The 258,043-nt window shown below is 40.5% G+C and overlaps 11 protein-coding genes and 2 long non-coding RNA genes across 16 annotated transcripts; 9 read left to right on the forward strand and 4 right to left on the reverse strand.

Annotated features, from left to right (window-relative positions):
* Positions 1 to 459: 459 nt before the first annotated feature.
* LOC134866814 (uncharacterized) lies at positions 460 to 4,717 on the reverse strand. Its single transcript, XR_010166074.1, has 3 exons — positions 4,384 to 4,717; positions 1,046 to 2,750; positions 460 to 784 (listed from the first exon to the last, which is right to left on the reverse strand). It is a non-coding gene; the product is annotated as an uncharacterized LOC134866814 (long non-coding RNA).
* A 10,359-nt stretch (positions 4,718 to 15,076) lies between these two features.
* Positions 15,077 to 18,605, reverse strand: LOC134866958 (E3 SUMO-protein ligase ZBED1-like). 2 transcript variants are annotated; one of them, XM_063887196.1, is made up of 4 exons: positions 18,082 to 18,605; positions 16,659 to 17,344; positions 16,397 to 16,513; positions 15,981 to 16,154 (listed from the first exon to the last, which is right to left on the reverse strand). In XM_063887196.1, the coding sequence occupies exons 1-4, from the start codon at positions 18,247 to 18,249 to the stop codon at positions 16,145 to 16,147; spliced, it is 981 nt and encodes a 326-aa protein (XP_063743266.1). In that variant the 5' UTR covers positions 18,250 to 18,605; the 3' UTR covers positions 15,981 to 16,144. The 2 variants fall into 2 exon arrangements, with proteins under 2 accessions (XP_063743265.1, XP_063743266.1); XM_063887195.1 differs by having other exon boundaries at positions 15,077 to 16,513.
* A 1,189-nt stretch (positions 18,606 to 19,794) lies between these two features.
* On the reverse strand, positions 19,795 to 21,840 carry LOC134867452 (E3 SUMO-protein ligase ZBED1-like). Its single transcript, XM_063888015.1, has 6 exons — positions 21,307 to 21,840; positions 21,029 to 21,173; positions 20,683 to 20,914; positions 20,452 to 20,589; positions 20,244 to 20,333; positions 19,795 to 20,160 (listed from the first exon to the last, which is right to left on the reverse strand). Exons 1-6 carry the CDS (start codon positions 21,497 to 21,499, stop codon positions 19,795 to 19,797), a joined length of 1,164 nt encoding a protein of 387 aa, XP_063744085.1. The 5' UTR covers positions 21,500 to 21,840.
* A 3,851-nt stretch (positions 21,841 to 25,691) lies between these two features.
* On the reverse strand, positions 25,692 to 26,092 carry LOC134867813 (uncharacterized). The gene is made up of 2 exons (XR_010166184.1): positions 25,912 to 26,092; positions 25,692 to 25,798 (listed from the first exon to the last, which is right to left on the reverse strand). It is a non-coding gene; the product is annotated as an uncharacterized LOC134867813 (long non-coding RNA).
* A 54-nt stretch (positions 26,093 to 26,146) lies between these two features.
* Positions 26,147 to 27,079, forward strand: LOC134867656 (olfactory receptor 4B13-like). Its single transcript, XM_063888380.1, has one exon. It carries the CDS (start codon positions 26,147 to 26,149, stop codon positions 27,077 to 27,079), a length of 933 nt encoding a protein of 310 aa, XP_063744450.1.
* A 42,400-nt stretch (positions 27,080 to 69,479) lies between these two features.
* LOC134867453 (olfactory receptor 7C1-like) lies at positions 69,480 to 70,451 on the forward strand. The gene has a single exon (XM_063888016.1). It carries the CDS (start codon positions 69,480 to 69,482, stop codon positions 70,449 to 70,451), a length of 972 nt encoding a protein of 323 aa, XP_063744086.1.
* Positions 70,452 to 79,981: 9,530 nt separating this feature from the next.
* Positions 79,982 to 80,914, forward strand: LOC134867543 (olfactory receptor 11H6-like). The gene has a single exon (XM_063888200.1). The coding sequence runs from the start codon at positions 79,982 to 79,984 to the stop codon at positions 80,912 to 80,914; it is 933 nt and encodes a 310-aa protein (XP_063744270.1).
* Positions 80,915 to 83,376: 2,462 nt separating this feature from the next.
* On the forward strand, positions 83,377 to 84,323 carry LOC134867454 (olfactory receptor 11H6-like). Its single transcript, XM_063888017.1, is given in 2 exon segments — positions 83,377 to 83,530; positions 83,533 to 84,323. Coding segments are annotated over 2 exon segments (945 nt in total).
* A 2,633-nt stretch (positions 84,324 to 86,956) lies between these two features.
* Positions 86,957 to 87,892, forward strand: LOC134867572 (olfactory receptor 11H6-like). The gene has a single exon (XM_063888258.1). It carries the CDS (start codon positions 86,957 to 86,959, stop codon positions 87,890 to 87,892), a length of 936 nt encoding a protein of 311 aa, XP_063744328.1.
* A 779-nt stretch (positions 87,893 to 88,671) lies between these two features.
* Positions 88,672 to 89,619, forward strand: LOC134867593 (olfactory receptor 11H6-like). The gene has a single exon (XM_063888294.1). It carries the CDS (start codon positions 88,672 to 88,674, stop codon positions 89,617 to 89,619), a length of 948 nt encoding a protein of 315 aa, XP_063744364.1.
* A 2,630-nt stretch (positions 89,620 to 92,249) lies between these two features.
* On the forward strand, positions 92,250 to 93,197 carry LOC134867595 (olfactory receptor 11H6-like). Its single transcript, XM_063888296.1, has one exon. It carries the CDS (start codon positions 92,250 to 92,252, stop codon positions 93,195 to 93,197), a length of 948 nt encoding a protein of 315 aa, XP_063744366.1.
* A 7,103-nt stretch (positions 93,198 to 100,300) lies between these two features.
* On the forward strand, positions 100,301 to 101,233 carry LOC134867602 (olfactory receptor 11H6-like). The gene has a single exon (XM_063888304.1). It carries the CDS (start codon positions 100,301 to 100,303, stop codon positions 101,231 to 101,233), a length of 933 nt encoding a protein of 310 aa, XP_063744374.1.
* Positions 101,234 to 106,958: 5,725 nt separating this feature from the next.
* adarb1b (adenosine deaminase RNA specific B1b) lies at positions 106,959 to 232,482 on the forward strand. 3 transcript variants are annotated; one of them, XM_063888199.1, is made up of 12 exons: positions 106,959 to 107,164; positions 152,755 to 152,830; positions 185,642 to 185,682; positions 211,762 to 211,836; positions 214,508 to 216,307; positions 218,873 to 218,987; positions 219,806 to 219,974; positions 220,075 to 220,220; positions 221,419 to 221,587; positions 227,470 to 227,651; positions 230,877 to 231,076; positions 231,680 to 232,482. In XM_063888199.1, the coding sequence occupies exons 5-12, from the start codon at positions 215,444 to 215,446 to the stop codon at positions 231,854 to 231,856; spliced, it is 2,022 nt and encodes a 673-aa protein (XP_063744269.1). In that variant the 5' UTR covers positions 106,959 to 107,164; positions 152,755 to 152,830; positions 185,642 to 185,682; positions 211,762 to 211,836; positions 214,508 to 215,443; the 3' UTR covers positions 231,857 to 232,482. The 3 variants fall into 3 exon arrangements, with proteins under 3 accessions (XP_063744269.1, XP_063744266.1, XP_063744267.1); XM_063888196.1 differs by having other exon boundaries at positions 215,382 to 216,307; XM_063888197.1 differs by having other exon boundaries at positions 215,382 to 216,307; positions 230,877 to 231,055.
* Positions 232,483 to 258,043: the final 25,561 nt, after the last annotated feature.

A 258,043-nucleotide genomic window follows, 5' to 3' on the forward strand; every position in this document is an offset into this window, starting at 1 on the left:
GCTGCCATCTGACCCCGGTGGGCGGGTCCGCGAGTCAGATTTTTAAATTTAAATTTTTTTTAAATAAAAATGATATATATTATCAACATGAATTTACAATGTTAGTAATCCATTAGTAGGTAAAATAATGTATTTATGTGTTCAAATTTCCAAATTTTTTTTGGGGGGGATTATTTTTTTTTTATTATGTCAGAATACGTAATTTTTTTGGCGGCACCCCTGACACAGTCAGGGGCAGAGCTGGGCACAAATACATCATAAAGTATTTTGATACAAAATACAAATACTTGATCAAAAAATGTATCAAAATAAAATACAAAAATACTGGTCTGGAAAATGTATTTAAATACAATACAAGTATTTTGTATTTTGAAAATACAAAAATACACGCGAGATAATGCCTGTATTGAATACTGTCTGTAAACTGAGGAATGTACAATAAATAAAAAAGGAGACAGCTAACGCTACATTCAAATCCATTTTATTTTATCCATATTAAACAGAAAAACAGATCAGTTGTTCTTCAGGACAACCAACTTCTCCAGCATATCTGGTGTTAATGACCTTCTGTGAGGCCGGTTCACTAAGCCAGCAAAAGAAAACAGGCGCTCAACCGGGGCTGAGGATGGTAGGGTTGTGTTAAATCTCACAAAAAGCTGTTTCATCAAAGGGTATGCATTTAGTGAAGCCAGGTCTTTTCTGGGATCCTCCAAAAAATGAAGGGTCTCCAGTTCCGCCTTGCTGTGGCTGGGCAAGGCCTCGGCCTCCAGCTGGTTGACTGTTCCTGTAGAGATTGAAGACAACAGAAAAAAAACAAGAGCAATCAGAGATGGCAAGCTGGCCTCTGCCAGACACTATGCATGGACAAACAGACAGATAGACAACAATCAGACAGGGTCATAGCAATACCTAGCACAAACTCCCCCCCGAGGACCAAATAATGCATTCTTCAAAGTATAAATACTGAAATTGTCACCAAAAGGTAAAACATGCTATTGTTAATTACATAATTAAGTATTTTAAAGTGTAAAGAAATTCTTCTCACCTTGATCAGTGAACACAAAGAATTCGTCATTCTCCTCTGTGCTCGGTGTGGTCCCGTCACTCTCTGAGAGAAGTCCGAGTTCGTCTGCTGAGTGCAGCATCAGTTGCTGTATTCGCCTCTTCTCAGAAGCCAACCTCTGGGGTAACCACCTCATCTTAAAGTATGGGTGTGTTGTGGTTGCCAGGATGGCCTCATTCACGTCATGCTCCAGCATCAGAAAATTGTGGAAGCGTTTTTTGAACCCTGCTATGGTTGCTTGAAGAACGTGTGAGCAGTACCTCAAGTTTGATGCTTGCAGATCCTCCAGCTTGGCTTGAATGGTGAAAAGTGTTGGCAACAGCTCACCATAATAGCATGCAGATTGCCCTTGAAGCCGATCTATTGAGATGGCAATCGGTCGTAACACTCTGCAAAATTCCTCAATGTAGTCCAGTTCGACTTCCCTGAATGGTGGAAGTTGCAGGGCAGTCATGGCATCAGGGAGCTTGTCACGCAAGAATGACAACTGACTCAAGGAGTCATGCAGAGAATTCCACCTTGTAATGCAGGGTGTCTTGAGTTGCTGCTCGATTACTTTGCCTAGCGTTTCAGCACTCTTTGGTCTGCCAGATGCTGTCCATAATGCTGAGCACTTCGCCATCGTTGAATGATTCAGCCTGCTGAGAGTTGCATTGCTAGTGATCGATTTCTTGACATCAGTAGTTGAGATTAAACTCAGAGTATGTGTCGCACACCGGAGGTGTGGTGGTAAAATGATGGAACACTCAGATGCTTCTTCTCTCTCAGGATCTATGACCAGGAAGGACAGCTCATCGTCCAGCTCTTCAACTTCATCTGGGTCATTTGTTTTTCCAGTGACACTGAACTCTTTAAAGGCCTTTGCAAAGTTGGATGCATTATCAGTAACTGTAGACACAATGGTGTCTGAAGACAGCCCATATTCTGTGTGAATCTCATCCAACAGTTCTGCTATTCGGTTATAAGTATGGGGGCTGGGAAAATGCCTAACGGCAAGAGCGGCTGACTGCCTTTCCAGCGTGTCTCCATTGATCCAATGTACTGTTGCTCCCAAATAACTGGTTTTCTTTGTTGACCAAATATCCACTGTTGTACAAACACGGCGAACATTTTTAAGCGTCTCTTTTAGGAATGCTTTTTTTGTTGCAAATTCTTCATCAATCCGTCGTCCGAGTGTCCGTCTGGACATTACATTGGCACCTGGGTGAAGTCCCTGCACAAGCTCGATGAATTCTGTTTGTTCAACGGTGGCTAATGAGTGCATTCCTTTGACAACAAAGGATTTCACAAGGGAGTCGACTTTACTTTGTGATATTGTTGGGCTAGCATGGTCAAACAAACGAGTCTGCCTTAATGATGTTTTGGCTTTCTTCTGCTGGCCACTTGCACTTTCCTTTTTGTAATTTTCAAATTCCTGTAGATTCTCTGGGTGTTTTCTTTTCAAATGTGTCTTGAAATTTGTTGTTGCTTGATAAGAGCCACAAATAATGGCTTTCTTGGTTGTGCACAGCTGACACTCAGCTTCTATCTTTCCACTTGGATTTTGAGATACTACTTTGAAGAATTTCCCATCCAATATGGCACACCTAGGCCCAGTGGTACCTTCTGAAGATGTGGTGGCTTGAGGCTCACCTGACGCCTCTTCATCATCATGATTGTCACTCATCTCAGTTCAGTGGGACATCCTCTATTTCAAACGAAATTGTCAAAAAAAAAGTTGTTAGTCAGTTACTCTTCAACAGACACACACTTAAATCACATCATAAAAAAAGGAAAAACAATTAAATCCGAAACTGACTACTATATGCACTTGCATGAAAGGGCTCTTCTAACCTGCCAAGTGAAATATTACCTAGGATACTAATGATAAAGCGTTTGGAAGTGGAAAAACTAAAAGCCAGAGGTGTCAAAAGTAAAAGTAAAAGTACATTTTCTGGTGTAAGTACAACACTAGCACGTGGTAGCCTATTACATAGCTGTTAGACCATTTACTCCATTGTACCTAATGGGATAGATAGACTGCGTTGTTACTGAAAAACACTTCTAACAATCTAACAAGGACCCACCACAAACTTGATCCAACCAGTGTAGTCAGCTGATCGTAAGACAAGTACACAGGTCTACTGGTTACTCAGATAAGTTACCTGTGTTGGAAGGAAACTGTGTTTCTTTTCTTTCTTTTTTTTTTAACTTTTACTTTTGACATCTCTGCTAACAGCTGAGCTAAGCTCCATGCACAAAACTAACTACTATGCGCCATAACAGGCAGTGACTCCAAATCTAGTGATCTACAGATACTGAATTAGTTTTCAATAAATACAAATATAAAATAAATAATATGCCCTAGAAATGCTTAATACAGCCTACTGTATTGGTGTCTAATGGACTATTAAAAAAAAAAAAAGCCAAGTGTGAATATGATTTTAGAAGCTAAATGTGTAGTTTAAGATTATATAAAAGTGGGTTTTCAAGGATCCTCCCTAGCTTTGGTTGGAGCTCTAACAGGAACTGAATCTCCATATAATTAGTTAGTATGAATCAACATAGAAGACTTAATATTATTCAGAAATGCTTAGACCTAGCCTACTGCTCTATGATGGACATTTGTCAAGTGGCCCAAGCCCCTAAACAACACAATTTTCTCACGTTTTTTCACAATAAATAAATAAGTACTTTATTGACAGGTTATAGTTATGGATCGTTCTGGGCTCAAAACATTGTTATGAGCCCAGTTTAGCCTATCTCATTCTTTCGTTTGGTAATAGAATTTGGTACCGAGTGGAAAAGGAATTCGCCAGCTCGAGGTCTTGCCGTGGGAGGGAACATGCCTGCGAGGGCTCCTACAACATCACTAGGCCGATACAGGGGCTATTACGGGTTTAAACACAAAACTGGCGTTATTTGTTTTATTGGGGGTCATAGAAACGGGTCCTTTCTCGTTTAACATCAAATAATATGGCCGTGTTCCTCTACCGTTTCATCCAATTTAAAATTGGATCTCCTAACTGTCCTCAGTGAGAGTGACTAATTTAATCACCATATCTTACGTTTAGTACTAGTTTACCTTTTGCGAGTCAAGCATTCATGTTTGACCTCTCTGGTCTATATTTGATAAGCTACCTAGGCTACACTCTAAGAAACTTGCTCAATTTCGCTGACCTAAGCAATTTGACTGACCGTCATTTATCAACCCCTGCCTATCAAACACTCATCATTCAAGAGAAAGCTAACACTCGAAAATAGTCTAGTGCTTATGGTGTAATTCTGTTGACAATGTGTGTGGGAAGACTGTAGCATTTTTTTTATACAAAACATTTCACCTTAGTGTTGTTTCATGCCTCGAAAAGCCAGCAACAGAGCCGTGTAGGTGCAGGTCCTCTTCACTGCTGTAGTAGTGATGACTGCTGACGTCGCGGAGAAAAAATGGTCGCATTCAAGTCTCGATTGGGCGTGTCACGTGATTTACGTCTTGACCCAAAGATCTCTGGTGATTCGCTTAGTTTTACTGATTTAAAAAAAAGGTTTTTTGCAAAGTATTTTTGTATTTAAAATACCCAAATACAGCACCTCAAAGTATTTAAATACAAACTACATTTCATTTTTTCCAATCTTGTAAAAATACAAAATGCAAAATACTGAAAAGTATTTTAAATACGTATTTCAAATACATGTAGTTAAAATACTGCCCAGCTCTGGTCAGGGGGCACCCCAGTGTGCCGCGGCACCCACTTTGAGAAAGGCTGATCTAGACTGATGTGCATACAAGTGGCTTCGGTGACACTGGATGTTGTTACTGGCCCTTACAAAGCCCATCCGAAGCTGTTTTCTACAGCTACCAGCAATTCTGTTATCCTCTGGACCTTGCCTGTCACTACTCGCCAGTAATAGTCTGCTCCTATTAACACTGACAGTTGTGGATCATCAGCGCCCTCCAGTGGAAAATCAGCAAGCTGCAGAACCTTTCTCTTTAATTTGTTTTGGATCAGTTCACCAGACACCTTTATCACAGCACTGCACACTTGAGGGGTTTCCACTGCTTCGATCTCTATTCTTTGCTGTGAATTCCACACATGTTCCAGTGACACTTTCACAATGTTGTGCTGTGCTGTTACTGGAGAGGTGGCTTCAAAGGTATGGAGATGCAGCGTCTCCTGCCTTAACACTGGTAGTCTAAGTGCTTTAAATACACTGTCATGAACAAAGCATCTCTGGCGGCCTCCGTCCAACAGGAAGCGTATGATTTTTCTCCTGCCGGGCCCTCTGTCCACGCCTTAACTGTCTGTAGCAGGACTGTGTTCTGGGCATTAGCTTCTGGTTTAACTGCACTTGACACAGCGGATACCAGAGCATCTGTACTTCCACTGTCAGCATCTGGTTTAGCTTCTCTTTGATCACATACTGACAGGTGATGTCTGTGACCACACAAGGCACATGAAACACCCTTGACTGCAGAATTTTGCAATGTGTTTTGGGCCAAAGCACACATAGCATCTTCCCAGTTTCTGCCTTTTCTCTTTGTGAGCAGCCACAGAATTGTCTGGACAATGTTCCGGTTTATGGTTAGCACTGGCACAATATACACATGTCTGGTAGACATTACTTGCTGTGTGCGATGCAGTTGCTGAGGGCACATTCCATTTTTTAGGGTTGTTTTCATAAAGGGGGTGTGGCTCATCAGCTGCTCTGTTATTTGGCAGAATGTCCTTTTGAGTGTTAGCTGGTCTGGTTAGCTCTCTTTCTCTGCTCTGGACTGCATTCTGAAGGAACCGGATGAGTTCAGGTACATTCCATTCGCCACTGGAGCCTGAAATGCGTGTGTAGCTTAATGCTATGTCTTCTGGTATGAGCTGTAGTAGAAGTGGGCATAGCAGGCAGCCATATGTATCACTGTATACCCCTAAGGATTCTAGATTCCGGATTTGTATTTCACATTTATCATACAGGTGTGTGAGAGCTGCAACATCTGATGATTTTTTTCACACGAGTCAAGCTTAGTTGTTTGGACATGTGTACACTTACTACAATATCTTTTCTTCCAAAGCGGCTCTGAAGCATATCTACTGCGGCATCATAATTATCATCACTCATGGCTAGTCCCGCCACAGCTCTTGCTGCTGCTCCAGTCAGATAGGATCAATGGTAAGGGAATTTCTCCCTCTTACACAGTGCATCGTTGTCGTGGATAGCTGTTTCATATTGAGACCAGAATTCTTGCCTCTGGCTTATTTCTCCGCCGTACTTTTCTATTACTAACTTTGTAAATGTAAATGTAAATGTAAATGTACTTTATTTATACAGCCCTTTACAACAATCCTTTCAGAGTACCAAAGTGCTTTACATAGTGTAACAATAAAAAGACAGAAATAAAAACAATTTAAAAACAATAAAAACAGTGAGAGCAATAAAATACAGCAAAGTCAAATAAAATAAAACAAGATAAAAGCGCCATCGTTCTACTGGGTATTAAAAGCCATCCTAAATAAGTAGGTTTTTAGCCTGGATTTAAAAAGGCCCTGGACCGAGATGAGACGCATCTCGGTGGGGAGCTTGTTCCAGAGCCTGGGAGCAGCGACGGAAAAGGCTCGGTCACCCCAGTGTTTATATTTTGATCTGGGCGCTTCCAGTACAAGTTGATTTGTCGACCTCAACGCTCTACCTGGATCTCGGATGGTTAAAAGTTCGGATAAATATAATGGGGCAAGGCCATGAAGAGCTTTAAAAACAAACATTATAAGTTTAAAATCAATTCTAAAAAGGACAGGAAGCCAATGAAGGGAGTTAAGAACAGGGGTAATGTGCACACGTCTGTGAGTGTTGGTTAAAAGACGTGCCGCGGCATTTTGCACGAGTTGGAGGCGACTGAGGGAGGACTGAGAGAGGCCAACATAAAGTGCGTTACAATAATCTAGCCGTGAACTAATTAAAGCATGAATGGCTTTCTCGAGGTCGTGGCGGCTTAAAAACATTTTAACTTTAGCTAAAAGACGCAGCTGGAAAAAACTGGTCCTGACAACATTACTGATTTGTTTGTCGAACTTGAGATGACTGTCAAAAGTTACACCAAGATTTCTGACAGTTGAACTGAGCTTTGGAGACAGGGTGCCAAAGTCGGCTGACGCAGTATCTCCAAACACAATACATTCAGTTTTTTCATCATTTAAGTTAAGAAAATGTTGAGCCAACCACTGCTTAATATCAGCAATACAATCAAATAAAGAACAATGTGCACTGTTACTGTTTGGCTTCACTGGCAGATAGATTTGCAGGTCGTCTGCATAACAGTGAAAGGAAAGGTTGTGCCTGGCTATAATTGACCCCAGTGGTAACATAATAATAATAATAATAATAATAATAATAATAATAATAATAATACATTTTATTTGTAAGCGCTTTTCAATCCCTCAAAGACACTTTACAGATGAAAAATAAGTAATTAAAATACATTTAAAAACACAGAAACACAAGAAAACGCAGAAAAGTAGATACATTGTAAATAGAACAGCACAATACAACAGTCAGACAGAACAAAAACAGAATTAGGAAAAGTGGTGGTTAAGAATTATAGGCAGAGTGGAACAGGTGTGTTTTGAGTAGTGATTTGAAAAGTGTGAGGTCATTGCAGTCACGGATGTGGTTGGGGAGGGAATTCCAGAGGGTAGGGGCAGCAACGGAGAAGGCTCTGTCTCCCCAGGTTCTGTGCTTGGTTTTAGGGACAGTGAGGAGGTTGGCATCAGAGGAGCGGAGGTGACGGGGAGGGGTGTAGTGGTGAAGCAGGTCAGTGAGGTAGGAGGGGGCCTGGTTGTGGAGGGCTTTGTGGGTGAGAAGGAGGAGTTTGAATTGAATACGCTGAGGGACGGGGAGCCAGTGGAGGTTCTGGAGGACAGGGGTGATATGATCGCGTGAACGGGTGTGAGTGAGAAGACGGGCGGCGGAGTTTTGAATGTATTGGAGTTTATGGAGGAGTTTGGAGGTTGTACCATAGAAAATGCTGTTGCAGTAGTCGAGGCGGGATGTAATGAAGGCGTGGATCAGGGTTTCGGCGGCAGTGAAAGATAGTGACGGGCGGAGGCGGGAGATGTTTTTGAGGTGAAAGAAGGCTGTTTTGGTGACTTGTTTGATGTGATGGTTGAAGCTGAGGTTATTGTCGAAGATGATACCAAGGTTGCGGCAGAGGGGGGAGGGGGACAGTGTGGAGTTGTTGACAGTGAGGTGGAAATCTTGAGCTGTTTGGGTGAGGGAATTTGGACCAATGAGGATCATATCAGATTTGTCGTAGTTTAGTTGTAAAAAGTTTTCTTGCATCCAGGTTTTAATTTCCGAAAGGCAGTTTGACAGGATGGAGTGGGTTACAGGGGTGATGGATTTTGTTGAAATGTATAGTTGGATGTCGTCAGCGTAGCAGTGGAAATGGATACCAGGGCGACGGATGATTTGGCCAAGGGGAAGGAGGTAGACGATGAAGAGGAGAGGACCAAGCACAGAACCCTGGGGGACGCCTTGGGACAGGGGAGCAGTTGTGGAGGAGCAGTTGTTGACATAGATGAACTGTTTTCTGTCAGTGAGGTAGGAGTGTAACCAGGTGAGGGCAGTGTCGGTGATGTTGAGAAGGGATTTCAGGCGGGAGAGTAGGATAGAATGGTTGATGGTGTCGAAGGCGGCGGAGAGATCAAGGAGGATGAGAATGGAGAGTAGGCCGGAGTCGGAGGAGAGAAGGAGGTCATTTGTGATTTTGAGGAGGGCGGTTTCGGTGCTGTGTTGGGTGCGGAATCCAGATTGAAATTGTTCAAAGAGGTCATTATTGTTGAGGTGGGATTTGATTTGAGAGGCAACGACGCGTTCCAGTATTTTTGACAGAAATGGGAGGTTGGAAATGGGCCGGAAATTGTTCATGATGTCAGGGTTTAGACCGGGTTTTTTGATGATGGGGGTGACAGCAGCTAGTTTGAGTGAAGGGGGAACGGAGGGAAAGCTGAGGGAGGAGTTGATGATTTTGCAAATAAGTGGGGCGATGGTGGGGAAACAGTACTTAACAAGAGAGGATGGGATGGGATCTAATGTGCAGGTAGAAGTTTTCATGGTTGAGATGATTCTGGATAGGTCGGCCGGGGAGGTAAGTGTGAATTTGGAAAGGGGTATGGAGGTAAGAGGGGTGGATGGGAGTGCGGAGGGTAGAGGGGTGGGGGAGGCGGTTAGTGAACTGTAGATCATATCAATTTTGGTTTGGAAGAATGAGAGGAAAGAATTGCATTTATCTACGGTAAAGGAGTTCGAGATGTTGTCGATGGGGTTTAGAAGTTTGTTAACAGTGGAAAAGAGAGCCTTGTGGTTGTTTGAGCCGGTGTGAATGAGGTTTGAGTAGTATGCGGAGCGGGCAGTGTTGAGGGCGGCTTTGTACTGTAGAAGGTGATCTGTGTAGGCTTGGAGATGGACTGTTAAACCGGTTTTTTTATGGAGACGTTCGAGTTGGCGCTTGCGGGTTTTCATGTGGCGGAGATCAGGGCTGTACCAGGGGGCAGAGTGTGTGAATGTGACAGATTTGGATTTGATGGGAGCCAGTTGATCAAGACAGGAGGAGAGAGATTTGTTGTAGTAGTTAACGAGGTCAACGGGGTCAGTGGACAGCGGGGGAGGGTAGGTGGACAGAATGGTGGAAAGAGAGGCTGAGAAGTCTTGGGGGGAGATGGATTTGAGGTTTCTGAAGGATATTGTGCGTTTGATCTTGGGGAGGGGGGTGGGGAGATGGATGTCCATGGTGATAGCCAGGTGATCGGAGATGTGGAGGTTGATGCTGGAGAGTTGTTGAAATGTGAGCCCGGTAGAGCAAACCAAGTCCAGGGTGTGGCCATGATTGTGTGTGGGGAAGTTGACATGTTGAGTGAAATTGAGGCAGTCCAGTAGTTCCAGAAATTCAGAGGCATGTTTGCAGTTTTTATTGTCAATATGGAAGTTGAAGTCTCCGAGGAGAAGAACTGAGGGTGAGGTGGATGTGAGCTGTGTGACAAGGTCAGAGAAGTCAGAGAGAAAGGATGGGTTGTGCTTGGGGGGGCGATAAATGACTGCAATGACCAGGGGGGCGGGACCAGAGAGTTTGAAAGCAATATTTTCGCAAGATAGAACGGGAGGGGTGGGTATGGTGGTGATTTTGTATGTGTTTTTATGGATTGAGGCTACACCACCACCTCTTCCGGTGTGACGGGGGAGATCAATGTATGTGTATCCAGAGGGGGTGGCTTGATTGAGTGTGAAATAGTCCAGATGTTTGTGCCATGTTTCGGTAATGCAGAGAAAGTCCAGGTTATTATCGGTGATGAATTCGTTTAAAATGAGTGCCTTGTTGTTGAGTGAACGGATGTTTAGTAGAGCCAGTTTAAGGGAATGCTGCTGTGAGATTGGATGTGAGGAGTGGGGGAGTGGGCGGAGGTTGGATTTGGACCGTTTTGAATGTTTTGATGGGGGTTTATTCTTGTTGACAGAGGTGACCCAGTTGGGGCAGAGGGGTCTGACTGAGATGATGGGTTGAATTGGGAAAGCAGCAGCAGAAGGGGACAGTGACGGCTGGGGCCTGTAGGGGGAGCTACTGCGTATGTAGGAGATATTAGAGTGAGAGGACACGGGGGAAGAGGAAGCAGTATGCAGTGTGGGAGGTGGCCTGTTGGGGGCAGTATTGGGGGTAATATGATCCCCTTGCAGAGAGGTCACCTGTAGTGGTGTAGAGGGCTGAGGTGAACACGGGTCGAGGGGATCTAGTCAGGCGTGTGCGGAAGAATCACCAGCTCGCTGTGGTGTACCCAGGGCCGCAAGTTTTACGGCGGACTTAATGTTCTCGGCGAGTTTGAACGTGCCTACACTGCTGGGGTGGATTCCATCATGATGGTAAAAAGACGGACGCTCCCAGAAGAGGTCAAAATTATCGATAAACTCTACACCATGGGCCCTACATGTAGATCGTAGCCAAGTACACAGCCCAAAGACACGGCTGAACCTCATGTCGCCACGACGGAAAGGGGGAGTTGGTCCGGAGATAAACACGGACCTGCCGCAACGCTTTAAAAAGTTAATAAGTTCGGTGAAAAGGGCTTTGACTTGCTCTGAAAGCAATTGAGCTATGTCGTTGGTACCCACGTGGACAATGATTCTGTTTATAGATATCGGAAGGGAGGGGAGAATGTTCAGCAGCTTTTTTATAATAACAGTGATAGTAGCCCCAGGGAGAGAGTGTGTGATTGCGTTAAAGTAGCGCACTTTCTTGATTATTGAGTCGCCGATGATCAGTGTAGATGGGGGGAAAAGCGGAGGAGGAGGAGAGCTGTTTGCCGGAGGATGAACCGACCCAGAGCCCCTGGACTGAGGCCCCCTATGAGGACATGGTTCTGATCTGGATAAGGGGTCCTCTTCAGCAGACAATGGGCCAGGGTGGACTCCCGACCTCCCGATGACTGCCTCCTTCAGAAGCCGCCGGCGAGCGGAAGATGCTCCCTGCCGTCTACACTCCGCAGCAGCTCCAGACGAGCCTCCGCCGACGCTGGCAGAAGACGAGCTCACATCTCCAGCTGCAGGCTGCCTGTATGCCCGGGTGGTGAGGGACAGAGGCATTGGTTGCACTGCACTGGGGGGAGCTGAGGGCAGGTGGTCACCTGCCGCCAGCCCATCCGCCCGACTGGAGGCTGGAGCTGGAGGCTGGAGTTGAGCCAGAGCCTGGGGTGGAGTCGGAGCCGGAGCCTGGAGTGGAGTCGGAGCCGGCGCCCGGAATGGAGCCGGGGCCGAAGCCTGGAGTGGAGCATGGAGTGGAGGGGCCGGGGATGGGGCGACAGCCAGGCGGCGAGACGGGGCCGGTGGAGGGCCCGAGGCCCGCGGATCAGCGTTCGTCCCCGGCCGATGGATGGCCTGGTCGGGGAAGTCGACGTCCCTTGAGCTAGTAACCGGGGCCGGGGGATCCTCTTTATCCAGTGGAGTAAAGCGGTTGAAGAGGTCCAGGATGGGTGATTTACGCATCTCAACTGTTTGCGTTGGCTGCCCACGGATCTGTACTACGGACCATGATGACTGTGGTGTGGAGCACTTGGACGGATCCCAGGCGACCGTGTCCTGGAGGGAGGATGTGAAGGCAGCCAGCCTCTTGGATTGCCCGGCAGCAACGTTTATGAAGCCGGACAGGAGGGATTCTTTGGTTCGCAGCTTATCGGTAAGTTTTTGAATTTCCTTTTTTAGGTCGGTGATTTGCTTAGTGGCTTGGCTAAGAAGTGTAGAGTCCTCGGGTGTTGTCATGCTGAGTATTTATCTTGAGTTCATGTACAAAGAAAAAAGGATAGGGCCAAGAATAGATCCTTGTGGGACTCCACAAGAGAGAGGAGCACTGGAAGAGGACAGGTCACCAACCATAACAGAGAAAGTCCTACTGGACAAATAAGATGTAAACCACTTCAACCCGGTGCCGTGGATGCCAACATAATTTTTTAGACGTGACAGGAGGACTGCATGGTCCACCGTGTCGAAGGCTGCTGTCAAATCAAGCAGCACTAAGATAACGGGGCACTTGGCATCCACAGACAGAGCAATATCGTTGTGCACCTTTAACAGTGCAGACTCAGTACTGTGGCGAGACCTAAACCCAGATTGGAACTTCTCGAGTACGGAGTTGTCATCCAAAAAGGACTGTAATTGTATAAAAACAGTTTTTTCTAAAACCTTAGAAAGAAAGGGCAGATTGGAGACAGGTCTAAAATTTGATAACACAGAGGGGTCAAGATTAGGCTTTTTAAGAAGGGGCCTGACCACAGCATGTTTAAAAGCATCTGGAACAGTTCCTAATCTAAGGCAGGAGTTGATAAAAACCAGGAGACTAGGCCCCACAGTATTAAAAACCATTTTCAGCACTTTGACAGGGACAGTATCCAATGGGCAATTTGTAGATTTCATGGATTTCATTATGTCACCAAGAGAAAAAAGGGAAACCAACTCAAACTGTTCAAACACAGCAGAATGAGCTGGGGCAACGAGCAGATCATTGTTAGTATTCATGGTGACACTCTTACTGATATATTTTCTGACAGAATCCACTTTGTCAACAAAATGATGAAGAAAATTCTCACAAGTGGCTATTGAAACATCAGTCACTGCAGAAGTGCATGGATTAACAACAGCATTAATTGTATCAAATAACACCTTGGGACAGTGACTGCTGGAAGAAATAATATTAGAGAGGTACTGAGATTTTGCTTCACGCACAACTCTCTGATAATCAGCGAGACAGTCCCTTAATATTTGCAGAGACACATGCAGTTTGTCCCCCTTCCATCTGCGTTCCGCCTGCCTACAACGTTGCCTAGTGGCACGGGTGGTGTCGTTCAACCAGGGATCCGTTCTTGGTTTAGAAGATTTTCGCCTAAAAGGGGCAATAGTGTCCAGAATCCCAGCACAGGTGGAATGGAAGGAGGAGAGAAAAAGGTCAGGACAGAGAGGGGAAGCCAATCCGTTCATGGCAAAGAACTGAGGACCTTGAAGGCAGCAGAAAATTCATCGGCCGTGGAGGGAGTGATGATCCGCCGCTGACGGGATGGATCAAGAGGTTTGCTGACTGGTTGGGGCGCCATCAGTTCAAAAACAACAGGGAGGTGATCTGAGATTGCAGTCTCAGAAATCTCTTTGAGGGAAACTGAGAGCCCAAATGAAATAACAAGATCCAATGTGTGCCCAAGATGGTGCGTTGGTTTATCCACGGATTGAATTAAATTAAAAGTTGCCAATAGGGTTTTAAAGTCAGTGGCAAATTTGTCAGATGGGCAACAGACGTGAACATTAAAATCCCCACAGATCAGGAGCTTGTCATATTTTGGGAGAGTATCAGCCAGAAACTCAGAGAACTCTTGAATAAAGCCCTTATTATATTTCGGAGGGCGATAGACAACTGCACACAACACAGGACTTGCAAACTCCACTACAAACAATTGCAGTTCAAACGAGGAGTATGGACCTGTGGGAAGAAGCCGACATTTAAAACTGTCATTGAACACAGCAGCAAGCCCCCCCCCTCGCCCCACACTCGCGGGGAGCTGAAGAAAGAACAGCTGGGTGGGAGGAGCTCAGAAAATGCGCTGTTTTCACCTGGTTTCAGCCTTTGGCAGTTTAACGTCAGTGTTAATTTTGACAGTAAATTCTGATTTAGTCTTAGTCTTAGTCTTTTGAATAACAGACCGTTTAGTTTTAGTCATATTTTAGTCATCTGAAATCTTTTAGTCTTAGTCTAGTTTTAGTCGACTAAATATCATCAGTTTTAGTCTTAGTCTAGTCTTAAGTCTTTTAGTCTTAGTCTAGTTTTAGCAGACCACCTAATAGCAGATAAGTCGACTAAATCTACCGTGGACTTCGTTGAATAAATGTTTCACCAGAATTGGAATGGTATTAAGGTTTGAATATGCAATACAGACAGAGATTTAACAGAACAAAACATGTATTTTATTTTACTTTTAATGTCAAAAACACTGACCATGGCTTTTTCACAAAAGATAATCTCAAATAAAGTTAGCATAAGGCCTGCTCTCCCTGAAAAATATACATGCTCCCTGAAAAAGATATGCATTCTCCTTGAATGATATGTATTGCATATGACATCTATTTCAATAATATTGTCTTTCATCTTGAAAGAATAAATCACCTAACTCAAAAAAAATAAACAAATAAATAAAGTGCAATTCTCAAAAATAATAATACAACTATTGGTTGTAATGCCATTGCACAAGGTAGATACAGAAAATGCACTACTGATAACGTTCACGTACTGTACCTCAAGATAACTTAAATTACTGTTAGGCTACAATGCCTTACAAAATCAACAAGAATTCTCAAAAGTAGAATAAAAGATGTATTGGCTGTAATACTCCTTAATGTTCAAGTAAATGGAAAAAAAAAAACACCCTGCTGTGCTGTCTCAGCATTTAAAATACAGGTAAATATCACATTAAACTAAAAAGCACACAACTCTGTAACTAAGCATCATCTTCTTAGTCATTACTCTGTGCATTGTGAGCAAAATCACTTAGATTTGAAAAGGAAAAACAAAACATATGTAGCCTAAAAGAAAATATGCATTGGTTGAAATGTCATTGCACACAAAACAAAATATTCTTCTGTTAATAATTCGAAGTAGTATCAATGAGCTAGTATCAAGGAGCTCAACTCAAGACAAGTGAATTACATGCTCAGCTGTAATGCCATTATTGCATGGAACAAGAAAAATCTCTCTGCTCTCATATTAAACAAAAAACAAAACAAATACCAGACCGGAAACTCTAAGTTGTGCATATACTGCTACAGCTGTAATGCTGTAAATAGCAGTGAATACAACAGTTCTATTTGTTTCTGTTCATTTTAAGGAAAGCACTTCGCTCCAAGCTGACCCTTCCTCTGTTGCGCCGTCCTCTTGTGAGGTCACCTGTGATGCTGAATACTCTCTCTGCAAAAGCTTGAGAAGCTGGCATAGCCAACAAGTCCAAAGCAAAAGGTTTTAAACTGTGATAAAAACTGTCACTCTTTTCCAGCCAGAAGTCTGTTCCTGTGTCCTCAGTGATGGGATGTGAAAGTTCTTCCTTGTACTTAATGATCTGCTGCCTGACGCTGGTTGTGGAGGTTTTCTGTTTAGGTCTTGTGGTGCGGCATTTTGAGAGGAACCTAAACACCGGCTGCTTTGAAGATGGCGCTGGTTCTGGTTCCTCAATGACTTCTTCTGCATCATCGTCAGACTGGTGGTCCTCCTGTCTTGTGTGTGGGAGGAAAGTGCATTTGACCACATAGTCTTCTGCCTGTTTCAGCAGTTCCTGGATATTTCCATCAGCTACATCAACATTAACAAGGATTTCACAGACAGTTGGGTTGACAAAGCAGGCAGCTGCTGCAAGTGGTGAGAACTTTTCATCGGTTGGATCCAAGAGGCAAGCAAAACGCAGGTTCAGATTTGATCTCATTTTCTCTGCAAGAGTGGCGAGGTCTCTGTACCGGCTGTTCTCTGCAAAGTCAGCTAGGTGGCTCAGCAGATCAAAGAGGGCAGGAACCACTAGGGACATAGATGTGGTGTCACTCTGGAGGGTTTTAGTGTGTTCTGCAAAAGGAAGCAGTAGGTCACGCAATGATGAAAGCTTTTGCCACTCACTAGTAAGCAAACTGTCCCATCCCATGTCATTTGTGATTTGACAGACAGTATCTTTGACTGTGAGGAGTCGTGTGACCATGTTGAATGTGCTTGACCAGCGTGTGGGGCAGTCATTTACAACAATGACACCACACTGGTCTAGTAGCCTCTGTGTTGCAACTGAGGACTTGCGAAAGAGCTTCACCACAGACCTTGCTTTATCGAGGACTCTTTTGACAGTTGTTTCTTTCTGCAACATGTGGACCACAAGTTGTATGGTATGCACCACGCACGGCGTCCGGGCCATTTCCATGTCGACATGATGGTACCTAATAACAAGAAAAGACAACCAAATAAGTCTAAACCTAATAAAGTGTCTGGTGTGGGTCTGTATATACGTAGTGTGTGGCAGGGGGGACATCATTCATGTGATAATTGACTATAATGTAAAATAATAAACTAAACATGGCTCACCGCTGGTCATCAATTTCAGAGTCACTTTCCATCGCGGTTTCGGACCCAGGGGAGTCAGCCTCAGAGCTGGTTTCTTCTGCTGTGGTGTTTTTAAAGGCTGCCACCATGTTACTTCCATTGTCCGTTATTACCGTCAGGATCTTCTCCTTCGGTATGGCCCACTCTTGTATACATTCGTCCACACATGCCTTAATAGACAGTGCAGTGTGTGGGTGAGCTACTTGTTCAAGGGCCAACAATATGTGTGCAGGTTTGATTTGTTCAACACAAAAGTAGCATGCGCTAATAGCAAGGAATGAGGCGGTCAGTCCTTTTTTTGTCCACAAGTCAAGGCCAATGGATACTCTCCGGGCAGCAGCCAGTCTCTGTTTGAATTTTTGTCTTTCATGTTCATATTGTGTTTCAATCAAATTGCTAATTTTAGTTTTCTTTGGAATTGCTAGTCTCCTATCTACTATCTCCATCATTTGCACAAAGTCCTCGTCTTCAATTGTTGTGAGTGGTAAACCTGTGCGTCCAATCCATCTGGCTATGGCCTGCTCCTTGGTCTGTTGCTCCTTTGATTCCATTTTGTACTTTGAAGAACTTTGGAAAGCTGTAGAGATAGTCTGCTGCTGGGTTGAACTTGCACTAGCAGCACTAGCTTTATTTCCCCTTGGCCCATGGTCATCAGACGTCTTCTGTATCTGTGAGGGAGAATAAAGGGAGAATCAAGTTGTGAATCAAGTAATCAAGTCTAGTTTCCACGGAGATTGTGTTAAACTAGCGGGCTCGTAAACGATGCCGTTAGTAACCAACATCCCACTGAACAGTAACGCTTAATGACCTTATAGTTCACCTTTTACCTTAATAATATTCGCTGAAATTATCCAGGTAGCAATTAAAGCATGTTATAGACTTGAAATGAACAATATTAGCTGGCTAGTTAGAGATAATCCTGACTGTCATCAGTGCCTCAAAACGAACCTTTTATGTTAACGTTTTGCCTAGCGAACGGAAGGAACCGAAGCATATTAGCTTCTAGGCTCACAAGACATCCACATGAATTCTGTTTTTCCCCCCCCTCTATTTTATTCCATCACAGTAAAGGTTAATGATCTTATCGTTCATCTTACCTTAAAAACATTCACTGAAATTATCCAAGTAGCAATTAAAGCATGTTATAGACATGGACTGAACAATACTATCTTATAGCTGGCTAGTTAGAGATAATCCTGACTGCCATCAGTGCCCCAAAACAAACTTTTTATGTTTTGCCTAGCGAACCGAAGCTCATGATAGCTTCTAGGCTAACAACCATAGACTGTAAAAAATAGCTAACAACACATCCACGTGAATTCTGGTGGTTTAATTTAGCTTCTATTTTATTCCAAGTTTAGCGCAAACACAGTGGTTTATGTGATAAAATAACGTGTATGCTTACCTTCGCATGTATCTCTGGATGCACCGACTGCAAATGTCGTTTCAAATTTGTCGTGTTTTTTCCAGTTATTTTGGCTCCACACGGCTGGCAGGTGGTCTTGTTTTCATTAGTATGATAAGTAAAGTGTGACCAGATATCAATTCTTCTTTTTCTTCCCAGTTCTGACATTTCTTTAGGCTAATTCTTTAAGTCATTTGCCGCCCTTTGAAATGACTGCTGCAAAAAGGCTGCTTCTACGAGACTCGCTCTGATTGGACTTTTTCTTCTTCTTCTTTATGGCGGTTGGCAACTAACTTTTGATTGGATTTCTTCCCAACTTGTCACACAAAAAAAGTAATTCTGATGGGATCTCTTCTCCATTCGTCCCTCCCTAATATGTTCGTCTTATTTTTATTCGTTGACTAACGTGTCCGTTATATTAGTCACAGTCTTCGTCATCATATCTGACTTTTTATTTAGTTTTTATTTAGTTTCCGTCCGTGAAAAAGGTTCGTTGACGAATATTTTTCGTCATAGTCTTCGTCAACGAAATTAACACTGTTTAACGTTCTGTTTATTCAGTGGTCTGACTGAAGCTGTGCTCACATCGCTCACCCGCACAGTCACTGAGTCCCGCGCTTTCTGAATGAGTCTGGTGGCGCGGGATTTCCACGTGAGAATGCGGTACTGATAATCCTGAGTGTGAGCAATCTCTGCCTCCAGTTCGTCCGTGGGCATTTCATCCTCAATGCCTTTGTCTAAGTCCATTAAACTTTCTTCCTTGTTCAACAGTATAGCCAGCATTTCACGGAGTCTTTCCAAATCTGGTTCATCTTTGCTCACCTCCTCATCTATTCGAGTTATCAGCTTCATTGTCGAGGCTTGTATTGATCCCCGCTTCTGCGCTCAGTCATTTCAGCAGTTAGCATTAGCTACTTAGCTTTTAACTATGACACAGTTCAAAGTCTTGTATTTCCGGGTTTCGGCACACAAATGTTGTGTAGTGGAATAATGACCAAAGCGGGTCTAGTTCAAACTGAACATTTGCTCTGTAACACAACAGTTTACAAAGGTAATGGTGATAAAAGTTGAACATGCACTCAACATCTCGTATTCTAATTGTTTCCCTAACCAGAAACACAGCGACTAGCAGTTAAAAATAAAAGCATTTCTTGTCAAGGATTACAAAATTAAATCAGTTATTAAGTTACAACACAAGGTGAAAGCTCCCCTTGATGCAGTATGCCTTGCAACTCAGCTGCAGATCTGTTAATAATGCCTAACAGAGACAGGGCCTTTTGCTTAACCCATTCATGGCCAGAGGATTTCTGCAGATTGTATTTTAGGAGCTGCCTATATTATGTAATATTGAGTTATATTTTGTAACAGCGGAAAACACATGGATTTTAGTCACCACACTTCTACAGGTGCACTAATACCTATTTGTAGGGATGGGAATTGATAAGATTTTTACGATTCCGATTCCCTTATCGATTCTGTGAAACGATTCAATTCCTTATCGATTCTCTTATCGATTCCAATTTGGGGGAAAAAGGAGAATAAACAGTTTGATGTAACATTTATCTTTGTTTTAATGAAAAATATTCTATTGTGACAGTTACTTATTAATCTCTAATAACAAGTGTGTGTGTGTGTGTGTGTGTGTGTGTGTGTGTGTGTGTGTGTGTGTGTGTGTGTGTGTGTGTGTGTGCACTCAAGTAGTAGTAGGGAAAATTAACAGTTCTTTTGCAGAAATATGAGCATATCTGCTTTTTCTGGAAGGATACGGGATCTTTCGGGGCTTATGGTGTCTCCAGCCGTGGAGAACACCCTCTCAGATGGGGTGGAGGAAGCCTGCACACAGAGGTAGTTTTCAGCCAGTCCAGATAGCAAGGGCAGCGTATCCTGCTTGTTCCACCACCACAGTGCGGCGCTATCCCTGCAGGGGATGGAGGGCAGGCTTTTGTAGAACTGGATTTCCTGATCCACCTTCTGAGCCAGGGAAAGACGGGGCTGTGATTCACGGATTGACTGCAGCTCGTTGTCCTCCTCCTCGAATAGTTCTTCCAAGGCTGTCTTTTTTGATGGTGGTGGCAGTGCCTGAAATTAAATGAACATGAAGTAAAAAAAAAAAACATATATAAGTCAATAATCATGACAAAACAGCATCCAAAGGTCATTACAAATGAATGAGTTAACTTACATAGTGTTCCTCTCTCTTCCTCCTCCCCATCTTCGCAGCCTTCCCTCTGTGTCTCTCCTTCCCCTGGGAGCTTGAGAAGTGATGTAAACACATTAATAACTTTTAACACAGAGCCGTAGAAGGTCTCACTCACAATGGAATCAAATGCAATGATAAGACAAACAGAATTTAAACAGAAATTAAAATACCTCATCTCTTGCTGCCACTGTATTTGCTGTTATTGCAGCTTCCCTGATCCTGTCCCAGACTGCATCACTTTTCACTTTGTATTTAAATCTGGGGTCCAAGATGGTGGCTTCCTCCAGGAATCTCTGAATGTCAGTTCCCTTCAATTTCAAAAAGGAGGATAGGATGACATTAGACTAGTGGTACAAATTGGCCTAAAGCATCAAGGTAAGATTAAATGTAGTTGTGCTTACCTGGTAGCGTTTGGAGAGATCCTTCCAAATGTTCTCCTTGATGCTCCTTGTGAACGCAGAGTCACCTTCCTGCACAGTGTACTGTTGCTCCAGCTTCTGCAAGATGGGCAAAATCTCACCGCAGGTTGCACTTTTGTCGCTGGAGACGGCCAGTGTGGAGGTGTAATGCTTCCGCATGAGATGCACAAACTCCTCTGCTTTCCTTAAGTCCTCGTTGCCTATTCTGTCCAACCTACAATGTAAATAAAAACAGAAAAAGATGTATGTAGCACAAATAAACAAAAACAAAACCAGTCAAAGTTTAAAAAAAAGTTTAAGTCATATTATCATTTAAAATATATATCACCTTTCCTTCTCCATGGGCCTTCTTATGCGTGGATCTATGGCTGCAGCCTGGATAGTAGGGAACTGCTCGGTGAATCTCTCCATCATCAAATAGAGGGAATTCCATCTGGTCCTTACATCCAGGAGGAGCATGTGCTTGGGCAGCTCTGAGGGTTCACATATACACAACACAATGTAAATATTTATTATCTAATAATTTACATACACATACCTATACATGTATATTTTCATGTACATATAGTATAATGCTTGCAATGTACTGTAAGGAGAGTATCTTACTGAGCAAGTCTTGTTTCTCTTTAAGAACAACTTTTGCCATGTGGGACCTCTTCATCCAGACAACAACTGCTCGAACTCGTGCTGCCCAATTGGATATGGCAGTGCAGTTGTACAGCTTTTGCGCTCCCAGGTTCAGCGTATGAGCGAAGCATGGAAATTTGACAATTTGCAGCTGTTTGATGGCTACATCCATGTTCGCTGCATTGTCTACAGTTGCTGCCACAACCTTTTCCCGTACACCATATTCTTCTAAAATGTAATCAATCTCCTCTGCTACAGCTGAGCCTGTCTGAGATTGGTACACGGCTTTGGTTTTTAGGACCTTTTCCTTTACCTGGCCATTGCTCACGTAGTGCAGAGTAACCGTGAGATAATGATCCTGACAAAAGCTTGTCCACCCATCAGCCGTGATAGCTGCCTTTGACACTGTTTTCAGTTCAGAGATCACATTTCCCTTTTCCACACCATACCAAGCAGGGATTAAGTGGTTGGTTAAGCTTTCCCTGCTGGGGGCTTTGTATTTTGGATTGAGAACCTTTGTCCTCTCCCTAGAAAACATATGAAAATGAATGAGTGTAAACATCTGTTTAATGAGGAGGAAAATATTCTATTCTATTCTATTCTAATCTGACATTTGATAATCTGACAACAACCTCACATTCACCTACCGAAATTCAGGGGCGTCTACTGTAGAAAATGGGTGCAAACCCTTAACAACAAATTTGGTAACTGCCCGGTGACATTCTTCTACCTTTGCCTGGGACATTTTATTTCTGCCTGCCTCGACGAAAATAGAAGCCAGAGGTAAACGGGAGCAAGTGCTGCTAGCCTCTGAGTCAGCCAGACTACCCGTCTCGTCCCGGTCATCATCTTGTTCTAAATCTAACGAAGAAGGCATTCGTTTGATGAAAAAGCAATACTGTACAATTTCGGGAAATAAACTAATTTCCCACCTCCCTTTGACTTAAATAAATGAGCGTCACCTTTCTCTGGCTCCCTGAATCGGCGGCGCAACTTACTAGCATGTTTCATTAGCTACATAGCAACAGCTAGAATTCTTCCCTAGAACTACGGATGCCTTGCCATCAAGTAAGCTAATTAAACATGCTAGCAAGGAACGGCTTGATTAACCAGAAACATAAACTCCCTTAATTACCCCAAGGAGAGGTAGGAAATGGGTTTATTTCCAGAAATGGCGTGGTACATAATTTACTAGGAATCACATTAAGGATTAGTCAGTGGGATAGCTACTTACCACCAGAGTTGCCTTCGGTGTTAGCCCCCAAGGTCACGGTGGTCGTAGAAGCTTGGCTGCTGTCACTCCGAAGGGCATCAAAAACGCGACACTCGTTAAAGTTTATCCCGTGTTGTGTGCGCAGATGTTTATGCATATTTGAAGTATTCCCTCCCGCCGATGTTATCAACAATTTGCAGTGGTTGCAAAACGCCCTGTTGCCATCCTTATGTAATGTGAAATGAAGCCACACTTTGGACCGTTTTAACCTTAGGGGTGCCATTTCAGACTTGTAAAAAGTATCACGAGCGTCACCTCCGTAACCAAGCAACTACGCCACGTCAAGCCGGGCTTACTGAATCATTCGTTTGTACCTTGCTGCGTAAATAACGTTACATAAACCGTGCGGTCTGGAATCTATAAGAGAATCGTTTAACGAGCTGCCAAACGGTTCCATGGAATTGAAACACAAGGAACCGGTTCTCAACAGGAACCGGTTCTCGATTCCCATCCCTACCTATTTGTCATTGTTTTTGCAAATGACAATGTCTGTTATAAAAAAATGTTTACTCTTACATGACTCTTCTGTCTTTCAGGGCTGATCACCAGCTACAAGCATAAAGTCCCACATTGCATAAACAACCTAAGCCTGTTGAACGAGCTGAAAGACAATGGGACATTTTTAGTTCTCTATAAAATACATTTTGCTGCTGTTTCCCTCAACAGCAGTTCATTGCTTTTTCCCAAAACAGGGAAGATCCTCTTGATTTCTTTTCAGAACTTCATTTAGCCTAAAATATCTTAAAGTTAACCTTGCACTTCCAGCCTGTAAATGGTGCAATGTTTAACCAGGTTTAAAATCTTTGATATCACAGTAGCACAAGTCAAGTGACCAGCAGTGTCTTGAAATCACATCGCTTTTGGTGCAATTGAATAAAATAATAGCATAACAGTCTCTATAAACACATGAAAGGTCAGTATGTCAGCCATCACTGTTTTTCCAAACGAAAGTTTGTCAGTACGTCAAAGTGTGTTTTTCCTTCCCTTTATTTTTGATCATTTGCTAAACTGAAAAACATCTTTGTTTGGGTCTGGTTACCCAGGACTGCCCTCCAGGGTAGCAAAGCGGGTTTAATTGCTCCCAAGTGGTAATGGCCTGTTGACCATTTCCAACTTTGTTATTCTACCTTAATAACCTTTGAAAAAGTGTCCAATCCCATGGGCTCTCATTAGTGTTGACATCGACATCGGCAATGTCATTTCACATTTTCTTGTATTAAAATGCAACTCAGACCAGTACACAGTCACACTATTCCCCAAGCTCTGTGTTTCAACAACTGGTGAAGATACACTAGGGATTTCAGGGTAGTGGTGGTCATTAAGGGGGGCTGAGGGACTTCTCAAAGTCATTACAGTAAGTTTGCATCACTCATGACCTAAAGTGCATTGTGGTCTTAAAGATAAGCAAAACATTACATCATGTTTTTCATAATAGTTTGTTTTTCTCTGCGTAACTCAGATTAGTATAGGGTGGACAGAAGTTATTGTTGAATACTAATAATAATCAATATTTTCTGGGGAAGGATAGGTCTTAATCTCCATTAGCCTGGTGTATGATTATTATTAGTTCAGAATATTTCTATGAGTCTGATACTGTGTATTTATTTTGTCATAAATCGTAGTGCTCTATGGTAGATATCATCCAGCATGTGTTACTATTGCACAGATGAATGTTTGTAGCATGAAGCATACATAGGCCAAGCCCCAGCAAAACCAGCTACCACCCGAAGTGCCAGCAGCACGGGTACCATGCTACGTTTCATTTACATTGGAAGTCGGAGGTCGGAACTGGGAATGAAGTCACATCAGAGTTGACTGGGTTACAGTAGCAAAAGATGGATGCCTTGTTTACAGCTTTAGCAGTCACCTCGGGTTAGCCATTGTTAGCAATAACAGTTGAGTATCCACAGATGGAAGTTGAGCAGTACCGTACAGTTGATTTAATGCGAGGCAAATAATACAGAAGAGCTAAAAAATGTTTATTAACAAAGTGTCCTCGTAATGTTCATATTAAGGGACTCCATTATGAATGATGATGGGTATGGCAGTCCGAGATTTCCCACTGGGAACTCGGATACTCCCATTTCCCTGTTAAATTAAAACATAAAAAAAAGTTTTATGCAGGTTATTTTTTTACAAAAAGCATCCAGAGTTTCCTCAGGTCATTTGAAGATAAAGGCCTGTATAGCTGGAAACCAGATACCTTTGGTATGATAAATGTTTAGAAGACAAACACTAGGTTCCTTTTTAATGAATGTTCATCCTTTTTTTGAGCAACATCTTTACTTCTGCCATGCTGTGTGCCATGTTCTGTTTTTGCTACATACCATGTAGGCTACCTGTGCTCTTGATCATTATTACAAAAAAATGTGTAAAAAGAATATACTCAATATTTATAAACTGTCAGCAAGTAGTAGTTGAAAATCCAATATAAATGTCAGTTCTAATACTGCTGGTGCTTAACATCCTAGAGAAATTGCTTTATTCCAGTATAGGGCTATAAAGAAGGTTTGGTTTGTCATATGTTTTTGAGAAAACGTAACGATTGTAGGCCCAGTTGAGGCTATTGACACAGAATCATTCAAGTGTTGACCTGCACAATTGAGGCCAACATTCTCTGATTGGATTGTCAGAGCTAGTATAGTGTACAGGCTGTGGCTAGTGCGTTGATCTTCAGATCAGGGGAGCGCTGGTGCAATTCCCACTGCATTCAGCATGTCGTTGTGTCATTGGGCAAGTATGCATTAGTGATAAGTTATCATATAAGAAAATTATCTTAACCCTAAACTGCCGCTGAGGCACCAGATAGCGAATCTTACCCAGGGAAAAATTATTTAAGTCCAGACAAGTCCCCGTTTGGGCGTTTATTTGTATTATCACTGATAATTAAAAAAAAGCATGTTTCTTAATTACTCCTGATCCTTCTGCATTGTTATCACTGTTTTCTCATCTGTGCTGTCCAAATACATTCATTGCATCAGTTACTCAACAGGGAACAAGGACAGCAGCGACACTATAACTGTTGCTTGGATCCTGCTGTAGAATTTGTTGTGATAACGATTCTGAACCCAAGAGCAGACAAGAGACGGTGTTGAATTGATGCAAGAGGGTTTATTGAATGAGGTGGAGGAGCAGGTAGAGGACGCGGAAGCCGGGGGGAGGGTGAGGCAGGCGAGCTGGATTGCGTGATCCGGATAACTGCAGGCAGAGGGAAACAGAGTTAGGTTGTGGTCAAAGGCAACAAGAGACGAGAGTTCGGTAGCGAGGTAACAAGGTAACAAGGTAAACTGGAGCCAGGCACGTATCATTACCACTGTAGAGCGAAGTACGATCTGGCACCGACAGCAGGGAATCCAAGGGTTTATGAAGGGGAGTTGATTGGAGATGACGACCAGGTGAGCATGATTGCAGATGACGGCCAGGTGTGAAGTGAGACAGACAGGGGGAGTGGCAAACCCAGGAGGAGGAAAAACACAGCAGACTGCTGTGACCACAACAGAATTGTCTTTATTCATCAAACAATCTCTTTTAATGTTTTCAGGGTACATGGAAAACAGTACTTATCCCCCCTATTTTAACCTCACCATGTTTGTTAACATAGGCATCTACCGGTACCCAACATTTGTCTTGTGTCTCCTGTTGTATGCTGTCATTATCTCTGCTAATCTTGTCATTCTTGTGGTAATATCACGAGAAAAAGTCTTACATGAACCCATGTATATTTTTATTATGTGTCTTTCTATTAACTCGCTGTACGGTTCTGCTGGTTTCTTTTTCAGATTTTTAAGAGACCTTCTGTCTGATACTCATTTGATCCCACGATCAGCTTGTTTAATTCAGATCTATGTCATTTACACCTATGCATCCTATGAGCTAACCCTTTTAGCAGTCATGGCTTATGACCGGTATGTTGCTGTGTGTCAACCTTTACACTATCACAGCAAAATGACCTCAAAGATGATCTCTAAGTTGATTGCGTTTGCATTCATTTATCCAGTCTTTTCTATTGCAGCTTGTGTATATTTGGCCGCAAGACTTCCATTGTGTGGCAATAAGATACCTAAGGTATTCTGTGCCAATTGGCCTGTTGTAAAATTGTCTTGTGTGAGTACTTTGTTTAACAATCTTGTTGGCATGTTTGTGTCCACCAGCACTGTGTTTCTGCCCCTGGCTTTTGTGCTGTACACGTACGCACGCATTTTTCTCACTTGTAGGAAACGCTCTACAGAGTTCAAGAGCAAAGTCATACAAAGCTGTCTGCCACACATTGTTACATTTGTGAATTATTCCATTACTGTGTTTTGTGATGTTGCTCTCAGCAGGACTAATCTGGATGAAGTGAATCCATTTTTAGTAGTACTTTTATCACTTGAGTTTGTTGTGATTCCTCCCATTTTGAATCCTCTTGTATATGGACTAAAGTTACCAGAAATAAGAAAATGTTTGTCACAGATGTTTTCATGCTCTAAACCTGCCTAACATATCACAGAAATAAGACACGTTTCTGCTAAAAGTAAAAGGTATGATACTGGCTGCAACAAGGAGGTGGGTCATAGTAAAGGGGCAGCAATCCTTTGCAAAAAATGACATTGTTTTGATCTGTAAATTAAATCAAATTGTAGAAATGTATTTGTGATATTGAAGTTGTCTTCAAACAATTCCATTGTACTTGCTGTTGTTAAGAAACCAAAGGTGGTTAATAATCTATGTGGGTGAAGTAGGTTGAAAGGCATTCAATTGCTTTCAGAAAATATCATAAATCAAAATGTATGATTTATTATATGAGTAGTGCATTGCAAAAATATAAATAAATACAAATATTTATTTTAATTTGTATGATTGAATTTAAATTAAATTCATCTTGATATTCTCTGCATTATTTTTCATTCACAAGTTAGTTGTAAGTGCTGCAATTTCAGAATTGTTATCCCCAGCCTCCTCTACTATAGCTGTTACACTGCAACCTGTCTGTGCAACACACCGTGTCCAACCATGAACTGAAAAGACTGAAATTTTGAGTTTAATTACATGTATTATGTCAACAGATTCCACATAACTGTATTAGGTTAGTTTAAATCAATACAATTAAGTTGAACTTATTGAAAAGTAATATTATTGCTTTCAACTGACCTAATGCAGTTGTGTGAAATATATCAATGTTTATGTGTATGCACATTGATTTCATTAAAGATTAGTGCATTTATATTGTTTAGTTTTTCAGGGTGTATACAGTGTGTTGTGCAGTTAATATATGCCGGCTACCCAATTGCTGTTCGCAAAAGGAAATAAATACTTAAATGATTTCATTATAGAAATAACTTTCTAGACCCTGCTTTATAAACAACTTACCAGTGGTGTAAACTAACAAAATAAACTACTTAAGCACAATTCTGAGATAGTAGTACTTTACTTAAAGGTCTCCTATTATGCTGTTTTATGGCATATATTATACAATAGAATAGAATTACTTTATTGATCCCAATTTGGGGCATTTTTATAAAATAGGTCTCACATATATAAAAAAAAACATGTCTCTGACGTGTTTTGCTCAAAATACCAAACAGATCAAGCATTTTAGCATGTCTGCTATCCCTCTTTTTCAGCCGAGTTTTCGAAAGGGCTGATTCTGTGACTTTCCCTTTCATTCAAATGAGCTGAAGCTGGCCACGCCCCTTTGGAGTGCATGCAGCTCTGTCTCAAGCAGTGTTTCTCAAACTTTTTCTGTCAATCCCCACCTCAGAAGAAGGGAATTTTCCGTGCCCCACTTGTCCCATATTGCACCAACAAAATGGTAAAAAAAAATACACTTGCAAGTTTACAATTTTCTAATTTATTGAAGTAACAGTCACACAGCAAAAACGACAGTGTATATTGTACTCTAAATGAGTACATTTAACACCAATTTCGGTGTATATATAGGTCCAAGTGTTAGGTGTTCTCGGAACACTGTCAAAAGATTAATATATATACTCCAAATTAAGAGTTACATTTGAACACTTTGGTAGTCAAAATACACTCTCCAACGGGTACTTTTTGACACTGTTTGAGTGCTTTACAACAAATGCAGTGTAAATCTAGAACCCTCAAGAGAGTTAAAAATGTACCCTTAGACAGTGTTTTACTATCACTTAGCAGAGCTGATTTTTCAACACTTTGAGAGAGAAAAGCTACTCCATGGTCATTTCTAACACTGTTTAGCTGGTGTAAACCAAACAAACTATTTTGGGGTGAATCATTAACACTTCAGGAATTAAAATGACACATTAGATTCTTGAAAATATGCGTTTATTTTCAAAAATATGTTTTGCTACTGATCTAATCAGTATCAAACCTCAACCAACCCACAAAATACATTGGTCATAGGTGAGCATTGAAAATTTGCTCATTGGGCTTCATTTGCCTGGAGAAACAATTTAGAGGTCACCATTCCAAAAATATTGTTACAACAAATGGACAATAACATGGATTACCATTCAATAGTGCTAACGTGCAAAGTAATGATTGACAAGTTTCTCATACAAACGCATGAACAGGAACCACATACTTGTCATCTCTGTCAGAACCATAAGTTGCCTGCAGATCAAATGGCTTAAAGAAGCGCAACTTCTCAACCTTCAGCATGGAAACATTTGCATCATTTCCCAGAATAACATGAAAAGAATGGAAATGCTCTGCAAAACCAAGTGTCTCAAGGTCCTCTGTCAAAAGAAAAAACACTCTATTAAATGCAGCAATGTCTTTTATCTGACTAAATAATGGCAAATCCTTGTCAATGTTTGAGCAAACCAGAAGGCCTGGACGATACTCTGTCCCAAAATGAGTTAACCAAGATGTTACATCAACTTCACAGTCCAAGTCAACCTGCAGTTCTTCCGCAATCATCTCACCATGTGGCAAGTCATTGAGGTGGACAGTTTTTACTGGCCCGCAGTCAAAACTTTTAAATGGTATTGATTCCCAGTGGTATGCGATTACCATCTGATGTTTTTGGGCTAACGACTTTGTTATGTTTTTGAAATTTTTGATTGTGTTCTTGAAAAACCTATGTTTGGCCTCAAATCTCATTGTCCAAACATGGAGAATTGGACCTATTTTTCGGATGGATCTGGGATAATGAGTCATGAAGTGATGTTTAGGGATCATTTCGCGTTGTGGGTAAAGCTCTTTGAAAAGTTTATGATGTTCAACAATAAGATGTTTCAGACACACTGTCATTCCATCAGTAATGACTGGAGAAAATATGATGTTTATAATTTGCAACAGAAGCAGCAAGAGTCTCCAGTGTTCATTTCCTTCTTGTACAACATCTCCAAATATCAAGGGGACATTACGGATTAAGCAAAATGTCTGAATGGCATTGAGACCAATTTTGTTTCCAATCTGCTCCAAGTTGATTATGGTTGCTCGATTTTTTTCGCTCAACAAAGCCATAATTGTATGCCTATATTCGGTTACAAACATCCATCTTGGATATGATGTTGTTGTCTGAGAGGTAACCAAAAAGCAACTTCAGCTCAAATTGCCCCACTCCTTCCAATAAGTCGTGCATAATGTCCACAGCATAATTGTCAGAAACATGAAAGTACTGCAGATCATTAAGTAAACATGTTCGCTTAACTCCAAATGTTGATGGCAGTGTAGGATCTGCCATGAGGTCATTGCAGTGCTGATCATGCAGTGCTCTATTGCGCAATGTTATTCTTGGATCACAAATTGTCCCCAGTTACTTGTGCAATTGTTCCATGAACTGGTTCATCAGAGAAAGGGATATGGGCTGAAATATGTGCCACCAGAAACTGAATTTGAATCATTCATATTTGAATTTGAATTGCTAAACTTGAATAATTGCATTGAAAAACTGAATTTGAATCACATCATTTGAAATTGTATTGTTTAATTTGCATCATTGCATTGGAAAACTGAATCTGAATTGTATCATTTGAAATTGAATTTATTAGTTTGGAACTGAAGTCCAATAAAATTGGATCCTCAATGAAAATTCAACTCTCTATACATATTCACATTCAGTTCTCACAATTCAAATTCAGTTCTCAAAATTCAATTTCAAGTTACTGTGACAGACATCCGGGTAGTTGAAGGATGCAGAATGAGCAATCGAGCGCAGACACACAGGACTCCTCTTCGGCCAATCAGCACCTATGTTTTTTAAGCACAGTAACCGCCATAAAAACGGAGGAGAACTCGCCTTGCCTTGATTGGAGTAAAACGTTGTCTTTTAGAGATATCTAGTAGCAAGCTTAAAAGTGTGCGGTAGTCGTTTCTGTGTTTTACAGAGTAAAGCTATTTGTAATATAACGTGATCTCCCAACATTATCCATACAATGGGTCTGTACATACCTCCTGTGGAGAAGTATCTGAAATCTTGCATGTTTCAACATGCAGCGGTAGGATCTGTAATGGATAGCTGGTGTGACAGGAGTGGCACATTGCCTTTGGCATACTGGAAAAGGACGTGGAGTCAGGAGGCAGTGGTTGAGTGTTTAGTTCCTCCTGTATTGGAGCAATATATAGGACACCCTTTCCGCCTACACTTGCCGTCTTCAGCATTAGCCCAGTATATCCACTGTCCTCAGGAGACACCATGTATAGTTTTCTAGCACCCCAACCTCCTAACAAGAAAAGGTATTTAATAGTTGAATTCTATTGAAATGTGACAGTGCTCATCACTCATAATATTGTTCCAAATGATTTTATAACAACATTAGATTAGACATTGGTTCTATGTACCTGCTCCTTTGTAAATCAGCCAGCCCCCAGACACACTTTCCAGTTTTGGATATAGATCTTTGAGGGTTGAACATACCTTCAAGAGTAATATAAATTATACCATCATATTGATAAAAGAACATTGGTTTTGATGGTGGACTATATTAAAATATTATATGACAAAAAAAAAAAGATTGTCAATCTTGCCTCACCTCATCATGGGTGTAGTTTTCTGGTATCAGCGTGGACCTGCGTCCCAAACCAGCTTGCAGATGAAAAACTTCTTCATTGCCTTTCGGAGTACGCTCAGAAAGCTTGGGTAAGAGATAAAATGTAATTTGTGTCTCTTTGACTGGCGTGAAGTGGTTGGAAGGCCCTCGAACGCACCGGCGCTTTCCCTTTGCTCCAAAAAGGGCAGGAAAAGACCTGTGATGATGAGAATGTTTTAACTTTACAGTACAAAATACAAGTAAACATCTCACTAGCTATAGTTTGAGAATTTAAATTGAATGTAAGGGACAAGTCAGTCTGACAAAGTAACCAAATACAGTGAAGGACCTTGTCATTTCTGTGTGGACACTGGGTCGGCAATCTCTCCCTCTTTCCTGACTCCTTCCCTGTCTGCTAGAATGACACCAAGATCTTTCAGAAGATGCATCACATTATTTTATGCGGAATAGTCAACATTTAAATGAACAGGGTACAATGTCTCAGAGGTCAAATGATTGAATTGTTATACATGTTAATCTGGGTGTGTGTTATTTGTTGTGAAACTAGACACATCACCTTGGAGTCTCTGGGGCAGTTTGCTGTTGGGCACTGGACCCAACAGGAGTGGCTCTGTGTTGGGCACTGGGCCTAACAGGACCAGGGGAAGGTGTTGCATTTGTGAGCAAATTTAGGAGGTGTTTTGCTGAATTGACTACTTCTGAGATGTCTCCCTGTCAAAAGTATAAAAATGGAGCAGTAGGTTGGAAGAGCTATACAATACATCAACTTAAATAACCCATACAACAATATAAATAACAAATATTACCAAATAAAAAATTACAAAGTGGGATGTTTTCCATATTCCAAAGAAAATATATTGCACAAAGTTATTAAGTTAAGATGACTGGGGAGTTGGACAGGCAAGTCACAGGTGGGACTGGCAAGATAGCTAGCATGATGCCTTCTATTTCTAGATCTTCTGACTAAGTTTACCGGTACTTATCTGAGCCAACGACATGATCACTGTCACTAGATATAAAGAAAAGGTTGACTTTCACTCGGTGCTATTCACTGACAGTAAAAAAACGAATATGTGTCGTTATTGTATGCACTGCTGTTTGTAGACTAGGTCCAGCGCTCGTTGCAGCGTTGCTAAAATGATAATGTTAGCTGAAACAATGCTAACGTGCTAGTTGTCTAATGTAATTGTAAACATGATTTGTTTATGCTCGCTGACGAAACGAAATGTTTCTACAAAATAGCTACAACATTAACAACAGTTAAACAAAAGATCGTTAAAATATATGTTAAATTGTCATTACCGTATTTGTCCCAGCCGAATCCATTCTCACTCCAGTCAAGGCAAGGCGAGTTCTCCTCCGTTTTTATGGCGGGTAGAAAGCATACTGTGTTTAAAAAACATAGGTGCTGATTGGCCGAAGAGGAGTCCTGTGTGTCTGCGCTCGATTGCTCATTCTGCATCCTTCAACTACCCGGATGTCTGTCACAGTAACTTGAAATTGAATTTTGAGAACTGAATTTGAATTGTGAGAACTGAATGTGAATATGTATAGAGAGTTGAATTTTCATTGAGGATCCAATTTTATTGGACTTCAGTTCCAAACTAATAAATTCAATTTCAAATGATACAATTCAGATTCAGTTTTCCAATGCAATGATGCAAATTAAACAATACAAATTCAAATATGAACGATTCAAATTCAGTTTCTGGTGGCACATATTTCAGCCCATAGGGAGCGCCCACTGGTGGACGTTCGTAGAACCTAGGGGTACGCTGGGAACGAACGCGGGGCGTCACAACTTCGCATGTGTAGTGGTCATTATTTTTATTTAATTTTAAACTTTCATGGTTTTCAAATATTTTCGGTGCAAAATAGGTTAACTTAAATAAAGCGAACTGACTTTGGTAAGATGGCCGCCATGTGCGAACGTTCGACTCCGTTGTCCAGCAAAGCAGACAAGACATCTAGCCTTTATATCATTGGTTAAATGTATTATTTCAGGCGGGAGCTTCGAAATTATTCAATCTACATGAGAAACGTGATTCTTTTTCTTTTTTTTTACCATGACGAGATTAATGTCGAATAAAGTTGAAAATTCATGTCGGCCTTATTCTCAAATGCAGTGCGCGGTCGGTAGGTAGGCTAATGGTCACTATATACCTTACATTGAGAGAGTATGCTTAGGCCTACCTCAAAATCGGTTAAAATGCAGCACACACTCACTCCAAGGATCCAGTTATCTGGCTGTTCCTGTGTCAGCTAGTAGCCTCTCAAACTAGTTCTAAATCGCGAGAATAAAGACGCCGTGTCGACATTAAACTCAACGTTTCGAGAATAAAGTCGACGTAAATGTTCAAATTTATTCTCAAAATGTCAAGTTTAATGTCGACACGGCGACTTTATTCTCGCGATTTAGAAGCTCGACATGATATTTCATGGTATTGCAGCTTTATTCTTGAAATGTCGAGGTTTATCTCAATTTCTCGACATTATTTAATAGTTAAAAATAAAATAAAATCATGCGTGTCCCTAATACTCCGTTGTAGCATGCAGACTAAAGTTGCCACAAGGCCGCTGTGTTTTTTCTCAGCACTGAATAACGTTTATTTGATACGGCTAAAGTTACCACTGCAATAACAGTTTTAACGTTACAAGATACAAACATCTACAATAACGTTTCCATTAATATAGCTAGCTAGATGAACTTAATGTTAGCCCGATGTCACACATCTTCTACCTGCTCGCGTTAGCATTTTTAGTTTGGTTACAAAAATTAACACACAAGACAAATACGAATATTCAGAGTTATTACCTGCATGGTGTTTACTTACCTAACGTTACTGTCCTGCGTATAAATGCGATGTCTTCTTCAATCTGCGAACGTCACGGTCGCGCTTTTCCAAGACAATCTTTCAAAATGACGAGGGTCACGAGGCCGCATTAAACCAATGAGAAGGCGCAGTTTATCTGATGACGAATCAAAACTTAAAATCAGATGCGGACCGGACAGACTCAATCAAAAGATAGATTCTCAAGGAGTCCATCATCCCAGAATAAACACCACAACTCAACACCAACGCCGCCCCAAGAAACAACACTGAAAAGAAATTCTACTGCACTCGGAGATGTGTACTTTTTGTCCATTCAACTCCAAAGTGTCAAATATTCTACTCTGGTCATCAGTACTCTGAGATTTGAACACTTTGGCATTTGCTGTGCAGTAGCAGCTTAACACTACAACACCAGAAAAACATTAACATCAGTGTTCAAAATAAAAAAGAAATATACAGAAAATTAAATTGTGCTTCAGTTCAGTTCAGTGCAAAAAAACATGAGCAGAGGCAGGTGAACAAATGACTGCCTTATCACAGCATCAGTGACTGCAATGGGCCTGTTTTGTGATACACATCTTTTCAAAACGGGGTTGAATGCTTGATACAGCCACTCTCAAGTCATGCTCAACGTCAAGATGAGATCTGTACTTTGTTTTCAGTGAAGCAACCGCTGAAAAGCCGATCTCACAGAGATAGGATGTGGCAAAGGGAAGAAGAATGCCCACAGCTCTCTGCCCAATGAGTGGATACTGCCTTTCCACTTCAAGCCAAAATTGACTGAGTGTCTCAGATGTAAATCTTAACCTCAGCGTGGAGTCAGAGGTAATTTCAATCAGTTGTTCCTCTTCAGCAGAGCTAAAATCAGCTGGTGCTACAGAAAGAAATGAAATACTTTATTTGTCATGACATGTTAAACACAAATGTGTTTGATAGATAAATAGATACACTGAAAAAATTATAACCTTGCTAAAATTTTTAAAAAATGATGTCCAGATATCACATCTAAAATATTTGACTTCACAGAATCTAAATTGAGTGACTTGTTATGACCTGATTATTTTATGTTGATGTAAACAATAATACTGCACTTGACCCAACCTTATATCTTTGCCTTGATCCAAATGATTTTCTGAACATTTCAGTTGTTGAACCAAACTAATATATTGAAATTGAACCAACCTAATGTATTTACTTTTAACTAAATTAACATGAATGCATTGACACCAGTTAATTCATTTACATATAACCAAACTATAATTTTCACATTTCATTTGACTTTACTTCAAAAATAATTTGCATTTCCCATCTTATAAACTCTATAAAAAAAGACACTTGGCCAACAGATTACCTTAAATCTATTTAGTAATCTTTAACATATGAACCATATGTTACATTAAAACAAATGAAGGCCAGTCTTGGCTCCACATCTTTAAGAAAGTCAGGTAAAAAATAGATTGCCTACCAAGCAAATTAACCAGGACAAACACACACATGGTAGTAGGCCTATACACAGGCTCTATCAAATCTGAACTGTAATTAAATAAAATTAAATATTGCTTTCTGGAAGCAGTGTTGACCCTCAAATGACAAAATTCAAAACACTCATTCAAAGCCCAACAATATAACATAGCCTTAAATGGCCACAGCACCGTTGGCTAAGTACAACTAAGTGCCGCTGAGGTTCTCCCCCTCGTAAAGTGCTGGCTGGCAGCTTGTGGTTACTACCTTAATACACATACACACAAGCACAGGTGCACATACTGTGCATGCCGCAAACATACACAAGCATGTGTATGCATGCCACACATACTACTGTGCAGTGTGGAGTTCACCATTCAGTTTGCGAATATTGGAGCTCATCTTGTTGGAACCAAGCTCCATCAGGATCTTCTGAAGAGCCTCAAAGGTGAACTTGAACCCCTGGGGATATTCCATATCAAGAGCATAACAGAGTCCAAAGAGCATTACCACTCCAGCTGCCACGGAAGGCAACTCAATGAGGATTTCCACACCATCAATGATGATCCCGATCTCTTTGGGCTGTTGAAGAAGGCTCGAGTTTTCTCTGAAGACGAAGACCGCCATGGTGGTACTCTCCAGCTCTTGCTTGGCTTGATCTTTCTGGGACATCTGAGGTAAAATATAGGACAACATACGAACAACTGCAGTCAGGCACACCTGATTAATCACCACATCCAATGGCTGTCAAGCTTCCCCCAGGATTAGTAAAGTTACATCTCATCATGGAGAGACAGAACAGATCTGGACATACCGCGTTTTCTTTTATCAGGTCCTCAACACATTCTCCCAGGTAGATGATGAGGGATTTGAGGACACACTCCCTTCTGACATCAGCATCAGCATCCTGCAGAGACAGTGAAAAAGAGTTACTATGCAATGTGGAGGATAGGCAAGTTTTTGAATTCCCAGTTCTACCACAAACAGTCGGTGTTTGTATGATTGGATCCATAGCACAATTAATTCAAAGCAGAGCCATACAAGATCTATATCAGAGACCACTGGCAGTCTCTCTTAGAAGAGGGAAGACTAGATGGCTCTTTACCTGGTCAGGCCAATCCTTCCTTTTACAGCCCTCTCTCAAGACCTGACAGTGGCCATTGACGTGTTCCCATCCATGAATGTGGATTTGAGCTGGAATCAAGGTATTGTTCCCCCAAATCCCCCAAATTGCAACTGTGTGTGCACCAGAAGAAGGGCACCTGCTGCTAGTGTGTAAAGTACATTTGCAAAGCCCACACATCCTTCTGCTCGACATACACACACACTTCCTACCAACAATTTAAAAGGACACGGCATTTGCCAAATTATGACAACACCTGGAAAATCATTTCCCGACGGCTTTGTGGTACCAACAACTGGGTATTGATCTCTCTTGTCTGTGTGTCACAGCTCACACGATACAGCCTGTCCCTAATAACAACAAAGTGTGGGTGTGTGAGTGCTGTGTTTGGGTGTAGCTAGGAGCCCTCAATACTCACCACCTGATCGAAAGCGTGCTGAAGGGTCCCGTCCCTAGACTGTTCGAGGGGGAAATCCTCAACCGGGAACACTGGCGGGGCAGAGGGACCTCTCCGGCCCCCTCCGTGTCTGTTCCCCCTTCGTCGCCGTCAGCCGCTTCCGATTCGTCACTAAACACAGCACACAACCCACATTTCCCTGAACGCACCCCCATAGCCCCCGCTAGCTTAGCAAACCCCGGACAATTTGTTCCCAAGATCAGAGGGTGCGTGAGGCGAGTACTAACTCCAGCCCTGACTCTATGCTTTTTACCCCTAAAAGATATTTCCAGAGTCACCTCCGGGTACTGGTGAATATCCCCATGCACACACCTCACCTTCACCCACGATGCTTCAACCAATGCCCCCGGCCGAACCAAGCGCTGATGGATCATCGTCTGATTACAGCCCGTGTCCATCAGAGCCTGGTGGGTACCCCCCTGTATACATACCGGTATATGGTACGTCCCTTCTAAACCGGGGGAGGCAACTGGCGGTCCCGCAACCCGGACCAACTGTCCGACCTCCATCATGGGACACTCCCGCCGGAAGTGGCCGGGCTGCCCGCACCGCCAGCACTCCTGCCCTGGCGCCTGAGGAGCCCCCCGTGGTGCCGGACGACCAGAGGCGGAGGCTGGATCCTGGGGAGAGAGAGAGAGAGAGAGATGAGGTAGGGCTTGGGTGGGAAGGGGCCGGGTCGTAGGTTGAGGGGAAGGCGGTGCAGCGGCTGCTGTCGGGAACCTCCTCCTCGGGGCTGGAACGTGTCGGCCCGCGGGGACGACAGGTTGTCGGGGCTCCTCCTTCATGCTCCGCCGGGGAAGCGAAAGGTGGTCCTCCGCGAGGACGACGGCTGCCTCCAGGCTGGCAGGGCGGTGACACTGGTCCCAATTTGCCGTTGACGATGGCAGCCCGGCGACAAACTGCTCCAGTGCCACCTGCTCCATGACGTCCTCGGCGGAGCGCATCCCCGGCTGAAGCCAGCGCCTTGCCGCATCGAGGAGCTGCTTCGCGTAGGAGAAGAGGCGGCCAGCGTCCTCGAAGGGAAGGGCCCTGAACCGGCGGCGGTGTCCCTCTGGCGTGCTGCCGAGCCGGTCCAGGATGGCCCTCCGCAGCTGCTTGTACTCATGTCGATCGGACGCTGGCAGGCTGTGGGCGGCTAGCTGCGCTCCCCCGGCCAGCAGGGGAAGAAGCCGCACAGCCCACTCCTCCTCCGGCCACCCGCACGCCGCCGCAGTGCCCTCAAATATGTCCAGATATGCGTCTGGGTCGTCGTCGGCTGACATCTTCTGGAGGGCAATCTGCGGCGGCCGGGCGGGGTTGGTCACCGGCTCGGCCTCCCGGGCGGCCGGACGCTGCAGCAGCTCCCGCAGGAGAGCACGGTCCTCCCGCTGGCTGGAGGCGATTCCGAGGAGAGCCTCGCTCTGCTGACGTTGCAGGGCAGTGGTGCTCTCCTGCATGAGGGCGAGACGCTGGAGGGCCTGGCCCAGCGGGCTTTCTCCGTCCGTCATCTGACGGGTTCAGGTCCCTGTTCAGGCGCCACTGTGAGCAGGATCGCTCAGGTTGAAGGCAAGAGACGGAAGGGTTCGGGGTTGGGCAAAAATAATACCGTTTATTTCTTAAGAATTGTGCACACAAAAGACAGCTCCCTGGCACTTCCAGGACGGCAAGGCCAGGACGGGGTGTGTCGGCTTCCCAGGACCCAGCCTACTGCAAGACAGACCAGAACCAGGTTACCAACATGCTTTATCTTAACTGACTGATTACCTGATTCCAATCAGCTGTCTGGTCTCCGGCCGAGCCACTCCCCTCACCCCAGCAGCCGGCGCTCTAACCACACCCGGCTGCCACACACTTATCTTACCTTTCCTATGATTATGAACATTTTCTTAATCTTCACATGATAAATCCGCGGGTCGTGTACCCATCCTGATCGAAAATAAAGGTACGCCTCAGTGCTTTTGAACACCTTCAGAGACTCCCTGCTGTAAGGCGACGGGTTGTGTACCAGGTAAATGAAAATGTCGCGGAAACAAACGTTTGGCAAATATTCAGCGGTTAGTATGCCATTTGGCAGAACATATGGATCCAATCCTAAAATACTTGTTTTTGTCATGTAACGCTGCTTCTCCTCCGCGGAGAGATGAGTTTGGCTAGCCATTTCCCACTCGAACCATTAGAAGGCGCTTAGCACTCGATGCTCTGCACGGTCCTAAAGATGGCGGCAGGACAACAAAAGTCACGTGACTGAAACCCATGAATAGTTGAATCCATCGTGAGTGACATTTTTTGCCAGACACACATTGTCCACAGTTGGGTGTCTCAGCCGTATAGCTTGTGTGATCTCCTCTTTCAACACATCAACAGAAAGAGTTGAAACATTTGACACTTCCAAAAGAGGTTTTTGAGGGTACATAAATACCTGCTGTGCCATGTGAAATTGGTGTCGCTCTGCCAAAGACAACAACACATTCTTGAAAGATCTTATATATCGAACAACTCTTTTAAAAAAACTGTGCTTTGCTTCAAATCTCAAAGTCCAAAGACAAACTAATGGTCCAAATTGACGAATGAGTTGAGGATAATGTTCCAAATAATGATGCTTAGGCAGCAGGTTGTAGTCTGGGAAAACCTCTTGAAGTCGTACTCTGTGCTCTGAGATCTTGAAATTCAAATATGCAATCGATTCCTCTGTATGAACAGGTGAGACAATAAGGTCCACAATATCCTTTAGATCAGTCAGTATTTTCCATGCAGGTTCTTCAACAGGCACCTTCTGGCCAACAAGGAAGGGGAAAAATCTTAACAAACACCAGTTCTCGTGGGAATTGCCACCTATCGTCTTTCGAGATGCAAAGTTCAATGGCACTGGATGGGGACAATTAACTTTGTCAGTCCACTTAAAGGGGAAATGTAGTATAGACTCGTTTAAATATGCTAGTGTAAAGTATTTCTTAGATGTGAAGATGGACACACATAAAGCTATCTCTGCAGGAACAATCCCTTCAAATAAATCATGGACCAGATCTGGAGGGAAACAGGTAGTAACTTTGAAATGACTGAGTTTCTCAGAGAGGACACATCTCCTCTTGACACCACAGAAATTTTTCAGGGATTGTTCCTCAATGGTTTTTAGATGGTCTGAGTGGAGGTCTTCTGTTCTTGATGTAAAAGCTCCACTGTCTACTTGCTTAGTTTGAATTTCTGATTTGGAAGCTGTACTAAATCGGCATACATGACCACTTGAAAAACTCAAGAAATCCAGCGATGCTGTGGGCTCCAAGATTGTCGGCTATAACACACTGTACTGTTCCCTTAACACATTTCCCTAACTTTGGCAAAAACACACTGTGTTGTTCCAAGGAAATTAAATCAGAAATGAGAGGCTCGAGTACTGCTTCATAGCCATACACCTTCAAATCATTACTTCTGACTAGAAGAGCCAAGTGTATCGATGACAGTGAAGATTGACAACCGGGGGACAGATTACCTAAAGTCCAATAGATGGCACAGATTTTATGTTTTCGTCGTGATGTCCCAATGGGATTACATATTTCGAAATCATCAATATAAAGGTTAAGTGAAATTGCACAGTCTTTAGACAAAAGTGTGTTGTTTCTGAAAAATTCACCATCAAAGGGACAACTGTAAACTGCTTTATCACTCTCGGGTGACTGATATTTCCCTTTCAAATTGACAGTCTTTATCAAGATAGAATCTGAATTTAGAATTTGCTGCAATATTTTCAGCACAGATACATACTGTAATGACTTTTTTTTCCTTTTATCAAGAATATATTCCACTGGTGACACTACACCAAATTCTCTTCTATAATACGATTTGCGCTTCCAAGAAGAAGACAATGGGCCTTGTTTCACTATTGCTTTTTGAATTGGATGTGAAAAACAAAGAACAGTGGCTAGCTCTTCAACAACAGATGCTTCCACATGACAATCGTTATCTCCCAAAACCTGATTAATTGTTTTTAGACTAAGTGGCACAGACACAGTTCCAATAAGATGTTGTAGTTCCTCAAGCAATTCGTTGACAGCTGAACTGGAGACTAAGTATGTATGTTCCAATTTAAGTAAAAGTGACGCTAATTTCAGTTCAAATTCCTTTTCAAAATCTCTAGAGCAGTGGTACTCAACCTTGTCCTAATCAGGAGCCACATTGACGAAAAAATATTTTTGAAAGAGCCACAATCCAAAAACGCTCCTTTCCTCCCTGAAACCATTATGCATTTGAGAATATGGATAATAGTAATATGTTACTAAGGAATGAAAAGCATAATGTACAGTGCAATAACTGTGATTTATTATTTTCAATGCAACCACAAAACACACATTGCTGATCATCACTGCCCATAACAACAGATAACAGACAGCATGTTTACTGATCATCACAGTCCATATAACAGCAGATTATAGACAGCAGGGGTTGTCAGAAGAGTAATGTTGTACTTACTTCACACTCAATGTGATTTCTGACACACTGACACTGTTTCGGTTGCGACATTTTATTTTTGAGAGCGCAGAGAATGCTGCTTCACACCGGTATGTGGACGGAAACATTGAGATGATGCGTCTTGCCAGTCTGGAGATATTTGGTAGTGTCATTGATATCCAAGCTTTCGTCCATTGCAAGGCTGACAAACTCAGTGGATGACAGTTTGTCCTTAAGAGTATGTGCAATGTTCTCTGAAATGTATGATGCCCTCCTAGCTACAGTAGAATCCGACAGTTGAATTTTTTTTGCCTCTCGTTCCAGGTCTTTTTTCTCAGGAAACAACGTTGAACAAGCCAGCAGTATGCAATCCTTCACCATTTCTCCATCAGTATATGGCTTCATCTTTTTCATCAGTTCATGTGTGATTTTGTAGGATGCCTCTGTCGCTCTTTCACTCGTATTAATGTGGAATACGTTTTTTTGAGCAGTTCGGTTCTGTTTGAATCTCGCCAGCTTTTCCGCCCTCAGCTCTCCACCTTTCGGAAAGTCGGTGCTGAACTTCGGGTGTTTTGTGTCGTGATGGCGCTGCAAATTGGACCTTTTAAATTGTGAAATGACGTTGTCACAAAGCAGGCAGATGCATTTTCCCGAACCGGTGGAGACGAAGAAAAACTTGAGTTCCCAGTCCTCTTTAAATGTTCGATATTCCTCTTCATATTTTATTTTCCTATATTCCTTTGCCATTTTTGCGTAGTGCTGTAAACTAGTCTTAAAGGAGTCGCATGCGGCTCGCGAGCCGCGGGTTGAGTATCGCTGCTCTAGAGCCTTCAGTGGTTGGCTCATCCAGCTGTACTTCTTCATTCAGGTCAGAGTTCAGTGAGTCGGAAGGATTGGAGCAGAGTGATGATGTGACAATTATTCCACTTTTAAAGTCATTAATGGTGCATGACTGATGTTTCTCCATTTATGAGTCCGGAAACTGCTGTATATGTTTGTTTTGTATGAACAACCATCAAACATACAAGAGACTTGTTCATTTTTTTTCAAATGTTAAGGCCTGATCGAGAGTGATTAGTGATTGAGTCAGTAAACGTAATCTTTGCGACAGAATTACGTTGAGAGTTGTGACGACATTCTAATAGTCTCTGATTAGCGTGTTGCCTTATTGAACAATTATAGTTGATAAATAGTGTTAATATTAAAAGGAAGACCACTCGGCCAAAAGTGGCGTGGTACTTGAGGTGAAAGGCCTCATAACCACTGTCTGTTGAAGGGAGGTGATCAGTGAGAGTGCCCGGGTTAGAGGCCCGTCTTCTACACTGACTCTGGAACTTAACAGAGCATAGTCCATAGATTTAGACAAGATTGGATAAAGTTCGATTAGAGGTCGATTTTGTCAAAGTCAACGGGAAGTAAGGAGGTTAGAGGCCACTCTTCCGCGTTGTTTTGACAGATACTTAAATTGTTGGGGCATGGAGAATTTTGAATATCTAAATTGTTAGTGTAGGGATAAGTGTTATGTGTAATCGTAGGCAAGGAGATTTTAAAAACGAGCAGTAGGGTGGCCACCCTAGTGGGCAGACGTCCGGCTTTAGGCTGGACAGTCCGGCTTTTCAATGCCCTGTCCGTATTTGTCAAGAAGGAGGACAAATACGAGTCCGGCTTGATGCTACGCCGGACAGGGCATTGAAAAGCCGGACTGTCCGGCCTAAAGCCGGACGTCTGGCCACCCTAACGAGCAGTGTTGGGCTTTTTTGAACTGTGCTGTTCTGCTTGAATCGATCTGAAAACGTGGTGTGTATTTTCCTCCCCCAAAGTCCTTTGTCTTTAAATCTTACACGAGGGGTTCTAGACAATAGGCTAATCCAGTTAGCATGGCATGTTAGCATCAGCCATTAACAGAAAGACTTCAGAGGAAGTAATGGTCAGAGAGGCTAAACCAGTCAGGAAGTAGCCAATAAAGACGGGGCAGAGATAAAAACAGCGCCCCTACTGGATGAATTAATATATGTCTCCAGTATTATTTCAGGAACGAAATAGCACCCTCTGTTGGAGGTATTGAATAACATACATTGAATATCTCAGGAACGAGATAGCACACTCTAGTGGACATATAGTATATTGTTAAACTAAAATACACATAAGTCTTATTAGTATTATCACTAACTACATTAGTGGTTGATGATAGGTATTGCATTTGACACATACTAGGAAGTTTAAATGTATTATAATTAGATAGTAAACATTAAATACATTACACATATCAATTTTCACAAACGTATCATAAATAATATTACGTTCTATTTTAATATTTTATTTTATATTGAAAAATTTAAGGTGCGTTTTATTTTTTATCGAACAACTTTAGAACATTTTTAGTAGCTTGAATTTTTTTTTTGTAGAACTTCTGAAAAATCTTCTAAATTTTTGTTCTTTATTAGAGGGTTTTGATGATACCGTAAACAAGGAATAAATAAATAGTAATAGTTGAAATAAAGTTATTTCAAACAAGGGTAGTATTTTATAGAAATACTGGTTAGGAAATTATTAATTAGTTATAGAGAATAATAATAATAATATGACAAATTATAACACAATGACAAACCCAGAGCTAACCTCAATGGTAGAGGTAAGAGACAGGATAAATAGAAGATCGGATGCTATAACAGAGCCGAAAGAAGAAATAAGGAACCAAATGGAGAGCTTGATGGATCTGTGGCAAGCAAGAGGACTGATACCAGCAAACGATCAACCAGGACCAACAAAAGTCCACAGAAGAGCCATAATGGACTATGAAGATGGAGAATATGTACAACAGCAAGCGGCGTGGAAGAAAGCTGGAAGCCCCACATGGTACTCACCTTCTAAAAAGGCAATGGACAAAGCTGAGAAAAGAAAAGCAAGAGCAACGAGCCTCCTACTCCATCTGAAATATGTCTGTGTAGGACTAACAAGCAGTATGTATGTGGTACAATCACCAGAAACACCAGAAAAGGAAGGAATGGTGGTAGGAAAGCCACACGACGTTCCAATTACCCAAACTCTGAAGCTATATCCGAATCTGGCTGAGTTCCCTATGGCTCCCCCTCCTTATCTATCAGAGAGCAACATCCCGCCCCAAGTTCGAATTCAAGCTCCAACCTTTGATGTCCAAGGAGGGACGTTGCATATGGAACCACGCCCCCTAACCGGGCAATTGGAAGAAGGAGACACGCTTAATCCCGACTCTTTGTCTCAAGGGAGTCGACACCATGAAGGATAAGACTTGGGATCACCATCTGGAAATCTTAGGATACCCACACCAAAATCAGGCGAAGAAGCTCTTCAGCCATATGACCTGGAACAGGACATATCTACCCCAATGAATCGAACCGAAAGAGAGTTGCAAGAGAGGGTAAGGGCATTTCAACGAGAAAGACGAGAAAATCGGCCAAGATTAAGAGAGGAACGATTTATCAGAAGAGGCCGAACGGGATATGATGAAGAAGATGAGATAAGGGAAGCCTCAGAAGAGACTACACAGAGACGACAAAGAAGGGACAGCAGTAGATGGCAGCAGGGGAGAGCTAGTGACACAGAAGGTGATATGGCAGATACCAAGGAAATAATCATAGTGAAGGGGAACTTAACCGTAAGAAGCGAAGTTCTAGGATCCCCAGCAGAGGATGCGAACACAATGTTACCATTGATGACAGTGGGACCTGGAAAGGCAGGAGTGATATCAACTTTGGACCCACAGAGACATGGAATCTTTGGTCTCAAAATTACCCCCGCTCTCAAAGGGAGGCCAGAAGTGGATCACTGAATTGGAGAAGTTCACTGCCCAAGATCACCTTTGCTTAGGAGATATGAGGGCTCTCATTGGAAGAATAGAAGGAAGACTGGAAATGAGAAATGTGGATCACCAGGCCCAATGTGAGAACTACCCCGATGAAACTACACTTAACCAGATTAGAGCCAGATACTGGGCTGCCATCACTCATGTCTACCCAACTAAACGCAGCTTGGTACCCCTAACTAGCCTAAGAAAGAAACAGAAGAGGAAATGCATGCTTTTCTGAAAAGATGTGAAAACGTATGGATGGAGAGCACGGGAGAACGCCACGATGCTTCTCCAGCGGTCATAATGCTGTGGAGAAATGCAGTAATCAAAGCCCTCCCAACAAGCGTACAGAAAGGTCTGGAAGAAATCGTGGGATTAGACACCAAGCCCACTGAAGAATGGAGAAAATATCTAATTCACTATGACCATAAATACAAGAACACTACAAGGGAAAGTGAAGAAGAAATGAAAACATTATTTAAAAGACTCCTGAAGATGCAACTGGCAGAAAAAGACATAGAAAATGTAAAAAACAAGAAGACAGCAAAGCAAATGGGACAGATGTCAGATATAGCCATACTAGCAGGAGGGGCTGGATGGACACCCCCACCTTACATGATGCAGAGATCAGCAGGATACCAAAATCCACAAAGAGGAAGAGGGAACAACAGGTCAAGAGGACAGGGAAATAGGAATAATGGCTGTTACAAATGTGGTCAGCTCACACACTGGATTAGAGAGTGTCCACAAGCGCAGCAACAATATACACAAGAGTACCATCCCGCTCAAAATCAGCAGACATATCACCCTGAAAACAATACTCCACAATATCAGCAACAACCACCAATGTACGCTCCCACACAGTATCAACCAAGAGGAGGATACAACGGAAATGGCAGAGGCAGAGGAAATCAGGGGAACACAAGAGGAGGTGTCCCCAACATGAACCAGATGCCCATGTCAGCCTGGGAGAACTCGGAACAATGAGGATGCCCAGAGGATCCAACAACAGGTGAAGCAATTCCAGCCCAAAATGAAACAATGGTCACCTGTGAGATTGAGGGAGAAAAAGTGGAGATGATGGCGGACACTGGGGCTACAGCCTCCTGTTTGACTTCTTTACGAGTAAAAAAACCTCCACTCTCTAACAACACCCTCAAAACAGTTGGATACTCTGGAAGAGCTGAAGTACAAAGATATACAATGCCATTAGTCACAAGGATTGGAAAGCAACTCCTGCAACACTCATTCCTCTACGCCCCTAAATGTCCCATAAATTTACTAGGAAGAGATCTTCTTGTGAAGTCAGGAGCAAGAATTCTATGCACCCCAGATGGACTGATCATCCAGTTTCCAGGACAAATACCATTATATCAAACCTATAATGGCCAACAAAGAATCCTGTTCATGGCGACCCAATCAGAAGACGACGAAGAAAGTAACACTACATCTGTGTTCTGGAGCCGCCTCATTACCACTGAGGTTGATACCCCACATGTTCAAAGAACCTATATGGAATGGAAGCCATGGATAAACACCTTGGGGCCGTACGGGCCTCCAAAAGATCCCTCACATTGCACATACAATTATATACGACGTCCAGATGAAGAATATCAGGAAGCCTGGATGGAAGATAAAGAAGGGATGACAGAAGAATTGACATTGGCAGACATATATGTGGGACCACAAGGGGTAGCAGCAGCTGTAAAACTCACACAGGAACAACAACAATGGTACGTTCTATCTAAAGAATCTGTTCCTCATGTCACCTTGGCTGTAGCCATAGGCACTGAAGCTAGATCATTGGGACCAATGGTGAAGACAGGCCTGAACACAGAATGGCTACCTACACATTCACCCTCCTGTGGAAATCAAAAGACCAAACAATGTGGAGAATAGGAAATAACAGTGTGGAGAAAGGCCAGTTGGAAAGACAGGAACTGGATAGGGATCATGGAAGAGAACACACAAACCATCCGGACACAGAAGACATGCTGTTGCAAATTCCAACACATCTATGGACCACAGGAGATTATGATGTTGGGTTGGTTGATCATGAAGTTACAGTGGAATTAAAAGACCAACAAAACCCCCGTTGGCGCCCTCAATAGAAATTGAAGCAAGAACAGATGGATGGAATTGGGAAAACCATTGAGGGGTTATTACAAGCAGGAGTAATTAGACCTACCTCCTCAAATTGGAACACCCCCATCTTGCCAGTACCAAAGGCTGGAAACAAAGGATGGAGAATGGTCCATGATTTGAGGGAAGTGAATAATGCGACTAAGACTGCTAACATCCCTGTTCCGGATCCTTATGTAGCGTTGCAGAACCTAAATCCAAACCATAAGTATTTTACAGTCATATATCTAGCCAATGCATTCTTTTGTTTGCCATTAGATCCAAAAGTGCAAAATATGTTTGCTTTTACATATAAAGGACAGAGATACACTTATAATCGCATGCCACAGGGATTTAAAGACAGTCCAGGGTTATTCAATCAAGCCTTGAAGAAAGATTTGAGTGCTTTGCATTTACCAGAGGGAGTAACTCTGATACAATATGTAGATGACCTTCTTCTGGCTGCACCAGATGCTGTGACATGTCTGTCTGCAACAAAACAACTGCTACTCCTATTAGCCAAAGTAGGATATAAAGTAAAACAAGAGAAAATACAAATTGCGAGGAGAACAGTCACCTTCTTGGGGAGAATGATTTCTGCAAACAGCCTCACCCTGACACAGTCACAAAGATCTTCCATTCTCTCTCAACCAAAACCGAAAACAGTTCAACAAATGCTCGCATTCTTGGGATTGACGGGATACAGTAGGACTCACATACCGGACTATGTGAACCTGACACAACCATTGAGAAACATCGTTGTAGATGCTGGAAACCGCAATCTCACAGCCATCCTGGAATGGACAACATCGGCTGAAGAAGCCTTCATTCAAACTAAACAAGCTCTAGGTCAAGCAGCACATCTCTCAACCCCAGACTACTCCAAAGAATTTTTCCTTGATGTTTCTGAATCAGGAGGGATAGTAAACGGAGTCCTGTTTCAGAAAAAGGGGGAGTGAGACAGGTACTGATGTATCACAGCTCAAAGTTAGATACTATAGAACTAGGGCAGACAGGATGTGCAAGACATCTGGCTGCACTAGCGAAGGCCATTGAGAAAACTGCGCATGTAGTAATGTGCCACCCACTGAAAGTAAACACTGAACATGGAGTTGTGGCATTTCTAAATTCACAAGCGTTTACATTTTCTCCAATCAGAAAAATCAAGATCCAAAGTATCCTCTTAAAACCACACATAACCTATGAAGTAGGCCTATCAAATATGGCCAAAGGATTGGTGTTGGATGATCACACACCCCATGACTGTGAGTTTGTGTCTCAAAAGGATCTGAAGATAAGAGCGGATCTAGAAACGGACCCTCTGGCTGAACCGGACATCAATTTTGTTTAGTGATGGCTGCTGCTATAAGGGGGATGATGGAAATGTGGCCTCCTACGCAGTTGTACAGCAGGAGGGAGAACATACCAAACTCATTAAAGCAGAGATCCTCACTCAACCTGCTTGAGCTCAACTAGCTGAAGTAGTAGCACTCACCAGAGCTTTGGAGCATTCAGAAGGAAAAGCAGTCAACATCTATACAGATTCAGCATATGCCTACGAGCAGTGCATGTAGATGGACCCCGGTGGATAAGAAAATGGTTTCTGACGTCAGCTAAAATACCAGTGAAACATGCTGAGGCGTTAAAAGCCCTTCTGAAAGCTGTACTCCTGCCGACAAAAGTTGCAGTTATCAAATGTAAAGGACATCAGGCATTGGATAACGCAATATCAAAGGGAAATGACGCAGCGGATAAAGCAGCAAAAAAGGCAGGAGGATACAATAAACAAATGATATGTATAAACAGTGACACGCAAGGAGAGCTAACCTCTGAACATATTAAAGAGATGCAGAAAAGTGCGGGACCATATGAGCAAAATCAATGGATTCTCAAAGGTGCAACAGAAGTAGATGGCCTGTGGCGAGCACATGATGGCCGCTTAGTAGCACCTGCAAAATTATGCCACTTGCTAATACAACAGTCACATGGCCCCACCCATGTAAATATATCAAGAACCACAAGAAACATTGAGCAACAGTGGTGGCATCCTTACATGAAAGAGATGGTTGAAAACTTTGTGACTGATTGTGACACCTGTGGTGCATTTAATGTCAAAAAGGCATATAGGTGCCCAATGGGAAGATTTCCAGTCCCAGATGCTCCATTCAAAGAAATTTGTATTGATTATACAGATATGGGAGCGGACCAAGTAGTCAGAGGCTTTAGATACATGCTGGTGATGGTCGATCGTTTTACCAGGTGGATTGAAGCCATCCCCTGCAGGAGAGAAGATGCAAAAACAGTCATTAAGTGGCTCCAAACAGAACTCATACCAAGATATGGGGTTCCACGAGTAATCAGATCAGACAATGGTACACACTTTACGAGTAAACAATTAGGAGAAGTGGAATCATATTTTGGTATAGTTCATAAGTTTGGTGCAGTTTATCACCCAGCATCTCAAGGCATAGTTGAGAGAGCCAATCGAACTCTAAAAGGGAAAATTGCTAAAGTAACTTATGGTACTAAAGTAAACTGGGTTGACGCTCTGCCTTTGGCACTCATGTCAATGCGAACCACTCAGAGTGCTAAAACACATTTGTCGCCCCATGAGATGTTAACCGGCCGACCAATGCCGGGACCCCTAAGGGAGGGGGGATATGGTCCAGTTTTGGACCTTAGACAGATTGAGGTGGATGATTATGTCAGAGCTCTGAGTAATATGATTTCAGTTTTGTCTACACAGGTTCGAAAATCTGAGGAGAGACCGTGTGAGACACCAGAAGAGGCTCCTGTCCGACCAGGTGATTGGGTGAGGGTCAAGGTCCACAAACGAAAGTGGGCAGATCCTAGGTGGTCGGAACCATGCGAAGTTGTTGAACGAACTTCTCACGTGCTCCGGGTTAAAGGTAAAACAGGAGCTAATTGGTACCACCTTACACATTGTGCTCCCACAACACCCCCTTCCAGAACACTTTCGGAAGTTAGGAGTGATTTGGCAGAGTTAAGGCAAGAATCATAAACGTCAACAGTAGGAAACAGTTGAAAAAGCAAATTCCCTTTGGAGTTCAGAGGTTACCATAAAAGTGGGAGCCACTATTTTTATTTTTTATTTGTATTTTTATTATTTACATTATTTTTGATATTTTATTTTTATTATTTTTATACGTTGTTCTGTATCTCATTGTCTGAAATCCTGTTATTATCATGAATGTGTGTAAAAGGGTTTTACAACCAGCAATAAAGCCAAAACAAAAATGGGGTCCTCTAGGGTCTAAAGCTAAACCAATACAGTTAATTATGCTCATGGGGTTCTTTTTGATTTGGTGGGGAGTACAGCAGTATGGAGATTTGTCTGGAAAAGGCAAACGAATTAATGACTCTCAAGCTCTATTACAGGAACCTCCCCTTCTCCTCAGGCCTCAAAGATCAGCAGACCAAGGGGATGGGAGGTTAGTAATCTTGGTTCCACGAGGGGAAGCTGTAACTGTCAGTCTTGATTTGTGTGACGTGGTGAATTGTGGAAAAGGTCCACTAGACTGGAGAGGACATGATGTATACGGTTGTATTTTCCCCTGGGGAACACCAGATGATAACACCTGGTGCCCCCAATGGGACATAGTGTACTGGAATTCTAGGCCTGAGGGGGACACCACTTCCCCACCTACAGGGAACCAGGGGACTTTTCAGACTCAGATATCCTTAGCTAAGGGGCACTATTATGGGGACAACAACCAACAGAATCCCATAATAATCTCATTTAAAGACACACTCACTCATCTATTCAAAGCCAGGGAAGAAACAACTGCATTTCATCTAATATTGGGAGTTGAAGTTCCTGGAAAAGATCCTATGGGCTCGGTCTTGGTGGAGGTAACCGAACCCCAGGAGGAGGTAGTCCTTCATCTTACCCCCGAAGAACCGGCAGATTCGAATTCTTCCCTGATGACAGTCCATAATATAGGGACAGCTCAGGCTTACTCGCAGGAGAATAACAGACTGGTGACATATTTGAGTACATCGACTGTGCAGAAGGTAATAGCAGTGGAAACCGGGTATGAAGACACTAACGCTTGGTTAGATTGGGTTGTGTATTCAGTAGAACAGAGCAAGATGTCAGACTGTATGGCATGTGCTGCTGCAAGGCCCAATCTCGGCACTGTGCCTTTCCCTCTAAATGCCTATAACGACCCAAGAGGACAATCCTGCATGTATAAACTCTATGAACAAAGATCCCCAGCAGGCTGCACTGATATTGCATTAATATACCCCATCATAAAAGTAAATGACATTCCACCAGTTTTTACTCCCTATGAGGGACATTATGATTGTATTGTGAAGAACCACACGAGAGGCACCTATATGGGAACATTACGATGGTGCAATTCCACAATAGAAGTAACCAGCCAGGGCCTTCATGCAGGAGTTGTCGTGGCTAACATGCAATACCCCAGGGCAGATGTTTGGTGGTACTGTGGTACTAAAACATTATATCCAGTCCTTCCCCATGACTGGACTGGAACATCTGCACTGGTGCAATTGGTGATGCCCTTCTATGCAGTACCCATGACCGCCAGACAGCAAACAAAGCTTGCACTTCACCCCAAGACCAGTAGAATGAAGAGGTCAGTCCCAGGAGGGAGTTTTAGTTCCTCTGTTTACCTTGACTATATCGGGGTACCCAGGGGAGTTCCAGACGAGTTTAAAGCAAGAAATCAGATAACCGCAGGATTCGCATCAATATTTCTTTGGCCTACGGTCAACAAGAATGTAGATTGGATTAACTATATTTACTACAACCAGCAGAGATTCATAAACTACACCCGAGACGCAGTAAAGGGGCTGCACGAGCAGTTGGACAAAACCAGTCTAATGGCTTGGCAAAACAGGATGGCCTTAGATATGCTTTTGGCTGAAAAAGGGGGTGTATGTAAACTATTTGGAACTCTGTGCTGTACTTTCATCCCAAATAACACCTCTCCAGATGGATCCGTAACCAGAGCATTAAAGGGGCTTACTACCTTGAGCATTGAACTGGCAGACAATAGTGGAGTGGAGGACCCCTTTGTAGGAGTGTTCGAACGAATGTTCGGTAAATATAGGACTCTGATCATGAGTGCAATGTTATCCATTGTGGGAATGGCTACAATGTTGATATTATGTGGATGTTGTTGTATACCATGTAATCGCACTTTGGCTAACCGATTAATCACTACGGCCCTCTCAAGAGAACAAAATCAAGGTCAATTTCTGTTAAGAGAACAGTTACATTTGTTGATCGAAGAGCAGGATGATCCACCTGCATATACAGACAATGAAGATGTGAATGTGGTTTAAGTGGAGAACTACTTGTTATGTGACAGAAAGATAAGGTAATTTTGATCGGGGCTATTTTCATATAGTTCAAATTCGTAATCCTGCTAATCTCAGGTGGTGAGGTTTTATGATAATATTGTTGAAAGCAGGTTATTTTTATGTTTCAGTATTCTAATATAGTGTGCATTTTTAAGGGATAACAGAGCCCATTACTTTTTATTATGAATGATCAATTTGATGTTTAAATAGACAGATACATGTATTCTCAGGACTATGTTATTATGGTGTATCACTGTGTACAAGTAAGAATCAATTAAGTGCCTTCTACCTCAATGAAAGATTACAAATTGTATTATACTGTGCCGAAATGTGACTTAAAAACCAGACAATCTATATTAAGCTAATGGCTGCTATATTCTATGAAGATGTTCAAAAGGAGGGTATAGGAAGTTCATACACTGAAGGATTCGTTCTGTGACACACAGATTGTGAAATATTTTTGTATTTTCTGAATTGTCCGTCGTTGATGTGATTTCTGTGATGTGTAATGTTCGGATGAAGAACATATTGATAATTATTAATAAGTACACACCTTAAAAGGTGTGTAAGGAGGGAATTGTAAGAAATAATAATCAATATTCCGAGTAACCACAACACTGTCTTATTTTGAAACACAATCTTATTTTGAAATGGTCAATTTGTAACCGGATGTATACAACATTAATGACGCTTGATGCCGGACGGAAAAAAACCGCGGGTTTGAGCGTTGGTTTCCTTAGCGGAAAGAATCTAAATAAAGAGTGAATAGGGGAATTACTTGTGGAGTTATACATAAAACACACTATGATTAATTCTCCTTATTGACGCTGTAATACCCTAAGGAGGGAGAGGACCCTATGCCACGTATACACTAAACTGACCCGAAGAACTGATACGACTTGAAGCGACCAATAGGAAGAGGCGACCACTGGACAAAGAGCAATGCAACAAAGGAATCGATCTGTTTTTGCTCGGACAGTGAACACCTTGTGAATTCTATTCATGTTTTGGGCCTGTTCAAGTGTGTATTGAGCTACAGGGCCACAGCTGTGAAACCTTTGTAAAACCTACTACTGCATCCATTATTAAACACTCCTTTTATAACTTTTAAGGGAGGTTTGCTTTCTTTCTTTTAAATCGACTCCTGGGCTTCGAATAAACGAACAATTCCTACACTATGTTTGATGTTCCACCGCTGCACTGAATGGTGGAATTACAGAGGTTGAACCTTGCGTTCTGGCCCCCTGAAAGCTTTGTTACGTGATCCCAGACCTTACTGGTCTTCCCACGTGGCATGACAAACAAATTCACTCCAGCCCTTTAACTTATGCGGCAAAATTGCACAAAGCAACAAAAGCCGCTAATGCCAGGGGGAGGACACTGTCATCGAACCAGCTGTCCGACCTCCATGAGTGGGCACTCGCGTCGGAAGTGGCCAGGCTGCCCGCACCGCCAGCAATCCTGCCCTGGCGTCTGAAGAGCCCCCTGCGGTACCGGTTGAGCAGACTGGACTCGAGGAGAAATGGGAAGAGGGGAGGGGTTAATCCGCGTCTGTTGCTGTGGTATAGGGGTGACAGAGGGGATCGCGGCGGGGAAAATTCCTCCTCGTGGCCGGAGTGGGTCGGCCCGCTGGGACGGTCGGGGATCGGGGCTCCTCCTTCAGGCTTCGTCGGGGAAGCGATGATCCTCCGCCAGGACCACGGCTGCTTCCAGGGCGGTGGCACTGGACCCAGTTCGCGGTAGAGTATGGCCGGCCGGCGACAAAATTGCTCCAGCGCCACCTGCCACAAGACCTCCTCCGCGGAATGTTTTTCCGGTCAGAGCCATCGCCTCGCCGCATCAAGTAGCTGCTGTGGGGCGACCGGCGTCCTCGAAAGTAAGGGCTCGGAACCGGCAGCGATGCCCTTCTGGCGTACTGCCCATCCGGCGTACTGCCCATCCGGTCCATGATGGCCCTCCTTAGCTGGCCATAGTCGTAGAGAGAGGGAGCCGGCAGGCTGTGCGCAGCTAACTGTGCCCCCCCGGAGAGCATGGGGAGCAGCCGCACGGCCTCCTCGGGCCACCCACACGCCGCGGCGGTGCCCTCAAAGATACCAAGGTAAGCCTCCGGGTCGTCGTCTGCCGTCATCTTTTGGAGGCCAATCGCCGGCGGCTGGGTGGGGTTGGTCCCGGAGTCGACCTCCTGGGTGGACGGACGCTGCAGCAGCTCCCGCAGGAGAGCACGATCCTCCCGCTGGGTCGCCGCTCCAGGAGAGCCTCGCTCTGCTGCCGCTGGAGATGGCTGGTGCTCCTGCAGTACCGCGAGGCTCTGGAGGTCCAAAACTTCACATGTTGGATAATGATGCAGACCTCAACACATCCAAGCCTATTATGGGGTGTCATCATATGCCGTTGCCATGGCGACAAATCACTCGTCATCAAACGCAATTTTTATGTTACTGCTGTAACTGGCATGTACTTTGTCCGATATGCCTGAATCTTCCCACATTTGCTGGCGGCCGAGTCCTCGAGACATCTGCATGACGTCGACGTGCAAACAACAGGGAACCTGCGTGGATTATCGAAGACCCGCTCATTGCTGCCCGCAGCTTTAATTCTAAATACTTCTCCCACCTCTGGTTATACTTAACCAACCTGTCTCCTAATCCATGCAATCCATTCAACGTCTGTTTCCTAAGCAGATAGGCCATGGCCTGAAACTCTATAGTGACCAGTGGCGGCTGGTGAAAAAAAATCTTGGTGGGGCTAGTGTGCCAACACATTTCCCTGCCTAATCTAGCATAAGCATTCAAATGAACAGTCGGAAAATGACTACAGTTCCACAATAATAATTTAATTTCACAGTTTCCAGCTTCACAGAAAAAGTTACAATTTACAGCTATATTAGACTTTATGCTATCAAATACTATACAATACAATCAAGGGATAAATTAACAACAAGGGTATGATTTCAGCTGAATCTATACAAATCAACAGTGAGTGAGTGAATGAGTGAGTGTGGGTTGAGAAGAGAGAATGAAACAGAACTTTCCTATTAAAATGTAACATATACAAAGAATTTAGAACCAAGTTATTTTCAAAAAAAATTACATAAACAGATTATTTTAATACCCTCCCTCAAGGAAAAATGCATTTACTTGGAGAAAACAGCATCAGTGCCATACAGTTGTCATTGCATGTCACAGCCTGAGAGAAACAACAAAGCGTCGTCGCGCGTATTTTTTCCCCACGTAGCGTAGGACAGAGTCTGGGAGTCGCACTACGAAAAAAAACTATCGCTGGCTCCTTATGTAGCTACAGCAATCCTAAACCTTCACGCATTTTACGTAGCAGTTGGGGCTAAATTTCCAGCGCCCCGCCGCCGTTAAATTTGGCGACGTTGATAGGCCAATTATTCATAATTTCCCCCTAGCAACCATAACCGGATTGGCTGTTTAGCTGTCGGTCAGGGGCACTTTGCCGATCGCCCCATGAGAGAATGATACACTGTCTGTCAGTGGAAATTCACTGTTTAATGAGTGTTAGTTGGTGGAAATGTTGTTTAAATGATTTAAATTGCATGTAGGCACACACACTATTAAGTAAAACTGACATTGATTTAAAAAAAAAAAATTTTCCCCTCAACAGCTGGTGGGGCAGAGCCCCAGCGCCCCCTATGGGCCAGCCGCCTCTGATAGTGACACATTCAATATCACTTAAGTGTCAATATTTTTGCAACTTGCCAGATGCGTTTCTAACGGAATAAGCTCATTATGTTAATAGATTTGAAGGAAAACATCTTTTTAAGGAAACTAACTGATTAACTTTTAGTCCAGGTAACCTGTAGTTTGTGTGAAGGATCGAATATCTAAGTAATCTTCTATTTTAGTTGTAGCTCTCTCCACGATGACACAGACACAGGTCGGTTCTTTTGAAACGGGCGTTTATTGTTTATTGAGATTTCTTGGGAAGAATTGCAGGATGTTTTACGTCATGGTGTAAGGCTGATCGGGATAGCCGTCCTCCCACCCTGAGGACATTATCCTTGTCAAGGAATGCATTTAATTTGTGCAAATTGTTGTGCTTGTGCAGGGTGTTTTCTTTCTGAAGCTTCTGGATGTCTTCAGCGAAGGCTTCGCATTGCACCTGCTTGATAATGAAGATTTCTGCTTCTCTCCTTTCTTCAAGGCTAGTTGCTTTGTTCATTCTTGGCTGAAGTGACTTAAATTCTCTGACAAATCTCTTGAGCCTGGCAACAGCTCTCACTGCTCTGGACCAATCAGAAAACTTAGTGAAACGGTTCATCACTGAATTCAGTTCTTTTGTCTTAACTGTGTGAACATGGGCTTTGCGAAGCTCAGGATCAAAGGTCACTACTTCTCCCACCATTTCCTCTTTATGTGGAAGATTTGGCTGCCAGAGAAAGTCTGGTCCTTTTAACCAGTTAGACTCTCTCAGTTGAACTGCAGTCAACCCTCTTGAGGCGTAGTCCGCTGGGTTATCTTCGGACCTCACATGCTGCCATTGTTCAGGGTTTGTGCTAGATTTTATGCGTTGGATCCTGTTGGCTACAAACGTGTGAAACCTCTTAGCATCGTTGTTCACATAGCCAAGGACCACCTTCGAGTCAGTCCAGTAGTACTCTTGCAGGTTATCAATCTCGAGCTCCCTCTTGAGGATGTCACCGTTACGGACTGAAGTCACAGCCGAGGACAATTCAAGTCTTGGGATAGTAGTTAGTTTGGTAGGAGCTACTCTTGCCTTCCCCATTACAAGTGAGCAACTGATCTGTCCTGTTTCACTTACTGCTCGGAGGTATGAACATGCACCATATCCATTGAAACTTGCATCTGAAAAGTTGTGAAGCTCATATTGCATGACCTCGCTGAAGCTTGATGGAAGGTAGGTTCTTGGAATCTTCAGGGCAGCTAAACGAGGCAAATCTTTAAGCCATGACTCCCACCGTGGCAGGATGTGCTCTGGAAGGTTTTCATCCCAGCTTACTTTGTCTCTGCATAGCACCTGAAGGATCTGTTTACCAACTAGTATGAAGGGAGCCACAAATCCTAGCGGGTCATAGACTGAGGCGACTGTCGAAAGAACCCCTCGCCTTGTCAGTGGATTCTTCTTAACTGTAACCCTGAATTGGAATTCATCTGCTTCAACACACCACTGAACTCCAAGTGCTCGCTCAATATGAAGTTCTCCTAAGGCCATGTCTGGATCCTTGGTTTGGGCACGTTCTTCAGGTGGTATTGCGGCAATCACTTCTTTGAAGTTCGACACAAACTTATGCAGCCGAAGGTTTCCTGTTCTGCACAAGGCTCTTGACTCTTCTACGAGATGTATTGCTTCAGCGGCTGACTTAGCGCTTGTTAAGCCATCGTCGACGTAAAAGCTTCTCTGGATGAACTTGATGGACTCTTGGCTGAATCTACCATGACCCTGCGATGCAAGATGTTTGAGTCCAAAGTTGGAGCAGCCAGGAGATGAAGCTGCCCCAAACAAGTGCACCTTCATTCTGTAGACCAAGGGTTTGGAGTCCAGATCACCTTTATCCCACCGGAGAAACCTTAGGTAGTCTTGGTGTTCCCTTGCCACGTGAAACTGATGGAACATCTTTTCAACGTCGCACATTATGGCTACTGGACCTTTTCTAAATCTACAAAGCACTCCAACTAATGTGTTAGTCAGGTCTGGCCCGGTCAAGAAATGGTCGTTGAGAGACGTTTCATGGTAGCGTGCTGAACAGTCGAAAACCACTCGGATCTTCCCGGGTTTATGGGGGTGGTAGACTCCATGGTGCGGAATATACCATGCTAGTTGGTTATCGAGTTCAGGCTGTGGAACCATCTCAGCGTCTCCTCTGATTATTATGTCGTTCATGAAATTGACATAATCCTCATAATACTGCTTGTTTCTCCTCAGTCGTCGCTCTAATGAGGTTAGCCTATGAACTGCACATTGTTTATTGTCTGTGAGATTAGGTTTATCCGTCTTGAAAGGAAGCGGGAGTTCATAGTGGCCATCTTCCTTCTGCCTTATACCTTCTTTCGCTTTGGACAAGAAGAGAAGGTCTTCCTGAGAAACTGGGTTGTCATCTGCAGTGTGATCAGTGAAATCAGATTCGAAAGCTTTGATTATGTCTGTTGGATTGATCTCTTAGACTTGACTTCTGCACACGAAGTGTACCTCCCTCTTAAGCTTAACAGATGGCTGCAAAGCAGGTGACACTTGTCGCACTATGATTCTGTGACTGGTTCCTATTGCATCACCATAGTCAGTTTCTGGATTCGAGGAGCCGACAATACTCCAGCCGAGATCCGTTCGCTGTGCATATGGACGATTTTCTTCACCCAACAGAATCTCTCTTGGAAGGAGGGCTTGTTGACAGTTATAGCCAATGAGAAGGCCCACTTCACAATCCAATGGTGGTGGAATCTTGTCTGCCAATTGTTCCAGATGAGGCCATTTCAAAGCAGTTTCAGAAGTTGGAATGTGCGACCTGTCTGCCGGAATGAACTCTCGTGTGAAAAGTGATGGCAATGGAATCCTTTTCTCCAAGTTGTATCCTCTCACTTGTAGATTTGACAGTTTCTGACAGGGTATTACTGTTGACTTTGTAGACATTGTGGACAGCTGTAAACTGACACTCTCTTTGTTTGTGTTGAGGTCCTGAGCTACTTCATCTAGGATGAAGGTTGTATCGCTCTGCGTGTCTAAGAGTGCGTAGACCAGAACTTCTTGATCTGGCTGTCTTGTGGATGAGACCCAGACTGGTACAACTGATGATGTTAATGTGCTTAGGCCTTCTTGAATGACTCTGTTAGTAGTTGCGGTTGCAACTATTTCTTTGGTGTCTACTTTGTCCATTAGGTTGTCGTATCTCTGTGGAGATGTCGACCTCTGATATTCCTTGAACTTGTCATCATGCAAACATGTCGGGTGTCTCTTCTGACACTTTTCACATGTGCTCTTGTTACCACAACTTCTTGAGTGATGGCCAGTCTTCAAACACCCAAAGCAAAGCTTCTCTGCTTGCACAAACTTTACACGATCTTGAACTGGCTTTTCAACGAAACTTCTGCACTTGGCAAGGACGTGCCCTGTTCTTTTGCAGAAGATGCATGATGAGTTGTGTGTTGTGTTTGTGGACAGTGTCTTTGCTTGAATGGTTTGGCTTCTTGGATGCTTTGGTTTCTCGCTTTCCACACTCCTAAGCGCCTGTACTGAGGTTATAGGATCGCAAGCAAGATCTGCTTCCTTTGATATGAAGGCTACAAGCTGTTTGAATGGTGGGTACCCGGCGTTTGCTTGTCTGACTTCCATCGCTTTGCGGTTCCAACTGGATACCAACCAATCTGGCAATTTTAGAAGGATTTTTTGACTCTCATTGCAGTCATTGAGAACTTCTAATGTCTTGATGTGGGGCATTGCAGCCTCGCAACTCTTGAGAAAGTCTGCAAATTCTCTTAGTTCGCAGCCATCTCTAGAGCTTATCTTTGGCCATCCGTGCAGTTTGTCTCTGAAAGACTTCCCGATTATGAATGGGTCTCCAAAGCGTTTATCCAAAAGCTGCCAGGCTGAGTCATATGCTTCTTCAGTGCCCAGTAGGAAGAGTCCTTCAACAGCTTTCTTTGCAGCGCCACCTAGGTACTTTCTTAGGTAATACAGTTTTTCATTCTTTGGAATGTTTTTCCTTTCTATTAACGTTGCGAAAGATAGACGCCAGTCTTTGTACTTCAAAGGTTCTCCAGTGAATAATGTAGGCTCTGGTGTTGGAAGGCGATTGGCGCTTATAGCTTCTGCTAGCATGTTGACTAGATCAGGGCAATTCTGCGCTTGCGGAATTGGTGGAGTTTGAAGCGCCAATTGCAGACTTTGGGGACAGGGAGCTAGACTTGCAACTGGTGGGGCTTGAGGGACAAATGGAGGACTTGAGACATGGAGGGTTTGACTTGTGACTGGCATCGCTTGAGCAATGAATGGGGAACTAGATGCACGGAGATTAAGAACGTGAGGTTCTCCTGTCGATTCAACATCATGCAGCGAGTCAACTGTTTCAAAGTTTCCTTCAGCTTGGGCGTAGACTTTTACTCGGGCCCTTGCAGCGTTCAACTTCTTCAACTCCTCTAGGCGATCGAGTTTTCTGCGCTTGTCTTGTATTGCCTGTAAAAATGTTCCGCCTCTAGCCTTTGAAGTTCTACTACTTCTCTTTCTTGCTCATCCAACACTGCCAAAACTTCTTGAGATGCAGCAGCCTCAGCCGCAGCCTCACTTCTTTTGACTGGGTGGATGCTTGAGATCGAAGAACCACATTTTGATTGACGAGACGGTCTTGATAGAGAACCTGTTGAGTCTAAGATTGATCCAACATCAGGCCACGGTTCCTTTTCTTCATCTGCTGTATGCCCTTTAAGCTGCCCTTTTGCCTTTCGAATGATGAATCCTGAAAGCGATATGCATGTGTCAACTCTGCGCCTCAGGTCTGGTTCAGGAGCTTGCATTTGACGCAACTCTTCATAAATTACTTTAATATCAGAACAGGATATTTCCACATTCTCAATCAGCTCATCCAATTCATCCTTAGAGGCCTCATCGGTCAATATTTCCTTAGCTAGTCTTGCATGATATCTCCACTTCTGGTAGATGATTCTGTAGCGACGTTTTACACTCTTCAGCCTTTCATCTTGAAGTTCCTTTCCCTTCTCTGTTAAGATTCGGGTTCTTTCACCTCTGCGAAGCTGTTCCACTTCTTCTGCAACTTTGGTGTCTGTAGTTTCGAGTGTAGTGTCTGTAGCTTCAAGTGTAGTGTCTGTAGTTTCGAGTGTAGTGTCTGTAGCTTCAAGTGTAGTGTCTGTAGCTTCGAGTGTAGTGGGTGATTTGGCATTTTTACGGTAGGTCTCTGTGCTTGAGATAGACATTTTGAGATAATTTCAAAGGCTATGTGTGAATGTAAGATTCAGTAAACTTGAATGTGAATAACCAGGAATGTTGTTAACCTTATAAATTAAACAAACTGTGCGAAAACTATGTGGGAAGCCTAAATTCTGAATATAGACTTCAGTAGTGCACCAAAACACTGTAGTAGCCCTTAAAGTTATCTAGACTTCGAGTTCACAAAATAAAACATCTGAAATAATTTTGGCACAAATATGAAACAATAATTTTGCTTAGAAATGCATTAAATCACTTATTCTTCACATATACGAAGTTTTCAAATAAGTGAGGTTACCATTTAAACGTCACTTAACGTCCTTTAAGCTTGGTTACCTTTCATAAAACACACAATTCGAACAAATCTTAATGTCTACTTATAGTGTGCTTTAAAATTTACAAAACAAAACTTTAATTTTCTTATGGGATTAAACTTCCCTTTAAACCCTTCTTAATGAGTGGAGTACCCCTTTAAACCTTTTAGCATGTAACAACAACGAACACCAGCATATTAGATTGATTCCCAAAAATGTAGGCTTAACACAATATGCAAGGTTAATAGGCCTGAGTCCTTATTTGCAATTTCCAAGTTTAACCACTCCTCATACCACTTTAACTTGAAGGTAGAGCACTTCTTGGCTTTGGCTTGAAAAGTCGCACATTCAACACAGTCTAGTCACCGTTGCTAGCGGTCCGTAGCCTACCACGGCTTATGGGCTTTCTCTCCCGTTATGCTGGATCTCCGCTGCGCCGTTACCAGTGTGCGAACTATACCACGGTGTCCGGGGGAGCCGGATTTTTTTTTTTTTTTTTTTTGAGGGGGTGGGGGGGATTCTGATCTGTGACATAGGCCTATTAAATAGAAAATCCGTTGCACACGGGGTGCCAAAGGTCTACATTTACATGAAACAGAAACAGATTTACCGAGCATGTATGGGCTACGCAAACTTCAATCAACTTGATAATAAATAATCCACGGACCACCAATGTAACGTTTGACTGTTTAATTAGCCTAAGTCAATTTAAAATAACTAAAAATACATAGGCTACATTTCACATGTCATGGGCTTTAGCCTATAGCCGAACACACGCGATAGGTGTGGCAGCGCAGCACCAACCATGAACATACAGTGGGGCAAAAAAGTATTTAGTCAGCCACCAATTGTGCAAGTTCTCCCATTTAAAAAGATGAGAGAGGCCTGTAATTTTTATCATAGGTATACCTCAACTATGAGAGACAGAATGAGAAAACAAAATCCAGAAAATCACATTGTAGGATTTTTAAAGAATTAATTTTCAAATTATTGTGGAAAATAAGTATTTGGTCAATAACAAAAGTTCATCTCAATACTTTGTTATATACCCTTTGTTGGCAATGACAGAGGTCAAACGTTTTCTGTAAGTCTTCACAAGGTTTTCACACTGTTGCTGGTATTTTGGCCCATTCCTCCATGCAGATCTCCTCTAAAGCAGTGATGTTATGGGGCTGTCGCTGGGCAACACGGACTTTCAACTCCCTCCAAAGATTTTCTATGGGGTTGAGATCTGGAGACTGGCTAGGCCACTCCAGGACCTTGAAATGCTTCTTACGAAGCCACTCCTTCGTTGCCCTGGCGGTGTGTTTGGGATCATTGTCATGCTGAAAGACCCAGCCACGCTTCATCTTCAGTGCCCTTGCTGATGGAAGGAGGTTTTCACTCAAAATCTCATGATACATGGCCCCATTCATTCTTTCCTTTACACGGATCAGTCGTCCTGGTCCCTTTGCAGAAAAACAGCCCCAAACCATGATGTTTCCACCCCCATGCTTCACAGTAGGTATGGTGTTCTTTGGATGCAACTCTGCATTCTTTCTCCTCCAAACACGACAAGTTGAGTTTTTACCAAAAAGTTCTATTTTGGTTTCATCTGACCATATGACATTCTCCCAATCCTCTTCTGGATCATCCAAATGCCCTCTAGCAAACTTCAGACGGGCCTGGACATGTACTGGCTTAAGCAGGGGGACACGTGTGGAACTGTAGGATTTAAGTCCCTGGCGGCGTAGTGTGTTACTGATGGTAGCCTCTGTTACTTTGGTCCCAGCTCTCTGCAGGTCATTCACTAGGTCCCCCCGTGTGGTTCTGGGATTTTTGCTCACCGTTCTTGTGATCATTTTGACCCCACGGGGTGAGATCTTGCATGGAGCCCCAGATTGAGGGAGATTAGCAGTGGTCTTGTATGTCTTCCATTTTCTAATAATTGCTCCCACAGTTGATTTCTTCACACCAAGCTGCTTACCTATTGCAGATTCAGTTTTCCCAGCCTGGTGCAGGTCTACAATTTTGTCTCTGGTCTCCTTTGACAGCTCTTTGGTCTTGGCCATAGTGGAGTTTGGAGTATGACTGTTTGAGGTTGTGGACAGGTGTCTTTTATACTGATAACGAGTTCAAAAAGGTGCCATTAATACAGGTAACGGGTGGAGGACAGAGGAGCCTCTTAAAGAAGAAGTTACAGGTCTGTGAGAGCCAGAAATCTTGCTTGTTTGTAGGTGACCAAATACTTATTTTACCGAAGAATTTATCAATTAATTCATTAAAAATCCTACAATGTGATTTCCTGGATTTTTTTTTCTCATTCTGTCTCTCATAGTTGAAGTGTACCTATGATAAAAATTACAGGCCTCTCTCATCTTTTTAAATGGGAGAACTTGCACAATTGGTGGCTGACTAAATACTTTTTTGCCCCACTGTATATTAATATTAACAATACAACAATACGCAACGATGCACATAGAGGGAGAGAGCAGACAGATGACAAGACGCTGCATGGTGGAAGAGATGCTGATGGTCCATGGAGCCACTTGCGGGAGAGAGAGAGAGAGAGAGAGAGAGAGATATTAGACGCTGCATGGTATTTTTGGCATTTTTTTCAACAAAGCAAAATTCAGTTAAGCGGGTCTTACCTAACACAAAAGCGACCACAGCGGTCTGGGCTCAGTTGCTTTTGCTCTAGGTCCACTAGCCCATGATGTGGACAGACGATGACCCGACTTCAGCCAAGATGTGATGAAGGGCGTTGGATCGAATCTCTCCAGTGGAGGTCCATTAAGGTCCACGAAAAGTAGTGAGGAGGTGCTGGCTTCACGCAGTCTATTGCGAGTCTTACTGTCCGTGTCATTCATAGCTGAAAAGCCCCTCTCGCACTCCGATGAAGTGGGCAGGTAAGTTCTGCTTGCAATGGACAGTTTCTCCAGCGTTTTGCCTGGTGCAGGTGCAGCATCTTGTAACTTCTAGTCGCGAAGCTCCTGTACTGCTTCACTAGCAGATTCACCGAGTTCTTTCGCAAGGGCCCGTATTTCTTTTTCCCCATACATTATAAGTGCGTTGCGGTCCTGTGGCCAAAAGCGCTTGTTGAGGGGTTTGAGCATATTGACAAGATCTGACTCTGGCATTCGCTTCTTAAGATTGTCGATCACAGACTGATAGAACTGACCCCTTTTAATTTTGCCGCTGCACTCCACTAGCTCCACACCTTTGAACAGTCTTTGTGTTATGCGGTCCTCGGCCTTCTGTGCTGATTTACCTCCACACTCTTTCAAAGCAGAAAGTACATCGATGCACTGCTGAATCTGACAATTCGCGCTCACTATGTCGATGTCTCTTTGCTGCAACCTTAGTGACAGGGCCTGAAGCTCACGAAGCATGTCTTTCATGCAAGCCAGATCGGCTACAAATCCAGCGTTTGAGAGTTGTTTATGGAGCCCTAGGAATTTCTTCCTTTCCGTGTCATTACGAGATGGATCCTCACTTGCGATTTTGAAGTGTCTTGCTAAAGCAGGGTAGTTGTTCCAGACGGCCTTAACAGTTCTAAAACTGCTTGACACCCACCTGATGGTAAAAATCTGCCCGATTTTTAAAAGCTGCATATTCAACTCCGCTGCTGCCTCCTCCAGGAGTCTCGCATTCTTTGCGGACTGATTGTACAAACTGTACAACTTTGAAACAAAAATTTCGAAGTGGTTACATCCAGCAACAAGTTTAAGAGAGTCATGGACTGCCAATTCTAGCCGGTGACAAAGACAATGTATAGACTGGATTTTGGGGAAGTCCTGTTTTAGGCGAGCAATGACCCCACTGTTTTTGCCAGTGAGGACAGACGCGCCGTTAGTGGCTATGCTGATGAGATTGTTAGACAAAAACTCGTCATCAAAACCTGCAACACGTAGAGCCTCTCTCAGGCTGTTGTAGATGGACTCGGCGTCTGTGCCCTCGACTAACTCTTTGAGGCCTAAAAACACATTATCCACATCTCCCTTTCCTGTCACGTCACATCTCACATATACAATCATATATGCACGTCCGTGCACAGTGCTCTCATCAATAGCGATGCTTATTTTTGACTGGGCCTTTTTAACATTACATACAAACTTTTTCTGCATTTCGAGTGCAATGTGGCCAATAATCTCAGCACAGGATTTGTCGGATCTGTGTACAGCGCCTACCTTTGCCCCATTGATCTCTTGAAGCTGCATGACAGGTGGGAGTTTTTTAAATGCCATCCTTTCCTTTGCTATCATATACGCAGATCGGAAAGCATTGGACGTTTCCTCCAGCAACTTTCCGTTGATTGCGAGAATCTGGTTCAGCAGTATTGCTTGTTTTCTTGTTTCTGCCAGTTCAACTGCCCTGTTGTGCGCCACACTATCCCGATGCTTGTAGATTTTCTTACGCAAGTTGTTCTTAGTTTTACTGGATACGTCCCCGTTCATCCATTCTTCTGATAAGTGCACTCCACCTTTATCAGTACTGAGGAGAAGGCTTTTAGCATCCCTGCAGAGAGTACAGCCTATGGATCCATCCTTGGAGAATAGCCATGGGAGGCGTGTGATCCACTCACTCCACTGTTGGCTGGTCCAGCCATCCGGCAGCCGCCGGACCACCGCAGCAACTTCACCCCCCCGATCTCGAGCAGCAGGCAGGGAGGAAGAGGAAGCACAAGTGGGGTGGTCATCAGCAACATCATCATCTTCTTCCATATCTCCTTCGACCTCTACTATGGTAATTGTAGTCATCACGTTAGAAGCCTCTTCTCTTGGCTCATCTTCTTGTGTCTCTTCAGCACACAAGTTATCTTTAACTGTCAAGTTAGCACTAGCAGCACTGACATTAGCTCCCTCCTCTCTCGGTACTGTTGTAACAGCAGTCACAAAGGATGTGCTTCCACCAGCTACATTCGTTTGGTCTTCTTTATCAAGTTGTTTGGCAGTCTTTTTAAAGAAATTGCCCAGTGTAAGTTGTTGTTTTTTTCTTTTCAACATACTGTCAGCAGCAGCAACAATACCTTGTAAACATGTAGTGCTACAGTAAATAAACGATCACGTGAGTGAATTGGTAGTGGGCGGAGCTGCAAACAGCGGCAAGCAGGCGACACTTTTTTCATGAATCATAAACTCTAAATTGATAGTTTTCACGTGACGTCAGAATGCACGTTGGAGTGCAAGAAAAGCTTTCCACAGCTGTCAGCCACTGGAATTAACGAACCGATTACCTTTCATTCAAAATCACTTAATATCTCTTTGCTTAACATTGTCTGAATAAGGTAGTACAATGCAAGACAGTTGTTGCTCGGTTGATTGTTCAAATCGGCTAAGAGACAAGTCCGGACGATGTTTTTATCGCATAGGCTACCAGCAGATAAAGAAAACTCAGACGATGCTCCTACCCCAGAAAAGCTTCCAAAGTCAAAACAACCCTCAAAGTATGTGTCTTTGCAGTGATCGTTTTATCAAATGGTAAGTTCACCTTATGTAATTAAAATACTTAAACCACCGTCACCGTGTTATGAATCGTGTAGTTTCATAGACTGGCTGAATATCGCAAATTGCGGGTGAGAGTTATCTAGCTCAGAGGATGCTATGCTTTCCCAGGATAACAGTAGGCTAACCTAGTTCAGCCTACACTTTACCAGTTAGCTGCTGAAGCTTGTTTTGAGACAGAGGGCTGATTTGTAAGAAAATAATTATTTGCAAATTCAACTATTCACGTGTATACTTTGAGGGCTGCCAAACTTTGATGGCATCTCCGAAGGCAGGGGTCACGTCTTATTGACTGTAACCACAACCTGGTTTTTTTTCTGCTGCTGATATGCCTAGTCCTGGCTTGTCTCCTCGCCGATTTGAACAACCAACCGAACAACAACTGTCTTGCATTGTATTACTCAGTCAGAACACATTAAGGTAGAGATATTCATTGATTTTGAATGAAAGGTAATCGGTGATCCTAGGTAAATTCCGGTGGTAGAACTAGACAGCTATCGAATGCCTTTCTTGCCCGCCAACTGGGCATTTTGACGTCATACAGCCTGACAACTATGAATAGAATTTTATTTCACTTATTTTACACCTTTGAAAAAAACATTACCCAAAATGGCATTTATTTGGTCATCATATCAATATTTTAGAGAGCTCCCCTAAAATTTCGCAAACCATGTTCCCAGGGGAGCTCATGTCACCACTAGGGGAGCTATAGCTCCCCCTGCTCCCCTCCAGTTCGCACCCTGGCCGTTACCGCTGCCGTGATGTCTTCTCTCCTACCCGTGATGAGCAGTCGAGTTCTCACTGTAGCTCTCTCCACGACGACACAGACACAGGTCGGTTCTTTTGAAACGGGCGTTTAATGTTGTTGCTTCCACCTTTGGTCCCGCCACTCATGCCTTGTTAACGCCGTGAGAACTATACAGTACATAAAACAAATAAAAACCAGACAATGTACAATTACGCTGTGGCGCGAAATGAAACAAATGACATTTTACAGATAACTTAAACAAAATACCTCGTTGGCCGCTTGTCGTGAAAAGAGGTTCTTTTGTCAATAATTGATACATTAAATAGCGGAGATCTGTGAGCACCTGCCGCTCGACTCATTGAGCTATGAACTGTACCGTCCCTCAACTAAAAATGCAGCGGTAAACACACAAAACATTAGTTCCGGGCAATATCAAAATGCAAACAATTAAATAATGCACTATTGGCTGCAGCTCTTTTAGCATGTTATACATTGATTTACAGAACAAATGTTTGAGATATGAAATACATTTTAACTTTCAAATAAATAAATATTTATTTATTAATAACACAACATCTACTAATGAAGCATGAACATATTTATTCAACAGCACTTACATTAGTTATTAGTTTACTTTGGTCGCCTCAAAAGTCCAGGGATTGGCCTGTTGCAATCTCAAGGCTGTTGTTTGTTTTTTTAAAAGGATCACGTGTATGGTGATGCTACAGTTGGGAGCTGTCATTTCATTTGGCCACAGCCCAGGATACTCAGCTCTCTGCAAACTACCGGTAACTGGTTTCGTTTTTATTTCATTTGAAATGTATGAGGTGAAATGTGTTTGAGAAATTAAGACAAATTGAAGATGTTTGAAAATGTTTCTTCTGCCACAGTGTTTACTCTTTCAGGTTTCAATTTTACATTTGAAGAAAGAATAACGCTCTTCTTGCTGACGTTGCTGTGGTACCTTATGATCGGTTTTGGAAATGTTGCTCTTATTGTTGCTATTATTATGGATCAAAACCTCCATGAGCCTATGTATATCTTTTTGTGTAATCTATGCATTAGTTCTCTGTATGGAACTCTTGGTTTTTACCCAAAATTTCTTCTGGATCTTCTGTCATCTAATGTCATTACCTATGCTGGGTGCATGCTTCAAGGTTATGTAATTCACTCCTCATCTTGCTGTGACTTTTCCATCTTAGCTCTGATGGCTTATGACAGATATGTGGCAATATGTCAACCGCTGGTTTACCATTCAGTTATGACCAAACAGAGAGTCTCACTCTTTGTGGTTTTATCTTGGTTTTTGCCTCTTTTCTGTATGTTTATGAACTCAGCATCTTTATTAGGAATACGTTTATGTGGATCACACATAAAAAGGATCTATTGTGTCAATATGATGATAGTTAATCTTGCTTGCTCGCCTCCTAAAGCGAATACTGCAATTGCATATTTTAACATTGTATTCTATTTTGCACATTTCATGTTTATCGTTTGGTCTTACATGTATCTGATAAGAACATGCAAATCCTCAAAAAAATGGGGGAAGTTTATGCAGACATGCTTGCCACATTTAATCTGTCTAATCGTTTTTGCCGCAGCTATGCTTTTAGACTTAATGTACATGAGATTTGGGAAAGCTGAGTTCTCTCAAAACTTCTCTAATTTCACAGCAATACAATTTCTGCTTATTCCTCCATTTGTGAATCCATTCATATATGGTTTCAAACTGACCAAGGTCCGCAACAAAATCTTTAACGTAATTTGTTTTAAAAAAAGAGATGCAAAGTGTCATGACATGACTTTTCATATCAGAAGTGAGCCCTCAAACTGAGATATAACAAGTTGAAAAGAAATGAATGCATTGTTTTGATTTAAAACTTGAAATATGAGTCTACATACAAGGTTAGTTGACAAGATAGATTATTGTAAATGTAGTATAACAGGACTGCTACTGCAATTGACACCTAAATTACTTTATATTCCTCTCACATGATTTTTGTAACCCCTTTAATTGTGTGTTTATAACAAATTCTTAATATAAATCTTGTTCTGGATGCCATGATGACTAGATGCTTCATGTTATATTTTATTTGTAAAGGTTTCAAACAGATCTGATGTTAGGGAAAACATTTAACTGTTAAATGATTATTCATTTTTACTGTAATGTGCATGAGCCTTTCCTTCTATAAAATCTCAAGATATCCAATAAACTACATGAAACAACACTAAAAATGATCTGCAATTGTTTTGTTTGCAATGTCAATCATATAAGCTGGCTATTACTTCATCTTAGTGAGCATGCTTTTCAAATTAAAAAGTATCTCTATAAAGATCAAAGAGCAGGAGATATACTAAAACATTCATGTAAAATTGAGTTACTTGCATATTAATGTTTTTCATTTCACCTTATATTTTCTATGCGTCAGTGTTCTTAACATTTCAATAATTTGATTTTAACAATCATTTAAAAATCCTCGTGCTTACAAACGACAAAACTATTTAATTTCAAATATACAGTTCATACCTTAATATAATCCTAGTAAAACTTGTGTTTTAGCACAGTAATACCGATTACCCAAATATCACCAGGCATTACTATCAGGAGACAATAATTGAAATTAGATTTGAAAGATACATCTTTTTTCTGGTTTATGCAGGCAACAAAGCGGTGTTACAGAAGGGAGGTTTAAGGGGGCTGAATATACAACATGTGTTAACCGGGATCTCTGTTTCAGTTTTTTACCTGTTGGCAAGATAGGCGTTTTCCTTTAAATCAGGAGAGATTTGTGTTGATGTAACACATATAAATGTATCGCCAAGAATACACGTAATGGGGTTTTAGCGATAAGGCCCCGTTGTGCGGGTTTATCATTCGGGAGGGGGAAACTGAGCCGATAACCCCCCCGGGGTCTAGATACTGGTGGTGGTGGAGGCATGAAGAGATGGATGGGGTCCGGTCTGAAAAGGAATGGTTTGAGCTTCACGTGAACCCTTGTTTCAGAGGAATCGGAGGTGGAAGGGGTGGAGGAGCTGCGTCATATAATATGGCAGATACACAGGGCATAGTTAGGCACAGTAGGCCTAGTCATCAGTGTCATTAGTCACGCAAACTACTGTAGAGGTCAGTAACAAAGAAATTAATTAAACATTTGTAAAAGGCGAGCTTCTTGAGATCCCAAATGTTTTTTTGAAGTCCATTGGTCCATTAGTTGTTTAAAATATACACAATCAGACTCAGAAATCCTTTATTAGTCCCACAGCGGGGACATTTACATTGTTACAGCAAAAGTGGCATGGATGCAAAAGTGGCATAGCAGGTCAAAAAAAGGCATGCAATAACACAGGATGAGCTAACATATTAATATAGAGAATGAAAGCGCACATTAGTTATAGTCGAATAGAAATAAAGACAAATAAGTAGGTGAGTACAAATCCACAAAAATTATGAGCAGCAACTTCAGGACTTAGTGACATATGTAATGTAAGGTGTTGAGACATTATAAAAATGATGATTGATGATGGTGATTATCGTACAGTATTTAAACAAAAGTGTGTATGTGTGCATTTTATTGCAGAAAATGCACAGTTTGTATAGTGTGGGGGTCTACCAGGGGACTTAGTGGTTGTACAGTCTCACCGCTGCAGGAAGGAAGGCCCTGCGGGACATCTCCGTGAGACACCGAGGGTGAAGTAGCCTCTGACTGAAGGAGCTGCACAGTGCAGACAGGGTGTCCTGGAGGGGATGGGACACATTGTCCAGTAGGGACAGGTTGTTATTAACATACAGTTTATGGTTAGCAACTGTGTAAGACTGGAGGCGTAGGGACAGCGTGTGTCAATGTTGCAAACTGACGGGAACGAGAAAAAAAGCCCATAAAATGTATTTTTTACTAAAATCATCAACTTCTCCTTCATATTTACCAAAGACAATCAAGAAGATTGAGGGATGACAGCAGGATCTAGGACACAGGTTTCAAACTCAAGGCCAGTGTCATCTCATTTGATGTGGCCTCCGAGAGCTTGCAAAGAATAACATTTTCATTATCATAAATTATTTTTGTATTTTAGAAAAAGTACGGTGTCCAAAAGTACATGTCCCACAATGCAAGCGTTCACTAACAGAAATATATGGATTGTGGGTTAAATAAATATAATGGTATTGTTGTAGGCATAAAAATAACATTAAGTAACGGCACTCACACTTTTGTTGTCTTTCTGCCGCTATGCCTTTCAAATGTGCCGGTTGGCTGGAGGCAGGGCTTTTTAACTGAGCGAAATCACATAATTCATGTCTCAGCTGTGACTAAATGGAAATGACAATAAAAAAATAAAAAATAAAAAAAACATGCTGACATACATTAAATCCATCTCTTTTAAATGTATTGTTGATAATAAAAATGAATTGGAGATAATGATCAAATATTTCCTATAAATGAATAAAACGATATTTGTCCACTTTGTTGTTCATATATATCACATATTTTTAACTAGATGTTACATTCATAAATAAACAAACTGTACAGAGTCCCTTGAGCTTTAATCTGTTATTTTCACTCCGCTCTTAAACGCTGCATCATCCAATCAGTGAGCGATACCCATTAAGGGGTCGGGGCACGTGGCTGAGGATTTCACCGAAGGATTGTCTGGTGGTTCCTCGGTTATCGCTCCTAGGCCTTCATTGATGTCCTACACAGCCCTACCCAAATTATTCTACCTCTTAATACCATGATTATGACGCCATGGCTCTAGAAACTATACATTTAGACAGAAACGCAGTATAACTGGGCATTGAATCACCTTAACATAGTCAAGTACAACAGATTTATATTAATATATCCGAAGCATTTATCATCAATAAATCCGCATTTACAATTAAGAGTGTTAAACTACCAGCTTTAAAATCGCTTGGATACTGTGAAAACCTAAAAATAAAAGGCACTTTTAAGGGATAAGTCTACAAAGTTTTATTAAGTCCACTAAAAGTATGTGAGCTTTAACAAGTTTGTTCACTAAACAGCGCATTGTCGCACCCAGGTTCATTTAAGAAACGTGACGATAAACACACAAACTATTCACTGAATATAAAAGAAAATAAACAAATAACTTGCATTTGTGTGCCACACTCATCTCTACATCTCTTGCAGAAGCATCAAACATTTCTTTTTTATATATTTGTCATTTTAATTACATATTAATTTGTTAATATTAATTTAATATTAACGACATAAAATGACAAAAATATCCATCCATCTTCTCCCGCTTATCCTTCAGGGTCGCGGCGGTAACAGCTACAGCAGAGAGCCCCAAACTTCTCTTTCCCTGGCCACATCAACCAGCTCTGACTGGGGGATTCCAAGGTGCTCCCAGGCCAGCGAAGATATATAATCCCTCTACCTGGTCCTAGGTCTACCCCTCGGTCTCTTCCCAGCTGGTGGCATCCTCTCTAGGTGCCCGAACCACCTCAACTGGCTCCTTTCAACGCGAAGGAGCAGCGGTTCTACTCCGAGTCCCTCCCGGATGACTGAACTTCTGACCTTATCCCTAAGGGAGATGCCAGCCACCCTGCGGAGAAATCCCATTTCGGCCGCTTGTATCCGCGATCTCGTTCTTTCGGTCATGACCCATCCTTCATGACCATAAGTGAGGGTAGGAACGAAGATGGCCCGGTAGACAGAGAGCTTTGCCTTCTGGCTCAGCTCCCTTTTCGTCACAACGGTGCGGTAAAGCGACTGCAGTACCGCTCCCGCTGCTCCGATTCTCCGGCCCATGTCACGCTCCATTGTTCCCTCACTCGAGAACAAGACCCCGAGATACTTGAACTCCTTCACTTGGGGTAAGGCTTCATTCCCTACCTGGAGTGGACAGTCCATCGGTTTCCTGCTGAGAACCATGGCCTCAGATTTGCAGGTGCTGATCCTCATTCCAGCCGCTTCACACTCGGCCACGAACCGATCCAGTGAGTGCTGAAGGTCACAGACCGATGAAGCCATTAGGACCACATCATTTGCAAAAAGCAGTGGTGCAATCCTTAACCCACTGCAGACCCCCTCCCCCATGACTATGCTTCGAAATCCTGTCCATGAATATCACAAACAGGTTTGGTGACAAAGCGCAGCCCTGGCAGAGGCCAACCCTCACCAGAAATCGGTCCGACGTGCTACCGAGGACCCGGACACAGCTCTCGCTTTAGGAGTACAGAGATTGGATGGCCCCGAATAGAGACCCCCTCACCCCATACTCCCGCAGCACCTCCCACAGTATCTCCCTGGGAACCCGGTCATACGCCTTCTCCAAATCCACAAAGCACATGTAGACCGGATGAGCGTACTCCCAGGCCCCCTCCAGGATCCTTGCAACCGCGTCAGGAGTACCCAAGGATAACATATCCCGAAAGGCCTCCTTCTTCAGTCGCTTCCCTGACCACCGGTGTCCACCAGGAGGTTCGAGGGTTACTGCCCCTTGAGGCACCTAAGACCTTGAGACCGCAGCTCCCTGCCGCAGCTTCAGCAATAGAAGCTTTGAACACCGCCCACTCAGGTTCAATGTACCCAGCCTCCACAGGGATGCCTGAAAAGCTCCGCCGGAGGTGTGAGTTGAAGGCCTCCTGGACTTGGGATTCCTCCAGACGTTCCCAGTTCACCCGCACTACACGTTTGGGCTTACCAGGTCTGTCCATAGGCTTCCCCCTGCCACTCGACCCAACTCACCACCAGATGGTGATCAGTTGACAACTCCGCTCCTCTCTTCACCCGAGTGTCCAAAACATGCGGCCTCAGGTCGGTGATACGATAACAAAATCGATCATGGACCTCTGCCTAGGGTGCTCTGGTACCACGTACACTTATGAGCATCCTTACGTTCGAACATGGTGTTTGTTATGGCCAATCTATGACTAGCACAGAAGTCCAGTAGCAAACCACCACTCCGGTTCAGATCAGGGGGGCTGTTCCTCCCAATCTCGCCCCTCCAAGTGTCTCCATCATTGCCAACGTGTGCGTTGAAGTCTCCCAGCACGACTAAGGAATCCCCTTCGGGAGCCCCATACAGGACTCTTTTCAGGGTCTCCAAGAAGGCTGAATACTCTGAACTGCTGTTTGGTGCATAAGCACACACAACAGTCAGAGTTTTCCCCCCCATAACCCGCAGGCATAGGGAGGCGACCCTCTCGTCCACTGGGGTAAACTCCAACAAAGCAGCACTCAACCGGGGGCTTGTGAGTATCCCCACACCCGCTCGGCGCCTCACACCTTGGGCAACTCCGGGGAAGAATAGAGTCCAACCCCTATCAAGAAGTAAGGTTCCAGAGCCGACACTGTGCATAGAGGTGAGCCCCAACAGATCCACCTGGTAATGCTCCCCACCCGCACAAGCTCCGGGTCCTTCCCCCCCAGAGGTGACATTCCACGTCCCCAAAGCCAGCTACTGCCACCCTTCTGGCAGCGCACCCGATCCCATCGCTGTTTCCCGTAGGTGGTGGGCCCGCGGGACGGGGAAGCTGAGGTGATGCCCACATTGCTTATCAAGGCTAATGCTGAAAGCCGAGTCTGTCCAGTAGAATTTCTGGCATAAGTTTTTATTCGTTTTAAGGCCGAGAATGACCGCTCGACAGAAGCAGTGGCCACAGGGATCGTCACTGCCGCACATGCCAATGTGTAAAGCTGCCCCATGCTCTCACTCAGATTTTTCCGCTTAAGGAAATCAAGGAGATCTGTGGGACTTTTCCCTTCAAATTCAGTCATGGCATACATTACAGTCAGTTCTGTTTTTAGCTGGGACAGATCGAACAGTGTTCCGTGACTCTGTGTTAAGTTGGAGAAGGCTGATTGCTGGAATTTGTTCCGGTAGGTCTGAAAGTGCTGGGAGTCGAGGAGGGAGAGAAACATTAATTTCTCGTGGTCTTGAAACCTATTCCGTATCTGGCAAAGAATCTTGTCCAGAATATTGCTGTGGAGTTGTTGGTAGTGTGCGCTCGGGCCACTTGAGATGCGCGCTGTGTCCTCGTAGAACTGACTAAACTGGCACCTCTCTCGCTCAATTGTGTCACAAAACTCGTTCACCCTTGTCAGACAGAATTGTACATCCAATGTTTGTTTCTGTAGTATTCCAAAGAGCACATCTGAATGCTTAAAAATCCCATTGAATGTTTCAAGCAAAAAACAAAACTCAAAATCATCCAGACGTGCATTAAATCCATCAGCGCTAAGCATAGTATCCCCATCACACTCCTCATGATGTTCCAGTATGTGGTCAAACACTTCCTTAAGGGCAACTCTCTTCTCAAAGACGTGCGTTGACCAATCTCGATGTATATTGCCACCGCGTTGGTGCAACATTAGGACATTCGGGCGGACGACCCGGGGGCAAGGCAGAGGCCGTGAGGCCCCAGAAACAGGGGCGTAGGTCACGGCGAGGGAACACTGGGGGCCGGAGACAGGGGAGAAAGCCGAGGCTAGGGAACTCTGGGGGGCAGAGACAGGGCCGGCGACGAAGATGGGACCAAAGACGGGGCCGGCGGCCGCGACGGGGACACATTGGGCGCTGGGCGGGAGGGCGATGAGATGCCTCTGGAGGATGGCGAGACGCCTTGGGAGGACAGGCAGGAGGGCGACGATACGCCTCTGGAGGAAGGGCTGGAGGACGGGCTGGAAGCCGGCGAGATGCCTCTGGAGGACGGGTTGGAACGCGGTGAGACGCCTCCGGAGGACGGGCTGGAAGACGGCGAGACGCCTCTGGAGGACGGGCTGGAAGACGGTGAGATGCCTCTGGAGGACGGCGTAGGCATTGGTGGGACCCCTCTGGAGGGCTGCGGGACCGCTCCGGAAGACCTGGAGCAGGAACAGGTGTTGGCGGGACCCTAATCGGAAGAGGTGACGGCAGGTCCCCCAACGAAACAGGATTAGGTGTTGGCGGGACCCCCATTGGAACAGGTGACGGCAGGGCCCCCAACGGAGCAGGTGCAGGTGTTGGCGGAACCCCCATCAGAACAGGTGAAGGCGGGGCCCCCAACGGAGCAGGAACAGGCGAGACTGAAGGCGACTGGACAGGCGAGACCCGAGGCAAGGCTGGAGTGGACTGGACAGGCGAGACTGGAGTCAGCAGGACAGACAAGGCTGGAGTCGACAGGACAGGCCAGGCCAGAGTCGACAGGACAGGCCAGACCGGAGTCGGCCGGGCCGCCGACAGGAAAGGCAAGGCTGGAGTGGGCCGGACTGCAGCTGGAAACATGGCAGCCAGGGCCGAAACTTGAGCCGGAAGCATGACACAAGGTTTCAGAATAGGGTGCAGGCTTTCTGGGGAAGTGACAAATGTCCTTAAATACTCCGGCAGTGAGCTCACGAACCATGGCTTCTCTGCCACTTTCCAGCATGCACGAAGGAAAGCTGCATCTTGAGCCTCTTTAGAAACTGCTTTCCTCCATTCTCCCAAACTACTCAAAATTTGGTACGAAAACTCCACCAGAGCATCATCCAAACATGTTGCTGGGTCCATCTTGGGTTCGGTCATTCTGTCAGGGTTGTAGTAAAGGACCCAAATGCAGCGAAACAGGGGAATCAGGTATTGGGGTTTAACAAAAGGCAAGCTTTATTTCACAAAAGCTGTAACAACAAAACTCAAAAACAGTGCAAGTAGTCACGATCATCAAAAGTAAAAGTAGCAAACAAAAACTCAATCAAACCAGAAAGATAGGAGGACAGCCGAGAGGAATCCAGACAGGCAGACAGGACTGGGAAACAAACAAACCTGGACCACGACACCCCGGGACAAACATGGGAATGACGACGACTGAACAAGAGACAAAAGGGGAACCAACACTAAATACACAAGGCTAATCACCAAACAACACACAGCTGGAGAGGGGAGGAGAAACACAGGGGCAACAGGTCAACACAATGACACAATCAGGGAAAGGAGGGGAACTAAAGACAGGAAGTGAACCTTAACAACACACAAGAGGGGAACACATTTCAAAATAAAACACAACACCAAGACATGACAGACACGAAAACAGGATCATGACACATTCACCCCCACAGAGAAATGTTTGAGGATGAGTTCACAGCCCTATCGGCTGCTTGAACGCAAAAGGAACATTGTTCAGGCGGCGCTTCAGGCCATGTTAGTTGCCCCGTCGCCATCTCCACCTGTCCCCTGCCCAAGTTGAAAAAAGAGGTCAAGAAGTTCATGGGGTCTGCCACTAAGCTTGTTCTTTTCGGCCAGCATTTTATTTTGAACAATAACGTTTTTAAACATGCAAAAACCCTCATGTTCGTACTAGTGGTTTTTAAATGTATTGACATGTGATGTAGCAGGGGGTACTTTTCTTTATTTTATTTGTATAGTGTCTGTGATGTTTTAGAATGTGTGTCATAATTGATCCCTTGTCTTTTATCTGCAAACCAAATCTAGCTCAGGGTGCAAATAAATAACCTCAACCTGAAATATATCCCCTGTCCCCAGGTAAGATCAGGTCTCAAATTCTAAAGGCTCAAGTTCATGTCTGAAAAACCAGATTACGGGCAAAGCTTCTGGTTTTCAGGCTTTTTAAAGGCTATATTTAGTTTCAATTGGTTTTAAAGTTTTTTAAGTTTTGCGTCAGCTTTATCCAATTTATTGTTGCCTGCATTGTTTAGTCCTTTGTGTCATTTGGTAATTTGGTGGCTTTTTCTTTTCTTTGGCACAGATTGGCAGCCCTATGGTACTCACAGATTTTTTCTTTCTTTCTTTGTTTATTTATTTATTCCACACATGGAAGTTATTTTTAAAACAAAACATGTACACTTTACAAAACGAAACATGTACACTTAACACAAATGTTATAGCACATGGTGGAAAAGAGCAGGGAGAAGAACATATAATTTTACCCGCCCCTTTTTTTTCGCAAAAAAGTAACACAACTAATGATTGTTGCTGCCACATGGTGCTAATGTTTTCTGCCTCTTCTTAAGAAACACATTAGATTGAATAAATATGCTGCTTTTCATGTGTGGTTAACTTGCCATTACTTTAATACATTTGTATCTTTGGTAAACATGTTTTTTTTTCCTTCTATTTTTTTGCATTGCTCATACAGCAAGCAGAAAGAAACAGGAAAGCTCTTTCAGATCGTTGATTGGCTGGTTTGAATTCCCAGCTCATGTGAAGTTGTAGTCAGAAAAACTACAAATAACTGTGAGATGAAGGAACAGACACTTTGTTACTAATGGAGGTACACTGAGCAGGGGAAAAACAATTTTGAATTTTCTATAATAACCATGTTCATCTTTACAGGTTTAAATGACACAAAGTGCCATTAGATTGCTCTTTTTTTTTCTGTCTAAGGATAGGGATGGACAACACAGGAAGAAACAACATTTTCCAACCATGACTGAAAATGTCTCTGTCATAACATTGTTTGTTCTTTCAGGTTTTAATGAAACAAAAAACTACCAAGCTTATATCTTTGCTCTCACTTTACTGTGTTACTGTTTCATTTTGCTGGTTAATGTTGCCGTTATATTGACTGTCATCTTGGACCGAAACCTGCATGAACCAATGTATATTCTGCTGTGCACATTTTGCATGAATGGACTTTATGGGACAACAGGTTTCTATCCCAAGTTTCTCTGGGATCTGCTTTCTCCTGTTCATGTTATCTCTTATTCTGGATGCCTCATTCAGGCGCTGGTGATGTACTCATTTGCCTGCAGTGATCTTTCCATTCTTGCAGTCATGGCATACGACAGATATGTGGCTATATGTCGACCCCTGCAGTACAACTCTATAATGTCAAAGCAAAGAGTCATACTCTTAGTCTGCTTCTCCTGGTTAACACCTTTCTGCATTATCGGCACAAATATTGTTCTAACGTCTAGATTAAAGTTATGCAGTCCATATATTGAGGGAATCTTTTGTGTGAATTGGATTATTGTTAAACTTGCGTGTTTCCCAGCTGACACTTTGATTAACAACATAGTTGCATACATTACGATACTCATTTATGTTTTTCATGGTTTATTTATTGCCTGGTCTTACATGTATCTCATCAAAACCTGTGTGCATTCTAAAGAAAACAGAGCAAAGTTCATGCAGACATGTGTGCCACATTTAATCTCCTTAATGACCTTTCTTGGTACTATCCTTTTTGACATTATGAATATACGATATGGTTCCAAGGATTTACCTCGAACCTTTCAAAACTTCATTGCATTAGAATTTCTTTTCATACCTCCAATCGTAAATCCTCTCATTTACGGTTTTAAATTGACTAAAATTAGGAAAAGAGTTCATGGTTTTATTACTTTTAAAGTTAAATGACATTGCTGTTGCAAGGGAGGGAAATTGCCTAGGACTATAATAATGTACCACATATATTTTTGTGTAGATAACATGGATCGTTGGTTTTGTATGCAACATATCTTTTGCGAATGTAGATGATCTGCTTTTACCTTAGCTGTCTAGTAAATGTACTATTTATTGTATTTGTATGTAAATCTTAAATATTCTAGACCAAACAGTTTGCTTCACATATATTTACACTTTGCATTGAATGAATTGTCCATGCTTTCTTGTCTGTTAGCCTCATTGCAGTTAGGAATAAAATAAATGTATATATTAAATTATAATCGTCTCTTTTTTCCCCCCCCAAAATTTGCAGTAACTTGATTTGAGACGATACATGCACGGATGAATTGATTCCAAACAGAGTTCTGGTTGTATTATCTTTCAAATGTAAATGATTTGTGTCTCTAGTGATGAATACAGGTTGTAGCAATGCACAATTGCTTCGTATGAAGTCTTTGATTTTAAATATAAACTTTGCACAGGGTTTGTTTTTAGTTTTAGCCGTTGGTTTCACTATTTCACTAAATATATTTGCACTTTTCATCTATATAAAGTACAATGTGTGACACATTTAACATTCATACACTTTTCTTAAGTCAGTAGTTGTTGAAGTATTTGGTTCAAAAAGTTGCCTCAAACCTTTCACAGTGTTTCATTTGAACACTTTATTCTCTTAATGTTTTCTAACCTTGAATCTCTCTTTAATTACTGCAGTTTGACCAATCCGGAACATAAATCTGGCTTGACCAGCTTTTGGCTGTAATTTACTGGATGTTCTGCACACACAAATCCACATTTCGCTGAGATAAATAAATATGTTTTATTGTTACATGTCAACTCGTCTTGTCTCAATCTTGTCAGCTGTTAAGCCAGGCTGTGACCTCAGGGGGCTTGTTCGGGATCAGCTCCGGCTCATCCAACACATTTAAATCAACAAAGCTTGCTGAACTAAAACATGTAAACAAAAATTCAAACCACGTCAAATAAATCCCGGACGAGCCCCCACATGTTACAGCCTGGTGCAATGGCTGCAGCAAAGATGGGAGAATAGACAAGTTTACATGTAAGAAGAACATATTTATTTACAATATAACAATAAGTAACAATTGAAAGTGAACGTCAGTAATCAGTTATATCCTCATGTAAGGGTGTGAAAATGTGCATCAAACAAAATAACAGCTGTGTCCAAAAAAAGAGTGAGTTCCAGTGTGGGATGGTTCAGGGCTTTTTATCCAAGCTGCTCAGCTGTGGCTCATCAGACTGACCACCTGGATGAATTGGAGGTTGCATAAATAGCCAAAAAGCAGAAAACTGAAAGAGACACATAGTGGCACCGAGTGTCTTCACAAAGTGAGCTAGTATATGCAAGGGCCAATTAGGGAATGATTTGCCGGTGAGGAGATCGGTAAGGGGAAACTAGGTGAGGGAAATGGGTTCATTGTAAGGGCTGAGAAGGAGGCCGGTTCTGACACAAATTGAGAGCAAATGAATTATTCCCAAAACCAGATAAAAAAACTAAAACTGGGTGGTATTCTCAAGAGGCAATCCCCCTCTCTTGCTGTGCCACCGTTCCAGCTATGATGAGCCTGGTGAAAGTCAGACAGGAGACTTGGGTCCAGGAACTTACCATTGCTCACATACTCCATACAGTAACTCCTCCTAACCAGGATTTGATAACTGACCGACTTTGGTTTTGAACTGTCGACCCTTCAGTTCTTCAGCCAAATCCCTACAGGCTGAGCTACTGCCGTCCCAGAAGAAGATAGAAAGAAGAAGATAGCAGTGTCAATATCCATAAAACCATTCATTGGTTGGCATCAATCTCATTTGCTGGAGAAGAAATTCTGATTCCATTTGTGTGCCTTTTTTGGAAACAGGTTGCAATCCAACAACCTATAATTGCTACCAGGTGCCAGTTCACCTCCAGGACACTTCCAAGGTTCTGTTGAGAAAGGCACCGAACTCCCAAACTGCTCCATGGTGCCACAAGAAACCTGGTACCTCTCTATAAGAATGCATGTGTTTGTGCATATCTTTATTCCTATGAATGTGTGTATTTGTACTGTGTCCTGCACTCTGAGCATTTGTTTTTATTTATGTGTTATATTTCATGTCCTCTTAAAAAGGGGGGTTTCACAGTGAATGGGGAAACCTTAAGATCTTATACGTGTCAGCCTTTCTTCATATACAGTAAGCGTTAATAACTGTCAACATTTAAACAACAACGTTTTTTTCTATCACTAATTCCCTTAGGTTTTATATGTTTTATGCATCATCATGCTCTTGCGATGGAAGCTCTTTCAGATCATCGATTGGCTTGTTGGAATTCCCATGTTGAAGTCGTGCAACTTGTTAATAACTGTGTGACGAAGGAACAGACAGTCTGTGTTAAGGATGGAGGAAGACAACACAGGAAGAAACAACATTTTCTAACCATGACTGAAAATGTCTCTGTCATAACATTGTTTGTTCTTTCAGGTTTTAATGAAACAAAAAACTACCAAGCTTATATCTTTGCTCTCACTTTACTGTGTTACTGTTTCATTTTGCTGGTTAATGTTGCCGTTATAGTGACTGTCATCTTGGACCGAAACTGCATGAACCAATGTATATTCTACTGTGCACATTTTGCATGAATGGACTTTATGGGACAACAGGTTTCTATCCCAAGTTTCTCTGGGATCTGCTTTCTCCTGTTCATGTTATCTCTTATTCTGGATGCCTCATTCAGGCGCTGGTGATGTACTCATTTGCCTGCAGTGATCTTTCCATTCTTGCAGTCATGGCATACGACAGATATGTGGCTATATGTCGACCCCTGCAGTACAACTCTATAATGTCAAAGCAAAGAGTCATACTCTTAGTCTGCTTCTCCTGGTTAACACCTTTCTGCATAATGGCTGTAAATATTTTTTTAACATCTAGATTAAAGTTATGCAGTCCATATATTGCCAGACTTTTCTGTGTGAATTGGATTATTGTTAAACTTGCGTGTTTCCCAGCTGACACTTTGGTTAACAACATTGTTGCATACATTACGATACTCATTTATTTTTTTCATGGTTTATTTATTGTCTGGTCTTACATGTATCTCATCAAAACCTGTGTGCATTCTAAAGAAAACAGAGCAAAGTTCATGCAGACATGTGTGCCACATTTAATCTCCTTAATCACTTTTCTTGTGGCTATCCTTTTTGATGTTTTGAATATGCGAATCCAAGATTCAAAAGGTTTGCCTCAAATGCTTCAAAACTTTATTGCAATAGAATTTCTCATCATACCTCCTATGATGAACCCTCTCATTTATGGTTTTAAATTGACCAAAATACGTAACAGAATTCTGGGTTTTATGACTTTTAAAATGAAATCAACTTTGTCTTAGATAATACGCATAGGCATATAATATGCAGACATCCAGTTTTCTTGTAAATATGTTTGTGAAGTATACACTTTGTATGTGACATACTGTTGCCTAAATGCAAGATCTGCTCTTAGCTAATGGTAAATGTTTTTTTGTGCACATTTCAGATTATCCTTATTAAAACAATATGTTTGCACTTCATACTGTATATTTATCACTATTTACACTGTGAATGTAAAGAATTAAACTTGCATTGCCATATTTATAACTTTCATGAGTTTGCATGTGAGACTTTACATAAACAAAGGACATACTTTACTGTATAGTTGCCATAAAAAATGAGTACATTTAATATATTCATCAATTATGCCATAATTGTATCCTTTCATAATGAAATGCATGGGCTTTTTACCTTTACTCTTTTACAAAAATAAGAGCAAGGATGGACACAGTTTTGGATTCCGTTGGCTGAAACACTTACTTTGTGTCCTTTATCCATCAGCTGTTATATTCAATAACATTTTTTTTAATCACTGGAACGGATCTATACATGCACGGATGAATTGATTCCAAACAGAGTTCTGGTTGTATTATCTTTCAAATGTAAATGATTTGTGTCTCTAGTGATGAATACAGGTTTGTAGCAATGCACAATTGTTTCATATGAAGTCTTTGATTTTAAATATAAACTTTGCACAGGGTTTGTTTTTAGTTTTAGCCGTTGGTTTCACTATTTCACTAAATATATTTGCACTTTTCATCTATATAAAGTACAATGTGTGACACATTTAACATTCATACACTTTTCTTAAGTCAGTAGTTGTTGAAGTATTTGGTTCAAAAAAGTTGCCTCAAACCTTTCACAGTGTTTCATTTGAACACTTTATTCTCTTAATGTTTTCTAACCTTGAATCTCTCTTTAATTACTGCAGTTTGACCAATCCGGAACATAAATCTGGCTTGACCAGCTTTTGGCTGTAATTTACTGGATGTTCTGCACACACAAATCCACATTTCGCTGAGATAAATAAATATGTTTTATTGTTACATGTCAACTCGTCTTGTCTCAATCTTGTCAGCTGTTAAGCCAGGCTGTGACCTCAGGGGGCTTGTTCGGGATCAGCTCCGGCTCATCCAACACATTTAAATCAACAAAGCTTGCTGAACTAAAACATGTAAACAAAAATTCAAACTACGTCAAATAAATCCCGGACGAGCCCCCACATGTTACAGCCTGGTGCAATGGCTGCAGCAAAGATGGGAGAATAGACAAGTTTACATGTAAGAAGAACATATTTATTTACAATATAACAATAAGTAACAATTGAACGTGAACGTCAGTAATCAGTTATATCCTCATGTAAGGGTGTGAAAATGTGCATCAAACAAAATAACAGCTGTGTCCAAAAAAAGAGTGAGTTCCAGTGTGGGATGGTTCAGGCTTTTTATCCAAGCTGCTCAGCTGTGGCTCATCAGACTGACCACCTGGATGAATTGGAGGTTGCATAAAGAGCCAAAAAGCAGAAAACTGAAAGAGACACATAGTGGCACCGAGTGTCTTCACAAAGTGAGCTAGTATATGCAAGGGCCAATTAGGGAATGATTTGCCGGTGAGGAGATCGGTAAGGGGAAACTAGGTGAGGGAAATGGGTTCATTGTAAGGGCTGAGAAGGAGGCCGGTTCTGACACAAATTGAGAGCAAATGAATTATTCCCAAAACCAGATAAAAAAACTAAAACTGGGTGGTATTCTCGAGAGGCAATCCCCCTCCCTTGCTGTGCCACCGTTCCAGCTATGATGAGCCTGGTGAAAGTCAGACAGGAGACTTGGGTCCAGGAACTTACCATTGCTCACATACTCCATACAGTAACTCCTCCTAACCAGGATTTGATAACTGACCGACTTTAGTTTTGAACTGTCGACCCTTCAGTTCTTCAGCCAAATCCCTACAGGCTGAGCTACTGCCGTCCCAGAAGAAGATAGAAAGAAGAAGATAGCAGTGTCAATATCCATAAAACCATTCATTGGTTGGCATCAATCTCATTTGCTGGAGAAGAAATTCTGATTCCATTTGTGTGCCTTTTTTGGAAACAGGTTGCAATCCAACAACCTATAATTGCTACCAGGTGCCATCTCACCTCCAGGACACTTCCAAGGGTTCTGTTGAGAAAGGCACCGAACTCCCAAACTGCTCCATGGTGCCACAAGAAACCTGGTACCTCTCTATAAGAATGCATGTGTTTGTGCATATCTTTATTCCTATGAATGTGTGTATTTGTACTGTGTCCTGCACTCTGAGCATTTGTTTTTATTTATGTGTTATATTCATGACCTCCTCTTAAAAAGGGGGGTTTCACAGTGAATGGGGAAACCTTAAGATCTTATACGTGTCAGCATTTCTTCATATACAGTAAGCGTTAATAACTGTCAACATTTAAACAACAACGTTTTTTTCTATCACTAATTCCCTTAGGTTTTATATGTTTTATGCATCATCATGCTCTTGCGATGGAAGCTCTTTCAGATCATCGATTGGCTTGTTGGAATTCCATGTTGAAGTCGTGCAACTTGTTAATAACTGTGTGACGAAGGAACAGACAGTCTGTGTTAAGGATGGAGGAAGACAACACAGGAAGAAACAACATTTTCTAACCATGACTGAAAATGTCTCTGTCATAACATTGTTTGTTCTTTCAGGTTTTAATGAAACAAAAAACTACCAAGCTTATATCTTTGCTCTCACTTTACTGTGTTACTGTTTCATTTTGCTGGTTAATGTTGCCGTTATAGTGACTGTCATCTTGGACCGAAACTTGCATGAACCAATGTATATTCTACTGTGCACATTTTGCATGAATGGACTTTATGGGACAACAGGTTTCTATCCCAAGTTTCTCTGGGATCTGCTTTCTCCTGTTCATGTTATCTCTTATTCTGGATGCCTCATTCAAGCGCTGGTGATGTACTCATTTGCCTGCAGTGATCTTTCCATTCTTGCAATCATGGCATACGACAGATATGTGGCTATATGTCGACCCCTGCAGTACAACTCTATAATGTCAAAGCAAAGAGTCATACTCTTAGTCTGCTTCTCCTGGTTAACACCTTTCTGCATAATGGCTATAAGTGTTGTTCTAACTTCTAGATTAAAGTTATGCAGTCCATATATTGCCAGGCTTTTCTGTGTGAATTGGATTATTGTTAAACTTGCGTGTTTCCCAGCTGACACTTTGGTTAACAACATTGTTGCATACATTACGATACTCATTTATGTTTTTCATGGTTTATTTATTGTCTGGTCTTACATGTATCTCATCAAAACCTGTGTGCATTCTAAAGAAAACAGAGCAAAGTTCATGCAGACATGTGTGCCACATTTAATCTCCTTAATCACTTTTCTTGTGGCTATCCTTTTTGATGTTTTGAATAATCGAATCCAAGATTCAAAAGGTTTGCCTCAAATGCTTCAAAACTTTATTGCAATAGAATTTCTCATCATACCTCCTATGATGAACCCTCTCATTTATGGTTTTAAATTGTCCAAAATTAGGAACAAAATAATCGCTAATGTATCTTTTAAAATTAAATGACTTTTGTCTTTTAATGGAAGGTCTGAAATACAAAATAATGTGTATTTGTTAAATGCTATTTTAGATGCATTTGGCATATGTTTAGCATATTAACATAATTTGTCTTCATCTATTGATCTCATAAATGTATCGTTTGCTATTATTTGTATTGTTACATGATCGTTGTAAACTGAATATATTGCATACTTACAGTTGCATTGAATGAATTTCAAAATCGACATCGGTTTTATCATTTTCATTTTGTATATAATATTTCTACTTGACATGTAATTTTTTTGTGCAATGCGTTATCAAAAGTAGGTTTACATATAGGAGGTATTTGCTTTGGTATATGATGTGAATTCAAATACAAAGATGTTGGAGGTTCACTTGCTTGTTTGCCTCATTGTAGTACAGAATAAAATTAATGCAATTGTAAAACCTAAATTTACTCACATTGTTTTTTATCACAATTATCAGTGATTCAGATTTTTGAGACCTTTTTTCGACTTCTCTTTGCAAGATAACCTCTTATAGTGAATAGGGATGAATATGAACCATGTTAATAATGCACATCTTTGCATTTATTTTTTACCATATTTAACTAGTTCCTATAGTTTTCATAAATTCAATGCAACCGCTTTTTCCATAGGCACTGTTTCAGATCGTTGATTGGCTGGTTTAAAGTCCAAGCTCATGTGTCGGTGTTGTCATACAGCTTACTTATAGCTGTGAGATTAGGGAATAGACACTGTGTTGTTGATGGAGGTAACATAGAGGGAAAACAACATTTTCCAACCATGACTGAAAATGTCTCTGTCATAACATTGATTGTTCTTTCAGGTTTTAATGAAACAAAAAACTACCAAGCTTATATCTTTGCTCTCACTTTACTGTGTTACTGTTTCATTTTGCTGGTTAATGTTGCCGTTATATTGACTGTCATCTTGGACCGAAACCTGCATGAACCAATGTATATTCTACTGTGCACATTTTGCATGAATGGACTTTATGGGACAACAGGTTTCTATCCCAAGTTTCTCTGGGATCTGCTTTCTCCTGTTCATGTTATCTCTTATTCTGGTTGCCTCATTCAGGCGCTGGTGATGTACTCATTTGCCTGCAGTGATCTTTCCATTCTTGCAGTCATGGCATACGACAGATATGTGGCTATATGTCGACCCCTGCAGTACAACTCTATAATGTCAAAGCAAAGAGTCATACTATTAGTCTGCTTCTCCTGGTTAACACCGTTTTGCGTTATAGGCACGAATATAATTTTAACGTCTAGATTAAAGTTATGCAGTCCATATATTGCCAGACTTTTCTGTGTGAATTGGATTATTGTTAAACTTGCGTGTTTCCCAGCTGACACTTTGGTTAACAACATTGTTGCATACATTACGATACTCATTTATGTTTTTCATGGTTTATTTATTGTCTGGTCTTACATGTATCTCATCAAAACCTGTGTGCATTCTAAAGAAAACAGAGCAAAGTTCATGCAGACATGTGTGCCACATTTAATCTCCTTAATCACTTTTCTTGTGGCTATCCTTTTTGATGTTTTGAATATGCGAATCCAAGATTCAAAAGGTTTGCCTCAAATGCTTCAAAACTTTATTGCAATAGAATTTCTCATCATACCTCCTATGATGAACCCTCTCATTTATGGTTTTAAATTGACCAAAATACGTAACAGAATTCTGGGTTTTATGACTTTTAAAATGAAATCAACTTTGTCTTAGATAATACGCATAGGCATATAATATGCAGACATACAGTTTTCTTGTAAATATGTTTGTGAAGTATACACTTTGTATGTGACATACTGTTGCCTAAATGCAAGATCTGCTCTTAGCTAATGGTAAATGTTTTTTTGTGCACATTTCAGATTATCCTTATTAAAACAATATGTTTGCACTTCATACTGTATATTTATCACTATTTACACTGTGAATGTAAAGAATTAAACTTGCATTGCCATATTTATAACTTTCATGAGTTTGCATGTGAGACTTTACATAAACAAAGGACATATTTTACTGTATAGTTGCCATAAAAAATGAGTACATTTAATATATTCATCAATTATGCCATAATTGTATCCTTTCATAATGAAATGCATGGGCTTTTTACCTTTACTCTTTTACAAAAATAAGAGCAAGGATGGACACAGTTTTGGATTCCGTTGGCTGAAACACTAACTTTGTGTCCTTTATCCATCAGCTGTTATATTCAATAACATTTTTTTTAATCACTGGAACGGATCTATATATGCACGGATGAATTGATTCCAAACAGAGTTCTGGTTGTATTATCTTTCAAATGTAAATGATTTGTGTCTCTAGTGATGAATACAGGTTTGTAGCAATGCACAATTGCTTTGTATGAAGTCTTTGATTTTAAATATAAACTTTGCACAGGGTTTGTTTTTAGTTTTAGCCGTTGGTTTCACTATTTCACTAAATATATTTGCACTTTTCATCTATATAAAGTACAATGTGTGACACATTTAACATTCATACACTTTTCTTAAGTCAGTAGTTGTTGAAGTATTTGGTTCAAAGAAGTTGCCTCAAACCTTTCACAGTGTTTCATTTGAACACTTTATTCTCTTAATGTTTTCTAACCTTGAATCTCTCTGTAATTACTGCAGTTTGACCAATCCAGAACATAAATCTGGCTTGACCAGCTTTTGGCTGTAATTTACTGGATGTTCTGCACACACAAATCCACATTTCGCTGAGATAAATAAATATGTTTTATTGTTACATGTCAACTCGTCTTGTCTCAATCTTGTCAGCTGTTAAGCCAGGCTGTGACCTCAGGGGGCTTGTTCGGGATCAGCTCCGGCTCATCCAACACATTTAAATCAACAAAGCTTGCTGAACTAAAACATGTAAACAAAAATTCAAACCACGTCAAATAAATCCCGGACGAGCCCCCACATGTTACAGCCTGGTGCAATGGCTGCAGCAAAGATGGGAGAATAGACAAGTTTACATGTAAGAAGAACATATTTATTTACAATATAACAATAAGTAACAATTGAACGTGAACGTCAGTAATCAGTTATATCCTCATGTAAGGGTGTGAAAATGTGCATCAAACAAAATAACAGCTGTGTCCAAACAAAGAGTGAGTTCCAGTGTGGGATGGTTCGGGCTTTTTATCCAAGCTGCTCAGCTGTGGCTCATCAGACTGACCACCTGGATGAATTGGAGGTTGCATAAAGAGCCAAAAAGCAGAAAACTGAAAGAGACACATAGTGGCACCGAGTGTCTTCACAAAGTGAGCTAGTATATGCAAGGGCCAATTAGGGAATGATTTGCCGGTGAGGAGATCGGTAAGGGGAAACTAGGTGAGGGAAATGGGTTCTTTATAAGGGCTGAGAAGGAGGCCGGTTCTGACACAAATTGAGAGCAAATGAATTATTCCCAAAACCAGATAAAAAAACTAAAACTGGGTGGTATTCTCAAGAGGCAATCCCCCTCCCTTGCTGTGCCACCGTTCCAGCTATGATGAGCCTGGTGAAAGTCAGACAGGAGACTTGGGTCCAGGAACTTACCATTGCTCACATACTCCATACAGTAACTCCTCCTAACCAGGATTTGATAACTGACCGACTTTGGTTTTGAACTGTCGACCCTTCAGTTCTTCAGCCAAATCCCTACAGGCTGAGCTACTGCCGTCCCAGAAGAAGATAGAAAGAAGAAGATAGCAGTGTCAATATCCATAAAACCATTCATTGGTTGGCATCAATCTCATTTGCTGGAGAAGAAATTCTGATTCCATTTGTGTGCCTTTTTTGGAAACAGGTTGCAATCCAACAACCTATAATTGCTACCAGGTGCCAGTTCACCTCCAGGACACTTCCAAGGTTCTGTTGAGAAAGGCACCGAACTCCCAAACTGCTCCATGGTGCCACAAGAAACCTGGTACCTCTCTATAAGAATGCATGTGTTTGTGCATATCTTTATTCCTATGAATGTGTGTATTTGTACTGTGTCCTGCACTCTGAGCATTTGTTTTTATGTATGTGTTATATTCAATTCCTCTTAAAAAGGGGGGTTTCACAGTGAATGGGGAAACCTTAAGATCTTATACGTGTCAGCCTTTCTTCATATACAGTAAGCGTTAATAACTGTCAACATTTAAACAACAACGTTTTTTTCTATCACTAATTCCCTTAGGTTTTATATGTTTTATGCATCATCATGCTCTTGCGATGGAAGCTCTTTCAGATCATCGATTGGCTTGTTGGAATTCCCATGTTGAAGTCGTGCAACTTGTTAATAACTGTGTGACGAAGGAACAGACAGTCTGTGTTAAGGATGGAGGAAGACAACACAGGAAGAAACAACATTTTCTAACCATGACTGAAAATGTCTCTGTCATAACATTGTTTGTTCTTTCAGGTTTTAATGAAACAAAAAACTACCAAGCTTATATCTTTGCTCTCACTTTACTGTGTTACTGTTTCATTTTGCTGGTTAATGTTGCCGTTATAGTGACTATCATCTTGGACCGAAACCTGCATGAACCAATGTATATTCTGCTGTGCACATTTTGCATGAATGGACTTTATGGGACAACAGGTTTCTATCCCAAGTTTCTCTGGGATCTGCTTTCTCCTGTTCATGTTATCTCTTATTCTGGATGCCTCATTCAGGCGCTGGTGATGTACTCATTTGCCTGCAGTGATATTTCCATTCTTGCAATCATGGCATACGACAGATATGTGGCTATATGTCGACCCCTGCAGTACAACTCTATAATGTCAAAGCAAAGAGTCATACTCTTAGTCTTCTTCTCCTGGTTAACACCTTTCTGCATAATGGCTATAAATATTTTTTTAACTTCTAGATTAAAGTTATGCAGTCCATATATTGCCAGGCTTTTCTGTGTGAATTGGATTATTGTTAAACTTGCGTGTTTCCCAGCTGACACTTTGGTTAACAACATTGTTGCATACATTACGATACTCATTTATTTTTTCCATGGTTTATTTATTGTCTGGTCTTACATGTATCTCATCAAAACCTGTGTGCATTCTAAAGAAAACAGAGCAAAGTTCATGCAGACATGTGTGCCACATTTAATCTCCTTAATCACTTTTATTGTGGCTATCCTTTTTGATGTTTTGAATATGCGAATCCAAGATTCAAAAGGTTTGCCTCAAATGCTTCAAAACTTTATTGCAATAGAATTTCTCATCATACCTCCTATTATGAACCCTCTCATTTATGGTTTCAAATTGACCAAAATACGTAACAGAATTCTGGGTTTTATGACTTTTAAAATGAAATCAACTTTGTCTTAGATAATACGCATAGGCATATAATATGCAGACATACAGTTTTCTTGTAAATATGTTTGTGAAGTATACACTTTGTATGTGACATACTGTTGCCTAAATGCAAGATCTGCTCTTAGCTAATGGTAAATGTTTTTTTGTGCACATTTCAGATTATCCTTATTAAAACAATATGTTTGCACTTCATACTGTATATTTATCACTATTTACACTGTGAATGTAAAGAATTAAACTTGCATTGCCATATTTATAACTTTCATGAGTTTGCATGTGAGACTTTACATAAACAAAGGACATACTTTACTGTATAGTTGCCATAAAAAATGAGTACATTTAATATATTCATCAATTATGCCATAATTGTATCCTTTCATAATGAAATGCATGGGCTTTTTACCTTTACTCTTTTACAAAATTAAGAGCAAGGATGGACACAGTTTTGGATTCCGTTGGCTGAAACACTAACTTTGTGTCCTTTATCCATCAGCTGTTATATTCAATAACATTTTTTTTAATCACTGGAACGGATCTATACATGCACGGATGAATTGATTCCAAACAGAGTTCTGGTTGTATTATCTTTCAAATGTAAATGATTTGTGTCTCTAGTGATGAATACAGGTTTGTAGCAATGCACAATTGCTTTGTATGAAGTCTTTGATTTTAAATATAAATTTTGCACAGGGTTTGTTTTTAGTTTTAGCCGTTGGTTTCACTATTTCACTAAATATATTTGCACTTTTCATCTATATAAAGTACATTGTGTGACACATTTAACATTCATACACTTTCTTAAGTCAGTAGTTGTTGAAGTATTTGGTTCAAAAAAGTTGCCTCAAACCTTTCACAGTGTTTCATTTGAACACTTTATTCTCTTAATGTTTTCTAACCTTGAATCTCTCTTTAATTACTGCAGTTTGACCAATCCGGAACATAAATCTGGCTTGACCAGCTTTTGGCTGTAATTTACTGGATGTTCTGCACACACAAATCCACATTTCGCTGAGATAAATAAATATGTTTTATTGTTACATGTCAACTCGTCTTGTCTCAATCTTGTCAGCTGTTAAGCCAGGCTGTGACCTCAGGGGGCTTGTTCGGGATCAGCTCCGGCTCATCCAACACATTTAAATCAACAAAGCTTGCTGAACTAAAACATGTAAACAAAAATTCAAACTACGTCAAATAAATCCCAGATGAGCCCCCACATGTTACAGCCTGGTGCAATGGCTGCAGCAAAGATGGGAGAATAGACAAGATAACATGTAAGAAGAACATATTTATTTACAATATAACAATAAGTAACAATTGAACGTGAACGTCAGTAATCAGTTATATCTACATGTAAGGGTGTGAAAATGTGCATCAAACAAAATAACAGCTGTGTCCAAAAAAAGAGTGAGTTCCAGTGTGGGATGGTTCGGGCTTTTTATCCAAGCTGCTCAGCTGTGGCTCATCAGACTGACCACCTGGATGAATTGGAGGTTGCACAAAGAGCCAAAAAGCAGAAAACTGAAAGAGACACATAGTGGCACCGAGTGTCTTCACAAAGTGAGCTAGTATATGCAAGGGCCAATTAGGGAATGATTTGCCGGTGAGGAGATCGGTAAGGTTTCAAGGTTTCAAGGTTTCAAGGTTTTATTTGTCATATGCACAGCAGATACAACGTATATGTTGGCAATAAAAATCTTATGTCCCATGCTCCTCCAACAACTCCACATACATGGTGCAAATAAGAAAGAAGAATATTTACAATAACAACAATAAAGATTTGAGGATGTGAAATATATACATATTTGGAATACATTGAAAGGGGAAACTAGGTGAGGGAAATGGGTTCATTGTAAGGGCTGAGAAGGAGGCCGGTTCTGACACAAATTGAGAGCAAATGAATTATTCCCAAAACCAGATAAAAAAACTAAAACTGGGTGGTATTCTCAAGAGGCAATCCCCCTCCCTTGCTGTCCCACCGTTCCAGCTATGATGAGCCTGGTGAAAGGCAGACAGGAGACTTGGGTCCAGGAACTTACCATTGCTCACATACTCCATACAGTAACTCCTGTTGTAACTTAACAGCTTACAGTTATAAGATTAATGATTTAATCTGTTTATTGATTTAATGCATAGAAAGCTGCTAAAGGTTGTATTACTATTTACAGTTAAAAGGAGAGTTAGAAATAATTATATTTTTTTGTATTCTATCTGATTGATATTGATTTGAGGTATGTTTTCTGTTCTATTGCCTAACAAAGGGTTAAGAAACTGAACTACCAGAATGCTTAGCGGCTAAAACTAAACAAGAGTTACGCGCGTTTTCCTTAGGATGATAAGTATTGCCGCGTATACGAAAAATGACTAGTAAATACATGGAGCTTTGTTGGTATTTGCTGAACGTGTAATGGTCGCTACTGATTTCTCTACATAAAGAAGCCTTTGTTTTCATATCCGACGTCCTGCTGTTTATTTTGGAGGTAGTTAATCTACAACTCCTCCTAACCAGGATTTGATAACTGACCGACTTTGGTTTTGAACTGTCGACCCTTCAGTTCTTCAGCCAAATCCCTACAGGCTGAGCTACTGCCGTCCCAGAAGAAGATAGAAAGAAGAAGATAGCAGTGTCAATATCCATAAAACCATTCATTGGTTGGCATCAATCTCATTTGCTGGAGAAGAAATTCTGATTCCATTTGTGTGCCTTTTTTGGAAACAGGTTGCAATCCAACAACCTATAATTCCTACCAGGTGCCAGTTCACCTCCAGGACACTTCCAAGGGTTCTGCTGAGAAAGGCACCGAACTCCCAAACTGCTCCATGGTGCCACAAGAAACCTGGTACCTCTCTATAAGAATGCATGTGTTTGTGCATATCTTTATTCCTATGAATGTGTGTATTTGTACTGTGTCCTGCACTCTGAGCATTTGTTTTTATTTATGTGTTATATTTCATGACCTCCTCTTAAAAAGGGGGGTTTCACAGTGAATGGGGAAACCTTAAGATCTTATACGTGTCAGCCTTTCTTCATATTCACCCTATTCTCCATGGTTACAAGGGCGGAGCCATCTTGTTTATTTTGTGCTAGTACTTCCGGTGGAACAGCTGAGGCGTTCGCTAACATTAAAAGCAAGGGCAAAAAGAAGTCAGGTAAAATGACGAGTATAATTTGTGCAGTCCGTGGTTGCCATAACAATTGGAGAAAAAGAAGATTGTCTCTTCAGCAAGAGTGTTTTACTCACGGGAAGAAGCGAATTGAATGCTGTGGGCCATCGTTTCATCTATATCCGCCTCCTAGCGTTGAGGAAGACCGGCGTCTTTGGCTGAGGGCACTTCACTTAAAAAAAACTCCAAAAAGACCCTATGTCTGTTCGTTTCATTTTGTGGATGGTAGACCTACTACCCAACACCCGTATCCCGAGAAATGGCTTGGGTATGAAGATCCGGTGCGACGTCCGCGACGACAGCTTGTTAGGCAATCAGGTAAGTTCTCAGAACATACTTTGCCATAACGTGAGTTAGTAGCTGTGGTAACATTCTGTTATCGACTGCTTGTCAACACAGTTTTAAACGATTGTAGTTTAGGAGTAAATGTTTTCAAAATAGTGTTAACCTTAGTTAAGCCATGACAACACGGATACATCTTAGTTTTAACTGAGTCATTATTTTCATAGAGGCATCAACCAGCAATGCTGCTGAGGCTGAGCCTGAGCTCGAGCCGGAGGGTGATGGACATCGCGACATCGGAACGCAGTGGGAGGATCAATGCATGACCGATCTAACTATGCTGCAAGACCTTTACTTCACCAACCTCTGCTGTGTGACCAGGCAACCCAGTGCTCAGCGAGCACTGCAAAATATCAAGAGCTTGTGCGAAATGACAACCTGAGCCTACTTTACACTGGGTTGCATCTGGATGCTTTCACCTCTTTGGCTGATGACCTAACCCGTGATTTCTCTAACAGCTCTCATATTCATCCGTGGGATCAGGTCTTAATGACTCTCATGAAGCTTCGTCTGAACCTACTTCAACAAGACATCGCAGAGAGGTTTCAGGTGTCACAGCCCTTTGTCAGCAAGGTAATACAGGAGCATCCTGTTGTCTCCACAACTCCCTCCGTTGTTACCAAAACCCAAGCGTTGTGACCTAGAGCAGAGGTCTTCAACAGGGGGGTCGCGACCCCCAGGGGGTCCGCGGAGGTACTGCAGGGGGGTCGCGAAATCTTTGGTTGATTAGACAATTTTTTATATATATATATATTTTTTACAAACCGTTTTTTCCCACAAATTGCAATGTCTTTAAATGCACAACACAAATCCAAAATATTATAGCGAACGGAAAAATGGAGGCAGATGTGCCAATCACGAGGCCGTGTGACACACGCTGGCTCATAGACATAATATTATGTCTATGCGCTGGCTGTGTCAGGTTCCCCGTGATTGGACGAGAGCCTATTCAGGCCCCAGTTTACTGAAGACCCAGACACAGGGATGCACGCAGCGACATTATTGAGAAGACCATACATATAAAATGGATCGTTTTGTAACTCGAGCGAAAAAATCAACAAGCACAAGCGAGATACCATCCACCAGTGAACATGCAAGTGACGAGGCAGAACCTGCTGCGCCTGCAGATATTGCAGCTAATAAGGGTAAGTGCAAAAGGGAGAAGACACGAAAATATTCAGATCATTATCTGAAGTTCGGGTTTACCTTTAAGGAGACAGATGGCATTGAGTTTCTAATGTGTGTCATTTGCTCTACTGTTCTTTCAAATGAATCTATGAAGCCATCAAAGCTGCAGCGTCACTTGGAGACAACACACAGCCACTTTCAACGCACAACTAGTTCTGAAATCTTCAAAGTGATCGATGTTTTTTTCAGAGAGAATGACATTCCGTGGACAAAATGTATTGCGCTGTGCACTGACGGTGCAAGAGCCATGGCTGGTTTAAAAAGTGGACTAATCGCGCTTGTAAGGGATGTGTCTCCGCAAGTGATTTGGACGCACTGCATGCTACACAGGGAGTCACTTGTTGCCAAAGATATGAGCGCTGAATTGGCAGATGTCATGGACTCGGTAGTGAAAGTAGTCAACCTAGTCAAGAAGAGCGCATTGCAAACACGTCTCTTCTCGAATCTCTGTGCTGCTGAGGGAGAAGAACACACTGCGCTACTCTACCATTCCGAGGTTCGGTGGCTTTCACGTGGAACAGTGTTGTCACGTGTGCTGGAATTGCGCAAGTCTATTCGGGAGTTTTTACTTCTCCAAAAGCGCAGCTGGCTGCACTTTTCAGTGACAATGTTTGGGTCACCAAACTTGCCTATCTTGCTGATGTTTTCGCTGAGCTGAACAAACTGAACAGTTCAATGCAAGGCCGCAATACCCATGCCATTCAACTGTATGACAAAATGGAAGGCTTTCTAAAAAAAATCAAAAGGTGGAGGGAGCGCATCGGGGAGGAAATATTTTCCATGTTTCCATCAGTGGATGAGCTGGGAGATTCTGCTGTGCTCTCGCCCCCCATTACACGCGCAATTCTTGCGCATTTGGAGGCGCTCGAGGGACAATTTGGGCACTACTTTTCTGAGGCTGACTCCTGGCGCAGGGACAAGACATGGATACTGTTTCCATTCACAGACAACGCAGCAGACGGCACACACCTGACAGTGACGGAGGAGGATCAGCTAATCGAACTATCCACTGACAGTACGTTCAGACACATATATGACACAAAACCACTCACCCAGTTCTGGATCTCTTGCCAGAAAGACTTTCCGCAATTGGCAGGAAAAGCCATGATGAGCCTTTTGCCCTTTGCCACAACCTATCTTTGCGAAAGTGGATTTTCCTCACTGACTTACTTGAAAAACAAATACAGGTCAAGGCTGCAGCCTGAGGCTGATATGACCCTCTGCCTGACAACCTCCATCCGTCCAAGGCTGGATCAGCTGTGTGCTGCTCATCAGGGTCAGACATCTCACTGATGTGAGAGTACGTGTGCCATCCACAGATGGTTTGAGGATTCATTGTCCCATCTACATGCATGTTTAGTGTTAAAATCTCATAGCTCAGTGTTTGTTTATAAATGACAGTGGCACAGCCACTCTGCACCTTGCACTTGTTTAAAGTTCAAACTTTTATTGTGATTTATTTTAATAGCCCTGTGTTGTGTGCAAGATATATGTTCATAAATGGCAGTGGTACGGCCACACTGTACCTTGCACTTGTTTAAAATAAAAACATGAATATATTAACCTGTGTATTATTTGAATAGCTTAGTATTGAATGTACAATAACAGTATCTATGTTTACACACTGCACTAGGCCCCGTTTAATATAAAACACAATTGTATGCCATATTAATAGTAGGGGGTCCCTGCTCCAACTCTCCATCAGTTTGGGGGTCCCTGGCCTGAAAAACGTTGAAGACCCCTGACCTAGAGAGCTGGCCTGGCTTGGGCTTACGTTGGCTTTTAAAAATAACTTTGTATCATCGAGTTTATGAAGCAGGACGCGACCGACCTTTCCGCTGTGCAGGTACTGGTATGCTTCGGTGCTTTTAAAGTTTTTCATCGAAGCACCGTCTACGCCTACAGATAAAACCATATGATTGAAAATATCGCCGTACATCACAGGGGGCCATCTCCTCATGTCGTCCATCCACTCTTTTATTTGACTAGGGTGTTGTAAAATTTCACCTCCACTACTACGAACAGCATCGCTTGTCTCTGCCCAGGTAACATCCATCTTAAAGGTCACACTAAAGGTTAGGTTACACTAGCTAACCGGAACTAGCTGACCGGAAGATCATACACAAAGCGGAAGAAAAAAGCCGTTAAAAATGGGCGGGGCGTAATAGGGTGAATACAGTAAGCGTTAATAACTGTCAACATTTAAACAACAACGTTTTTTTCTATCACTAATTCCCTTAGGTTTTATATGTTTTATGCATCATCATGCTCTTGCGATGGAAGCTCTTTCAGATCATCGATTGGCTTGTTGGAATTCCCATGTTGAAGTCGTGCAACTTGTTAATAACTGTGTGACGAAGGAACAGACAGTCTGTGTTAAGGATGGAGGAAGACAACACAGGAAGAAACAACATTTTCTAACCATGACTGAAAATGTCTCTGTCATAACATTGTTTGTTCTTTCAGGTTTTAATGAAACAAAAAACTACCAAGCTTATATCTTTGCTCTCACTTTACTGTGTTACTGTTTCATTTTGCTGGTTAATGTTGCCGTTATAGTGACTGTCATCTTGGACCGAAACTTGCATGAACCAATGTATATTCTACTGTGCACATTTTGCATGAATGGACTTTATGGGACAACAGGTTTCTATCCCAAGTTTCTCTGGGATCTGCTTTCTCCTGTTCATGTTATCTCTTATTCTGGATGCCTCATTCAGGCGCTGGTGATGTACTTATTTGCCTGCAGTGATCTTTCCATTCTTGCAATCATGGCATACGACAGATATGTGGCTATATGTCGACCCCTGCAGTACAACTCTATAATGTCAAAGCAAAGAGTCATACTCTTAGTCTGCTTCTCCTGGTTAACACCTTTCTGCATAATGGCTGTAAATATTTTTTTAACTTCTAGATTAAAGTTATGCAGTCCATATATTGCCAGACTTTTCTGTGTGAATTGGATTATTGTTAAACTTGCGTGTTTCCCAGCTGACACTTTGGTTAACAACATTGTTGCATACATTACGATACTCATTTATTTTTTTCATGGTTTATTTATTGCCTGGTCTTACATGTATCTCATCAAAACCTGTGTGCATTCTAAAGAAAACAGAGCAAAGTTCATGCAGACATGTGTGCCACATTTAATCTCCTTAATCACTTTTATTGTTACTATGCTTGTTGATATTATGCATATACGATATGGTTCAAAAGATTTACCCCAAACTTTTCAGAACTTTATTGCAATAGAATTTCTTCTAATATCTCCTATAATGAATCCAGTCATATATGGTTTTAAATTGAGCAAAATTAGGAACAGGATTCTCAGTGTTATTACTGTCCATATTAAATGACTTTTCAGTTGTGCTTTTGTACATTTGTTGTGCACACTGTACTTACTTGTTACTGTTATTTTTCAGGTAAACGTTTGTGTTATTTTTAGCATCACCTACATGAAACCATGTATATATTGCATTATATTAATTACACAGGTTTCTCAGGGATCTGCTCTCTACTCTTCATGTTATCTCTTGTTCTGGATACCTTGTTTAGACCCTGGTTAAAATATATATTTACATAATCAGCTTACAGTCTACTAAATAACATTTTATTTCATTTGTATACAAATCTCACAAAGTCCTCGTAAATCAAATAGTTTGTTTGTCATTTACACTTTGCATTGAATACCTGAGGCATGTCTATTTGCCTCGTTGCAATTAGGAATACAAATAAAATCAATGTATATTTGAAAGAAGATTTTTAATAACTTCGATATTCGACAGCACTCCCACAAAGGAAAAGATAATTCTGACCAGAATTCTGATTGTTAATAATTTTTAATCAAAAGACTTTGGCTCAAATGATGAGTACAATCCAAGGTTTCAGAAAATGCACTGATATATTGTTTTGTAAATTACTTATTTTGCTTTGAAATATGAACTTTTGCATTTTTTTGGTTATAGCTTTTGTTCAATTTGCAGTTTTCTACGTGTGTGAATATTTTAGATGATCCAAATTGTTTTCCCTAAATACATTTGCACTCTTCACCTGTTTAAAACAAAGGGGTGTTATAAAAACACGGTGCCACATTTAACCTTCTTACACTTTTCATAAGACAATAGTTCTTACTCTCATGTGGTTTGAAAATGTTTTTGAATTACCATGTTTTCTCATACTTAATAACCCTCACCCTAATCTAACCCTCTCTTCTACGGTTGCAATCTGGCCCATTATGATTCTGGATGTTACTTTAAAAAGAAGCAAATATCACAACCCATAGAATGAAATAATATATGCATTGCCTGACCAGCTTTTGACTGTTCTTGCTGGATGTTTTTGCAAACTTCCAAACTCCATTTATTCACATTTTGCCAGGTCTAGTCAGTTGTACACTTATTTATATTGTCAAGCATGTTTGTGCACACCAAATATCTGATCAAAGATAATCTTTTGCTCTTTTAATTCAAATAATCCTCTTTGCGGCCACTTGACTGTTTGTGTTCTTGCATTTTGGTTAAATAAAAACTGAATAAAATACAAATTGTAAGTTTAAAATCCAGAGAAATATGATTTTTTTACAGCAAGTACCAGTACATTACCCTTTAGAAGCACAGTAACCTGTTAAACTGACAAAGGAAACGATTGCCAAGATGGGAATAATTCTGCCTCGGGCTGCCGTGATCTACAGTATGTTTGATGGTTTTGTCTGTTGAAAGCAGATCCCACAGAAGACAGGGAAACTAGTTGAGGGGAATCAGTTTATGCAAGGGCCAAGAAGGAGGCAGGTTTGGAAACAGCATGAGAGTAAATGACCAATTGGCATAACCAGAAGAAAGAAACTCGGGAGTGGATGGAATTTGCAATCTGAAATCCTTTCCTTTTAGGCTTATTGTGGCAGACTGTAAAACTTGGAACAAAAGTCAGAGGTGAATTGTGGCCCACGTCAGATCACGAACTTGGAAGCCCATGCTGCCTAAACACGTGTTGCAAACATTAGTTTATTATATTTCATGACCTCCTCTTAAAAAGGGGGGTTTCACAGTGAATGGGGAAACCTTAAGATCTTATTCGTGTCAGCCTTTCTTCATATACAGTAAGCGTTAATAACTGTCAACATTTAAACAACAACGTTTTTTCTATAGTGACTGTCATCTTGGACCGAAACCTGCATGAACCAATGTATATTCTACTGTGCACATTTTGCATGAATGGACTTTATGGGACAACAGGTTTCTATCCCAAGTGGGATCTGCTTTCTCCGGTTCATGTTATCTCTTATTCTGGATGCTCTTATTCAGATTACACAGTATCAGCCCAGTAATAGCCTGGCTCTACAGAACCAGGGTGTCTGTAAGTATAACTGAGTCTGGTGCAATAACTGCTGCTATGCTGTCAAGTGCTATTATGAAATATATTCCTGGCACAGCCTCAACAGTCCCCTCTACTTCAGGCAAGTTTTTAGATCGCTAGGCATGATTGTTTGCGGTCCAATCTGTAGTGTGCGATGACTCTCGTCTTGGCAAAAAATCTATGACTCTATTTCTAATAAATGTGATACAGTGTTCATTTACAACATCTTTCATGGTGGAACGCCGCTAAGCTCACTTGGTAGAGATGATGGCCCATGTACTTGCATTCCCTTTTGAGTTGGACGCAGGTTCAAATCCCGCCTGTAATTCACTCTTTCTCCTCCTTTTAAATGTATCTCACTACTCTAAGCTAACCAAACCCAAAGAAAATAGTTTAAAAATAAAGAAAAATGTATTGTATAGTAATGTGATCAAAGCATTACACTACATACCTTTTCTTCGGAACATGACTAAGAAAAGGCTGAACGGAATAACCATTGAGAAAACAACACTTATAATATATACTTATAATTAAAAATGTCATACCGTATAAAAATAACAATAATAAATATAATACTATTATTTAAAAACATAAAACAAACATACATATATTCATAAAATATAAAGAAAATGAAATGAATGAAGAGAAAATAAACAGTAAGAACATATTGAAATAGGTTTTTGTATTTCAACTATGATTCAAAACACAGATTACTGTTTTCCTCTATGCCATTGCTATCTCTATGTTGTCTCTGTAAGATTAAACGTGAAAATATAAAAATGTATAATTGATTAATTTTAAACATCCCACCATACAAGAATTGCCGCTTTAACATGTTGGAGGCACAACACCACTGGCAGGCAAATTTGATCATAACACCCTCATTACCATCCCAAAATAAAGACTCTGTGGCCCTCTGCTGGAGCCGAGTTGTAAGCAGCCTTCTCTCCACCAGAGTTAGCACTCTTTTGTCTGCCGTGATCTGTCTGTACAAGCAATTGCGGCAGATTTGTGGCAAAGATTCTTACTATTAGTCTGTTGTTTTATCAAAACTCTTACAATTCATTAGAAAACAGGGCAAATTTTATGCAAATATGCGTGCCACAAAATAGCTACTTCGGTCATATTTTTTGTATGCATGTATGATATTTTCTATACTTGTTCAATAAATGTGCCTCAAACACTTAAAACTTTATGGTTTTAAGTTGAATACAATTTGGAATATAATTTTTTGTTAACATTAAAATAAAACTATGTGTATATATATTCTCTTTACTATTCTATTACAAATAATGGTTTCAAGGTTTCAAGGTTTTATTGGTCATATGCACAGCATATACAACGTATATGTTGGCAATGAAAATCTTATGTTCCATGCTCCTCCAACAACTCAACATACATGGTGCAAATAAGATAAATAAAATAGTGCAAAAAGAGAGAAGAATATTTACAATAACAACTATAAAGATTTAAGGATGTGAAATATATACATATGTGGAATACATTGAGAGTATTTAAATACTTTACACTGTTGAATGAGGAGGTATGAACAGATGCATATATTATGTATAACAGATGTATATGGCAGATATGTATAATATATAGATATGTGTACTATAAACAGATATGTATGGCAGATGTGTATAATATACATATATATATGTATATATATATGTGTATATATATGTATATGTGTGTATATATATGTATGTGTGTACTATAAACAGATGTGAGTAGACATTCACAGAGCTCACGAGTTCAGCAGTCTTATAGCCTGTTGTATAAAACTGTCTCTGAGTCTGGTGGTCTTGGTCCGGATGCTGCGGTACCGTCTGCCAGACGGCAGCAGACAGAACAGATTGTTGCTGGGGTGATGGGGGTCCTTTAATATCCTACCGGCCTTCTTCCTACACCGCTGGGTGTAGAGGTCCTCCATGGATGGCAGCTCCGTCCAGGTGATGTGTTGAGCGGTTTTCACCACCCTCTGTAGAGTCTTACGGTTGAGGGCGGTGCAACTGCCATACCAGGCGGTGATGCAGCCAGTCAGGATACTCTCGATGGTGCACCTATAGAAGTTGCAGAGTATCCTGGAGTCCATGTTGAACTTCCGCAGCCTGCGGAGGAAGAAGAGCCGCTGTCGAGCCGTCTTGGATATGACCCTGGTGTGATGTGTCCATGTCAGGTCCTCACTGATGTTTACCCCGAGGAACCTGAAGCTGCTGACTCTCTCCACAGGAGTCCCGTCGATGGTGATGGGTGTGTGTGCCTCTCTCTGCCCCTTCCTGTAGTCCACAATCAGCTCCTTTGTTTTGCTGACGTTGAAATGGAGGTTGTTGTCCTGGCACCAAGATGTCAGGGCTCTGACCTCCTCTCTGTACGCCGTCTCGTCGCCGTCTGTGATCAGGCCGATGGCGGTCGTGTCGTCAGCAAACTTGATGATGGTGTTGGAGCTGTGTGTGGCCACGCAGTCGTGCGTGAACAAGGAGTAGAAGAGAGGGCTGAGCACACAACCCTGAGGGGCTCCGGTGTTGAGGGTCAAGGTGGAGGATGTGATGTTCCCCATCCGCACTGCCTGGGATCTGCCCGTTAGGAAGCTCATGATCCAGTCACAGAGGGCGCTGTTGAGCCCAAGGTCCCTGAGCTTAATGTGATCTTAAGTGACTTTTAACACAATTTTCTTTGCTCTGGTAGCTGAGTCCTGGTAAACCCTGATTGTATATTTGAAATGTGTATGCAATGCAGAATAGAAATCCTGTATACATTTCATCACATTTTATTAATTTAAAATGTAGCTAATTTGTGTGTGAAACTGATGTTTATTTTTCCTGCATTCCATTTAACATATTCAACTAAATGCATATGGTGTATATACTACTAGGCATATTTATATGCTTATGTTGCTAATGGTTTGGTAAGCTTTTGTTATTAATAAAGTAAATGCATTAATAAAAACATTTCGAATCATTGAAACAGTTTCAAACTGGTACCATTAATCTCAAATTCTTTATTTTCACCAACAATGTGCCCTTTTAGTGTTTCTTTTATATATCATTTTGTTGATTTCTTCTATGACACTTTCCATATCTCTAGGCATATTGAAATTTGTTTAAAAACAATATTTAGTATAAGAAGGTATTTTTTTCCTTAATACTAAACAGTGAATAAGGTTTTGGGAGAGGGTCCCTTAGAATTGTTCATAAATATTACCCTGTCAATCACTAAAACAAACACACACGCACGCACACACGCACACACACACAGACACACAGACACACACACACACACACACACACACACACACACACACACACACACACACACACACACACACACACACACACAAAGAATAAGGAAACTTTTGTTGTAATTAATATTCATTAACAGTTTTACACCTGTTTTGGCCTTTTTGTCACACAAAGCCTGGCAAGGCATTCTTTTTTACATTTTTCTCAAAACAGTGAAACTTTTTTCTAATTTGACTACCAAGAAAGATGTCAAGAAGACATGAAATATCTGTAAGTGTTTTAATAATATTTGTCTTAGTGTTATATCCCTATTTGTTATTTTATAAAATGTATATACAGTATATATATCGTTATATGTACACTATCCCTCTGAGTCTGAGTTAGGTTCTTTGGTTAAATTAATACAAAAGTAGTGCTGACCGATCTGCACTGACTCCATACCACTCCGTGGCGCTAATGCACCACCTACTTACAGGCCGCGAGAGTTTCTGCAGACGAAGAAGAAAGCGACAGCAGTCTGTGGACACTGCAGTACATGCGACCGTACAACCGCTCTCAGCTCTCTGCTCAATTTTTTCTCCAACGCCAGCGACGCCACAGATGAAAACAGTCATCTGTGTTTTGAAGTGAAGTGCCGGAGAAGATTCCAGCGTATCCGGAATCCCTAACTTTCCTTCAGCAGCACGAAGGGTGAGTAGGCTGTTTATTTTGGGGCTGCGGAGGATGAAACAAACGGGGTCGCTAACATGATTTGGGTTCCGGTTATGTTTATGTAATATTAGGCTGCTAAGCTTCTAGAACACCGCAGACGTGGGGGACTCACCGGTCACAATTACATCACTGGTTAACCAAAATATTTACTTCTCCCACGTATTTACACGTTGTGAAATGAGCTTGTGTTTATGCAGCGCGACAGTGGGATATATGGCTGTCATCTTACCTCGGCTTTCCGCTGTCAGCGGTGCCTGTGAATGTCTACCCGCGTACCGCACCATGTACTATTCACAGATACCGTAATGAAAATGCGATGCTAGCTACTGCAACATAGTGAGATGTTTATGCAGGTATGCGATGCACTGTTTAAATTTGCTCCCGTCTCTGCTGCACACACGTTGCTTAGCCCTGTTTGACAGCGAAGTGGAAAAAATATATAGAAATTATAGGATGCAGCGTAACGTAGTACATAGTGGTGCCTCATGTCTTGCTGCTATTATGTGTATTCCATTATGGTAGCAATATCTGCATTCAAGTGTAACCACTGGATTATTAAAGAGTCAGTAATATCAAATCCGATCCTCCTGTTGCTTTACCTAAAGGGAAGCATCAGTCAAATAAAATATGAAATACTACTTTACCATAACTGTGCATACCTTTCTTGCAAGTAATAAATCCAAAGACTGTTTCCCACAATGCACCTTTACTGTTGATCCTCTGGCAATATGTCTTTGACATATAGGAACAAAAGAAGGTTACTTTTTTGTTTAATTCTTTCAACATATCTTTTAAAAATAATTATATTGAACTGTGTCTTTGTTTTTACCCGGCACAATGCTCATGTTTGCAGGAACACAGTGAAATTTCCCAAAATCAATGTTTGGGACACTGATAATGGAATATTGACTGACCACTATTGCTTTATTGTTTTGGTTGTTGTGGCTGTTTTTTTTTCTTTTGCTGAATTTTCTTTTGTGAACTTACTTTGCAATTGTGCAGTTGATGAACAGTTCCCTTTGGCCGTCAACAAACTCAGTCAGTTCAGTTTTAGTTTTGTTACCAAGTAGGTTTACACATACGAGGACTTTGCTATGGTATAAGTGGTGCAGAGACACAGAAAAAAATAAAAATAATATTTTTATATATATATATATATATATAGTACAACTATAAAAGCTTAGCCTATTACAACTATTGAAAAATAAAGACAATATTTACAGAAAATATAGTTATGTAGGAAACTGAGTGCAGTAAAGTGTAATGACATATGACAATACTATATTCAAAGTGAAGAGTTATGCTGAGTAACTGTGTAGTGATGTTACCGTTCCTAAACTACCTCAAACATTTAAGCATATTGTGAGGGTTTCTGTCCAGCTGTTTGCTTACATTTGAAAATGTAGGGCCAAAGATGAAAATGAACTCAATAATTTAAAGAAGAGCCTACATTTTAAAGCATCTCCTTCTTTAAACATAACATAGGGCCCAGAGACAAGCTAACTAAACCTGGAGGTCACAAACATAATCTTGATACTAATTGGCACATGTTGTGCCTCACCAATCTATTTATTTTCCAACACTGTAGAATCTAATTCTTAAATTAGAGTTGGGTTTTTTAAAATGTCATAATAATTAAAGCCTTGTAGTTAATTGAATACTTTCAAACCTTTTAGTGAAGCAGTTCTTTTTTAGTGTTTTGTTTGACTTGAAAGTTAAATCCATTTTGAAAGAACTGAAAATGAATCTGCTTATTTTATATTAAAGATATAAATGAACAAGATTGATGAAGTCTACAAATATTTTTGAAGCAGTTGGAACTAAAAAACATGACGGTACACAGTGAAGTGAAATAGAGATGCTTTTGAACCTAATAAACAATCTTTGGCTGCGTACAGAGAGGAGGGAAACAGAAGCAAGTTTATTCTTGTTGAAGAGGCATTTTGTTAGTCTTATCATCTTTTATCTGCAAATAATATATTACATGCACATTCACTATCATAACATAACATTGCATTAATTCAATATAAACTGATTCTATGTCTGTCTAGTTACAATAAAGCTGCAACAGGCATAGTGCTGAAAATATTTCCTTAAACGTTATTCTCTGTGACGGTTTAAAAACACAGCTGGAAGCCTGATGGTGCCAATAAATCCAAAGGCACAAACACTGCTATTGAAAACTTGTCGGGTCATTTTCCTTATTATGTAAAATGCTTGAATGTGATATTGTGGTTACGATTTAAGCTAACTATAATACAATGAATAAAGCTATAAAATATATTGACTTTTTAAATTGAATGGTTCACAGCACATCACTGTCCCTTCCTCAACAAGCCTTTGGTATGCACTTGAATAATATAAAATGTTCACATTTAGAAATGTTGTTACAAAATTCAGGAAGATAAATTATGATTATTTTTTTGTATCAAAGCCTGGACACATTGTTCTTTTCGGTGAACATCCATTAAATAAAATGCATTAATAAAGGATTTTAGAATGGTCTGACAGCTCTTGATGATCATTCCGGTATTTCCGTGAATATTCCTTTATTTTTAATAATTGAAGTTAACTGTGATTAGCTTGTTATTTTAAACAAGGGTTTTTATTGTAACTGCTGGCAAGATACAGTTGATTTAAAACCCTTACCGCTCGTCCACACGGTTCCGTTGCGTTGACGCTTGATGCACCTTCCCATTCACTTTGAATGGGGTGACGTCAAACTTTGCCGAATTGCATTGTGGTTCCGTTGCTTCGCTTTGGCTGCGTTGCTCACGGTGAAAGTTGAGAAAAGTTAAAATTTTCAAGCGTCGACGGAAACGCAAGCAAATCAAGTCCTGCGTATGCAAATATGCCAGTACAAGCGCTATCAAACCGCGTGTAATTGTGTCCGGGGCGGGAGATTAATGTGATTGGTTGTTGGTCGCGTTAACCCCAAGTGCCAGACACGCCCACCAGCAAGCGTCAACGCAACGGAACCGTGTGTACGCAGCGTTAGTGTTTTCAGGAGGGGTATGGAGTGCACACTGCGCATACGTTACTTGGGATTTTGAATGAGGGGTCCCTTGAACTACAAGCGTTGATAGCCTTAGGGAGAATTGCCAGTGTTTGGTTGGAAGCGTATCATCATGCTTACTAGGCTAGACCTAATTATTGTAGCTAAGCAGTACTTATTAAATAACTTGACTTCTTACAGTCCCAAATAGTGACGTTTCTGTGATGTTTTATAGAGCAACATTAGCAAGGGAAAAGCCAGGGAAAGGAGTGCTGTGCTTAGTGGAGAAAAGCCGTTAAGCACTTCAGAGTGTTTCTTTTTGGTTTCATCACTGCTTTAAAGAAAGACTGTTTGAAATACTGGATGAATGAGTGTAACGTGACGGTATCAACGTTTGTTCTTGAGTCAAGTGGTGTTTCCTTTTTAAAGAGAATGGGAAACCTCCCCTCTAAGGGAGTGGTGGGATTTGTGTGATTTGCGACAAAGACTTTTCTTTCAAACAATTCAGCAACGTTGCATCATTTAGCATGAAAGCAATTAAGTGTCATTTTATCATAATCGCAATGGACATCTCTAAAGTTGTTTAATACTTCCATCAAAATGGTATTTTATTTGGTACAGCCCATCTTTGAAATATAATCACACCAAGATCAATTTTAATAAATGTTTTCGATTATGAGAATAATGATACGGAAAGGACCAGTCCCTTATATTGTAATCGCATGTAATATCAAGTGAAAATAATTGTGATATGCTTTTTTCTCTAAAACCTGAAGTCCTAAAAGCAATGCTGTATAATCGTTTTGATGACAAACTCTTGCTTTGGTTTAAATAGATAATGCGGAATGATTGAATGTTTTCATAGCTGTGTGGGGAAAAGCAATTCTGCTGATTTGCAGAGTTAAGGGGCGTATTGAGGGTTTTTGCAAAAGCCAGTTTCAGAAGTCAGCTAAAACAAAACGCTGTCGGGGGAACCTTAACAAACATGGCTCAAAACTGAGTTGAATGGACTCCACTAGATTTTACTACTTAAATTTTAAAAGTTGCTGCAGAACTGCTCCACTTGCCTAGGTGTCTTTCCATCCAAAGAAAGCTATATGCTGCACTGGCTTTGTATTAGTGGACCAATGCAGAAACACTGCTACTGCTAATAAATAGTTTAAGGCTCTCTGAGGACTCTCCCTTTAATGCACCTATACTGCATAACTGGAGGCAACAAAAATTCACCGTCACCTTCACACAGCTCCAAGTGGACATTAACAGCGCCTGTCACGGATACATATGTTCCTTCTCCTGAGGACATAGTTGTTTGAGCTGTGGTGAACACACCGTTGTTACATTATTGGGATAAGGCACAGAAAAACATGCATATACATATTATAATATTACTCTCTTACCGTAATGCAAAGCTCATCTTCAGCAAATCAGGGCTTCAACTAGTGATTATATAAATGTTTGATTCATTTGCAGACTCTTTTATTCATTTGGTCTTTCCAATGTCAGAAAATAGTAAAAAAATATCCATCACATGTTGTGATGTCTTTAAAAGTATTGTTTCTTAGTTTAAAACAAAGAAATGTAGTTTACTCTGTTATAAAATCATTAAGAGAAAAGAGAAATATCAGGAAAACTACATTTTTGAGAAGCTGAAATCCATATTTTGCGTGACAAATTAGTTATATGACTAATCAGTTAACAAAATTGCCAATTTCTTTCTGACGATCTATCATCGATAAGTCGAATATTCTTTCAGAAAAGAAAAACCCGGATTAAATACGATTGATTTTCTATACGTGACATGATGTCAACCTTCAGAGGAGGGGCATTTTTTTGTTTTAGGGTTGTGTGAATTTTCTTTCCCTTCTTTTCAACTATAGCAGCTATTTGGGCGTTTCTAATAATTGTCATACTGTGAGGAATTCTGCTGCTTGCAGGACAAAATAAATCATCCTAAGCAACACATTTGGCAAATAGCACCTCTGGCAAAAGGAGCACCTGCTTGACTGGCCAGTAATTGTTTGCTGACAAAATATTTGAACGCATAGGTTGCATGAAATTAAATCGCTTTAGCTGCCTCCACTCTGGATGCCTTCCTGAGTATATTTGCTTTCCCCAGCAGGATAGTGTTGGTGACTGCAAAACAAATGTCAGTCAAGTCTTATTGCAAGATGGGCAGGTTTAACTTAATTAACTTTTCTTAGCGAAGGAGTGCTTATACAATGTGTCATGAACATTCTATTAATGATAATGTGGATGAAAAACAAGCCGTCTGTCTGCAGGGAGTCACGGTTGTCCAATTAACACTATTCTAATGGTAGAACACTAAGTGGAAGTCCTGTTTTGTGTCTTACAGTTTGAAATCAATACATTTCCTGAAGGAAGTTAGGTAAAATTAAAGTCTCTTAACTTCCCTTCTGCTCCTTATCAGTGGCCACTTGCATGCCAATTTTGGATAACAACTATTCATCCTTTGTCTTTTGAACTAATCCTGAAACACACCCGACATCCTGTTTTGATCTCTCTGACTTGGATAAGGATTTAAATAAACAACAGCTAGCATTTCATGCCGTTATGCCACGCAGTCAGTCCAAGTGACCCCCAGTCGTCTCCCAATCTTCCTGTCTCGTCTCTTGTGAGTTTCCCAGTACCAAATAGGAGGCAAGTTAAAGAATACTAAGGAGCTGCATTTTAAAAGGGTAGGGGTTGCTCATAACCTAATCTAAAATTAGAGCTTGAAAATAAAATTAGCTGTAGCGCCTTTTTTTTTTTCATTGTATCCAGATTTGACCAGATTTAGATTTAGTAAGTCTGTACAGCAACGAAAACCCAATATATTTATGTTAATTGGATCCAAACCAAATTGAAAGGTAGTTTGAATTGAGGTTACAATCGACCAAATATGCATTTCAGTTCAGACGGTTTGGTCGCTCAAATCAGACTTCAGCGTTTAGATTGGCCCCATTTGCAACGCGACATAGAACGTCAAATCCAGAGTAAAGGAAGTGCTGAGCAGAGTCCATGGGACAAGCAGAGAGCAAATCTATTTGCATTTCTACTTCTGATCTGGAGGTGAAAATGGACTTGATTGCAGCAAGTTTATTTGGATAAAGTTGAATCAGGATGAATCTGTAGGATGTCCTGTAAAGAAAGTTCAACGATCTTTGTGCGACCTGGCTTGAATAGCACAATGCAAATAAAATCCTCCTAACATGCAGTGCTAGTTAGTTTCACATATTTGTCACGAGATAATAAGTTGGATGACCTTGCTTTTTTACTGAAAATGTCAAATGTCATCTTACAGTGCTGCTCCCACCTAGATCAGGAAAGATATAGATTGTTGACTTAATTGTACACGAGTGGCACATTTCAATCAATTAGTCAGTCTGTGTAAAGCATACGGTAATAGATAATGTTTGCTAAAGGCTAATGTTACTTACTACAATCTACAGACCAGTGTCAAAGCCTTGATCAAGCATGGACAGGGTGATATTAAATATCTGTCTATTTATGGTAGTATCAAAGTCATATAATCTCCAAGTACGGATTATATAAGAGACACATAATATGATGTTTCAACATTATTGCTTGACTGTTAGACAGTCTTAGAATTATAAACTGAACCATTGTAAAGTAAAGGGTGAACTGTATACATTTATTTATGGTGTATTGCACAGATATAATGATGTGTTGAATAAAGCTGTCTCCAAGGGTTTGCCATCATACTGTAGAATCCTTATCTGTTGCTTTATTTAGCACTGGGTAGTGTATGACATTTCATGGTGTGAATACCAAAACACCCTTGCTCTTCTCGATGCTCACTGTAAATTAAACACTGCCTGGAATAATATCTGCCTAGCACCTTTACATTTTGTATCAAGATGAATTTTGTGTCTGTTGTGCAGTCTGAAGGTAAAAAATCTACTACAGACTCTTTTTTTTTTCTGAGTTTACCTGCAAGGCATGCCATGTTAAGTGCACTTAGCTTTTCAGACCAACAAAAAAAATACTCATTCAACCTTGAGAGTCTGCACTCTCAGCATTTTGAGATCACAGGGGAATCAGATCTCGGCCTTAATGTCGTACTTCGTTAAAGGCCTATGTCAAAATACCAAGCAAGGTTAAGTAGGTAATGTCTTTTTGCTAATGCTATTTTATTTAACAATTATAAAAAGGCCAAATAAAAGTATTTTTTCCATATCTGATTGTCTAGTCCAGGGGTGTCCACACTTTTTTCACCGAGGGCCATATATAGGAAACCATATGATGGGCCTGGCCAATCACTAGAGGTGAGGTATTTTACCTTATAAGTTAAGTTATAAGTTAGCAAAATCAATCAAATGTAGGTCAATTATGTATCTAATAAATTATACATTTATTTTAAGTGTTGGCAGCTCATTCCTTAAAACAGAAGCCTCAGATTGCTTAAAATAAGGGGAAATATGAAGGGTACATTCCAAGCTTGTTATGTAAATGCATGATCTTTATAAACTAAGATTTGTTAGAAAACGTTTCAGCTTTAATTGACTGAAAGGGGGTTTATTAACACATGAATGCTACTAATAACGTAATATATGTTTACATATATATTTAAGAGGTACAATATAAGACAAGCACAAGCTTCAGGATTGGAATGATGATGGTGCAGGGTTAGGGTTTATACAAATAAAGCAGCATGACCCCATCTTGCATGGATGAGACATTCTAATGTTCCCCAAAGGGGGTGCCGCATCAATGCCGGGCCATCAGCCCTGTCACCGAATTGTGGCGAGTTCGAAGGAGCGCTGTGCCCATTATTCATGAAGTATACGTTAAGATTGCAAAACACACACATGCATAATGTATCCCTTTTTTACTTTACGAAAAACAATAACACATTCCTCTGCATTTTGTAAAAGGACTTTTGTAACCAATTTTACTTTTACTGGACATGAATTCTCAGCGAAAACTAAAGAAAGGGTGAATGCATATGCCAGACGAGGTTAGCATCAGAGCGTGAATGTGACGTTACAGTCAATGCTGTACACACACTCACATGTTAGCACTCTAAAGGGCAGGGTAGGGCCTCCATAAAACAACCAGGAGTAGGATTGCTCGTGGGTTGACTGGAATTCTATGGATACTGAACCAAAAATGGCTAATATTTAAAACAAAATATCAGTAAATGCCCGAAAAATAGAAGAATAACTGAAATTCAATATTAAAGGTTGATACTGCTGGATTAAAAATGTGTGTACTTATGAGACCAATAGTTTTTTGTACGTAGGGATTTTTTCTTACTGTATTGGCTCCTCTTTTTGTCAAAACTGAACTACATTCAAAGTAATCACTAGTTGTTTGTGATGTGAATGACTGGCTATCAACATGTTGTTGTTCTCTATCCTTGCTGTTTGATTAACGTTTGGCTGAATAATCATGATCCCTCTCTGTTGTACTCGACATTTAAGGGAGGCTTACAGTTTCAACCACAACTCTGTGGCCACATAGCTTTTTTTTTTTACAGGGTGTCCAATTTTTTTTCAATGGCCTAGCAGCGCTCGAGCGCCGCAGGCGTGAGTATTGTAGGGGGGCCCGGAGGCATCCCCCCCTGAACATTTTTGAAATTCATAACTCTCTGAAACACTATTTCCAGCATTTTGAGGTGCACATTTTGTGGAATAAAGCCACATTTTTGTCTTTTTTACAACATTATTTTTGTACTGAGGCTGGGAGGAGGTATGTGTGTGTGTCGGGGGGTGGGGAAAACCAGATAATTTTTTGGTAATATTATAATTACACTGATTGATATACAATATAATATGTTTCATAAGTTAATACAAAGAACAGTGAGTGTAACTGAAACTAAAAGGTACAACTTAATTGTCACATGCATCTTGTATGTCTACTTATTCAATGTTGTTAATCTATATCATACATATATTTATGCAAGACACTTAGCATACAGCTGTATTAGCTATGTGTTTGTGATGGTTTTCTGACCTTTCACACCTTTGAACATTCACACAAGAAAACAATTCTTGCATGACTACTCTGCTGGAAGAAGCTGGATTTCGTTGTACGTGTTCATCCAGCAGTGGCTCAGTCAGTAGGGGCTTGGACTGGGAATCGTAGGGTTGCCGGTTCAAGTCCCCGAACAGACTTGAGAAAATATGGAAAGTGGACTGCTACTTGGAGAGGTCCCAGTTAGTTACCGGGGAAAACAGCGAAGGAAAAAATTAGGGCGTCTTTAGGGCGTCTTGCCTAAAAGTAGGGCATCCAATTTCTTATTATTTTAGTACAGAGGACGCCCAGACGCCCACCTACCTAAAAGCCTGTAGTAGAGTGTCTAACGCCTCATATTCACTGCGTGGTTGGACTCTTCTTCTCTTTTCTTTCAGTATCTTTACAAGTGTCAATATGAAAAAGGTACCAGGTACTATCCATACCTTTTGCTAGTGGGAAAACAAAAAAAATAGGGAGTGCAGTTATGTAAAGTCGAACCATGCAGTAGAAATTCATTTTAATTGGAAAGTCATGAGGTGGTGAAGTGTGCTAAAGGACGACAAAGGTAAATACTAAATCTAAAAAGTCTTTGCTTCTGGTTATTGACATTTTAATTTCTATGAAGCAACTGACTCATCACTGCAAGGAAACACTGGCAAGCACAATATTTTATTACAACTTTGGACATGACAGGCGATGTTGGTCCTAATTGTAAAACCCTTAGAGAAAATAAACGAAAACCTAGCTCCTCACTATCCACAAAAAATGTAAGGAGCAGCCTTGCTTATGCTATGGTTTGTTACAGTAAGTCTTATTAGCTGAACTTGCAGTTACACAGCTTATACTCATGTGTTGTCAGGACCTTCGTCTAAGACATGCAAAAATAGACAGTCCTTCAGAGATCTCTGGTTATTGTTGCCTTGTTCACCCAAGTTAATATCTAATAATTATTCAACACATTGCATTTGCAAATTGCTTCAGTTCAATCGGCTTGACAGTTAATGGTCTAAAATCCAAAATATCCCAAATGGGTAATTTTCTTCTATTTTTCCTATGGTGCTTTATATTATTGATTTTGCTGAAAATGATTTGGCGATCTGCAATTGACCCTTGTTAGGCTGATGCTGTGGTTGGTTGGAAGTTTTGAACATACCGTGCAACTGTAGTGCATAAGTACATCCATGTAGGGCTGTGGGAGGTCCCCCCTGCTCTTCATCTCACCCAGAAGTACTTTAGCATAAGCCAGAAGTGTACCTGTCACTGCCATTTACATGAAACTTGCAGTAGTTCTCCAGCATACTAGAGGAAAAGCCACATTTCCCCAGGGTATGGCTTTAGTCGACTGCTATGTTGCTCGGTATAGCTGCTATTTGCTTTTTCAACACTTTTCCAGGCGGGCTTTGTGAACATATGCAGACAACCGCACAAAGCTTCACAACATAGCTGTTGTATGTGTGTATCACCCCCAAAAACATGGTTTTGTCATGATGTGGCTGTACATATATTTGCAGTAGATTAAGCTAAGCCCATCAATAATGCAGGCCACATGGAGTAGCTGTGAAAACAGTCTTTTCTTGTTTTATAAGCTCCACTCCGCTCCTTGGCCTTTACAGAAAGTACACTCAGACGGTAAATCATCTGCCTGTGAACTGCGGATTGTTCATTAAACTTTTGAATGTCTGAAGAGATTCTGAAGCTGGATAAATGAATGAAGCATCCCTCTCTTCCGCTCACTTGTTCTTTTGATATTCATCAACCGACTCCGTATCCTTCTCGTCCTCCATATTCTATGGAGCTCTGCACGGGGCCCTTGGTGATATGGCTATATATAGAAGGAAAAGGAGGAGCAAGATTAAGGAAAGAGTGTCTGTTAGAGTTCGCTCCAATGCTCCTGTTGGAAAGGGTTAATGATGCTCAGACTTGGCCGTTAGATTGTTTTTGACTGTGCTGGAATGAGTCAGGGTGAAGAGGTCAACCCCCTGCAGTCTGAGATCTACTTCCTCAATTAACCACAATACCTTCTGGCTATATGCCTGTTGTGAAACAACTGCCCTTCCACATTCTAGTGTCCTTTGCTTATTATGGAGATGAAGGTTCAGAATTGAGTTAAACTTCAGTTGCTATACAGCCCATTATTGATATTGGTAGGGCAAGGATTTTTTCTCTGTTGTGGCTAAAAGATGGCTCCCACAGGGCACATTGAAATCCCTAATCAACGATACTAAAGTCCCTCTTTATACATTATCAGCTACAAATGATTGATTCATTTGGCCCAAACACAAGGCGTGTCAAGGAGATTCTAAGATTACGAAACCAGTACAGACACCAGTATTCTTAGATTGATAAAGGTACAAAATGAGTTCTTCATCGAAGCTTTTTTGTCCTACTTCATTCAATACTCATCATTTTAATCAAAGCATTTAATGATTCAAAGATTCCAAAGTTTAATGTCATAACGTTTGACAAACTTGACGCGTTGTTCCTTCTTCCGTATGTTCAAAATGGCATGCTTTAATTGGCCTTGAGCAAAACTTTACAAAAAGTATGTATTTTTTTGCACAAAAAGGATTAAATCGAGATATCATTCGACTAGAACGTTTCTGGGACTGGTTAAATTCTGTCAATACCTCTTCGATACCAAACCGTAGCCATCTTCAATCGGATTAAACAGTGTTTACCTGCAAGAGACAATTTTTTCCACATACATTTTAGGTGTTATTATCTTCTTCCGTTTGATCAAATAAAAAGTTGCGTGGATTGGCTTTGAGCAAAACAATACGGATAGTCTTTCTAAATCTGGTTAGGGAAATCAGATATCATTTGAATATAAAAGTTCCTACCTGGTTCCGGGTAAATTCTGTCATACCTTCTGATACCAAACCCTAGTTGGCGTTAATCAGATACAGCAGTGGTCAGGTACAGAAGACCGTTTTCTCACAGTTTGGATGGTACGTTTTACTACTGGACTTGTACTTTTCTATGCCAACCACTGCTAAGAACTGATAGAAAATGAATATTTTAAAACATAAATAAACCAGATAAAGTGTTACCAAGTTAATCAATACAAAGAAACAGTTATACCTTAGGTCAGAGCACATAAACCCGCTGTTTTGAAATGTTCTAGGCGCGCTGATCAATGGAAGTTGGCTTCTCTTTGGTCAGGTGTGTTCAGGACTTATAGAGATGCTACAGTTGTACAAGATGCAGAGAAATGGGGGGTGGGGGGGTTTGGGAGCAGAGCTTAGCAGGTGCTGCCGGCCCATGGGGGCATATTTGTGTACTCTGCTCACTCAGTGGGAACATTTTAATTTGATCTCTTTGTTTCTATAAAACAGGTCAGGATATGTTCTGCCCCGGGGCAATTTGTGTCAGTGCTTGTACAGAAACCGCTGCGGTGACGTAAGAGCGGTGTGCGACTCTTTACAGAACATTCGTCAAAACACACACTGTTGTTTTTATGACATTTCTAAATGAAGTGCTTTGTATAATTGAGTAGGTTCAACCACCGTGGAGATGTTTAAGATCACAAACTGTCAGTCAAAAACAGCAAGTAACTGGATGCGTCTCAACTGGATTACTCGCCAAAACGACACCATGACATTCAAAATACCTGGCTGGCCATGCTTATAATTTAAACTGTTTTTTCAGTCGAAGAATATTAGAATAGGTGTAATTTCCTTTCTTATCATGCAAACTGTATTTGTGAATGATCAGCAATTATTTATTCAGCCACAGGTTCAGAGACAGTAAAATGCTCTCTGTTTTTTATCTGTACGTACAGTACCTAATGTTGCAGGTCATTGACTGCAAAAGCATCACATCATCTCATCAAAATATAACACGTCATTGCTCAATACCACATTGTATTGCATTGTATTTATTTTAAATAAAAACTTAGGTTTGCATTTCAATAGTTTCATGCAGGAGTGAAGGCCTGATTTTCCAGAGAACTATATTATGTAATATTAGGAGTTTCTTTATTTGGAAACATGCTCATGCACACAGCAGTTCCCTGCTATTTCCCTTCAGTGACTGTCACTATCTGGGGTTTCCCTCTAATTAATAGGCCATAACAGTGAGTAATGACACGCTCAGACAATCATTCTGATAAAAACTGATACTGATGACTGGTTTGTCTTCACAATCAGCTGATTCTTTGCTGATTAGCGATTCATTTTTCATGAATCTTCACAAAACGCTCTAGGGAATGTGCAAAAGCCTCCACTCAGCATTTTTGGTCTTATCCAAATTATGAATTTTTGACTTATTACTCCAGTATAGTAGCATAACTCATATATTTTAATATTTTAAATGTTTCGTAGATGTTGCATAAGTAACATTCAGTTCCATTACCACAATAAAGCATTGTATTTGGAATGTTTATCGTAAGCCTTTCATAGGTATCTAAACGGTGAAATACCCCTCCGAATACCGTCACTTAGGGTTGCAATTTCAGCGTACTTCACCTTTTCATCAGGATAAAATTACAGTTTCTGTCACTGACTTTGAGGAGATCATATAATTGTATGTTTTGTACGTTTAAAATACTGTCCAAATCCCTGAATGTATCTACATATAATATATTTACTTCAATGTGTGTCATGTAGCATTGCAACAGGTGTAGAATTTTCATGACTTCCAATCTAAGCTGCATATGGTAAATCGTAACCTTTCCCACCAAAAGTCTGATTTTATTGAGTGTCATGGTTTCTTTTTGTCCAGTGGGAAATGGATTCTGAAAGTTGCCTTGCTGTTGAGTCCTTTTTAGTAAAATCCTCACTATGGTATTAGCTCAGCTCTTGCTTTCCATCACTGACTGCTCTGTCAGTAGTAGAATAACTTGCAGTCAAATGGAACTCTTTCAGAACTGACGGCTTGCAGTTGTTGGCTTTTCTTTGGCCAAACTTATACACAAAGATCAAACTGGTGGTATTATTTGCAATCATGAAAATCATCCATGTTTAATTTGTCTGGTAGGAGGCTTCTGAAGTGTCACTTTGGCTTTTTCTTTCAGTCAGTTTTTCAAATGCTTGTGAGACATCTCTCCACGGGCACTCGCAGACACACATGCTCCTTGTTATTCCCAGTGTTGAGAATTTTTTCTCCCCAGGCAACACACTCTTTCACTCAAACCAAGTGGTGATGAAAGATGTGCCTAAATTAGGATGTTCTGCCGTACCAGAGGCATGAGCGAGTTTAACACCTCTTCAAAAATTCACTTCACAACTGCACACTGCACGATGCAACCTTTTTTGCTCTTTAAGAGGCTTACATTCCCATCAACACCTTGAAAAGAAGTGTGTGACTACGCCTGTTTGTGTATGTCCGTTTCTGTGTTTTGCACAAAGGTTTTGTTTTCTCAAGTGAAACAAATCGGAGTTACCTAGAGAGTATTGGTGAATATTAAATTATAACCATCTCCCACAGGCACAGAGTCAGTGATCTGTTCAGTCGTGTCATGAAATGGAAGGGTAAACTTGTGGTGAGAAATATTGGCATTCAACCTCATGGCCCAAATCTAACATATATTCGGATGCTTACCAATTCCAGCCCTTTATTTGGAGGTTGTACTAAACACTGCAATTTATTCCTGATTTTACCTTCTTCACAGTTAATGGAAATGTAACACCTCATCCATATTTAGCTGCTGTCTTGATACATTTAATGAGATGTTACAGATCATAGGTCCTTTTGGCTTTTCTTCACATCTAAACATGCTGTTTTATACCATCAATTAATACCATCCTTTTCATTTTCCAGTTTTTGTCAACCAACATTGAGCTACCTCAAATTCAAATCAACTCTTTCTTTAAGATTTGATGTGTAAAATATTCCAGTTTTCCAGTTTAGTGGTATTGACAGCAGCTAGATGTTGGTAAAAAAATACAGAAAAGTACACATATTGTAAGAGTAGGTGAATGAATTGATTATTTCTTTTATATTATATTATAAAACATTCTGAAGATTTTTTGTATGTGAGCCATTGTTGCTGACAACTAGTATTTATTGGTTTGTCACATTGTTATAAGTCGGATACAGTGGGAATGTTAGCTTTCAATTAACATTTTCAGAATTGTACCTTTTTTGTGTTTTATATTTTGGTGTATTTTTTTTCAATCGTTTGTGCTGCTTTGTGAAAGAAAAACATCTTTGTTATCTGAACGTTTCTGAAAATGTAGCCTTCTAGTTTTCAAAATATGTTGCGTACTTCCTGTTGAGCTAAAAGCACCGACTACTGCGGACAAAATACATTTACCAGAATGATTGTCTTTCAATTAGGTGAAACTATTGAGCTGTGTTCTAACCCAGCTCGATGACCTAAATAGACACAGTGGAGGGTGCTGTCACGCAGACCGAGACTAAACAATGACCCGACTCGCACAATGTGTTGTGCTGCCTTTAAATGGCAGTGTAACAGCCAGGGCCATTTGAAAGTCTGGGAACAACACTTTTTGTTAACACTCCACTTTGTTTGGAATTAGCAGGGCAGATGGCTGCTTCTCTGTAAACCTCCGTTTAGATTACATTTTTGGCAGTTTGCTGCTGTCTGTAGAGACTAACAATATCAATATAACAACTTAGTGAGCAGGGGTCAAAGCCATACAATAGTTTGTGTTAAAAATATTTCTATGAAGTGGTTTTGTACACGAGAATTACAATTAGGATGGAAAACTGAACAGGCAACAAGGAATGGTTATACATCTGCAGCTCTGATGGGCCAACTGCATACCAGTGTGCCACTTATTTTCTGATGCGTCATGTTTTTGTGCTTTGCTGTGTCTAGATTTTTGTTGCAACTTGTCCTTCTCAGAATCAGAATCAGAAATCTTTTGTTAGTCCCACAGGCGTTTATCGCTTTTCAAGGACAGTTTAGATTTGACTATGACACTTTTGACCACACATCCCGAAAATATGAATTTCTGCAGTCACTTCACAGAGCATCTTCTTCAAAGTACATTGCGTAAAAAAGAGCTTTTTAAATATGATAGAGGATAACATTTATTGAGTTGAATAAATGTTAATGGATCTCTAATAATTCACCATGGATTTAAAAAGGAGTAATCTCGCAAACAATGTGTAGCCTAAGAGCTAGTTTTCTTTTGCCACTTATTCTACATTAGTACAATATTTGAGTACATGTACTTTGATACTTTCCAACACTGTCCGGTTATATAACACAACACCACTGTAACATGGCTTGCACTTGCACTAACTGCAATGCCAACTGTGCTTTAAAAAAATGTGTAAAATTGGTAGAAAAAATAAGTTGTTTTTTTCAATCACTCAAATTTCTAAATTTGCCAATAAAAGTGAGTGGTTGATTAACCGAAAATAAATGTGCCACTAGTTTGGTTATCAATTAGTCATTTTCCAAGCAAAAATGCCACATATTCAAACATTCCCTCTTACTTCTCAAAAGTAATTTGATTTTTTTTTTTACAGCAATTTCTTTTTACTCTTTTTGATGTCAGCTTAAAGACAAAATCATTAATATATTGTAAAAAAAAATGTTAATTGCAGTCCCACTACTAGAGCTGACACATCTTCAATTTGTGTTTAGACTATTAGAAGATACTTTGAAAATTAATTTGCAACAGGTTTGATAATCAATAAATCAGGCATTCTTTTAAAGCAAAATAACAGAATTCAACAAGTATGCCCTTCTGTTCATTTCTGGTGTCACATTCAATGTCGCATGGAGAAAATGGATTTGTGAACTGTAGAAAGCAGTACATGAAACATCAGGTGTGGCCCAGACGTCTTCAATTAAATCTCTTTGAAGATACATTTAAAATGAACTGGCAACAAGTTTGATTATCAAGAAATTATTCTAGTATTTTTAATTCCCAGGATCTCTTTTTCCAAAGTGGTGGTTGTCTCGTTCTTCCTCTGTGAAGTGTTGTGAAGTGAATTACTCCCTGTATCTGCGACCAGGTTAATTCCTGACCTTATCTTTGAGGTAAAAACACCTCTTAATATTCATCAAAAGTGTGCCACATTAAGGCAGGCCGCATGAAAGTGGTGTTTGTATCCCTCCCACAGAGGGGCTTTGCATCTTCACAGTTGGCTACAGGCTGCAGATTAGAGATGCACACTCCGGTGGAATGCGTCAGCAGGAAGTCAGGCAGCGCTACTGGATTTTGGAAAGGAAGACGTAGCAGAGCTATTACTCACCTCTGTAGCAGGGATAGTGCTGCCTCCCAGGGGTTCACTTCAATCATTGGCACACACTTTATTACCTTGTTCTGTGGAGGAGTGTGTACACTTGCTGCAGCTCTTAACTTGTGTATCGCACAGGGATTTGCAGTCTGTATTTACAATAGCTTCTCTGCACAATGTCAAAAGATGCTCCTGTGTTTTTGTAGATAAATGGGTCGTGCATGTCATCCTTCTCTGACTGTAGTGCTGGGATGATGCTGCTGCTGCTGCAGATTTTCTCACTGCATTCACCACAGATGTGGTTAGGACCCCGGTGGACAAAGCAGGTTTTCCCCCTAATTATTTAAGCAACATCTGGGCACAAGGCAGAAAGGGGGGCGGGGAAGGAGCACGTTCATCCTGGAGGGCGGTCGACCGTTATCGAACCGTAAATAAGACACTGCTCAGGGGATGTGGGATGCTTGTGCAAGCAAGCGTGGGTTTGTGTGTGTGGGAGATATAGAAAGAGAAAGAGGCCATTTCAATAGAGTGTGCAGCAGGGCAGGGGGAGGGGAAGAGGTGGAACCTACCATATGGATGAGAGAGAAAGACAAAGGGAGAAATGGAAGGGCGGCGAGGAGGAAGGAAGAAAAAAAGGGGGAGACTCAGCGTCCCATGTCAACTCACTCAATGCTCCCTGCTGGCCCCGGGGATGCTGACGGCACACTTCTGTTGATTCATCCCCCTCTCCGGCTAGTTCCCCGTCTTTTGCAGTCAGTCTCTGTTCCCGTTGTGTGGCTCTATTTGAGATGCTCCCCTATCTCGTCCTCTAGTGTGACCTTGCTTATGTGGAGTGTTCCCTGTCATACTGTCAGGTCTGCTGATGCATACGCCAAATGCCAGAGAGCGTCTGCGACTTCAGAGTTAACACCATAAGGATGTTGTAAGGAAGGTCAAGGGTGAAGCGCCAAAGGGTGTAGAAGGTCACAAAAAAACGCTAATGTGAAGAGAAGGGTGTAAAAGAACAACATGGGTTACTTCCTGTTGTTGGTAGGTGTCACTATGTCTATATGTCAGTATGGGTGTGTAGTTGTCTTTAGGTCTGATTTCAGGTTATCCATAGGAAATTTGGAGCATGTTGGAAATTGTTTGCTTGAGTTAGAATGGCGACAAACTGTGCTTTTCACTGCCACAACCAAAGCGTTCAATAACTTTTCCTAAAGGTCTGAAAAAGATACTAAAACAAATCTGATCTCATCTGATTTAATCTGTAAAAGGAGTTGATTCAAGTGAGGCAGTTATATATGGCACGTAACATTTTTGACCGTCTTATCGTGCTAAATATATCTACCTATTTATTCGATACATTATAGTTGAAACTTCAGCAAGGAATGAATATGAGTTAATCAGTAGGGGCCGGATGCCAGAAAGTGTCCGTGTCTTCAGAGTTTAAAACCTGAGCATTATGTACGTTTTCACACTGGGTTTGAGGTGAAGGGTAAAGCTAGTGAGCCACAGGGATGGGTTGGAAAAAAAGCTGATGGATGGATGTGATCGCTCTAAGTATAAAATGTTCTTTCTTGCAGGATGTGCTCCGACATTTAACTCCGCAACTGGCTGGATAACACGTATTATAAAACTGCCACTGGGTCATTTTGACCCCGCTAGAGTTTTTGGGGTTTAAATAAAGAATGACAAATAGGGGCCGGGGTGGGTTAGGTCAAGGCAAACATATTTTTTTCTCCCCGTTATCTTCTTTATTTTCCTCATTCCCTTTTTCCTGTTACTTGAAATATTTTTCAAAGATTTGAAGTACAGTCAAAAAATGTGTCCCTACTGTAATGCAATTTAACTCCTGTGTTAGCTGGAGTTATTGTTTGGTTTTAAACCCTCCAGCATAGTGTTATAATAACAGGAAATTAGGATGAATCTGCACACATGTAGGGAGTTTTCGTACTAGAGTGAAGAATAAATAACCAAACAAATGACAACTTATCCAATTTATCACTTTAAAGACTATACTGTAAAAATAAATGTTACATTTTTTCCAACCGTTCGATAACATAACGTGGCATACATAGGTTTAGAAAATACCTCTATTGACAATCGCAAGGTTAGCAAAGTTGGATGTTTCCTTAAATAAAGCTTTTTAGTTAAAATAATAAATGGATATATCATATTTTTTAAAAATATTAACTTTAGGAAAACCGTAAATGCAGGGAATACGTTTAGGAACCTGAATACTGTGTTAAATCGGTGCAATATATGACAAATGAAATACAGCCTACAGACATATTGAGTATTTATTTAGTTAAATAACTTTTTTTATATGTTTGTTATTTTATCTATCGACGATTTACCTTTTAATAACTGCTGGTATTCTTGACCCCAAAGGAACGTAGTGTTTCTGATATGTAGAATTATAAGATCATGACCTTATCTCAATCTCTCTTTAATCCAAGCTTTATTCATTGTCAGAGTCAATGAACATAATGTGAAGAGATAATCTATTCTACTTGCCTGCTTTCCTTGGATTTGTTTGTTTGCTTATGATTTTATATTCACCATTATTTTATATACATCTCATGAGGTCGTAAAGCTAGAAATGGCCCTGTATGTTCCAGAATGCAGTTTTTATGATGTTTATGTATCTTTCAATCCAAATCTACATCTAGCACAGTATTGTATTATCCTGTTTTTATCAAATTCCTATCTTGTAATCTTTAAATATCCTCCAAAAATGGAAATATCTGAAATATTTTGGAAAAATGGAACGTCAGAATTGACAGAATTAAGTGCTAACGGATTTATAAGCTAAAGCAAACAAATATCGTAGGTTCAAATTAATAACTTCCGCAGTTTGGTATACTATAAATATTCTTGATCCTTGAATAAAAAAAATCAACATTTTAACCATAGACTCTAGGAATTAACGCCAGTGTTTATCCGCCCTATAATCCACCCTATAATCTGGATCTACTCCACATTTTAATGGATGCTCTTGGCCAATGCTTCATCCTTCCACCCCTTTTATGAATATCCAACAAGACGTTTTTCCGTAATCTAATTTTGAAGAAATAAAGCGACAACACAACAACTGAAGCTGAAGCTGCTTGCCGAAGTTTTACCCCATGACAGTTTTCGTGTTACCTTTTCTAACACTGATGGAGAAGCATAGGGCTATTGTCGCTCAGCGTTTGTTGAATCTGTGCCCTTCATGGACAGCAGAAGATTCCAAGGTTTGGCTGTACTCTCCAGTTTACAGAATTACTTAATTGCAGCTCTATTTAATATGGATGTGTGAGAAGGAGCAGCAAAACAAGAAGCAGACATTCTGGAGTGCCCCAGACAAATTGATACAGTCACTAAAGGCAGCTTACTCAATGGGAGCCTTCATGTAGAAATAAATGGGTTATGATAGTGTCATTGCTATATTTTGGAAAGCTTTTCGGCCCTTTTGAGTGAAAACAGAAATGGAAACATGACTACAATCTGTAGTATAGACTAGCTATAGACTTTACCACTTTGTTGTACATCAGAGCCTTCCTTAAGTGTAAGAAATGCAAAACATCCCAGTGTGTTTGGACGTGCTACTCATAAAATGTAGGTTACCACAGTTATTATATACCTGTATAATTTTACATACTTAAACTATCTGTTAGGAGATGCCAGCTGAGGGAAATTCCCAATCAACCTTTAAAAAAAACTTTTGATATGGTTCCAATTCTGATGCCGTGCAAAAACAGACAACCCCTTACTTCTTGGTCCTTTGAAAGCCTGTCCTTTTTTATAGTGGTTTTGCTTTGTTATTATTTTTTTTTAAAATACTGTTTCTAGATCAAGACAGGGAATCCACAGATCAGCTACGTGAAAAACAGCTTGCAGGGCTGACTTTAAAGACATTTCTTTAAAGCTGAACAAAGCATTTACTCATACACCAAAGCCCAGACCATTTAGCATCCAGGACATTTTTGAGCACGCAACACAGACATAATGTCAAGGTGACTTGATGTAAAGGTTTTTTTTCACGTGCCAATCCCACAAATTGGCAATCTGGGTCGGCTAATTTAGAGCTTAAACTATTTTTGCTTTTGAAGCCATTTGCAAAACATGAAGTACACCTTAGAACATGTGGTACACTGGAAAATAAGTTAACGTTGCAGGGTAAGACATAAAAAATGCAGATGCTTTGCAGGTACGCCTGCATGTCCATAAATTATGTATCACTTGGTTCTCTATATTTTCTCCTTTACTGACACAATCATTGGCTTCGAAAATACTATAGAACACATATCAGAAACTAGGATGATGTTTATGTTCTAAAACCAAATAAGGAAACATTCCTATGCAGCAACTGAATGTATTTTCCAGTCCTTTTAACTAATTATTTTTTGGGGCAGACATTAAGCCTGCATACACGTATCTGTTACAGGTTAAATTTCATAGGCCACACCTACAAGATTAGTCAGGTTTCCAAATATCAAGCATGTTTTATATATGTACCACCTTACAAGGATCTTTTCAGATATGTTTTCTGAGGGATTGACTAACCCCATTGAAACCCACTGACTTAATTCACTGTACAAGTGGGCACCAGCCTTTCAGTGATTGAAGGCCACTTGCCTTTCAACATCTAGAAAAAAAAGCAAATAACATTTTCAGGGGACTTGTTTGTGTAATTCAAGTGTTGTTGCTGCAGCAGCATCTCTCAGGGCTGTGAGAACCACAAATTATGGTTCTGGCTACAAGTAAATCAGAGCTGGCTTTAGAGACTGCATGAGGCAGTAAAAGGCCTTGAGATATTTCCAAACAGCCTTTTGAACTAACTGCCACTCACTAGAGATTAGCTTTGATGACTATTACTAGTTTAGAGTCTAATAAGCCCCAATTTTCACACATTTCTAAGGGAACCTTTAATCCCTCATTGTTTCATAGACCAATGTTGAAAACATGCATGCAACAGTGGCAGCTTCACTGTTAGAGCCAATGCTTTTCACTACTATTGCTGTTTGAATCTTTGAGTTGTAGGCAACTTTTTAAAAATAATTTTAGTTACCTGAAAAGGATGATAGCTGAAATAAATTTGATCTTAAAAGGATTTGGATTTGATATACAAATATTAAACTGGATTCAAAATTGATAAGAATTTCCACACAAATAGCCAAATGTTCTTTTTGTGGCTTACATTAAGACGTTAGCTTAGATGCTTACTGTAATGTGGAGTATTTCTTAATTGAAAGAAGAAAAAAGTCAACACTGAGCCTTTTTCTCAATGGGAAAGATGTTTCCATCTTTTCCTGACTTAGTTTGGCAAGATTTTGATTAAGAAGATGATTCATCCAATCAGCCGCCAAGAATTAAAAAAAAAATGAATACCCGTTTCCAGAAAGTTTCCAATGACGTTGCTCAAAATGTGTAAACAAACCATCAGGCACGCCAAAGTAATAGGGAAAATAATTCAACAGTAAACATAAACTGGCAATTCCAGACACTTAAATGTAGGCAGTTTGCCAAACATATAGGGAAAGGGAGAAAACTGAGAAGATTTTTAATAATTGAGATTGATATGCATTACTGATGCTCACATTGGCCTGTGGCTTACTGTCTGTGGGATTAGAAACCTGATCGGCAGAGGATACAGTCCTGTTCCCTGCCTTCAGTTCCATGCATGCTTGACTGTCTGGAGTTGACCGGGCTCAGTACGGGTAATCCTTCCAGATTTTTGGAATTAATTTGAAGCTGATATCCAGCTTATCCCCTGCTTCACGTAGAGAGTCAAGTTCCTTCTAGACAGTGTATCCTTCATTGCCAACTGCTTACATTGCATGTAAAACAATAAGAATAAGTGATGGGATAATGATGTCGGTTCAATAATCAATTAGGAATGTTTGTTTGACCACGTAAAAGTAATATTTACTAAAATAGGTTACACCTTTATTTGATCCAATTGGTTAAATTGGTCAGTATATAATATTATTTATATATTGTCAACATGATAGCACAGTCTAGCAAGACGTTTTTTTTTATTGAAGTGAGGACAAGCCATAGCCCAATAATCAGATTGGAATGCTTTTGAAATGTTTCCCTAACCAATCAATATCTTCCTCAAGTCATTTGACTCTGAAGTTACGAAACCAGTTGCTAGGATGAGTGAACCACACATTTTTCAAAGTACCATATTTGTGGCATTGGCAAAAAAAAGTGAACCTATTTGAATTACTTGAAACGTTAGAGATATCAGCAGTGATAACGTCTGGAACAGGTTTAAACCGTCTCAACCAAACAAAGGTTTGTTGTAACAGAGTATCCATTTCCAGCAACACTTACTGTCTTTTCAGGTCTTGTTATCTTGTTTTATGCTTTTATAACAAGACCCTCTCTGTGCTACAGGGTGCACAAAAAACTGTCCTTGCCATTCTGCTCAGAAATATCCACCATAATCCATAAATCAGATTAAATTACCAGGAGATAGTAGGACCATTCAGCATATTCTACCACCTGCAAAAATAGCTAGGTCAGTAAATGAAGCCCAAGGATACAGAGACAAGTTGTCCTGAAAGGAAAGTATTGCATGAAAGTTTTCCCAGCAGTGTGATATCTTGGTATGCGATGGTGGAAAATTAATTTGGATCTCAGTGCTCATTAATTCCCAACCATAATTTTTGTCTTTAGAAACAGTTAGACCAAACTGCCAAAGGCACTGCTGCCTTTTCTGTTAGAGCATACGGTTTCCTTCATGTAAAGAAGAGACAGCTTTACGGCAGAGTAAATAATGATTCTGTACAATTACATTTAGGGTTAGGGTTAGGGTTACAGGAATTGATAATTAAACTTTTCCCCCCATTTTTTCCTGCAATGTTGTGAGCTTTCAAAATCTTCTTAGTTCAGTTGGGGGCTGTTAGTAAGATGCATTCCCTTGTTAGTAATAATAGTTTTTACTCAAGGGTACATATTGGTAGGATAATTATTAAAGTCCCGTCAGCATGGACACATCTACGTTTGCATGTGTAGAGCTCCATTTGCTGTTATCGAAATCCAATGATTCATTCCCTGCATCTCAGTTCTCTGTGCTATGGAGCAGGGTTTAATGGAAAATATTGGAAATTACACGATGGATAAGAAGCTATTTACAGGGACATAGAGCCATACATGGAAGGCAAAACAGTAGATTCAATACAAACTATTAAAAGATATATAAAGAAGCGAAGTAAATTCTGAAGTCATCAATTGGGCTATTGTAATGTCAGATAGAGCTCAACCTCAGCCTTCCTGATTTTATGAGCAGCAAGATGGGGAATTTGTTGTACATAATGAAACACCTCTTGTGGTTTGGTTCATGCCAAAATACAAGTTGGACTATCTACAGCATGGCTGTTTAACACATCCATGACTTACAAAATGTTCATTATAAATTCAGCTCAGCATGATTTAAAAAGTGTAATTTAATATCCAAACTATATTAATATATTATTGTTTTATTCAAACATACACATTTGCCAAGCCCAAACAAAGGCTTCCCCTACCACCTAAATAAGACTTTCCTGGAGAAATCTTAACCATCAACTTTGTAGATGACTCATAGTACAATCGTGTAGAAGTGCGCTCATCAACCTTGAGGGATTTGCTCTTTATTTGAATGCCATGTTGTAATTCAAATACATGTATCCGGAGTTTTAGCAAACAGTTGAACCGAAGCCTTTTGTCCTCCATTCAACCTTTTCTTCATTGCTCAACTTGAACCAACGAAGGAGATCTGCTGACCTTTTCGCAAGGAGGATGACTCCTAATATTCATCTCAAGGGCATAGCGTTGCAGCTTAACCTGGCCTCAAGCAGGCTTCACTCATCTTGTTCTTGCCGTGTCTTCCATGTGTCACCACTTTAATAGTTCAACTTTATGACTCAATGCAAGTGCAGACATTGCTCTTCAATAACACGTCAGCACATCCAATATAATTCTTCAGTATGGATTGTTATAGGGATTAATGACCAAATATGAAGTCGTCCTCTAAGACACGTTGTGAATTTGTCTTATGAACATTTTATTTAAAGAGACATTTCTGATTATAGAAACAATTAGCAGTTCTACTGCCTGCCCTCTTTAGTGAACATGGACCTCTTTTCTGCATAGGTTGGATGTTTTAAGTTCAGAACAGATTTGGCACTATTAGGTGTAATGAATATCAGTTTGAGGATATCCCGCAGGTATAATACAACCCAAAATGTTTTATAACAGTATTACATATTGTAAGAGCATGCAAATAAATAAATAAGTAAATAATTATCTTTATGTATCTGTGTCTATCCATCTAGTTGTGGAAAGTAGACATCATAATAGAGAAAACATTGTCTTATAATTGACATCACTCAGGTCATAGAGGTCCCTAAGAACAAGCTTGAGAAAGTTGCGAAGGAAAAGGACATGTCTGAGGCCCAGCTAGCTTTTGAGCCCTGACAAGGATGAACTGCCTCTGCGGTACTTATTTTCTTTCTGGAAACTGCAAAGAAAATCGCAGAGAAACATTGAGCCTGGCAGAAAAAGCATGTAACTTGCATTCTCTTGTCTGTGGGTATGAATGCGGAACTTTAACCAATTGCTATATTAATTAGATATTGAAATGTTGGAAGTTCTGATCAATAAACATGGATTTTCTTCCCCCTTCACAAAATCCATACACAGAGCTCTGTGTTTGCTCTTCAGCCCTTCGGTGTGTCGTACTCATTGTTTTTCCCGGACCTTGGACACGTGTCTGAATAGAGTAAGGCTCTGCTGTCGTGGTGAAAAGACCACAGAGGATGAAATATACTTCTCTGTGACGTTAGCTGAGGTCTGACCCGTGCCCGCAGCTCAACGGCTCTTATAATATTAATTTTCTTTCCACTCGTTTGTAGTCTGCGGGCAGCTAACATGAGCACAGACAACGGCAGCTTGTTTGATTCATGAGGCCACCGCTTGATCGCTCTATGGCAGAGATAAATTGGATTGTGGTTAGTCAGCCAGTAAGCTGCGACGTGTGTTCGCGCATTTATGTGTGTATCTGCAGTTGTGTACCAATGCATCCCCTCTCTCGTGAACATGACCCTTTCTTTAGGACCATCATAAACTCCAAGTCAGCTTTTGATTGATAACTCACTGACAGTTATATGTCCTGTGTCATCAGTGGGATGGCCATCGCCTGGTGATTGATTATCTTTTTGCCAACCAATGAATCAGAGAGGCATAGCCTAGAAGCTCTGCTCATGATAATGGCGTGAGTTTATATGTCCTTAAGGCAACATGAAGTGAAAACCCTGCTTAATTTAGGATGAGGGTTTCTCTACAACGGGCATTTTCAAATATACAGTATATTTTACTTGCTTTGGTTTGAATCGTATGTTGACCTATTTGTTTTTCAGTTGGTCTAATTTCTTTTCACACAGAGAAAATGTAAAGCAAACTGTTAGGATCTCAGTTGTCGTATTTATAGTTTTCCAGTTTTATTTTGAAATGTTTCTTGTTTTGTCACCTCCTGTTACTTCCTGTCTTTAGTTTCCCTCCTGTCTGATTGTCTGATCGTGCTCACTTGTTGCCCCTGTGTTTCACCTCCCTGTCCCAGCTGTGTCTTGTGATTACCGTCCTCTGTGTTAAGTCTGGTCTTTCCTTTGTGTTGTCGCGTCATCGTCATTGTTTGCTGTTTCCCTGTGATGTCTTGGATCTTCCTTTTTCAACCCTCCCTTTTCCACCGGTTTGCCTTTGTTTTCATTTGATACTTTTCCTGTGTTCCTAGTTTTGCATTTTTGTTATCAGCTTTTTTATAAATAAAAGCTCACCTTTAGTAATACGTTTGTACCCCTGCCTCCTCTATTGCTTCTGCGCCTGGGTCCTTTCCCCCAATCCTGACAGTACGACGCGACCAGCAATATTGTTTGAGGGTGCCGTCCAAAGACAGGAGGTCATGATAGCTACCTTAGCTACCTCAACCCAAGTACAAGCGCTGGCTGACCTGACCGTCCAGATGCAGCAGATGGCCACCATGGTACAACAGCTTGCCCCCTTGGTTGCTACTGTACCTCTGCCCGCAGCTCCGGCACCTGTTCCAGCTCCTGGCCTGACTGGATACACTCCGGAGTCCCGTTTGGGAACGCTACGCTGGTGAGCTGCTGCCCTTTTTTCACAGACTGCTCTGTGACGTTTCCAGGCTTTGCCCCAGCCCTTGCCCCGGCCTCCCTAGTGTTTCAAGGCCTCGCCCCGGCCTCCCTGACATTTCCAGGCCTTGCGCCAGCCACAAATACCTTTCCAGGCCATGCCCCGGCCTCCATGACACTTCCAGGCCTTGCCCTGGCCTCCATGACGTTTCCAGGCTGAGCCTTGGCCTTCACATTTTTCAGGCCGGCCCCCATGCTTCCAGCTGCGGCCGGCCCACTCTATCCTCTCCTGTCTCGTCGTGGGTCCCGCCTACTTCTGTCCCGCCGAAACCTGTTCTGCCGGGGGTCCAGCCGACATCTGCTACTGTTTTGCTGGGGGTCCTGCCATCACCTGTTCCGATGGGGGTCCTGCCAACACCTGTTCCTGCTCCGTTTGGGGTACCGCCGCCACCGGTTCCGATGGGGGTCCCGCCAACACCTGCTCTTGTTCCGTTGGGGGTCCCACCGTCACCTGTTCCGATGGGGGTCCCGCCAAGACCTGCTCTTGTTCCGTTGGGGGTCCCACCGTCACCTGTTCCGATGGGGTTCCCGCCAACACCTGCTCCTGTCCGGTTGGGGGTCCCGTCGTCACTTGTTCCGCCGGGGGTCCAGCCGACATCCTGCCCGTCACCTATTCCGCCGAGGGTCCTGCCAACACCTGTTCCTGGTCCGTTGGGGGTCCTGCCATCACCTGTCCCGCCAACGCCATCTCCTGCTCTGTCGGGGGTCCTGCAGACACCAGTACCACCGGGGGTCCCGCCGATCTCCTATCTTGTCAGTGGCGCCTCCTTCTCCAGGTCCTCCAGAGGGGACCCACTGCTGCCTACGCCAGCCTCCTGCCTGTCCTCCAGAGGTGTCCCATTGCGGGTTCCGCCGCCCAAAGGCCCATCCTCCAGAGGCATCTCACTGTCCTCCAGCTCGTCCTCCAGAGGCGTCTCGCCGTCCTCCAGCCTGTCCTCCAGAGGCGTCTCGCCATCCTCCAGGCCTTCCTCCAGGCCCCGTCTTTGGCCCCGTCTTTGGCCCTGTGTCCGGCCCTGCCTCCGCCCCCCAGAGTTCCCTAGCGTTGGCTTTCACCCCTGTCTCCGGCCCCCAGTGTTCCCTCGCCTTGACCTACGCCCCTGTCTCTGGGGCATAGGTCCCCTGTCTCTGGAGCCTATCAGCCTCTGCCTTGCTCCTGGGCCGTCCGAGTTTTGGTCTTTCCTTTGTGTTCTTTGTTGCGTGGTCATCGTTTTTTCCTGTTTCCCCGTGATGTCTTGGATCTCCCTTTTTCAACCCTCCCTTTTCCACTGGTTTGCCTTTGTTTTAAAAGCTCGCCCTTTGTTATACGTTTGTACCCCTGCCTCCCCTATTGCTTCTGTGCCTGGGTTCTTTCCCCCAATCCTGACACAAACAACAATATGTCCATCAAAGCCACTTTAGAACGTTCACTCGTGATTGGTTCTGTTTGCCTGTAGAACAAGAACGTACTTTTTTACTAGTCCAGGTGGGAACTTGATTCATTCTCCTTATAGCTGCGGGAAATAATTTCTTCATTTGTAGTCCAGACGTTACGTACGAAAAGGGAGTCAAACCAGAGTACTATTCAACATTTTGTTACTGTCTCAAGACTCTGCTGTATTTTAGAACAACTTCCTCCAATGTAACATGATGCAAGAAAGACTCATTCACCTTCTGCTGTGAAATGAGCTTGTCAGGCAAGAACAAAAAATAACACAATGGGGGTGGATTCTGCATTGCAAATTACCAGCATGGCTGCAATATTTTATGCTGCTGTGTTTTCAGTTCATCTGGGCATTTATAGTAGTAGGACTGATGATGTTAATAAGCACAGCTGCAGTTCACTTAATTTGTATGCAGCGCTGCCAATAAGGCTAATACAGGACTGATTTAAATGTGTCCCAAAAAAAGGAGGAGTGTTTTCTCCCACACAATTCTAAATACTATTACTACTAAGATGTTCGAATTTCTTTTATGTACTTCAGTATTTCTTAACAATTGTATTACTCCGGCACATTGATTTGCTAGATAGTTGTGTTTTTGAGCACTGAAGTAGTTATAATTAGTTTGTCCTCCTGTGTTTTTTCTTTGTCGCAGTGCTCAATATGTAATTGTTTATCAGGTTCAGTGACCTTTCTTTTATACTTGTTTTTCCTACAATTTAGAGGAATTGTGTTTTTAGCAATAACATTTTTCTGTTATTTTGCCTGTACAAAAACCTATGTGGCCCCATAATTCATAAAGACAAACACAATGAGATGTGTATTTGACCCATGCAAATGGTTGCACATGGTGCATTATAAAGACAAAAGCAGTAGCCAAGGTATTCTTGCCAGGATTTGATTAATGTGATGTGTGAAATAAGGAAAACTGTTGATATTTTTGCATCAGTGAGGTTTGTGTCCCTATGGAATGTCCAACTAATTTGAGTTTAAATGTCCCCTATTATGCAAAATGCATATTTATACATAAATATGTGTCCCCGGTGTGTAAGGAGACTCACAAAGTGTCAGAAAATACAACCCTCTCTCTTTTCCTCCTAAAAACAGAGGTAAAAACGAGCTGATCTATATTTGCTGCCAATATGACGTCATATCGAAAATGTGGGCTGACTTTACATTAAACTCCTGGCAACGTTCCGCCCACATGACATGTCTCAACCTATCGTCCCTCATATACAGTTGCAAGCTGAGTCCCCTCCGCAGCACCTCTGTGTGTCTGTGTGTCTGTGTGTTCAGCAGGATGTCTGCAGGAGGGACTTAGAGTTGTTGTATAATACATATAATGTCTCTGTTCTAGTGGTAAACACTGAGGAGTGTTTCAGAAATAATGCTTGATGTGGTTTGGAACGTAATATGGGGTTTAATCACGGCAGCGTTTAGCTGAGTCTTCACAGAGAGATCATGCATGACGCTGCAAAGCCAGCTTCAGCTCAGCTCAAATTTAAAGCTACAGTCACATAATCAGCACTTCAGGAACAGGGCTGAAATAGAGGGGGATGAGGCATGCTACAATGGGTGATCTGTTTGATATTTTGAGCAAAACACTTCACAGACATGTTTCGTGTAGATATTGCCCTACAATATATTGTTCAAATATAGCATAATAGGAGACCTTTAAACAATATTCAACCACTTTTTGTATTTATCTTCATATGTTGTTGCTGCATCACCCTAGGTTTGGGGTTCATATGATTTGTGGTCCGTCCATAAAGCAGAGGAAAGTTGTGAAATATCAAAAAGGTGTCAAAGTATAGGCGTGAACTTAAACAGCTTATAAACTGTAACATGGTTCTCATTGCAGAAATGAGCCAAGGTTTGCGTGACATTGCTAAATAGAGTATGGTATTATATATGTTTCTTTTTGCATGTGGTTTTAAGGCACAGCACTATTACATGCTCAAAGCAACTGCTCTGCATGTAAGTGGTGTTGTTTAAAGACAAGAAAAATACAAGGAAAGAGGATGTGGTATGGATTGGATATAAAACCCCTGTTCTGTGTTTATCAAGTCAACTTGACCCGTTTATGTTGAGTATATTTCTCATGCATGCGTGCAACCTAATTTACACAACAAACGCACTAGAATTACCCCAAACCATGATGTTTTCCTACAATGAAACAAAAAGACAAGTCACATTAACATAACCAAGTAGTTTTGTTAGAATTCATAATGATAACACTAAGTGTTTAAAACTGCAACCGTACATCCGTCACAAATGTGGAACAAAAAAGGGGCGTTCAATGTCAGTAAAAAAAAATTTTGAACCCAGAAAGTGGCGTGCTACTTTCATGCCTCCCATGCCATCACCTTGGGCCAGTTAATCTATGTTAATGTATTTTTCTTTCAAAACCTTTTGACAGACAAACAATTGCTCCAATGCAATTGGAGGGTGCCGTAAAATCAACAACTTGGTTATTCTCTTAAAATAATAACTTTTAGTAAAAATAACTTCAGTTTGTGTCGCAGGTGTCCACCCAGGAACATACAAGGTACTAATTTTTTACAGTACACTCTTAATTATGCCACTCTTAATGGCTCAGCAAGAAACAAGTGTAGTTTCATAAGAGTGTCATTTACCCAGAATATAGCCCATAGACTTGATTCCCCACAGCCTATTGTTACACATGTCCTTTCATGCTGAGAGCAGATATGCTGTTGGAGCTACAAATTGGAGTTCTATACGTAATTGGCTCCTAGCTAAGGGTTTACAGTGCTTTTCACCAATTGATATTAATTGATTCAATCGCCTTATTTATGTTTACACTCAAGGCACTACATGTTGTTGGTTAGTTAGTAATTCTGATTGAGTGCTTGTCCCCATGTGACACCCCGACAGCTGGGGAACATGCCTCGGTTATGGTTGTTGGACATGGCTGACAAGAAGCGATTGGCGTGGCAGTTGTGCGTTTGTACTCCGAGGGCTCAGTCACTTGAGGTTTCACTTGCCTCTCTTATCCTTGCCACCATTCTGGTACAACAACTTTCAACTTTCAGTTGAAGGTCATAGTGTTGTAGAGCTGTTGCATTTTCTTTTTCAAGTCATATGATGATTTTTACACAGTGTTGCTTTGTTTGGACGTGTTATCCTATTACTGCGTTTTACTTGCATCATTATGTCCTAAGCTATTGAATTATCTTATTTAGGGCTGCAAAAATTAAAGTTCTCTCGTAAATTGTAATCACGGTATCAGTCAGAATATTTTCAATCAGTTATTCTTTCCAATCAAGCAGCCTTCTTTGATATCTTTAGATTATTTTGAGGTTTAGTATGCTGCATTGGTTGAGGACTCTGTGACTTTTCTTTGCTATATACTACGCTGCAGCTATATGTCAATAAGGCCTTTTAAATCTCCAAAAACATGAGTGTATTGATCGTGTTTTATTTCAATACGTGGAAACTGATAATTTTCTGCCACTGTATCCTGGCAGTTTTACAATTATTTTAGTTTGCCTTAGGGTGTTCTCCATGGTTTTTCCATGTGTCACAAGTGATATCTCAGACATGGCTGACTGGAGTTTTAAAGCACTCAGAGAAATGATGCATTTTATCATTGCATGTGAGGGATTTACAGATGCCTGTGGCCATAAAGGAGTAGGGTTTGAATTATTCGTATACCATGTGTATGGTCTTTTCCACCAACTCCATTCATACAGTAATGACCTTTTACTGTAGGGAGCCACTTAGTACAAATGAAGTCTATTTGAAGTCAGTATGATGTTTGTTTTAATCCAACAACGCATTGCTGACTGACCTTCATAACCTTGAGTTTCCCTTCTGATCTTGCGATTTTAACCACTTGTTATGTGCCTGCTTTACTTACAGTTGTTGCTCAATCTTTAACCAAACCTTGAAGAGATTAAATAATTAAAGGCAATACATTTTTAGCATTTTTATAGCCTATAGTTGGTAGTTATGTCACAAGCAACTTTTTTCCCATGCTGTTTTTTAGTTGCTTAAACAAACATGAATCTGGCAAAATGAAACAAACTGACAGTGTTATTCTCTGCATTACTAAATAATTGACATTGACTGCTTTGCAAAAGCTTTTTTTAGTTACAAAAACAGCCAGCAATTGTGCTCAGATGTTAGCTAGACGTTATGGCAGGAGATAAAAGTGGGTGCACACATGCTACATCAACCAAAACGAAGACAACAAACAAAAATGTGGCGGCTAGGGAGTGACTCCATGCTCACGACACAGGCATAAGGGGCTGCTCAACACAATTCAGACGAGGAAGGATGCAAAAAATTGGGGTAAGGGATCTAAAAATAAACCTTGGTGATGGCAGGAGATGCCTGCTTGTGTTTGCTCATAGCAGGGAAATACTTGCTAAACTGATTTGAGTCAGGATTTTATGAGACATAAATACCCTTTCTTTGGAAATACAATACTTCCTAAGCACTCTTCAAATTCAAAAAGCTCTATTGGCATGACCATAATGACATACAGCGTTCCACAATTCCTCTATATTTATATATAACATTTCTTTTACATCTTTGTCATTTAGCTGTCACGTTTAACCAAAGCAAATTACAAACACTGTAATATAGTAGACATGCCTACGGGAGTAAATTGGCGTAAAGAATCTTTATGTTCACTTCAATGCTGGGGATCTAACCACCTACCCTCTGATTGGTAGTAGACCAATTTCTCCCCTGAGCCACAGCATCCCCTTTTAATACTCTGCAACCATTTCGAAGTATATATTTAGAAAAAAAAGGGAGAATATTTTCTTTGAAAGGGAGATAATTGTTTTTTCAACATAGACCAATTTTTGTTCCATCTTAATTTTGAAAATATGGTCATTCCTTAACCCCGTAGTGTTCAGTCCTTACCCTGCAATGTGATTAAAAAAAGATACAAAAAACGAATCATATAGCTGGCTTATGATCTCTTTGGGATGAAGACTTCTAATTAAGCTGAATCCTAGGTAAGACGTCACTAAGGAAACACTTACTTGGATCCAGTACCTAGAATATAACACAATAGAAACAGTGGTGATTTAAATTAAAAGATTATATTGTTGTACAGCACTTTTAGAGACAGAATACAAGCACCAAGTCAGTTTAGAGAATGTCTTACAGCTTTTACTCTATCAAATTAAACATTCACTTGTGGCACTGGACATTTGGAAGTTTATGTACATTTTCTCTTAATCTAGTTCCATACAATTTCAACAACAAGGAAACATACTACTAGTTGGAAGACAAAGGTTATTCTCTATGAACTAAACAATCAAATCGAATGTGAAGCTTCAAAATGATTGTTTATACTGTTGGCAAAGATTCCTTCTAGGCTCGTTTTGCTTTGAAAAAGTAGGTGACATTCCCCTTAAAGCTATTGAATCATCAACACTCATAGCTGAATCACTGATGAGTACAGTATAGCGCATGGTTACAGATTATAATTCAGTTCTAAAATGGAATGGGTAGAGAAAAATCTTCCCTCCGCAGCTGCCGACTCTGATATCATGCCGCAAATGATACTGTTAAAAATGCACGAAGACACTCGCAGGGGCAAACACTTAAGCACTCGGAACAAGGAAAGCTTTCTCTGCTGTGTGAATGAGAAGCAATGGCTGAATGGCTGAGTGTGTCCTCTGTCTCTGTGAGGTCGGCGGCCCAGGGAAGATTAGGAGGAGGCACATCAAATGAATGAGAAAGGCGGAAAAAAGAAGGGGAGTAAAAAGCTGATGGCTCAGGAAAAACCTGCTGCATTACACTCGCTTTGAGGGAATTATCTCAGTGAGAATTCCACAGGGGTCTGAAAATGGACATGAGCGCACAAACATAAATTATCTCCATGCTTCAATCTCTTCTTGAATCTACATCAATCTGATCAGCTCCAATAATTTTGCAGTGGTTCCTCCTGGCTTCTGCTTCAACCCCTTTTAACCAGCATTTGCGCATTCACGTTTATTTTTGTAAATGCACTTCTGCATTATTCATGTTTTTCCACGGTTTCGCCTTTGGCATGCCTCAGTGGTGGCCTACATGCACAAGGTTATAATCTTTAGCTCCCACCTGCAAAACACTCAATCCTTTTTTTTATTTTGTATCCTGACACAACTGGGAATTTCTGTTAAAGCTGTTAACAATTATAAAGGCTCTGTTGTTGACTCAGCGTGAGACCAAATTAGCTTGTGTCACCAGTGCAGATGGCAAAGGAGTCAAAGGGTGGGGCCGGGTTGTAAATGAAAGCTTTTTGAAAATAGTAGTCCAGACACAATGCGTCACCGCAGCCAAGCAACATCACAGCGCCCTGCTCCTCCGCCCCTTACTGGTTTCCATATGTTCCATTGGCCCCATGCTTTATGCTGTAACACAACTCCCAGTTTTGCATGTAGAAGATATAAAAAAAAAAACGCAAACTGCCTCCAATTTTGTAACACATATTAACCATCAGACACTTGATTTGCCACATAAAGTTTTAAGAGCATGTAGTCTCAATTTTCATTCAAACTGAAATAAATCTTGACAAACTTAGGATGGATTGCCATCAAATTGGAACAAACTTTCCCTCTGCCCCCAATATCGCCACACATAATTACTAACACACACTTAATTGAATCAATTGTCATCACATTTTTTTAATCCACATTGATGCTCCTACTGGACTTCATCTAGCACCATCACTAGGTCAACATTTTAAGCAAATACGTGAAAAACTCGAAAAAATGAAATTTAAATCAGTTTACTGCTTTTTAGCAATGTTAACCATAGAGTGTTTGATGGTATAAAACGTTGTAAGAAAACAACTTCTACTTTTGGTTGGAATGGTCCAGGTTTTTACAGGCTTGAATAAATATGCTCATTACTACTCTGGTACTGTCAACATCTATATCTTTATTTGTTCTGTCACTTAAAACAAGTACAAAATAAATAAAATAAGCTTTGGCATTGCCAGATTGTTCCAGTTTAAAAAGAAAATATATAACACCAAACTACTCCCTCTACTCTGACGTTTGTGCTGACCTTTTCCTTTAGTCAACAGTTCAATCCAACCGATGCTCTCTGCATTTGGCTGCAACCCAAAGCTGAGCATTGACGATAAAAGTAACTACCGTGCATTTGTGATTTAGAATACTGAAGGCAATTCAAAGGAAAGGACGTGGGTGGAAGAGAAGGAAGAGTTCAACTCCTGGAGGTAGCTGAGGTCAGGTTCACAATAGAAGATTTCCGCAAACCTGCATCCTGTATGATCACATTAATCCATAATTGTTGAGCCTTAATTTAGAAATGCATACAGCTCTGCAATTAGGATGTATAGGGGAAGAAAAATGAGGAGTAAAAAGAGGTTCTTATATTTTGCACATTCCTTGACTGTATTATTTCTCTCAGAGGTAAGCCCACTTCTTCAACACAAAGTACACCACAAATATCTAGCCTGAGGAACTAAGTCCAATGCTGTCAAACAGCATTACAAAGCAGCATGTTGGCCTGTCATAGCGACATCAGTAATGTATACTCTAGAGGGATTTGTCATCTAAAAAAGTGATGACAATGAAAGTCTCCAATGAAATGTTTCCAATAAAAGCCACTCTAAAGGGATTTTTATTTAAAGTCCGTAAATCTCTGTCATCCATAAAAGGTTCTTGTCGTACATATGATTCAAGCTTTTACTTGTTAACTTGGTTCAAGTGAATTAGCTTCCTGGTAGTCTTCATTATATGTGAATGTTTGCTTGGACACTAATAGATTGAACCCAGATTTAAAACCTGATTTGTCTGTTTTATATTTAGTTTAAGTCGAGACCTCATTTGTCTGTGTTTACACGTTGTACCGATGCAGGAAGAGCGAGTGCTAAACCCTCCAGGCTGCAGAGGATGCTAGCTAACTGAACACATCTGTTTCACTTGCCAAGTGTATACCAAGATAATCAGAAACTTGTTAACTTTTAGCTAAAACACATTTCTAAATGGATATTTGAAAGTGGCCTGCTTTTGTTTTTGTGTTATAGAGTTGTGTTACCCAGCTGCTAGCCCATGGGTTGTACAGTAGTTAGCAAAAGAGCTCCAGGGATGGAAAAATACAGAGGCTCATAGAGCTTTTTGTTCCTGACTGGATCATTTCTCCTGTAGGATTGTGTGGAAATGCCTGATCCCCAGAGAATGAACCATACTGACTTTTAAATCTAGAGATTGCCATCAGGTCAACAGTTTTACTTATTTACTGAAATATCTCACAGTTTACTGATGGATTATCATGAAATGTCGTGCAAATATTCAATGTCCACTGAGGATCATTTATAATCCACTGCGATTGTCCCTTACATCAGGGTGGAAGTCAAGCTGTACCTTTTGCTAATTAGCACATCTTAGCATGCTAATATGCTACAATAAGAGGAGGACCATGGTTAACGTACACCTGCTTATATTCAGCAGATTAGCACTGTTTATTAGCATGGTGACTGTTAAATCAGTTTTAGCCTACTTTGTGCTGATTAGCAAATGTTAGCATGCTCATATGCTACAATAGGATGACCATTGTAGACCTCACACCTGCTGAACATCACCATGTCAGCCTTATTTTTATATATTTGTCAGCACATGGAAATTAGCATTTAGCTGAAGGCTCTGCTGTGCTAAAGCACACTGGAAACATTGATAATGACGATGATTATAGTTTTAATTAACTACCATTGTCACCATCACATTAATGTGACTGAAATGGTAACAGCAGCTAGTGTAAAACCCATGTATATTTTGAATAATCTATTTTATGATGTATAGCATGACCTAAATCACCACTGTTACGCACACGTTATGTACACATCTTTTACATCAAATCATGTGCAGAATCTATAACTCGGTTAAATGATGCAGTGATGCAGTGCAGGTCTTAGGGGTCACTAATTCATCTGGAGTGGAGTGTGTGTGTGTGTGTGTGTGTGTGTGTGTGTGTGTGTGTGTGTGTGTGTGTGTGTGTGTGTGTGTGTGTGTGTGTGTGTGTCGGTATACAGTACAGTATATCTGTGTGTATTAGTATTTGCTCACTGTTGCCTAAAGTTATGCATACAGTCATGGCTCACATAAATAAAAAAACAGGCAAACCACAGCATATGCTAATGATAGCAGATAGATAAGCTAAATGCATGGGGCTTATACAAGCCATCAATAGTCATTTACACGTACACACAGATAGACACACACACCCACAGTTTTGCCCAAGGTGACACCCAGGGATCACAATGCATGTGATAGAGCCAGTCAACCAAGAGTGACCTCTTTTAATGCAGCCGCTGTTTGGTCCCCTGCTAATGAGTGGTTGTGACTCATAATCTATACTGTGTACTGAAGCCTGAGGGTTAATCAGCCCGATCGTGCGTCTGTGCGTTTTTGTGTGTACAGTATGTGTAGCCTGTGTCAGACAGAGACATGCAAAGTGGCTCTCAGACTTAATTTGTCTTGATGGGGTGACAATTATTTATGAAGCCTCACACACACACACACCATTTAGCCTTTTGTAGTGATGTCAAGAGTTGCTCTTATAATATTGACGTTTACCAAGAGGTGTAGTAAACAGTAGCGATGTGAAAAGCAGCTCTGCTGTTATTATAGTTGTGACAATATCCTACTTTAATTGTATATATTTTTTTCCACCAACGTGTCATTTTTTAGTTGTATGGTTTAGTTCATTTTAAAGCTCTCATGTGTAACTTTTGCTGGTCTGTGGCCAAAAGTGGAATTAACAGGAGAATGATCAATTCAAAAGCGTAATTTTAAAGAGGCCCTTATCCCTGTCCTGTAGTGTGTCATATAGGTTTTTGTGCATGTAAATGGTCTGCAAAAGCTAAAATCCCAAAGTTCCTTCGAGAGGGAGAGTTTCTCTCCCACTTAGTTCCCTCCTGCCTGAAATGCCTCCATTGTATTCCTTTGTTTACTTGATCAACAAAGTGACATCACGTAGTCACACATCTATTGGCTTGAACTCCAACACATTGTACATGGGGCTGAAGGGCGGGACCTCTCTAAGTGGTCAAGCAATCACGACAGATTTAACCAATCCGAGCAGACTCGGATCTCGTTTCAGACAGAGGGTGAAAAGAACTTACAGAATGTTGACATGACACAGAAGAGGCACAAAATACAAATATGAACCTGAACATTTGCATAATATTTATTTTTAAGTAGCAACAATTATCAAGGCTCAGTAGCTTAGGTTCAGAGAACAAATCAAATTGCCAAACTTCATATTAAATTAGCCACTATTAGCTACTGGTCAGACCAATCCAAGCCGATAAAGGGGCAAGTACCTTTAAAACTCAGAGAATTATCAAAAAGCAAAACAAAATTAAAAAAGGCTTTTCTCGTGTGACTTTTACTCCTTAAGAAAAACTGTATTTTTGTGTTTTTTTTAACCTATAAATCACTAAAATTGTTTATAGAGCATCAGCCTTTTTTGAATGGCAATGCTGAACCGATTTAACTTTACGTACTATAGTCTAAGGGGTTTAAGTCAAGCATCAGCTGAAACTGAACCTTCTGCAGCTCCTTGTGGGGGTTGGGCTGAGACGTGTCTTTTGCTGCCTTGTGTGCTGGCAAGACGCACCAAGCTGTCAACGGAGGTGTCAAACCAGTCAAATGTTTTTTGGAGCAAGCAAGAAAAAGCAGATGGGTAGGGGAAAAAAGAAAGGATGTGGGGTAGACAGTCGGAAAGGAGAGAGAAATAAGATCGGAGTGCTTACTGCGTTGAATACAGAAAAAAAAGTGCTTAAAGTTTATAATCCTTCATTTGGTTTATTCTGATTCCAGTTGAAAAATACTTAGCGTTATCATTTTCCTTATGTCTCTTACTACATCACACTTCAAACAAGTGTTGCATTCATGTTACATTTTGAAATAAACAGGGCAGCTTTTTAGTACCTCTGATACATTTATCTTATTACCCAGAAAATGTTTGCTGACCAAACACCCGTTCTTCTTTGCTGTACAATTCACATTCACACAGCCACTCCCGTTTATAGCTTTCTGATATTGGCCACTGAGCAGCTCAATTGGATTGACTCGATGTTAATTCCCCGAAGATACCTTCCCAGCAGCATTTTAGTAAGCAGGAGTGAGTCATCCTCCTCTCTCTTTCTCAAACCTCCCAAGTATGTGACTTTCATCCTAATCCCCGACTTCAGATATCAGAAGTGAACGCTGTTTGGCAGCCAACAGGCCCAAAAAGCCATTTACTGTCACACAATCTGCATAATGATGCCGACGATCGTGCTAAAGTTTGTTGCAACAATATATCTCCATTTCAGAATCAGTATAAGTATCTCAATGTAGTTTGAGAGAGATTTAAAAAGGTGAACTGTAGTTAAAACATTAAACCTGTGATCACAATCATTTGTTAAACGGTTGGTAATAACTGTCAGGGTTACTGAGAGGTCACTGCAAGAGGTCATGTAAAATTAAAGGAGTTTAACACTTGCCAACTGCCACTGTCATACATCATTGATTGTAATTGAAGGCTGCTTTTTGTTTACGCGTGCGCTTCATGACTCACTTGATCGCACCATCTGTTTGGGAGGACTTCCAGTGTTTAGTGAAGGTCACTGGGGTGTTAAGAATCGCTGATGCAACAGGACACTTCAAACGAGGGATAAACAAAAAGAGCTAGGCTTGACAGAGCATCTCAGTTAGTTCTTGATTTACCCAAACGTGTAAAGAGTCCTTAAAGCCTTTTTGGATTTCCGTTACTTTCATCTTTAAGTCAGTTTTTGGTAAAAGTCCTTGAATGAGGTCTGTGGTAACAAAAGCTTAAGAGATGTTCAGTAAATACGTACTTCAATACATGTCTTGAAAAAAAGGAAATTGCTAACATGTGATAAAATAAGAATACAGATGTTGTGGGCGACCTTAAACATCACGCCATAGGAAACTTGTCTCCTCTAGCTTAGTCAGTGGTTCATTTTGTTTATAACATGTTTGATTAAATTCACCCAAAAATGATTTAAGGGTCCATTTGTTTGAGCCCTAGTAGCTCAGACTTCAGGGACCTGGCTTAGGAACACAAAGGGTCGCCTGCTCAAGTCCCAGAGTTGAACGGAGAGGGACTGGTACTTTGAGAGGGGAGCACTTTGGAAGAACCTGCCCTACCACAAAGGGTTAATTTTTTCACTGTGTGTATGGTGCTTTGTACACGTACGTGACGATTTAAGAGGAATTCACTCACCTCCATTTCCATAGTTCAGATTATCGTACTGAATAAAACATCCAAACACCAAAAATGTTTGTTTGCCACAGAGCTGTTATTCCGCAATAATCCAAAATCAGATGGTAAAACCTATTGGCTTTTAATTAAGACCCAATAGGTTTGATTTGTATTTGATACCAACTCCAGAGATGGCCTTAAATAAGAATGTCAACCATGAAACACTCATGGTTGACATGTTTTCTAGCAGTTTATCAGTTGCTTTTCCTGCTGTTGAAAGTCTGTGGGGATCTGGACATGTTCTTGGAGCAGTTCTATTTTTGTACTCTCTATTAACATAATAGTCCTAACTAATGTTCTTGCTGTTTGAACTTCAAGAATCTCACCCACAAAAAGAGGAGAAAACACATTTAGGTACATATGAATGAGATAATGCTTCAGGGACCTACTTCAAGTTTTCCTTCACTGAATCGGACTGTCAAAATGACCGTCAGTAGGGAGGAGTGTAGCGTTGACTGCATTTTTATCAGGTCAGTCTTCAAACTTTTCTCTAAATATGAAACTTATGCGGTCTCAGTAAAATAATATTGTTGTGTTTTTCTCTCAAGCTTAACCATAGTCTGAGGACGTGTAATGAACCCATAGATATTTCAGTTTTGTTCGGTAACTGGCCGCACAACATCTTTCCTTCTACCCAAGAACTGCAAACACAGATCATTAAATACTGTTTCGGGGTTTCTGCCCCTGGTAAATTTAAAAGCAAAAATGCAAGTGACCTCTTTACACTCTCTGGAAAACGGAGTTAATTGCACAGAGGAAAGAGGTCAGATTAGCTTATGGCAGGCTTCATTAACAGCAGCCCGCACTCCAAAAAATACATTTTGTCTTCATGTTGCACAAATTCCGAAGCAGCATGACGTGCAAAACTCATTTAAGAAACTGCAACCAAAGCGTTTTCCGTTCCCTGATTCATTAACATTAAAGTGCTAACCGGTCTTTAATGTATCATGATTGACATCTGTCACGTTTGGCTGCTCGTGTGGAAGTGAAGCGGTAGTTAGTGAGAATGCCGAGTTGGGCCAAAAAGCACTGATTCTGGACATGTAAAACCCGCAGCTGCTAAGGGTTTTGTAACAGACCGAGCAACACAGTAAGAATGACTGTCTGGATGAACCCCTAATGCAGACGCTTCGCAAGCAAGGGTCATTACTGGGGGATGCAAGCCATTCCCCTCTGTCTTAGCTAAATTGTTCAGGGTTGTAATGACATTTCACCTTGTTACAGGGCTGTTTTCAATGCAGATGCTGCTAAGTTTAAGAGGAAGCGGCATCTGTTGTCACCACTAGCATCTTGGATTTGTTCTTGATACTCAGTGGATAAGGCAAGGGAGAATCCCCAGAGCAAATGTTGCGGCTAAATGTTCTTAAAACTCCAATTGATGCATTCACTACTAAATAAACTGTAATACCCTTGGAGGATAGGCTGCACAATAGTTAGCGTAGCCTGCTCTCTTCTTCTCTTGCATTACTTGGTCACAGGGCATGAGGGAGGATAAAAACCCAAGGTGAGTCATGGCAACTCACAGCTGACTTATGTAACAAATCTCACATTCTAATAATAAGAACAAACAAACACATGCACATGCAATACCCAGAGACATTGCGAACTTTGTTTTTTTTTGGGGTTCATAGCATTGCCGCATTTAGCTCACATGGAGGCATAGCACTGGTACGGAAGAGGATTAGGGCCACACGTGAAGTTTTGATTTAAATTTTTTTGCTGATAAAAAAAAAGTCAGTATTCTGAGAATAAAGTCAGAACTAAAAAAATAACACTATTACTCAGATGTCAATACAACTGTCACGTTGCCCTAATCCTCTACTGTAAACAGGAACATTATTATTTAAAAAAAGAATTTGAAATGTGCTACATGCTGTGTGGGTTAAGTAAATGGAAAAATGTTTATGTAAACAATAATTATTTTCATTTTATTTATATCTAATAATATACGTTTTATTAACGAGAGGCTGTCAAGGACAATCCTTACACATTTGTATTTTGGTACACACAGTGTGTTTCCAAGGCTGTCCATTTATAAAACCCTTTTTTGTATATTACATCAAAGCTTGTGGGTAAGGTAGAGTCTTGGTCTGTTAAATCTCCTAAAACTAGTGAAAATGTATGTCCCAGTTTTTCGAATTCTTTGTTTTGTCAGTCTGAAACCCAAATAAATAAATAAATCTCTACAAATTAGAGAAAAACATGACAGTTTCATATTTGAGCAAAATGAAAAACAGTGTGTTCTGCCATTACTGCATGAATAATTACCTTATCGTAGGCATAACATGAAGCTTTCTGCAGGGGTGGTGTTTATTCATGAAATTTGAATATTAACCCACCAGCCTTCGCAGTGTGCAATGTTTGCTCGAAGATGTAATGCTAATATGCTTTTGGTCCCTGTTTCACATTAAAACCATGTATGCTTATTGACATGCACATGCACACATTGCATGGCAAAATATGTAAATGTAGGCAAACTTTTGGAAGGTGACCCCAGTGCAAAATAATTTTGAAGCTGCTCAGAGAGGTGTACGGCACCTTGGTGGATGTCTTGAATACAGATGATGGAGACAAACACACACACACACACACACACACACACACACACACACACACACACACACACACACACACACACACACACACACACACACACACACACACACACACACACACACACACGAAAATTGGAGTATGCGGTAGAGGGAGGGTGTCTTTTTTACAGTTGCCCATATGCCCAAGCAGATACCATATGGTCTGCAGCACTCACCCGCTAGCCTTTTTTTTTTCTTTCAATGGACATGCCAACTGTTTTTAGCAAGAACCTGCTCTAGAGTTTATGTAATGACCTTAAATAATTTCTTATCTGTTTGATGCAATTTGATTTTTAAAACAGAGAGGTTCAGAGCTTTTCCTGTCAGTGTTTTTTGAGTAAGCTATTGGTTTGATTCGTGAAATAAGGTCTATGGTTAACACAACCTAACAAGTTTTTCAATTTTGTTATCAACATAAAATACAAGTATACAAATCCCAATTGTGAATGGAAGAAGCCATTTCTTAAAAATGGCAGGTTGCTAAAAAGTGTCTAAAGGGGACTACTTAACTTTTTCACACCAAACCTTAGCCGCTTTATGCTGAAAAATAGTATCTTTCCAATGCTATCCATTTATAAAAACCTTTAACAAAAAAAGCTGAGACTCATGGGTAAGGTACAGTCTATAAAATGTCAGCAAAAAGTGAAAACATGTCCTTCCTAATTGTCAAAGTCCAAGGGCCCAGTAGTCCAAAAAGCCAAATAATTTTTTAATTTTAATACAAAACTTTTGTTAAATTGTTAATGCTGAACAAAAGGTTGGGATACAGAATCTTTCCAAGGCCTTCAATTTTATAAATGAAGGCCTGGAAAGATTCTGATTCTTGTTTTGTTAAACAAATCTTATCTCTGGAATATTCCAAAATCCAATGCAAAAATCCCATTTCTTTTTACAGAGGAAGCCATTGAAGTTGAGCACTGCACCACTCTACATAATAATACTGGTCCTCCATTGCTCATGTAATGACAACGTGTCAGCATTAAATGTGCTACTGTTGCAACTATTCCGACGCCTGACATTGTGTTTGTTGCCTTTTCCGTTTGCCACTATTGAATGGTAATTGTTGTCTGTTTGCTTGGGCAGTGTTAAACAAGTAAATTGATTTAGATTAATCTGGAAAGCCTTCTACTATGGTTCAATCCATACTAAACCTTCTCAAGTCCCTTTTTTTTCCTTCTTCCTTTCTCCATCCGTGCTTCTGTTCCAGTGGAATCACAATCACTAATGTGATTGGACACTGGGGCTGCGTGTGCTCCTTTTCCCCACACCCCTTTGGATGTGTTGGTTGTTTACTGCCACTCTGTTTTAAGTGCAGTTTTTTGTGGTGGTATTGATGTGTTTGAGGCTGCTTTGAGTCAAGTTGCTCGGGGCGGGGTCAGGAGGGTGTTGGCCTGCGGTTTCTTCTTCTGTAGTGGTGACGTCCTACCGACTGCCTGCAGAAACTCTTGGCCTTGATTCTTTTCATCGCTGCTTCTGGTTGAATGTGCCCAATCTCTTCAAAAAAGTAATATGCCAGCTCTATTTAAGAAATCAAAGTACTATTAATAATGAAAATAACATTTAAAGCTTAAAGCTTTTTCCAGTTCCTCTGAGTTGTCTTTCTGAGACCAGCAGGGTTGTTAGGAAATAGGTCAAAACAAAGATGGAGACGCCTTATTAAATACATTTAATTTTTGCCCCGAATTCCATGTTTTGTGTTTTTAATATCCTTAATTCTGTGTTTAAAGATACAGGCATCTTTCGACACCAGGAAAATAATAATAAGAAAAACGCAAATTGTATAAATTCAATCCATTTTGAGAATTCAACAACATTTATCTAAGTGTTAGAGTTTATTACATTTCTAAAATGTCACAGTTCTATCTGTTTTTTCAGAATCACTCTAAATCAAACTCCCATTCGTGAATGTATCTTTATGTGAAGTGAAGTTTATTTTAAAAAGCTTGTTTGAACTAGTCAAAAATACTTATATTAAGTATCTCCTTTTTTCTTGCAGGAGTGGTGTGTTTCATTTGTGGATTGCAAAGGATTGGCAGATACAACAGCTTCCCCCTTGACTGCTCAGTGGAACGGTGAGTTCAGAACTGTCAGGCATTGAGTTGCCACTCATACACAATGTTAAGAGCAGGTGCAGCAGGGTGGGTGGTGTTCCTAGAAGACCAATATTGCAGACAAATCACAAGATGGACACAATTCTGGGAATATGCAAGATGGATAAAAACAGGGATCCAACCAAGATATAAGGGTTATCTGTCCTGGCTGTCTTATCCAAATCATATACAAATATGAACATTTGATAGACATTTTACCATGTAATAGGTCAAATGTGTTCTATTAAATTGTCAAATCAATCAAATCATTTGAACTGGTAGTAATGGGAGACTGCAGTGTGCATGCAGAGGTGGGCTATTGTACTGAATTCTAATTACACATTTTGCTAGTCATCAATATGTGTAATGGAAAAGTAAGCTGCTGAATGCATTAACAATTTGAATGATAAGGCATACTTTTAACCAAAACATGCCTTCAGACCTTTAGTATATCCCTTTCCCCCCGTTCACTATTAAAAAGCTACGATTTTCATATTAAAATTGACCTTAACTCGCCCTTGGAAATCTGTCTGGAATTTTCCAACCCTTTGCAGCCCTACAACATATTTGTGGGAGTCTGTTAGAAGGGACATTGCTGCAGATATACCGTCCACACTTGACAGCAAGACAACCCTTCCCTGGTGTTCCACCCTGATAACCGAATCCAGTCAACTGAGAGCCATTTGGTATCTTGTATGTAAAACACAGAACCGTATTGTTCCAGATCTGCAGTGTACTGACTACATGACTCTTTCAACCCTTGACTTACTCCAGTGACAGATGAGCCAAATGAGGAGTGAAGTTACAAACCACTCAGAAATGAAGAGGGTTCAAATTCAGTACGAGACTGAGTTCATAAACAGTGGTGAAAAGCATACAAGCACCTGATGCCAACTTGCACCGCCCTGGGTATTCACCTTTACATAGAAGTGGATATTTGCAGTTATTTTTGTTTGGCTGAGGACAATTCATATCTCTGTTCCTGTGTAGCTATTTTTAAATTGGCGCAAATATCAGGGGATCTCTTTCCTCTGTCTTTTTCCGCCGCTCTTTGCCTGTCTCTTCGGTTATCCACGTCCGATTGAATTTCAATGCCTTGCTCTGCCATGTGAGGATGATTAATTAAGGGCTTAGAAATTCATTTATGTATGGTGCATACAGTATGTCCCTTTGTCCTTGCATTTTGTGGTGAATCATTCTGATGAATAAGTACTGCTTGGACTGTGAAATGATTGTATAATGTCCTCTGTGGCTCTAGAGGAGCTTTCTTAAGTCATGAATGTTGTAGTGACATCATCCGGTAGAACTCAGTTTGGGCTTGAGATTAAACCATTATAGCTTTCGTTGATGTTTTTTTAAAGTTTGAAAGACGTTGTTGTTTTCTGATAGGGGTCTAGTCTAGCTATGTAAGATATGGAGTTGCATTATAGGAAGTGTAAGGTCCAGTTACTTGGAGCTTGAGTTAGGGTTACTATACTTATATATATATATATATATATATATTTGCCTCTTCTACATATAGCAATATGGAGTATTGAATATCCAGATTTTCTTTTTTACAAATATCTCTATCGATAAATTACGAACATTTTGTTGATTATTGGTCTCATAATAAAAAAGCTTACATGGGATTTTTTAAATAGTAAAGCGGATATATACTAATGTAGGAAATGTAGATATCAAATGAAAATCACACCACTTTGCTGTAATGCAGCCTTTAAAAAACAGGAAAACCAACAGTTCTCATGATATAACGATATTCAAAATCCAAGACAATATCCACTCTTACGACATCAATATAATATCGAAGTATATCTTAGTTCTGCTTCTACGTAAACGTTGACTATTACAGAACTGCCCCACTCAACCCCCCGAGTATCACTTAAGATCTCACATTTCTATTTTTCCTCAAACATTTTACGAAAGCAAAGAGCAGTTATTGTTCATAGAGAGCTTGGGACAACTCAGACAATGCTGGCGTTATTGACAAGAAGAGACATTTATCGCCCTTATTGCACTCCTCTTTAACAGTTTCCATTTTCCTGCTGGGCGCTTTGGGGTAGGAACTGTAGAGAAGAAAAGGAATCCCGCCTGGAGATGATTCGGTTCACCACGGGTTTCTACACGGGGTCTGTGCCTAGTGGCGCTCAGGTGACGACTCCACGCCGTCATTGTTAGGCCTTTCTCTCGCAGGGTCAAGGTGGAGAAAAAATATAAAAAAGCATAAAGCAGTGTTGTCAGCAATGCCTGTCTCTTCAACGTGCTGGCTCCCTCATCTTCCAGACACCCTTAAACCACAGACAGCATGCATGACCGCCGTTAGCTTCTGTATCGGCCCCAAACTCACATTACAAACATTTTTGCACTTGCACTAGAGCTTTTTATGCTACATTTTGAGCTGATGGTTTTTTCTCTGGGTGCATATTTATGGAAGTCGTTTGTTTAGTGTAGCTCTTGTGGTTTGATAGCAACACATGGCCTCCTGCGTCAACCTTACGTCCATTATTGTAATGAATATTTACTGTAGCGTTGGCAACACTCACCCAGCTTAAGTGTGCTATGTTATGTAGTAGAGTGAGGCATTTGGCAAGCTTGAGACTGCACTCTTGCTTTATATTCTATTAAGAAAAGGCTAATTTTTTTCACATTTTCCATTAAAAATAATTTGGCCACTATGAAAACCTGGACAGTCATGGGAAGTTTTTGATAAGAAACAAAGAAAAAAAGCCAGTCTCTGCAGGAAATTTAAACCATCCTCTTTAAAAATCCACTGTAAAACCGCTTTTGGAAATGTGCACACCCCTAAGCACACTTTGCTTGGCCCTATTGTTGCGGGTTGCATTGATGTCTACGATACATCAGTTGATACAGTGTCAGGTCCTCTCTGACTGATGGAAGATGAGAGCCGTGTGCAATAATAACACACCTTATTTCATCTTTTTTTTTTCTCTTGTTGCTGCTTCAAAGGAGGCTGCCTCGATGATTTAATCTTTATACCAGCAGGAACTAGGCCAGCAATATTTCATCGGTGTCATGAGCACACAGTTTTTTTTGTGCATCTAAGCAGTTGAAAAATGAAATGGGAACTGCTGGAAGGCTGACCTTTGGTCCCACAGTTGGGATCTATAATTCAGGATTGTGCGTTGGAGTGTCACAAAAACCTGAGTGAATGGCTTGTTTGCCACTGTATGTCGCTGAAAAAACCAAGAAGATAGTAGTGTATTTAAAGTATTTCTGTCTGCACATCGACACAAACACAGTCTGTATTAACCATATGTGTCGCTACACGTATTATTAACCTAAATACTAAGGTCTATGCTAAATCCGTAGCAACTAGGGGCATTCCTGAAATTCTTCCGTCTCTTACTTTGGATCAAGCATTTCAAGCTGAGGCCTTTTATAAAATGCTGCAGCAGAGCAATCCTTACCTTCGGCATTTAATGCCTAAACAACCCCTCTAGACTGTTGTATAGAGGTTTTTAGGGAAATTTGATAGCAACCTTCCTGGACTGACCTACAATAGTAAAGGACCTTTACTATTCCTCATCAAATTGCTTTTGATTATCATAATGAAGCCTTTATTAAGCTTTAGCCACCCAACATGATTAAAATAATGAAATCATTTAAGTAACTAATGATATTGCCCCCTGAATCCCTTTTTAAAAAACTCCAATTAATCATTACCTACAACTAAATGTCCCACACTAATGGTTTCCAATTATGGACACCATGGGCCCATTTCAGAAAATATCAACAGTCTATTTTTTTTACATTTTGACCAATCAGCACCAGTATAAGTATGCTTATATAGCTAATACCCTTCTCTGTTAGTATGAACCCATTGATGGACAACCATCACTGGATTGAATGTTTCTCAAGTGAGTTTTAGAACTATACAGAGTCTTTTTCATGATTTTGAAGCATATGTATTTATTTGTGATGGACAAAGTCACTTGGAAAACAAGTGAATCTAGAAATACGTTGATCTTGCTTCAGTTGCTTCTGCGTTCATTAACAAGTTCAGAAGAAGTATATTTTGGACCCAAATTGGTTTAATCATGCACTAAAGGTTTCAAAGCCAACCCCCCAAAAAACATGTTACATAACATCGACATGCACCTGCCCCTTTCACCTCACGCATTAACTTTTTGCCCCCCCCCCCCCCCCTAAAACACTTCTGCCATTGAACAGATGTAACAGATGTTCGTGCTTTTAGGTTCTCAAATCAGAAACAGAAAGCAAGCGTTGTGTCCATTTGTTAAACTGGCGTAGGCAATTGGTAAACTCTTGAAAATGTTCAAAAGAGTCTGAGCAATCCCAGGAAGCTAAGAACCAAGATGGAGCTGTGTTAAAACGTTGAGCTGTTGCAGCTTGAAATCCAAGAAAACAAAATATTCAGGGTTTAAATGTGAAAATGGCAGATGTGTGTAGAAAGTATACATGCCTTATTTTAACTTCTGTTTTAAAATTCCTTCTTACATCCATCCTCTCTTGTCATATTGGCATCCCCTTTAAAACACCCCCCTCTAATCTTTGCTTTTGGCAATCTGCTGATTTTTGTCTCTCTTGACGAGCGCAGTCATGATCTAAAAATCGACACCAGCAATCTAAAGGATCTTAATATAGATATTATGCTTTAATAGAATCATGTTCCTGTAGTTTGGCTTCACTCTTCAAATGCGTAAACACCATATGTTCTGTATGATCCAGTAGCCAGAGTGCTTTAACACTGCATCACACTGATAATCATGTATTTATACGTGAAGAATCCATCTGGAGAGTACCTGCGTTCTTTCACACATGGCGCCCACACTCTGTTGATCTGTTTCTCACTTTCTCTCTAAGCTCTTTTGTTTTATCATTACTAACTGCCACTCGTACACTGGTCTCCATCCACCCATGCCTGGGAACAGACAGGGGATGGATGGATCCGGTATCAAAGCCCACATTTGTTTTGGAACCTGGAAGTGGAAGCGGTGACCAGATGTGAAAACAATGTAGTTGCTTAGGCGAAGCCGTCAGAGAGGGCTGCTATCACTGATAATGTAGATTCTACCCAGCAGAGTGAGTCTGTTTTGTATCTGGGTGACATCTGTTTTACACTGTACAAACTACAGATGGGACTTTGTGCATCTGGGTCACTGAGAGAATGTCATATTACTTCAGGGTTGGCAGGGTTGTGTTTACATATCTCTGCTATAATACAGTCCTGTGTACTTTGGGATAAAGGATGACCCTAGGTGTCATTATGAGCTGACATGTTGTGTAGGTAGTAGAGGTATGGGTATACATTTGTGACATTTTCATTATGTGACCTGATTGATACTAGATTTCCAGACCAAAGCCAATATTTAAACAGCTACTATTACTTGCATTGTTTTAAACATGAACAAGGTTATATTAGGAGTTTGGAGGGTGTTTTACCATTGTCTCTTCTAAAACCAGAACTGCAGTTAAATTACAACTTTCAGCAAAAGTGCAAGCAATTGATTTATGAACTCCCATGATTACTTTCATGTGAGCAACCTCTATAAAAACATATCTGCATGCAGAATCTGTAAGAAACGGGACACAGTTTGAGCATTGGACTACAGTTGTAAAGCTTAAATAGCACTTAGCAGACCAAGTAGGTGCATCTACCCCACAGATATTACACTGTATTTATAGTGATGAAAAATATATCTGTGGTTATATAAGTGGTTTACACAACTGTCAGCTAACAGCTTCCACGTTTTAACCACAGCTGACTGTCACTTTCACCATTTTAATAGACAAACAGCATCTTGGCTGTTCTTCGTGTTTGCATGCTCTCTGCCTGTCAATATCTGTACTCGGTTATCTATAAAGTTCCAGCATGTGGATCAAATTGCTTGTGATTGCGAGCTGTAATTTCAATTTGTGAGAAACAACATTAAGGTATAAAGAGGTACTGGATCAGATATATTAAAGGACAATGATACCACACATGCATACATACAGTATATTCACATTTCCACTTCAAACAGAACATGTTGAAGCCAATCAACACCGACCTGGCAACATTATTCCAGATGAGCCTACCTCAGATCAGATCTGATCCGACACAAGTAGAACATTAATTACACTCATTCCCAAGAAGTGCCCTCTCTTTTCACGGAATATAAACAAACAGAATGAAAAATGTCTTATTACCTTCATACAGATAATCCAAACCTTTTCTGACAGTTTGTCACCGTCAGATTGACATCAACTCTAGTTCTTTGTGTCTAGTCTTTTCCTCCACTTGACACTTACTCAAATTTAATATAAATCAAATCCAAAACAAAGAAGGAAACTGACAAAAATGTGCATTGCATGTCACCTAAAATACAAACTTAGGAAAATTCTTTCTTTGGATTCAGTGTTTTTTATCTTTGACATCAACCTTTGCATTGTTAGAAACATGAAGTTAATTGACATTTCCTTAGGTCTCCGAATAGACAATCCGGAAAGATAAGAATAAAATATAACTGCAATATGCTGCCAATGCCTGCAATGTAGACTGTTTTTTTATTCAACACTGGGACCTACTGCTTGTTGAAGCAAATACAAAGTCGGGTTTCGATGAAGCCCAGCCAGATATTGGAAGATGACTACGTAGTTTTGACTGTAGTCACAAGCCACGCTGGTATTTTGGAAAGCAATCCATTCCTTGAGGCTGTGTTAAATTCTAAGAATATAAGCATTGTAATATTAATAAAAGCAATTTAGCAGACACAATGGCCTGCAGACAACCACGATAGCTACTTACACACATCCTCATACTTTGCCCCACTAATCAGCCACCATACCGTGTCAAATCAGATTGTTTTGGTCTGAACCAATTTTCCTTACAACCTCACCACGGTTGCCACCATTACTGAATCCCCTATAAAACCTTGCAGGAGAGAAAGGCTGTGATTTGATCTCCCTCACCTTGATCAGATTACACACTGGAATTAGTATAATTACAGCTGTCGCTGATTAATGGGAACGCTATAATTAGCACTCTGGGTATAGCGAAAGTGTGGCGCGGTAGACAAAGATAGAATGCATTTGTTGAATTGTGCGTGTACAACTCTTTGGTATGTAAATGATAGTGTTTAAAAGCAGAAGTAGATTAATTGCTTTCAAAGTGGAGTTGGCTCAGGCCTAGAAAATAATAATACTCAACTCATCATCCTTAAGATCCTTAGAGAGTCGATGTGTGAACATCAGAAGAAGTTGAGTGGCCTACGCAGAGTGAAAGAGCTGAAATAATTGTATTTCATTAACAGTATTCAAATGTTACACAGGCTAATGTAACTCACATTGATACTTTGACTTAAGTTTTCATCAATGTGCAATAACTTCCATGTCAATCTCATTAACCTCTGGTGCCTACCTACCAAATCAATCATCACCCATTAACATCAGCAGTACTCATCGTGATTTTCAAAATGGATTTTTTTTTTGCTCCAGTTAGCTGGAAATGAATGAAGGGCAAAGTTACCACTTGGACATGATACTTGTGATTGTTGCTTTGTTTTTAAGAAGATGAAAAACAACATTTATTATTGCGGAAAGGATGTGTGGAACTACAGTGTAGCAGGTAAATGCTTGTGTCAACACGCAAAAACGGTAGGGATTTTGTCCTCCAATAGAAGCAATAATAATAAAAACAAAGTACAGTAAGAATAGTGCACTGCAAACCCATCATATATTCTCTTTGCTAATTAGTCATACAAAATAGTTTAGTGTGGAGAGCTTTTACTATTTGGAGTTTGTATGTATTACATTGAAGAGACAGGGTTTTACATGCTTGGTTAAACATGAGTGACATTAACTGCGATTTCACACCCCACACTCTTCCTTTAATATTTAACCCTTCCCCAAATGTCGGCGTTATTGTTGGAGGTCTGATGAATTTGCCACCATGATCATCTTCACAGCAGTTTGTGTATGATTGATTCTTAGATGGGAATAGGAAAGTGTTTCCATTTCTCCGTCTGCATGCAAACGCAGTGTAATCTAGATTTGCTGGCTGTCGCCGGTCATTAGCTACAACCCCATTTCGCTGCCAAATGGCAACAGTTGCATTCTCCCTGGTGACCAACTTGTTTGCATAATTGTTATCCATCTCTAATATGCAGAGATTGTGATGGTAATACAAATTCAAATCCCCCGCGATGTACCTTATTACAGCCTAACCCTAGTCATGCAGTTACAGTACAGAGCAACACATTTCACCACCCACCAACCCCTGGAATATAAAATTCTGCCCTAATTGGGCTTGAGCAATTCTGCAGTCATGGATAATAACATTCTGAGATTTCCACTTTACACCAAAATGAATCACTGAGCACCCCCCACCTCACTGAGGGAGCAGTGGATACGAACAAGATGGATAGTACAGAACTGTTCTCAGAGCAGGAGAGGAAAGGGGGAAAAGAGGGAGCAATAACAGAGTTTGGACTGCAGGATTTCAAATATTAATAGAGATGGAGTGTATTTCAAACATTGTGCATGCATGAGCTGCTTGTGTGCACTCCAGGTTTTCAGAAATCTAAGCAACCCTTACTTCCAAGCAGTGAAACTTCTTTAATGAGTGAGGCCAAGCAGACGATAGCGGAGGAGGAGAATGACCAGGGAAGGTGACGTAGTTTTAAACCCAACCTTATCTCAACTTTTTTTCCCGTGGGCCCACATGAGCTATCTCTTTTTATGTACTATTTTGAAAACAGTCTTGAATATAACATGACCAATATGATCTTTATGCTATAGCTTAATTTTTTTAATGCAATGTTACATATTATGTCGTTCATCAATACCACAACTTGATTATTTGTTGTAATAGTATACACTTTTCGTTTGTGTAATTGTACTGGTCAAAGTAAAAAACACAGTTCTGTGCACTTTCAATATAAAAACATTATAAAATGTTCCATTTCCCATTCGACATAACTTTGATCTTGAAAAACAAAGAAGTTTTATAAAGTGAAAAAAACTCATTGAGGTATAGCTATCTACTTTCTTATTGCTCATTTTACATTTTATATTTGGATGCAGAATATTTCGTCTAATGTCTAAACTAATGCCGTAATCGTCTTCATGGAATTAGCTTTAGCTATATTTGTGCTAGCCTAAGGATGGATAATTTGCTTATAAGAATAACAGCGTGTTGAAAAACGGTAAAATGTTGTGTAACAGTAACAGAAGGAAAGAAAAATCATAAAGGCACAAAATTACTTCAGAAATGTCACTAGCACATTAAATGATATCTTAAGTGTGCTAACCTTAGCCACATAAGCTACTGGTTGTAGCAGACCAAGACCGAGAACTCTAGCTGCTTCTGAAGGAGGTATTTTATTGCATTTAACATTGTGTTTTATCTGTAGGATGAAGATTGTCTAACCTCTTCTTTCAAATACTACATGCATGAACAGATGTCTAGCATTTGTTTTTGACTTCACGTTTTAGGTGGTGGTTTTAGGTTTTAAAATATACACTGCCCGGCTACAAAACAGGTCACAAGCCTGTGGGGGCAGTGCTATGATCTGGGGTTACTGCAGTTGGTCTGGTCTAGGTTCAGCAACGTTATGTGCCCAAAGAATAAGGTCAGCTGACTACCTGAATATACTGAATGACCAGGTTATTCCATCAATGTATTTTTTCTTCCCTGATTGCACGGGCATGTTCCAAGAGGACAATGCCAGGATCCATCGGGCTCAAATTATGAAAGGGTGGTTCAGGGAGCATGAGACATCATTTTCACACATGGATTGGCCACCACAGAGGCCAGACCTGAACCCGATTGAGAATCTTTGGAATGGGCTGGAGAAGACTTTGCACAGTGGTCCGAATCTCCCGTCATCAAAACAAGATCTTGGTGAAAAATGAATGCAAGACAGAAATAAATGTTGTGACGTTGCAGAGGCTTGTGGAAACGATGCCACAGCGAATGCTCGCCGTAATCAAAGCTGATGGCGGTCCAACGAATATTAGAGTTTGTGACCTTTTTTTTGGCCAGTCAGTGTATGTAAGAAATGATAACAGATATAGCCACATTACATTCAATTGGCAGGCTCCAGATAACCCCAGCCTGACACCATAGCAGATTGCTCTCCATAGGTGATATTAAAAACACAGTCCCAGAAACTACATGATTCACCTTCCCCCACTGCCTTTTGCTTTTGCCCTATATCTCTCACACTGTGGTATTGCTACTGCTGGTAGACACAATTATACAAACACATTAAAGTAATTTAGTTTTATATACATTTCAGAACAATTAAGAAACGTACCCTGAAAATGTACAGTACAAAGGGATATAGTGTAAAATGCAGCTTTTTCACTAAGAAAAATACAAAAGTTCTACAAGTCTCTATCTGCAGTCTCAGAACAAAACCATTGTTTATAATGAGGGTTCTGTGTGTATTTTATCAAATCAATTCAGTGAATACCATTGGTCACGTGTAGTCCTGCACTTCCAACATGACTATGTATTCGAGACTGCTATCACATTTCTTGGAATCAAATGTTTTGTAAGAACTGAAATAAGAGGAACAGCTATGCCAAATCGACATGCTGCCCCACACATGTACACACATATTTCCTAAGGCTCCAGCTGGTTGGCTGGCACTGTAGCCATAGCCAGAGTCATACTGCCTGGACAGGACGGTCGCCAATATTTCAAGTTGAATCACAAAGTTCATTATTTTCGGATTTGTGGGTAGCAGAAAGAGTTGCGGATCTCAGTGGTGATAAGAGTGTTGTTATTTTTTTTGATAATAAGCGTATTGAGGTAAAGCGTCCTATTTACTTGGGTTGCACAATTAATCAAAATGTTATCAAAAATGCAAAATGGACCAGTGCGTATCGTATGCATATTATTACAATATTACAGAAAAGGAATCACAAATGGGCGTCTTTAAAACACACCATGGTCATTTAGATATATTTTCCAATGATAATGTGAGTATGTTTTAATAATGCTTGTATCCTCTAATATCAAAAATCATAATGAGATTGTAATAAAAGTCAAAATGAAAGCAAAAAGTCATTTTGCCAATAGTGCACTTCTACCATCTACACACACTATGATCTAAGTTACAACAATCAGTAGGGTTTGGACAGCTTTGGGCGTAGACATACAACACAGCAGTTCTTCAACAGTGTGACCATGATGGTGTTAAGCCTCATGCTGTTCACTCATTTCTACCACGGCGAGGTTTCTTCAAGCCTGTGAAGTTTGCTGATAAAATTAGCAGCGCAAATTAGCACTGATGAGTCACTCATTATCAGCTTGGTGTATGTTGGCAGGAGGCGATTTGTTGTGGGCCGCTCTGCTCGCTCGGGTCTTCTATTTACAGCAGAGCGAAAGCTGTAAACAGATAATGTATACGCGTGGAGTTGCAGTTTGTTGTCATGATGAACAGAAGGTGTGTGACCAACATCAAGTTTGCTTTGAATTGAAATCACAGGGACACGGATAAAACAATCTTCTGGATGAAGTTGCTTATTATTTATTCGGTACAGGCAAACTATATAATACAGCTCTAAATCAAGAAAGTCAGCCACACTGTTATGGTTTTGTTCCGTGTCTATGGGGAGAGGAGTGTCATTTAGAGGTGCCCTTACATGAAGGTTTGGACAGAGCGTCTAAAGTGCATAAGTAGCACTCAAGACGCACTGAGAATCACTGAAAAGGAGCCAAATGCAGTAGAAAAACTATTTTGTTTCTCTGCTCACTTTGCTGGCTGCGGTTATCCTTAATTGAAAGTGCCTCCTGCGGTTTATTTGTTCATGTCGCTCCACACTTGCAGCGCTGCGCATTAGGGAAAGGCGCTTTTAACAGAGCACTATGGGGAAACTTTGACAAACCATTTTTTGCCCAGAGCGGAGCGGGTTACAGTAAGCATAGGATCAAGGTGAGTCAGGCTCCATATAGGTGTTACAGCTCCATTCAAAATGGCCCTGATACAGGAAAACATTAACAACCTTATTTAAAAACATATGTACTGTAATACTGCACTACATGTCGTGATGTAGTTGAATGCTACTGGTGACTGCTCGGTCAATATATGAAACATTTATGTGATGGAATGACAAATGGCTTGAATGGTGCATGCATGAATTGACTGGCATGTTTAAGTTCACTTCAAAGCAGTCAGATCACCTTATGTACCGTTGGTTAAATGTTGACGTTAACACAATCATAATGCTTCATCCACGGAGATGATCTTGCAATCCCCCCAACTAGAAAGTTTCTCCTGACAAACTTCGCCCGAGTTTGTTTTCAGTGGAGGGAGTAATCTCTCCGCTCTGTCTGAAAACACGGGGGAAACGTCTGCATCTTCTCTCTCCCACGTGCCCCTATTTTTTGTACCTCCCCCAGGCCAGTGCTGGTGTATTTTTTGTCTGTGCATTGTTCCATGTTATTTGGAGTGAACATCAATACCTTCGTGTCTCTTTGGGAGAAAGAGGTATGAATCAAGAAACATTGAAAACATGTTGTCTCAAGTATGCCAACTAGAAGTAAGGCTGCAGGATATTGGATAACACACAGACAATTTACTTCTGCAATCTGTTGCATCGTCAAAAAAATCCAGGATAACTCCGCCTACATTTCGTAGGCTCCACTAAAGTTGAACGGAGAGCACAATTGCGTTAATATGAATGCTGATGACACGGAAAAGAAGTCAAAACAACCAAGCATGGTACGCTACATGGCTTCCTTGTTTCAAGACGGGTCCGGTGGGTTGCCGGCATCGTTACGGACCCCTCCAACAGAGGACAGTCTGCCATGGTGGAAGGTTGAGCCAGGAGCATGGGGCCCCATTTCTTCCCGCAGGAAGAGAGGGCACATCATTATTAGGGCCTGGAAAAAAGAGAAGTCATGGCACATGGAATGAAAAGCACCCCACTGAGCAACCCATCAGCAGCTGCAAACTGTGACCTGCCGAGTTGAATCCCCTGGTTAGAGCCTTACCCACCTATTGAAAAGTGTAAAATATCTATGATTCATTGTAAAACATTGACCGGACTACGTAGAATGATAGGAAACACTGGATCAAGGTAAATATAAAATGGTAAATGGACTGTATTTATATTGAGGTCTTTCCAGTCTTGGCGACCCCTCAAAGCTCTATTACGTTAGAATCAACCCATTCACACCCATTCACACAAGGTGCTACCTGCTCAGGGAGACTAATATTAACACACATTGAGACACCTTTGGAAGTGCCATTGGGAGACATTTTTGGAAAAAATGCACTGTGATTCAGATTGGCTCCAATATTTTATAGGTCTTCTTTGACCGATGCTTAAGCCAAAACCCAACAAAATCAAGATTTTCCGGAAAACCATGCTTACAAACAATCAGAAGGGAAAACATTTTTTCCTTTGGTATTATTAGGCAATAGTAAGGCTGTGGATCCGTGTCATCAAAGGCCATGGTTGAGCACAACAACAAGAAACAGTGTTGGTGGCCAATGACCTCATTGTCTATTCATGTCAAAAATGCTGCTGCCAGCAGTCAATTTTTGTTTGCTTGCTCCTGCCACTGTCCAAGTTTTTAACATGTCCCATTATGTCATCTCAACACTGCTCCCTTTCACCCTGTTGTAATTACAACCACTCTTTGTGTGTAATGATATTGAAAGTCCACATTTCTGGCCTCAGGACATTTATGCTCCAAATCATACCTTGTTCAGCTGGTCAGCATTTTAACCATGCTTTGTTTTTGTGCTTCCACTCTCCGTCTCTTTTTTCTGTTGTGTCATAATTACATTGTGAGTGTGACCCATTCCCGAGTTGGGAACATAGTTATATAAACATGGCCTCGAGCATTTCCCCACACCAGTGCCAGCCTTGCGACGAGTCCCACGCAGTGTACAGTGCGCATGCTCAGTGCAACCTCTCTGTCAGTGTTCATTCACTATTCGGAGTGTAAGTTAATGAGTGGGTGTGCATCAACTGCGAAAAAAACAATGACTGAATGTTGCCTCAGTTTGACTGAAAAACTGTGACCCAGAAGGTAACCGCAACAAAATATGAGTGTGTCAGGACAGAAGAGAACATTGTGTCATTGAAGTCCACTCAAGTTCAATCCTGCAAATTTACCCATAATGCTTTGTAACACATCAGATTGTGTCTCTCAGGGCTCCAAATTACCTCTCACATCTGCTACTGCTTTGTGCCAGGAATACCCTGGCCCCACACACACACAATTATACTCGCACACATACGCATGAGCACCAATAGCCAAGAGACAGCCTGTTTGAATTGATTAGACTGAGATTAGTAAAGTGATGATGTGCTTAAACAGAGATGATGGAGGAAATTTCTCTAACTGATTGTTCTGTCACTCCGGGGGATATGGCTTGAATGCAAATTGGGCGTCAATGAATATGTATTTCATCAGATTCAATCGGTGTCATGTGCCTGATGAAAACTGAAAGATGAAGTGAGGCAAAGAATTTGCAATAATACAGTCTCATTTTACTATACAGAAAAAAGTACAATTTCAATATCAACAGGATCAAGGGGTAGGGCAAAGGACTGGTGCCATTCAAGAGACACTTTTGTTTTGTTCTGAAGTTCTAAAGTGTTGTTTCCTGTTGGCAGCGAAGCGTTTATGGCTGGCAAAAGAATTTACAGCAAATGGGGCGAATCTCCAGAGACACTGTCAAGAAGGGGCGAGCTCCTCCATTTCAGCTCCAATGTAGCTTTTAGGGTGCAATTTGCAGGTTTCAAAACATTTTCTTCAAGTTTATATCGACCAAGCTCCACTAGAAAAGATCATGGGTTGGGTTTCAGGGTGAATTCTATCATTGATAGTGAAATATTATGGCAGTTTCAAATTTTTCTCAGATCATCGAGCCTTCGTTTAAAGTTCCCCTATTACGCAACATGCACTTTTTGATGTCTTTTATTCAAAATGATGTGTCCCCGGTGTGTAAGGAGACTCACAAATTGTCAGAAAATACAAACTTCTCTCTTTTCCTCCTTACCCACATCTCTAAAAACGGGGGTACAAACGAGCTGATACAGATTTTCTTCGTTTTTATTTGCCTGATAAAAAAGCTACCCTGGTTACTGAAAGTCGGTTGCCGCAACACTCAAAGACACTCGCATGCACCAACAAAAGTAGAGATCAAGGCTTTAAGCTAGCAAATATAGATGTTCCCAATGAATGATTTAAACATTCCCCAAATAGGCTTTGCAAATGGAAATACATTGTTTGTTAGACCTCAAGGGTAAGCATAAAACATACTCTGTTTACAAGAAAACCCCACAGGGTAGAGCATATTCTATCTTGGACATTATGGGAATCATTTGGTGGCAGTATTTTATGCTTTTATGCTTTTTAACATAGTGGTTTGGCAAAGCCCCTTGCAATTTCTTATAATATCTTTCAACAACATTTGTCGGTGTTTTATATCAATAGCTAACAATCAAACCCAACAGAAGTAAGTCTGAATTTTCCAATTATCGAGATGTTCTATTTAAAGCTACTGCTTTTAAGCCTCACTCTTTTTGTTAAACAAAATTAGCAAAAAGGGTAGAGTGAGGAACAGAAATTCTATTCTGAGTGAAAATTAAATCCCAAATTCCCAGTACTGGGCGCCCTAAGAAAAAATATGACTTCAATTCTTCTCATAAAACAGAATTTAAAAACGGATAAGAAATGAAATCGGTAAGCAGAACCAACATCGGAACCAGAACCGTTAACATCGAAATGATACATGATCTTAGGAAACGGGTCACAAGAATGTGTCAAGCTATAATTTAGTTTGTTCACCTCACTACATCGATAAAGAACTTCATTTAGTTTGATTTAACTTCTATCTCTCTGCTACTTGTATTCACAGTTCATCTGCCCTCTCATTCCCTTTTTTTTCTGACTCCGGTTTTCGTTAAAACACCCATCGGGAAAATGACATTGAAGACCTCCCGGAGTCAGCAAGTGTGTATTTAACATTGAATCATTAGTCCTGTGGTCCACCGCATAGCTTTCTTACAGTAGTTAATTAAAAGTGAGGCAGTTTCCTTGAGCTCTTTTCAAGTGTCAGAAGTACAGCATGCTTAATGAAACAAAGAGTCACAGAGTAACATAAAGCCAATAGGGTAACATTAAATCACAGGACACATCTTCAAGTATAATATAAAGAAAGAAAGATAAGAATCCTTTGATGATAAAACTTGTTTTGTTTTTTAAGTCTACGTTATAGGTGGCCATTAGGGAAGCAGTCCTAGCAGATGATGGGAAGTTTGTTCCTTCCCATCAAAGGCAGGTGTGTAACCAACTAAAATAGAATCCCTTATGCAACCACGGCCTTTGCCTTTTGAAAGGAGATGTCAAATGCATTTGCATCGTAATGGCTTTAAAGCAAGTGCAACTATCAAACAAGCAGAACATGAGCGAAAAAGGGGCAATTTAGGGTGCTGATGGTCTTCGTTTCTTAATAAAGAGAATATCCTCCCAGTAATAGATGCAGAGAGACTCATATGACATGACATAGTGGTGTTACTTTATCTTCAAATAATTTGGATCATTACATTAAAATGATGGCTCTGTACTTGCCATCATTTTGTCATGTCCCCCCTGAAGTCTGACATTGATTCATTAGTACATTTATATCATTTTTCTGCAGAACTCTTTGTTTGAAGGCATTTCTCCGTCTGGTGTAAATCCTCTGGCCTCTTGTGTGTTGGGGAAATGGCAGTTTATGGAACTGTCAAGGCTACAGGCACTTATACAGTCAGCAGAAGGAAAAAAAAGAAATCAACAGACAGATAGCAGCGAGTCAGCCAGCAAGTCAGATCAGCTTTGTTCACTGGTCCATGGTAGAGCAGGCCCAAAGCAGTAATGGCCAGATGGTAATCGCAGAAAGATGGCCCACCATCACATCTTATTGATACCGAGTCAATGCCTACAGACCATGTGGATTTTAACTAGGCTGCTAACAGCTCCTTCTATAGATAGAGGTTTGTATTAACATGCATCAATCTATAGAGTGGTGCTGGAATTAAATATTTTTTAAAGCCGCCCCAGAAGTTAACATCATTTTAAAATTGTATTTTAGGACATGGCAAAAAGATATTTGGCAATATATAATATAATCTCCACATATTAACCCCCTCTCATTTAAACACTTATTTGCAACCGCGTATTTGGTATTTTCTGATGTATTTTCTGTTGTGGAACTAAACGTGAAAACGTTGTAAGCTTGCCATAACCACAGACCTTAATTCAGGCCTCTAACGGATAACCAATTGAAAACACATTGACTTAGACATGAGCAAACCAGAAGGGCTAAAATGATAAGTAAGACTGTTGTAAGTAAGGACCCATGACTCCCTCATTCTATTGAGGACTTCACTTAGGATACAATTACTCACACCTGAAAGTGGCCCGTTTTTTGCTGTTTCCCGCAAAATGTTTGATTCAATTTAATTTTTAAGGCTGTACAAACACAGAACCAAAAGAAACAACTGTGTTTTTGTTGCCGTCTGTTTGGCGGACTGAAATGAACTTTGGGAAAAGCTCGGAAAAAAGAACAGACAGGGGGATGGGATTCCTGGCAGAGGGAGCAAGGCCTGAGTGCCACAGGCGCATCTGCCCATGCCTCACTTCCCCCTCTGTGGTTCTCTGGCCTGGCACATTTACACCAACAATAACACGCCAGGAGGCTCTCACTACTTTTATTTCAGTCGCATTTTTGCTTGCCCAAATCTATTTTTCAAGGGTATGATTGTTAGCAAAATAGCATACTTCATACCTCCATTTCTTTTGGTTTTGATCCTCATTCTGCTCCAAATTACCTCAAGGGAACTATCCAGAGCCCAACTGAGATGTGTTTGGCAAACTAACTAAAGCAGTTTTTTGGGGTTAAACAACTCAGTGGTTGTATTCCAGGGAGGGGCGACTGTTACTGAGTTTGTTGTTGAATTGACCACACTACTTAAAATGTCTGGTAGGTTTGCCAAATTACCACAGATCTCGCTTCATTTTCTCCCCCGAGTGTAAGATGGAAAACCATTGAGACTTTATTAGTATGAATGTGAGGTCGCTCATGCAAGTCCCTTTCCAGGAAAATTAACTGGCAGTTAGATACAGCACCTTTAGAAAAAAATACACGTGACTTTAGCTCCCAATTCTTTGGAGCCTCATTTCTTAAAGGCAATTTGTCAGGGATTACCTGCTGAAGGCCATGAATGTAATAAAAGATTAGGTTGGAATACAATTTTCCATTTGTGCTTAGGGTCTACATTCATCCTGCACCTGGCCTGCTACCTTTTCCAGTCCCTTCTTTCTGTGTCCTCTGGAAAAGATGCACTTCTCTTTTTAATTGAATTTGCAGACGTCATATCATGATACAAGGACAAGTCCATAAAATAGGCTATAAAATGTTTATAGATCATTCACAGGTTTTGGAAATTGAATAGATCCCATGTGTTATTGTGTGTCTATGTACACCAGTGTTCATTTCAAGAACTTTTGCTTAATATGTGCGTCATTGACCTTCTTTACCAAGGCTAAGACTAGACCATGACGAGATGTCCCCAACACTTACTGTGCCTACATGCAAAATACAGGATAAAAGAAAATACTAAAATGTGGTTTATGAGAAACTTGGAGCAAATCTGGTAGAGCAGGCTGCCTAAGCCAAAGTCCTTGTTCCAGTGGTGTGGGTTTGAATCCCAGTATGTCTTTATGGCTGTTCTTTGAATCGTAGGTACAGAAAGAGCTCCCCCAACAAACACAACTTTACAGAAACCACTTTGCCTTTTTTCTTTCAAGAGGCAGTTCCATTTCCTTTGCTGCAGGCACCATATCAGGATTATGGCAGCAACACACAATGGGTTTAGTGGGAAAGAATCAGAGCGTCTTACTTAAATTAAAGTTAACAATGACAAACGAGTCTGAAAACAAAACTGAAATATAAAAAAAAACTGTTTTCCTTAAATTATTTAAAGTTTCTTTGACAAACACTGAAATGCCCATACTTTTAGTCAACTGAAAGTAAAACAAAAAGATAAAACCAACAAGGACATTTGACACAGGTCTAAAACTGAAACATATTAAAAAAGATATCTGACAAATAGAATATGCTTCACCTCCAGGAACAGGCCTTACTGGTAAAGGCTTCCCACTAATGGTGTCATGTTACCAGGTGCCTACTTCAGGCTACTTTACTCTATACCCTGGTACTTTCACAATGCGCTAAACACACAACATGTCGTGGCCTACTTTTGGAGCACCTCTTTAGTAATCCTATCTGAGACCACTGAATAGAAGCAGTGTGGGAAAGCCTGAACCACCTTTGTACGACAGTGACGCTGAGAGAAAAGGTGGTGGGAGCAGTTCAGCGGGCTGGATGTAGTCTCAGTCTTGGAAGTGGCTAATAAGCTAAGACTCTGCATTCCTGTTCAATGAGAATGAACCCAGCATGTGTGTGTGTGTGTTACATAAACATGTACACACACATTCCCCAATGATTGCAGTCTGACGAGTTCTCAATAGGGCTTTGGGAAAAATAACTTACTGTGATTGTTTGGACCTGTAATGCAGTTGCAATTTGATTCATGGTATTAAAGGAGGGAAGCACCATTTTTGTTCACATTATCATTAGAGACCATGCAAGATGGCGGCCTGTGGCAGCAGCTCTCTGCTTGAAGGGATTGTTTTGTCTTTTTACACTATATATTTTTATTTCTGAAACGTTTTCTTTGTCTGAACGATATTAGCCATTTTTTTTGTTTTGAACGTTTTGTCATTTCCGTGACGTACTTAAAAAAGTTGTGAAAAAACAAGTTGTTTTTTTAATAAGGATATTTACAAACAAGGATTTTCTGTTCTGTACAACACCATTTGTACGTCAACTCTGCAGCATCACATCACTTCCTTTAGAATCGTTTTTAGCAAATAATGTGTCTTTATATTAAAAGTCCATATTGCAATTGTGTTAGAAATTAAACGTTTTGTGCATCCCAAATCTCAAGCAAGTTTTACTACCGGAAACACACATTTTCACTCTTCAAATGCCAGAAATCATGATGTGGGCACAGGTGGCATTGCTTCATGCATGCATTGGGCGGTGGCAATGCTGATGTTACCTGGTGTGTGTGTGTGTGTGTGTGTGTGTGTGTGTGTGTGTGTGTGTGTGTGTGTGTGTGTGTGTGTGTGTGTGTGTGTGTGTGTGTGTGTGTGTGTGTGTGTGTGTGTGTGTGTGTGTGTGTGTGTGTGTGTGTGTGTGTGTGTGTGTGTGTGTGTGTGTTTTGGCCAGCTGTGATGGCGAGCTGCCTGCTTTACCAAAGCCTTGGCAACTCCCCAGATGGTTGACCTAGATAGGCCGAGCAAAAGAGGAGAGAAACGCGCACACACTCTCCCTCTCTTTGATACACACACACTCTGATGTAGACCTGCGTGGGCACCCTCCGCACAGGGATGCTCATGCGGTCCCAGCAGAGCAGGTGAGGGACGAGGGTAAGATAGTATTTCTGGCTTATTTTTGGGATGACCTCAAACTCTCCTGATGCAGCAAAGTTTCATCAGCATGTGACGCTGGGTTGTTTAAAGGCAGCAGTAATCAGACATCAGTGACTTGAAACATTTTCCATATTGCATAAAGGTCAGGATATAAGCAGATCTTGACAGTGTTGGTTGCCTAGTGCCAAACAAACACAATATATGGAAATATATTTTGAAAGACGGCTAGTAGGTTCCTGTGGGACTTTGCACTCTGTACCAAACAGGAAATGTAACACTCTGGAGTGAACGTGATAACGTCTGAAGCATTCATTTCATATTTTGCTCACAATTAGGCTTCAAACAGTAGACCTACTCCTGAGTCAAAACAGAAGTATCAGCAATATCACTTTAATATTGTTTAGTCCTCCCCAGGCTGTAAAAGTCAATATTAAGAAATACTACCTTTCATTGGACACAACTTGGATCAACTACATTCATGGACAGAATTGGATTAAGGGGAGGAAAATGGGGCGAGGCCGAAGGAAGAACATTTTACTAGTTCATTATTTTCCTACATTACATTTTTTCTCTTCTTAAAGTCAAAATTATGATGTAAAAAACGTTGACGGGGCTGGAAGCTCTGCTTTATCTCCCCTGCCCGGGTGTAGAAATCTGCCTGAGGAATGAATGCTGCCGTAGCATTGATTTTTTTCAAATTAGAAATCTGAAGCAATAGCTCATCTATAACCCAAAGTGACTGTATGCATTTGTTCGATGTACATGTCCTAATAAGAAAAACTGCAGCAGTTCACAATATAAAAAAGGACCTGTTTTCAGGGGCCCTCTTGTCACACTACATAGCTATGGAAAATAGCAAATGGGAGAATTCAACAAGCTAAGATGATATCAATTCAGCTATACATATTGTTTTATGGTAACTTAAGAAAACAGCAACTCTTTAATTAACACATTTCTTAAACATCTGATGAATGAATTAAATGTAAGGGTAAAACTGTTTAATTATTTAGCATGAGAACTGGATAGTCAAAATAAGTTCATTGGTCCAACAAACACGAGTAAAAGTCAGACTTGGATACATGCTGTTAAAAAAGTCCATATTCTATCATTAAATACCACTTTTTACCACTTTTACCAAATTCAGGTTAAAACTGAAAGGGAGAGCCCCTCAGTGATAGCATCTCTACCCAGAAAACCATGAGTCTGACTAGAACCAATAATTAACTCTGTATGTGATGATGTTACCATTTTGCTTATTTTTAGAATAAATTACAACAAACCTTGTTTAAAATCTCTAATAGTTTTACTTGTCATTCCTGTAGCACCATGGAACCAACCTTTTTCAATATCGTCGATATTTTGAGACTCCCGCATTGGTTAGTTCAATATTTTCATCACCAAGAAAACTGTTGGCTGGAGCTACAAATACAAAATAAATATCTATCTACAACCTTCTTGTTTTCTCCGACCATCTGACCTGCAAATCATAAAACACTCAAATACATTTAGCTAAAGTCCATGGTGGTCATTTCAAAAGGCAATTTCCAAGAACCTTCATAGTCCTTTGGTTTGGGTTACCATTGCTAATTGACAATCTTACTTAGCAAACAAAGCCTGCAGCAGTCCCTTAAAGTCACCCATCATGACCTCCACACATTTCCTCCAACACCCACAATGCTTTTCAACATGTGTACCAAGCAAAATGTAATTTTAGTCAGTGGATGATCATGCCATTTCACCTTTCAGAGGCGTTTTCCTGCAGTCACGTGTGGAGCTCTGTGTGTATGTGTGTCACTATCTCCAATGTCAAACCGCATTGCAGTGCAGTAAGAACAAGTGTGTGCCATAGTCGAACCATTAGTATCAGGGCAGGCTTCCATTGTCTTGTATTGATTGAGGAGTTGGGATTTTGTTTCATCTTAAATACATCTATTAACACTTTCTGTCTTATTTCTCCATCCATCTTTTTCCACCTTGTCCCTGCCTTGTTTATTAAATACTCCAATTTTCCCGTTTGTTCTTCCCCTTCTGGGACCATTTCTTTCCCTGTGCCCTCGAGTTTCCCTGTTTTTCTCCGTAGCACAGGAAATGGAAGGTTGTCCCATCAACAAGGGCAGAGCGCGGGGCAGAAAGATAAATTGGCCGAGAAAAGAGGCCCATTTGTCATAGTAGAAAGTGCTGACATCTAAATCGTTACATATAATAAAGGGAGGAGAGCACTATTAAAGCTGGGGAGAAATGTACGTAGGCTCATCGTGATGGCAGGCGGGATAAATATGTGGGAGATTATGAGCAAGTAACGTGTGTGTTATGTGTTTGATGAGGCACAAGGTAGGTAAAAGGTCACTTAATCGGTGATTTAATGCAAAAAACTACGAACGCTTTTGCACTAAATTTATCAGCATGTTCTAAAATCCCATCCAGAGCCATGCAGCCGACTTGCAACTGGAACATGGAAACCTACTTTATTTTGTCTGTGTTGCCTTGACAACAAGCCAAAGTTGTAGGATTTCCCAGAGATTGTTGTCAAAATGTTGTTTTTTCCGCAGCTCGCTGAGCCAGAGTTAACACAGGGAACATGACAGCTGTGCGACGAAATCAAAGCAGCTCAGCGTGATTGGTATTCACCTCGGGTTGTTAGGGAAATCTCACAGGAAACTGCAGAAGCACAGGAGCGGAGTTTGCAAGATATGAGCAACAAATGCAATAACGAATATTGTAATATTGTGGTAAATAAGGAGTCATTGAAGGGTATTAATTTCCGCCTGTTACGCTGCTTTCGCTGTTCTTCTAAACATAAAAATGGCTTGTTTATATTATTTTCACACATTTTATTGAACACTGCATTTACACCATTCTATTAATAGGAGTAGTGGGCAGTGATTATGTATATAGATTTTCCCGTAGAACTGTGTGGGAGTCTAGTTGCTCAAGGGCCCCTCTGGGCAAATTTCTATCTCTTAAAGAGGCCCTATTATGCTTTTTGAGGTTTGCCTTTCCTGTAGTGTGATATATAGGTTTTTGTGCATGTAAATGGTCAGCATAGGCTTAAATCCCCAAACTCCCTCAGAGGGAGTTTCTCTCCCACTGCCCCCCCCCCCCCCACCTCCCCCTGAAACACCTCCATCGGACTCTTTTGTTTGCTTCAGTAAAATAGCGACATCACTATGCATCAGTCTTCTATTGGGTAGCGCTCCGAAAACATTTGACATGATAAATTAATAGGCAGGACATCTCTAAGTGAATGACCAATCACAACAGAGCCGGCCAGCTAACCAATCAGAGCAGACAGTGCTCTGGTTCCAGACAGAGGGTGAAAAGAGGAGCTGCAGCACAGGCAGAATGAGAAAAATAAAGAGCTTTTTGAACATTAAAGCATGTTAACTTGTCACAGTAGAGACACAAAACACAAATTTGAACCTGAAATTGTACATAACTGGGCCCCTTTAAAGTAACCCTCTTGAACTTGTGACCCTTTGGTTTTCAGCCAAGTCCATTTAAACCGAGCTACTGCCGCCTCATAAAAAGACATAAAGGCACCTATAAAAAAAGATAGTTGTGTATGGTTTTCCACAGTTACTCTCTTTTATCTAACTCTCAAGACCTGAGTGAAATGTCACAGTTTTGCAATGCATTTATTACAGTTATGGACATTGCTATAACCATAAAAATGATATATATATATATATATATATATATATATATATACAGCCCTACACAGGAGTTAAAGGGATTCAATGCCTTTTGAGTGCTCTTAACATGTCTAATGACTTCCTGTGGGTTTATATAAGCATTAAATATAGTTTAAACCTTTATGAAATGGAGTTTATGGCTTCATAAGGCATCATTAAGACCTGCAGTTCAAATCCGTGTGGCTTTAAGTCTCTGGCAGTTATTCCCACCCCTCCCTTTGTTCCGGCTTGTTGGCTTTGCCCTTCAGGTGGATATACTGCCAAAGGGGGCTCACACAGAGCTGCCCATTGTTGAACACAAGACGTAAACGTACACATAAACCACTGCTTGTCAAACCCAAGCCAAAGTCCCAAAGCCACAGGCAGTGGAGCAGATCTGTCCCAGGCAGAGAGCTGGAGGCTGGATAAGGACGGGACCACACCCAGTGGCACGATTCATGGTAGAACTAAAGGGAACTCCCATAGGAAGAATCAAGTCATTCCTATTTACAGGCCCCCTTTTATTTTGAACAGAAGCACACTGCTGTATAGGGAGACCAATTCAATTGGGCAGCTGGTAAATGATGCAAAATAAGCAATATAAGGTTTCTAAAATAATGTGGATAATGAGATTGTTTGGAAGCTACTAGAAGTCACAAGATTATTTTGGCATTTGTCTGGCTTGTTTATAGCTCATTTTTGGATGGTTGTGTGGTAATGGGAATATGTGTGTGTGTTGCCTCACATTAGATTCGTGTTATTTTGAGAAGGCATCAACACCGCCCTCACTAAGGCTGAAAATGAAAGCTGTGCACAGCCAAAATTCACCACGAGCAATAAGAGCACACGAGGGCTTGGTGCAATTTCACACTTTGTATTATTCTTTTACTTATTGATTGGCCTTATCTCTATTCAGATTGCCTGCTTCTCAGAAAATAGTATCAATGTATCTGTATTTTTTTTATTTAGTCACTGTCTTTTGTCAAAACTGCAGGCATTTCAGTCTTTTTTTAAATGACTGCTATTGATCCTCAAAACGTCTTAAGGGCAAGGCATTTGTTATTCTAAAGATGAGGCCTTGACTGGTAAAAATGGTTAGATTAAAGACGTACAAATTCTAATACATGAGTAGTCTGGTTTTTCTGATTCAGCTTTCTGAAATCTCAAAATAGTCAGGTCACATAATCAAATTACATCTATTTTAATTAAAAAAAATGTTTAAATGTGTAAAAAAAGTTGCCTCTCACATTAACATGAGGGGAAATCTGATAGCATATCAATTTCAGTTTTAAATCTGTGTTACATTTCATTCGATAGTGACTTAAGTTCTAGGAACCCAGTAATTATTGAATGGCACTCAGTTATAATATCAGCCAATGGAACTGTTGTCATTGTAGTCTTTTTTTGTCAAGATTGTAACATTTCCGTCAATATATCAACATGTTTCAACTTGTAGTCATGGTAAAACAACGAAAAATCAACACTGATGAAAGGCAACCTCTACCGATATCTGTTGGGGAAGGTGTTGGTCAGCCATGTGGCCCCTCTGGTGCATGTGGAGCCACCAGACGCTTTTTCACCTGCCACTGAAAGGATGAATCAAGAAGGGATTCCAAATATGAAGGATCACACTGTGTCCTGCAGATTCCCCCCCAATTTCACAGAGGCATAACCTTACAATTGGTGCCATACAGTGGTGCAGAGATTACGTATTTATGTAGGCAGACCCGGTAGTTAGCATCGCAAGGGCTACCTCGACCAAACCAATGGGATTTATCCATTAGTTTTTGAAATATTGAAGAAAAAATATCTTTGTCCAACTAAAGTTTATTACAGTACAATCATACATTTTTATTTACCTATTCACACCACTTTTATACAAGTTTAATTAAATTGCTAGGCAATAAACAAGCTACATGACGATAGCATGACTTAATACTGGTAAGCTAAAGGCAGCTAAAGCTCGACGTGATGACTTTTAGTAGTGTTCTTTAGACACTTGTTCGCAAGCACTGTTTTAACGAGACATAGAAGATTCGGACATTTAGGAATTGGGATTTGCTTACGTGCTTTATGTTGTAGAACAAAACGAGAAGATCTCTTCAGCTTGTGTAAATCACAGAACTTTTTTCAAGGCATCTTACCAAAAAACACCATGGACTTTGAGATAAGTGGGTTTAAAGACTCATTCCTGCACCACTTAATTGGTCTCGAGGATATGTTCCCTCAGTGGCTTCCCACACTGCCAATTGTGTTTGATAGAGTGCTCAGTAAACCTACTCCTGCAGCATCTCTGTTACACACACACTTCCTTGTGATGCTAAACCTTGAATTGTTTCATTGTAATGTGTAACAAAGCAGCACAGCCTCCAGAGTCCATGCCACCTCTTTTCCTGCGACCAAAATGCTTTCAGCAACACAAAATCCTTAGAGCCCTGCACTATCGCACTAAAAATGTGTAGCCGTTTTTTAATCCCCTGCATTGTGATTTCTACCAATCACCTTAATGCTTATAGCTTTGAAATATGCAGTGTAACATAGACTGGCATCACAGAATCCTTCCCTTAAAACGGTGTACAGAACATGGAAATTAATAGAGAAGTGCAGGGAGAACAGAAACTGGAAATGCAGCCAAATGCCTGCCAACAACCTGATAACCTTTTAGTTATGAAACATCCTTTTAGTCACACTGTAAAATAAACTCTGTTTATTACTTTCAGCATATGGGTAGGTTGCTGGCTTCTATTTAAACAAGGACAACTGCCAGAACGGTGTGATTTCTTATTTATTTTAAGAGCCCTGGCAGCTGTTCTATAACCAAAATGTGTTACCATGTGATGAGAGCACTTGATGAATTCTCAATATTTTTGCTTTTGCTTATTTAATTGGAATTTGTCTTAAATACACTTCTATAACAAATAAAAATCATGCTTCATTTGGCGTTGAATTGTCACCACTACTGTCGTTGAAACAGGCAAACGCTTTACCTTATACACGCATTTTTCCCCACATGTTTCATGTAATGATAGTTAACATAACATGTGTAATTACATACAGCAATAGGCATGACATTGACATTAAAACGTGTAAGCAAATAAAAAAACAGAACTGAAGTCAGTGTGCGTGCTGCAGAATGCTCCTATCTCGTAACAGTGCTGCCCTCTGCTGGACAAGAGGCAGAACAACAAAAACACTGGTGGAGAGGGAGAACAGTGCAGGGGGGTCTCGCTCCAATCTACACACACACACACACACACACACACACACACACACACACACACACACACACACACACACACACACACACACACACACACACACACACACACACACACATACACATACAATCAATCACAGTCCAATCACACGTAATTAAATGATGGGTTAATTAAAATGCTGTCCCTGTGTAGGCATGTGTGCAAAGAAAGCTAGGTCACAGGGAGGGGGAGCGTTTAATGTCTCTCAGGACACTGTGTGTGTGTGTGTGTGTGTGTGTGTGTGTGTGTGTGTGTGTGTGTGTGTGTGTGTGTGTGTGTGTGTGTGTGTGTGTGGCTATGTCTGGCTGTGTGTGGCGGTGTGTGGCTGCTGGTTACCAAGCTATTAGCCTAATTTTTGGCAGAAGATGGGGAGTCGAGGTTTACAGTCACGCACTGTTGTTGCGCGCCGCTGACTGCTTTCTCGTACCTATTTCATAATCAAAATACTTGTAATATTCTGGGGGAAATTGGATTATGCAATAGCTACTGCATTTGAGAAACAAAACAAAACAATAAATATAAAGCTATGTGAAAGTAAGAATGTGCAATAACAGATCTAAGAAAATAAAAATAGTTATATAAACATATGAAGTAAAATATCCAAAAAGGTTAATTGAAATAAATGAAAATAGACAATAAAAATCTAAATAAAAACATGTTTAAGGATTGGCAATAAAAAGACAACATACAGAATATTTATAAAACCAAAGCATTTAAAATGAAAATGTGCATTTAAAGATAAAAATGATAAAACAAGATATACAAATATTTATACAAACATAAATATATAATAAAAAAATTAATAAGTAAAAGTAATTATACGAACATACAAAGTTAACATGCACATTGTACTCCAATATATAGTCAATTAAAAGATAATAAAATACACATATATTTTTTAAATATTAAGTTAAGTGTGCAGTAAAAAGTATAATGTCCATTAAAATATTACATAAAATAGAATAAAAATAGGTATTTAATTATGATAAATATAATATTGATATTGTACTACATTGTAAGATATATTGTATATCCATCAATTTATAAGGTATATTGCCATTTGAGTATTATCCTTCATTATTATGATCCTTTTTTATAAGACATTTTTCTGACTGAAGTTCATTTTACCCCTGTTTTAATTTTCTGATCTCTCATGTCAAGTCAGCAGAAGCCCCCTGCATCTCTCTCCATCCAGCCCCCCCTTACTCCAGTCTTCAAAGACTATTAGAGTCTATTATGACCACCACACACACACATCGCACTTGACCTCAACTCCCGAAAGCTCTCAAAGTCTCCCCCCTTCTGTCTCCACTAATCTCTCCAACACAATCTCTCCCTCTCTCTGAGTCTTTGCCAAACTTGGCGCACAACACAGTGAGTGTTGCTTTTAGGAACGTGACTTCCTCACAAGGCAATGAAACCACACTCCTCCTGTCTGGACATTTTTCATCTGCTTCACTTTCAGCCACCAGACACGCTCACATCAACGTGTTTTTTCTGTCCACAACGGAGCTTAAAAAACTGATACAATTCCCTCTTTGAGAGGCAAAAAAATGTAGGTTTTCTTCTCAAAATCACATCCGCGTCTGAGGGAACACTCTGAGGTTTGATTTTTTTACATTATTATCCTCCAGATGTTCGTTAGTCAGCCTTTGCTCGCTTCATTACAGCCTGTTAGATGGAGGGCTTTCAGTTTGTGCCACCAAATTTTAATGAGGAGTGCTTTTGAATACTAATGAGCATATTTTGGCGCCGCTGAAGGCTCTTCTGCGCTCATTGTAAAAGTAAGAATGTCAACTTGTCAGTTTAATGATGCTGCGGGATTAGACGTCTGACCCTCATTTTTTGAAGTGTCTCCCTTAGCTGGTATACGGCTATACCAAATTATTCCGCTGTGTATTCCTCAATACTTTCAGTCTGATTTAAGACCAGATGGGAGGTGAAATATCTGTAGCTGCTTTACTTATAAAGCTTGATTTAATAAATGGTGAATGCCTGGTCATACTTTGAGTGATTTATAGTTTTTATGCACATTTTTTACTCAGTGGCTCCTATTCACATCAAATATTGCTAGAGTGTTGGATGTTGCAGTGACTGTGAACCATACATCACATTGATCTGACAGCTTTTTAATGCATGTGTTGGTGTTTTCTGGCAGTTTTTCCCCAAAAAACATTTTAAAGATCACAATTTAACACTTTTCTTGCATTCGGGCGAAGCAATACACTGTATCATATTATGGCGATATTATAAAACTTTCGGAAATCATAATATTGCATACAGTTCTGTCTTTCCCTGGTTTTAATGGCTATATGTCTTTAAAATAATATATTTTCTGAGGTAAACAAACGTCACAAATTTCCTTTTAGTGATCAAATATCAGCTCAAACCCTCTTAAATATTTGTTGTTGTTGTTATATATTGTACAACGTACATATTCATACTTCTTGTGTGTGTACTGCTATTTTAGTTCAGTTTATCACTGTTAACTTATTTACCTTTTTATTAATACAAATTAAAAAATAACCTTTTTATTTGTATGTATTGATAAATATGATATCTTAATTATTTATAACATTTTTTTTAAATCAAGATTTGAACATACTTTGTTAAAAGCACCAGAAGACAACCCTAATAAAAAATAAAATATTGTGATTTTATGTTTATTTCAGTCTAACTAAAATGACTGATTTGTAACCTCTGTTTTGTGATGTCTACCTTCTGTCAAGACACACAATTTAATTTTCAATCTGATTCAATCATACTGACATCTTAACATTCAGCATTCCTGGAACTGCCTTAAAATGTTAGAATAACAGCTTTAAAACATCCTGAAAAAAAAGAAATCTGTTCCTAGTGAGTCTATTTTTAGAGCTTGGTGCTTTTTAGTAGACTGTGAGTACAGCTACACTGAACCAACAGATGGGCTCGCCGCAGTAGCCTGGATTGCCTGCCTGTGAAACAGTTTAAGAGCTTGTTTTTGTCAATGGTAGTGTTTCACTGTCTAACCGCTGCAAAGGCCACCAGGAGTTGAGCTTCTTATTATGAGTCTGGAGCGCGTTTTTAAAATCCAAGCTGGAAAACCACAGCCCATTCCTCCAGTTCATTGAGGAATACCAAGACAGAGAAGTGGGTAAAATCTCCGCCTGGTGGAACCACGTGTGCTCCTGTAGGCCGCAAACTTATTCTCCCATGTCTGCAGCTATTGCTCCATAAATTAAAAGGGAAGTTGACTGACTGGACTGCTTTTCGGAAAACAAAGCAAAACGCGGCCAAGGCAGTTGTGGTGTGCCTTGGCCCACTGTAGTTATCATTGGCTCGTGCACAGAAGCATGAATGAATGTGCGTCTGGAGAATATCTAAGTTCATCCCTTTTTCTCAGGCTGATTTTTCGCTACACCATTACTCTTATCCCCGAATGTTTTGGCATTCCTTGCGCTAACCATCTGCCTTTATTTATCTTCTATTTTCTCTCCGTTTGAGCGTTCCTCAGTCACCGCTTTGTTTCTTCTTCTTCTCTCTTTCTGCTCAGTTTAACTTCATGTGCTTAAGTGGCAAACCTCAACCCAAAAACTTCTTGATTTGTGTTTTAAGAATGTATTATACCAAGCCGTGGTTTGGCAGCAGGGAAAACATCCTAGCTGACCTTATAAGACCTTGGATCCCTCTGATTTTATGTGGGAATGTTTTGTTTTTTTCACCTTATGTTACCTTTCCTCTTTCTTTATCTACATTTCTACCTGAAAGGCTATGGAGCTGTCAGTCCTCACACCAGCCTCTAGAGTGGCCCTATTATGCTTTCCCCTTTCCTGTATTGTGTTTGTTTGTGTGCATGTAAAAATGTGCCTGAAACGACTCAATAGTACTGATATCATGTATTACTTGCGCTTCTAATTGCTAGCACTCATAACTCATAACACATTGTATGTGATAGGCTAAGGGGTTGGACATCTCTAAGAGGTTGACCAATCACAACAGAGACAGCCAGCTAACCAATCAGAGCAGACTGGGCTCTGGTTTCAGACAGAGGGTGAAAAGAGGTGCTGCAGCATAGGCAGAATAAGAAAAAGAGCTTTTTGAACATTAAAGAATGGAGACATGTCCCAGTAGAGGCAGATAATACAAATATCAACCTGAAAATGAGCGCAAAATCTCTTCATTAACTGTTTTCTTTGGTGAATAGTCATTTTCAAAGCCTCTTCTTTCCTTTTTGAGGTTTCATGTGCAGAAATCAGAATCAAAATATCCATCTTTGTTACACTGGTAAAGAAAGTTATCTATATTAGCTGCGTTTAAATCTCTTTGGTTGCCTTTTCATAATGAGAATTACAACAGATAAATGTCATTCACTTGACACTTTTATCAAAAGTAACTTGATAACTGTCGACAAATTCCTCAGGCAGCTATTAATTCAGGTTCAATATCTTGCTTAAGGACAGTTGATCCACTGACCTTCTGATTTTTATATGCCCATTCCCGCCCCTCGAGCCACAGCTGCCCGATGAATCATCATCCTGCTACGGTACATGTTCCAAAAACAGAGGGATACCGTTGAATAAGAACCGCAAATCCTCAAATTCAGATGCAATCATCCAAGAGTTTTCATCGTCTTCATTTGGTTCAGGGGATCAATAGTATTTCTTATATAACTTAATCAATATAACCACTCTATACATTTAATAATCAATCCTTCCTTCGTAAGACAGGTTGTTTATTGCTCTGAACAACTCGTAATTATTATTCGTCTTACATTCTCCAAGGTAAACATCAATAATGTATCCTAAAGAATTGGTACAAACAAAATAACGTGAAATTGTTGATACGCACATAATAAGGAAGATATTTGTTCTTAAATCGCTGCAATTTTATTTAACTTTAACATGATTTTGTATCTAATATTCTAATTTTGGAGTGATCAAGTGAATATTATAGGACTTAAAGTCATTTTGTTTAGTTGGAAAAATAAAAAAAGTTGTCTGCCTGTAATATTCTGGAACTGGAATCCCATTTATTTTTCAGGGATCACAGTTTAGTTATGTCTTTATGTAGTCTACACTGGTTGAGATCATTTTTCTCTAATTATTGGCCACGTTAATCAATGCATCACATTCCTTAATAAGAGTTTGCCAAATACTTCCAGGGAAGCACCGTAGCAATAACCAGCAATTCATTTGTTAGAAAATAACATATATTTTCCAGTTAAATGAATAGATCAAGTTGCACTGAGTGGAACACTTGCATTCCAGTAATACAAACAATGACTGGGACCTGCCAGACACACCAGTTTTTGGAGCAATTCATCCAGTGCGTGATTGAGAAAGAGCAGCTGCTGTGGAAACCTGGCGAAATAATCACCACTAAAATGTACTTTCTCTTGTTCTCTCTCCACCAGGTTTTCTTTTTCCGATCCCACACATCACAACAGAGCAATAGGTGAGTGATTTTCTTCTCTTCTACTTTTTCCATTTCTGTTGCTGTAGTCGCTTTTTCTTTCTTTCTTTGTCTTCAACCACAAGTGTCTTCAAAAACTCTTCAAGTAGATCCTTTTTTAACGAAACTATCATATCTTTAAATCCTCATCAACAACAGTAATCATCATCTAAAGCACGAGTGAGCAAACAGTGGCTTAAACTGTGAGATGTTGCGTTTAAAGATGTAAGTATGGTGACTGACCACTAGAGGGCGGCAGTGTAGTCTCTCTTTATTGCACATGTGGGAGCAGTAGTGAGGAAAATCAAGCTCACAAAATACAGATATTCAAGAAAAGGACCAACGAAAACTTCATTTTTTATCATATTAGCTGGATTTAAAAGTTATATTTGATTGGCTGTAGGAGACTGTGGCACATGGACTTCTACCAATTGGAGGGTCAGTGGTTCAATCCCCATCCCCAATCGCCATCAACATTTTTAGGCGTTAGTGGGCATGATACTTCACCTCAAATTGCTCCTCTATGTATAGAAGTGTACATAAACCACTTTTGGATTACATATTTAGGGTTAGGGTTAATATGACATGTTCTGTGATACAGTGTGTTCAAATGTGTGTGTGAACATATTAGACAGTGTATACAGGTGTGTTTTCTCTTGGGAGTATGTGAGTGGTTGTTTTTGCTTGTTGGAGACGTCATTGACTTCGAGAGGGGATTGAGTTTGATTCTGTTATTTCACAACCGTTGTGAATTAACACAGAAAAACCGGAGTCTCTATCCTCTACCAGTCCCCTCCTTCTTTTTCCCATCGACTCCCTCTCCCTGACTACTGATAGGGCAGACATGGAGTCAACAGAGGAGAGAAACAGCGAGAGGAGGAGTAAAGGGGGCAGGGAGGGAGGCAAAGAGTTGGGATACAGGGGAAGGACTAAAGTAGAAACAAAGAAGCGCTGCAGGTGTGTGGACTTCTGAACATCAAGTGTGAAGGATAGGTCGAGCTCAGCAGCTGTAGTTCTATCTCCTCCAGATTAAGTCTTGTGCTGGTATTCAGTTGAGTTTATATACAGTTTAAGTGCTGACCGAGGTATGGCCCTTCTTACCAATGGAGCGCAGAATCTGGGCTCCTATTACTGCCTGATCCGACGCAGGTTCAAGAGGAGGCGTAAGAAACGCTCCGAGCGCAAAGGTAAACCCTCACATCAGATGTTTATTTACAGAGAGTGATGCTGAGCTAGCTGTTTGTGCACTTTGTGATGTTTAGTAGCTGGAACGTGAGGAGAGAAGCACACTTGCTGCTTTTAAATAATTTGTTTTACTTGTGTGTGAAGTTCAAGGTTGTTAACAGCATCTGCAAACTGCTCTGAAATCTGCTCTTAATACTGTCAGTTTGAGGATGCCTTATTTTTAAAAAACTTTTAATTCTGTAAAGTTCTTTCTGGTCAGTGAACCTGTACAGTATGTTATAGATGGATTTTAATTTCTTTTTTGTAGAGAAGTTTCTTTGACTGCAGGTTGAAGTTGTTCTGTTTAGTATCAAAAGTGTGTCTTGTAAAAAAAAGAAAAAGGAAATGATCATGCAGTATTATCTCAAAGACAGTTGAACTGAGTTATTGTCAACATCTGGTTTCAACATACAGATGAAGTTGTTAATGTTCTTTTTTTTATTGATTAAAATAATAAATATAATTTTGAGTTTAATCTAGTAAACTCTCTGAAGTATTTACTATATAAATTATTCCTGTAAATAATTTAAGAGAAACCTACATATGAATTAAAATGAAGCCTTTTCTCCCCTCTTATCTAGACTAGTTTAAGTTGTATGTTCACAACCACTGCTGAAGAAATAATCCGTAAACATCAGATTTATTTATTTTTTTGACCAAATTTTAGCATTTCAGCCTTATTGACGGGAAACTGCAAATATGGAGAGAGGAAAAGGGAATGGGGATTGCTACTCTAACCGTGAACATGTATTATATATTATATTATTTTTTATTTATTATACATACAACTATATTAAACAGTTATTTAGGCAATTTTGTTTTGCCTGTAGACACAGAGCACTCCACATGAAAGCTTGACTAGGGAATAAAAAATGTCTTCAAAGGGTGGAATCAGTAGGAAATGCCGGTAACAAATGGTTCTCTTGTTTTAATAATTTGACTACCCTCTGATAATATTTCAGCAACATGTTGGATTTCTTTAGTCAGCAGTCGATCAAATCAAAGTTCTAAAAAAAAGAAAAGAAAAAAACTGAAATTGAAGCCCTGTTTGCATTTAATACACATTTCTTTTGTTTCTTTTTCGGGGTTCAGAATATTGCTCTTTCGAGTTAATGCAATCTCCCTCTCTGGGTGGGACAGGTCCGTGTCTCTGTGTAAATGCACTCGGGTGCCGGGGCCCCTCAGAGGCTCTAAGCTTCTCCCTCCTGAGTTTGCTGCTCTGTTTTGGGGATTAGCCTTCCAGCCGAGGTAGTAATTACTTAGGTGGCCACAGCTCACTGGCAGCATTAGCCATGTCTCAGCCACTTGCTTTGAGACCCACCAACCTACAAACCCCCCCACCCCATCTCGCCACCATTCATCCACTTAAACCCACCCCTGCTGATACTGCATTTTCAACTCCCCACCCCCCTTGCTCCGCACTCAAGACACTGACTACGTCCATCAGCATTACACCGGTCTGATTCCCGCCTTTTTCGCTTTCCCCTTATCACCATGGGAATGAAAGTGGCACTTTTTTGCCCGTTCTTAGAGAAGCCATGACTCAGCGTGTTGCTCAGCTTTAATGCCCTCGCGCTGGAAGCCTCCTGATAAGTTGCTTATAGTACTTTAGCTCTGGAGCCCATTGGGTTAGCGGCTAGATGCGAGTAAGAGGTCGCACACTTACTTAAGACAATCGTTGGTGTGACACCCACTCGAGGAAAATCACTCTTTGTCGAGGAGGTCACAGTCAGCGCAGCACCGCTGGACCTGGCAGTCCATTCAGCGCAGATTAGTGTCTTCCACAAGGACACTCCAAAATGTCGATACAGGGGGTCGAGCAGGGTCAGCTGTTTGAGTTTGAGCTGTCAAACACTGATCCACCCCGCAGAGCACGGCCCCTGATGTGTAAGTGCTTCTAAAAGACTAATTCAGTTCACTGACACACCGCAGCTCATTCCGGATGTGTGCAATTGTCCACTGTTAAATGACACATTTTAACACAAAGAGGACTTTATGTTGCATGTGAAGTGTGTCATACTTTTCATCTAAGTTACAGTAATTACATGAATATTTTGAAAGTACTTATCAGAAATCTTTTATTCTTCTCACAGCAGGGAAATTGACATTATTACTTCAAAATGGACAAGGTGCAGATATAAGGGTTAGGGGTTACAAAATCAAATTCGTTTTTATGGTAAAAAAAGTAAACATATAAAAATAGTGAATCAACTGCCAATTTAACCTTTAATAAAATGTTAAAATATATACAGTATGACAGTGTTATTTCACAACAGTGTTGTTGCACTCTTAAGTAGTAATTATTCTAATAATTATATTTTGAATACATCAGAATCCGAATACCTTTATTCGTCCCACAGAGGGGAATTTTTATTTGTACAGCAGAAAGAGCCAAAGACAGCTTAATATTATCACACCCAAGATACAAAACATATATACAAGAATCACACAATTTACAAAATACACAAAAATAGACCTCAAAAACCATTCTGATAGCAGCCAGATATATATTGCACAGTTATTAAAACAACAGGGGGTGTTATAGTCAGTGTTGTTATATGTGTGGGGGGTCTACCGGGGGCCATGATGGTTATACATATAAATGGTAACTAAGCTTAACCGGGTTTTTCAAATTGTTTTAATTAGTTATAGACACCGAGGTGGTAGTAGCTATGTTGGGAATTATGTGATGTCACTTGTCTCAGTGAATCAATGAGAAGCCCTAGCAGCTGCAACAGAGCCACATCTTATATCCTTACACCTAAGACTAATCATCACAAAAGTCCATCTTTTGCTCTGTTTCTAATTGTTCATATCCAACACAACCTTTTGTACACGTCCACAAAAGGTTGGCTGTCTGTAGAATCTGTTTTACGGTTAAAAGTACCTAGAGTTTGAGCAGTGTAATATTTGTCAGTTAAAATCAAGGGATGATGGAGCTTTTTTTGTGATGGCAGCTAAGCATGTTTTTTTACCAAATGGTGGAAAAAAGTACTGAGTAAGTGTTTGTAGCAATTCCAGTTTTTTCTACAATTTTATCACATTGATATAATATGATACAATTGTAGAAAAACGTTTAAATAACTGTTGTGCAATTTGAATTAGCAGATTTAGTTTCACGGCCCTTTGGTTTTTCACCGTCATGGCTTATCGGGACACTAGAATAGAACAGAGCCGTCCCTTATGTTATCTGTAACACCTGTGCTTTTCTTACTATGAAAGGTAGAACGTCTATGTATGGCTCATTGGACTCATTTAAACAATGATTTACCTTTTAGTAAACCCTATGTATTATTAACGTTTTAGTGTAACCTGCCACTCAAATGTTTGGCTGTTCTCGTAGTGACAGATGGCGTAACCCCGTACAATGATCATAATGTACCTCTGCTCTAGAAGTGCATCACCATAGAGTGCAGAGTGACTTTCAAAATGCTGAAGTTAAGCATATCTTCCGAGTGATAAGTTCTCCAATGCATCTCTCGTAAATGTGCCAAGCCCTGACACCCGTAGACGATGCTCGCCAATGGGCCGTATATGAAATATGGAAAATGGGAAACAGAGGTCTTTTCTGCCGTGCCAGCAAAATCTCCAAAATGAGCTTTTGTAACTTGAAGAGAAAGGCGGGGGGGGGACTGAACCGCCTGACGTTTCCAATCCATCGCCGAGTAGGAAGAGACTTTGCTTGCAACAGGACTGATTTTATTTTTCCTCTTCTTAGAAAACCTCACATTTTTCCATGTGTTTATATGTCTTGCTGCTTGTTCTTTCTTCTAAACCATGTTCTTTTCCACATTTCCTTCCTTTACATTGTCCTTAAATTGTTGTTTTCTTCATTGATTGCCTTTTAAAAGGATCATTACCAGCTGTTAAAATCCCTATCATAATATTTAACACAGTTTCTTAATTGATTTTGCTGTTTTCAGTCCCTGTAGAATAATCGAAGCTCCGGCTTGTAGACACAAAAATTGATTTACAGTCTCTGAAAAAAAGCCCAGACAGACCGATTAACATTTGACAACAGTAACAACGAAAAACAAATACAGAACACATCCATTCCCCTCACAGCAACAAAAAAACACTGTTGATTATGAGCACTGCCTTATTTAGTGGCACAACATTTCCAGGCACAGCGGCACTCCGTCACGATAAGGAATGAGTTGTGTCTGCCTGTCTCGATGTAATTAGCCTTGATTAGCATTCTGCTAATGACAGTAAGAGACAGAGGGGGCGGGGGGGGGGGGGGAGCGTGAATGCACAAACTGCCGAGGTGTGTTTAGCTTTCAGGGACAGACATTTTACAGCCCTAGAGATGTATGCGAGGGGATTTATGTTGGCTCCCTCAATCACTGCCGCAGAACCCCATGTGTGTACATTCAAATGGATATGGATATTGAAATGTTTTCCCGCTTATTCCTCTGCTTGCGTGAACGGCTATTTCTTTCTAGTAATGGACCAGGACATATAGTGATGAATATTTGATTCTCCCAATCAAATATGTTATATAGAAACCACTCGCAAGCAATGTAGAGGAAAGATTTATCTCAATCGTACCGCAGAAATAGCTCGATTACATTTTTTGTGATGGCCCTCATTGTTCTTTTGCCGCCTCACCCTTTGAAGTTCATCCTCTTGTACTGTACGAACACTCTCTCCCTCCCTCTGTCAGCTGCCACCACCTCTTTAATCTGGCAGAAGTTGCCCACCCCTGTTCACCCTGTGCCGTCCATCACAGGTACCTCCGCCTGACAATAGCGGAGGCACAAGGTGTGAAATTCAACTCCTAGATGACAGTGTCTCAGGCGCAGGCCCACACAAATCTACATGGATGCATCCATGTCCTGTCACAGCATTTATTTTCAGCGTTCCCTATGGCCCCCGTGAATACACACAAGCACTTTGCAGGATACGCACACATCTCCGGAGCGCATAACCCGGCCTTGAATGTGACAAACGGTGTCAGCCGTGAGCACCCTGGGCGTCCAGGCAAGGAGAGCAGGAGGACAGAAGAAAGGATTGTGTGGGGGAGTTAGATGGACAGAGAATGGCCAAGAGAAAATAAAAAACATTCAAAGTCAAAAAGCAAACATTTGCATTGAAAAAAAGACACCAGTCATGCTGAGAATTGAGTTCAAAGGGATCTTTGTTATATTCTCAAACTCAACTGTAATGAAGAATTTATCATTGGATGGTATTCTAATTTAATGTCAGGATTATTCTAGATTAAATAACTGCGATTGAGGAATGTGCCATGCTTTTTCCATACGATGCTTTGGGATGCACTTCGCTCAAAATAGCAAGTGAAAGTACAGTGAATTGAGGGTTAAGACACAGCAACAGCAGAAAACAATCAGGCGGACAGAAACCAAACCTTGAGTCCTCTCACTCCACTAATATCAGGATTATCCTAACTAGATAATTATGATTTTGGAGCCAATTTGGATTATCATTAAATATCCTTAAAACCCTTAGAATACCAATAAAATATACAGGAATTACATGACCTTACATGTCGTTAAAAAATATATATGTTTTATCGCATCATAGACACATCTTTTCAGTGAAAATAAAACAATCTCTAATCAGCCAATAATAACCTAATACCCTTCCCCTTCTTTAATTCCAATGATAAACATAATCATGCTATACTGTACAGTTCCCTACCATGATATAGAGATGGAAAGCATTTCAAGTCATTCTTAAGCATAGTATCTACTGTAGTATAACAATGATGGACATTCACCACCATCAACTAGTTTAACGGCCGCACAAATAATACCAAAATTATATTTGATTTGATCAATACTGAATCGTGATTGTAATATTTTTATTTCACAACAGTGTTTTGCCAGTACCGATTGTCGAACTTCAGATTGAAGAGGAACAATGCGGTTTTCGTCCTGGTCGTGGAACGACGGACCAGCTTTTTACTCTCGCAAGGATCCTGGAGGGGGCCTGGGAGTACGCTCATCCGGTCTACATGTGCTTTGTGGATTTGGAAAAGGCGTATGACCGGGTTCCCAGGGAGATACTGTGGGAGGTGCTGTGGGAGTATGGGGTCGTATGAGGGGGTCTCTACTCAGGGCCATCCAATCTCTGTACTCTCAAAGCGAGAGCTGTGTCCGGGTCCTCGGCAGCACGTCGGACCGATTTCTGGTGAGGGTTGGCCTCCGTCAGGGCTGCGCTTTGTCACCAATCCTGTTTGTGATATTCATGGACAGGATTTCTAGGCATAGTCGTGGGGGAGGGGGTCTGCAGTTCGGTGGGCTAAGGATTGCACCACTGCTTTTTGCAGATGATGTGGTCCTAATGGCTTCATCGGTCTGTGACCTTCAGCACTCACTGGATCGGTTCGCGGCCGAGTGTGAAGCAGCTGAGATGAGGATCAGCACCTCCAAATCTGAGGCCATGGTTCTCAGCAGGAAACCGATGGACTGTCCACTCCAGGTAGGGAATGAAGCCTTACCCCAAGTGAAGGAGTTCAAGTATCTCGGGGTCTTGTTCTCGAGGGAGGGAACAAGGGAGTGTGAGAATCGGAGCAGCGGGAGCGGTACTGCAGTCGCTTTACTGCACCGTTGTGACGAAAAGGGAGCTCAGCCAGAAGGCAAAGCTCTCTGTCTACCGGGCCATCTTCGTTCCTACCCTCACCTATGGTCATGAAGGATGGGTCATGACCGAAAGAACGAGATCGCGGATACAAGCGGCCGAAATGGGATTTCTCCGCAGGGTGGCTGGCATCTCCCTTAGGGATAAGGTGAGAAGTTCAGTCATCCGGGAGGGACTCGGAGTAGAACTGCTGCTCCTTCGCGTTGAAAGGAGCCGGTTGAGGTGGTTCGGGCAACTAGAGAGGATGCCACCTGGGCGCCTCCCAGGGAGGTGTTCCAGGCACGTCCAGCTGGGAAGAGACCGAGGGGTAGACCTAGGACCAGGTGGAGGGATTATATCTCTTCACTGGCCTGGGAGCGCCTTGGAATCCCCCAGTCAGAGCTGGTGGATGTGGCCAGGGAAAGGAAAGTTTGGGGCTCTCTGCTGGAGCTGTTACCTCCGCGACCCTGACGGAAAAGCGGGAGAAGATGGATGGTTTTGCCAGTATTGGCAAAAAAATACAATATATTGTATCTTCATGGTTGATTGCAAGCCATTTTGGATAAAGGCGTCAGCTAAATGAAATGTAATATGGCCCCATCCCTAGACAGTTCTGTTAACAATGCTTTAATAAACTATTGACAAACTATAAAGCGTTTTTAGGGCATCTAAAGATGAAGTTTACACATAAAAAAACCCTTCACTATGTGAATGCAATATGTTTTGTCTATTTTGGCTTCTAAATTAGCATAGTTCTTTCTAAACTGTACAATATGTGCTGTGCTATGTCTATTTATGCCACTTCTCTTGATCTGATGTGATCACATTTGTGTAAATGTAGATAAGCGTGAGCACATGCTGGTTTTCAGGAGTTCCTTAGCTGTGTGCCCTGCTTGCTGCTTGGACATTGAGCACAGCAGTGGTGGTCCTCTATGTGCCACACACACATCCAGACACTTCCAAACACACTCAAACATACACTACGTTCCCTACAGGCACTCGGTGCCTATGCTGTGTCATAAATCAGAGCTGTCAAACTGATTTTACAGCTTCTAGTGAAAAAAGGGAGAGGCAGTCACCCAATAACCTTGAAAAGATGGAAGAAAGCTAAAGTAGAGGAGTTTTATTATTATTAAACCTCATGCCTGGACCTGAAGAATCTGTAAAGAACAACGCAACAGTTTTTTTATTTTCTTGGTGGGGTGAGCATGATGCGTAGCAGCATTGCCATGCCCATCAGTACACTCCTTGGGTTACAATAAGTCCATTTATAGGATGTTTGATGGTTTTTTGTTGCATTTCCTTCTCTTGGCACATCCTGTCCTTGACCTGTCCATCGTTTTGTAAGGTCATTTCAATAATTGTTAAAGGCAAAACAGTCAGGGACCAAGGAAATTTACTAAATGGATATACAGCAAAACAACTACACATTTTGAAGTTCTTTATGTTGACTTTTTTTCATCGTGAGGTAAAAATGAATCTTGGCTTCGTACAGATGCAGTGTAGCACTGTTGCTGTCAGATATAGCCCGAGATTAAGCAGAGTATGCAAGAAAATTGAGCCAATTCAAGTGTAATTTAATTCATGTACTTAGGTGTGAAGAACAAATTGGTGTAGATGTTTGTCTTTTTGTATGTCTATTGGCTTTAGCAGGGCTCTAATTGCAAATGTAATGACAAATCAGACAAATGTCCTTCAATTGTCTGGAAATGGCGTGTTTCGTGACAACATGACGCAATTCTACTCAACAATTTTGTTTTTTCTAGCCTTTTAACGATTAAGCTAATTTTACTCCTACCTATAATTTAATTGGTGTGATTCGTATTGAATAGTGCAAAATACAGTTTGTGGATACAGAAACTCAGATTGGAGCAGCCTCTATTCAAAAGCAACAAAACTAATTTTGGGCATATTTATGATTAAGACGATTATTTTCTTAGTCACACTTACTGTATATATATTTTTAAAAAAGGGAAATAAGTGATATAATTTAATCTGAAATGCACAAGCCGAGTGACAGGAATGGTCAAACTGTTATTGTGTATTGTGGTTTTTGTGGATATATTGTTATTAATTCAATTAGAAAGTGAGTAGCCTTGTAGAAATAATTAAATTTGGACTTGTTTGTCCGATCTGTTACACTGAACCCATGTTTTTTTTTTTTCTTATAGCAAACATAAGTATCATACAGCCTTCTAGATTTGCCGTATCAACGACTTTGAACAGTGTTGACCATTAGTTTCTCCCAAGGGTGAATGTTTTACATGCCATTTATGGTAAGGGGAATGCAGTTTCTATTGTTTAGACCAATTGGTGTTCCGTCCGTTGTACCACAGAGATTGACTCATCCCTTAAATTGATGTGTTATTCTTATGAGAGAAGAAAGGGGGAGACATTCAACTTTAAGCTAAGACGTCTGATTATACTTTGCAATTTTTAATTAAGCGCATTGCCTCCAATGCATCCCTCATCGGGCTAAAGTCACCGATTGGATGTCAGTGTCCGAATGATTGCCTCTTAATATTCTGAGTGGGGAAGGGCATGTATGTCCAGCGGTAGTGCTCAGAAGGCAAATCGCTTCTGGCAGCGTAATTCACTGGTCATTAGAAGGGCCAAATTGAATAATGGACTCCCGAGGTAAAGTTGATGAGACAGATAGGGCCATGTTGGTGGGCCGCTACTTCTTGGCCCCTTTACCTTGGCCCATCAGTTTCAATCAAGTAACACGACAGGCACTCCCAATCGCCGCCAAGACCCCTTCTCCATTAGACCACGGAGCACCCACACGTGTACCCCATTACGGAGCATTACCTGGTCACGTCCTGGCGATGTCACCTGAGGAAGCAGTGGAGAGGAAGAGTGAAATGAGGATGCTTCTTCACAGAAAACCTCTGATCCCATTTCTATTAAGATCCTTTCGCTCTCTGTCCCGCGCATTCTTCAGGTAATCACTGGACTGCCAGAGCTTTATTGGGAAAAGTAATGGGATTTCGGGATGGCGACAGTAGCACTCAATTAACTAACCGCATACATGGACTGTTAACAATGATCCAAGTATTCTACCGTATCCCTTTTATTTCCAATTTCCCAATCCCCCCCTTCTCAACTCTCAGATCTCATTGCTTCTTTTGAGGAGTTCAGGCTTCATATGTCAGACTTTTGACTATATGTGCATGACTTTAGATTTGCCTACAGGATTATCAAAGGCATACTTTTAAAAGTGAAAATGGAAATAGCCGAATGTAATCGTTTTAAAACTCAAGTCAGCAGAGTGGAATTACATGCCCTAAGAAAAAATAGAGGAAGAGATGATTTTTTTTTTTTTTCTTAGCTTGTCATTTCTTTGTGTTTTTGTTTGAGCCACAGAACATCATTTTAGTTCCATGTCATTACACAATCATATGGGAAAACATATTTTTGAAGGAGTCTGCAATTCCTTAAATTCCCGTCCCCAGGCATGAAACTCTTTGTATTAAATAACAAATAGGGTTCCTACTTACAGTAGCGAAAATGATCTAATACCACATTCTGGTCAGTTAAGTAGGCCTGATATGGTTTGAAATGTTATTTTTGTTTTCTGGAATAAGGGAAGAATCAGACAGGATGGAATGTATTGGAGTGGTATTGCAGCCCGGTGGGCCTATCAGTCTAGGTTAGTGCTGCGGAGAGGGCTGTCTCTTAGGCCGCCTCCTGCACCGGCCATTTCCCATGGCCATTTGTCTCTGTCCACTTCCTTCCCCTTTTCTTTGCCCCCTCTTTTTTTCCTTCAATCTCCTCCTCCTCCTCATCTTCGATTCCTCATCTAGGACTCTCTGTCTTGTTCGATCTGTTTCTCTTCTCTCTTTACCCCAGCTCTCCCGTCTTTTTTGTAACCACCACAAGTCTCTTGTTTTCTTCTTTTGCAACCATTCCTTCAGGCAAAAACATGAAATCAGTCGTGACCTAATTAAAAGTAATACATACATTAACTTGCTTTTTAAAGGAAACACTTTAACTGCTTTGTTTGTCTGCGTTTGTTTACCGCCTTCATTTAATGAATACTCGACTGTGATTGGTTGATTAGGGATTTCCCAAGATTTGTTTTTTCAAACTTGCAACAATTTTCATTCATCGTATAACTCTTCAGGAAGTTGTAGTGCTTTTTGTCTACCACTTTATAATAAGACTACCTAAATTAGGTTATTAATTAGGTTGTAAACCCTTTATTAATCATTAAGAACGATTTATAAACCAGTTCTAACATAGTTTTCATACATCAACACAGGTGGCTACCTAGCTTACTTTGTCTTCTTCATCAGCCAACATCCTTGGTATCTGTTGTTCACTGAGTTGATTCTCCCCCCATCCATCTTGATGTTTTGTTTATCTCTTGTCTTATAAAAGATTATTAATGATTTATTAGTTTTCACAACCTAATTTATAAATTAATTACAAACTATTCGTAAGCCCTTTATAAGGGTAGTCTTATTGTAAAGTGGTACTGCTTTATGTCTCTAGTTTGTTTTTTTATCAATAGTGAGTAACAGATCCATCACGTTGAAAGTTAATGCTTCTTTGAGGCAGTTAGTGCTTAACGAATTGCAAGGTAAACCCAGTAATAGGATATTTATGAGGCTTATAGATGTTAATGAGGTTTCGTTAAATTGATTATATACCGTCTTAACAGCTGTGTCAATCTTATCTGAAATTGGTGCAGTTTTTTGGCAATTTTCAGTCTCAATTCTTTTTCCATAGATACAACAAAGGGAAAACCCCAAAAAGCAGAATAGGGTCTCTTTAAACTATCATGTTGAAAGCTTGTTCTATTCACCGTCTGCTATGTGGCATTGCCGTACAGTATAGTGTCTTGGCAAAGTGTCTTTGTTGTCAGCTTTATCAACCTTTACTTGTCAAAGAGACAGTTTTTGATCTTTTGAATGAACTGTTAAAAAGACATAACAAGACTTTGAACTGGAAGTTTTAGGGTGTGGGCCTACATTAACTGTTACTCAAAAGTCCCAATACAATTTAACATTGCTGCTCTTCAACGTTGTAACAAACGACAGTTTAAAAGAACAGCTTTTGTTCAAATTCAACAAAATGTCCTCCTTATTTTAGTTTACAGTTCCAATCATTGCTGACCTTTTTGGTAATTTTTCCGATTTTACAAAGAACCCTCAGGATAGGAGCCACGATAAAGCTTTATTTTGACAATAGCAGAAGTACTCCAATGGTTTGCAGACAGACATTGCTGTGTAAATCAGAGGAGTTCTGCTTTGATCCAGCCTTCAAAGTGGTGATTGGTCATTTGTTTGTCCGACTGGCCAAACTAGCCATCAACGGGCAACAGAGTCAAAAGTTTAAAACTAGGTTATTGTTAACTGCCAGGGAGTCATTATTACGTTAAAACAAGGCTAGAGAAGGCTAAGGCGGTATTAAAAAATAATCTAATACAACTTTTTTTCCATTTGTTTCATTCCCTTTTATATCAAACACCTGGGGCCAGATGCCTGGCGCACAAAGTTACACAGGAACTCTCCAGTCAATACATAAAATAAATCAAACGTTAAATTCTGTTCAGTAAATCAATATCCTCACACCGACCAAGGAATACAGAGTGATTCCTCTTCTTATAAATAAACCAATGTTGCTAGAAAGTATTCCTGAAGGGCAGAAATGTGACCTCAATATCCGAACTAGGGATGAAAATATCAGGCTTCAGGCGTGAAAAAAACATTGCAAAATAATGTATTCCATTTTTGGCACACACCTTGAATACCATACAGAATAAATAGGTGCTGGAGAAACAGGACATTTTATCAACCAGCTTCCACATATTTTCCTGCAAAGGTATTATGTCAGAAAAACACACAGTTATCTAATCTTTCTGATATTTACTTTACCATGTGTCAAATTCCACACCATTTGGAGTTGCACAGCTGAGAACAGGCCATATAAAGCCATTACAACAAGATATTTAGTTCTGGTTTCCTTGGAGAGAGGATTTGTTGTTCCTTACCTCATTTTCCATATCAAAGGATGTCTGTCATACTGTGTTTCTCATTTTAAACGGAGTAAAAGAAAGTTGATGATGGAAGCATTACACTAGAGAGGCCCTGCACATGTATGCATGTGTGTATATATATATATATGTATATATATATATGTATATATGTGTGTGTGTGTGTGATTGGAGAGTTAGGGAGCAGTAAAAAGGAGTTCTGATTTTTTGAAGTGTGGTTGTATAAGGTACTTATTCGTAGTCAGTGTATTTCCTACAGTGGATGGCAGTCCGCACACAAACAGTTTGGAGAAACTGACAGGAATACCAGAACGGAAGGTAAGACACGTACAGCAGCAAAACTTTTATTTTAGCCACCCAGCTACGCAACATCAACAAGGACAAGTACCAAGACAAGATACAAGGACCTGGGATTTACATATGCATTAAATTGAGGACTGATTTGTGCACAAATGAGTGCATCAATCTTAGCTTATCAAGACATGTATAGCAGCAAACTTTTTTAAGCTACCTAAAGAATTTGCATCGTTTTGTACACTATTTATTGAACATACTGTATTTTCACAGGCTACATTGCCATCATGTGGAACTGATTATGTTATATTAAACTCTGCTCTCGTAAAGGCCACTAGACTCGATTGACAAATCCAGTACTTTTTTCCCCCCCAGAACCTAGACGTCGCTGGTCTTACTGTGCCTCGATTGATGAGTTTGTTTGTGTTATGGTTATGTTGGAAGTAATAACCAACAACTGGTGTTCAGTTTTTCCAAAGGAGAAAAACAGGTGACACCAAAAGTAACACATTAAGATCAGTTTTACTGTCAGAAAGGAACCCAAGGTGAAGCGGTGAAAATATTCTAACATTTAATACACATTCTTCAGCAATACATTGCTTAGTTTCTGTGCAGATACTTTTGGCTATGCCCCACAAAAGGGGAGGCTTTAGGGTTAAGGTAATTTAGGGTAACTGTAATACAGAGACTATGGATAAATTCTTCGTACAACCCCATTTAAAAAATCTGAACTGTGCAATTAAAATCTTGTGCTAAGAAAATACAATTGTCCATGTGGGAAGTGAAATGGTGTGTTGTGATTGACCTTTGCTGTCAATCTTCTGATACTTGCTGCCATCCTCATAGCACTGGTTAACTCTGTACACCTTCACATGTGTGTGTCCATTTAAAAGTGTTTATTCACAACAATAAGTGTGTTTGTGCCTCTGATGTCACACATTTGTGAGTTTCGTGGCCAGAGGCGGAGCAGCCGGTCGTTCTGGCCTTGATGGACGAAGGAAGCGAGGGGCAGCCATTTAGCGGCAGCCTGCTCTCCACCCTCAAACCCCCCCGGCCTTGCTGGTGCTGAAGGAATCATAGCCACTCACTACTATGATTTATGACCACACCTGAAGCCAAGCTAGGAAGTTTGGGTGTGTATGTGTGTGAAAAAGAAAAGTAAAAAAAGGCTCTACTGTATGTGAGATGGAGAATGATCGCAAAGTGTGTGGGTTTAAAGAATCAAAAGATTGAAAATGCATCAGGGAGCGTTCAGCCTCAAGCAGAATGATTACAGCTTTTTATTCACACATAGTAGGGAGAAGCATACAGTATGTTGCAGCAAAAGTGTTGGTATTTGTTCCTCACGTGCACCAACAGCATCATTTCTCGCCTGGCCTTTAAGACTTGGCCTCTAACTCTCCCTCCTCTCACTCTCCCACGAACCTTGACTCTGCCAGCCTTCTGAAATGCAATCTCCCATAAAAACCCATCAAATAAAAAATTCATATTGATACTCTCTGCCTCTGCTTTCTCCACCTTTTCCCTTCTCTCACCATCAGCGGTCCATGATGATAAACGACCCACTGTCAGATATTAAAGTCTGGAACACAATAAAAGACCTGTTCTTTCTCCACTCTTTCCACCCTGCAGTTCTCTTCTCTCCGTTTTGACTTTTTATGTTTTGGGGAATGTTACATTTGCATGCAGGTGTTTAGGAGAGCTTCCCATCAATAATGAGATTCATAAAGTGCAACAATTAATGAGATACAACACTTAACATCCTTCATGTTTAAAATCTAAACTTCTAAGTGAGTAGAGTTGAAACTATACTTATTTTGTTCATCAAGAAACTTGTTTTTTGAAAAAGCAGATTCCTGCTTAAATGTGGGGATACACTATTTATATTTTTTCTATCTCCTATATGATCAAAAATAATAATACATTTGACAATTTAGAATAAAATCAAACATTTTCACATACCTGAATAATTATGAATATGTTAAATATAATATTGTATATATTATGTACATGTAAGTGTGAAAGTGCGAGTCCAATTAGAATTACATCTCTAAAAATGCAATCAACATATTAACTCAAATGTAATATGACCTTTAATTGCACCCACTTCCTATTATTTCTAATTGTAATTTGAGCTGTATTTTTTTTTACCCTTTGTATGACACACAACAAGAATACGTGTTGGCTGTGCACTTCAGAATTAGCTATGCCTTAGGGGCTCAAGTGAATGTGTGTGAGGGCAGTGTCTATTTTCCCTCTTAACCCCCGGCTGAGCCTCTGTACTGCTCCATTACCCAGCAAGTCCTACAAATATTCTCCTGCAAACGCCAAACCACCCCAGAGATCCTTTCAGAGCCAGCCTTCAGTTAAGCACTCGCAGGTCGTGTGCTGCAAGGACTTAATGCTGTGGATGTGTTAATGACTGACACACCTCAATTTTTAGGTTGAGCTTTTTCCCTTAAATATTATTAGTTTATTGGCTATAGGTTTTATTCTGATAATTCTAACTGTACATTCAACATGATGTTTTAAAGAGACCCTATTCTGTTTGATGGAGATATCTCTTTCCTGTAGTGTGTTATATAGGTTTTTGTGCATGTAAATGGTCTGCAAAGGCTAAAATCCCAAAGTTCCCTCGAGAGGGAGTTTTTCTCCCACATACTCCCCCCCTGCCTGAAATACCTCCATTGGACTCCTTTGTTTACTTCCGTAACATAATGACAACACTATGAAACACTTGCGCTTTTATGTATTGCTTTAATACGTTGTACGTGATAAGCTAAGGGGATGGACATTTCTTCTTTGTCCACACGTGTCCTCTCTTCTTTACTATATATTGACTTAAATTATTTAAAAACAACCAGTTAATATTGATACGAAAATCGGTGACACTGGCTCTGTTCAAGGCTTTTCTGCAGTTTAGAAATTGCACATTTTCAGACAATGACTACAGACTGGATTTAAGAAATGGGAAAAAACACTAACTCCTTCTTCCTTTCATGTTGGAGGCTATTCAAAGCAGGGTTTGTAAAGGTAAATGCCAAAAGTGATTGAACTTGAAAAACTATTTTTTTTTATTTGTATTTTTCCTTGGAGTTGTATTCATGCAGAAGCCCTCTGACAACTCTACAAGAACTCCCTTTTGAAAAGTGGGAGTACTAAAAGGTTAGCTGTGTTGAATACGCTTAAGACTTTTTTGACGATGTCAAAAGTTTGTATTGTTTAATTTTTCAAAATGTTGTTTATCCAAAATTTTAACATGACACTTATTCAGAGCAAACAGCACATGATAGAACACATCTTTAGCTTTGAAATTAAATTCAAGTAACAATTAAATCAAATTTTGGGCGATTTGCAATGTGAAGATAAAAGAATAATCTCAGTTAAAGGATCAGTGAAGATACAACTGCAAAGACCTATAGAATAGCTGATTTACAAGCAAATATTAAATAGATTATTAAGATCAATAATAACTCAAGGCAACAGTACCATTTCTAGAAATGAGTAGTATTTCTTTGGATTCCCTTCAGCAGCAAGAAGACGGACATTAAGATCTCAGAGATAAGTATGTTCATGGCTGTGTTTGTGCAACGATGCATGCCTTGCTTTTTTTCTCTGTGTCTGTTTTTGACAGGAGCTAAGCGGGAGCTGCTTTTAGAGCCTGTCTCCGTCTTGTCAACACAGCAGCATGTCAGCCTGCTGAAAGTTTCAAAAGGAGTAGGCTGTTGTCTTCTAATACGCTGTTAATGTATTCTCGATAGTGGATTCCCTTGCTGGGCCCAAGCGTAAAGGCGTGTCTCTGACAATCTATCCCCGAGAGCTAAATGATGCCAGCGGTCTATTTTCATTAGGAGTTTAATCATATCACTTGTGCGTTTCACTGTCAAATGGTACCATTAAATATCAAGCATGCAGTGTACAAAACTATTATTTTTGTGTTATTCTACTAATTCAATATCAAGAAAATAGACAATTCATGAAACAGACAAAAATTTGTAGAAGCGGGAGGGCAGAAAGCATAGCTTATAAATAAAAACACCCTCCCGTTATTCATCCAGGTAAAAAATACAAATAAATGAAGAGTGAATGACTGAAGTGAAAGTAAAGATAAGTGTTTTCAAAATAGCTACCCCAGTGTCCCTATAATAGCACCAAAGAGCAAACATTTTTCATCAGATGACACTTGAAACTTGAGTTAACAGTCAGACCAATCAGAGGCTATCAGCTTGTCAAGGGGCCAATTAGGCGCCATCATTCCATCAATGGGCAAATTGCCCTGTTACCACTGATATAAATTACAACGTTGTTGACTTGTGTCCCTTTTGGTGGTAGAGCCTGGTATATCTGAAATACATCAGGGTTTTGTTTTATACCCGTTTCTTAATATTGGCTGGATTCTTCATACTAGCATATACAAACCACAATTTGGTGAGAATAGGATGGCTCTCTAGGAAGTATATACATGTCTAAATCTATTTTTTCTCAGCAAAGAAAATCTGATATGTTACTGAAAGTGTTTAAAGTCCTGAAGAGTGGGGGAAATGTACATCTGTGGTTAAAACATTGCACTTGCCAATGGAAACGTGGTGCAAGACTCAACAATGCTCTTTAATATACACGATGAGACACAAAGTAAGTCTCTGGGAAAAAAAGTAAGCATAGTGGGTGCTCCAAGAATCAACAAGAGAAAGTGGAAAAAGTCAGTAAAAAATAGCGCAAATATACAAGGTAATGAGTAACATGATACAGAATTAGGTATGTTCAGAGTACCCAGCATGTGATCAGAAGTGGAATACAGCACTTAAAATAAGTATGTTGACAATGAAATGGAAAAGAAGCAAACTATACTTGCTTTCTTGAAGAGGAAGTTAACTGGAAAGGCACTCAGAGAACCCAGAAGTCCACCAACTCTGTTTCCAGAAGTGAAAATGATCCAATGTCTGTATCTGCTCCTTGGGTTTGGTTGCCTCTGGCCTCTCAAATTCAAGCTGACTGGCCACCAAATAAAAAGGCTAAATGTTGAGTGAAACCTAGAATCTAAAGCAATATTGGAGATTGAAAAAGAGGTTCTGTGTTATTCAGTTAGGGTAACCACTCTGTAGAAGTTACACTCCTAGTCAAGGCTGATCCACGTCCAACTTATTTGAAGAGCCTGCCCCTTACCATTTGCAGTGAAAAGTCAGGGGGATAAGGTGCGACAAAGAGTGAGAAAGCAGGCTTACTTTATGGTTAGAGCACTGAGACCATTCCAATAGTTCCATCGTTCCAGAGAGTGCAGACGGTATACAGTATAACCTGGAATTAGAAGGCTAGTTTGAGTATGTGTCTTAAGATTTTTGTGGTGTACTATACGTGGAAAAATTGCTGGACAAAGATGGGGGTTTTATATAAAATGAACCCTTTCCCAAATTGGTGAGATTTGCTCAAAGAAGGTGATGTTGTGAACTCTGCAAAATGGATGGGTCCTTGTGCGACTCAAGGGTAAATGTTTCCTTGATGCTTCTCATGCGTTGTTAGACTTTTCTCCAATGGATTTCTTTTTCTTTGTGCTTCCTTTGCATTACAGGTTACCTGTAAAGGTTTTACTTATAACTCGTGACAACCCGGTTGCAGAGGCAGTTACTAATGTGGTGAAATAGATTTTCACCTTTTCAGTTTTTCTGAATTATTGAAGGTCAGCCTTTCATGCAAGTGAAAATCTTTAATTATTTATAACTCTGGCTTTCAGTCTTTTTTTAAAGGTCTAAAGTTGAAATGGTTTTGATGGAGGATCATACACTAGACTTCATAGGGAGTTTGTTATATACAGTTTGAGGCCCACAGCCTGCCAAGGGCAGACTTTTCCATCGCCTTCTGTTTCAGAGCAGATAATGATTCTCTTTTACTTGGAATAAGATTGCGTTTTCTATCTCTCTTGTCCTCCATTCTTCCCTCACCTTTACCTTTCCATCCCGCACTCCACCCCGCCAACCCCCCCCCACCTCCTCCTGACAGTTGGCCGCGACTGCCGCTCCCTCCACAGTGGTGATACTCTATCGCTCCGTCACAGCGTAAGCGAGGGATGAGAGACAAATCAAAACCACCTTATTTCCTCTCAGTCCCTCTCCCTGTGCCAGATTGAATTTGAGGTTTTTCATCTTCTTTCTCATCTTTCTCTTTTCCCTGCCTCCCTTGGCGTCCACTCAGAATTACCCGCTGGAACCAAGCCGTCTCACAACTTGATGACGCGGTATCATTTATGCGTGTGGAGGAAGATAGTCGCCAGCCTTCACCATTGATTCCTTTGACTCACTTTAAATCCACTGCTGCACATTTGTGGGTTCAAAAGTTGTCAATATCAAAATATATCAAGCATCTGGTCTCCTGAATCTCCATGCATACAAATGTCTAAATTAGTTTTGCGGTCTAGATGTCCTTGATGGCTGATTTTATAGAAAATGCTGAAGCGCCTTAAGAAAACCTTTGATGTTCCGCTTTGCTTGTGTCAATTTTCTTTGCTCTTAGTTTAAATGGGTACCATATCCTCTAATTGCCAATGGGAGATTGTGAGATTCATCCAAATCGAATGTGTTTGATAGCCCAACATATTTTCATCAGTGCTCGACATCAGGTTGCTGTCAATGCTTCAGATTCAAAGCATTTTGCTACGTCCAATACTGGAGAAATGTATTTCCAACGTTTGTTTCAAAAATGTTATGCTTACCTTGACTCAATCATAATTTGATTGCTTTTGAAATAATTTACCAGTCATTTTACCAAAGCAGCTTATACACTTGTGAATATTTTTGATGGCTGTATTAAAATAATACCTAGGGGGAATCAGGCAATGGACCATATTACAGAATATGTTACTGCCTTTTAAGCCTCATAGGTATTCTTTGAGGCAATGTATAATCTCTTTCCCTTTATTAATGATCAGTCAATTTGGTATATAGTCCGGTTGTAGATTACTCTAATTTGTCAGTTTTGTTCAGCATTTGGATTGGATAACCTTGGAGGTCCACTCACAGTGGATATATTTGAAAAAATATATTGGATAATTTAAATAGTTGACATTAATCCTACTTAATACAAAAAATATATGCGTTTATTTTGCTTCACAGAATGCACAAACCATTTCCTTCTGCTGTGCTTTGCCCTTTAGGATTGCACCTTCAGATTTACTTTTCGAGACACGCACACTCATACACTCGTTTTATGAATTTGTTGTGAGAGTCTCCTTGCTGATTGCACCTGATTTCAGGAATAGTTACAGATTTATGACAGAGGCGGTCTCATCTGAAAAATCTAAACTGACAGACACATTTGCATTGCGTGCTGATTAAACTACACAGCAGTGTGTGTTGGAGGAGGATATCTGAAGGAGGAAGAAGAATTATATGAGGACAGCCTTTTTGTTTTAAATTTAGGCCACATTATAACCATGAAGAGACTATAGACTTTATTTTGTCTGCACAAATGATACGTGAATGTACAACTATAAGCATAAATGGTAAATATACAAATACATTGCAAAGACATGTGTGAATAATGGAACAATACACACGAGGAAAAAAAAGATGTAAAGGAAAGGAAATATTGATGAATAAATGAACTCACTGTGGTGGAAATTCCACACTTAATCACCTTCCGGTAAGAAATTAACAAATCTGCATGCTTCACACATTTATTAAAGAGTAAAGCAGTTAACAAAATCAATCTATTTTCCAGCTGGAAGGCCAGATAACTCTGCACCACCAATGTAGTACAAGCAATCTGACCCCAATACTACAAAAGAGCAATCACTTCACACAAAAACAGGAGAGGGAAGATCTCAGCCAAAAAAATGTTTTACAGCCAATTTAACAGTGGTGGGCCGTCAGGGCCAGCAAGGCCTTCTCTGCTGGCCTAAACATCATCAGAATATAAATTAAATTTTGATATATTTTTTCCACAAATACGTATTGAATTATTCCCCATAGTCTATTCTCTTCATTTTATAGCGTTCGTCTTGGCTGCGCTGCTTCCAGCCTCAGAACGAGATTTGGAGGGCTGGCCTTTATGTTAGAGCTTTTATCCAATCATATTTCAGCCATAATGTGTTGCTAGGGTCAAAGAAATCTGCCCTTAGGCCTTCAGAATCAACAGTGCGGGCGCCTGTAACTTAAAGTGAACGCAAACAAAACTGTGGCGTTAACCAATCAGATTTCGAGGTGGCGACAACGGGCCAGCTAGCAGGCGTACGCTAACGTTAGCACGTGCACATCTTCTGATTGGATACGCACTATTGCGAGGCAGAGCTAGGCAGTAGGCAGAGCCATACAGTCTATGGGCAAAGCTAGCAAACAGAACTGGAACTTGAGTGAGCTAATTTGTGTAGATTTCTACAAGCTATTTTTTTCAACCCACAATGGCTGAAGGAGGAGAATAGATCAATTTGGTCGAAGATATAATTACAACGCCATTTTCAAAACGAACTTTTCAAGTAAAGCTACACATCTTGAAAAGGGAACGACCAACTCCAACGCTAGCGAGCCTAGCACAGCAGGGAAACTACGAGCGGTACCCCTGGCTCACAGCCTCCGAGAGGCACTGCAAATTGTACTGCCAGGAATGCCTGGTATTTGCAACTGATCGATTTGGTGTTTGGAGCCACACTGGATTTGCAAACTTGAGTTGTCTAACCAAGGCAGCAACGAGACACCAAAGCACAGCTGGGCACTTGGAAGCACTGGTGCTTTTGAAAACCTTTGGGGACACCCGAGTGTATCTACAGCTCAACGAACAAGTGCGCAGGGAAACGGAGCTCCACAACGAAAGGGTGAACAAAAATAGGGAAATATTGAAAGACTGATTGATTGTGTCCTGTTTTTGGGTAAACAGGAACTTTCATTTATGGGACACGATGAAAGCGCCGAGTCCAGAAACAGAGGAAACTACGTGGAGCTTCTTTCCTTTCTTGCTGAGAACAACACAGATTTGCATTACCACCTGTACACAAACAACATGTTTACTGGGACGTCAGGCAAAATACAAAACGACCTGATATATGCTATTGCTGAAGTGATGGGAGAAGAGATCAAAATGTAGATTAAAAAAGCACCCTTTGTCGCTGTTATGGTGGACGAGACGTCAGATGTGGGTAATGTAGCACAGCTGGCACTTGTCCTGCGTTATGTGACAGACACAGGTGTCAAGGAGCGGTTTGTCAGATAATCTGATTAATTAAGTTAACTGTAAATGCTGATGTATTGATTATAAATGCTTCAGAAATATTAATATAACTCTGTTGTGCTTGACTATGTTAAGGTGATGCAACGCCCGGTTATACTGCGTTTCTGTCTAAATGTATAGTTTCTAGAGCCATGGCGTCATAATGATGGCATTAAGAGGTGGAATAATTCAGGTAGGACTGTGTAGGATATCACTGAAGGCCTAGGTGTGAAATGCACGGCCCGCCACTGCAATTTAAGATAGGTGGTTGGATGAGGTAACAATGCATACTTGGTGGTTACATTACCTTACATCCTCATGTTAATTTCTTGACAATGGTAAGCTAAAAGAACATTTAGAAGTTACATGTAGACGTGATTTTAAACTGTGAGATAATCAACCCAAGGAATATAATTAAATTAGACTTGTGATAAATGTCCACGATGCTCACCACCCATCCACAATATCAATAAGAATGTATTATCTTACATATTTTAGAAGTCCCCTCACAAAAAGGTTTTTTGATTGAGAAAGATTAGTTAAGATGTTTAAACTATTTATAGCCAACAAGGGACAGGGTGTTAGATTTGGCGCTACCTAGGCATGTGGTTGTATATTGCGACCAAATGAATACCTCTCTGCCCCCCTTCCCTTTTTAAGACTTCACCAATTACTTGTAAAGACAATACCGTGGTAACGCTAAGACGCTATTATTGAACTAACACTACTATAGTATGAAAGACCCTATCTGGAGCCAGATTTTGGTTTGTCCGTTCTGTTGTACTCTAAAAACATTGCAAGTCAACATGACTCATCCTTAGCTAACAAAGAAAATAAAGTTGCACGTGTTTATACGCTTATGAAAAGTAGTTATGACAATTATATTCCAATTATTTTGATATGTTTCCTTACATACAATACACTGGCCCTTGAAACTAAATAATGTACCATAAAATCCAAGAGCACTTTGCACTGCAGAGTTAAAAACCTGTAAGTAATGCTACATCTCTTGTGTTCACTGTTCAGAGTTGCTGGATGAGTGTGTTGGGGGCCAAGGCACCTGGCTCCAGCTACCTGAGAAAAATGACTCTCATCTTCCACTCGGTTGGACCTACTCCCAACCATCCTCCGATCACCCCACCTTTTCATTTTCAATTAAGGGATGGAATATGAATCTTTAATAGGGTGATAATTGTGCTAGCATATTTGCTGTCACCCACCATTAGCCCAGATTAATTAGCCCATTTAGTTTAGCTTAAGAAAGTGTCTGGCTGAGGAATGGGGCCACTGATGGAAGACGGGTGGAGGGAGAGTAGAATCAGCACAATCTGTTCTATATCATAATGTCATCTTTCTCCTGCTTTCCCTCTCGTTTTTTGCCCCTTCTGCTCTTCCCCTCTTTGCTACTCTCTTCCTCTTGTAACTTACTCTGTTAGTCTGTTTCATCACTCCTCACTCATCTGCCCTGCTCTAAGCAATATTTTTTTTGTCGCGCCATGACTTTTCAAGTGGTTTGTGCAGAGGCTGACGGGAGAACTCATGCGGTGGAAACTTTCGTACAACTTTTACGTCTGTAATTAGCGGTACAGTGTCAGCCAGTGGTGTAAACTCCTCTTCTGAAATCGTACTTTTGGATATCATTTAATCGATGAACAGCGGCTGATATTGGGTTTTGTACAGTAGGTGCCTGGTTTGATAAGGACCAAGAATGAGAGGAATATAAAAAAGGCTGATATCTCTATCGCTGCATCAATGTTTATCTTTGGTTTTTTCGCTTTCCATTCTGCGTCTAACAATGTAATACTGAAGTGGAGTACTCCTTCGAGTGGTTCTTAAGTAGTTTTCACAGTATAGAAAGTATGCTTTTGACATAGTTTCTAGATAAGTTCATGAATCATTTTTGTGTCTTCAACTGCTTTGGTTTTATTCAACAAAACCCCTCGTTATAGTTAACTATCGGTGCTTTCATTATTGTTGTTTCATAAATAAAACAACGCCCAGCACCAAATAGCAAAGGAACATAGTTAGCAACAAGCTAATTAACAAAGTGGATGATTTAGTAGCTAATATCCTCAACTTTGAAAGTGGAAGGGACCAAAAACAGAGCTTAAAGTGAATACAGAACTTATATTCAAGTAGCTAAAAACAAGATTGACAATAAATGTTGGTTAATCAAGTTACTCTTACCAAGAGCTTTGACACATTTGGAAAAAGCCTGGATGTTTTTTTTCCCCAATAATTGCAAAATGGTTTCAGTTTAAAGAAACAAACCTAAATAGCCATGGAGTTGGGTGTTCATCGTCAGTGTAGTTGGCAGCATGAATGTCAGATTGCAGAAAACCCTTTGATTTTAGGTTTGTGTGAACAATATTGCTTAATGGAGCTTTAATCGCACTCTCCACCTTGGGATAAGTTGTGTGTGTATGTGTGTGGTAATGGAGTAACTTGGCCATGTCACTCGCTGTATATCTCTCAGCAGGCAGTGGGAAATGAGGTCTAATCGGAGAGATATTAAAGTCACAATAGAGTGCTCCTGCTATTAAGGCCTGTCAGCCCTGGCCTCCTCTCTCACCTTGATATCTCTTAGTATCTGAATATTTATAAGCCTACATTACGGGCTGCTTACACATTGCAATATGTGCATTTTGCTCTGTGTGTGTGCATGCGTGCTGGAGCTTCAAGTAATGTATCATCGCTATAGCCACTTAAGGTCTTCGAACGTGTTTATATGCATGCATGTCACTCTCTCCTTGCTTATGCAGTCCACCTTTATGTCCTCTGATCTTCAGGTGCAGTGGGAGCGAGGCTGCTCTCAGGTCAGAACAAACCCGTGGCCATGGATGTGGATGAGGAGGAGAATATGAGTGAGTAGACAATGATTTTCCTAATTTCTCAGTCAGTGTCTTCCTGTCTGAGCAATAGCTGTTCCCTTCTTTCTAAATGTCTGCCTGTATATTTTTGTTTCTCATCGTTCTGTCTGCCTGCATGTCTTCCCTCATATTTTGTCTGATGTGTAATCAGATGTTGCTCCCCTTTATTACACAAGGTTCTAGCCCACATTTTATATTATTACATGCAACACTACGGTGGCCGACAGGGGCAAGTGCATCACAACAGCCCAAAACACTTCCATTGATGCAGTATCAAAAACGATGCAAATAAAAAAAAGGCAAATGTTCCAAAACACGTGCGAAAATATGCAAGGCATTAAGAAAACATTCACCAACTTGAGCGTTCATTAAAAGCGCTGCATTAAAAAACGCTGCAATAAGCTCAAAATGCAGCGGACACTGACAAGCGATGCTCACAGCTGGGACTGGAGCGTTTGTTGACGTTTATTATAAAGTTGGCCAACTGTCGCTGTGGCCGGAAACGTACCTAAAATCGCAAGTCATTGTATGATTCCTTCTGATATTATTGTAGATCTGCTTTAAGCTAGCTAGGTAACGTGGCTAATCTAGTCATTTCAAATATACTGACAAAACAATTGCAGTTATGTAACAGGCTAACCCTGCCATCAGTGACAGGTGGCCAACTTTATAATCCCCGAAAGGTCAACAAGCGCTCCAGTCCCAGCTGTTTGCATCACGTTTTAGTGTTCCTGTTGCCGTTGTGTTTGGAGCTACCTTTGAAGGTGTTTTTTCATTTACAAGTGTTTTGGCACATTTATGTTTTTATATTTAGATTCTTTTTGAAAGTGCAGCGTGTTTCTCCTAATGTAAGTGTTTTGGGCTGTTGTAGGGCGTTTGCACTTGTCGGCCACCATACAACTATCCTTACCTGAACCTAGACAGACACACACGCAAATACACACACAGCCAGGAAACTTTTTAGGGAAACTAATCATTTCATGTGAGAGGCTTCATGTCGTATTACAGATTCCTTCTACCTCCATTTCTCTCTTCACAAAATCCTCTCAACTGCAGCTTATTGAACTTTAATTAGACATTTTGGTGTGAACTCAGTAACTGAGCTTCAAAAGACACGGAAAGACATGATTGAATATGTTTCCCCAACACCTTAGAGATTCCGAGCTCATATTCAGAGAGACCTGTCATCCCAGCGGTGCACTAACCTGCAATACAAATGAACAGCTCCTATTGTAGTGACATACTGCGTGCTTTTGCTCTGTTGTTATGTGTTAAGTAAAAGAAAAAACAGATTAACAAAATGGTCTTTGTTGTATTTCAAAGCCCCTGAAGCCTCCTTTTACTGCCAGTCAAAATATATATTTGAAGATAAAACACATCCCAAGCTCACTCAAGCGTATGTCCTTAATACCAAGGGAACACCAAGGGAGAACATGAAAGAATCTTTATCTTTTATGTGACAACCTTTGCAGTTCGTGAAGTTCTTTAATCACATGAATCATCATCCTTGAATCAAACAAGTTCAAATAAAGCTGTGATAAAATATTTTTCCTGCATTTTTAAGATCATATATCCACCCCAAAGGAATTCAAACTTTTGCAAATCCAACCATATGGGATGATTTGTGTTTTGCATAAATAATGGGTACTGATTACACAGACGCTGGCATGAGAATGACCCCAACTGCATGTGTGTGGCATATTTAATGCATGGTGTCATGGCTGTATAACTCTATGGCTTTTTTTTAATCTCTGATCTTACTAGATATCCATCACACTTCAAGAAAATATATACTAATATACTAATTGTATAAATGTTAATCCTGCAGAGAAAGTGTTGAATGATACATTTTCTACCAGAAAAAAGGAGCTCCAGTTTATTGTTCTCTGATTGCCATAATACTGTTTCTGTCTGCGCTGCATGCTACAGTTTTTCAGTGTGTGATTACGTATTTTTCAATTTATCTTTCGGTCCCTATACTCCCACCAATGTAACAGTTTTATTGGAGGTATTGATCGCTTGCTGAACAATTGAAGAATATGTATTACATTTAGTGGACTCCCCACATTTGCAGTAGCTGAAAAGTTTATGCACTCTAAACATAATGAGCTTCAGTGCTACGTGCTGAATATTATAAAACAATTCATTTAGAAAGTCCTCGTTTGACTTGCCTAAATTACTCAACTATTGCTGCGGCATATGTGAGGGTTAAAGGTCCTTGGCTGAGATTGAGTCCCTGTCCGACACACACATTTCACCTATCAGTATTATCTTCACTACTAGTGTGCACAGTCCCTCTTTTCCTATGTTTATTTTCAAAAAAAGCAAGAATGCTCGCACACCAAGAAAATATTGCATGTTTTCAGTGCAGATATTGCTCGTGAGTTGAAGGATATGCAGTTTCTGTGTTTTACTTTAGGCCTTTTTTGTTAGACATGTCAACTGTAGTATGCAGATGGTAACGGCATGTTTGTACATGTGGCATCCTAAAACACTGTGTTCTCTGACAAGCTCCATGGGGGGGATCTCAGAGGCGCAGGGTCTTATGAATGGCACCTCAATCGATACAGATCTCTAATTCCTCATTCTGAATACGACAGTCATTCCTTTCAAAATCTTATGTAAAACGGGTATACGGCATTTTAACCTCCCACTGTGTCACCAGCCAAGACTTTAGGATCCTGCAGTAGGTGGAATCTTCTCCTTCCGCCTCTTTGATGTATCCTCCTGTTTGCCTGGTCCTCAGCTCCTCCCCCTGCACTCCTCCCTTGCACTCCCTCAACCCACCCTACAATCCCACTCATGCACACTGCGGCCTCTCTTTCTCCTGAGTACCGCAAGGAGTAACCTATCAAGCCTTTGCTGAAGGATGTTATAAATGAAAATTTTTGCCAATATTCCATCCACTTTGCTAACTGGATTCAGTGATATGTGTTCCCCAGTAGAGTGTATTTCAGGAGCCGCAGTTTCAAACTGAACTTTTAAAATGTACCTAATTTCTCTGTAGGCACTCAGGCGATTTAAAAATTGACAGAGTGGATGAGGAACCGCTTTGTGTGCGTCCATATTGAGTGTTGATATGTGTGTATTTGTGTACATTATTGTTTGAGACTAACAACTCTGAAACCTGAGAAGTACAGGAATTGATTAATTGCAAATATATTTCTCTAAATTAACCCTGACCTTCAGAATAACGTTTTTTCTTGTTATGAAGATATATAGTATGGAAAGTTGATTTCAAAATAAAAAAACTAAATATAGTCAACAAAAAAAATCCCTATCCTGTTTTGCAGGTTGACAGTTTTTAAGAACTTGGGATATCATAAACGACAGTAGATAAACTGATTGTCTCTGACTATTCCTAGTTATATCAATGTTCTATAGGTTAAATGCTCAATCAAAGTAAAGCTTCTCTTGCTTTCATAAAAGAACACAAATCATTGGTTCAGTTCCAAAGAGTGATAAAGGAATCTATAAATTTTGCATTTACAAGATCCTGCAACGAAGGCGTTGTAAGTTACTCTTTCTGGGCACCGCAGGTTCGAGCAGCACAGATGTTAAGGAAAACCGAAACCTGGACAACGTGTCCTGCAAAGACGGGATGGGAGTGGCTGAACAGCTCCCCAATGGAAGCGGCCTGGGCAGTCGCAAACGTCCCCTAGAAGAGGGGAACAATGGGCACACACACTCCAAGTTCCGGGCCAAGAAACGCAAGAAAACGCCAGGGCCGGTCCTGCCCAAGAATGCTCTGATGCAGTTGAACGAAATCAAACCGGGTCTACAGTACAAACTGCTGTCTCAGACGGGACCAGTACATGCACCAGTTTTTGTCATGACTGTGGAGGTCAATGGACAGATGTTTGAGGGCATGGGCCCCACCAAAAAGAAGGCCAAATTAAATGCAGCAGAAAAAGCCCTGCGTTCCTTCGTCCAGTTCCCCAATGCCTCTGAGGCGCACCTGGCCATGGGTCGAACACTGACAGTGAACACAGACTTTACATCTGACCAAGCCGACTTCCCTGACATGCTTTTCAATGGCTTTGAGACGCCAGCTGCACCTGAAGAGGCCTTCTTTCTAGGCTCCAATGGTAACAGCTCCTTAAATTCATTAGGGGAGTACCCACTGCCCACGCCTCCTGGCAGCAACCTTGCCCAGGCCCCATTGCCCCCTCCATCAACATTCAGCTCCCCTTCCAGTGGTAAAAATCCAGTCATGATCCTCAATGAGCTCAGGCCAGGCCTCAAGTATGACTTTGTCTCAGAGAGCGGGGAGAGTCATGCCAAGAATTTTGTGATGTCAGTAACGGTGGATACACAGACGTTTGAAGGCTCAGGGCGCAACAAGAAGCTGGCTAAAGCCCGGGCAGCGCAGGCCGCCCTATCTGCTCTCTTCAACATGCAGCTAGACCAGACACCATCCCGGCAACCCATTCCGAGTGAGGGATTGCAGCTTCATCTACCCCAGGTAAGATGTTTATTTTCGACACGGTTTGCCATTGCCATACAACAGAATCGCAACAATGTAATGTCTCAAAGGCCTTAGAGGTATGAATACATTTTGAGTGCAAATTTTTTTTGCGAACAGAACTAGCAGAGACACCCATTATAAGGTTTGTTGTCTTGAGTTACAGAATGTATTGTGTTTTTTTTAGGCTTCAGAGTATGAGACATGTTTAAGATATCAGAGGTTTACCCAATATTTATCACCCTTTTCCTTTTGGGCTCGGAGAGTAAAGGTGATTGTCTCCATTGAGCGGATAGATTTAATTATCTTACTAAGAAGAGCAATGGAAGGGGGTGTTCCCCTCAATCAGCATTTTGTAACAGTTTTGCTTTTACTTAATATAACCCTCAAAAGGTATATATCGCTTTTATGAAAAACGTTAGGGATATTTCCAAGGTTCAAAAAGGTGAACAACACATAAAAGGCGGATGTCTGGTATAGAATATCTCAGATAAAAAGGGCCACTTCTTTCCAAAAATTGTTTACATGTGGACAACACCAAAAAACATGAGCATGGTCCAAAAAAGCAGAAGCACACCCTTCTTCCAGCAGGATTGCTGGAACTTAATTTGGATTTCTGGTTAGTGTTAAGAAAGAAACCGTTTCCAGCATAAATCTTCCAAAACAAGCAGTTAGTGGAGGTGGACTGGTTATAGCATATATCATGTTTTATAGGATGTGTCATGCCTGTAAGTCATTCATTATACAGTACCATGGACCATGGTTGAAAAAGAGCTTGTAAGAATACCCTGATTAAAAGCTGCCATGAGGAATGCAAGTCTTTATAGTTACCTAATAGTTTTTTAGGAAGTTGTAGACTTGAAAGTCATAATTATTGGAAGTAACTCATAAAGTTAAAGGCTTTTATTCTCATTTGTGGACCAACAGTGAGTCTCTAATCTACGTGTTATCTATCCTTCAACTTGCTTTTAAAAATAATGTCATAACATAGCAGATCAGACACATCATTTTGATCTTTCAAATTCCACTATGATAAAAAATGTAATTTGAGAATTCACTCCACCATGTCAATCATCAGTATGCTTGAAACGCTAATTAGAATTTAGGAAGGGGGTCGAAAATTAGAGAAGTTGAAATCCCAATATCTAAGATGGCTTAGGCCTTAAAAAGTAATCTCTTTTTAACACCATGCATTAGATCCAGATGAGATACACATTGTAATCCGATTATCAAGATGCCAGTGCTTGGTTCATCTCCATCTTCCTTCTTTCTACGTAAATCGCTTCTTCTTAAATGGGTAACAACTTTTGTCTGAACAAGTGTATTCCAAAATGAATGGCTTTTAACATAATGTCAAAAATAGTATCGTGATATCAGTTTCAACTCAAGCATTTGAAGGAACTAAACGAGGGCCCTAATGCTAACCCTAAACCTGTCAAGCAAGGTGTTTCTAGAATGTTACCACTAAAAATTAATTCCCAGCAGGTATGCAGGGATTAAGGGTTGGGGGCCGCTTTTGATGCCAATGTTGAGGTGGCTGGCAGAGCCATGTTAGTGTGCAGAAAGAGATAACACAGTTGGCAAAGCTAATCAGCACAATACACTGTCAACGGTCCCCCCCCCCCCCCCCCCCATCCTACCCCCTTTTTTCTCTTTACTCACTCTCTCCACTTGTCAGCTGATTTATTCGACAAGAACCCCATTTGAACGATGGCGCCCCGACTAATTGCTCTATTAATACTCTGTCGCTTGGTCTTTAATTTCTGCCGCCTGGTTCCATCTGGCAGAGAACTAATGGTAACGTAGTTCACTGCTGTTGCTAAAAAAATTGATAACTTAAGTTCAATAGATGTTTTTTTTGGCGCTCAAGCTGTAAAACACATCGAAGACTTATTTAGGGACGCAGCAAGGAACAATAGTGTTCTTTTGCTCCTAATAGGACACATTTGTTGACATGTAGTCCACTAGAGATGAACAGTCATTCCTACACCATAGGCGACCTTGGTACATTCGAAAGTCAAATGATCCCGCTACGAATGGGTGACTCCAAAGTAGCAGGGAAGTAATATTGGACTAATCTCTTTAATTAGTGGTCATCCAGCCGTCATCTCTCCTCTTGGTTGTCGTCATTTTCCATCACATTAGCAATGGATAAAGAACCAGGAGGAGGAGGCGGCTGTCTAAGAACAAAAGAAGTGTGAAGTTCAGTTGAGGTTCCCCAAAAGCTAAGACGCGAGTTTCAAATGTTACAGAATGTCGACAAAACTCTTTGTTCACGTGTGTAGCTCTTTGTCTCACTGTCAGAAGGGAGGTGGGAATTTATAACTGTCATGCGGAACTCAAACCACGTTGCTTGAAAAAGGGTTAGGTATACCTCAGGGGGTAAACCCAGTTTCACTTGTTGCCATTTCAACGCTCTGATGCTTGTTTGGAGCTGAATGCGATCACTGTGACAGGTACACGGTGCTCTAGGGGAGGATAACATCAGATGCGCTTTTGTAAACTGACATATCTGACACAAGCTCGTGTTTGTGTGGCTGTGTGTATGTATGTGTGTGATTCCAGGTTCTGGCTGATGCAGTCTCTCGCCTGGTGGTGGATAAGTTCAGCGAGCTGACAGAAAACTTCACCTCACCACATGCACGACGGAAAGTCCTAGCAGGGGTCGTCATGACTACAGGTAGATTAGAGAGGGAAATGTGGTGTGTGATATTTACAAAATATGCCACTGACAGAAAATTATTACCTAAAGGAATAATTCAAGACTCATAGAAAAAGTTGACAAAATGTACAACTACTTATACATTTGCCATGTTTGGTCAGGATTTAATGGCCTTTTTGGAAGCATATGGTACAACATTTAGGAGGTAAACATCACCAGTGGCGTAAATGTGCTGAAGTATTTTAGATGTTTGTATTTCAACTAAGAATTGCCATTGATTCCATATTTTTTCTCTGTCTTTGACACTAACTACATTTTACATGCAAACAAACAACATGAGCTTAAGCAGCTCTCACTTTTATACTAATTGATTGTAAATATTATATTTATCAATCTATTCCAGGTTCACGACATAACATACTATGTTTAGAAGTAAAACATTTCCACTAAAAGTTTGATCTTAAAACATTCATTAATATGCAAATGACTTTCCAAAATGTAAGTGCGGGACACAAAATGTCCCCTACTTTGCTGACAAGTCAAATCTCAATGTTCTTGAGGCGTCAAGTTCTCACCTTGAAGTTTTCATGCTCGTAGATGCACTTAAGGTAAGACTCAAGGTGAGCACAGAAAGACTTTCCAGACAAGGGCAGTACTTCGGTCTTTAAAACTAAATCCAAATATAACTATATAACTATATGACGGTGTGCAGATGATGTCTCTTTGTCCTATCAAGGGCATTAAAACACAATTTAGATCAGTAACACATGTACAGTATGTTCTTGAAGATGAGTGTTGATTGACTCATGTGTCTTTGTTCCCTTTACCCCAAACAGGGACCGATGTGAAGGAAGCACAGGTAATTTGTGTTTCCACGGGAACCAAATGCATCAATGGTGAGTACATGAGCGACCGCGGCCTGGCCCTTAACGACTGCCACGCAGAGATAATCGCCCGACGCTCGCTCATCAGGTACCTCTACACCCAGCTGGAGGTCTTCCTCAGGTCAGTGGACAGCATCTTACTTGTTCAGTTAGTGAATGATCTACAATGCTGATTCTGAGAGGTGTAAATAATGTATTTTGTATCTTTGTCACAACCACAGCAAAGACGACCACAACAAGTCGATATTCATGTCGTGCGAAAAGGGAGGCTACAGGTTAAAGGACAACGTTCAGTTCCACCTATACATCAGCACCTCGCCCTGCGGAGATGCCAGGATCTTCTCTCCACACGAGGCCGGAGTAGAAGGTACTGACATGTTGGAATGTAAAGAAGTGTATTTATTCAAGTATTGTAGTAAGGTAAAGTACTTTAAAATATCCAAAAGCATTATACAAATTAATTCAAATGAGCTCCATCTTTACCAGCCGTGTGAATCATTATGTAGCCTGTAACAGATTCAATCTTAATACAACTCTAAATATGTCCACTTGATCATTTATTTTTACTATGCATCCTAATATATATATGAATTTGTTTGCTAATGATTTGATTATTTTGCTTTCACGTAATAATAACAGCTTTTTTTCCTTTTTTTATTTGTAGGCTACTGTTTGTATTTTGGACAAAGGATGTGTATTGAGCAACTCAATAATACAAATTATAATATTGATAGTAAAGTCATTTTTGTATATACCGTGTGATTCTAAATGAGGCCACTTTGCATAAAGAGTACATATACTTTTGCCAATTTAGGTATAAATTGATTCCTCAACCTGGTTTTATTTAATGAGTTAAGGTTTTGAATACAGGACTTTCAGTGATACCAGAGTTTTAACAACTGTGCATTACTAATTTTGCTCAGGTAAATATGTTCTTCCACCACTGGATAGCAGATTGTCCATTTGCTGCCTCACAACAACCCCTGCCTCTCCTTAGCTCGTGTTTTTAATTTCATCCACGTTTAGAATTCAGATTCAACAACAGTTTTATTTTATTTTATTTAATTAGTAGGTTTTCCTCTTATGCTTGGTTTCATTTAATTAGAATTGTGCTCCCGAAACCCAAATACGCATCACAGACACATTTAAACAAGGCTCTAGTAATTAGAGCTTTTTGTCATTCGCTGTCTGTCTCTATCAGTCTCCCGCTCGCCCGGCCCCCCCACACTGTCTGTGTGATTAACCTCCCTCTTACTCCTGTCAAAGTGTTTTACGTTGCACATGCCAGACTGAATAGAAAACAGCCACATTCAATTAGTCACTGAATAGATGGCGCCTGCTGGTGGAACAGCAGAAAACACTGATAACATAATAACAAATAATAGATCATGCTTTTGTGGAATTCATTTTTCCATGTTTGTTTTGGAATCTATTGTCTTATATTGTGGAGGTATTTGCACATTGATAGGGATGCACTATTTCCAGTTAGTACGTAATTTCATCTGTTTATTACTTTTGTGGATGTTTTAAAAAAAATATCTTTCAACTTGTGATTTTCCGCACAGACCAAGGGGACAGGCATCCAAACAGGAAAGCACGGGGCCAGTTAAGGACCAAAATTGAGTCGGGGGAGGGCACCATCCCCGTGAGGTCCAGCAACACCATCCAGACGTGGGACGGGGTGCTGCAGGGGGAGAGGCTACTCACCATGTCCTGCAGTGACAAGATCGCAAGGTAATGAGATTCAAACTCGGCACACCTTTAACACTGTTGGACACAGAATCAGATTTTTATTTTGCTTTATATTTGTATTTATTTTACTTTATGGTAATACTCATTATAACTAGCAGCTGTTTTATTACATTTTTTTTTATTTCATACAAATCATTAGGGAAATCTCAACATTTTAGGAAATTTAAAGAGGACTATGCTCTTTTGGGATACCTGCACTTGCACTTCTTAACATTTGACCAATCGCAACAGAGCCGGCCAGCTAACCAATCAGAGCAGACTTGACTCTGGTTTTGAGCTTAAAGCTCAAAGAAAAGTTAAATGTCTAGAGTTAAATGCAAAAAGCAGTCAAGCTAAATGTTGCATCTTTTAATTTATACCACACAAACATCCCAAGATTTATATTTCTTCAAGCAGAATCTACGTTTTGCTTCACTAAAAGTAAATATCTCTCATTCTCATGATGTAAAGCCAGTCATGCATTAAATATTACATAAATGATTATCAAAATAGTTGCTGATAATTTGTCTTTTGATCAATAAACCATACCTGCTCTACTTAATACTTGAAACTATATGTCTAAATATACTTCATGATACTCTTTCTATATGTTTTATTTACTCATAGTGCAATAAATTGCTTTATATATCCTCGCTCTGTCATTCCAAGTCCATCATCTTTTCTTTCAGTAGAGTCAGGGGCAGCTACGGTGATGGATGCTCTGTCCCTGGGGCATTTTTTTCCTTGCAGATCATGGCGTCTTTAGTCTCTGTCCATGTTCAAGGCAACACTGTGCCTCTCTTGTGATGGATGATAAAACTTCTCCATAATTCTTCTCTCGAGCCCTTTTTTTCTTCCTCTCCTTCTGCCTCAGTCCGGGATGGTTTTACCTCACCTGAACGCAGGGAGTGATTGAAAGCTGAGGAAGTAGTATTTGGTTGAGGGAAATGTGATCGTGGATGCTGTTGCACTGTGTTTGAAGTCTGTTGCCCTTTTGCAGTCAGTGCTGCTGCTAGTGACTCCCATTCTGTGCGATTGTCCAAAATAGTTGGGATCCAAGTCAGTAGAGGGAAAATAATTTGGATGCCAGAAATGTAATCATGTGGGGTTTCTCTGTTTCTCAAACTTTACTGAATAAAAGAAAAACATGGCATGGTTTATAGTTTGAATTATCTTGCCTAAAGTGCATATAGTGCATTTTTAAGATGAGATGTCATTTAGCTGAGCCTTTAATCCAAAGCAACACACACTTCCAATTCCCTAGACATTTCTACAGGAGCAATTTAGGGTTAAGGACACTTCAATATGTTGAGTGTAGGGAAAGGGATCAAATATTAACACTCTGATTGGTGGACACTCAAATAACCAAAGTGCATATACTAATAGAATTAACAGTAAGTGCTGCAGCATAACTAATGCTACAAGTTAAAATATACAGGTATGGAGGATGAGTGGAGTGAGAAACAACATTATGAAAGTACTTGCTTACAATACAATCATTGAATACAGTTCCTTTCAAACCGAGTAAAAAAGTGTGTTCTCGTAAAAACAGAATATAGGTCATTCGCACAGAGAAGGTAAATAAAAAACAATCTGCATCTAAATACATTGTAGAACAAAAAGTAGAAAAACATACATAAATTCACAAGTCTGTCTAAAGCACAAACAGTGAACAGTATAGACAAGATAAACAGGTTATTACATGTATTGTTACTATAGCTAGATCATTTATTAAAATGTTAATGAAATTTCATTTAGCTTTCAATTTGTGCCATAAACCCTAAAGATACAAACAGAACAGCAAGAAAAAATGCAGATAAATTTGCTTTAAACAAACCAAACCATCAAAGTGCTTGTGCATTCATTTAAAAATAGGCTTAATTATTTTAGTTCAAATTTTTTGGTCATTTTTGTTTTTACCCAGATCGTAGTTAGCGCAAAACATTTTAAAGGCAGCATGTGTCCAAATATCATTCTCAATGAAGTAGTGTGATGGTTGGCCTTCACGCTTAAAAGAAAATCCTTGTTTTGTCAAAATCACATAATGATCATTTAAACACATTTTTCAATAATTATGTTAATGTTTAAAAAATGCTAATTCTCTCTAATACTGCTAATCCTATCGCAATTGGGTTATTTATCAAAAAAATCGCAATTAGCTAATTACCTAAAACACTGCAGACCAGACAGTAAAATTAATTAAACTATATCCATGATGAATAGTGCAAATAATGTACGATAGGTATGAATGTCTGAATAACATGGCACATACAAAAAAAGTAAATGTGTGTGTCTGTGCGTGTGTGTGTGTGTGTGTGTGTGTGTGTGTGTGTGTGTTTGTGTGTGCGTGTGTGTGTGTGTAACAGGACAATGTCAAATGATATAGAGAAAATCAACCCTTAACAGTTAAGATGAGGGATCATGAGTACATTTCTTCTGTTGTTATCACTGAGAGGAACAGGCGTCTCACTCTCTGCCCTCTCGTGACACAGCTGTTATACAGGAAAGAAATCTGTGCCCACCTGCACCTGTCCCCGTGTGAGCGATGGTTAGCCGCGGGGCTACTATTTTATACAGCTAGAGACTGGCGCTCGTTGACCGGGCCCATAATGTCCCCCTCCTTACACAACGGTTTCTCCCTTCTCATTTTCCTTTGATTACATGCCCAGCCCCACGGCTCCTTTCAGAACAAGCAGCTCTCTGCCTTTAGTGCTATTAGAATGAGCTCATTAGCCGGCATTACGGGTTATTTCTGCTTGTTTGCCGTGTTTCCTATCTGTTGTTATGTCTTTAACAGCTGATTATTTGACTTGCTCTGACCCCGTGTGTGTGTGTGTGTGTGTGTGTGTGTGTGTGTGTGTGTGTGTGTGTGTGTGTGTGTGTGTGTGTGTGTGTGTGTACTGTGTGTGTTGTTGCACAGAGCATGATTTTGAATAAGATAGGAACAAAGAAACACAGAGATGTTTGACGGGAATGAAATTGAATGCCTCCAAAAACATAACTCATAATGTGTGTGGATGCTTGCTTGAGGCACAGTGTGTGTGTGTGTGTGTGTGTGTGTGTGTGTGTGTGTGTGTGTGTGTGTGTGTGTGTGTGTGTGTGTGTGCTACTGTGTAATATTATGAAGCTGTTTGACTGTGCTTTACCGCTCGTAGCTATGAATTCCGAGATTTCATTTGGCCCTTCCACAATATCACACACACACACACAGACACACACACACACACACAAATATATAGACAGAGAATGTTGCATATGGAGGCAATTGTATCTCTGAGTAGCCCAGGGTCTTATGCTTGCATATTTCTCATTGTTCCAGGTCCATGTTGGTAATTTCACACACCTTCAGTCTGCCTGAAGTGAAAGAGAGTGACAACAACTCATCATCACAATGTCTTGTTTTTGTGAATTTAAATGCAGCCTCAAAGAATGAGGGCTTGTTTCTGTTCATTTTAACAGACGCACAATGCAGATCTCACTTTAACTGTTAATGTTTATATAAATATTTGTATTCTATTTATTAATTAAATTCTCAAAGGGGCCCTATGATGCTGATTTTAGCTTCATATTTGTATTTTGTGCCTCACATGCTTTAATGTTCCAGAAGTGCTTTATTTTCCTCATACTGCTTGTGATGCAGCACCTCTTTTCACCCTCTGAAACCAACAAACCTCGGTTGTGATTGGTCAACGGCTTACAGACGTGCAGAGTATGTCTCGACCCTTAGCATATCGGTGCAATGTGTGCTAGTCAATTGACTTGGGATTTTAGCTTTTGTAGACCATTTACATGGGAAAACCCCAAAAAGCATAATTCAAAAATCTCTTTTTTAATGGACCAACTGCCATAAAACCAAATAACCTCCAAAATGAATCATAATTTGGAATAACTAACTTCTAGTGTTATCCCTGTAGCAGAAGCCGCATGTTGATTATTCCTCCCTGCTTGTGAGTTGTTTTGTTGTCCAAAAATATTAAAGACTGATTTTTGCACTGGTCAAAATCAATGATCCGATTCCCATTTATGTCTACTAATAAACCAAATCTATCAAAATAGTACCTAATAAAGGCCACAACTATTCCTTTTTGAGTAACATTGAATAAAAAGCTGCTGTGTGTTATAAGTTAGACTGTTTTTGTATTTATATTTGAATAGTCCATCTATTTATGACTAAGGAGAGGAACAGTCACTTTACCCTTAAAGGAATACGCGCCCTACAAAATCATCATTTGTAGACTTTGACTTCAAGCAGTGTTACCTTGAATGTTTGAAGGCAATTTATTTTCCTCTCATGCCTCTCTGACTGAAGAATCAAAAACTGGGAAAAGTCTTGATAAATGTATGTCAATGGGGGAAGCATTTAGCACCAGCAAAACTATATCAATACCTGTAGGAATTGTGCAGATGAAGGCATAGGAGGAAACAAAGTTTACTTCAGGAGTTCAAGGTAACACGTGGTGAGTTATTGACATACGAATGATCATTTCGGGGATGAAGTACTCCTATAAGTCTTTCATTTCTATAGCTCTCTTCTTGTTTACCCCCTCTCTCTATGCGATGCTTCACAGAGCATGTCAATGGGAAAATGACTGTGGAGAGATGGCTAATGACACAGCGTGGAAATACACAGAAGTCTGTAGAAAATGAAATTGGATACCTCAGAGTGTACACAGCTGTAGGATTAGGGGTGATTGTGTGCTGGATTGCATTGGCTGGTTATGTACTAATATATTTTTGCTTGTGTGGCTGTGCATTTGTGGATATACCACACTATTATACTGTTCATTATTTCTTTCTATATTCAGCATCTGAACTTTTTCAATGCTAAAGAACATTTCTCTCTTTTTCATGTTGTCACCAGTCTCCAGGCACTTCATTTGTTGGTCACTAATTTCTACAAATCATGATGACGCATATTTCTATTGTTAGACAATAGGGAGTTTTTAGTAACAAATAGAAGGTAGAAAATATGGTCTTTGAGCTCACGCATGCATTGCCTTTATGGCTGCGTAATGGTCTGCTATGTGAGACTGCATGATTATTCTAAATACGATTTAAATTGCAATATCAACTAGTGCAGTATTCATACTGCAGGAAGCACAAACCACCTACAAAATGTCTGTAATGATTTGTATGAAATAAAATGAAAAAGCATTGGAAAAACAACTGTAAGTAAGAACTGAGTATAACCATACAGTTAAATACAATTTAAAAAGTCTACAAATCATGTTCTACATGCTTAACAAAACGTTTTTATTGGTACAGATCTTCTTAAAAAATCACCATAATAAATTAAATACACTGTTTATTTCAATGATAATGAGAATGAACATATTATCATCCCTGATATTGGGAATGTCAGTTGCATTTTCTCCAAATCGTTAAGATATATTGCTATGTTTTGCGCCGTTGGAATTTGTTTGAATGTAATTGACATTTTCTGTTATATATTAATGGAACCAAGGTATTACGTTTGGGGTGATGTGACTTTTTGACTAGCTTCCAAATGCTAAAAGGGTTAAGCTGCCATCACATGATCAGCGGTAAAACTCTGCATTGACGCTGCATTTCTATAGAGAGAGCGTTATCGCCCGAATAGACAAAAAACGCTATCCTCGGCTTTGCATAACGCTCAAAAAAAAGGTTTGACCTCCCTTGCTAATGACTTTTGAATGTGCGACCAATCAGATAACAACTGTATGAAGCGGCGCAAGCTAGCAGAGTGGAACCAAACTTACTAACTGTCTTACCGCAAGATCCGGGTCTTCCTCACGAAAGACTTAACCAGGCATCATGTGAAGGCAGCAGTAGACTTTTTAATGAAAGCACCAGAAGAGCAGCACATTTCCAGCAAATCAGCTTAAATGTGTGTTTTCCCTCTGCAGGTGGAACGTGGTGGGCATCCAAGGCTCTTTGATGAGCTACTTCACAGAGCCTATCTACTTCTCCAGCATCATCCTTGGCAGCCTTTACCATGCTGACCACCTCTCCAGGGCCATGTACCAGCGCATCGCAGAAATCGAGGACCTGCCGCAGCAGTTCAACCTCAACAGGCCTCTGCTCAGCGGTGAGTGCCTGCTTTCATGAGACGGAACAAAAACGATCTGCTTTCTGTTGGAAAATGCAACATATTATCATGTTTTAAGGAGATCTCCTTGTTAGTGTTTGCCGATCAAACTCCCGCAGTTTAAATATCAAAGAGTGAAACGTTAATGTTAGACAGTAAACACATTTATCCTCCTCACCGGCCATTTCTCGGCTGGAAGACAGGTTTGCTTTCCTCCACTGTTTGCTCTGAGCTGACATTTACCTTGTTCCTGTGGAATGTAAATAGCTTTATCATTTGGTGTGAATTTTCAGCATTGGCTTGACCTTTTAAAAAGGCCAAATAGAGAAAAGCTCCCTCAGTTTCTTTTCTTTTCTTTTTTTTCATTTTTAGAGAAAGCAATCAGTCTTTTCCGACTGGTTGTCCAGAGGACATTGTAAAACAATAACATTTAACATTTTACTCTCCTGTTTTTTCCACACATCACCTTGTTTCTGAAAACTCATTGAGTCCTTTTGTCCTGTTTCTTTCGTAATTTTAATAGAAAACCTCTCAAACTGTCTCCGACTCGTTTCCCCTTATTTTTACATGTAATTTTACTCTAAAGAAAATAGTTTACACTTGTTGCAGAAATTGACACAGCAACACAAATTCCAAATCAAATGTTTAACTGGCTTAATTGAAAATCTCTGTTAAGCATCTAAATATGCAAAGTTATGCTGGAAAAAACGCTTGATGCTTTATTATCTATTTTATTCTAAAAGGGACCACGAAAAAAGACATAAAGCATTACTAAGGATGACCTAAAACTAGAGATTTAGACCACAGGAAAATTATTACTGAGTTAATAAATCAAACAAATCTGTGGTTCATTTTCTCATAGACTTCTATACAATCAAACGGTGGAGTCGCTGCCTGTTGGCACTGAGGCATTGACTTCACTTCTCAGATTCGTGATCCATTTACAAATCCTACACTAAGCAGCCTATAGCAAACAAGAAGTAATAATTCTTACTTCCTTGAAAAGGTCGGTTGAGTAAAAGCATCTTTTCGCAACTGTACGGCATCTTTGAGGGATTTTTAAAGTCATTGGACAAAACAAAACAACATTGGAGGAGCAAGAGTTACGCAAAAACCAATCCATGACAACAGCAGCACAAAACTTTTTTTTAAATGCTACGTCAGTTTTCTATATCATACCAAGTTGGAGTGAGGCTGGGGTCATATTTGTTGAATATCTTACAGCAGGGGTGTCCAAACTAAGGCCCGGGGGCCAAATGCAGCCCGCGGGCAAGTTTGAATCGGCCCTCAGCAGATTCAAAAAGTATAATGGAATATGGCCCACACCTGAAACATGACTGTGCTTTTCTTATATTGTACTTCTTGAATATAAATGTAAACATATATGACACAGTAGTAATCAACAGTAGTGTTGACAAGCCCACATTTCAAATAAATTCATTTTTTAACAAATCTTGGTTGATTAATAAACCTCAATAACTTTTTTATATAACAAGCTGGAAATAAACCCTTCATATTTCCCCTTATTATACTCACTCTCAAGATTCTGTTTTAAGGAATGAGCTGCCAGCAAATTAACTTATGAGGCAATATACCTCACCTCTAGCGAGGGGTCCAGCCCTTCATGTATTTTTCTGAATGTGGCCCTCTGTGAAAAAGGGTTGGACACCCTTGTCTTAGAGGATGACCGGGAGCCATCCAATCACAGGGCATCGAGCTATATTCAGCCCCCTCTCCGTCCCTGGTCGCTCTCTAAATGCCGTGTAAAGGAGATAATAGTGGGGGGTTATTAACCTTTTCCGCTTAAGAGAGTTTTTAGCGGTGAAGGGCTGTGGCGTTAGCGCGCTGAGGATTTCATCCCCTTTAAATCATCTTCTGACACAAGGGCTGCCAAATGGAACCAAAGAGCTTAATACACACACTCTCTCACACACACACACACACACACACACACACACACTAAGCAGCACAGCGGGATTTATGGCATCCATATATCTCCCATTTATGCTTCAGATACAGTGGAGGCTGATACCCAGTAGTGTGCTGGAGGAAAGCAGGCTCTGACCTCATAGTCCCCTGGGTTGATGGTGTTTTTTGTTTTTCTACTCAGTAGCAAAGAAAAAAAGAAATGCAAGGAAAAAAAGGTTGCTGTTATAGCTGTGGGAGCTGCAGTCATTTCAGGGAATGGGTTGCCAGGTTTGGTACATCATCCATTGTTTAATACATCCATGCAGGGGGGCAGTAGGAGGTTAAGTTGCTGAGGGTCTCCCACAGCAGCTTTGGAGGATGGAGAGAGAAAATAATTATCTTATTGCAGTGCCTTTTCCGCTTGAGAGCTTGAAGACATTTTATGTTTTGAGGGGCTTGATACAGTGTTGGGGAATGGTTCTTAAAATGTGCTGCTGTAACAGGAAAACATTCAATTTGGTATTCCAGTCTGGTATATCTTATAACTGCTGTCCTATGATAGCCTCCAACGCATCAATTTTTCATGAGTGAAGAAACCTTATTTTCTTGCTTTCTGGCAAAGCATTGTTCTGGAATTCTTATGAGTTTTTACATGGTTTATTTAGCTCAAGAAGTGGGAGAATTTTCACAACCCAGAAAAAAGTTCATGAGCTATCTGAAAAATCTTAAAATTATTCAAGTATATATATTGTATGATAGGTTTTCGAAGTGGGATGCATGGCAAGGGTATTAGTTATCAGATTAGATCTGATAGAATAGCCTCAATGTGTGTGCATTTCTAGAAATAGTTCAGAGATACAGTTATATTTGGGGAATTTTATGGTTTTCCCCACCTTTTTATAATCCGAAACCCAAAAATATGTTTTGTTCTGGTGTAATCTGAATTTATGTGAAAAAGCTTTGTTTATGGGATCTGATAACATTATCATGATCCTATAGGCATCGGTAAATTAAGGGAAACATTTTATCATCTAATTCAGTCCATAAGGGACCATCATTTACAAAATAAACATCATGCTCTGTTGGAGAAGTCTTGAAATGAGCAAACTGAGACGATAATGATTGAAAACTGAGGGAATAATCATGAAAGATCAAGGGTAATTTTCTCATAGACCTCTATACTATCAGACGCTTGTCTAAAGAGATGCTTGCAGTCTAACTATCCCTGCTTATAATACATTGTTTTCTTTGGATAGCAAAGGTATTTTTGGCATGGTGTGCTGATCAGTCTTTAACCCTCTTTGTTGTTGATTCCAGGTATAAGTAATGCAGAGGCCAGGCAACCAGGCAAGGCACCCAACTTCAGCGTGAACTGGACAGTGGGTGACCAGGCGCTGGAGGTGATCAACGCAACCACAGGCAAAGACGACATGGGCCGCGCTTCACGTCTTTGCAAGCATGCGCTATACAGCCGCTGGGTGCGCCTGCACTCCAAGGTAAATACACTGCACTGCAAGGTAAATATACTGCACTCGTTTGTTTTTAAGCATTTCATATCCTGGACCCTGCCATTACTAATATTGTGGATAGCATGTACGAGTGTTACTGTGTGATTGCGTTGTCAACCTACAAAAACTGGACAATATCACAACTACGTCACCCATTGATTTGTTGTCTACATTTCTGAAGCCTTGAGTTGAGTCGCCATCTTGTTTTTGAACAACTGAACACATGTTTAGGCAACTAAATAAACTATTAACATGAGTGAACTGAAAAGTGTTTAAGTTCTAAGACAAACACATGGACACCATTTGATAGCAACCTGTTAATCTAAAGTAACCATGCTCCTTTAAGGTCGTATTACTTATTATAATTAGATCTAATTATCTAAATTGAAAATCATGCTGTATTGAAGAATACTTAAAACTAGCAATCGAGAAAAAATCAGTAGGAAAATATTTACTGAGCTGATATATCAAGTGAAAAGTAGGGTCTTTTATTCATAGACTTCTATACGTTAGACTTTGTTGCAGTTTAGGGCTCTTCCACTTTGGCCAGCTGCAACCCAAACTTTTTCAAACTCCTCCCGAGTGTAACCTCTGTTCCCCTCTTTCTTTCAGCTCTCTTCCATCTTGTGGGTGAAGGTGCTGAGGCCCAGCTCCTACCATGATGCCAAGCAGGCAGCCACAGAGTACCACTCTGCAAAGCAGGCACTCATTAAGGCCTTCCACAAGTCGGGGCTGGGGGCCTGGGTCAAAAAGCCCATCGAGCAAGACCAGTTCAGCCTGTGCTCCTGAGGGAGTCAAGGGACCAAGGGATTCCTAAACCCTCCACTCCTTCCCCCCCTCCCGACCCAGGCCTGAAAGCAAGAGAGCCCCCCTATTACCAACCAGGGACACTTACCTCCGTCCCATGTGTCGGCACGCACGTGCACTTTGTACTCGTGGAAACAAACGTGCGTAGTTTCACGGACCATCCATCGCTCATTATTGTCATTCCTCAGAGGACCTCGGCCTCGCCATGTCTTTTCTCATAATATTGTTTTTTGTCCTTTTCTTTTGTATTTGATTTTAACGGATGGGTTTATCTCCTTGTTTTTTAAAACTGGAAATCATGTTTTTATGTGGTAGATGTGGAAGTTGAAATTATGCAGTTTTGTCTACTCTTTGGAGTGTAGCCAGTTCAGGGTAGCCTGAGAAAACGGGATCTTTTCTTAACTTAAAGACCAACGTGTATGGACCTGTGGAAAACACTTGCTAAAATGAATGACACACTTTAATTTAAAGACGCATAAATCTTCAGGATGTAAATCTAGTGCTGAAAAGAAAGACAGCTACATAGTTATTTAACGTCTAATGTGTGTTATTTGCTTCCGTTCCTTTAGATGATGTTCTTAGACCCTGTATTAAAAATGTTCAAAATATTGTGAGCCCTGTTTGATTCACTGACTGGAACACACAGGCTAGCAGTTTAGCACACTTTTTTTTGTTCCTTTTTTGTCTTGTTCATGAGTTTGTGCATAAGTTATTTTCTGTCACTCTCATCTCATACTTGAACAGTGGTGGGGGTCTCCACTCCTTGCCTGGCCTGGGTCTTTGGGACGAGCTTTGGGAGGCGCTGCACGTTGTATTTTTTCCTTGATCTAAGCCATGGCTTTGCATGGGAACTGAACTGGGAGGCCTACGGAGCAGAAAACCCCGCGGCAGAGAGCCCCGTGCGCCCCAGCAGTGAATGATTTCTGAATGAATGCCAGCATCTTCCTCCACAGGCAGCTTTGAATCTCTATCGTCTCTATTTTCTAGATTTCCTGTGATTGTTTGTCTGTTTTCGGGAGGGTGGGGACTTTTTCTTGTTTCTTAAAATTGGGCATTTTAGGAACGGGGATGATGCAAATGATGAAAATAGTGAGAAGCAGACCTTGTGGCAGGGTGGTTAAACTATTTAAAGATGATCTTTCTGCTGTATTGCCACATACAGGACGCCACATTAAACCAGTCTGTAGTGAAAGGCTGAAATGCAAACATGTCAGGATTGGAGAAATGATCCTTCTATCTGCTCGATTTACAACCAAATGTGTAACAGTGTGATGTCATTCTTCTCTTCTACATCTACGGGAGCACGTTAGTAGTTCAAGGAAGACCTTCGCCCTGAGTGCATAAATGTCTTTTAAACTCTGTGGACATATTTACCAAGTAACTGCGATCAATTTCTATTCCAAGCTGTAGGAAATGTATGTACGTATGTCCAATCTACAGTATGTGTGACGTCTTCAAGCATACTCTGTGGAATCTTCACCAAAGATGATGTCCATGTGTGTTTCCTGCTCCTCCTTTTTTTTTTAATCACTGTTTTTGTATATCCGCTGAGGAAAATGTACTTTTTGTGACAAAAACTGTGTATTCCATTCGATATTTTGGGGGGAAATGAAATTGCCCGGCTTCATTAGTGCATCTGTCGCGTGTATAGTGACCTGCGATCATTATTGCTGCAGTGTAGTAATCTCTGTATATAAGGAGCAACACAAATTGTTCCCTGTACAATCAGCTCATCCTAAAAAAAAATGACCCTGTTGCTGCGGGGGGTGGGGGGGGGGGTTGTGAAGATGTTAAAAGTATTCGTGGTTGTGTGTGTCACCGGGCACCGTAACAGCATGGCACTAACACTGCCGGGGTTAACAGGCTTCATCCCCATTGTAGCCACCGCGAAAAAAATATGCACTGTAAGGTGTCTCAGCTACAAGTGGCATCCACAAGCTGGCACGTGTGATGTCATAAGTGTTTTTTACTTGGATTTCAGTCAGTATTAGGAAAGCAGGAAGTAGAAAAGTGTGGATCGTAGAATTTTTGTTTGATCCAAAGCCCCGACCCCTTCCCTTTTTAGGACATAGACCCAGAGCTATATAGATACTAAGAGTTGCAACACTCTCTGATGTGCCGCCAGGGCAGTCACGTGGTTCATGTAATCCCCGATAGTTCCAAACAAACGCTGCGCTGTGATGTTATTGTATGGGACAGACAGCAGCGATTGCGTTATTGAATGGTAAATATTAAAGAAAACACACACAAGCACTTTTGGGGAAAAGCTTAGTGTTCATGTTAGCATGGGTCGCACTACTGGCTTTAGTAGTTCTAACTTAACTTTCCATGTCATTCATCTGATGATAGACGTCTCATGATCTTAGCTGATCATGGAGCTGTTTTATTGATTTGTGATTTTGCTTATAAATTCCGATTCAAAAAACGTAGTACAGTAAGTACAGTCAACATAATGAAAAGTTAGTATATCCCAAAATTCAATGAAATATTAAATGAAATATTAATTACAAACAACACCTTATTTCTACTAGTGCTAGCTGTTAATCTTATAACACACACAAAGCCAACTAACGATGGCTGAAGCAGATAAAAGCCAAAACCCAAAAATAATGTAACCCCCCCCCCCCCCCACACACAGGATTCATTACCGAACACCTTTACAGCTAGCTAACTAGCAGGCAATGCTTGCAAATTGGTTGCAACAACCAAGATAAAATATAGATAATTACGCTGTGCATATACAAATGAAGACCAGTATAAGCATCATAAAGGGCCTGTGATACAATATAAACAGTTGTTAATTCCAAAGAGGTCAATATTTCAGCAACTTACCTCTGGAACTAATCAACGCGCCGCAATGTAAGTGAACGGGGTCCAACGCCCACATGCCAATGTTTGGAACTATCTCGATGTCCATACCCCGGAAGTAGGCGCCGCCATTTTTTTCAACGGTGGCCTATGGGAGTGTCGCAACTCTTAGTATCTATATAGCTCTGCCCAGACCAAAGTCACAAGCAATACTCCTGATGTCTCCTTTAATGTCACCGCATCACAAACAGGAGTCGTCGTCCCCCCCCCTTTCCCCTTCACTTTTTTTCTCCCTCACCTCCCCCAAAGACTGCCTGCTTTTTAGATTTTGTTTTCACTGCACTAAAAGATGTCAAATGATGATGTCATGATAAAAACCCGTCCCCGTTCCCGGATTACGGATGGCAACTATCACACAACGAGAACTGCTTCCGCTTAATAACTCCTTTGTGAATCCTCGCTGATGGTCAGTGCCCCCCCTTTGGCCCTGCAGCTGCGTCTGTAGTTGGGTTTTTTCTTTTGTGGTGACTCCGGAGTGGTCGGTGTTTGTCCGCTCTGTGTTTCCTGAAGTCGCCGCTCTCCAGTTGTCTGCTGTGTGAAAAAGTCCACCAACAAGAAAAACCCACGACCTTGCATGTTACCGACACTGAAGCTGCACCTAGCATGATGACAAACTTTTAAAGGACTCGAGTAGGAAAAAAAAAACTTTAAAAAAAAAGAAGCTAAAGATAGATATATAAAATGAAAAAATGAACAAAAAAGAATAAAAGAGTTCTTAGTTTACTTTTGCACATGATTGGGATTCTTTCTTTTCGACTGTGTGTCTGTGTGTGTGGGTGTTAACCTTGTTAGGAAGGGAGAACAAACGTTTCATTCGCTTTTGTGTGTACTGCATGAAAAAGACTGAAGTGATTTGCAGAATCAACTTGATGCTTTTGTGGTGCTTCATCACACAAACCTTTATTGTAAGATGAATATTTTATGAGCGTCATCAGGATAGAGTAAATGCATCCTCTTCCTTAAGAGTGCTGAACTAGCTTTTGCTTTGATTTATATAAAGACATCGATGTGAGCAAATGTACCGAGAGGCAGGGAGATTATTCTGATCCTTACCTCACTTACAAGAAAGCGAAAAATATTAGCAAAATGTACTTGGAAATACTGTTGGATATGGTTTAGGTGGCGCTAATTTAAATGTATTTTATACACCTAAATGTAATTTGACCCAATTGGTTTCTAATTTAAGGTCAGGCCCCATCCACAAGATTAATTAGAAAGGGAGGGGATAATTAACGTGCCAGAGAACAGGATATTGTCTTTATCCCTTCCTTTCTTTTTCTCAACAAACATTCAAGCGTCTTTGAGCATTAGGAAAAGCGCTATATAAATCTTATGTATCATTATTATTATTATTATTAAAAAGTGTTTCACTAAAAGTAATGCAAGTACAAAAAATAGCATAAACTGTGATTGATTTTTTTATTAATTTGGAACTAAAGAAGTTTAGAGGGTGAATTGTCTCTCTGGTGTAACTGGTAACGTATCAAAGACATCTAAAATGTGGAAATTGGCTCAACTACACTACTGTGTTCATAAAGATCCAATGGTTTCATCTTGAATCGCATGAAATGTTGTTAATTTGCCTTTAAAATGTAATGGGGTAGAAGTACTTAATAGCATAACATGAAAAGTACTGGTAGCTCAAGAGTGTGATGTATCTTTGGGTTATCATATACACGTCCATTAAAGTACTCAAAGTTCACACCTGATCTGATGATCGACAACGAGTCCATAGTGGTAAAGGTAAGAATCCAACACAGCAGTATTCATGCAAGTATGTTGTCAAAATGCCCCCTCTGTGCATACCTGAGTATCAAACCATTAACATTTTCAAAATGGTTCTGATACATCTTTACGACAGCATCTTTTAAATATATTAATACAAATATTAATTAATAAGTAATACGGAAGTTCAGTAGTGACGTTATCTAGTAGGTGAACCGTAAGCATTGCAAAGGTTTCCTCAACAAAACGCAAATGGGATTTTTCCACTATTTTGGAATATAGAAAAGAAAAGAAGTGGCAAACTCATGTTTATGATATTGACATGTTTTGTTAGGCGGGATAATCTCCTCATATTAACACCACTTTATAATAGTTGAAGTGTAAATGCAAGTGCATAGTAAATAGCTAGCGTTAGGATAAAGACAAACATCAGTGTTGCAAAGCTCCATGTCAGCAGCGCCAAGCTAAAGTGGCTAATGTTCAGTGTGTGGAGGTTTAGTAGTCTCATGAAGTCACCTAGTTAGCGACGGCTGTTTTTAAGATGCGTAAAGACTTTACACGTTCACAATTAATGTGTTTACTGAACTATTTTATGTCGTATAACAAAATGTGAAAACTAATTTGGAGATATTACCAAAAAGCAAACCGAAACTGCTAAAATGCTAACTCATTTCCAGGTTTATTTCCTGCACTCTTACATCCCACGTTCGGTAGTGAAGCGTGTTGTGCTCGCTGAGAGGAATATTTTAGCAAACACAAATCACAAAAGTGTTTGTTGACAATCAGACTCAAGGTGAGGTTGGATTAGTGAGACAGAAGCGTCTCTTGCATTTCCCTGCTGCTTTTAATCTCCAACTCACACAGGGAGTGAAGTCAGGTCATTGAGTGTGAGCGTGGTTACAGTACTTTTTTAATGTAAGGTTAACAAATAAAAGAAGAAAAACTAAACGTGATCACCAAAACATTCATAATACAATTTTTTAATTTGTTATCTTAGAGACATCTGAGAGAAAATACATGTTTTTGAACATGACCTCACATTATAATAACGATGACTCACTATAATGCCACTTTTAGCATACTGAACACCAACCTTCAAACGATTCTCAAATTCAATAAAATAAAATGTGAAAAAACTCTGGAATATTAAAAAGATAGAAATGATGACCGGCATCCAGAGAGAGAGAGAGAGTGTGTTTTCTGCAGATGCCCATCACATCAATAATAAATCAAGCTTTGCTTCTACCAACATGGCCCCTTTGCTCATTACTTCCTTGACATGATGAAAACCCATGAAAAAGCAGATTCAAACAGTCAAAACAAAAAAAATTTGGAAACTCTTGTCTTTAATAATTCAACGTGCATCTGCTGAGTCTTAACAGACTCATGCTGCATAAACAATATCGACACATCTCAGAAGTGCAACATTTTAAAGTTACACCATATTTCATTTACAAACCCCAGGCACTGTTTACATCATATATGTCTTGGGCAGTGTTGGCTGAAGTATTCAGATTATTCACTTAGGTAAAATTATTAATACCACGCTGTAGAAATACTCTGCTACAAGGAGAGTCCTGCATTCCACCACAGGGCTTGGGTAAATCAGTATTGTCAGACATGATTGTAGTAGCACAGTTAAAGATATGACATGTAGCATTTCCGCTCTCAAATGTGTAAAAAAACAAAAGACCTAGGCCTACAGTATATTCAGTATGTTTTATCTGTTGCTGAGTTGTGTACTACTACTAACATAATCCCAAATGGTATCAACAATTTGCACACCCACTATAAAAATCGGTAGTTTAGTTCAGAGTGAGGTTTCATTTATGATGGGATGTATCCCCAGTCATAAATTATGTTTTTAGCCAGTTTTAAGTCACATTCTTATTATAAATTGAGAAGCCTCTCCAAAAAATGGAGTGGTTTTATCTCTATATGTATGGCCACCATTCCAGTGTTTGTTGAATTCCAGCACAGAGAAATGTTGTCAGTAGTTTATAGAATAAAACACACAGAACAAAACAAAAAAAATCATTTAACTCAAAGACTTACCTATAAATAATAAAACAAGAGAAACTGATAATGCTGAAGTTGATGTTTGAAAATATTTGAGTCATCATAAGTATTGATCATAAGATAATACAGAATCAAAACCAACAGCAAAGCAGCATTAGAGAAACACTGAATTCTACTTTTTATTTATTGTTTTTACTGATTTTAATTACTGGGTACCTTCATTTCAGAGAGGAGACCTCCCTGGATGATTTGGCTCCAGGTAATAATCTCCAGTATTTCTGGATCTAAGAGCGACACATTGAGCAAACATGAATCCCAACACAGCTCACAGCCCCTAGCAGTCCATTATTTTTCAAACTGTTTCAAAACACAGATTTTAAACGTCAAACTGCTTTATTCTGTTTGGTTTTTTTTAATCACCAGGTTCATTAGTTAGAGAAGAGGAGACCTCTTCAGGAAATTCGGCTCACAGTAAAATCTTCCTGGCAATGAAAATGAAGGAACAGAGAGGTCTTCACAACCAAAGTGTTTAGTATCAGGTGAGTGGGCTTTACAGCAGGTCTAGCAAACTTGTGAAAATAACAGAGCAATATTGAAGTCATTTCACCTCTTTCTTTATCAGACTTTTTTCATATGATGAAATAAAAGCCAAAGAAAATGGGCTTCGGGGCCTGGTTAAAAGATCTTGATGAATTCAGTCAACAGTGAATTTCTGTGGATTATCTGCTATGTTGTTGACTGTGAAACATATTTTAATGACCATATTGAAATAAATATTTTACACATTGACTAGCAGCCCCAGACAAATTTGTATGTAAATATTTGTCATTGTACTTTATTTAATTGTATCCTTTTAGTTTCATGTCTTATGTTTATAGACATATTTTGATTTTAAAATGGAGGAACTTCCTTGAAACCCAATTTTTTTTTTAAATGTCTAACTTTATGTTTCAAAGTTTTCACAGTACAATTATAAAAACAACCCTGATCCCACCCACCAATGGTACACATAATACATACACGTAAAAAAAAAAAAAAAAAAGTGTCTGCCACCTACCCTGTAGGCTAAGTTTTGTTAGTGAATGACTGATCAAGTAATGCAATTGTGCTGCACCCAGCGCCCCACCAGTCCAGCTGTCGTGCTTGCAATTGAGGATCAAGAAAAGGACAGATTGTCTGCGAATTGTAAAAAAGGACTCCAGGTGTTATGGAATCTATTGGAGGATTTACCCCTAGAGTATCTCAGTTTTTCTAGGGGTAGAAAAGCGAGGACTTCTTTAACTCAGCAAAGGAAAGATGGGGGATTAGCAGACTTCCACTGCCGCAGGATAAGTCTCCTAGCTAAAAGTGAAGCAAATGCAATGGCATAAGCTTGGGATGTAGAGATCTGAACCCCCCCAGCTGTAACACCAAAGACAGCGGTGATAGGGTCTGGTGGAATGAGCCTGCCACACATATGTGTAAAAGCCTCAAATATCAGGATCCAGAAATGTGTCAGTGCTGGGCAGGTCCACAACATATGCCCAATAGCCGCTATGCCCTGATGACATCTCAAACAATGTGGGTCAGTGTTTGGGTAAATGGCAGCCAACCGATCGCTAGATAAATGAAGCCTGTGTAGGACCTTAAATTGTATCAGATTGTGTCTAAGGCACAAAGATGAAGTATGGATGAAATCTAGGCTACCTTCACAGGTCTGTGGTGAGAGTTAGACGCCAAGGTCCTGTTCCCAGGCGCATCTAGTCGTCTCTGTTGACGGCATACTGAAATTGAGAATGGTGTTGTAGATGACAGAAATATTACCGTTAAGGGTTGGGTCACGCCCAAGAATTCTGTCAAGCAAATCATTATCGGATAGATTTGGAAATGGGTAGTGTTCTCTAGCAAAACTGCGGGCCTATCTGAATAAGTGAACTTGAGGTATTGTAAAATCCTTACGCAAAGTCTCAAATGAAATGGAGGTGTTGCCTACAAATAAATCTTTGAAAAACACTATACCACTATCATACCAAGAGCGAAAAGCTAAGTCGGCTTGTGCAGCAGGAAAAATATCATTGTGAATCAGGGGCACAAAGCCACTTGTATGATTAAGATTATAGCGTTTCCTGAATTGGCGCCATATTCTGAGAGAATGTTTTACCACAGGATTTGAAGACGACAAGTTAGATTTTTTAGAAAAGGAAGTGCAAAGGCTAGGTAATGGTGAAAAGGAGGGACATGTTTCACTTTCCATGGCAAACCAAGTAGGGCTTTTCCCTGTTGTAAATGATGTAATCCAATAGGACAATTTAGAGAGATTGGCTGCCCAGTAATATAACATGAAGTTGGGAAGCGCAAGTCCACCAACTGATTTAGGCATCTCTAATATCGCCCTCTTTGCTTTTGGGATAGATTTGTTCCAAATAAATGATGAAATATGTGAATTCAGATCCTTAAAAAAGGAAATAGGGAGAAACAGTGGTATCATTTGAAAAGCATACAAAAATTGAGGAAGGACTGTCATTTTCACAGTGTTGACACGGCCTGCTAGGGAGATGGGCAAGGTAGACCACCGCTTCAGATTGTGTTTCGTATTTTCAAGTAGCTTTTTCAAGTTGGCTTCATATAACTTCTTGTAAGAGCGTGTGACCAGAATACCAAGGTAGGTAAAGGATTCTCTGTCCAGTCTAAATTGGCAAGCATTATAGTTAAGATTCTGTGCTAAGCTATTAATAGGAAAAAGAAGGCTTTTGGAAAAATGTAACTTGTAGCCAGATATCCTTTTAACATCGTTTGGTAGACGAGTGACATAAGGCAAGGAAGCTGTTGGAAAGATACAAAAGAAGGTCATCAGCATAAAGTGAAACCTTGTGGTTAAGGCCCCCCCCTAACAATACCAGGAACTCTATTGTCAGCTCTGAGAGCTATGACCAGAGGTTCAATTGCTAGGTCAAACAAAAAAGGTGACAAACAGCAGCCCTGCCTCACCCCACATTGGAGAAAAAAGAAATTTGAATTTATAAAATTAGTGCGCACAGCTGCCTGTGGGGTACTGTAAATAAGGTTCATCCATGTAGAAATGATGGGCCAAAACCAAATCTACTAAGCACTTCGAAAAGGTATGACCACTCAATGCGGTCAAACACGTTTTCGGCATCTAGGGAGTAGAACTGGTGTATCTGAGGAATGATTGGAATGAAGTATGCTGAGGATAAAATGTCTGTGTATAGAAAACCCAGTATAGGTGCCAGTTTGTTAGAAAAGGCTTTGTAGAATTCAGGTGATATCCCATCAGGGCCTGCTGCTTTACCGCTTTGCAAGGAGCTAATGTCTTGTGTGATTTCCTGGCATGTTATAGGGGCATCAATAAATGTTTGTGCCTCTAGGCTTATCTGTGGAATGTCAAGTTTATCCAGGAACTCTTGGATCTCCCCAGTATTGGCATTAGCCTCTGATGTATAAATTAGGGATGCACCGAAAATTCGGCCACCAAAAATTTGCGGCCGAAAATGGCCCAAAAGTGCATTTTCTGTTTTCGGCCGAAACACTTTTGTCACCGAAACAACAAGGCCGAAACAGAACGTTGTGATGATGACGCAAGCAAAAAACCGCGAACAGCACTCGGGCCAACATGTCTGCGGTGTGGACGCAATTCACTGTGTCTGAAAAAGAACAACGAATAGCAATTTGCAATACGTGTAAAGCCGAAATTTCTAGAGGGGGTATATCTGCAAAGAGTTTTTCCACGTCGGGTTTAATTCATCATCTTAAATCAAAACATCCCGATCGCTATTCTGAATTTGAGAAAAACGCGGCACAGAAAAGGAAAGCCATTCCGAGCACACCGACTCCGTCTGTGGCAGACGTTTTTGAAAAGGCCAAAAAGTTTCCCAGTGATGGTGCCAAGGCTAAGGGCATTACACAAAAAATGATGGAATTCATTGCCTTAGATGATCAGCCGTTCTCTGTTGTAGAGGACGTGGGATTTCGTAGGCTGATAGAGCACATTGAGCCCCGTTATGCCATACCGAGCAGACGACATTTCTCAGACGTATGTTTACCTGAGCTGTTCAATGTTGTTGCAACTCACGTCCATGAGCTTATGGCATCTGATATTTCAGCAATCAGTTTCACGACCGATATATGGAGCTCAGACGTCAGCATCACGAGTATGCTCAGTCTAACTGCACAGTGGATCAACACAGATTTCAAGCTGCAAAAGATTCTGCTTAATTCACAAGAGTTTCGAGGATCACATACAGCAGCAGCCATTTCTGATGCATTTGCCAATATGTTCGACACCTGGCATATCGACCGATCTAAAGTGCATGCCATAGTCAGTGACAACGCAAGAAATATGACAAAAGCGATAGAAGAAAGTCAGCTGAAAGGAATACGGTGCATGGCCCACACACTACATCTGGCTGTGAATGAGGGAGTGTTGTCTCAGCGGAGCGTAAAAGACGTATTGGCTATAGGCAGAAGAATTGTTGGCCACTTTAAACATTCTCAGCTGGCCTATTCCCGCTTGCAGTCTATGCAAGATCAGTTAGGAACAACAAAAAAACGGTTCCAACAAGACGTGAGTACACGGTGGAACAGCACATATTACATGCTCGAAAGCCTCTTTGCGCAAAAGCGTGTCTTGGCTGCATACAGCGCAGATCACGAGCTCCCCGCGACATTCACTTCACACCAGTGGGTCTTAATAGAGAACATTCTCTCTCTTCTTGCCCCCTTTGAGCAGCTAACTAAAGAGATCAGCTCCTCTGATGCATCTGCAGCAGACGTTATTCCTTTAATTGCAGCGCTAAAGCGTCTTCTAAGCAAAGAGGTTGAGACGGACCACGGAGTGAAAACAATGAAAAGTACACTCTTAGAGTCTGTCAGCACACGTTTCACTGAGATCTATTCGGATCCTCTGCACTTCATCGCGACTGTACTTGATCCGCGTTATAAAGATCATTACTTTGATGTGGGAACGAGGCAGCGCGCACGAGAAATGATCCAAGCCGCGATGGATGCGGAGAACCCGCTTGGAGACGGAGAAGCGCACAGCGCAGAAGAAGGAGAGCAGAGCGCAGAAAAAAGGACTCGTCTCTCTGCACCAGATGAGAGGCATGCACCCTCATTGTCTGATATGTTCAATGAGATCCTGCAAGAGAGTGCCCCAAATAATAGGTAGGGTATTATTTTCTTATATACTTATACTTACTATATATGTGATTATCAGATGATTTTATTTTTCTGCTAGATATTTTTTTGTTGCTATTTGAGAATAATGTTTATTTATGCACTGGCCCTATTTATCTTTCTCAAATGTCAGGCAGATGACAAGCTCAACCGCTCAACAGTTAGATGGTTATCTGTCTGAAGTCACCATCCCCAGAAGTGATAACCCTCTTGCCCACTGGAAAAATAACCAAGGCAGCTTCCCTGACCTGGCAAAGATGGCACGCAAGTACTTGTCTGCTCCGTGCACAAGCGTTGACAGCGAGAGACTGTTCAGTGCTGCAGCTCAGGTTCTCGATGAGAAGAGGAACAGACTTCACTGTGATAAAGCAGAGAAGCTACTCTTCATCAAGAAAAACCTGCCACTTTACCTCAAGAAGTAGAATGGGCTTGTGTCAAGTGTTTAAATATTTGTTTTCCACTTCTACATTTGTTGTTGTTAAAGGCCTAAGTTTAACATATGGGCTATGGCAATCTTTGTTTTGATATACTATTATGTTGTAGGCCTACAGAGAAAATTGGCTATTGTTATCTTTCAGCAGTTGCACTTGTTCTGAATGCACTTGACTTAAATGCACTTTGTTTTTTTATGAGAGAACATATTTAATTTTACAATATTTCAGCAGGCCAGTCAGTTTACAGGCCTGTACATTATTATTTCATGTAGGCTACACATGTGTGGTCAAGTTAAACATTTCATTTTATTTTATATTGTGCATAATGTCAGTTCTAAATAAATATTTTCATAATTTCGTGATTTATTTATTCTTTGAATTGCAACGCCTTGATTTTTAGTAAGGTTAGCACACAGTCATAGCCATAAATGCAATGGTACTAATAATTGGAATAATAATTTATTTCGGTGTTTCGGTTTTCGGCCTTGGTTTCCTCATTTTCGGTTTTCGGTTTCGGCCAAGAATTTTCATTTCGGTGCATCCCTAGTATAAATATAGTATAATAATGTCTGAATTGGTCATTAATAGTCTTTGGATGGGTGGTGGTTTTATCTTGTGCAATACGAATTTCAGGGATAGCTGTCTTAGCTGTTTTCTGACGTAGTTGATGAGCGAGGAGTCTGCCTGCTTTATCACTGTGTTCGTAATGCGTTTGCTTTGATTTAAAAATAAGTTGTTCCGTGTCTCTAACGGATAAGCAGTCATACTGATTGTAGTAGCAGACGCTCTTTGTGCAGATTGGTATCAGGATCAGAAGCAGCCCTACAGTCTAGATCTTTTATCTGTCTAGATAAATCACTAAGTTGCAAATTACGCATTGATTGCGAGTTGGTTGAGTAGGAGATGATTTGCCCTCTTATATACGCTTTAAACGTCTCCCAAATGATGCTATATGACATATCTGGAGTTGTATTGGTTTCCAAAAAGAAGTCTATTTGACTACTAATGAAATTACTAAAGCCCTTGTCAGCTAATAGCAGCGGGTCAGAGCGCCACGTTCTGTGGTTTGTGCTACTATTAGGCAGATGAAGGTCTAACTGTAGAGGGCAGTGGTCTGATATAATGATACTGTGATATTTTTGAATGTTTGAAAAAAGAAAAAGACCTGTCATCAACAAGAAAATAGTCAATTCTTGAGTAAGACTTGTGTACTGGAGAGTAAAAAGAATATTGTCTGGTTGTTGGGTTAGAGCTTCTCCAAGGGTGCTGTAGCCTGTAGTCATTTATAAAAGACAGAAGTACCTCCCCAGATTTGGAAATATTGCTTTGGGTCCCAGCCCTGGACCTATCCAAAACCAGGTCGAGAACGCAATTGAAATCTCCTCAGTTTGGACCATAGCCTATACGTTGGCTAGGTTAATGGGAGTGCCAACCAGTTTCCCTGAGACTATGATGTATCGTCCATTTGCATCAGAGATAACTTGAGATGGGACAAAAGGGGTCCCACTTTTAATCAAAATTGGCCTCATAGTTAGAGCAGAATATTTGACCAACCCAGCCTCTTTCTAATTTAGAACGTTCAGTAGCCAAGAGATGTGTCTCCTGTAAGAAAATGATATCTGGTCCTAAGGATTTTAAGTGCGAGAAGACACGGGTATGTTTAATTGGGTGCTTCATCATCCCCTTTACATTCCAGCTGATGAGACGTGTGGCACCGGGCGCACCAAAGTCATACAGTATTTTAAGTGAACACTTGGGTGATTTAGTATTAAAAAGGTCCCAGTGGTGAGCAGACAAAAAACATACATTCAAAAATGCATAAAGTGTGCAGTGTAAAGAAAAGGAACAAACAGTGAAATATGTACCCTATACCAATATGCCAGGGATTGGCAACCCGCGGCTCAGGGGCCGCATGCGGCTCTTCAGCCCCTCTGCACTGGCTCCCTGTAGCTTTGGGAAAAAAAATGGAAATGAATAAGGGTTCTTTTTTTTTTCTTTCAAAGGGAACACCTCTTATTTATGAGATCGAGGTGATACTGTGACACTGAAATATAAAAAAAGTGTTTATTTCGTCAACTAAAATATGTGTCACATCCTGGCGCCTCTGCCGCCATCTGCAGGTGGCTAATCTTGAGTTTCCGAACACCGGTAAGCTAACCATGGATAAATCCAAAAAAAGGAAAGTCTCGGAGGAAAATAGAGAGTTTAATTCAGCGTGGACAGATTCATTTGCATTCACTTCTAACGATGCAGGTTTTATCTGTGGCGATAAATTAACGAACAACAAAAAATGTAATGTTGAAAGACATTTCCAGAACAAACACGTAGCATTTGCTGAAAAGTACAGAGCAGGAAAGATGAAAGAAAAAGAGCGATTTCGGAACTGCTGTGGAAAGCTGAGCAGAGCAAACATTCTGTCAAGAAGTGGATCAAGTCTCCAAACACAACTACTGGTGCTAGTTTTGTGGCAGCTCGGGAGATAGTACGGCGCGGAAAGCCATTCACCGATGGAGAATACATGAAAGAATCATTCATTCAAATATCAGAACATCTATTCTTGGACTTCAAAAATAAATGTGAAATTGTTCAGAAAATTTGAGCTATGTCCCTCTCTGCAAAGACCGTCAAGGACAGGACCATTAAGATGGCAGGAAACATCACCAGTCAACAAATTGAGGACATAAATTCAACTCCAGCATTCTCAATCGCCTGTGATGAGTCAGGTGATGTAAATGACATCGAACAAACCGCGCTGTTATGCAGATACGTGAACTCTGATGGGCCGCTGGAAGAACTCATCGAGTTGATACCGCTAAAAGGCCAAACACGGGGGGAGGACATTTGTGAGGCTGTGGTGAATTGTCAAGCAAAAGGAATAAACACCATCCACATGGTGTCACTGAATACTGATGGGGCACCTAGTATGCGAGGAACACAGAAGGGGTTTGTGCTTTTACTTCAGAAATCGCTGGATCGAGATGAAGTCAACAGCGCATATTCGGATCTCATGCTGCACAACAAAGTCCGGTGGCTGTCTAGGGGAGAAGTGCTGAAATGGTTTGGAAAAGCTGCACTTCATGGTGGATATGACAGGTCACCTTAACATGCTAAACAAAAGTCTCCAGGGAAAAGGAAGCACGGCCCTTCAGATGCTGGAGGATGTTTTGGCGTTTGAGCGCAAGATGACAGTGTTTGCCAGAGACGTACAGAAAGGTACGTTCTCTCACTTCGCCTCCCTGAGAGTTCAAAGAAGCACACAACCACATAAATTGTGAGTACTTACAGCGTGCGATCATTGCAATGCAAACTGCATCAGCGTTGGGTTGACATAACATAACTAGAATTAACAGCATTAAAGAACAAGGGAAATAATAGTGTGGTGTGTGTTTGTGGGAGAGAGTGATACACAGGCGCGTGCATGCACACACACGCACACGCACACACACACACACACACACACACACACACACACACACACACACACACACACACACACACACACTCTCTCTCTCTCTCAGCAGAAATTTACCAATAGCAAGATGTAATCTGTGTCCGAAACACTGGAGTCTGGTCCATTCGTTCAGCTGTGCTGCTTTCACCATATTTGACGCGTTGTCCGTCGTTATGCAGACAAGGTTGTCTTCAGTGAGATCCCAGCACGCAAGCCCCTCTCTCAGGCCAGCAGCAATGTTTTCGCCTGTGTGGTCTTCGGGGAAGTAGGCCGTTTGAAGGCTGCGAGCTTCGAGGTGGAGGTCTTCAGAGATATAATGGACCGTAAGGTTTTGATAAGGCTCCGCTGTACGGCTTGACCACATGTCTGTTGTAGCCGCAAAAAACTCCACAGCCTTCAAGTCCGCTGCTACTTTCTGCCTACACTGCATATGTAGCTCCGGAAGGGCAGTCTGACTAAAATACGTGCGGGAGGGCATTTTGTACCTCTTATCCAGCGTAGTTACCAAATTATTGAACCCAAGCTTGGTCACCGTATTGACGGCCATCATGTCTTTCGCGATGCATTGGGTTACTGCTTTGGTAATTTCCGTGTGCCGCTTTGAACTGCGTTCATATGGCGTAACACCTTCAAACAGTTCGGTCAGTGATCCTTGCCGATTAACTTTACTAGGATTATTCTGCACACTGCTTGATTTTGTAGCCATACATCTATCATACACTGTTTTGTGCTGCGTTTTTAGGTGCTGGTACAAATTGGTAGTGTTGCCCCGTGATGTACCAACTCTGACCAGGCAGGTTTTACACAGTACCTGACTCTGTGCAACATCTTCTTTCTTAAAACCGAAATAGTCCCACACGACTGATGTGTATTTCCTCTTTGAAACTAGCCCCGCAGGGTCTGGTTCTGTTGAGCCTGAGGCCATTGCGTAGGTTACAGCTAGCTTTGCTTGCGAGTTCTCTCCGGTAGACTGTTTCAAAACTTTGCTCCCTGTGTCACGTGACCAGAGTGCAGCCTCTGTGGTTAGACAATCTCGTTTTACTCCCGCATATCACGTGAACAGAGTATAATCGCAGCCTTTCTTTATAATGTTGATGTATTTTTATACGTGTGTACCCCTTGTACGTTTGTATGTTGATATGTACTGTATGATTTTTTAAATGATTTTTTAAATGATATAAAAAATTTAAAAAAAAAAAAAAAAATTAAATTTTTTTTAAATTTTTTTTTAAATCGCAGACTTTCGCGATTAGAACATCGCACTTGGTCATATCGCGATATTATCGCAAATGCGATATATCGTTCAGCCCTATTTTGGACAAAGATTCAGTGAGTTTTGAAAGGAAAAAAACTCATTATCCTTCCCCGTCACACCCCTGGACATCGACCCATCCATGTTGAACATGTCAGCATTCACAGGAATAAGTCGCCCGATCTTGAAATTGAACTGGCGGACATAGCTGATAGAGTTATGGGTGTCCTAGTTCAAAAGCCTGAGAGCTGATCTCGAAGATGTTGCCCGTCAGAAAGCTATTCTCGCACGAGAGCACAAATGGAGCGATTTTGAAATCCTCCCCAAACAAAAAAAATAATTCTAAAAACTGAGCTAAAAACTGAGCTGATAGTTGTGTTTTATGTTCCGGCTCAATGGTTAATTGCTGCACGTGGCTGAGGAAAAAACTGAAGAGGATGACAACAAACTGAGATGGACTGAAATCATAATTAAATACAAACTCGCCTATTTTTATGTTCTCTTTTTTAAAGCTATTAGGCTGCAGCTATATGTTTTATTTATTTCAAAGTTGGCTACTTTTTATTTTATTAATTTTCCACAAATAAGGGAAGGATTCAAATAGACCTGCATGGTTCTGTGTTTTATTAAGTAGGTCTACACATGCCATTGTTTTTTCTCCTTTTCATAAGAATTTGAGGTTTTCCTTCGTTGTTTTATAATTTCATGAATGCAACACACAATAGTTATTTTAGAGTGGGTGACAAAAAAAATTGTAAATCAAAATATTGTTATAAAAAAGAATTAAAATGAATCAATTCCAATCCCTCTGTATATACAGTATAACTATATATACAACGTTATACACTGTGTTATCTTCATTTTAAGGGTACAATAGGTTTTGCGGCTCCAGGTGAATTTTATTTCGTGGGAGAGTGTCATGATCCTTGTTTCGTGTCTGTCATGTCCTTGTGTTTTGTGTTTTATGTTGAAATGTTTTCCCTCTTGTTTCATGTTAAGCTTCACTTCCTGTCTGCGTTTCCCTCCTGTGCCTGATTGCGTTCACCTGTTGCCCCTGTGTTTCTCCTCCCCCTTCCAGCTGTCTCTGGTCTTGTGATCACCTATGTGTATTTAGTCCCTGTTTCCATTTTGTCTGTTCGGTCGTCGTCATTTCTTCCCTGATCTTGTCCAAGATACCTGCCTGTTCCTGTCGCCCTTCAGTGTTTTTCATGTCCTGTGTTGCCCTTGCTTCGTGTTTTCGTCAACAGCTTTTGAATAAAGCTCGCTTTTTGTTTGGACCCTTACCTACCTCCCCTTGATTTACTGCACTTGGGTCCTGTTTCCCCAACCCTGACAGAGAGGGGCCAAAATGGCTCTTTCAATAGTAAAGGTTGCTGACCCCTGCCCTATGCCGACCTCCCCCTAAACTCGAGATCGCATAAACAACCCCTACACAGAGGTAATAGGCTAGCACATGGCTTTACAAGTAGCCTAACTACTAAACTAGCATACAGTCTGCAGTGAAGTAGAAATGATAAACAGAGGTAGGTTCCATAATTCAAACATTGATAACACATGAAGTTGAGAAAAGCTGCCATATTAGACCAACCATTTATCATATAGCCATCCTCATCCTCAGATACTGGCAAAACCAAACATAGTGCAAACCAGTGAGGAGGAGAATAATAATAAGAACATTTAGTAGGCCTATCGCCTTGACAATCCTCACAAATGACTATTGTGGCTTTGACAGTCCTTATAGTTAGCTTATATTGAGATCAAACATAGCCTACTGTAGAACAGAGAATATAGACAAATTATATCACCTTAACAATCCACACAAACCTATTGTGGCTTTGGCTGTCATTATTAACTAATTAGCTTATATTAAGATCAAACATACTGCAAAACAGTGAGGAAAAATAAAAAATATCACCTTGACAGCCCCCATGAATGACGGTTGTGACCACAACAGTCAGCCCTATTGATGGCGAACAATGTTCTGGGAGATGACCCTGCACGGGCAGCTTCAGGGTCAGTGAAAAACGACTCTGTCCCGTTGAATGGTAATGCGGAGCCGGGCTGGGAAAAGAATTACAAACTTAACTCCTGGAACGTCCTTTAACATCCGTCTGACGTCGTTAAATGGCACTTTGGCCACTCTCGCAGTGAAATCCGGGTAGACAGAGATGCTCATGTCGTCAACTTGGATCCTCTGTTTGGTTCTTGCTAGGCGCATGATATCATTGCAGTCCATGTAGTAGTGAAGCCGCGCTATGACCGCCCTGGCTGGTCCTCCTTGTGGGTCTGGCTGTGGTGATCGGTGCGATCTGTCGACCAGTGGCGCTTTATCCAAGTTGAACGCATCTTTGAGCAAAGCTGAAATCGCTTAAGTGGAACAACTGCCAGGGGATTCAGGAATTCCGACTATCCTTATATTATTTCTCCGCGACCTCCCTTCTAAATCTTCACATTTGTTTTGAAGGGTATCAGCCAGCTCTGTCAAGCGCCTCACATTGCGTTGCAATGAAGTCACATCGTCACTACACGTGGACAGACTGTGCTCTGCGCTAGCTAGCGTGCTGCGTAGCTTTCTGAGTTAATTGTGTTTTTGAATTCTCCAAACCTGATTTTAGAGCCAAAACTTCCGATTTGAAAAATCCCAGTTCGCTTTCGAGGACAGATCGAACCTCTTTTTCATTGCAACTACTAGGTCATCCCGTAGTTCACGTTTAAATCCTTCAAAATCGAGAGGCATATAGCAGAGGCGCCTTCATCCGCCGTCTGTTTTTCGCATGTAGTCTGACTTGTTGAAGAACGCTTCGACACAGATATGATTGTTTGTCGTGTTTTGCCAGGTTTGTTCGACATCTTGCGTGTCTAAGAGTTGCACAAAGCAAAAATGTGTTTAAAGTGCTGTTTAAAGAGGTTACTTCTGAAAGTAATAGTTTAGCCGTAGTTTCCTGCAGAGCTACACAAACACGTCTTACTCCATGTTTGCTCAGCAGCGCCCCCTATGAAACTCAATTTTAACCCAAAATAAAGTATTCTGAACTGGTTTTAATCATTTAACAACCACACTCAGCTTCACTGTTTCACTGTTCACAACATGGTCCTGCTGCAGTTTGAGTGAAACAGAAACCACATACAGCATTACTGATTTTAAAACAAATGTAAATACAGAGTACAGTATAGGATGGGGGGGTGAGCAGCCGGTGCCCCTGAGCGAAATGACAAATCATTAGCTCTGGTCCAACGGGGAGATGGGGGCCATACTCTTTCAAGGCCAACATTTCCATTTCAATTTTGTGCTCAGCGAGGTTGATGTATGTGTCGGAGCCTCCTGTTGGCCCCCGCTGCAGCGTCTCTGTGACCTTGTGTCTCCGAGAGTCCTAAACACTGATAGCATCAACCCCACAGAGACACAGGGGAGGGTCTCCGGAGGGAGTGTGTTTACAGATGGAAACATAAAAGATGGTGAGGGGTGACATGTTTCTGTAACACTTTGTATGATGTCCATAATGCATGATTGCACAGTACAGCTATAGTTATGAACATAACAATATATACACTGGTATATTAGTATATGTTGATCATTAATATTCTGCTCAACCATATGGTGGAGCACACTTTGAGTCACTATATCTTATTGAAAAATGAGTTTTACTTAATTCCACCAGTGTCAGCATCTCCACCACTCGGTTGACTTATGTTATGCTAAAAGAGTCCAGTAGATGTCACTGTGTTTTTCAATAGCACAGTGAGCATGTTAGCCTGTTCACAGGAAGTTAGCAACAACAACAAAATCATTCCTACCTCTGTTCGGGGGATTTTCAAAGGTAAACAAAAAAGATTTTAAAAAGGGTCTAATAATTTTTTTAAAACATGCTCTACCAAACGGTTGATTTGACACTTTATGGTAAAGGTAGTGAACTAAGCTTAAGTAATTAAAATTGACTCATTACTCACAGTACTCATTTACAAGACATACAAAAATAATAAATATTTTTAAAACTACAATTAAAATTGTGCAAGTTCAGGTGTTTAATAGTCTTATTCCCTGTAGAATGAAACTGTCCCTGAGGCTGGTGGTTTTAGACCTGAAGCTGTGGTGGTTCCACCTGTCAGACGGCAGCAAACAGAACAGTTGGTTGCCGGGGTGATGAGGGTCTTTTTCTGTGGGCCTTCTTCCTGGGCTGCTTGGAGTAGAGGTCCTCCATGGATGGGAGCTCCATCCTGGTGATGTGCTGTGCAGTTTTCACCACCCTCTGTAGAGTCTTACGGTTGAGGGCGGTGCAACTGCCGTATCGTGATGCAGCCGGTCAGGATACTCTCTATGGTGCACCTGTAGAAGTTGCAGAGTATCCTGGAGTCCATGTTGAACCTCCCCAGCCTGTGAAGGAAGAAGAGCTGCTGTCGAGCTGTTTTGGTTATGGTGGTTGTGTGATGAGTCCATGCAAAACAATTCACAAAATACCATGATGGGTAAATTCATTGAAAACTGAAGGGAATTGTAGCCCAGCCTGTTTTCACCACTTTACAATTCTAAATCAGTTTATTAAATAGGGAAATGAATACCAAATCATGTTTTCGTAACAGATGTAGGAGAGAGGGATGTCAGTAATGAGCTGCAGCGGGACAGATTGAGGCCTGAGGTCCTGAGGAAACAGCTGAAACGTGTTTTTCACAGGCAGGCACACTTTAATAGAGTGTGATTTTGAAACATTTCATAATCAAGAGAAAAATAAAAGTTGTACATGTTAAGATAATTAATGGAATGAAGGAGAAATTGCCAGAGTTGCAGCCTTTTAATTTGTCTTTATTTACTTTTAATTAAGTCTCTATGGAGGATTAAATTGAGGATTTCAGTGCTTATGTTTTTTTGTTTTTTTATATTTTAATCTGTTTTTCTTATTTGAACATTTCTTCGATTGTTTCTTCATAAAAAAGAAAAATAAAGTTTAATTATAATGCATTTTATCGTGCCACGGATCATCATGCTCATATTATTTTTGACATTTAAGATATTCAGTCCCAAAGGAAATATGAAAATACCCATTTATTCAATCCATGCTGTGGCCTTCATGTGGGCGCATCAAATTAAAACGTCTTAATAGCTGTAAAACTAATGACAAAGGTTTAAAATGCCACCAAAGGTCTTTCCTTTAAATTAATTATTCACAGAGCAGTGTCTTTGTTTGTAAAAAAGCACAGATAAGCCTTCCTTTGCAGAATAAAAGTGTCTCATTTCTATAAAATCTGAAACAACAGCACTTTAATCTGGTATTCCTGAGTTTTAAAACCCCCCCGCAGTGTAGACGAATTGACTCCTCAGCCAGCTGGTAATTGCTAAAAGCGTCTCGCGGATACATTGTCATTTAGCTACTTTGAGGTGATGCTAAGTGTGTGAGAGGAGAGGAAGTTAGGCTAAGTATAGAGAGGAAGGTGTCAAGAGGAGACGCTTATCTGTGAGCTCAGGCCTTCCTTTGTCAGGCGCCTCCTTTCTGATGAAGACTTTTTGAACCTGACAGAATAATTAAAACGCACAGGAGGAAAAAAGCTGACATTTGCATTTTGACCTTTTTGATTTACGTGGCGAAAATTGCTCCGCAGTTTCCTGCAGAACGCATTATAATATCAATGTGCCCCGGTGTGAAGCCTTTAAATTTGTGTTTAAAAGTGCATAGGTTGTGTATGCGTACAGGCTAGGAAAAATATGAGCGTGGGGGAAGGAATAAAAGAATAGATTTATGGCAAATTACCCGGCCCATCTCTTCATTAAGGAGCTGTTTTCCAGTAAGCGAACTCTATTTGAATAGCTAAATTGTCCAAGCAGTGTGCAAACGAGGACTAATAGCTCTGTGCCCTTGTCACACACCGCGCTGTCGCCAAAGTCAAACTGAAGAAGTGTGTGTGTGTGTGTGTGTGTGTGTGTGTGTGTGTGTGTGTGTGTGTGTGTGTGTGTGTGTGTGTGTGTGTGTGTGTGTGTGTGTGTGTGTGTGTGTGTGTGTGTGTGTGTGTGTGTATGTGTGTGTGTGTGTCAGCATGTTCACTAAAAGCATTTCTGTAAATTTAAGGGTTCCTTGTTTGTTTTTAATGGGAGTTCTTTTATGGAAGAATTCAACTTGTGGACAAATTTTGCACGTTGGTGCTATCAGTGCTAATCATAGCATCATGATATCTTGCGTGAATTACAATAACATTATAGCTCATTTCAAAGTTATCAAACACACTTTTGAATTGATAAAATAATAATACAACCATAAAAAACAAACAAACATGCATACAATTTAAACTATTTTTGGGAGTGTCATGGTGCTGGAGTCCAGTGCCTTGCTCAAAGGCACCATGACAGGGCCCAGGAGGTGAACTGGGACCTCTCCAAATACCAGTCCACACTCCATATTTTAGGTCAGTTCGGGGACTTGAACCAATGACCCTACAATTCCCACTTTAAGCCCCTAATGACTGCCGCTGCCTGACATAAATAATAATGATTCACCAGTTTCAATAGGTCCTTTACTCAATGCAATGACATTTGGGCATGACATCTGGTTGTCCCTGACATCTGTGAGAGTTAGAGGAGCTCGGCGTCCTCTATTGTTGGAGCTTTTGTAGTGGCCATACATCCCTCTTAGCCACCCTGAGGATGATGAGCGTTCAATGTAGGGATCGACCGATATGCTTTTTTCAGGGCCGATACCGATATCAATTATTACCAAAAAAGGAGTCCGATAACCGATATGTAAAACCGATATTACATTTTTTTTTTTTTTAAAACAATATGTCAGTTGTCAAAAAAAAAGGCGATATGCAGCAGAAATGTAATTCAAAAGTATTTAATAGTTCTTATTTTGTAACACAAAGTGTAGGGAGCTGCCTGCAGCATTTAAAAAAAAATATGCATATAATGTAAAATCATAGAAAAATAGAAAAAGTAAATCATATCACTCCCTGATGTTTAATGAACTGAAAATGACAAACTAATGAATTAATTGAATAAATAAAATCACTCCCTGTAGATTAATGAACCAAAAAATGGCAAAAAAAACCACTTTGGTTTACTCAAGTCTAGTATTCCCAATTTAGCAAGAGTAGGTTATGGTGGAGGAAGCAGAGCTTTTCTGCATTTTCTCCAGTGAGGCGGCTTCTGGTTTTTTCATATATAGCAGAGACCTCACTGAACACACGCTCACTTGGCACAGAAGAGGGTGGGGCACACAGGAACTTCCTTGCCTTTGGAGCAAGAAGCTTGAAACGGGTCTCATGTTGGCATATCATATCAACATCTCAGGTGATTGAGGTGTTTGTTTTAACTTCTTATTTGTGCAGTTAGCAAAGCACGTCATATGACAGGCCTACTGAGGTGACTTGCGCCACCAGTCATCCATTCACTCGCAGCGATGCAGATTGCAGACAAACGGACGGTCATAACTCGTAACAATAATGGGCCCAAGCCCGTATGACAGTCAAGTTTTTGACCGAAAAATGTCACGTTTATCTTGCTGTATCCACCCGTTGACCAATAAAAGTTTAAACAAATCTGATTTATCGTCAGTCAATTGCGACCAGGTAAGATAAACAGCTAGCTAGCCCTCTCCATAACACTGCCTGAAACATGTTATAAGTTAGCTCGAATAGCTAAACCTATCGTCTATCGTCTGTGACTGTCAGGCACTGATGAAAACTGAGGTTTAGATTGGTGTAGGCCTATTTATTAAAAATGCTTAGGGAAAGTGAGTAAAATGTAACAAATGATATCGCTGGTGTTTCACAGAATTTTAGCTGGGACAGAAAACTTTTACTGGATAGGTAGATTTAAAATGACGAGTGACATCAGGCGAACCACGCTCCCTCCGTTGCGGACACTGATGTAACTCATAAGAAAACGAAATTATTCCAAATTAGTTCAATACAAATATAAGGTCTATAGACTACAGCTATATGAACTACCAAATTGTGAGACATTTAAACGTAACGTTACGTTTTGTAAATGGCTAGCTAGTTTGGATTATGTTTCAGTAGTTAGACTGACATCTATTAAGGCTCTATTGGCGAACTAGTAAACTAACGTGCATCAATCGGGAATTAGCTAAATGGAGGAAATGGGCGCTTTGCTTATGGGTCCGGAATGAAAGAGAATAGCTTACAAAGTGGTGTTATTGCAACTTCAGTGTAGTGGATTGTGATTCATTGCAACTTCAGCAATGAATGTACGTTACCTTACCTTTGAAAAAATAGCTCCGTACCGTTGAAGCCCAGTCTGCTACTGCCTCGCTGAGAAGCCAAACTGTTCTGAGCATTCAGTCCTCCATCCTGATTGGCTGGATCCGTGCTCACTAACAAATCAGATGGTGTAGTGGGTGGGACAATGCTATCGACCACAGAGTGGCAAACGCAGGGAGTGAGAGACGCTTTACAGACAAAGTAGCGCGTTCCATTGTTATCCATTTCAATATCGGCTTATCGGTGGAAAAAATGACCGATACCGATGATTATAAAAATGCTAAATATCGGCCATAATAATCGGCCCGGCCGATAATTGGTCGATCCCTAGTTCAATGATTATATGGGGACAGAATATACAGCTGTGGAAAAAAGAGACCACTTTAGCATTATCATTTTCTCTTTTTTTATTACTATTTATAGACATACAGTGGGGCAAAAAAGTATTTAGTCAGCCACCAATTGTGCAAGTTCTCCCATTTAAAAAGATGAGAGAGGCCTGTAATTTTTATCATAGGTATACCTCAACTATGAGAGACAGAATGAGAAAAAAAAATCCAGGAAATCACATTGTAGGATTTTTAATGAATTTATTTCAAATTATTGTGGAAAATAAGTATTTGGTCAATAACAAAAGTTCATCTCAATACTTTGTTATATACCCTTTGTTGGCAATGACAGAGGTCAAACGTTTTCTGTAAGTCTTCACAAGGTTTTCACACACTGTTGCTGGTATTTTGGCCCATTCCTCCATGCAGATCTCTTCTAAAGCAGTGATGTTTTGGGGCTGTCGCTGGGCAACACGGACTTTCAACTCCCTCCAAAGATTTTCTATGGGGTTGAGATCTGGAGACTGGCTAGGCCACTCCAGGACCTTGAAATGCTTCTTACGGAGCCACTCCTTCGTTGCCCTGGCGGTGTGTTTGGGATCATTGTCATGCTGAAAGACCCAGCCACGCTTCATCTTCAGTGCCCTTGCTGATGGAAGGAGGTTTTCACTCAAAATCTCACGATACATGGCCCCATTCATTCTTTCCTTTACA

This window comes from Eleginops maclovinus, chromosome 7 (genome assembly GCF_036324505.1).
Source record: "Eleginops maclovinus isolate JMC-PN-2008 ecotype Puerto Natales chromosome 7, JC_Emac_rtc_rv5, whole genome shotgun sequence".
Lineage (NCBI taxonomy): Eukaryota > Metazoa > Chordata > Actinopteri > Perciformes > Eleginopidae > Eleginops > Eleginops maclovinus.

Excerpts from the sequence above, each read along its gene's own strand:
- LOC134866958 (XM_063887195.1), bottom strand. The coding sequence starts at position 18,249 with ATGTCAGAACTGGGAAGAAAAAGAAGAATTGATATCTGGTCACACTTT. Across the intron at positions 17,345-18,081 it reads ATCCAGAGATACATGCGAAG|ATACAGAAGACGTCTGATGA; the intron begins GTAAGCATACAC and ends TCTCCCTCACAG. Across the intron at positions 16,514-16,658 it reads TCTGAAATTGATGACCAGCG|GTACCATCATGTCGACATGG; the intron begins GTGAGCCATGTT and ends TCTTGTTATTAG.
- LOC134867452 (XM_063888015.1), bottom strand. The coding sequence starts at position 21,499 with ATGGATGTAGCCATCAAACAGCTGCAAATTGTCAAATTTCCATGCTTC. Across the intron at positions 20,590-20,682 it reads ATCTCTCCAAACGCTACCAG|GGAACTGACATTCAGAGATT; the intron begins GTAAGCACAACT and ends TTGAAATTGAAG. Across the intron at positions 20,161-20,243 it reads GTAAGTTAACTCATTCATTT|GCACTGCCACCACCATCAAA; the intron begins GTAATGACCTTT and ends ATTTAATTTCAG.
- LOC134867656 (XM_063888380.1), top strand. The coding sequence starts at position 26,147 with ATGGAAAACAGTACTTATCCCCCCTATTTTAACCTCACCATGTTTGTT.
- LOC134867453 (XM_063888016.1), top strand. The coding sequence starts at position 69,480 with ATGTTTGAAAATGTTTCTTCTGCCACAGTGTTTACTCTTTCAGGTTTC.
- LOC134867543 (XM_063888200.1), top strand. The coding sequence starts at position 79,982 with ATGACTGAAAATGTCTCTGTCATAACATTGTTTGTTCTTTCAGGTTTT.
- LOC134867572 (XM_063888258.1), top strand. The coding sequence starts at position 86,957 with ATGACTGAAAATGTCTCTGTCATAACATTGTTTGTTCTTTCAGGTTTT.
- LOC134867593 (XM_063888294.1), top strand. The coding sequence starts at position 88,672 with ATGACTGAAAATGTCTCTGTCATAACATTGATTGTTCTTTCAGGTTTT.
- LOC134867595 (XM_063888296.1), top strand. The coding sequence starts at position 92,250 with ATGACTGAAAATGTCTCTGTCATAACATTGTTTGTTCTTTCAGGTTTT.
- LOC134867602 (XM_063888304.1), top strand. The coding sequence starts at position 100,301 with ATGACTGAAAATGTCTCTGTCATAACATTGTTTGTTCTTTCAGGTTTT.
- adarb1b (XM_063888196.1), top strand. The coding sequence starts at position 211,809 with ATGGATGTGGATGAGGAGGAGAATATGA. Across the intron at positions 219,975-220,074 it reads CAGCTGGAGGTCTTCCTCAG|CAAAGACGACCACAACAAGT; the intron begins GTCAGTGGACAG and ends TCACAACCACAG. Across the intron at positions 221,588-227,469 it reads TGCAGTGACAAGATCGCAAG|GTGGAACGTGGTGGGCATCC; the intron begins GTAATGAGATTC and ends TTCCCTCTGCAG.